At 50.3% G+C, this 243,793-nt stretch overlaps 4 protein-coding genes and 1 long non-coding RNA gene across 13 annotated transcripts; 1 reads left to right on the top strand and 4 right to left on the bottom strand.

Moving 5' to 3' along the window:
- Positions 1-333: 333 nt before the first annotated feature.
- On the bottom strand, positions 334-1,637 carry LOC118910691 (ras-related protein Rap-2c-like). The gene has a single exon (XM_036882070.2). It carries the CDS (start codon positions 1,544-1,546, stop codon positions 944-946), a length of 603 nt encoding a protein of 200 aa, XP_036737965.2. The 5' UTR covers positions 1,547-1,637; the 3' UTR covers positions 334-943.
- Positions 1,638-55,202: 53,565 nt separating this feature from the next.
- On the bottom strand, positions 55,203-68,156 carry TNFAIP2 (TNF alpha induced protein 2). 3 transcript variants are annotated; one of them, XM_057488116.1, is made up of 13 exons: positions 68,007-68,058; positions 65,508-65,682; positions 64,916-65,263; positions 63,989-64,628; positions 61,719-61,833; positions 61,444-61,566; positions 61,146-61,246; positions 60,536-60,634; positions 59,900-60,014; positions 58,892-59,014; positions 58,518-58,673; positions 58,227-58,348; positions 55,203-56,936 (listed from the first exon to the last, which is right to left on the bottom strand). In XM_057488116.1, the coding sequence occupies exons 3-13, from the start codon at positions 65,253-65,255 to the stop codon at positions 56,789-56,791; spliced, it is 2,082 nt and encodes a 693-aa protein (XP_057344099.1). In that variant the 5' UTR covers positions 65,256-65,263; positions 65,508-65,682; positions 68,007-68,058; the 3' UTR covers positions 55,203-56,788. The 3 variants fall into 3 exon arrangements, with proteins under 3 accessions (XP_057344099.1, XP_036738189.2, XP_057344100.1); XM_036882294.2 differs by lacking the exon at positions 65,508-65,682 and having other exon boundaries at positions 64,916-65,270; positions 68,007-68,156; XM_057488117.1 differs by lacking the exons at positions 65,508-65,682; positions 68,007-68,058 and adding an exon at positions 67,528-67,996 and having other exon boundaries at positions 64,916-65,270.
- Positions 68,157-75,670: 7,514 nt separating this feature from the next.
- EXOC3L4 (exocyst complex component 3 like 4) lies at positions 75,671-89,109 on the bottom strand. Its single transcript, XM_036882436.2, has 12 exons — positions 88,991-89,109; positions 84,260-84,690; positions 83,203-83,854; positions 82,101-82,212; positions 81,667-81,789; positions 81,170-81,270; positions 80,861-80,941; positions 79,455-79,569; positions 78,793-78,912; positions 78,549-78,701; positions 78,124-78,245; positions 75,671-77,174 (listed from the first exon to the last, which is right to left on the bottom strand). Exons 1-12 carry the CDS (start codon positions 88,996-88,998, stop codon positions 76,967-76,969), a joined length of 2,226 nt encoding a protein of 741 aa, XP_036738331.1. The 5' UTR covers positions 88,999-89,109; the 3' UTR covers positions 75,671-76,966.
- A 27,463-nt stretch (positions 89,110-116,572) lies between these two features.
- Positions 116,573-229,306, top strand: CDC42BPB (CDC42 binding protein kinase beta). 7 transcript variants are annotated; one of them, XM_057488119.1, is made up of 37 exons: positions 116,576-117,127; positions 160,645-160,736; positions 165,899-165,982; positions 175,527-175,622; positions 179,583-179,731; positions 184,496-184,589; positions 186,527-186,727; positions 188,478-188,726; positions 190,070-190,149; positions 190,779-190,945; positions 191,031-191,150; positions 192,017-192,138; positions 192,392-192,634; positions 194,102-194,212; positions 195,479-195,723; positions 195,825-195,930; positions 196,295-196,419; positions 196,939-197,044; positions 198,805-198,953; positions 200,310-200,404; positions 201,899-201,978; positions 205,313-205,402; positions 205,741-205,818; positions 207,084-207,189; positions 208,127-208,263; positions 208,817-208,956; positions 210,182-210,263; positions 211,383-211,599; positions 211,802-211,864; positions 212,935-213,531; positions 216,351-216,448; positions 216,528-216,612; positions 216,720-216,837; positions 216,932-217,049; positions 217,540-217,645; positions 217,721-217,815; positions 228,054-229,306. In XM_057488119.1, the coding sequence occupies exons 1-37, from the start codon at positions 116,953-116,955 to the stop codon at positions 228,183-228,185; spliced, it is 5,151 nt and encodes a 1,716-aa protein (XP_057344102.1). In that variant the 5' UTR covers positions 116,576-116,952; the 3' UTR covers positions 228,186-229,306. The 7 variants fall into 7 exon arrangements, 6 of the variants coding, with proteins under 6 accessions (XP_057344105.1, XP_057344104.1, XP_057344102.1 ...); XM_036882451.2 differs by having other exon boundaries at positions 217,745-217,815; XM_036882452.2 differs by lacking the exon at positions 217,721-217,815.
- LOC130679446 (uncharacterized) lies at positions 160,673-165,892 on the bottom strand. The gene is made up of 3 exons (XR_008992384.1): positions 162,953-165,892; positions 162,194-162,327; positions 160,673-160,858 (listed from the first exon to the last, which is right to left on the bottom strand). It is a non-coding gene; the product is annotated as an uncharacterized LOC130679446 (long non-coding RNA).
- Positions 229,307-243,793: the final 14,487 nt, after the last annotated feature.

A 243,793-nucleotide genomic window follows, 5' to 3' on the forward strand; every position in this document is an offset into this window, starting at 1 on the left:
CATACAAAGACAAAATTTCTAAGTTATAAAACAATCAAAATTTTTAACCAGTCTCTTGTATCACTATGTGAAAACCATATGGAAAGATTCTTACGTTTTGCTTCTATTTCAGGACCAGCAGTGTTTTAACTACGCCGTTATCAGAGGAATTTTCCCCCTCTGGCGAACAGCAAGACTCCGTGCTGAGAGCACTTTGCAAACCCACACGGAGATGGGGCGCCGTGACCCTCTCCTTGCGAACTTGTGTGCTGCAAACTGACCGAAAGCGAAGAGACCGTGTATGGAAACTTTAGGAATCGTAGCTTTAAGTATTAGAAAGACACATATTAAAAATTGTAAACTTATAAAGCCATTTTATTTTCACCCAATTTCCAGATAGAGAAATCGACCAGATGTCCATTACAAAACAAGGCAGGGCAAGCTATCTTGGTGTGAGTATACAGTCGGTTTTCCCCCTCCCAGAGTATACAATATCCCTTTCAAACCAAGGCTATGTATGTCATAACTATATTTAGAAATACAGAGAGGAAAATACTGCTGCTGCCAATTCAAGGTTGTGAAAAACGCATGAAAACCTCCTGCGGTCGAAAGCTTAAACTCTAATTCACGTTCGTCAATCAATTTCAAATGTGGGATGACACTGGAGGTATTAATTATAAGAAAAAGTCCAGTAACAAATTCCATTTTAAGAGAAGGGTACTCCATGCAGGGGAGAACAAATCGATTTTTGGTTTCTTCTTAGATCACCTGTCAGAGGTAAACAGTTGCAAAGTTCAAGAAATATTTGGGAAGATCTGCGGAGAGTCTGAAGCCCTGGTTTGAGTTATTATACAGAAGTAACTGCTGTGTCCGGCTGGATCATTTTCTTTAAAAAGTAGGGACACTGAGCTCCAGGAAGCACGAAAAGCGATGAACATACGCACTACAAACCAGCCGCTGCGGATCAGCCGATGAACCTTTCCGAAGGCCACGTGTCCTGGGCGTTCGTGGGGGCGGCCGGGGCCTGCACCTCGGGCGGGGCCAGAGCCTCCATCTCGCGCACCACCTGCGTGAACACCTGGTCCACCATCCGTTTGCTCTTGGCCGTGACCTCCAGGAACGGGCAGCGCCACTCGCGGGCCAGCGCGCGGCCGCGCGCCGTGAGCACCTGGCGCTCGGCGTCCAGGTCGGCCTTGGTGCCCACCAGCACGAGCGGCACGGCCCTGGGCCCCCGCAGCCGGCCCATGCGCTCCCGCAGCGGCCGCACCGCCTCGAACGAGGCCTCGCTGCACACGCTGTACAGCACCACGAAGCCGTCGCTGTTCTTGATGTAGAGGTCCTTGAGGGTGACCAGGTGCTCGGCGCCCACCGTGTCCACGATCTCCAGCAGCGCGGGCGCCGCGTTCACCTCGATCACCTTGCTGAAGAGCTCCTCCACCGACGGCTCGCACTGCTCGGGGAAGCTCCCGCAGGCGAACTGCGTGGCCAGCGCCGTCTTGCCCACCGCCACGCTCCCGAGCAGCACCACCCGATAGCCCTTGGCGGGTCGCGGGACCACGCCAGCCATGGCCGAGAGCTGCTGGCGGGGACCAGCGGCCGGAGCACAGCGGGGAATGGCGCGCGGGGGCGGGGCGAGGAGCGAAAGATGGGGTGGGGGAGGGGAAGGAGGGCGGAGGAGGGAGGGGCGAGGCGGGGAGGGGAGGGGGCCGAGGCGGGGGGGGGGGAGGGCCGCGCGCCGGGCTGCCGTGGGCGTCCAGGGTCGCGTGGCTCAGAGGTCACCCGCCCCGCCGCCGAGACTGGGGTCCCGGGAACCCGGCCCGCCCCGCCCCGGCCCCGCTCTGGCGCCGGCCTGACCCACGGACTCCGCGCCCGAGGCCTCCCCTCTCCCGGACCGCGCTCACGGTCCGTCCCGGGGTCCCCGGCCCTGCTCGGCCTCGGTCCCATATCCACTGGAAGGCCAGCTGGGCCCCTCCGCCCAGGGAACAGTCCCCGCCCCCCGCTCCCCCTTTGCAAGAAGAGCCCCTTTTCTGTCTGCGAGACCAGAAGGTAATCTGATCCCGTCCACGTCAACCGGGAAATGCAGGAATTTCTCCACCATTTCGGATCCAGCCTGGTGGCCTGAAGCCAGCCTGGCCTCACTCAAGGTCAGGCCCGGCTGGGCTGCGCAGCTGGGGCCCCGCTCTAGGCAGGGAGGACCCCAGGGAAGGGGAACCCGCGAGGGAGCCCCAGACTGGGGGTCCCAAGTGACTCAAGGCCCCCGTTCTGTGCCTGGGGCCCCTCACACCCCTGCCTTCACTCTGGCTCCATCTTGTCGCTGAGCAGAGCGACATTATAGAATGTAAGTCACATTTTCCTTTCCCACGTAAACCCGCCCTGGCTTTCCTGTCTCCTCCAGACCACATAACTCACCATCCAGACTTGGCCACTTGGACCTTGAGGTGTGCGCCCACCCATTCCCCTGGCAGTGGCGGAGCCGTAAAGTTCCCGTCAGCAGGCTGCGGAGTCACTTCTCAAGAGGGTCCTCCAGGTCTGAGTGCCCTGCGGCCTTTCTCAGGCGTCTACTGCCAGCTGCACAGCCTTCTTGGCTATTCCTTGATTTCCGAGGAGAAAGCCGGGGCGGTGGGACAGTGGGGGCTGGGCACAAAGTCCTGGGATCGTCCACCCGATTGAGCTCTGCCCCCTGTGCTCTAGGACTTCAGGGAACCTGCACGCCTAGCTGGAAGGGGGTATAGCCACACTTTCTCCCTGTGTTCCCGGTGCCAGTGAACTCCCTCATTCTGCTGCAGCCCTGGAGGGGGCAGGGCCCCAAGACTGACGGAGCTTGAATTCCCTGCCTCCCTGGAAGGCCAGGCTCAGGGACGAAGTGAAGCAGCAACAGGACGTGCCTCGCGCCTCTGTGTTTGTGTCGGCCACAGAGCACGCTTTCTATAAACAGCACAGAGAAATCCTTAACGTGCACAACGAACTGCGTGTTGAACACAACAACTCTATTTCTAAGTAGAGAAATCACGTAAGACTTTCTCTGACTGCAAAGTAACAAAACTGACCATGAATTTTAAAAATGGATGACTGCAAATATGCTCTGGAGAAAAGCAAGTTCAATCCAGGTTCCAACAACTTCCCAGTGGTAACTTTTGAGGGAGGACAGGCACCTCGCTGCCAAAAAAGCCCCAGAACACCCGAGGAAAAGCCACCCCGAGCCGCTGGAAACCCCAGGCAACAAAAACACATCCAGAAAATGGTAGATACTGGCATTTGCAAACATAAAGTATATTTTACATATTTAAAGAAAGAAAAAAGAAGCTTAAAAAATGAACAAGGAACAAGAGACTGCAAAGAATGGTCAAGTAGTTTGAAGGAGATTCTCCCCCACCCCAAAAGAAAAAATCTTCCAGAAATAGAAAAGTTAATAATTTACTATCTTAATTAACATGAAACACCCATTTATAGGTTAAACAATAAACATGACTGAGGAGAGTAATACGCACATTACTCAGAAACACGAATAATCCTGGGCCTGACTTTCATCATCAAATGCCCTGTGGCTGCAAAGAAACGGGCTCTTCCTGTTGCCGTGAGGCTATCAGACTGTCATGGAGCATCTTAAATTGACAGCTGGCTAATTTGAGTCTGTCATTACTATTTTTTGAAACCTTGTATAGCTGTTAATGTAAGTAGGCCAACCCCACCTCTGCCATATAAGCCATGCCTCACCTCATACCCATGCCAATCCTAATCCGCCCCTGCTGTGTCATGGCTGTGCCACAGGCCAAGGCTCACCAGCAATAGGTCCTCACAAGGGGCCCTCAAGGGTGTGTGATCTATCTTAGAAACCCACCCTGAGGTGGTGCTTTCTGGGGCTTCTGCTTCTGGTGCTAACTCTCCTAACTCAGGCTCCCTCCAAAAGCCGAATCTGTGACTTGGGACATGGTCTTGTGGGCAAATAGCTTATTTGTACTACTTTGGAAGTGATGTCAGGGATCAGGAATGAGGGCCCTGGAAGACAGAAACAAGGAAGGAGAAGATCCCATGTCACAGTGCATTCTGGAGTGACCACTTCTGTGGGGGTGCTCTGAGGAACCCTGTAGAATGCACCTCAGAATTGTCTGCTGAAGCGGGGCTAGTGTGTGTCCACTGGCACCCCTTCCTTATGGCTTCCCTCCCACTCCCGCCCTCCTCCAGGTGCGCCCATGTGCCCACTAGGGTGAGTGAGCTCCAGAAGCACCCCAAGAGCAGCAGTAGAGAGCAAGGGGGGTGCAGTGCAACTGAAGCAGGAGGTGGCTGGTTGCTGCAGCCAGAACTACAGCAAAAAGATGAGTCCAGTGTAGATGAGGTTAGGGTATAAAGGCGGGTGACTCAGTTTTTATTTTTTGACAAAGGAGACTCAAGATCATGTATACAAAGTTGTTAGCTTGTCACAGATGATTATCTGGGTTGGAGCAGATGGCTGTACTCGGCTGCCCTACTGACCTTCCTAATCCTTTACCGGGCTTGGTAGGTGGCCCGGTAAAGCCTCAGGCACCCCCCGACCCTACCCCGTGGGTGCAGTTCCTTGAAACTCATGGCATGGAGCCGCAGGCAGCACACTTCACACTGTTTTTCAGGCGCCCCTCTCCAGCCTCCTGGCTGGTCTCAGCATCTTGGTCTTGTGGAGCTGAGGAGCCTTTAACTGTCTCTGAGCCCTTGGCCTCAGACCAGAGGGAATCTCTCTGACATCCAGGTCTTCCCAAGTTGGAGGAACTGGGATCTCAGTGCGTCTAGGCACCGAGAAGACCAGCATTCTTGGGAAGGCAGCAGCTGCTGCTGGCGTCTGCAGAGAACAACTGCGTGAGCCTCCCGGGAGAAGCGAACAGAGGCGCACCCTGACATGCGGGAAATGCTGCGAACGTGCTGGGCGGCCTCCGCCCAGGCAAAGGTGGGCGCAGCCGTGGCCCAGCAGAGGTCATTACTCCCTTTCTGGCAACAAAGTAGGTTAGATCACTGGAAAAGATCTTCTGAGACTAGAAATTCTGAACAAACCATTATGAAATTTTTTATTGCATAGATGCAACGGTGGAACAAAGGAAATGCCCCCAAGTGCTGAAAACCAAAATGGTAGCCTCCTGGGGAATTTGCCCAATCCTGGTGACCAAGAGCTTTGGGTTTAATGGACACAGGAGACAAGGCTTTGAGCCTTTATGAATTTCCTTGTTAGAACTAGAACTCCCGTGCAAAGTGTGCACCATTGAAGGGCCATATCCTCAGTGAATGAGTGAATTAGAACATTTATTTCTAATTATCAGCAAAATGAGATGAGAAAGAAACTGTCCCATCCAGCCAGGGCTCTTGCTAGAACAAAAAATAAAAAGACCTGCTCTAAGATTTTAAGGAGAGCAGGTCCTCAGGGGGGCTCTGGTTTAAATTGAGTGTCCCTTTGAGGTCCTGCAAACAGCAAGCTGGGGAATTAACATTAAGTGGGCCCAGTTGGTAGCTCCTTAAAGCTCCCAGCAATGACCCCCAGTGTCTCCAGGAAGAAGCACCTTCAGCCAGCCTCCAGGAATCCTCTCAGATGAAGCTCCTGGGCCAAAGTTACACAACAGAAGAGGGAACAAAGCCTCCAAGCAAGAGCCAGACAAACAGCCTAACTTCCAGGCAGTAGGATTGCCAGATAAAAGACATCCTGTGTAATTTAGAAAACAAAAAACAAATTAGAGAGATGAGAAACAAATGGGATGCTAACCAATAACACTGGCTTCTGCAGAATACTGGAGTTAACAAGATGGGAGGCAACAGGGACTGATGTGAAATTCAGTCTGTCTTTGTGGGGTGCAGCCTGCTCAGGAATTTCCTTCCACAACTTGCCCTGTGGACATTTCGTTCCAGCACCAGACCTGGAGGCTCCCCACAAGTGTCCCCATTTATAGCATCTGGCAGAGTTCTGCTTCTAAGGGGAGACCTGGGTAAAGCAGCCGCCTCTCAGAGGGAGCCCGGGACCCGGCTGGAGTTCCTCCCAGTGCTGGTTCCTTCTGGCCCTGAGAGCGCCTGCCCTGCGAGCTGGGCATTTCCTGACAGAGTGAGTGAAGAGATGGTCATCCGTCTCAGTTCACACTACCTCTGTATTCAGAACATCACCACGGGGGTCAGAATCTCCAGTTTCTAACAAAGTTTGCTCTGTAAACTTTGTGTAAGAGAACAGACAACAGCATGACTTAGAATGGGTCACTTGCTTAAGGGAAGCATTCTTCGTTCTGGGCCAAACTGTGAATCGTCTTTTGTTTGTCTCTCTGGAGGTTTTCCCACCAATTTCTTACCATGGAGCAATGGGCCTTTGCCATGGTGCCAGGTGGACCCTTTGAAAGGAGGAGAGAGTGCATGGCTAGAGGACAGGAGAAGGGGCAGGCCCCGTGTCCCCAGTGGCTTGTTCCTTTGTTGCTTCCTTTATTCTGTCAATCTGTGGGGAAAATGGGAGTTCCTGGGCCAGGATCCTCCCCTGACTCTGAACTACTTGGTGGTGTAACTGGCCTACTGCTAGGCTCCTGCTCCCACACCCGTGGGCAATGAGCTGTTCTTGACTGAGTCGCTATATGAAGAGCTCTGCCCAGGGCTCTGGACGGGGCAGGCAGAGGAGGGTCATGGACCTGCAGACTGCTGGCTGTAGCCATCCTAGTGCTCGACCTACCGCAGGGAGAACAAAGCCTGGTGTAACCCCTTTTACCACAAGAACGTCCCGTTGTTATTTCTCGGTCTCACTGAATCCGTAGTGAACTGTGGGGGGGGGCGGGCTGTGACCCTCAGGTAAGACACCATCACTTCCACATTTCAGCGCCTCTCCTCCTGCAGGCCCTTTGGAAGCCTGAAGCCAGGAGGCCCACAGCAGCCCTTTGCCCTTCCCACCCAGTCTGGGACAGCCCGGCTGGAGGTGGGGGGACAGGGTGGCCACTCGTTCCAGCTCCTCCAGCATCCGGCCCACGGGTGGGAAAGAGCTACCCGGCACCGTGCTCGCTGGGGCGGTCCCTGCTCCGCTGGCCCGGAGGACGCCTCTGGTCCGCACTGACGCCGGGATCGCTCCCCGCACACCCCCACCCCAGGACCTGCCAGGTAGCGTGCGGCCCACGGCAGCTCCGGGCCGGGGTCCCCAGGAAGCCAGGGCACTGCGGGTCCTGGGACCAGGAGGGATGGGGGTGGGGAAGGGCGCAGCTGGGCCAGGGGCGGGGCAGGGTCGTCTCCAAGATCACCTGTCAGCAGGCTCCAGTGTCCTCGGGACCCCATTCTGCACCGGCCCCTTCCTCGGACCCTGCGTTTCCTTCTCCGTCCCCGGAAGGGAGGAGCGGGCCACATTTCTGCTGCCTGCCAAGCCCCAAGCGTCCCCACTGCCTGCCACCTCGGGAGCAGAATCCGCAGGCTCCAGTGGAAGGGGGCCCTGGGATTCTGGAGTCCTGGGGGGCTGCTGTCAGGAGGAGTCCCTGCCAAGTTACCCCCTCCAGGCCTGCCAAGCAGCTCCCAGTCCAGAGGGGCTCCAGCTGTGGGGTACATGCTGGGTCCTTGGCCCATCTTTGGAGAATAAAGGCTGGGGCCCTGCCCACCGGCCCCTGTCTCTGTCCCCCCCAACTGTTCTCCAGCAAGAACTGTGTCTACTTCCCCTCCCCGCCAGCCCGGCAGGCCCATCTGTACAGCCCTTTGTCTTCACCCACCCTAGCACAGGCGTGCAGGGAGCTGTCCCCGCCTCCCCCAGCCTCCCCCACTGGCCTCTACCCACCCCATCCCACCATGGGCCCTAGGCCAGTCCCTGACCCTGTGCCATGTTCCAAGTGGTACCCTTGTCCTGCACCACATTCTAAGAAGAGCACCTTCTGTCTGGGGCCCAGAGGTAGTTTGGTCTCTTCAAAGATAACCCAGGAAATGTAGAGTCTTGGTAATTTCAGATCTGCTGTGGTGTCCAGAAGCCAGGTTGGCCTTGCTCAAGGTCAGGCTTGTCCCACCGGTGTAGGTGGATTCCCCCTCACGCTGGCAGGGAGGACCCTGGGCTTAAGGGCAGATGAAGGGGAGTCTGCCAGGGAACTTCAGATAGTCCTAAATCATCTGTGCCCACCTTCTGTGCTGGGGTTCCCCCAAAGCCGTCCACTCTGACCCCCTGCAGCCGTTTCCTCAAGGGATCTTTTAAACATGTAAATCATGACACATCACTCCTGTCATCCTTTGATAAAGTCCTTTCACCAGGATTCTTTGGAAGTCCCTGCTGTGTCTACCCCTTCCCTTCACTGCTTTAGTCCCATCCCCTGCCAGGAGCCCCCACGCATCCCAGCATCTATCTGTCCATGAGCCCACCTTCTTATGCCTACCCTGGGGCCTATGCACCAGCTGTCCCTGTACTGGTGGGGTCCTGCTGTGATCTGCATGGAGTTCGCTCCCAGGTCTTTCAAGGCTCTGATCAAGTGTCCCCTCGCAGAGAACTCTAGCTCCTGGCCTCCCACCCCAACCTGATCCCCCTCCCCACAGCTGCTCACAAGGCAAATTAGAGATTAGAAGTGAAAAAGAGGACAAACACAGCATTGATGTGGCATGCAGACAAAGCAGTCCCAAGGGAAAAATCGATAGGGTTACAATCTTACACTAAAAAACAGAGCTCAGGTCAACAACCTAACTTCACAACCTGAACCCAAAGCTAGTAGAAGGAAGGAAATACAGAACAGAGATAAGTGAAATAGAGAATAGAAAAAATAAAAACCAGTAACGGAAAACAATAGTTTGTTCTTTAAGCAGATCATCTACCTAAATGTCAATTTTGTTGGACTAAGAAAAAGACTCAAATTACTAAATGAGATATGAAAGTGGGGACACTACTTGATTTTGCAGAAATAAGGATTATTTGGAGAAGTAGGAACAATTATGTGCAAACAAATAGGATAGCCTAGATGAAATGAACAAATGGTGACACTTGGAACATGAAGCCATTTGGAGCTGTTTTATGCCAGCTTCTCAAGTAGGACCTGTTGAGCCAAATATTAGACTTTAAGGAAAAGGCTCATCACAAGCTCACCACAAACAGGACAAACGCAGCTGAAGCCATTCGGTCATTTAGAGTCAGCTAATTAAGTGTCCTTGAGTCGAGCAGTTTATTTCTGGATGAAGATGCAGGGAGCCGCGCTCAGTCCGCTGTGTCTGTGGGGATCGCAGCAGGGGCTCCTGGGAGCCTGTGCCCCAAGTCCATTCCCTAGAGGTTCAGTGGCTCAGGGGCTGCTGCAGTCATGGGCGGCTCGTCAGGCATCTTCTTCCAGAAGTTTCTATATCTGACCTGTAAGTTTGAGGGAGAAGAAACCCCACGTTGATGACATCACCCAGCTTCATTAATTGCTATCACAACCCCTAATGTCACTGTGGATAAAATGAGAGTTCCTGTGGCCAGGATTCTCACCTGGCCGTGGTTGACTAGCTCACTGCACACCTGTGGGCAATACATGGCTGTGGACTCTATATAAAGAGCTCCACCCAGTGCTCTGGGCATGACATGGTGGCAGGGCTGCAAGGCTGCAGGAGAGCAGAGGCTGGAGTGGCGGCAGCGCCAAGGACAGAGGCCCAGAGGAAGGCTGTGCAGGATGACTGTGAGGACAGAGGGGCCCAGAGGACAGCCGTGACGACAGAGAGGCCCAGAGGCAGAGACCGGCTTGCTGTCTGCAGACTTGCTCTGAGTGAACAGGATTTTGGTGACTGACCTGCCACCTGGAAATAAAGTTGGGTATAACCCTTTCACCCCAAGAATGTTTTGCTGTCATTTTCTTTGGTCACACTGAATCCATAGCGAACTTGCCTGGGGCTGAAATCCATTGGCAAGACAGTCACACAACAGAGGATGGAGTCTCTTGACAACATGCTCAACGTGAGCATTTCAGCACTGACTATCCCAGGAATGGACACTGGTTGAACTTGCAGGTCGTTGGAGTTTATGCCATAACACACGTTCATCACCACTGACGGGTGCTTTAGACCTAGAAACTACTTTTAAAGTCAGGTCAGGCTAGTGTTTGAACAGCAACCTGAGATTGCTTCTACAAAAAATACACATGGTGGCATGTGCTCAGACATCCTTATCAATATTTACTGGAATGGACAGAACCAGGGGATGCCAACCATTTGATTTACCAGATTCTCTTGTTGCTGTATTGATACATGGGGCAGTTCCCAACAGGGCTGAGCTGAATAAACATCTGGAGAATGCAAAACAAATCATTACTTATCAGCTGTCTTTGTTTCCTACAAGGAGAGAATAAATCTTTGATGTAGACCAGTGGCCACCCGGGAAATCCAAGGAGAGGTCATTGTAAAGAAACCTTTTGGATGATGTCTGGCCTCTAATTTGGAACAGGCAAAATCAAGTAGTGAGCGGAATAGAAAGAAGCACAATTCGAGAGCCTGAAGCCAAGAAATAGTTCTTTTTATCTTAGAGACTAAACCCCACAAAGAGCTTGTTCAGAAAGCCAACTGAAGCTGTGTGGCCAGGACAATTCAAGGCCGTAAGAGTCACCAAGAGCCTGCTTTGGTCGTGAGAGACCACTTCTTCTTGAGTTTAGTTTGTCCTGTACCAGACATGAGGGTTGTACCAGCTTGAGGTTTTTGATCATGAAATGTTCTGTTTTGCCCTAAGGGATTCCCAAGGCTTTAATCGCCAATAAATATCCTATCACCACAGAGCCAACTTGGTTAGTTTTAACACTTTTTTCAACTGCTTGGCAGGAACAGAGGACTCAGGGATGTGATCCTCTGCCCCTGCGTACTGTCACTTTGGGAATTCCTCAGGTGGGTCCCGTCGTCTTTCCCACTCGGGCCCAGGCTTGAGGACACTTGAGGGTCTCTCTCTTGAGTTTTGTTTTTTAAAGCACACTTGTTAGCTTGGATTGTACACTACTAAGTGTACTGACACCACCAAAGGCGCCTGCGCGTCCTTTAGAGGCACCCTGGAAAGCCCGGGGCTCCTGACACACGGGGAGAGAGCAGGCGCGCCTCACCGGGGGCTGTCTTGGTGGCTCGTGTTTGGACTCAGTTTGTCCAGATCTAAAGAACATTCTTAGACTGAGCTAGCTGGGGATCAGCCCAAAGACTTGAAGATAATGAGGTGTCTGCGCATCACGCTGGGGCTCACCTCCCCTTCGCCTTTCCCCGTGTCACCCAGGGGAAGCTGGCTCTGTCCTGCCCACACCTCAGGCACTGGAGACCCACCTGGGGCTTGGCCTCACCTGCAGGCCTGAGCTCTGTGGGGCCACTTTCGCCCCCGCCCACAGAGCCTCCGTTGCAAGGGAGGCTGTCACCCACCCTGGGCTGCCTGTGCCACCAGGCCGTATCACTCAGCACAGCCGGGGGCCAGGTGAGACTGCACACATGCCCCCACCTGAGCACACCTGAGGGTCGTCCAGGAGCAGGCCTGTGTCAGATGCGATTCAGCCATACCAGAGAGGAATCAGCCCAGCTTGCCTCCCCCAGGAAGGCCTCCCGATGGCCTGGCCCTGGGCCCTCTGGGCTACAGCCTGGATAAGGCCAGGTGTGGCAGGTCTAGGGCTGCCACAGGCTGGTTCCCCTGGCCTACCCCCTGCCCGCCCCTGCCCACTGCTCCCCAGCAAGCCGCTGGGGCCACAAGGTGCTGAGAGAATGCAGGCGATTCTCCTCCTGACACCCTGGCACCAGGGGCCAGCCCCCTGCAGGGGTGCCAGCTGGGGAACCTCTGAGGCAGAGCATGGCCACTGCTGGCAGAGGGAGCTGGAGCCCCTTCCCAGACCCCTGCCCCACTGGGGCAGCCTCTGCGGGGAATGCGGGCAGCCAGACAGCAGCTTTCCCAGCTGCAGGTCAGAGAGCTGGACACAGGAGTAACAGCGCCCAGATAGCGGACTCAGGACAGCCTGGCAAGGGAGGAGAATGGGACGAAGAGCATGACGCTATGGGGAGGGGCGGGGTGCTAATTCTCTGGAGAGAGAGAGACACAGCAGAGGACTTCCTGGAGGAGTGGCACCTGTCACAGCCAGGCCTATGGGGCCACCGGGAGCCAAGGGCACACAGGTGTCAGGGACAACGAACCATAGCCAGGGCCTGGGACCCCCAAGGGCCAGTTTGCTCTAAGGAAGAGGCCACAGCAGAGACCACATGGGTGGCAGTCAGACAGAAGGCAGGTGAGATGGGGGCGGGGGCTGACCCAGGGCCCGATGCTAGTGGGAGAGGTAGGTGGAGGAAGGGGACAGTGACTGGCTCCCAGGCCGAGGGAGGCCCTCCCGGGCCCTCCCTACTCCAGACACAGCACCACAGCTCAGGTCAGGGGGCCCCCCACCCTCAGACTGAGTCCCACTGGGCTCAGCACTTCCCGGCAGGAGAGGAGAGAGGACAGGCGAGGTCAGTGTGCATCCAGGTCCCAGCCCTCACGGGTGCCTGAGGCAGCCTCTCTGCCCCCAGGGTGCAGGCTGGCAGACGAGGGAGGGGAGCTGAGGCCCGGGCCAAGTGCCTGCTCCCCTGACCCCCTCCGTCAGAGCCCCAGAGCCCCAGGGAAAGAGCCCAGGTACCAGGGTCAATGGCAGGGAGGGGACTGAGGGGCAGCAATGCCCCAGGCTGAGACCGTGGGCAGGACACAGGTTTCTGGGCCTCAGTGTCCCCGTCTTGTGTTGGGGGGCCCAGAGGTGCTCTGGTGAAGCCGAGCTCTGACTTGCCCACACCTGTGTCACCACCGCCCCTGCTTTCTTCTCAAGGGGCAGAGGGGCCCCCAGCCTGGGGTGGCCCACAGCGTCCCTGCCGGTGCCTGCGGTCCAGTCACCCCCTCTCTCACGGTCCCTCAGGGCCCACCTGCCTGCATAAGAACAGCTCAGGCCTGGCCTCTCCGTCCATGCCCACAGGCCAGGCTGGGCACAGGGGCTCAGAGGAAGGCCTGTGGTCTCTCCCCAGGGGCTCAGAGTGGTGACCCTGAGCCTCCTGGCCAGTGGGGGTGGGGCATGGGCATCTGTCATCCTTTCTCCCAGCAGCACCAAGCCTGAAATAGCAGTGGCTTCAGAGGGGGAACTGAGGCTCAGACAGGGGAGGAGGGCATTCAGGGTCATGGGCAGGAGCCATTGAGGAGGCAGCAAAGAAGCCCTCACAGCTCAGGGGAGCCCCTGAGAACTCCATAGCCATCACAGCTCTGAGTCTGAACCCAGCCCCCACCCAGTCAGGGCAAAGGGCATATGGATCTTCGCCCATGAATCTGCGTCCCCTCAAGCAGAAGCCCAGAAGCTGGGGCCACACAGCCCCTCAGAGCCCCACCACCTCTGGGCCAACCTGAGCGACATCAGTTCTCCAGGGCAGAGCTGCAGCCTGGCAGGGTGCAGAGTCAGTGGGGAGACCCTGGGCTGGGGCTGCAGTCCTGCCAGGTGCCCAGGTTCATGGGACAGGCCTGGCCCTCCTGAGATCTCCTCCGGAGGACACTATCTCAGGACTGGTCTCTGGAAGATGTGGCCAGGGAAGGGGCAGCTGAGAGCGACCAGCTCATAGGCCTCTGGGCAGACAGCAGAGGTGGGGTGTAGTGAGGGGTGCCTCCAGAACAGGGCCCAGGAGGTCAGGGGGCAGGTGTGAGGAGGGCTGGGAAGAGGGGGGCGGCACTCACAGGCGAGCTGGCAGCCACCAGACAGAGGCTCCGGAGAGAGCCCCTCAGGCTAAAGGGCATCACCGCCTAAATGCCAGAGGAACCCCTCGGCGGCAGGGGAGGACGCCGCTCCAGCCCAGCCGGTGACCAGCCTCGCCCTGGGCCAGGAGCAGACTTGGGCCCCCCCGGCAGGACCAAACCTCCAGAGGATGATGACACAGCTTGTGTCCGGAACACACATTGTCCCGGACACTGTAGTGAATCCCTGAAGCACAGGGGTGTGGGGAAGGCCCCCCCAACTGTTCTATGAGGACAGCTGCCTGCCGCTTCACCCCAGATATGTCTGGCCTTGAGAAACCTGTTGTACCCATGGGAAAGGAGCTAGATAAGGGCCTTGAAGGCTAAATGCCTGGCCATGAAGGCCACACGCATGCACACCTTAAAACGTGTGTAACCGTGAATCAGCACTACAGCACTACAAGAAGCACAGCTGTGTGCAGAATAGAGTGGCCTGTTTGGGCGCCCTCCATGGCGACTCCCGCTGCCTTCTTTGCTCTTTGCATTGCCCCAAAACTTCAAAGGCAAGCCCTGGACCCCGACACTTGGCGCTGTGAGCAGGATGAGGTAGGTGGTCATGAGAGTAGCAGTCCTCCGGCTCCCCTGGACACGGAGGGGCGGCTGGAGGAGATGTGGCCCCCGGCCTCTATTTGGTACCCGGTGGCTGCACACTTGACCACGTGGGTGGTGCCAGAGGATTGGGGTCTGTACAGCTGACCCCAGAGGCTCTGTGGGTGGCGTTGGGAACGCTAGAGTCCCTGGCCCCTCAGGTGCACCGGGAGTCGGCTGGGCGAGTGGCGTGGACGTCCCGACGGTCATCCACCAGGTCGCTCGCACACCTGCGCACCAGCAGCAGCACGTGCAGAGTCTCCGAACGAAGGAGGAGGATCTAGAGCAATGGCTGGCGGCCACCCAGTGCATGTCACGGGGATCGCTGAGTCCTGCCCGTCATCGCAGGCGGGAATCCCCGAGAGCGGCACAGAGCCCGTGGTTGTGCACGCCCGCCCCTCCGTGCGTCAACGCGTGGAGGTACAGGATCCCGCAGGTGCAGGGGGATCTGGGTGGCCCCCAGAACGCTACTGGCAAGCGACATACATGACATATACGGCCACGGAATTGCGGGATTTGGCCAAGCAGTGTAAGCAACATTTGGGGGAATCTGTGCCTGCCTGGCTGTTGGGGCTGTGGGATGAGGGCACCGAGAATACTGAGCTCTCACCCGCTGAGGTGTTGCAACTCGCCAGCATAACAGCTGTGCCCTCTATGCGGCGCCTATTGTGGGGGCTAGGTGCACAGACCCACACACTGGCAATGAGACCCTGATTAACTGGTCAATGGCTGCAGCAAAGGCGGTGTGGGATACCGCAGGGGACATGCCGGACGGAGCGTGTAACAAAGTGGGGCATGTATCTGGAGTTGGTGCGCGTGCTCCGTGAAGTGGGTACGAGGCAGATGATGTTTGCTCCCCATTACCACAGTCCCAATGAAGAACTTTAACGTCTCCTATGAAAGATCTTGTTCTAGCCAACGGTCCCGCAGGGACCTTTGAACTGTTGCTGCGTTGCTAGTGCCATACACCGACCGCCCAATATATGAAGTGGTGTCAGCATTAGCCCGCTTGGGAGACGTAGAAGTAAAGTGACCTCAAGCAACCGAAGTGAGAACTACCGCGGTGAAGCAGCACAAAGGAAAAAAAAACAGCCAGGGCGAAAACAGCGCCGAGGACGGCCGTGGTAGGACCGCTGAAAGTGAGCCACAGCCAGGTGTGGACTGACCGTTCGGCTGCTGGTTTGGCTCATGAGAGCTTGATGGACAGACAGCCTTCAGAGGTCCTGACGGGACTATGGCCGCGGTTGCGTCCAGACCAACGCTATCGCCCACTGCCCCGTGGCAGGTGCGGGGAGCGCTGTGGCGGACCAGGAACCCGCGCCCTATGCGCTGACTGACTTCCTCCCCGACTAGGGGTGGGGCCGAGGTACCCGGTACACTGGACACCAGAGGATGGGGCCATTTGTTGAACTTGCCATTCACTGGTCCCCACAGAATATACAGAGGGTGTTGGCGCTGGTGGATACGGGTGCTGACTCCACCCTCCTCCATGGCCACCCGGATCGGTTCCGGGGCCCCTCTGCGGTCATAGAGGGGTATGGTGGGCAAACAGTGTGGGTGCGGCGAGTGACTCTGACTCTGAGAATTGGGCACCCGCCCCCACATCAGTACGCGGTTTATGTATCTCGATACCGGAATACATTCTAGGGGTGGATGTGCTGCACGGTCTGACAATGCAAACGACTCTGGGAGAGTTTCAGTTGTGTGTGCATGTTGTGAAAACAGTGTGGTGAGGTCATCCCCACCGCACACCTTTAGTGTTGCCACAGCCACCCGCACAGTGAACATTAAACAATACCGGCTGCCGGTGGGCAGGAGGAAACCAGCCAAACCATTTTGCGGTTGGAGGAAGTACACATTATCCGGCCGGCACACAGCCCTTTTAATTACCCCGTGTGGCCTGTGAAGAAGCCAGATGGCACTTGGAGAACGACAGTGGACCGTCGGGGATTAAATAAAATGACTGCCCCGCTTGCACGCTGCAGTACCGAACATTACTGACCTGATAGATAAGCTGACTGTGACTTCGGGGACTTATTGCTTTGTGTTGGATCTGGCTAGTGCCTTCTTTTCCATTGACATTGCCCCGGAAAGCCAGGATCAATTCACCTTCACATGGGAGGGCCGCCAGTGGACATTTGTGGTCCTCCCACAAGGATACTTGCACAGTCCTACTTTGTGTCACGGCTTGGTGACTAGTGGCCTGGCCACCTGGTTCCACCTGCCCTCGGTTCAGGTGTTCCATTGTGTAGATGAATGTTGCCTTCTGATTCTCTCCCAGATCTAGAAGCTGCGGCTCGCAGTTTGCACCAGGCCCTCCAGGGCTGGGGACGGGCCGTCAATGAAGACAAGGTGCCGGGACCTGGTTACTCTGTCAAGATCTTGGGTGTGTCTGGTTGGGTAAGACAAAAGTACTACCTGAAGCAGTGATTGATAAAATACAAGAGTAACCCCCCAGAAAATGTTAGGCAGCTACAAACATACGGAGGTCTGTTGGGGTATTGGGGAACGTTTATCCCTCACTTAGCCATGCTGCTGAAGCCACTGCATCCCTTATAAAGCGAGGGGAAACATGCGACTGGATGCCGGGGATAGAAAAGGCTTTTGCTGAGACAAAAGCAGCAGTGGCCGAGGCCCAGGCGCTGCGAGTCACTGACCCCTCCGCACCGTTCCTGCTGACGGTGTCTGGGTGGGTACGGGTGGGGATTATGGCAGAAACACGGGGCCCACAAAATCCCAATAGGATTTTGGTCTCAGCTGTGGAAGGGAGCTGAGACTCACTATTTGCTGTTGGAAAAACAGCTGGCAGCGTGTATGTGGCCTTACTGGCTCCTGAAGGAGTCACGGGAATGCAAGCAGTACAGGTGGTTACTGCCCTTCCGACTGAGGGGTGGGTGCGAGCCTGGGCCACAGCTCCCTGGACTGGGGCTGCCCAGACACCCACCCTGACCAGTGGGGAGCCTATTTAGAACAACAGGCTAGATTCTCTAAAAGCCCTTTCACAGGAATCGCAGCAAGTCTGCGACCATTAACTTTTGTGGTTGGACCCGCACCCACCTTACTGAGTGTGGAAGCACCAACGCTGTGCCCCTGTGAGGAGGGGACAGGGACACCACCAGTGGACGCCTGGTACACAGAGGGACCTGCAAAGGGCCACCCACCCACATGGGTGGCCGTCACAATTCAGCCCTTACAGGAAGAGTTCTGGTATGAGTCTGGAGTAGGGCGATCTAGCCAATGGGCTGAATTATAGGTGATGCGGCTTGTTTTGACTAGGGGATCAGGTAAAATAACCATTTGCACTGACAGTTGGGCTGCGTTTTGGGGCCTCACTGTCTGGCTGCCTCAGTGGGCAGTGTAGGCCTGGGGAATCGGCCATTGCCCACTGTAGGGACAAACGATGTGGAAGGACATGTGGACCCATGGGTTAAAGGAAGGGGCCCTAATACATTGTGTGTCAGGACACTGCCCAACACTAAGTCCTGTAAATGATGTGGCCAATGCCTTGGCCAGGACTCGTATGCTCCACGAATGCCCCCTATGGACATGGGGCCATGGTTGCATAAGAAACTAGGGCATGTAGGCCCTAGAACCATGGGTAAAGTTGCTCAGAGGTGGAACATTCTGCTGACGTTTGCTGACACAAAACAAGTGGTGCAAGCATGCGCTCAATGCACTTCCTTTTACCCACATCATCGTCAGGTACCCATGCAAGAGGGACAGCTCCCTTGCCCACCAGAGCCCTTACAGGTGTGGCAAGTAGATTACATAGGGTCCTTGCCCAGTCATCAGGGATGTAAATGTGCGTTCACAGCAGTGGACATGGCTACAGGAGTGGGTTTTGCCCATCCCGTGGCCCAGGCTACCCAGCACACTACTAAACGGGCCTTGGAGCACTTATGTGCCAGTAATGGGTGTCCGTTAATGGTCAACAGTGATGGAGGGAGCCACTTTACAGGACAGGAGATACAAGAATGGGCTTGACAACAAGACATTGTATGGTAATTACACGTGCCCTATCGACCCCAATCCCCCGGAATGGTAGAAAGGGCTATTAAAGGACAAGTTGAAACATTTAGCATGGGCACAGTGGGTGAAGCACTTGCCCATAGCAGTATGCTTGCTGAGTGAGCCACCAGGGAAAACAGGGAAAGCCCCACAGGGAGGTTGGTGGTGGCTTGCCCATACATCTTGAAATATTTGAAACAAGGCCCCAGTGAATTGCAGCCACAGTTGCTGGAAGAAACATTGCTCCTTCCTGCCCCACTTACGCTGTCTCCTGGCCGTACCAAGGAGTGGACGTGGCTGTGGACCTCAGTGTTTGAAGGACATCTGTGGGTTGCGTTGTATGAGGTGTGGGGGGAGGGCTGACCCATGGGTCACAAGTTACCCCATGGATAGGAAGGTGGCCTTTTAAATGGACTGCCTCCTTGCTGGAGAGGGCAGCAGCCATACGGGCAAGGACTTTGGTTGTGCAAGTGTGGCCAATACCATAATTTCTGTTGAAGGCTGAACCTGATGCTCTGCCAGTGTCCTTGGGCACTGTGGTCTGGTATCACAGACCAGGAAGGCCACCTAGGCAGCCACTGTTTTGTCACAAGATGACAAGGTCACTTGTACCCTCCCGGAGTACTGGGACTTGCTGTTGATGGTGTCTTTGTCTGGTCTGCCTTTCTGCCAGGCTGACAGCGAGCAATAGTATGGTGGCAGGGGCCCACACTTTTGCCCAGGTACATAATGCCTCCCACTGCTGGGTGTGTATGGAACTGCCCAAGGAAATCACTGCCAGACTGCTGTGGAAAATCACTCCCTTCAACCTGTCTGCGTGGGAACGCCCGCGAGCATGGAATCAGTGATGCCGAAGGTGAAGCAAAACAGTGTGCAACTGAGCAGTTGATCTGGCAGTCAGCACGCACTCTGCCTGGGAGGGGACCGTGTATAATGGGTGGGGACAGATGTCTAGTAACCTTGCAAACCATAGCTCTGCTGTGCACTGAACAGGAGGTTTCCATACCCAGTCTCATGGTTGGCTGGTTACCCAGAGAACTGTGTGCCAATGTCAGTGGTAATCGCACCCCTAAGCGCTGGTGGGATGGTTACACCCATGTGGGCACTGTGCCGACCGACCCCCTGCCAGGAGAAACCATTTGGATATGTGGGGAATATGGCTGGTCCTATCTCCCTGCAAACTGGACGGGCCGTTGTACATGGGGCCGCCCCTGACATATCAGGACATATACTACAAACCTTGCCGTGGCCCACACATAACTGGGATGCTGTACATTCCTGCTGGCATCATCCCAAATGGACAGCATGGTGGTTTTACCCCCTGACTATCTTCTTTCCAGGAGCCGGCACTACAGATGTAGAATTACGAATAGATGCCCTGGTGCAGCATGTTGCTTGTGCCTTGAATGTAACAAGGTCCTCACAAGCCCTCTTGCTAGATGAAGTCACCCAAATGCGGAAGGTGACTTTACAAACCAGAATGGCTCTGGATCGACTCACAGCTGCACAAGGGGGCACCTGTGCTTTACTGCACATTGACTGCTGTGTTTATATCCCAGATCACCGGCAGCAAATACAAGCTGTGCTCCAGGAAGTGGATGAGGAAGTGTCTCAGATACAAGCCTCATTCCAGGACCCCTGCCTACGTGGTGGTCACAGCTTGGCCCCACTTGGCAGTGGCTCTTAACCACAGCGGCCACCAGGGCATGCGGCCTCCTTGTCTGTGGCTGCTCTTGTTTCTGTGGGCTCTGGGCACAGGGCTCCGCTTTGTGTGCAAGAAAGAAGCAGGCAGCTGCTGTCCTATAGAAAGGGGTGGGGTGTTGGGAAGGCCCCCTCCACCTTCCCCCACTGTTCTGTGAGGACAGTTGCCGCCGCTTCACCCCAGATATGTCTGGCCTTGAGAAACCTGTTGTACCCACGGGAAAGGAGCTAGGTAAGGGCCTTGAAGGCTACATGCACGCCCATCTTAAAACACTTCTGTAACCATGAATCAGCAGTACAGCAGTATAAAAAATACAGCTTTGTGCAGAATAAAGTGGCCTCTTTGAGCCCCTCCATGATGGCTCCCGCTGCCTTCTTTGTTCTTCGTGTTGCCCCAAAATCTCAACCCCCCAGGCCCCGACAAGGGGTTGCCCAGGAAATGACCTGGTCGGAGTGCCACATGCTCAGGCTGGGGAACATAAGAGGGGGGCCCATGCAGTCAGGGGGTGAGGGGGCAGAGACCCTCCATGCCACTGACCTCGGGGAAGGTGATGGAGATGAGCATAAACCATCTAGGAAAACAGCCCCCAGCTCCCCTCCCAGCACGCAGGACAAAGCAGAGCGTCTCAGCCCTCACGCCAATTACAACCATCAGGGAGATGCCGGCGCCCTCAGCTGCAGAGAGCATGAGTTACCTGGCTCAGGGGGCGCAGACAGAAGCAGGTGGCTGTGGGGCAGCCGGGTGTTCTAATGTGTGGCCTGAATGGAGGACTGCTGGGTCCCAGGGGAGAGAAGGGCCAAGCGGAGGTGTCTCCCAATGCAGGGCTGGGAGACCCCACAAAGCAAGGGTGCTTGTGCAAAGAGGGAGGGACTGGTTCCAGGAAGTCACTAAACTTACCTGTTCAGCAGGTGGCAGAACATGGAGACACAAAATCCACAGTAGGTTCTAGTGAAGACCTACCAGCCCCTTGCAAGCCCCTGAGCAAGGGGAGGAACGTGAGGAGTCAGAGAGTTTGCCCCAACTTGTTGAGAACTGCCCCTCCAGGCAGGACTTCCTGCCCTCCCTGCCGCCCACCTCCCACCCTACCTGTGCTGCCGTGTGTCCTGATGTCCTGGGAGCAGAGGACTCCCTGAGCTCACTCATCTCTTCTCTGTCCCTGGCTGGGCCCAGTGCGCCCTCTGCTGGCCTTGGGGCCCAGAGATGGGAGGGCAGGGGGGACAGAGGGTACTGCCGCCTTAGGCCACTGTGGATAAAGTGCAGGTTCCTATGGCCAGGATGGCCCAGGTTGGCTAGTTACTACACATGTGTGGGCAATACATTGCTATTGACTGTATATAAAGAGCTCCACCCAGTGCTCTGGGCGACATGGTGGCAGGGCCACACAGCTGCTGTGTGGCTGCAAGGCTGCAGGAGAGCAGGGGCTGGAGTGGTGGCAGTGCCGAGGACAAAGGCCCAGAGGACGGCTGTGCAGACAGAGGGTCCCAGAGGCAGAGCCCGGCTTGCTGCCTGCAGACTCGCTCTGAGTGGACGGGATTCTAGTGACTGACCTGCCACCTGGAAATAAAGTTGGGTATAACCCTTTCACCCCAAGAACGTTTTGCTGTCAATTTCTTTGGTCAGACTGAATCCACAGCAAACTTGCCCAGGGCTGAAACCTATTGGCAAGACAATTGGCAAAAGTCAGCAGTGTCCACTGTTGACCAAGGGAAAAGACAGGCTGTCCTTATGGGAGGGGTGCTTCAGCGGGCTGCCCTTGTGAATGGGGAGACAGTGGATCATCCCCCAGTGGGTATGTGGTCTGAGGTGGCTTGCTTCCCTAGCCCAGGACTGGAAGCAAGTGGAGGTGACACCCGAGTCTGTAGGGGTGGCCCTTGGTGTCGTAAGCAGATCCTTTGAGAAGCAGAGGGCCCGGGAGGCAGCAGGGACTGTGGGTTGGCTGCTTCTCACAGTCTTAAAAAGGTCTACAGACGAGACCCAAGAAATGGCAGCATGAGAACACGAGCTGCAAACCTCTGTGGATTCCCTGAGGAAGGAGATGCCCTTGATGCAAGAGGAGGCAGCAAGAGAGCGCTGGCATCAAGGCGCCACTGGAGACGAGACGGCAGCGCTGCCAGGTGCTCTGAAGGAGGACGAGGCCATCAAGGAAAAGGACAAACTCCTGAGGGAAGCACAGGCAGAGGTGGCACGAGAACATCAGCTGCGCAGCATTGAGCTGAAGGTAAGAGAGCTGCTGAAGACTGAGCTGGCGCTGCTGCAAGGCACTGCAGCAGAGGAGGCACTCGGGGGAGGGGAGAGCAAGGTGCCATCAGTCCCGGAAGTGGAGGAGCTGGGGAAGGATGCAGGGGTGGTGCTGGAGGCACCGGCCCCTCCTGTATTGAAAGCACACCCAGTGATTGTAAAGAAAATAAAGACCCAGCAGCTGAAAGTTGCCCGAGGAGAGGAGCACTCTATGCTCCGCCCCTGTACTCAGGCTGAGCTGGGGGCTGTGGGATTTAGGGGTGGATGGAATTGTTCTGTCGGGATCAGACATGGGAACGCTGTCTTCCCTGACAGTGCAGCCCGCCTTGAGGCAGCGATTACAAAATGCAAGGTGACACATACAGTAGCTGAAGCAATGAGAACCCAGAAAGAAAGAAGACCTGTTACTCACAGGAGGAATTTGAGGTGCCCCGTAAGGGTTACCAGGACTCAGATGGGGGTTGATTTGATATGGGCAGGAGTAGATGGAAAGAAATTAGATGGAAGTCAAATAGGATCTTCCTGGAGCTGTTGCAACAACTGGAACCAGAGCAGCAGTTCCAGCCATTAAGACCAAAGAGGCAGAGGTCAGAGACAGAGCCACGAGTCCAGCCTGTGTGTCTGCAAGACTTTTTGCTGGAGAGGCTGGAGGACAATGTTGGAGCTTCCTTGCACAGGGGCCATTGCAGAGGACTCAGGGCACATAGACCGAGAGCAGAGAGTCCTGGGGGGTGGAGTGTGGATAAAATGAGAGTTCCTGTGGCCAGGATTCTCACCTGGCCCTGGTTGACTAGCTCACTGCACACCTGTGGGCAGTACACGGCTGTTGACTCTATATAAAGAGCTCAACCCAGTGCTCTGGGCACGACATGGTGCCAGGGCTGCAAGGCTGCAGGAGAGCAGAGCAGAGGCTGGATGGTGGCAGCGCCAAGGACAGAGGCCCAAAGGACGGCTGTGCGGGACGGCTGTGTGGACAGAGGGGCCCAGAGGATGGCTGTGTGGACAGAGGGGCCCAGAGGCAGAGACCGGCTTGCTGCATGCAGACTCACTCTGAGTGGACGGGATTCTAGTGACTGACCTGCCACCTGGAAATAAAGTTGGGTATAACCCTTTCACCCCAAGAATGTTTTGCTGTCATTTTCTTTGGTCACACTGAATCCATAGTGAACTTGCCTGGGGCTGAAACCCATTGGCAATACAGCATCCAAATACGTTTACAGAATGGAATGATACTGTAAACTCACACTGTCTCTCATTGACAATGTTCTCCCCTCCGAAATGTTCCTCCAGCGCTGGGAGTGGCCTCAGGTGCATCAGGATTCCTGGAAAGCTTGGTAAATGGGAGATGCAAGCCCTATTTTTTGTTCACTGTCTGGGTTATTTGACTTGCCCCAAAGTTGGAGGATTATCTACAACATAGTTTTAAAACTTCTTTCACTATAACAGATAGTTTAATTTTTCTTAAGTCATTTATGAATTGTACATCTAAGTGGTTTCCAACTAACTTTTCACTTTGTTAGCAGTGTACAAGGAACACTTTTTGTTTTACCCAAAGTCCTTGAGCATTCCCGTTACTAACTACTTCTGTAGCCAAATTCCTGATTGGAATTGCTGTGTTTTCCATCATTTGTCAAATTGGCCCCAGAAAGGTGATTCCATGAATCTTTGCAACCAATGATTGCTGTGGATCTGATGGGCTGTCATTGATGAGTCTTCTTATTGCTGACATGAAGTCAGCATTTCTTTCTGCTTGTCCTTTTCCTCACTGTCAGTCCACAAAAAGGGATGCATTGATTTGCTATCGTAAATAAAAATGCTACGTGAGAACTTGGAGGGGGAGCAGGCTGAAGGAGGGCTTGTTTTCCAATAATTTGATGAAGAAACGGTGCTGAGATGATTGTCAGGGGTCGAGCCAGAAAAGCTGTCCAGGTGAGGGAGGCAGGCTTGCTACCAGCCTCTAGGGAGAGGATCTTGGCTGTTGGGGGCACCTTTGTTTTTGTGTCCCTGTTGGCAGCTCCCAGCCCCCAGTGGCTCCTGCTGTCAGGGTCTCCTTCCTTCTGGCCATGCCCCAGGACACCAGGTCTACTGCAGAGGGTGAGGCCTCTGTCTCAGGAGCCAGACAGCATCCAGGGAGGAGGGATTTCTAAGCAGAGCTGAAGCATAATATCCATGTAGAAGTACACACACATCACAACACACAGCTGGGAACACGGACAAAGCGTGCACTTCATGTCTCATTCCCCAGCGCCTGTGTCCTACTCTCCGTCTCTTCTCCTCCCCGAGGGTAACCACCATCCCTGGTTCCTTCTGACACCAGAATGAGGTTTACCCGTTCTTGACCTTCACAGATGGGGATGCACACACCATGTACCTTTCATGTCTGGCTTCTCTCTGAATTGTGCAGGTGGATTCTCCCAGGTAGCTGTGTCCCTGCACCTCGTTCTTGCTCTGGCCGAGTGCCGCCCGATGTGGGCGTGCACCAGGACTTGATCCTCGTCTGCGGGTGGCCATTTGCGTTGTTCCCGGTGTGGGCCTCTCTGAGAGTGCTCTGGAACGCTCTCTACCCTGTCTTTGGCGAACATGTGTCTGTGTTCTTTTTCCTGTGCCAGGAGGAGATGCTGGTCACAGCTTTCAGAGACACCACCCGAAAAGTGGTCCACAGAGTGTTTGTGCACATGTGCACACTCACCAGCCCAGGGGGGCTTCCATGTGCTGGTGCCCTGGCCGACCCTTCACCTTCTTGGTGTCTTATTCTAGCCCTCGGTGGGTATGTGGTTCTATCAAAGTGTGGTTTTAATAGACATTTCCATGGTGGCGATGAAGTAGAGCATTTTATCACATATTTATTGGCTATTTGCATGTGTACTTCTTTTATTGTGATAAGGTTGATGTACAGGAGTATGTTGTCTTCAGATGTACAAGGTAGCAACTTCATAACTGTATATGTTACTAGATGCTTGCGCAACTGTGACTTTTTGATCGCCTTGCTTAAGTCTTTAAACGGTGTTTTTTCCATTGGCTTCCCGCCTTTTCCTCACTGATTTGTAGTTCTTTCTGTTTCCTGGATTTAATCTTTCTCAGATACAAGTATTAAGATATCTTCTGCAATGTAGAGGCTTGCCTCTGTCTTAATAGTGACCTTTGAAAGAATGAATGAGAAGAACGTGATAACAATTTTTAAAAATAGTGACTTTTGAGGAATGTAAGTTTTTATTATTTATTTATTTATTTATTTATTTTGCTATCATTAATGTACAATTACACGAACAACATTATAGTTACTAGACTCCCCCATTATCAAGTCCCCTCCACATACCTCATTACACTCACTGTCTGTCAGTGTAGTAAGATGCTATAGAATCACTACTTGTCTTCTCTGTGTTCTACCGCCTTCCCCTTGCCCCCCACGCCTGACATTATGTCTGCTAATGGTAATGCCCCTTTTCCCCCTTATCTCTCCCTTCCCAACCATCCTCCCCAGTTCCTTTTCCTTTGGTAACTGTTAGTCCATTCTTGGGTTCTGTGAGTCTGCTGCTGTTTTGTTCCTTCAGTTTTTTCTCTGTTCTTATACTCCACAGATGAGTGAAATCATTTGTTACTTTCTTTCACCACCTGGCTTATTTCACTGAGCATTAATACCCTCTAGCTCCATCCATGTTGCTGCAAATGATACGATTTGTTTTCTTCTTATGGCTGAATAATATTCCATTGTGTCTATGTACCACCTCTTCTTTATCCATTCATCTACTGATGGACACTTAGGTTGCATCCATTTCTTGGCTATTGTAAATAGTGCTGCGATAAACATAGGGGTGCATCTGTCTTTTTCAAACTGGGCTGCTGCATTCTTAGGGTAAATTCCTAGGAGTGGAATTCCTGGGTCAAATGGTATTTCTATTTTGAGCTTTTTGAGGAACCTCCATACTGCTTTCCACAATGGTTGAACTAATACATTGCACCAGCAGTGTAGGAGGGTTCCCCTTTCTCCACATCCTTGCAACATTTGTTGTTGTTTGTCTTTTGGTTGGTGGCCATCCTAACTGGTATGAGGTGATATCTCATTGTGGTTTTAATTTGCATTTCTCTGATGATTAGTGATGTGGAGCATCTTTACATGTGTCTGTTGGCCATCTGATTTTCTTCTTTGGAGAAGTGTCTGTTCAGATCCTCTGCCCATTTTTAAATTGGCTTATTTGCTTTTTGTTTTTTGGGGTGTGTAAGCTCTTTATATATTTTAGAAGTCAACCCTTTATTGGATATGTCATTTATGAATATATTCTCCCATACTGTAGGATGCCTTTTTGTTCTATTGATGGTGTCCTTTGCTGTACAGAAGCTTTTCAGCTTGATACAGTCCCATTTGGTCATTTTTGCTTTTATTTCCCTTGTCCAGGGAGATATGTTCATGAAGAAGTTGCCCATGTTTATGTCCAAGGGATTTTTGCCTGCTTTTTTCTAACAGTTTTATGGTTTCATGACTTACATGAGAAATGTAACCCTACTTACCACTTCTCGCTTCATGGAAGGGAAAATAACACAAGCTCCCTGCCCTCTGGGAGCTGGCCCCACCTCCCCGCTGGGTGGTGTTATCCTCCTGTGGACGGAATCCACCTCATGGACACCAAGCCCAGGCAAGGCCCCTCTGAGACAATGACAGAATGAGACCAAGCCAGGCCACTCACAATGTTGTCTAAGCACAGACACGAACAAGGCCACCCTGCCACCCATGGAACACCCTCTCTTGGCTAAAGAGAGTTACAGCTGCTCCTTACCAGTTGCAGCTTCACCTTTGTTTCGGCTGCAGATGGGGTTCACGGAGATGCCTTCTGATAGCATTCTCTCTAGAGTGAGCCCTTCCCCCAAGCCCCCCCAGCCCCCTGGGACTAAGCCCGGGTCAGATCACACCCTTGCTGCCCGACACCCTCTGACAGAGACGCCCCGAGGCTCCCCGTGGTGTGGCTCTTCCCTTGGTGCCCGTGTGATGAGCCCGACTTGTTCGGTTCCTGGTGGCGTCTTGGCAGCCTTTGGCTGCTGCCTCGACAGTGGTGAACACGTGCGTACTAAGAGAACTAAGTCTACATCAGATGCAGGAGTGCCTCCTGGAGGGTGGCCAGCTGCCCCAGTTCGCCTAGAACCGAGTGGGTTCTCAGAACTCAGGACTTAGGCTTTAAACTTAGGAAGGTCCCAGGCACGCCAGGGTGATTGGTCTCCCTCCCTGTTGGCTCTCTTCCTGAGGTCCTCTGCCACCTCTGGAGAGTTTGAGCTTCTGCTTTGTAGGTCTGGGGCTGTGAGCCAGGACCTGCCAGAGAGAAGCCTAGAGGATGCCCCTGAAAGTTTGAAAACACTTTATTTGCACTCAATTGTCAGCTAGATGTCAACTACAAAACTGATGGGCAGAGCTTGGTTCTGATCCTATACAAAATTAAGTCACTGGAGATACAGCATCTCTTTTTTAAAGGGGTTTACTAAGTAAGTCATAACTATATTTAGAACTACATGGAAATTAAGATGTTAATGCTCATGCAATGCATTAAATGAGATTAAAACATGAAAATCTCATGGAATTGTGGACTAAAAATGACTAAATATTCTTTCAAATGGTAAACGTACTTCTCAGAACACAGTAAATGCAAACCATCACAAAGGCCCCTTAGGAAGGGGCACGCTCTCCTGTCCACCCATGTCACTGTGGTCTGTGGCCACGGACAGCTCTGTCATGGGCACCCTGGGAGCCTAAAGTCATTTCAGGAGAAAGACCCTGCAAACAGAGCGAAGCCCCCATGCAAAGAGATTCATAGTGACATCAAGGCTCAGCTTATTCTCCATTATAACTGTTTTAAAAGGTTCCATCTCTTGTGACTACACTAAAACCATGGAGTTGGACACTTGGTACAGGTGAATTGCATGGTTGTGAATCGTGTCTCAATTAAGCTGTTATGAGAAAGGACATGTGGTTTGATGCTCTGTCCCCTAACAGCTGGCAGGCTGTGGCAGAGTCCAGGATGTACTATTTTTGCAACTTCCTGTGAGTCCAAAATTGTTTCTAAAGTAAATGTTTTTAAAGTTTGTTTTAAGATGTCAGTTAATAACAAATTTAAATATTTAATAATTGAAGTTGAGAAATTGAGGAAATGAACTAAAATATTTAACAGTGACCATGACAGTATTTGCACAGAGTCTAAGGCCCTTCACAGTGACCTCTTGATGGGCACAACCTATGCGGTCCACCACCTGGAGTCCAGGGAGACACATGCAAAAATGGCTGAGAATCGAGGGCTCAGAAAGCCACCTTGGAGGATGGGGGACAGAGATGTGGGCCCCCACTGCCTTTTCTGGCACGTGGCAGGGTGCCCCAGGTAGCAGGAAGAGCCCTCGCCTGGGTACAACTTGTACACCCTTCACACTGGATCTTTTTCATGATGCATTTTAAAAGACATAGATGTGAAAATGCTCCACAAATATAAGCAATTCAAATGCAATTATGTATAAAAAGAATTATAATATACACCATGACCATGTGGGATTTGTCCCATTGAGTGAAGTTGGTCCAACATTTGAAAATCAATTCATGTAATCTGTCACATTGACAGACCAAAGAAGACAAATTACATGATCAGATCCATAGATGCAGAAAAACGTTTGACAGAACCCAACATACATTCCTGATAAAAGCTCTCCATAAAGCTAGCATAGAGGCATTTCTTCTATTTTGTTTTTAATTTACAAAAATAAAAAATAATTTTTAATAAACAACTTACTATAAAATTCCAGTAATCAACACAGTGTGGTATTGGCAAAGAAATAGACAAACAGATCAACAGAACCAAAGAGAGAGTCCATATAAGACCCATATAAACATAGTCAGCGGATCGTGGACAAGGAGCAAAGGAAATACATGAGCAAAGATGTTCTTTTCAACAAATGGTGCTGGAACCACTGGACATCCATGTGCAAAAAAAAGAAAATCTAGATTCAGACCATATGCTTTTCACAAAAATGCACTCAAAATGACTCATAGACCTAATGTAGGACATATCACTCTTAGTAGATAACATGGGAGCGTCTCACCTGAGGGTTTCAGCTCTGGGCAAGTTCACTGGATTAGGTGAGACCAAATAAAGACAATGGAGTGTTGGGGGGAGAAGGGGCTCCTACCAAGCTTTATTCTCACGTGGTAGGCTGAGTGTTAGAATTACATTTGCACCCGGCAGTCTACAAGCAGCAAGCCCATCTCCGTCTCTGCCTCTGGCTCAGCCTCTGCTCCAGGTGCTGCCTCCTCTCCAGGCTCTGTTTCAGCTCCCAGCTTCTGCTCTCCTCTTCTCCCTGGGCAAAGCTCTTTATATGAAAATACCGGCAATAATGCCTTATTGCAAACATGTGCCTGTGCAGTAGGCTAAGTATTACATCACTGCACATACATAGTGGGTAGATTAGGATCAGGTGAGGCTCCTGGCCATGGGGCCTCCATTTTCCCTCCAGGAGAAAACCTACATGACTTGGATATGGTGATGACTTTTGGATATGACTCCAAAATCATGATCCAGGAAAGAAATAATTGATAAGCAGGACTTCATTAAAATTAAAAACTTCTCTGGGAAAGGCAACATTAAGAGAATGAAAAGAGAAGTCACAGACTTGAATAGAATATTTGCAGAAGACACACCTGATAAATGACTATTTTCCAAAATGCACAAAGAACTCTTAAAAATGAACATTTAGAAAATGAACAATTTGATTTGAATGGATAAAAGACCTTAATAGACCCTTCACCAAAGAAGATACACAATTGGCAAGCAAGCACATGAAAAGATGCACCACATCATGTATCATTAGGGAAATACAAATCAAAACAACGAGATGCCACTGCACACCTGTCAGAATGGCCAAAACCCAGAACACTGGCTCCATCAAATGTCGGTGAGGCTGTGGAGCAGCGGGGATGCTCATGCAGTGCCGGTGGGAATGCAGATGGCGCAGCCGCTCTGGAAGGCAGGTGGGCGATTTCTTACTGAACTAAGCACAGTCACCATGTGATCCAGCAATTGTGCTGCTTGGCGTTTACTCGAAGAAAATAACAATTTAATGGCCACACAAAAACCTGTGCAGGGATGTATATAGCAACTTTATTCACAATTGCCAAAACTTGGAAGCACCCAAGATGCCCTTCAGTAGGTGAAGGGATAAATAAACTGTGGTCTATCCAGACAGTGGAATGTCATTCAGCGCTAAAAAGTTCTGGGCTATCAAGTCATCAAAAGACACGGAGGAAACAACTGCATATTGCTAAGGGAAATAAGCCAGTCTGAAATGACTACACACTGTGTTATTCCATCTACGTGACATGTTGGAAAAGGCAAAACCACAGAGACAGCAAAAAGATCAGCAGTTGCCAGGAGCTAGCAGGGAGGAAGAGATGAATAGGCGGAGCGTGGAGGAGTTTTCAATGCTGTGAAACTGCTCTGTATGATACCCTAGTGACAGAGACATGTCCAGCATTTGTCCCAACTCATAGATTGTACGACACCAAGAGTGACCCTCGTGTGGACGCTGGGGGATGGGGATGAGTCAGCGTAGGTTCCTCAGTTACAACAGATGCCCCACTCTGGAGGCGCTGTTGATAATGCTGGAGGCTATGTTTGCATGGGGTCAGGGAGAAAGAGCTCCTGCCATGCCACTGAAACTTGGTAGAGTCTGAGCACCTGACATTACATGACTGCCTGTGTTGGATGGAATACTGTGAGATCCACCAAGTCTTAGAGTTAGGTGAGCCCAGAAATTCATCAACAATTCATCAGACAATGGAAAATGTAAATGAGGATCGTACCCAGAGGGCACAAGCAAGTCATGTGAGCAGGTGGCCCAGGCCTGCGTGTCACCTGGCTCTGACATCTCATGAGATGCCTTCATGAGAGGCTTCCTAAGACTGGCTGACAGAAGAGAACAAAACTTGGCCTGCTTCTCAGATAGAACCACTTGGCATTTTGGTGCGTGCTGAAAAGAGATCGCTTCCACACCCCGGACTGTCCCTAAGGGACAGCGGTGTGGAGAAATCCTTCCCATAGAGAAGTGTGAGTGATACATGTGGTCGTCCTGTTTAGGCAAGGGAGAGAGGCCAGAGGTGGGGATATCCATGATTCCTGGGCAGCGGTGAATGTTTTGCTGTTTGGTTAGGGAGGAGAAAGGAGCAGGACTGGGAGACCGGTGACCCGGAGGTCTGGGGAGGCGGCATGTGGAGGTGAGGGAGCTGGGAAGAAAGTAAGCAGGAAGTACTCGGCAACCTGGCAGGCTAGGTGACTTACCCAGGGGAAGTCCGCCAGCCTCTGTCCTTGCCACCCTTGCCGTTGCACAATGGGACCGTGACCAGAGCAGTGACGGTGGCAGTGGTGGCTGCGCATGGCCTTCCGCTCACCAATACTTGTCTCACCTGCAGCTGCCGATTCCCACCTGTCAGCAGAAGACGTGGCGCCTTTGATGGTCGCCTTCAGAGTGGTGCTGTCTCTCAAGAAGACCACCACTCAGCCAGTTTATTACAATGACCTCTTCCAACCTGGAGGGTGAGCAATTCTTCCTCAACAGAATCAACACCTGCTCTGGATAGAGATTTTTTTCTGTGCTCACGGGTCATCGAGCAGCTCTGCTTTCCAGAGGCTTACAGGATGCCTGATAGATCTTGCCTTGCATCACCTCAGCGTAAAAGTTTTAGAGCAAAAGTGGTATGACAATGGGTCATGACAACAGGTCCTCTAATCCTAATATAGATCATTTCACCCTGAGGCAGCTGGCGGGAGGGAAGACCGGGTTTGCCTTCAGGTAAGACTGAGGACGTCGCCCTGCAGCACTGGGGCTCTGTCCACTAGGACACGGAGCAAGCACTGAACCAACGGCCTGCAGATGGCGCTGCATCCCAGCACCCAGAAGACACTGGGAGGAAGGGGACGGCCACTCTCATCATCACACCCAGAAATCCATGTGAATTTGTGTTTCCAGTCCCTGAAAACAGATTCCAGTACATTATTATCCAGGGGATGGATTCTTCCTCCAGAAACAGTAAGGGTTCCGCTGAACCTGAGGCTATGACTACCCTTTGGTCACTTTGAACTCTTTATTCTGATGGACTGGCAGACAAAGAAAGGAGTTTGTTGGTAACCCCAATTGTCATGAGAAGGTATGGTACTGCTCCACAGTGAAGACAGCGAGGACTATGCCCTGGAACTCTGGGGTTCCCTGGGGCATCTCCTGTGCTTACACACTGAGTGAAAGTGGTGACAGGGCAGTCGTGGAAAGCAATCTGGACAGAAGCAAGGCAGCTAAAGTCTCAGACTCCTCAAGGCTGAAAGTCTTGGTCACCCTACCAAGCAAGCAACTTAAAATTATGTTGAAGGTAAAAAAAAAAAAAATATGTTGAAGGTGAGGAAAACCTAGAATGAGTGGTGGAGGAGGAAGAGGAATATCAATCTCAGGATCAGTTGCACCAGCAACTCTAACTTATTCCTTTAATTTTTGTGTATTAAGCCTTTTGTGGACATTGAAAAGAAACGGAAAATTTGGACTTACAGTATAGCATAAGAGTATCTGGATGATGCGAGAGGTTGTCTGCAGCTGACGCCTCTAGTGCTGCTCGTCACGTGCCATCAGCCCACTCTGTCTTCAGCCACAAGTGGAGTGGACAGTTCCACGCAAGCTCAGGCTCACTTCAGACTCAGAACATCTCAAGTCAAGTGGGCACATGCAACCTTTCTACTCTCTAGAGCATGACTCTCTAGAGTAGTTTTTTTTAATGACCAAACATTCTTTGATGCTCATCCCCTGAAGAGGTGGAGTCTATTTCTCCACTCTTTGAACTCAAGTTTGGGCATGTAACTTGCTTTGGCTAAGATGACATTGGCAAATATATCACCTGCTGGAGCTTGACAAGTGCTTGCTTCTTGAGACTTGCCCTTTCAATTATTCCCTAACCCATGGGGTATAGGCCACTATGGTGGGAAGAACCAAGTAAAAGTGCCACCTTCAAAAACTTAAAAGATACAAAGATGGTGGCCCCTCTAAAATATTCATTCAATTCACCTGTCTGGCATGTACTTGCCCACATGGGCCGTGGCACATGATGGCGGACTATGTAAACTTAGGTGCTGGGACCGATCACAGCTGCTCTGCTGGATGTGGTATTTTTATTGGAGCAGATCAACCACGCTTCTGGAATCTGATATATGATTATCAATTTAGTGAGTTGTTTTATCTCAATACCTATGAAAACAAAGGAGCAAAAAGTGGATTGACTCTATGTGGTAAGGATATCAATACACCTTCACGTCTTGCCTCAGTGCTATGTTAACTCTGACACTCTGTTCCAGTGTAGTCTGTAGAGATTTGGTCATCTTGATACTTTGCATGACATCATGCCGGTCTGCTATATTGAAGACATCATGCTAATTGGGCCTGTTAAACAGGAAGCGGCAAGTACTTTGGATATGCTAGTCTCATATGTGCCAACTAATGAGAAGTTAAACCCTGAAGTATAGTCAATGGACTGCCACCTCAGTGCAGATTTGAGATGTTCAATGGTCTGGGCAAGCTGAAACATCCGAAGTTAAATGAAAGTTGCTACTTATATCTCCCACCACTGAAAAAGAGATACAGCCGTGTAAAGCATCTTTGTATTTGGAGACAACGAATACTGCACCCATTTATTGAGTGATCCAGAGACTTCCAATTTTGAATAGGGCCCAGAACAAGAGAGGGTTTTGCAGTAGGTCCAGGATGCCTCTTGAGCTACAAAATCCAGTATATCTATTGGAAATAAATATGGATTGGATCAGAACATTCTTTGGATTCTCTGATGAGCACTATAAGAGAACTGCAGCAAAGCCCTCCTAACTGTGGAGCAGGTCTATACCTTCCCAGAACTTGTAAATAGCTCCTGCCGAGCTATTAGGTCCTAAGAAGACATACAGCAGAGGATCATAGGACACAGTGACCATGCAACCAGAGCTCCCCATCACAAGATGTTATCTGTCCCACTGAGTCGTAATAGTCACAGGGCAGGCATGCGCAGGAGCCATCTGTCACAGGAAGTGGCACTTTCAGATTCAGGCTCAAGCAGTCCAGAAGACATGAATAAATTATATCAATAGCTACACCACTACTTCTCTCTCCTCCTCATGACAAGTTCCTGATAACCAACGGATGGAAAAAAGATGGACTTGAACTAGTGACTCACTTGTGGAATTCGTTCTTCTTGTCCTTAAAACTAGGCTAAGTTGTAGGTCTTGGATCTCTCCTAGGAGAGATCACTTAAACCAGGGACACCACAGGTTTTGCTAATTATCACTTGGCAACTAGTTATCACTGGTTAGCTTTCTACCATGTTTCATGGAGCTCCTCATGCCAATACGTCAGCAGACAAAAAAGTACTAGACCCTCATTACCATGAGAAGCTCTATTTGCTCCCACACAATGGGGACAGGGATGATTGGGTCTGGAACTTGGGGATTCACTGGGACATCTCATCTGAGGACTTCCAAGAGATACTTACTGGCCACCTTTTTGAAAGGGACTCTGTCGTTGATGGGAGTGACACCATCTTTCTCTCATTAAAAAAAAAGGGAGGCCCCTATTATAACATGGAAGCTAGTTGGGGCCTAATGAGGAGCAAGGGGAGGCCTGGGAGAGACACAAACGTGATGTGCCTCCCCGGGTGCTCCCCACTCCCTGAGCCTCTCCCTGCTTCCCCCTCCCCAGCTGTCTCCATTCCCAAAGGAGTCAACTAGGGCCTGGATTGTTCTGGCACCTGAGGCAGATTGGCTTGTGCCCTGGCGATGCTGGACTCTCCCCCCTGACTGCCACCACATAGGCAGACCTGCCTGACACACATCTGGAGCTTTGGCCTCGTCTCCTTTCCAGGCTGGGGGTCTGCCCCCTCACTGGAAGTGTGAGAAAGTGAACTCTTTGTCGGGCAAACTTTGGCCAGTGGAAAACGAAAGATGGGAAGGTTCCAGGGAGGTAAGTTCCCTCTCTTTCCTCCCCCTCACCAAGTGCTAAGGAAAATTTGTCCTGTGTTCTATCCAGAGAAGTCCCATGGCCAAGCAAACATACCCGCTTGGCAGTCTGCCTGCCCTTTGTGGCTCATGTGACATGCACGGCCAGCACGGCAGGGAGCCCCCTCTCACCTTCCGTGTCCCCTTCCTTCCTGCGGCCTGGGTTTGCATCGCCCACGAAAAGCATCAGTATGTTCATCCTCGCCTCAGGCTGCTTTCTAGAAAACCCAGACTGGGCCATACTTCACTTACTTTCATTTTTAAATTTGTATTGGATAAAAGTATTTAAAGCTGTGGTCTTCTATTTCTGTAACTGTTTCCCATAGATTCTGATATATATAGTGTTTCCATTATCATTAATTTTTAGAATTTCTTCAATTTTAGTTATATTTCCCCTAACTGTTTAATGAAGAGGTCATTTTTCCTTTCAAGATGGAAGGACTTATTAAAAAATTAATCTCTAGTTTTTTTGCATTGTGTCGAGAGCAGTTTATATTATTTCTGCTTTATGGATCTTCTTGAGGCTTTCATACTGACTTTTTAATCTAAGATATGATTAGATACCTGCATAGTCATGAATGTTCAATATACATTGAAAAATATGTATTCTCTTCCTCAGTTGCATAGTTTGCATATATATACAATCTACCTTATTGATTATGTTTAGGTTTTCTGTAGCCCAGGAGACAAAAGAACTAGAAAAACAGTAACAATCAGGTATAATAAAAATGGATGATGGTGGAGAGCAAAACGCTGCATAACTGACACAACCATTTTGGAAAGTCCTCGGCAGTGCCTCCTAAAGTTAACCATTTGAATACCCAGGGCCCAGCCATTTCACTCCTGGGTGCCTGTGGGTGTGTGTCCCACAAAATCAGGACTTTTATCCCGCAAAACATGGGTGAGAACGTTCCTAACACCTTTCTTTATAATTGCCCCAAACTGGAAACGAAATGCTTATCAGTCTTAGCATGAGTAAATACATTGTGGTATAGTCATTAAATGGAACAATCTACAACAAGGGGAAAACTACAGACACACGCAGCAAAAGGGATAAATCTCACAGACATAGTGTTTGGTGAAAGAAGATATCAAGGAAAACATGATATATGGTTCTACTTACATGAAATTCAAAAAAAACAGTCAAAGTTAATCTCTGGTAATAAGTCACAAGAAACGCTGCCTTTGGGAGCGACATTGCGTGGGTGGGGACAGGAACGGATCCTGGGATCCGGGAACCATCCACTTCTTGATCGGGGTCTGCCCGTTACACAGCCGTAAAAAATTACATTCAGCGTTTGTGCATTACGCTGAACATACATCTCAGTAAATTTGTTTAAATCGCTGGAGCATTAGACTCAGGTACACTTAGAGTGATGTGACCATTTTATTTTAAAATGTCAATGCCGGCAACATACCAGAAATTACATCTTTAGAAACAATTTAAATGTATTTTTGTTTAAAGTTGTATGTTCACGTAAAGTGAGAGACAGATTTCAAAATTGTTTCGGCAAAAACTGAAGGAACAAAACAGCAGCAGACTCACAGACTCCAAGAAGGGACTAGCGGTCACCAGAGGGGAGTGGGGGGAAGGGCCGGGGTGGGTGGGGGAGAAGGGGATGGAGGGATGTTATGATTGGTGCACATGGTGTACGGGGGGTGGGGTCACGGGGAAGACAGTGTAGCACAGAGAAGACAAGTAGTGACTTCATCTTACTACGCTGATGGACAGTGACTGCAATGGGGTATGGGGGGGACTTGATAATATGGGTGAATGTACTAACCACATTGTTTTTCATGTGAAACCTTCTTTAGAGTGTATATCAATAATAGCTTAATTTAAAAAATTGTTTCGGCAAGTACTTTAGCAGAAAGTGTTAAAGGCTGCTCCATGCTTTTCTTTGCACCGATTTTCCGTGTCATCGGGTGCTGACGGGGTGCCCGATCCTCCGTGGTGAGAACGGGGTGGGAAATCCCTAGCTGGGGCGCGGGTGAAGGGCCGGGCAGGGGCGCGCAGGAGGTGCATTCCCAGCTGCCACCACCGGGAGGCAGGACCAGCTCGGTGGAAGGGAAGCTGCCTGCCTGCCCTAGCTTGCGCATCAGGGCGGAGGGCGCGGGCCTGCGGTCCTCGACAGCCTCCGGCAGATGGCCTGCGTCCCCCCCCAGGCGCCGCTGCTCGGCAAAGGCTCCCCTGGAGAGGGGTTCCGGGACCCCCAGATTCCCCTACAGCCTCAGTTCCCGCTGCCCCACGGTGTCCAGGGCACCCATCTGTGACCCTGAGTGTCCCACCTCCGGGCTGTCCCTGGGGCCAAGGCTGGCCACTCCCTGCCCTGGGACCGCCTGCCCCACACTGGAGCCTGGGTGCCATCTGCCCCAGGCAGCACCTGGGCGCACAGCCCCTGGGCGGTCTGGCTCGTGTGCCCTGATCCGCAGGGCCAGGGATCTGACGGGGGAGTCACAGGAACAGGGTGGAACTGGGACATACGTCATCAGGACAGCCGACTCGAGGGAGGACAGCCCTGGTCAGGGGGAGTGTGCTGGTCACCCCTTCTCTCCAAAGCCTCCTGGGGACGGGATCTTACGTAGTCACACACCACATGGGGGCAAACACTTCAAGGGAGGCCTGGCAGGAGCGCCCGCGCCGGCAGGTGGTGACCCCGCCCCAGCCCCGCCCCCCCCGGGCGCCTCGGGAAGAGCCCCCCTTCCTCCTGTTCTTCCAGATCCCTTCTGAACACACAGTGTGGCTGCGGGTCTCCTGCGCGGGGGGAAGGCTGGGCTGGTCCTGGGAGACGGCTCCCACCGTGGAAGTCCCGGGCTTTGTCCACCGCTGAGAAACAGCCCCCCCCCAGGGGGGCCAGCAGCCCCGCCGTCCAGCCTGACCCAGCTCTTCCCACTCCGGGGCCCCTACCGAGCCTCCTGGGCAACACCCTGTGGGGACTCGGCGTCCCGCAGGGGCTCCTCCTTCGTGCGGCGCCGCCCGACCAGGCCCAGCTGCTCCGACAGGCCCAGGCCAGGGAGCGAGGGCGCCAAGGACTTCCGGCGTATGGGGGACCGGCTCTGGCCGCTGTGCCCCTCCTGGCTGTGCTCCGGTGGAGGCGCTAGGGGGATGCCCGCCTTCTGGAAGGGTCCATGCCCGCCCTCCACCGCAGCCCAGGCCGAGGCCTCCCAGCCCTGGGTCCTCCACCTGCAGCTAATGGTGCACAGAATAAGGGCAGAAGGACTGACCAATGCCATGGGGAGAAGTCCCAGCCCCGTCCTCATTACGCAATATGCGAGTCTACAAGTCCCATTTTTAGGACTTTTAGTAAAATCCTAGGCGTCCTTTCCTCTGTTACCTAGGCTTTTATTTTAGAAAAACACATTTATTTTCTAATTTCAAAAGCACTTCATTGGAGAGAATGTCCAAACTAAATATCAGAATAAGGATATTAAATTACTCATAATCCACACAGACTCAGGCACTACGGACATGGTGTTGGTAAAACTGCAATATTTCTAGAATCTCTCACCTGGCCTTAATGCATCTCCATATCAATAGGTGTTTCCAAGGGTGAAGAGAAGTAGTCCATCTCCTCATCAATAGATGATTACAAGGGTGGGCGGAACTGAGCGCATGTCTGGACTGTGGTGGGGTCCTTTTGCAGTCAGATGACGAGAGACACAATCAAGCAGAAGTAGACGACTGCTTGTATGCAAAAAATAGTTTCTCCCACTTTATTTCTTCCTTCGACTGCTTTTGACTTCAAAGGTTATTTGGCCCGGCCAGTGTGGGAACATATTTTCCCCCAGAGTTACACTTGCATACATGGTAAACAAACACTTTTCCACCCTTTCTGTACACAATACTGTTTTCTTCTAAAAAATCTGATCAAAGAAGAGTCACTCACCATCCCACAGATTTTAAAGGATTATGTGAAGTACAGACTGAATGCAATCACCCTTCCCTCAGACCGCGCAGGCGTCCAGTCCATCCTCCCAGGCAGAAGCTGTGTTAGCATTAAGGTGCAAACACATCTGCATTTATGCAGCAATTCTGCTATAGACTCTGTTCTGCAAATTTCTGTTTTTCGCTTAATGTCATGTCATGGACATTTTCCCCAGTCAGTGGAAATGAACCTGGCTTGTTCTCTGAATGGCCTCACTGTCATGTGTAGTGCAATTGCTTGCCTACCCCTCACCCCCAGCCCTTGCTGGATATTTGGGGATTTTCCAGTTTTCCCTACAATGAGAATCCTTGTATATATATGACATATATTTGTCCTTTTATTTCTGTTTACATAGATTCCCTAGAATTCGAATTGTTACCTCAAAGATCTTGTTTAAGATGAGCTGAGACTCTCAATCTCTTTCCTAAAATAAGAAATCTAGCAAAGTTGCAAGCTGTCCTCTGTTCGTCTGAGAAATATCCCAGATTTGCAAACTGTTTAGGAAACTAGAAATGGTTTTTTACGCACCACTACAGAGGCTGTGGTAACAAGCAAAGCAAGCGGAGTCCCAGGTGTCCATCCAAAGTTATCTTCAAAAGCCGTGGCCACAAACTTTAAAGTCTTATGTAGGACCTTTCTGTTTAAATAATAGCTTCACTGTAACTGAAAAGCAAACAAGTTGGTAACAGTTATACATGTTCAGACAAGTCCCAGTTTTGCATAGGAAAATGAGATCTATACTTTTATAAACAGTCTGATTCAATATTTTATCAAATCAAATTCTTTGAGTTTTGTAATTCAGAATGATATTATTCCCTCCATGATTTCAGAGCAAAGGAGATGTCTCCAGAGAAAAAGAAACATCTTCAACTCTTTCTTAGGTTCCTTTTGTTAATTTTGTAGACTCTAATTTTTAAGGCTCTGGAAATTCACTAGTTGGCCTTAGAAGCAAAAAACAGAATTGTGGAGCACAATTTTACTGAGACAAAAAGAGAAGTAAATTAAAGTATTTAATGAGATCTTAATTAATAACATCTTGTAATACTTTTTCTTCCCCAACCAATGGAAACAACTTAATGGATACTGACTGCAAAACTGAATTCCAAAACGATGAAATGACAATTAATTCTTGCATTGATAGGGAAGCCAGTTTCCTCACAACTCTCCCAGGTCTGGAAGCAATTATCTTGTTTATTTTTTTGACAATCTGATAGGATAAAAAAATTAGTATGTCTTCATATTTTTAAAGAAACAGCTTTATTGAGATATATAATTGCCAGCAATAAACTGCACACATTTGAAGTATACAGTTTAATAAATCTTCATATGTGTATGTACTCATGAAACTGTCATGATAAAGATAATGAACATATCCATCATCGCTCAAAGTTTCCTCATGGTGCCTTGTTATTCATCACTCCTGTCCCTCCCCTGCTCACCCAGTTAACACTTTCTAATTGCAAGGCTGATGACCACCAGGGATCTCACTTAATGCTTTGACAGTGTAATTTACGCATCCCCTGTGGAGGGCCATTTGGCAATATCAATCAAGCTGACAAATGTACAAACCTGGGAACCAACAATCTCCCTTCAGGGATTTCATCTTATCAATACTCTAACACCATGCAAAATGACACAGGGACCAGGTTAGTAACTTCAATGTAGTAGCAAAATATTGGAAACTCCCTAAATGACCATCAATAGAAACCCGGAAAATACTTGCAGTACACACAAACAATGGATTCCCAAGCAGCTGTAAGGAAAGGATGAGCTTGTTCTCTCGGTTCCAGTGCAGAAATTACTCTAATATACAGTGTAAAGAGGGAAGTGCATGAACAGAGCATAGGCGGTGTGTGTGCCTCTTCCCGATTTGGAGGGCACCCAGGAAAGCCATAACCCTGACTTTGCCTCACCCTCACCCTCCTCCACCCCTAACCCAGGGAGAAGAAGGAGGCACTCCCTAAATGGCAATCGGGTGGAGGTGGTTAAGCCTCTTTGTCTCTGCTATGAGCTGCTAAGTTTGTTACGCTGTTCTCCTTAAGTCTCCAAGGGGAGCATCTGCCTGAGGGAAGCACCACTGCCCACATCCAGGGCGGATGTCTGTGGGGCTCAGGATGGGACAGTGCAGGGCCTGCAGATGAAAGCCACTTTCTCCACATCAGCTTTTTCAGTAATAACAATGATACTTGGACCTTCACCTGCCTGCAACTCGCAGATTGTACGAAGGCAGGTCATCTATTGGACCTCCAATAAAAAATATGATTGCATGACAACAGTTTATACACATTATACACACATTGTATGTATGTATTTATTTTGTATGTATGGTAAAATACATATAACAAAATTTACCATCTTAACCATCTTAAAGATACAGTTTAGTGACATTAACTACATTCACGTTGTGCAACCATCGCCACCATCCATCCCATAATTCCTTTCATCTTTTGAAACTGAAATGTATCTATTAAACAATAACTGCCCATTCTCCCCTCTCCCAGCCCAGACAACCACCATTACACTTCCTGTCTGTATGATTTTTGCAACTCTGAGTAGTTCATCTAAGAGGAATCATACAGGATTTATCTTTTGGTGACTGACTTATTTCATTTAACCTAAGTCCTCAAGTTTTATCCATGTTGTAGCATATTACAGAATTTCCCTCCTTTTTTTAAGGCTAAATAATCATGCATTTTAATTCAATGGAATTCCATTTAATTTAACTTTAATTCCATTGTATGTGTATATCACATTTTGCTTATCCATTCCTCCGTCAATGGACACTTGGGTGGCTTCCACATTTTAGCTGTTGGGAATAATGCTATTCCCATGGGTGTGCAAGTATCTCTTTGAGAACTCCTTTTGCTTCTTTTGGATACACTCAGAAGTGAAATTGCTAGATCATATGGTAATTTTACTTTTAATTTTTGGAGGGACCAGGATGCTGTTTTCCTCAGCAGCTGTACTACTTAACATTCCCACCAACAATGCCCAAGGGTTCCAGTTTCTCCAAAGCCTCACCAACACTTGTTGTTTTCCATTTTTTTGGTAGTAGCCATCTTAAGGGGTGTGAGTTGATATCTTATCGTAGTGCTGATTTGCATTTCCCTAGTGATTAGTGATATTGAGCATCTTTTCAAGTGCTTATTGATCATTCATATATCTTCTCTGGAGAAATGTGTATTCAAATCTTTCATCCATTTTTAAATCAGGTAGGTTTTTATAGTCATTGAGGTCCACAAGTTCTCTACCTATTCTGGATCCTAATCCCTTACCAGGTACAGGTTTGCAAATATTTTCTCTCACTCTGTGGGTTAGTTTTACTCTGTGGATAGTGTCTTTTGAAGCACAAATTTCTTGGTGTTCATGAAGTCCAATTTATTTATTTAATTTTCTCTCCTATACCTTCAGTGTCACATTCAAGAAATCATTGCCAAATCCAATATTGTAAAATTCAAGAAATCATTGCCAAATCCAATATTGTAAAGCTTTTGACCTGTGTTTTTTTCTAAGAGTTTTATATTGTAGGTCTATCATTTAGGACCTTTATGCAATTTGAATTAATTTTTGTGTATGGTGATAGGTAAGGGTGCAATTTTATTCTTTTGCATGTGGATATCCAGTTTTCCTAGCACCATTTGTTGAAAAGATTGTCTTTTCCCATTAATGGGCTTGGCACCTTTGTAAAAAATAACTTAACCCTTTATGTGAATAAAACCTCATATGTCTCATCTTTCCATTCAATTCCATTGGTCTATGTCTCTCTTTATGCCAAACCACACTGTTTTGATTATTGTAGCTTTGAAATCAGTACGTGTGGGTCCTCCAGTTTTGTTATTCTTTCTCAGTTGTTTTGGCTATCTAGGGTCCCTTGAGATTCCACGTGAATTTTAAAATGGGTTTTTCTATTTCTCCAAATAATGTAATTAGGATTTTTGTAGGGATTGCATTAAATTTGTAGATTGCTTTGGGTAGTATTGACATTTTAATAATATTAAGTCTCCCAATCCATGAACGTGGAGTCTTTTTCCACTTATTTATGTCTTCTTTAATTTCTTTCTGCAATGTTTTGTAGTTTACATTGTATATTTGCCTCCTTGTTAATTTTATCATCTCCTTGGTTAAGTTAATTCTTAAGTATTTTATTCTTGATGCTATTGTACATGGTTTTATTCTTGTAATCTCCTTTTCAGATTATTAATTGTGTATAGAAATGCAACTGATTTTTGTGTGTTGACTTTGCATGCTGCTCATTTGTTAATTTGTTTATTAATTCTAACAGCTTTTTTGTGGATTTGTTAGGGTTTTCTACATATAAGATCATATCATCTGGAAACAGATCATTTTACTTCTTTTTTTCCCAATTTGGATACCTTTTATCTCTTTCTTTTGCCTAATTACTCTGGCTAGGACTACCAGTACTCTGTTGGGATAGAAATGGTGAAAGTGGGCATCCTTACCTTGTTCAAATCTTAGAGGAAAAACTTGCAGTCTTTCTCCATTGAGTATGATGTTTACTGTGGGTTTTTTATATATGGCTTTTATTATGTTAATGTAGTTTCCTTCTATTCCTATTTTTTAATGTTTTATCATGAAAGGGTGATGAATTTTGTCAAATGTTTTTTCTGCATTGATTGAGATGACTATGTGGTTTTTAAATGATGTGGTATATTATACTGATTTTTGTATGTTGAGCCATCTGTGCATTTCAGGAATAAATACTACTTGGTCATAGTGTATTTGCTGCTGAATCTGGTTTGGTGTGGGTTTTTTTTTTGAAGATTTTTGCATCAGTGATCATAAGGGATATTGATCTGTAGTTTTCTTTGGTGTCTTCATCTGTCTTTGTTATCAGGATATTATGCTTGCCTTATGGAATGAGTTAGGAACTCTTTCCTTCTCTTCAATTTTTTGGAAACATTTGAGAAAATTAGGTATTAGTTCTTCTTTAAGTGTTTGGTAGAATTCACCAGTGAAGCCATCAGCTCCAGGAGTTTTGTTTGTTGGGAGACTTTTGATTATTGATCCAATTTCCCTACTAGTTATAGATCTATTTAGATTTTCTATTTCTTCTTGATTTAATCTTGGTAGGTTTTGAGTTTCTAGGCATTTGCCCATTTCATTTAAGTTATCATTAATATTTCATATTAAGTTAATTTTTTAACATACAATTTTTCATACTGCTCTCTTATAATCCTTTATATTTCTGTAGAATTCGTAGTAATGTCCCCACTGTAATTTCTGATTTTAGTAACTTGAATCTTCTCTCTTTTTCTCTTAGTCTATATAGGTAAAGGTTTGTCACTCTTGTTGATCTTTTTGAAGAACCAACTCTTGGTTTCATTGAAATTCTCTATTGTCTTTCCATTCCCTGTTTCACTTATGTCTGCTGTAATCTTTATTATTTCCTTTCTTGTAGTAGCTTTGGGTTTAGTTCTTCTTTTTCTAGTTCCTCTAGTTTTGATTTGAGATCTTTCTTGTGTTTTTTTTTTATGTGTTTATAGTTATGAATTTCCCCCTCAGCACTGAGTTCACTGCATCCTCTAGTTTTGGTGTGTTGTACTTCAATTTCATTCATCTCTAACTGTTTTCTAATTTTCTTTTTTATTTCATTTGTTGTTTAAAAGTGTATTGTTTAATTTCCACAACTTTGTGAGTTTTCTAGTTTTACTCTTGTTCTTGATTTCTAACTTCATCCCACTGTGGTCAGAGAAGATACTTTTATGATATTTGTATTTTTAAATCTTTTGAGACTTAATTTGTGGCTTAATTTATGGTCCATCCTGGAAAAATGTTGTCCCTCATGCACTTGAGAAGAATGTGTATACTAGTGTGGGTGGAGTGTTATGAATACTACTGTTAGATATAGTTGGTTGATTATTATTTAAATCCTCTGTTTACTCACTTATCTTCTTTCTGGTTGTTCTATCCATTATTGTGAGTGGGGTATTGGAGTCTCTAGTATTCAAACTGCCTATTTCTCCCTTCATTCTGCCTGTTTTTCCTTCATATATTTTTGGTGGTCTGTCACTAGGTGTGTAAATGTTTATAATTGTTTTATCTTCTTGTTGTATTGGATATTGTATTAATATATAATGTCTTTCTTTGTCTCCTGTAAGCTTTATTGATTTAAAGTCTATTTTATCTGATATTGGTATAGCCACCTTGTTCTCTTTGGATACTATTTGTATATGGAATGTCTTTTCCCATCCTTTCACTTTCAACCTGTTTGTGTTTTTGCATCTCAACTGAGTCTTATAGGCAACATATACTTGGGTCATTTGTTTGATCCATTCTGCTAATCTCTGTCTTTTGATTGGAGAGTTTAATCCACTTACTTTTAAAATAATTACTAGTAAGGAGAGACTTACTTCTCTCAATATGCTATTTGCTTTTTATATGCTGTACAGCTTTTTTTTTATCCCTCATTTCCTGCATAACTGTCTTCTTTAACAATTAGTTGTGGGGGTTTTTTTGTAGTGAAATGTTACAATTCCTTTTGTGTATATTTTATTGCTATTTTCTTTGTGTTTACCATGGGGACTTAATTTAACATCCTAAAGCTATAACACCCTAATTTGAATTTATACCAGTTTAACTTCAATAACATACAAAAACTCTGCTCCTTTACCACTCCATCTCTACCCCTTTTGGTTGTGATATCATAAAATCACAACTTCATACATTGTTGTGGTATCAGTCCTAACTTAGTGATGGTTATGCTCTCAGTTAGGAATGTCTAGGGCACTGGCCTGGGGTCAAATTACTTGTAGTGAACCCCATAGACATTCTCCCACCTGGGCCAGTGTTGTGGCTGGGCTGGCCCTTGTGCTTCTTACTGTAACGTAGGACACACTTCAGTAAAAACCATCAGGGAACCTTGAGAAACAAGCTTTATTACTCACAAATTCTTGACGGTACACAGCATGCCTGAGGGCCACACAGTGAGGTTATGGGGGGAGAATGAGAAAGCGAACCTGGGGTTCTGCCCTTATGGGAGTCTAAGGGTGGGGTGTCTGGGTTTTTGCAGTTACTCATTATTGGCTGATAGAAGCATAAGAGTGGAAATTAGGGTGTAGGAGAGTGAAGGGAGGGTCAGCAAGTGGCCAAGTATCTAGGTTGCCAGGGTTTTATGAAAGGGGAACTTCACGGGTATGGGTGGCCTAGTTCCTTAACTGGTTGTTTTGGTGGTAAGCTGTGTTAGACAGCTGAAAATCTGTTTATTCAAAATGGGTATCTTTTGAAATGGGTCCCTCAGCAATCAAAAGCTTAATGTCAGGCATTTACACTACACTTATATTCCCAAAAAATAAACTAATAATTCTTTTAAATCCATTAGTTTTCTATATTATTTGGCAAATGAAATTTTGAGTTGAAAACCAAAGTTATAGCAATACTAACTTTTACACTAATCATTGTTTGTTTAAGTGACTAGTCTCTTAATCACATAGAAAATAAACAAAAGTAAAGTTATAAACCATTATTACAATAATATTTGCTCATAATAATTGCTCATATATTTACCCTTATTGAGATCTGTATTTTTCATATGGCTTTGGGTTCTTGTCTAGTGTCTTTTCAATTCATATCCTTTTAAATTGAGTATAGTTGATATACAATCTTGTATAGGTTTAAAGTATACAACACAGTGGTTCAACAGATACCCATATTATTAAATCCTCACCCCCACTAAGCAATTACTATCTGTCAACATAAGAAGATGTTCCAGAATCATTGGCTATATTCTCCATGCTTTGATACCATCCCTGTGACCAAATTATATTATGATTGAGACTTTTGTGCCCCTTTGTCCCCCCCACCCTCCCCACCCACCCTCATTTCATCTTGTAGGACTCCCTTGAGCATTTCTTGCAGGATGGGCTTAATGGTCACAAAGTCTCTCAATTTTTATTTATCTGGAAATGTGTTCATTTCTCCATAAATTTTGATGGAAATAGTTTTGCTGGATATAGGATTCTTGCTTGGCAGGATTTTTTTCTTTTAGCACTTTGCATTTACCAGCACACTGTCTTCTGGCCTCCAAAATTTCTGATGATAAATCTGCTGAGGGTCTGTTGTATGTATTGATTCACTTTTTTCTTGCTGCTTTAGGATTCTCCTTTTGTTTTTGTCTTTTGAAAGTTTGATTAAAATGTGTTTTGATGTTGATCTCTTTGAGTTCATCTTACTTTGAGTGATTGAGTTTCTTGGATGTTTATATTCATGTATTTCATCAAATTTGGAAAGTTGTCAGCCATTATTCCTTCATATATTCTCTTTGGATTATTCTCTTTCTCTTTTCCCTTTGTGACTCCTACGATGTGTATGTGGTCCACTTGCTGGTGTCCACAGGTCCCTTAGGCTCTGTTTGACTTTCAATCTTTTTTCTTTCTGTTCCTCAGCCTCAATAATTTCCATTGTCCTTTCTTCAAGTTCACTATTCTTTCTTCTCCCTGCTCACATTTGCCTTGGAATCCCTCTAGTGAACTTTTTCATTTCAGTTATTGTGCTTTCCAGCTCCAGAATTTCTTTTGGTTTCTTTTTAGATTTTCTATCTCTATTTCCATTGTATTAACATATCATTTTCTTAACTTTCTCCACATCTTCCTTTAGTGCCTTGAACATCTTGAAGTTGTTATTTTAAAGTCTTTGTCTAGTAAATCTTCCATTACATCTTTTTCAGGGACAGTTTCTGTTGATTTATCTCTTTTTCCTTTGAATGGGCCATATTTTCCTGTTTCTTTATATGCGTTGGGATTTTTTGTTGTGCACTGGACATCCAAATCTAATAATGTGCTGGGCATTTGCTGGTTTTGTTGTTTCTATTATTATTATTATTATAATTATTTTGATTGTTATAGGCTGTCTCTAGGCCAACTATCAGCCTGAGGTGTAAACATAATGTTTTCTTTAATCTTTTCTGAGCTTTCACCTGGGTATAGAGAGTCTCTTACTAATTTTCCCCATATATGCAGTTGTTTTTGAATGACCTAGTCTTTAATGTCTGGCTCTTGAAAGGGAAAAAGCAAAAAATGAAGAGGGGAAGGGCAATCGCCCTTTAAGTTCCATGGACGTCATTTCAGTGAGAGGGGGAGGGCTTGCTACAATGGGGGGAGGTGTGACAACAATGGCCACTTGCCTTTTGTATGCACCTGCATGACCAGATGTAGCTATCAGCAATCAGAGCCCAGCTCTCAGTATTTGGAAGACAGAGTCCTTTGTGTCCACTCACCCCCACATGCTATGGGCAAGCTGATCCAGGAACTCATGCCTAGCTGCTTGCCCCATAACTGGGACTGGGGGATGGATAGCTGCTACTGTGCTAAGAGCTAAAACTGACAAAATTATTTAAAATGTATTGTCTTTCCCTAGAAGTTCAAGCCTTCAATAGACTCCAGAGTTCCAAAATAGTAACATCAGACAGATTCTGCCAGTGCAGTTACTGTCTATATGAGGAGACAGATTCCTGGTGCTTCCTACTCTGTCGTCTTTCCAGAATCCTCTCCAAAGTATTTGTATTTTATATGGACATTAAGTAATTCATATGTGAATGCATAATCCCCCCAAATGATAGGATTGCTTATGAGAAAATCAAAGAGACTAAACTAAAAGTATTTTAAAACAAATAACACAATCTGGTAAGGTCACACTTTATAAGTTAAATGTGCAAAACTCACTAGATTAACACTTCTTGACCTTAAAAATAAAGCTGGCAGTTATTTTACCAGCAAAATGGGTTTATTTAGGAACAGCAGAGAGTTGCAACTCATGACAAGCAAGCAGTGGCAAAACCACAGCATATCCAGAGAACAAAGGAGAGGATGCTCTTTTATAGAATAAAGGCGGAGAGTTGGGGGACTGTTCTAAGCAAAAAGTCCATTGGAGGAAACTGGGGGCCCCACGTCTTGTGGTTGCTCATTGGCTGAGTTATAACAGTCTCTCTTTGGCTGGGCTGTTGCTGGGGGAGGCAGAAACTCTTCCCTCCTCCTACTGGGTGGTAAAGTAGCCAAAATAGTATGGGTTGTAAGGTGTCTGTCTCTTCCTTCCTGTGGGGTCTGCTATTAACCAGAAGTAGTGGGTGCGTAAGCTCCCCCTTCAGGCCTCCTAACTTCATGTCCATGAGGCTTCCCTGTATCAATCTTCACACACTTTATGCCAAGGACTTGGTAAGATATTTTATGGGAAAAGGTCTGATTCACAATATTGGCTAAAACTATGAAAAGCCTGGTAATAAGTTTAAAAAGAATTGTTCAAGATGTATATAACAACTCACTAGAGAACATCTACAACTAAAAATCAAAAAAGACCAGAATCCCTGTATGGCCCCGGAAGATGACTGGTTAGCCAGAGACGGGTAAGATTCCTCAAGGGAGGAACAACCTAAGACAGGCACAGTCGCAGGGGGGTCATCAGGTGAGAAATTGGGGATCAATAGAGGTGAGGCTTAGAACCTCACACCCCTGTTCTGAGAGAAATCTTCTGCATACGTGGATGTTTTATTGCCCTTGTCTAGCTTGGATTAACACATAGGCTACAGGCACACACCTGATCATCTACATGTGCTCTCTTACAACACTAAACTATGTTTTCTACCTTTATCTTGTATCTACCTACCACTTCAGCATTTTATTAAAAATAATAATAATAAAGAGAGAAATGTGGTATCCACATATAAATCAGGTTTAAAAATCAAATGAATATTCATATTTGAACTGACTGTGTATAGTTCATAATGCATGAACAAAACCGAAAGCTTCTGTGATGACTGCCCTTGCACTGTTCACCATGTAACTTATTCACTATGTAAGAATTTGTACTCCATGTAAGAATTTGTTCGTTATGCATCAGAAGATTGGAGACCGATGAAAATTAGGCTTGGGGTGGATTAATGATTGTGCATTGAGTATTGACCCCCCTATACAGAGATTTGTTGTGGTTAACAACTATTTGATCAATAAATATGAGAGATGTCCTCACAATATATATATATACATATATATATATATAAACACACTTCCAATTGTAAAATAAATAAGTAACCGGGATGTAATGTATAGCATAAGGAATATAGTCAAAATATTGTAACAACTTGGTATGGTGATACCTGGTACCTAGAAATATCATGTATATAAATGTTGAGTCGCTGTGTTGTACACCTGAAACTAATGTAATGCAATGCTGTTGTCAACTACCCTTCAATAAAAAAAAAAAAAAAAAAAAAAAAAAGACCAGAAGTCATAGGTTGAGGTGGAAAGGGATGCCGAGGGTGGTGGGAGCAGGGGGCAGAGGACTGACTTCTTAATTATAATCCAAGGACTGTTATTGGATATTTACAACTATGCTTACATGTTAGTCTGATTAAAATATAAACTGAAAGTTTAAAAATCCACAAGACAGAACAAATTTGTGAGAACTTACAAGATAATTTTGAAACCTTGGAATTACATTTAATTTTTTAAAAATTCAAATGCCCTCCATAAATTTTGTGCTAAGTTACAGTTTCACCAATGGTGGGTGAGTGTATTGATTTCCAATACTTCACTTGCATAACACCAGAAGTGAGTGTTTCCTTAAGAGCGAGGTGCCAAGGCACAAACTTTAAGTGCAGGCTCAATATTTGCACGGTCTTGAGAGCGGGCGTCTCCCCAAATCTTCTGCCCCAGTGCTTCACTTCATGTTGGTCCTGGCCCTGATCGTGTCCCTGAAGAACTGCAGAGGTGAATGCCACCACTGAAGACTTGAAAGAAGCAGGAATGGAAACGCCTATCACATTCTCGTTCATCTAACTCACCAGCTTGGCTCCTGCAGATGTTGGATGGATCTTGAGAATGACTGTGAACTGTAACACATGTGATCGGGTGGTGACTCCACTTGCATCTTTTGTCCCAGATGTAACAAGGCGCAAGTCAACGACCTGGCACTTGGTATGTAGCTAGAGGTCTAGCTATTGTCTTTTTCTCCATACTAATTTTGTTCATATTAATTTTTCTCCATTCTCCACTGGAAACAGTTTGCTTTTAACCTGGCAAGGCCAACAGTACACCTTCACAATGTTGCCTTATAACTACATAAATTCATGTACTCTCTCCCACAAGGAAGTCCACAGAGATCTCTACCATCACTTTTTATTGTTTGTAACTTATGCTTCAAAAAAAAAAAAACCAAGACAAAAATTAATTTGCATATGAATTACCCGGAAATTGCTCAATGATAGATTCCAATCCAGAAGGTCTGAGACAGGCATTCATCATTTCTAAAACTCTTGCAGGGGATCAATGCTGCTAATCTGTTGACCGCTCTGTATCAAGGTCCTGATGCACCAATTTTTTAAATTTTGTCAACTGCATTATTAAAATACAAAACTTTCATTTTAATTGATGCTTAACTTACTTTTCTCTCACTCTTTAAAACCGTGGTAAAATATACATAACATAAAACTTCTTGTTTTAACCATTATTAAGTATACAAACCAGATGCATTAGGTATATTCACAATGCTGTACAACTATCAGCACCAGCCATCTCCAGAACGTTTCTCATCTTGCAAAACCAAAACTCTGTACCTATTAAACAAGAATTCCCCATTCCCTCCTCTCCCCAGTCCCTGGCAACCACCTTTCATCTCTGTGAATTGATCTTTTGTCTTGACGTTCCACAAAACATCACATTGGTCCACTACTTGATGACATTGTACTGATTGGATCTGATAAACAGGAAATAGCAAGTACTTCAGATGTCTTCTTAAGACACGTGTGAATTAGAGGGTGGGAGATTAGCACCCCCCCAAAAAAATTTAGGGTTTTGGGGTTTCTAATTTTCTGGGAGCTATTCGATCTGGAGAATTTTAAAACATCCCCACTAATTTTTGCACCTCTTATCCTCTACCATGAAGAAAAGGAGGTGAATGCTTGGTAGGCATTTTTGGATTTTGGAAGCAACATGTTTTAGTGTGCTACACTGTGACACATCTACAGAGTCACCATAAGGTAGCCAGTTCTACAAGGAGACCAGAGCAAGCAAAGGTTTTGCATATTCAGGCCACTCTACACACATAAGCTGCTCCACCACCAGGGCCCCGTGATCCGGCAGATTCGAGGCCACTCCGGATATCCACACCCGGCATCAGTGGGAAACCACAGCCAGGTCTCTAGAATACTGGAGCGGCTCTATGTTCTCTTCGGCAGATGATCATTCTCCTTCTGAGAAGCTGCTTCTGGAATTTGGTGGAGACCGAATGCCCCACCAGGGACACCCAGTGACCATTTGGCCTGAGCTTCTATCATGAGCTAAGCGTTGTTGGAACCCCACCTCTAGCCATAAGGTTCGGTGTGTGCCACAGCGTTCTACCATCAGATGGAAAGAGTGTGTGCGTCCGAGCTCAGGCAGGTCCGGGGGCTCATGTGATTTGCACAGAAGGCCTCTCAGCCTCCTTCCATTCCTGCTCCTGTTGCATTGCTTCCCTTTCCTCAGTCATGCCAAAGGCCTGTTGGGCTGTTGAGCTAGGAAAACCCAAGCCTGGCTGACAGATGGGTCTGCATGAAATGCCGGTCACACCGGAAGGTGGACAGCTGCAGCCCCGCTCAGAGGTGGCCTTGGCAGACAGTGGTGAAGGGGCATCTCCCCAGGGCAGAACTTCGAGCAATACCTTTGGCTGCCCACCACGTCTAGAGTGAGGGGTGGCCAGAGGTTCGGAGCTGTGCTGATTTAGGCCATTGGGAACAGTCTGGCTGGATGGCCAGGAACTTAAAAAAAACAGAATTTGGAGTTTGGTGACCAGGAAGTCTGGGGAAGTGTGTCGATGGACCTCTCAAAGTGGGTACAGACTGTGAAGATATTTGTGTGCCTTACGAATACCCACCAAAGGGCATCCCCTTCAGGAAGACGCTTCAAAACCAAGTGAAAGGATGAGGCTCTGTGGAGGCGCCTGTCGGCCTCTGAGTTAGTCTGCTAGAGCTGCCATGACAGGGCGCCCCAAACTCGGAGGCCCGGACAACAGAAGTGTATGTCTTGGAGCTCGGGAGGCTGGAGGTCCGGGCCAGGCCGCCGGAGGGCTGCTTCCTGCTGAGGGCTGTGGGGAGCGGTGGGTTCCCTGCTTCCTGCCAGCTTGTGGCCCTGCTCTGAAAGTCCTCGGTGTTCCTTGGCTTATAGGCACACGGCCTCGATCTCTGCCTTCATCATCGCCCCATGTGTGTGCCTGTCTCCAAATTTCCCTTTTCTATAAGGACACAAACTGGATTGAGACCCACCCTAATAGCCTCATTTTAACTTGATGGCCTCTGCAAGATCCTATCTCCTAATAAGGCCACAGTCTCAGACATCTGGCATTTAACGTGCCTTTTTAATTCACAGTGTCTGGATTGGGAGTAGAGCCCCCAAGGAGCTGTGCCTGAGAAGCTCGTTTACATTCAGTCCCACTGAGGATCCCAAGATCACGACGGGCCAGTCTGACAAAACCGTGTTCCCATTACTCTGGACTCCAGCCCGGCCCCCCAGGCGCTGAGCTCAGCTGGAGAAAACCTCAGGCTGCTGACAAAGAACCCACTTCAAGTGGGCGCTGGGCACGGCAGGACAGTCCCACACCGAGGCCAGCAAGCCTCATCTCTCTCCTTGAATCTCTGGCGCTTGCTTCCATCTCTCGATTAAACATCAGATTAGAAACTGCTGATGCAGAACACGTTCACCCGGCGCGATGATGAAAGGTCAGGAAGGACATACAGCGGAATCTTCCCGAACTCCGTGCCTTCCTCTTCGTCGTCCCCTGGCCATCAGCCTGGCCATATGGTGGTGTTGCTCGCTTCGGTTTTGGACAGTCTAACGAGCCAAGCTCCCCTTCTGCAGACCGGTCAAACCTATCTCCCTGAATGTCTTCCCTGGGCCTCCCTCCAAGGCTCTTCCCGCCGAGGAAGCAGCCCAGAGGACACCTTGGCTGGCTGGGGTCTTCTCGATGGCTCAGGGGCGTGCTCTTCCCTCGCAGCCTGCCCCACAGCCCACCTGCGTCGCTGACCGTCGCAGCCTCACCACCTCATCCTCTCCTGAGCGGCGCTGGGACTCCTCAGGGGCCTCCGGGCCTCCCTGCAGCAGCCTGGGGGGCTGACCCAGTCCTACAGCCTCAAGCCGCCTCTTGAAGCCTCTCAGTGCTTTCCTTCTGTAGCTGGGGGGACCCCAACGAAGGCCCTCAGGCCCCGGCCCTTGGACCCCTGTCCACTTCTTCGGTGGCATCTGGCTCCACTCCCTACTGTCACCCCGAGTCCTCCAACTCTTCCTTTCCCTAAAACAGGACCTCTCCCCCTCCCCAGCACCCTGCACGCAGGCCTCTGCCTGCACTGCTCTGTCCCTATCTGTGCCAGTCCAGGTTCCCAACCAGCCGTCCGCTCCTCAGTGAGCCCCCCATGGCCACAGGCAGAGCTTCCCGGCCCGCATCTCTCCCGAGCACCCCCACTGTCACCCCTGTACTGGGCCTGAGCTGCTGACTAGCTGTTCCCTGGGGGCCCCCTGGCTGGGGTCCTGGCCAGGGCTCCCCGCCGTCCCTCCCACCAGCAGTGATGCTGGTCCCCAGGGCTGAGGCCTCCCTGTGGGTTCCCAGGACCTGGGGGTGGGCGGGCCCTGTTCCCCTCTGTGGAATGGATGCTCACGGCCCCCTCCCCACCCTCCTCCCCACCCCCCCGGGACCCTGCCTCCCCCCAGGTCCTGGGCCAGGACGAGGCCTGGGGAGCAAAGGACCGCCCCACCCCCCATGAGAGGAGCGCCAGGCCCGGCTGAAATGACTGGAGGCCATCCCACCCCTCCCATCCTCAGAGTGCCCGGCGGAAGGCCACACCAGCTCATGAGCCCCTATTTCAGGAGGGGAAACCGAGGCACATGGGGTGAAGAGACTGTCCATGTCCCACAGGCAGACCCTCCCCCAGCACATGCCCATAGGTGTGTGTGGTGGGCAGGGGCAGGAGGCACTGGGGGGGGGGGCGGTCCTGAATTTACTGGGCATTTGACACAGAGCCTGAGAGGACAGGCTTTGCCCAGACCCCAAGAGGCTGAGAAAGCCGCTGGTGCCCCATCCCTGCTCCCAAAATAAATCACTCCACAGCCATTTTGAAATCAGCTTTATATCAACCTATAAAAACCCAGATTCCATCCTGAGAAACACATACAAAAGAAGTACTAGCAGAAATAATATTAAAAACATCAAACACACTACCTCCTACAAATGCACAGAGGCTTTTGTGCACCATTCACACTGGCCAGCTCCTGGCCACAGTACCTGGAAAGAGGGGGACAAACCCAAGACCTGGCTTCAAACTCCATCTAGCCCCCAGATGCATGAGGCCAAGTCAGGCCCGGGTCTGCATGCTGGGGGGGGTCTCTGTGGAGGCCAATGCCCAGGGGGTGGCTGGACCCATGTTTTCCTGGTGGGGGGCAAGGTGCCCTGCAGGGAAGAGGATGGACAGGGCTGTGGTGGGCAAAATACTCCCCACCCCCCACCCCAAGATGCCCATGTTCTGACCCCTGGAACCTGTGACTACATCAGGCTCCAGGCAGAGGGGTGTTAGGTTTGTAGGTGGAGTTAAGGTTGTTTATCAGATGACCTTAAAATAGGGAGAGGGATTATGGGATTATATCCTTAAAATAAGGAGAGGGATTATGTAGATGGGCCAAAAGGTCCTTAAAAGTGGAAGAAGGGGTCACACCTCAATCTGAGGTCTGTGACGTGAGAGGATTTGACTAGCCACTGCTGGTTTTGAAGGTGGAAGGGGGCCACAGGCCAAGAAATACGGGCAGCCTCAAAAAAATGGACAATGTGAAGAAATTCGCCTCTAGAGCCTCCAGAAGGGAGCAGACCTGCTGGCCTGGGACTAGAGTCTGACATCTGACCTCCAGAGCTCAGAGATAAGTTCTTGTTTTTAGCTACTCTGTAAAAATTTGTTCCAGCAGCAATAGGAAACTAATACAGAAGCCAAGACGTCAGAGGCCAGGCGTGCCCTGCCCAGACCTCAGTCCAGCTTCCAGGCAGACGGCTGGTGGAGGCATGCCGGCGGCTACCTGTGTGGGGGCAGCTGAACCCGAGAAGACCCAGGGGCTCGTGGCCCTCAGAGGACGCTGCAGGGAGTGCAGAGAGGGGTCAGCGTCTGAAGTGCGGGGCTCACGGGGCCACACAGAAGGGTTCTGATGCTGGCTCCGCCTCCCACTGCGATGTGACCCCACACGCGCCTTTCTAGGCCTTTTCTTCTAGTTCTGCCTTTGATTCCACAGACTCGCCGAGCCCGTCTCCTGGCAGCCCTGGGCCCAAGGCGGCGGGGTGGGGTAGGCCTGGGGAGCTGGGAAGGCGCTCTGGCCCAGCCTGAGGGGGTTCTGAGGCTGCGGGGGCCTCCCGGACAGGCGACCTGGGACCCCCAAGCCCAGGCTGCCGGCCTCCAATCCTTCCAGTTTCTCGGGTGTCGTGTCGGCAGCTCCTGCAGGGGGCGCTCCCTCCACCACGGGACTGTGGGCCATCCGGGGCCTGCCCAGTTCCGGCTGCCCCGGGCCCTGCACCTTGGCCAGGGCGGGGCGAAGCAGCAGAAGGCAGGGAGCCCGTGCCTTCTGGGCCATGAAGCCAGTGCTGAACAGCCCGCACACGCGGTGGTTACTTCCAGGTGTCCAATGCTCGTGGGCGCTCATAAGGGGTCAGGCCCCAGGAAAGACTAGCCGACCTTTATAAGCGAAAATAAGGACTTGAAGGGCTCACGAGTCCCTGTGTTGACACTGACGTCCAGGATGCTTCGGACGCTCTTGACTTCACTGCTTGACAGGTTCCCCTTGATGGCCAAGATGGCGTTCAGGTGGCCTTTGCTGCAAGGAGAGGCCCCGTCAGTCCAGCCACTCCCGCGCAGCCCCTCTCCCTCCCGCTCCCGGCCTCCCAGGCTCCCAGCCCAGATCTCAGGGCCGCCAGCATCTTGCCCAGGAGGGGCACTCTCCGCTCCCCACGCCCCAGCAACACGGGCTGCCTGTCGATCCCTAGAGCACACCAAGCTCCTGCTCACCTCAGGCCTTTGCACTGGCTGCTTCTGGAATGCTCTTCCCCACACTCTCCTTTAAGTCTGAGTCAAAATCTCACCTCCCCCAAGAGGCTTTCCCATCTGTCAAGTCAGCACCTCCTGTGATTCACAACCTTGGTCACACGATCATTACAACCTGCATGTGTATTTCCTCGCCTGAGGTCTCACTGCGAGCCCTCGGTGGGCTGTAAACTACATGAGGGAGTACTGAGGCCTGGGCTGTCTTGGACCCATGACATCCCGGGGCCTAGAACCGAGCCTGGCACCTAGACCGCTCAATATGGGATGGGTAGATGGGTGGTTGGATGGGTGAGTGGGTGGGTAGATGGGTGGATGATGGACGGAAGGATGGGGGTGGGTGGATACACGTAGATAGGTAAGTGAGCAGATGAACAGACAGACGGGTAAGTAGGTGAGTAGATGCATAGAGAAGTGCTCACATGGGTAGGTGGATGAGCGGGTGAGTGTGCGGGTAAGTGGACAGCTTAGCCAGATTCTGAATGAGGCTAAGCTGGGTCAGTCCAACTCAAGCTGGCTTGTTCATGCTATCCCTACCATGCCAGAGGGCTCAGCTCACAGAAACAATTTCCCTGGCTCACCAGATTCCCAGGCAGCCAGGAGACAAGCCTCCTCCACTCCAGAGCAGAGGACCCAGGGCATAGACCCAAGCCCCCCGGGACCCTAGGCTAAGTGGTGGGTCCAAGCTCCACTGCTGATTTGCCGTGGCCCGTAGCAGGTTCCCGGGCTCTCTGGCCTGTGTCCCCTCCTAGGGGCAGCACCACGGAAGGCTAGAGCACGGGCTGTGCAGCCACCCTTCCTGGCTTCGTCACCCTGGCTCTCCCACTGCCTAGCTGTGTCTCCTTGGACACACTCCATAAACTCTCCAGGCCTCATGGGCAACACGGGCAAGAAAAGCATCAGCTCATAGGGTTATAGTGAGGATCAGACGAATGAGCCACTGTAGAGATCTTAGCAAGTGCCCAGCGCACAGTCAGCACTCAACAAAGGTTAGCTGCTGGGACCGGAACTGCACCACCATGGCCAGTATCAGTGCCCTGCATGCCCACTGAGCCCTTGTTCTCACCTGAAGTCAGGGTACCAGGTGGCATAAGTGGCCACCTCGATCTTGATGGCACTGAGGTCTTGCAAGCGAATGATCTCAGCGAGCTTGGGGAGGGCGTGATGCAGCCAGGTTGCCGGGGAGCCCTGCAGGCACAGGCCTGGTTGGAGGCAGATGCCTCCTCACAGAAGGGCACCCAGGGGCCCACAGAGGTTCAGTGCAGAGCTGATAGGTTTGGAAAGGCTAGGAGGGGCTGTCCAGGCCCCTGAAGGGTGCAGCCATCCCAGGAGGGTGGGGAGGGCTTCCGGGGCTTACATTCTGAGTGCAGAAGTGCTGGATGAGGTCGGCATTGGCCTGGACGTGCGCTGCTAGTTGCTGCTGCTGCTCTGCTGTCTTGAGGACCAGGCTCCGCTTGCTGAGACGGATGATGTACTCCTTCACCAGGTGCAGGTGTACAGCCTCCATGAGCTCCTGGACGGGAGAGCAGGCAGGGTCGCGTGAGCCATCTGCAGACGGGGAGCTCACTGCCTTCCTCAAAGCCTCAGAGCCAGGGATCCAGGGAGAGGCAGATGCCAGAGCCAAGGGGTGCATGCGTGTGTGGCTGTTTGCATGCATGTGTTAGCATGTGCGTACAGACTGCTCCCCTGACTCCCCTGACAGGACCAGCCCTCAGCCCAGCCCCTTCTCACCTCCCGGAAGCAGTTGTGCAACTCCAAGGACTCAGGCAGCCTCTCGCCCACGGTGGCGATGACTTCCTCCAGGATCTGCGCAGGGGCCGCCCAGCGGGTCTGTGTGAGCCTCTTGAACAGCGGCTGTAACAGGAGACAGGATGTCTGGTCACGCCCTGGAAAGGAAGGGGCACCAGCCCCTGACACATACATGCAGACACATGCACATGCAGACACACGCACACTAACACATGTGGCCCCCTGCAGGGGCAAGGGGGACTCCCCAGGAACCCAGGCCGAGCTCAGACAGGAAGTGGAGGTGGGGTTTGCGTACCCTTCTCCAAGGTCAGCCAGCTGCAGCCCTGAAGCCAGGACGGCAGTCTGTCTGCCCTGAGGCCTTTTCTACTACCCCCTTCTTAAATAAATAAATCTCTGCATAAACAAGGCCTGGTGTTTGGCTGGGCCTATGAGCCCCAGTGCCAAGTCACCTAGGGTCGCCCCAAGGCCTCACCACCAGGGTCTCCTGCTATGGGCAGTGGGGACAGGGAGGCCAGGAGGCTCCCGCAGATGGTTGGTAGGAAAGCCTCCCTTTCTTCCTAGGGAGATTTGCCTTGCCCCCCGCTAAAGGGTTTCTGCGGCCTTCTCGGCCCACAGCAGAGGGGGCAGTGGCTCTGAGCACCACAGCTGGGAACTGGGCATGGGGACAGGGCACAGGCAGGAAGGCCTGGGGAAGCTGGAGGACAGGTGTGCAAACCTGGGGACGGGGCTGCGTCTAGCTGGGGAAAGCTTTCCCCCCAAACCCTCCCAGTCCAGGGGCAGCCCTCTGAGGCCAGGCTGAAGTGCTGGGGGAAGGTCGAGAGCCCTGGATGGCCCCCATCACTGTGGCGGCACCGGCCTCACGGCAGCCGGCCCTTGCACATGCCAGCTCTTGGCTCCTGCCCTGCCTCCGTCCCGCAGCACCCTCCCAGGCCCTCCCGTGCTGCCGGGGCTGGGCTCGGCCGGTCCCACGTGGGAGGAGGTTCCAGCTACCTTGAGGTCCCTGAAGAGGCTGTGGAGCAGGGTGTCAAAGCCGTGGCTCTTGATCTCACTCAGGGGACCCAGCAAGAGGTCCTGGGGTATCTGCCACTTCTGCTCCATGCATGTCCTAGGACAGGAACAGAGGCCAGGAGGTCACACCAACCCTGCCCAGCCTACAGCCCCAAACCCAGAAAGCCAGCTAGCTGAGGCCACGTCTGGACTCGGGAACCCTCAGTGGCTCCCCATCCCTGTGGGGGACCCACCCGTGCTGCCCAGGCAGGGCCCAGCCTTCCCAGCCCCAGCACACAGCTGCATGGCTGCGTGGCATCCTCTTCCAACTGAGGACAAGCTGCTCAGCCTCTCCACACCTCAGTTTGTTCATCTGCTTAATGGACATAGTCACTGGACCTACTTCTTAGAGGTGCTATAAGGGTAACATGACAAGCGAGCCATTCACAGGAGGGCCTGAGCGTCCTGCACTTGACACGTGTGCTGCACAGAAAGCCCTGGTCACTCCTCACCCGCCTGGCGCATTTGCATCCCAAACTGCACCCCCTGCACCTCCCTCCCACCTGGCAGCTACACTTGCTCCCCAACAGGCAGGTGGCCCAGGGATTCCCACTCTCACGAGCCCTCCCAGGGCCTCACCGGAAGGTCAGGCAGGTGTTGATGTTGGCGATAACATTGGCCCTGTAATTTCTCAGCTGTTTGCTCTTCTCCAGAAATTCATCAAAGGCGTGCTGGTAGCTGGTGAAACCAGGAGGGGCCCATGCGTGGTGAGCACAGACACTGGGACGATGGCAGCCTCCCCTGCATGGAGTGCTCCTCTGGGGGCCAGGCCCACACAGAGCTCCTGGAGAGGGCGCCCCCACTCTGCTGCCCTGGCTCCTTCCCCCAGACTCCTGCTAAAGCTGGAAGACTGGAGGGGGCGGGGGACGGTGGAGGAGTCCTCAGAGGTGGAAGGGGGCAGCCAGGAGAACTGGGGGTGCAACTGGGGGTGTCACCTGAAGGGGAGGTCAGGGCCTCAGTCCCTCAGGGGCATCCTCTGTGAAGCCCCACTGGGAGATCTGCTGAGTGGGGATGGTCAGTTCACCTGTGGCTCTTAGTGGGTGCCCAGGTGGGGAGGGAAAGGGACACAGGAATCCTGCTCATGATGACAGACGCCTAGGGACAGGGAGCAGAGGACACAGGATCCCCACCTGGCTCACAGAGGTGGCTACAGGGGTCCTCTCCCTTGTACACGTGGATTCACACCCACCTCCTCAGGAATGAAGCCAGCTCCACAAGCAGCACGTGCTTTGTCTGCATGCCCAGGTCAAGGGTGATGCTCTCAGCCTTAGCCTGGCCCTGGGAGATGATCTGCAGGGGTGAGGGCTGAGCTGAGCAGGGCCCACCTGGACCAGGGCTGGGGCAGGGGTGGGGGGAGCATGCCGGAGCAAGGGGGTGGTGCTTCAAGGTGGACGAGCATGTGTGCAAGGGGGTGATAGGTGTGGGCTCTGCACAGCGCACAGCTTGCACATGGGCTGCACCTGAGCACAAGGGGCAGGTGGCACTACCTGGAAGATGTCAATAGCCAGTTCACTGTGGCAGTGGCCGTCCAACCTCTGGGGAGCCACATCCTGGGCCCAGCGCTGTGACTCCAGCTCCAGGGCGCGGGCCATCAGCTCCCTCACGCTGGCCTGGGGGCAGGAGAGGCAGGTTGGGGTAGCACGGAGCCCATGCCCTGCCTGCACGGAAGTCCCTGTGAGGCTCCCTGCCCGGTCCTGCCTCTGAGCCTCCCCTCTGCTCCCTTCCTGCCCCCCTCCTGCCCTGAACCTGGTGCCCGACTCACCGCCTCGTTGGACAGGAACGTGGACTCCAGCAGCCGGACCTGCCTGGGGGGCAGGAGGCTCCTGAGCCCGAGTCTCTGCAGGTCACCTGCCAGCTTGGGGCTGTTGATGATGTCACTGCAGAGGGGGACTGGCATGAGGAAAACCGCACCCCCTGGGCACCATCCCTCAGTCAAGGCTCACCTTCCCAGCCTTGGTCTCTGGCAGGCCCAGAACTCAACTGCCCTCCAATCAAATGCCCACCACCCTCTACCCCTGCTTCTCTGTCTCTGGTGACGGGTCCTCCATCTGCCAGCCTGTTTCTGGCCAAAAACCTTAAAATCACCGTGCCTCCTCTTAAGCCTACTGCCCCACCCACTACTGTTCCAAAACATCCCCCACGAAAGTGATGGGCCTCAAGCAACCCGGCCGGATGCCCAGCCCCACCATCTCAACTAGCTCAGTACAGGGGCTTTCTCCCCGGCTCCCGGCTTCCACCTCGACCCCAACAATCCTGCCCCCACCCAGCAGGCAGAACCACCTTTCAGGTCTGACCTCCCGCTCTGAGGCCTCACCTCTCACACAGATTAAACCAACTCCTCATGGCAGCAGCTCTGAGACCAGCTGGCGTCGCAGCCTCCTTCCACCCCACCCCCTCAGGCACTCCATCCCTGCCTGCAGCATCCGGCCAGCACCCCACCCCCACCCGTGCACCCCACCCCCAGGCCCGCACTGGGGCCCCTAGAGGGTGGGCGGGTCCAGGCAGGATGGGCTGCCCCCTTCCCACCGACCAGCTCCTTGGAGGCCGAGGCTTCTCCACTCTCCGTGGTGCCTATACAGGGTTGTGGAGCCCGGGGACCGCACAGCCCTGGCGCGGCCTCCGGGGCCTTTGTCTGCCTGGAGCCTCAAGAATGACCCTGTCTTACCCTCTGAGTGCAGTGCTTTCGTCTGCTCCCTGCACTCTGGCCACACAGCCTTTACAACGCCCACCGCCTCCCCTAGACGCCCCTCCCCAAGGCTCTGTGCCTCAGTTTCCTGCTGCGCTGACCCAAGCGGGCCCCAGGCCAAAAGCCCCCTGTGTCACTGGACAGGAAGGCTGAGAGGCAGAGGTGCAAGCGTGTGGCATTTCCTGGTGAGTCAGGACAAGCAAGAAGGAACTGGCTCAGGGCTGGCCTGTCTGCCCCTCAGCCCCTGCCCTGTGCCAGTTTCCCTGGGCCCTGCTGACCCCTCACCACCCCTGCCACGGGGCCCTTCCTCCGGTCCTCCCCACTGGAGGCTGACCCACCAGCACCAGCTAAGCCCACCGGTCACTCAGATGCCTGCAAGATCCAGACCCTCAGACACCCCTCACTGTCTGCACCTCTGGGCTTCCTGCAGGCTTTGCCCTTGGGGCTGGAGTTGGCCCCTACAGGAACCCCTGGCCACCTACACCCTGGGCATTCCCACACAGCAGAACAGGTCTCTCCCAGCCAGCTTGTGCAAACAACAGTCATGCCCAGGAACCCGTGGGGTCTGGGTGAATCAGGGGGCGCCTGAAGCTCTACCAGCTATTCCCACGTACCCTCCCTTGGCAGAGCCAGCCTGCCATCTAAGGAGCTCCGGGCCTCAGTGGCCAGAACCCAGCTCTGCCCAGGACTCACTGGCTGACCCTGCACAAGGCTGCATGGCCCTGCTCTGCTCCTGTTCTCTGTGCTGCGTGGGAGGCCCCCATAGCCTGCCAGATACATCAGAACACCTACGGACTCTGCACAGCCCCCAGAAGCTAGGGCCCTGGAGGGCAGCTGCCTCTGCTGGGACCCCCACCCCCCACCCCCCGCTGCCTCTCTCCAGGCTTGCCCTTTCCCCCTCCAGGCCGACTCCTGTACTTCCGTTAGGCCGTGGGCTGCCCCGGGGCGGGATGCCTCTGCCTCCTCCTCTGGGATGGCCGCCTCAGCAGGCCCAGGCCCAGTCAGGGCCCCTGCCCCAGGACCCCACAGCCCCCGGCCTCCTCTGACAGCCCTTCCTGCTCTGGAAGGTCGCTGCCTCCTGCCTCCCCAGGCTGGGAACCCATGGATGAGTAAGTCCCTGCCGTATTCTGTGACTCGGTTTCCCTGGCTGTGGACTGCGACTGAGGCCCAGGAAATTGAGGATTCTAAGAGCAAGGCCGACGCAGCGCAGGCCCCACGCCTGAGTTCTCCCAGGGGGCTCCGCTCGCAGTGACCTCGCTAAAACCCCTCCCTGCTCAGCCCGACACCCCCTCCTGCAGGCCAGCGCGCACTGCCCCGAGACCACCCAGCCTGGCGCGGCCGCTCACTTGGGGTAGAGGTTCTGCACCCAGACCAGCAGCACGTAGGTGTCGCGCTCGCACAGCTCGAACTGCGCCACGGCCGCCAGCTGGGCCGCGAAGTACTCGTGGTAGCTCTCGGCGTAGGCGGCCACCACGTCGAACTCGGCGGGGAACAGCGGTTTCAGCCGCTCCACCACGGCCTCCAGGTCCTCCTTCATCGTGCGACCCATGTGCAGGAAGACACGCTCGGCCTCCGAGCGGCCGTCGGCGTCGGCGTCCGCGGCCGGCCGCCGGCCCAGCCGCTCCTCCGCCGCCTGCTCCACGCCGCGCCGCCACAGCTGCAGCCAGCGCCGCGGCCGCGGGGACGCCAGCGCCGAGGCCGCGGGGACGCCGGCCGGCGCCTGGCGGTCCTCGCGCTCCTGCTCGGCCAGCACGGCCAGGGCCTGGTGCAGCCGCTCGGGCGCCGCGTCCAGCGGCCGCCGCAGCAGGCCGAGCACCTGGTCGCGCAGCAGCGCGTACAGCGCCTCCACTTTGCTCTGGCGCCGCACGAGCTCCTCGGCGCTCGCGCCGCCCGCCGCCGCCGCCGCCTGCAGCTCCCGCTCCAGCGCCAGCAGCGGCCGCGCTGCCTCCAGCCGCCCGCGCTCCAGGTCGGCCTTGAGCTCCTCCACTGCGGCCAGAACTCCGCGTTAGGCGGAGAAGTCACCTCCCACGGCGCCCACGGGAGAGGAGGCTGAGCCCCCGGGAGGTGCAGGGACGCGCCGAGAGGCCGGTGGGTGTCCCAGGCAGGACCGGAGCCTGCTGGGCCCACTCCCAGCCCCAGGATTAGGGCGCCCGGGTGGAAGTCGGGAGGGCAGACGCCTCCAAGCCGACCTTGCGTGCCCTGTGCCCTGGGTGAGTCCCAGCCCTGCGCAGCTCTGACCCGGGACCCCAGCCCCGCCCGGGGACCCAGCCTACCTGTGGGCAGCTGACCGTCCGGATCCAGGCGGGCCTGGGGCTCGCCCTCTGGCTCTGCTGCGCTGGGCTGGCTCTTCTTCTTCCCTTTGGTGAAGACGCTGAACATGCTGGCCAGTCCTTTTGGCTTCTTCCTCTCCTTCTTCTTCGAAGTCCCTTCCTCTTCCCTGTCTGGGGCTACCCTGGCTTCCAGGGGCAGTACCAGGTCCTCAGAGGAGGCCCCCGACATGGAGGCCTCTGAGTCTCCCTCTGACGTGGAGGGCAACTTCTGGGGGCTTCTGGGGAAGTCAAGGGCCCCTGGTTGCTGGCCTGGAAGGCCTTGGAAGAAAGTTATCTTCAGCATCACCGTGGCTCAGGCCTGCAGGTTGGCAAAGGGAGGAGAAACGAAAGGGTCAGTGCTCGCAGCAGACAGGCCCCCAGCTCCCGGCTCCCAGGCCCAAGGACAGCACCCTGGAGGCAGCCCTGAGCATGTTGGATCTGTTATCGCCCGTATGCCCACCAGGGCCCTAGACATCTGCAGGACCAAAGAGGCACCAGCAACTCATCCCCTCCCTGGTCACCAGTTTTTCAGCAGCCACAGCTCCTCTTCTAACACCGCTCGCCCCGCCCGGGCCCCTCCCGGAGCTGTCCCAGGCAGAGAGGAAGCTGGGCCTGCCAAGCCTTCTAGACGCAGGAAGACTTCACTCAGTTTTGGAAAATCCTTCCTTGACAGCCCACCTTCTGGGCAGTGAGGACTGCAGGGCATGAGTGCCACCCTGGATCCTGAGGCCCTGGGGGAGGAGGCAGAGTGTGGGCTGCTGTCCCGTGGCACCGAGCACCAGAGCTGGGCAGAGCCAGGGGTCCAGCCCCATCCTCCACCTTGGTCAGTTCCCCTCTTGCCCTGTTAGCTGTGGGGTCAGAGGGACACTTTGAGCACAAACATGGTTGCTGCTGGTGGGACCTCAAGAGGAGCAGAACCTGACCCCCTACCCTGGCCTTGGGGCTCAGGTCTACAGAAATCAGTGCCCCCCTCAAACTTCAGGGGTAGGAAAGGACCTCAGAGAGACTTTCCATGCCAGCAGGGAGAAGGGGCTCTGTGAGCCACAGGCTGGCTGTGGTCACACAGTAACTCTGACCCAGGAGACCAGGCATCCTACTTCCTGCTTCACCCTGCCTGCTCCCAGACAGGGTGACGGCACTGTCACCAGAGCTTCCACTTTTTGTACCCTTCCTGGGTGCCTATCCCATCTCTTCCTCATCGCCTTCCAGGAGGGCTGTTGTTACCCTCATCTCACAAAACTGACCCAGGGAGGCTTAAAATGTCCCCGTGGTCAACAGCTTGGGCTTGGAATGCACCTGGCTCCAGGTCAGCCTGCCTCAATGTCCCCCACCACCTTGCAAGCTGCATTCAGAGAGGCCAGATGCCCTATGTAGCTAACAGCAGCCTCCCCAGAGCCCTGACCATTGTCAGAGCGAGGCAAGAACCAGTGGAGGGGAACATGGCTGACCCTAAGGGAGAGAGCAGGGCAGGACTGGGAATGGGGAGCAGACAGGGCTGGCCTTCCCAGTCACTGGGGTGACCATCCTCCATCCAGCTGGAGTGCCTGCCTCATCACCCAAGTCATGACTCATACAACACGATGGCTTCGATTCAGCCCTATGGCAGCCCCTTCTGAGGCAGATGGGGTGACCTCTCCTCCAGCAGGAGAAAAGGGGATGGGGTGGGAGGTACTTGCTCCAAGCACACAGTGACATAGAGGCTAGGAGTAGGCCTGTCAGGCTCTCCACAACCCCAGCAGCTCCCCACCAGCTCAGCCACCCTGTCCCATTGCCCCAGGGGCTCATCCTAAACTTGAGCTTGGCCAGGGCCACGTGGCAACCCGGAAGCCTGGATCCCTCCTACTCCCACTGGCCTCACCATGTACCCATGGCAGAATCTGGTACTGCTGGACTCAGTTGCCTCCCTTGTGCCACTTGCACTGAGAATACCACTCTAGGACCAAGCAGGGGGTGCTCTGGGGAGCCCCAAAGCTAAGGTGCAGGCCACCAGGCCCTTCTGCCCAAACCACTTGCTGTCCAGCTCTGTGTCCCACCCCATTCCATTCTCTTGCCATGCACCCGCAGGAGCTGGGGTGAGAGACGGGGCTGCCCCGACCAGCTGTGCCGCCCACCAGCCTCACCCCTGCCCCCACTGCACCACACTCTGCAGTCCCCACACGTGCCAGGCTCCATCGACCTCCAGACCTGGCTCCTGCGGGTCCTGGCATGGCATCACTGCCTCCTTGCCTGTTCCTCACCCTCAGAGGCCCTGTAGCAGGCCCCTGGGCCCCATCCCAGGCTGTGACTCTCAGCTGGTGCAGTGGAAAGAGAAACGGCTGTGGGCTCAGCCGCACCACTCACTAGAGTGTGGACCAGACACACCCCCCTTCCTTCACAGGCCTCCGTTTCCCCTTTAGTGAAGTGGGGATGAGAATCCCATCTCACAGGACAGGAGAGGCATTCCTTCAAGCCCCAGCTCCAGGCTGGGCACACTGAGACAGAAAGCGGCCTGCTCAGTCATACCTGGCGCCATTGCCAGTGGCCCGACAGCGGCACCCCCCCCCCCCAAGGCCTCCCAGCTCCCCTCAGGCACACACCCTCTACTTTCCTTCCCGGGTCAGGGCTCTGAGGTCCACAGTCTCCCACGGCTTAGCGCCTGGCTCTTCTGTCCTGGGCCGGGTAGGGGGGCAGAGTTCTCCCCCAGATGAGGCTGCCTAGGCACAGGCAGGCCAGCCGCCAGTGGCCTAGGTCACACAAGCCAGCCCCGGCTCCCCGACACGGCCTCAGCCCTTCTAGGCGAAAGGAGAGACCCCGCGCCGTTCCTCGCGCCCCCCTCCCTGCCGTTCTCGGGGCAGAGCCGTCTGCGCCCTGACGCACAGCAGCCCAGTTTCCAGCAGCCTCGGTTTCCCTAGAAGGGCTGCGGGGCCCTGGGTCTTTCGGAGCCACCCGCGCGGATGGTGCCTCAGCCGCGCCGGCCGTTCCGTCGGGGAACCCGGCCGCAGACTCCGGCTCGGGGCGGACGGGCAGCCGCGCGGCGCGGTGGGGGACGGACGCACGCAGGGCCGAGGTCACTTACTGTGTCGGCCCGAGCCGCCGCGGTCCCGGCGGAGCCCGGCGCCGCCTGAAATAGTCTCAGGCTCCGCCCCCGCCCCGCCCGCTGCAACCGCGGAAAACCCGCGGGCCGAGGCCAAGGCTGAGCGGCGCGGCGGCCTGGGTCCCTGTGCCCGGTGTGGCGCGCGCCCCCGGGAGGGGCGGGGCCGGCCCAGCAGAGGGTGGGGGGCCGCTGGGTCCCACGCTAACTGCGGAGGGTTGGCCCCCTGGGGAGAGCGTTCCCACCCTGGGTGACACTGTGGCCGCAGGGAGGCCTGGGGAGGGGCCCCTCCTGGAGGCAGCCCCCCAAGGAAAAGGGGACTTCAGGGGGGGCCAGCTACCAACAAAGCACCTGTGTGGGGGGAGTGTCTCCCACGCACACTCATTATCAGGCTTTGCTGGAACTGGGGAAATGACTCAGAAAGGTGATTGCCGGAGGCCGCACAGGCAGCAGTAAACGGCAGAGTCTGAAGTCCCGTAGGTCTCCCCCCGAGGCACCCCCCCTTCCCGGGACTGGGGCTGGGCTGCTACGGGCTCCGGATCCCAGCGGCTCAGGCGGGAGAGTCGCTCGGGCCGGCTTCGTCCTCACTCGGTGAGGCCCTGGGCAGACCACACCCCTGTCCGGGCCTCTGTTTCCCCACCTAAGCCCTGTTTCTCGGGGTCTGTCATGGGGCAGGGAGGGGGTGCTGGTGAGGAGCACCCAACAGCGACTCCCCCTCACCCCACTTCACAGCCTAGGAATCCCTGCCCTCTGGAAAGAACCGTATCGGTCAGGAATTTCCCGGCTGGGCACCAGCTTCCCTTTTCTTCCTAGAGCCTCTGCTCCTCCCTGCCTTTTGTCTGCCCTTTGCCCCGTCTCCCCCTCCCGCTGGGGCGCACAGTTCGGGGGCATTGAGCTCTACTGGCTTGAGCACAGATCTCGGAGGCTTGGGAGGGACGGGCCATGTGAGTGGGGAGGCGGGATCTGGGGGTGCCCCTTGGGGCCGAGAACTTCCTCTTCCTCCTTCGGAGTGTTGGCCAAGTGCCAGGTTTGGGTTTGGACTCCGACGCTGTTGCTGGGGGGTTTGCGGGGACAGGGAAAGGGGGAGATGGGGAGAGGGGCTTCAGGAGGTGGCAGCAAGATGGACTACACCCCTTCTCTCCCTGAGGCCCTGGGGGTGACATTTCTCAGATGAGTCAGCAGAGCCACAGTACCTTGGGGCTGGAAGGGCCGTTCCATTTGCTCTCCGGTGCCCAGACGGGGGGACTAAAGGCCGGGTTCCCCAAGTTCAGGCAGCCAGGCAGGGGCAAAGAGGACGAGAACCAACCGGTCCTGGCTCTGTACTGTGGCCCGCTGTGCAACCCCCACACTCTCCTGCCAGGCCCCCTCTCCTAGCCCCAAACAGACTATAAAGTCGCTGGAGAATCTGAAGCTCTCTGGGTCGTGAGGGGCAGAGGTTGTCAGGGCCCCCAAGCCCACCACTCCCTCAGAGCCTGGATCTGCAGGGGCAGGAAAGTCGCTTCACAGGGCAGGTGCTGGGCTGCCCAGGCACCTGGGCTCCCTCTTCATGGCCATGCCCGGAGCAGCAGCCAGGAATTGGGAAGAGCCGCCTTCCCTTGCATGGTTGCACCAGTCACCTCCCTTTCTCTCAGTTAAGGCATGAGGGTCAAAGGTCACATTATGAGGCCCCCAAAGACATATGAAAATGGGCCAGCATAGAGGACCAAGGGATGACAGCCAGTGGGACCAATACAGCAGATGCTATTCTTACCCCCTCTCAACACATGAAAGCATCCCCCCAGAGGCCAGACCCTTCCAGAGGGAGCCCACAGGCCAGCCAAGAATTCCACCCGCAGCAGGAAGTGAGCGTCAGATGCGGTGGAGAGTGTTCCTGGCTGGCTGCCGTGCCATTCATTCCCTTCTCCCCAGGGACGGGGAGGCAGGCTCCACCTGGAAGGGAGGGCAGCAGGCGGCAGCGTTCTGGCAAGAGACCCCGAAGCCAACCCAGAAGTCAAGTGTGCCAGTGCCTGGCCAGGAGCTGTGGTCAGCTCCTCACAGGGAAGCAGGGCCTCAGAGGCCCAGGTCACACGTGGCTCCATCTCCCATGCTTCTGCTTGGAAATGACAGATGACTTCTTAAAACTGTGGTAAAATATACATAACCAAATTTACCATTTTGACCATTTAAAATATACAGTTCAGTGGCATTAAGTACATTTACATTGTTATTAACCACCATCATCTCCAGAACGTTCTCAGCTTCCCAGACTGAAACTCTGTCCCCATTAAACACGAAGTCCCCACCCCTTACCCCAAGTCCTGGCACCCACCATTGTACTTTCTGTCTTTACAACTTTGATTAGTTACTTATATAAGCAGAATCACACAGTATTTGTCCTTTTGTGACTAGCTTATCACACTTATCACACTTAGCTGATCCATATTGTAACATGTGTCAGATTTTTCTTCCTTTTTAAGATTGAATAATAGTTCATTGTTTATCCGGTCATCTGCCCATGGACACTCGGATGCTGCCACCTGTAGGCTGCTATGGGCATGGGACTACATATATTTCTTCCAGACCCTGCTTCCAGTTCTCCTGGGTAGACAGCTGACTTTTCTTGACCTCCACAGTTCTAAGAACTTTGCATGCATTAACTTCATCAGTCTTATTAAATGGGTACTCCTTAATTATCCGCTTTTCAGAGAAGAGGAAACAGAGGCATAGACAGGTGCAGTGATGTGCCAGTCAGTAGAGGACCTTGTGCTATATTGCTTCTCCCACAGGGTTGATCAGCATTCCAAATGCAGCTCGGTGTATTTAAATCAGACACAAGGAAGGGCTGCCAGGCCAGAAAACTTGGATGCAGAAGTGGGAGGTTTTACTGCCCTCCGTTCCTTTTTCATTTTGAAAAAGAAAAAAGATTTCCCAGTCTCTTTCATGAGCTGTTCACTCAGTTGAGTCTTCACCCCACCCTGTGGGGCAGCAGGTGCAGACCCCGTCCTGGCAATCTAGCTGGGTGGGGCCAGAGAATAACACGGGGCAGTGTCTGTTAGCGGTGCTCCTACTCTGTCTCCAGCTGAAAGCCGCACAGGAGGAAAGTTCCCTGGGAGAGGGGACACTGATGGCACAAGGGCACACATTCTGGTTCAGGGGCAGCAGGTGCAACAGCTGCATGGGGGGATTAGGCAAGAATGAGGGGGCAGGGGGCACTGGGCCTGGCTACACTAGAGGGACCTGGCTAGGAGGTTCAGCTGGTGGCATGGTTGAAGGGCGGTGCTGCCCGTGGGTGGGCGCCCCAGGACTGGGAGACCAGGGCATTCCAGGATGTCATCCTGCCCTGCCCCCATGGGCCCAGGGCCCACTTCCCTCTGTGAGATGACTTGCACTTCCCACTGCCTTAGCCCCAGCTCTCCCCTCCTGTTTCTCCATTTACTTCTCAGCCCATCACCTGACCTGGGGTTCTTCCCTGGCCTCTTGCTTCCTGGGGATGCCCCATTTACTAACTGCAATGGGCAGAGCCATTGTATTCTCTGTCTGGGAAAACTGAGTCTCAGAGAGATAAGTGGACACAAAGGTTGAAGCCTTGAAGCTCGGGTCTGGGCTACCACCTGGCCTTCCCTGAAAGGGGAAGTCACTTGCTCAGGGTCATTTGCAGCACTGGACCTCGGCTGGAGTCTGCTGACCTCCCCAGGGACCATGGGTTGGCCAGGACAGCTGGTTAGGAAGCACCTTCCCAGGGCATTCCCTCCCATTAGGGCACTCACCAGACCAGGTGTACAACACGCAGTGCCTCCAGGTCATAAAGTTGCTTACTTGTTAACAGCCCTGCCCCTTCTCCCAAGAGGAAGCCAAGCCACATGCTTCTTTGTGTGTCTGGCAGAAACTGAGGCCTGAGGGAAGATGGCTTCTGCAGGTGCTTGGCGAGTGTGGCCTACTTCTCTTGCCAGAAATGGGGGCCACTTGGGAGAAAGCGGGGCCCACAGGGCAGCAGGACCAGTCCTGGAAGGCTTCCAAGGAGTGCAGTGCAGGAGGGCTTCCTGGAAGAACTGCCCTTCCGGGGCATCAGGGACTCTCCATGCCAGCCCTGGTAGCCTGGCACCTCTCCTAAAAAGCCCTGGCCTTTCACAATGGCTTTCAGTAGTGATGCAAGATGGCCAAGTTCAGGTCCTTTCCCTGCAGGCCTGGGGCTTCCTGGGGCCCTTCTCCTAGCAGGCATGATTTCTAGGAAAACAGCTGAAGAGACATTCTCCCCATACGGCCCCTCCCAATGACAGAGCAAGTCACTTGGCAGGAGCGCTTGTGGGATCCCCACTGGCACCAGGCCAGAGCAGGAAGGGGAGCCTGCCCCAAACCAGCACAGAGCCTGCCACCTCCTCAAGCAGGGTGCTGCTCTGGGGCTCAGGGCTTCTGGACTGTGGAGAAGGAAGGCATAGTGGTAGGGCCATGGTGAGAGGACCACCTCTCCCGTGGGGAGCTCCATCGCTTACATTTATGTTCTTAAACAGGTGGCTTCACCCCTCAGAGCCTCAGTCTTCCTGCCTGAAAATGGGACTGCCATATGCTCTGGAGGTTGCCAGGGAAGGCTTAAAGGAGGTGTGCATAGAAATAACAAGGGATGTTACTCTTACAGGGCTTCACACAGTGAGCCAGGCCCTTATCCAGCACTACATTTGCATTTGCTCATGTAATGCTCCCAATTTTACATGAGAGAGAGAGCTCAGAGAGGTGAAGTAACTTGCCCAAAGTCACACAGCTAGAAAAGTGCAGAGCGGCAGGCCCAGCCCAGAGGTGTCTGAATCCACAAACCGATTTGTAATGCCCGCACCAAATTCATGGGGGAAGAAAGCTCTAAATCGCCAAGCAGAGCCCATCCCACGGTGGGTGCCCCAGAAATGGCAAGGCTTTCATCAACTTCTTTCCCAGAACTGTAAGGTTCCGTTATTTGGGGTTCTGTCCAGCTAAGTATTGGGCTCTGTATTGTTTGCTCTTCCAGGGCTCCAGGCCCCATCACCCCAACCCGACCCCCTCTGGCCGAAGCAGTGTTTGACCAAAGCCTGCAGTTTCACTACTTACATATTTCTTGGGGAAGCACTTTGCAAACTGAAGGGTCCTGTCCAGACCCTGACTGCTTGTGGCGAAGGGCACAGGGAGATGGGATTAAGGCTTTCCGACATTTTCCTTTTTGTGACTTTTTAACTTGGAACTTTATAGATATGTCACTATCTAAAATATTATTAAAGTTAAAGATGAAAACATAACAAGTACCCTTTAAAGGCCACTAAAAGCCATGGAGCAGCTTCCTGTCCCCATGGTGCCCAGACAGGCCCAATGCCCAGCTCCACATGGAATGGCTGGCAAAGGCGTCCTGTAGGCAGCCCAGTCCCCGCCCCTCCCCCCGGGCCTGAGAACGGACAGTGGACAGACAGACAGTGACCCTGGCGAAGGGCCCCTTCAGCCTGCTCGAGTTCTAAGGGGACTTAGTGGTAGCACAGGAGAGAAGTGAGAGTGGGGATGGACAGCGGCCCTGGGGGCCCTGCAGCGTCCCCTCCCTCCCAGGCAGGGTGAGGGGCCCTGCAAGGACCACATGCTGACCACTGAGGGTACTGCCCCCGTGTACAGGGGCCCCAAGAAGTCCAGGGCCAGGAAGGAAGGGGCCAGGGTCACTAGGCAGACGAGGAAGAGAGAGGCTACGCAGGCACGGAGGAGACACACGGCAACTGCTTGCAGCGTGCTCTTCCTGCCAGGGTCACCACGCAGTCCCGTTGGACCCTGAGCTCTTCCACCTACCGAGTGCCCTCTGTGCAGCAGACAGGGAGACCGAACCTCAGAGAGGAAAGGGCCCTGGCCACCAGCTAGAGGACAGAGCCGAAACCTGAACACTCCTTGCATGGCATGGCCTGGAGGCACACATGGCACTGGGGCTGGGTCAGAGCGCCAGGGGACCAATGGGGAGCGGTGCCCACAGGGAGCGCAAGCCACAGGCCAAGCTAGGGTTGGCTCAAGGCATTTGCTGTCACCCAAGACTGTCCTTGGGCCAGCGGGCTGCACTCAGATCTGAGCGCCCTGCCTTGGGTAGGGTGGCCCTCCACACCTTCTCTGCCCTTCCAGGCCAGCCTGGGCTACGGCCCCAGAAACTTCTCAGTGGGCACTGGGGGAAGCCAAGTCGAGCTGGAGAGGGGAGAACAGGGAGGGTGCAGAGGGATGAGGGTGGCCAGGCAGGGCCAGGGGTCAGCTGTGCACCCAGGACCTGAGCTCTGGGAGCAGAGAATGTCCGACTCCACTGGAGGAAGAGCCTCTGGGCATGGCCCTCCATCCCCGGTGCTCACAGGACTGGCACATTACAGAACACACCACACACACAGACTCCCTTATCAGCCAGACAACCTGGTCAACAAGTCCGGAAGCAGCTGAGAGCCAGCCACCCCCGGCCCCGTGCTTGGACTGGAAAACAGGATGGCTAAGGAAATACTCTAGGCTCTCCGTGAGACCTCTTAGGACCCGGTGAGCAGGGAGGGGGCGGGTCCTCAGCACAGCCCCCACCTCTGGGGGCAGAATGGCGGTGGCCAGTGCCCTGGGCCTGACCCAGCTGGGCCCTCTGGTCCTGGCCCACCCTCTGGTACTCAGCCTCCCTTTCTGCATGCTTAGAGGAGCTGCCATCTGGCCTCCTGCTCACCCTGACCTGTGAAGCCAGCCCCAGTCCCCAGACACTACTGGGCTCACAGGAATACATCTGGGGCACATAAACCTGCCTGGGCATAGAGGTTCCTGTCAGGAAAACCTCACTTCCTGTCTCCAGGCTAGAAAAGCTCAGAAAGACAGCCCTGGGCTCAGCCTAAATCCTTCCCACTGCCACGGGAAGCTCCTGTCAGAGGGGGCCTGCTCAGCCTCAAGGCCGCTTCCCAGCCTCCTCCTGGGGGCCGTCCCCACTCACTTCTGGCTTCGCAGCCACCCAGAGCTCCCCCACCCCTGTACCAAGGCTTTCTCGGTTTTTGCTTACAACCGCCTGGGACCAGGGTCACAAGGGGGCCGGCGGTCTGCTTTACAACTGGCGCTCATTTCACCCTCCCCAGCCTGGGGATGGGGGGACACAGACAGTACCTCTACTTCACAGCTAGAAAAACTGGGTCACAGACTGATGAAGGAACTTGCCTTCAATCTCGTGGCTGGAAACTGGCGGAGCTGGGATTGAGCCCCTCGGCACCTCTGTAGCCTGTCTTGGAAACCCAGCCCTAGGACCCTCAACCTCCAGGAAAGGGCTCAGTCAGACCCGGCCTCTCCGGGCCAGGGCCAGGGGCTGCAGGAGGGGGCCTCCATGAGGGGTCTGGGACTCAACCGTGCAGTGGGGCGGCAGAAGCTCCCTGTGGAGAAGCCTCCCTAGGCCCAGACCCGAGCAAGGTTTCCTATACTCCACCCCACCCAGCTGCAACTCGCTCAAGCCGCCCGTGGCTGCTGGTGTTACACATGGCGCCAGGCTGGCCCATCAATCACCTGCCTCTCTAGGGAAAGGGGCACTCCTCTGCCACCTTCCCTCCCCAAGCTATGAGGATCTTAGGCCACCTGGGCAGGGGTCTGGTGTGAAGCGGTGCCGGCCTTCCCTTCTGGTGGCCCCAGTTTCCCCACTGACACAAGGACTGCTCGTCAGTATCAGCACTCACACATGACCTGCTTAGAGAGGTCAGGACAGTCCCTTAGCTCCCTGCCTGCCCCACCTCTGGTCCCATAGAGGGGGCTGCCATGATACCTGCCCCCACTCCCCCGAGCACCCCAATAAGACTCAGACCTGGCTCTGTCTTCCAGCCTTGGTGTAGGGAGTGGGGCACACATGCCTCAGCCCTGCCCCCAGGTGTCCATTGTACAAGGAGGTGGGCCCATAGGGAGCTGGGAGAGACATGTCACCCACCAGCCTGGCCCTATAGCCTTGCCCTGTCCTAGGGAGGCTCAACTTGGCCCACCTAGAGTTACCTGCCCCCACTTCCACCATGGTCAGAGGCAGGCACAGAGAGAGAGTGGGGGCCTGCTGCAGGGGAGGGTACATATTGCTGCCTCTCAGTGTCCCCCTGTAAACCTCCCCATCCCAGAGCTCAGCCGCCCTGGCAAGCCTGAGACTGCCAGTGCAAATGGGTTTCCCAGAAGCCTCACTAGGAGGCTGGAGCCAAATTTTGGTCCCCGCTTTCCATGAGAGAAGGACTGGGGGAGGGGGTACAGGTGCACACGGCAGCATCTCCTTGCAGCCCCGCCTCCAGAGCTGAGCCCTGCAGGATCCGCTCTCAATACACACTCCATGAGTGACACTTGCCCGGCAGTAACCCCACAACTTTCACTGCTGGGAAGTCCCTCTCACATCTAACCCAAATACCGGGAGCTGCAGAACAAGTCTTGGCTTCTTGTTTAGAACAGGACAGAGCAGTGCCCACCCCTGCTGGGGGAGGCTCACCTGGAACATTAGGCCAGTGGACCCAGGGACCAGAGTCAAAGCTTGTTTTGCCCTGTGGCTGCAGGTGTGGGCCTTCCCAGCTTCGAGCCTGTCTCAGTCTCTCCACAGATACAACCGGCAGGGAAGAGCCACCTACCGAGCAGAGTCACTGCAGAATCTTCCAGGCGGGCCCCCTGGCGCACGGCCCCCAGCCAGCTTGGCCTTGCCCCTCCTTAGGGAGGCACGATTTTAATTCATGTTTCTTTTAAAATAAATACTCTGTTCTTCCCTTTCAGACTGGGGGTGGTGCTGGACAATTAGGGAGGCCTTCCCTGGTGGGACAGTGTTGGAGGGAACCTATGCTGCCCCAAACACTCCCCCACAAATGCCCGAAATGCCTCCATCATTGACGTTCCTTCTGGCTGAGCAGCCGTGCATAACTGAGGACGAAAATTCCATGACTGGACTTCCGGGCTGAGAGTGCCTCCTGGGCTCCTAGCTGACCCCACCCCCCTAGCTCCTGCAGTCCCCCACCTGAGGTCGGCCCCCCTCAGGGGCAGGAGCAGCAGATGCGGGTGATGAGCACATCCATGGAGGTGGACACCTGGATCTCCCCGAAGAGCACGTGGCCCCCAGGGGCCTGGGAGCCCCCCGCCTTGGTGGCTGCGCTCAGCAGGTCCTGGGCACGCTGCAGGAGGAGCTGCTTCCTGCGGAGGCCCAGTCGGCGCAGTGCCAGGATGGCCAGCACGTGGTCGCTCCTGCAGAGACCAGGGCTCTCACTGCGGGCCCAGCACCCCAGTCTCCCAGACCCAGAGTGAGGGGAGCCCCTGGGTTCAGGCTGGAAGAATGCTCCAGAAAACACCCAGCACTCCTGAAGCTTGGCCTGAGAGAGGCTGAGAATGACGGGAGGATGGTGCTGCTGAAGGGGCGGCTGGGCCGTGGCGGGCATCCCAACAGGGGAAACAGCCTGTGCAGGGTTTGGAGTGGGAGAGGTCGGGGGGAGGCAGGGGCCGGCGGGGCCAGGCCAGAGGTCACAACGGGCCTTTGAAAGGAGTTGGGGCCTCCTGTGAGCACTGTGCAGGGAGCCACAGCCAGGCAGCAAGGAGAGGGGCAGTGTGGAGGCAGGAGGCTGGTGCCCAGGGGGCATCACGAGTCACTCCCTTCCACCTGAGCACCCGAAGGGCTCGGAGCGCCACCCCCAGGAGCCCTGAGGGGCAGAGGACCCCGAGGACCCCGGAAGGGAAACTGGGAGCTGCGAGGGGCGGTCACTTGCAGCCAAAGGCGGAGAGGCAGTCGCCGCGAGCAGGGAATTCTCCCTGGGGGCGGCCGTGGGCGGGGAAGGGGCTGGGACCGGGCTTTCTGAGGCTGCCCCGTCCTGGAATCTCCACGGCACGGAGGGATTCGGGCTGGGATTTCCACCTACGAGGACTCATCAGCCCTCCCCACCCCCTCCCCCAGGGGTCAAAGCCTCCTTCCTCAGGCTCCCGGAGGTGGGGAGCGGTATGTGTCTCTGCTGCCAGATGCCCGGGGAGGGGCCCCAAAGCCCCTCAGCCTCCAGGGTCTCCCCGTTCCACCAGGGGACTGACCGCGGTTCCGAGAACAGGTTATAAGGGAGGGCGGCCCCCCACCCCGGGCCCAAGCCCCGCCCCGCCCCCGGCCCCTCGGTGCCCCTTCGGAACCCCGTGTGGGAGCAGGTGGGGTACGGACCTAATGTCTGGGTAGCTCCGGATGAGCGTTTCCAGATGCCGCTGGATGTCATCTTTGTCAGTCTCGCCCAGTATGTCAGCCATGCACGGGATAGCTTGGCCCAGCCATGTGGCCTCAGAGCCCTGCGGAGACCCGGAGACTGGCGTGGCGCGGGCCACGTCCCCCAGGAGCCCCGGACACCCACGCCTGCAAACCCTCCACCAGTGCACAGTTAGCCCTCCTGTGACCGCCCCGCATCCCCGTGGCCCGCGTGCTTCCCAATAAACCCTGCAAGCTGTAAGCAAATATGTGCAACACTGGTGCCCGCTCGGCCCCGCCCCCCGCACTGAATTTAGCATGGCAGCGCTGGTGGAAGGCCCGCAGGCAGGCCAGCCAGGCGCCGAGGAGGAGGTGAGTGCTCAGGGGCCCTCAGATGATGCTCCTACCAAGCCCTGGAAGGTGTCACAAATGGCCTGGGCGTCGAGGTTCATCTTCTGGGAACCAGTGATGCGATCAACACCCTGAAACTGCTTGGGCCGCTTCAGCACCTGGGCCAGGTACTCACGGACCACATACCGGTGTGCCTCCTGCAGAGTCTCCTGGTGATCCCAGGGGCAGGGCCGGGGTCAGGCTCAGGGTGGACAGTCCGGCCCTGGGCACACCCCTCCAGGGCCCACCCCCTTGGGATACCTGTGCCCATGGTGGGGCCACGTGCTTGAGGTGCTGGGCAAAGGCTACCACCTCGTCCATGAGGGGCTGCAGCATGTCCTGGGTCAGCCAGGCCTTGGTGCACAGGACCCTGAAATATGGCTGGGGGCAAAGGTGAGGGAGCGTCTTCTAACCAACCATATCCTCCCCATTCACGAGACCCTCTCCTCAGAGCCCAGCCATAGCTCCTAACAGGGGTGTTTCAGGACAAGGGACAATCTGTCACCAGGAAGAAACTTTGGGGGGCTATCTGTCCCCCTTCTAATGTCACCCTGGTGACTCCCTTCTCCTAGCCAGGAATGTCACAGGACTGCACCCCCAGGCCCTGAGCTCCAGTGGGCAGCGTTTGAGTCTGAGCATCTAGCCAGGCTTTGCTTCGGGCAGCCTCAGAGAGGCCTTGTGGGGCTGGGTGAAGGGCCTGACTCCTTGGAGCCACTCCAAGGTCCCTGGGAGGTGAAGACTGAAGAAGGTAGGCATTTAACGACCGTCACTGCTCATCTGGGAACTTGTCCGGGTCCCCTGCCCGTCCCCCCTGAAATTGCCCCTGGGGTAGGTGCATGCTGTCACTTGGGCCCCCAGGCTCCCGGGCACAGAGGCATATGCTGACTGTGGAGAGTGGGGAGAGGAGGGCCCGTCCCACTCACTTGCACATCACGCTGTAAGCCCTGGAGCAGCTGCTTCTGGAAGGTGCTAGCAGCAGCCACCAGAGGCTTCTCCAGTTCCTCTAACATTCCCGGAAACTTGGACAGAAGACTAGTCCTGAGGAAGGGCCAGGACAGGTGACGAAGTGGGCATGGAGGAGCAGGACAAAGACCAGCGTACAGCCATGCCATGAGGTGCCATACCAATTCCATTCACTTAGACTATCACATGAAGGGCAGCCCTTGGGTCTGAACAATGTAGTAGCCCTGGGAGCCCATCAGCAAGGCATGGTGGCCTCACTGCATTGCATTCCTCTTGGTGATGAGACAGTGCAGCACAGACATGCCCAACACCAGGGACCCTCCTGTGAGCCTCATGGTCGCCTCCCTGATGGTGACAGTGTCCCATTTCACTGTTGGAAACTGAGGGCCAAGCTACACCCACTCCCCAGTACAGGGACCCAGAAAGGCAGGCTCAAGTTCCATCAGGGGCTCGGCCAGAGGTTGCCTCCAAGGGGCCAGTGGGACTGGCCTGGCACAGACAGATGTAAGAATGTTAGATAAGCTGTGCCTCATCACAGTGGTGCCTTGGAGACAGACAGGCCGGCTCAGGTCCAGGTCCAGCACACACTGGCTGCATGACAAGGAGCATTTCCTTTTGAAGCCTCCACATTCCCATCCATATACGAGAAAACGCACTTGGGACAAGATGCATCAGGCAGAGAAAGCACTGCACAGCATGGATGCATCACAAGCGCTAAGAGCGTGCCCACCGTCCTCCAAGGCTCTGGTCCCCACACAGCCCTGGGGCGCAGGTGCCCTGACCTCCATTGGCAGACGAGGAAAGGAGGCACAGAAGGGGAGTGACTCATCTCAAGGTACACACCAGTGAGTGGCAGAGCTGGGATTGGGCCCATAGTTGCTGGCTGCCCTGGTGGTCCACAGTGGGGGGACATTGAGACTTGCCCTAGGGCTGACGTTACAGAGTGGGAGCTGCCCTTGCCAGCGGACAGGGAGGCCCCTGCATTCTGGGGGCAGCGGAACCAGGCCCCAGCTCGCGCATAGTCTAAGGTGGAGTGTCAGGGAGGGCTCCTCAGAGGAGGGAGTGTCCCTAAAAAGGGAGAAGGTTGGCGGAGATGAAGAGAGGAGAGCCCCGGAGCCCAGGGAGGCAGGGACAGACCAACAGCAGGCAGCAGGCGGAGACTGGGGCAGCTGGAACTTCTCTACCTCTGCTCAGCGTTGAAACTCCCCGCGTCACTGCCCCTCAGCTCCGCGGGGCCGAGGGGGACAGCGGGGACGGGGCAGGGGGCCCACAGCCTCGGGAGCCCTCTGCGCCCGGGTTCCCGGAGCTCGCGCGCCTCCTGCTGGCCGCGTCGGGCACCACTCCTGCGGAGGAGCGAGACACCCACCTGAGCTCCTCACAGGCGTTGATGTTGGCGCCCAGTTGCGGCTCGTTCACCGCCTTTGACTCCAGAAAAGCCTTTTCAAATCTGGGGACGGGATACGCAGAGGCCTTAGGGAGAGGCAGAGGCCTCTTCCCGGCTGCGCTATGACCCTGGGTCAGCCCTCCTCTCAGGTCACCACCCAGACACCGGGCCTTACGGTGCGGCTCCTCCCTCTCACCTGTCCCCGAATCTCGGACTCTGAGCAAACAGGACGACCACCGTCCGTTCCCCGGCCATTCCACCCACCCCAGCCGGCTGAGGATGCACGCGCACCTGGGCAGGAAGAGGCGGAGCGCCCGCGCACAGATCTGCAGGGTGGTGGCCTTCAGCTCTGCGGAGACCGCCCCGGCCGCCTTCACGTGCTGTGCCACAAGCTGCGAGTGCGGATGCCACGCGGTGAGCCCGCCTCTGAGCTCCCGGCCCCATGGCCCTACTCTGCTAGTCCCCCACCCAGTCGCCCAGCGACGGGTCCAGCCTGCCCTCCTGTGTTTCGCTGTCTCAGCTCAGCTTCCAGGGACCGCAGCCTGGGGGCCAAACCTCCCAGCTTCCCACACCACGAGCCTCCCGCCGAGCTGGGAGCTGGGCCCCGGTGCTCCCAGCTTGGCCACTCGACCTGGGGTCTTCAATGCTGCCCTACGTGGGGCCCCCAGGCTCTCCTCTAATGGGAAGAGAACGCCAGGACTGAACTGTACAGCTCCGGGTGTCCCCACCACGAGGTGACCAGAACACCGTCTGAGGCCCAAACACAGGTCCCTTCTCCCGGGCCGCACCGTGTGGACGTCGATGCACAGCGGCGTGTGGTAGCGGCCCTGCAGAATGTCCGGGGCCTCGGCGGCTGCCCAGCAACTCTGCTCCAGCTGCAGGATGCAGTCGAAGCAGTTCATGATCTTGGTCTGGGCAGGATGGGGAAGGGCCACAGTGAGGTCCTCCAAGAAGGAGAGCCAGGTGTCCCTACCTCCCGAGCCCCGTCGTGTGCCCTTGGAGAACAGGGCCACCCTGTCGGGGCACAAGCCTGCACCCGAGACCACAGGTAAGGGGTGGCTTCAGCCTGAGCTAAGGTTAGCACGCAGGTGGTGGTCCTGGGTGCCGCGCCTCCCAACCATGCGCCCCCGCAGAGCTTAGCCCAACACCCCCACCCCCACCCCCACCCTCAGCCCCTCCCACCTGGGCCCGCCCAGCCCAGCGCCTTCTGCCTCTGCCTTACCTCTAGGAAGCTGGTGTAGTCTCTCTCGAGTTGCGCCCACAAGTCGGGTGCTAGGAGTGGGGGCAACGGCTCTGTGGGCAGACCCAAGTCCAGTGCGCCCAGGAACTCAGGGCTGGAAGGCAGGTTGAGGGCTGAGGGCCTGGGCGGGGCTCTGACAAGTGGCGGCTGCCTGCATGCCCTTCCAGCCAGGCTCAAAGCCTGACACTGTCACCGCAGGGCCGGCAGTCGGGCTGGTTCACATGCTTCAACGTCTCCGGGCTGATGTGTCAACCCCACCCACCCCACCCCGCCAGGCTTCTCACTGCTGGATTTCCTGGCGCCCTAGGAATCAGCTGCGTGTGCACATAAAGGACAGCTGTGCAGGTGGACCTCGGCCAGGCTGCCTCATCAGTGACCTCTACTCTCACAGTGAGGGTACACTACGCTCTAAGGGCACACTACGCTCTAAGCACCCCAAGTACCACACAGCTCAGGGATCCATCACAGGTCTGGGGAGGTCCAGAGAGGGGTGGGCACCTGCCTGAAGCCACACAGCAAAATAATGGGCCCAGGACATTAGACACTCTCCTCCTGTCTGCTCTCCTGCCTGTGGGATGGGGGTGGGGGCACTCAGCAGCAGAGGTGATCTGCCCCAACACACAGCGAAGAGCCGGAGGGGGAAGCTCTCAGGGGGCCTTGCACTGCGCGTCGGTTTGCCTGACCGAAGGGGGGAGTGGGCGTGAAATCCAACTCATTCAGAGGGGCTGGTGAGTCCTTGCTTGTGTCCTGCCCTGAGGGTGCTCTTTTCTAATTCACTTAGACACCTTGCGGGCAAGGGTAGGCTCTCTAACTGGGTTCCCTGCCCTGGTGGCAACCTCCCCTCACACGCTTTCCAGCTTCAGGAACCGTTCAAGGCATGGGGAGTCCCTTAGGAAAACCCCAGCAGGAGAGCACCATGGCCCATGACAGGGAGGAAAGAATGTCGAAGACCCCCAGGATGTCTGACGCCCAATCAGCAACCCTCTCTCCCAGGGAGTAAAGGTTGAAGAAAGGTGCCCTGCACTCCTGAGCGGGGGTGCCAGCCCCTCCTCGCCCTCCATGGCTCTCTGGCTGGGGGCCTCACCTGCTGTAGACGTTGGCGGCCCAGTCCAGCAGGACATAGAGCTGCTCACTGCCACAGGCGTTGTATGCAAGCTCCTGGAGGCGCTGGGCCACTGCACCGTGAAAGGCATGCAGGTAGACCTCCCACGCCGGGAAGCCAGAGGCCGCATAAGCGGGCTGCACCTGCAGCTGCACCTTCTGCAGGTCGTGGCGAACCAAGCAGCCAAGCTTGGTTAGAAGCTGGGCCAGGTCCGATGCCCCCTTGACTGCCCCCAGGGCCTCCCCGGTGCCGGCCTGCTGCACGCGCTCCTGCACACTCTGCCGCACAGCATCCTCCCAGTGCTGGCGCCAATGGCGTGGCGTGGTCAAGAAGTCGCCATCGGTTGGGGGCGCCTGGTGGGCCTCCTCCTCCGCGTGCACCACATCTGCCAGCTCTGCCAGTGTGGCCGCATCCACGCCGTCCGGGCTCAGCGTCTCGCGCACGATGGCACTGATCTCTGCAGCCAAACCATCGTAGTGCAGGCACACATCCATAGCGCGGCGCGCAAAGGCTGTGGGGTTCTGCTTGAAGGTGCCGGAGGCTTTCTCAGCCACTAGTTGTGTCTCCAGGTGCCTCAACTGTTGGAAGGCTGCCAGCAGTCGCCGCTCTGTGATGAGGTCAGCCACAGATTTGCCTTTTACAAGGATGAGAGAGAGAGAGAGGCACTGAGGGGGCTGCCCCAGACCTGTGGCCTGAACTTGGGGTTCCCTTCTGGACCAACTGGAGCTGGGCTGCCTGGGTCCAGAGCTCAGCATGAAGGCCTGCTCCAGGGGCAACGCACCCAACTGGCAAACCTGTCCTTTGGAATCACCTCGGAGAGACAGCAGAACCCCAGGTCTGGCTGAAAGCCACAATCGGGATCAGCCCCTGCCTTCCCCACTTTCAGCCCGTACCTTTCTCTCCAGCCCCGCTCCACCCCATACCCCACTTGGGGGCTTTGTGGGACGTGGGGAGGAGACCCTGTCAGAAGCTCAGGGTCTGCTGCTCCACCCTCTAGCCTATTTCCTCCCAAGCTTAGTGCTGTTCGTGAAGCCCTCACCTGCCCCAGGTTCCAATTCCTCAGGCCCCACCCAAGTGCATGTCTTCTGGTCGGCACCACCTATGACCCCCGAGGGTGCCTCCAGGCCCTGGGCCACCCCTAGCACAGCAGGAGCCTGGGGCTGGTCAGCAGCAGCGCTGCTGTCCAGGGTGCGCCGTAGGGACCGGAGCAGGAAGTGGGATCCGCGCCGGAGCAAGCCGGGGTCGTCCTTGGGAGTCTGGCCTGAGGCCCGTTGGCTTGACCGGTGGAAGGCCCGTCGGAATGTGCCCAGGCCGGACCTCAGGCCCTCCCAGCGGGGGCCTGGCTCATCCCCGCCGCTGGTCCGCCGAGTGCTCTGTGCTGCGGTCGGCGGCTCCATGGGCTCCTTGGCACGGTGCAGCTCTGGTGCAGAGGTCACTGTCCGTGGCAGCGGCATCTTGGCAGCAGGAGAGCTGCAGGTGAAAAGGAGGCTCAGGAGGAACGGGGGTGCCTAGCGCTCGGTCAGGGAGCTTCCCCCAGGTGGTAGCCCCCGGCTGTCACCAAGCAGCTCTCAGGCCAGAGCCATCTCTGCGCCAGCTGCAGCAGGTATGGAGGTGTAGAGCCGCTTGCTTCAGAGAGCCCTTCCTGACACAGCCTTCCAGGAGGCTTCCCCAGGCACTTAGGCCAGAGCCTGCCGTGGCAGGTGGAGAGAGGAGCTGTGTGTGCAGGTTCTGGGGGCACTGTGCAACCCTCAGCCCACAGTTCCGGGGCTGGGCCCAGCAACCACACCAGAACTTCCTGAGCCTCAGGCCCTGCAACCCCAAATGCCTGCCCCCAACTCCCACTGCAGTGTTCACTGCTCCCCAGAGCCGTCAGCTTACCCCCGTTCAGCCCATCATTCCTAACTGCCTCTGCTCACAGGGGAGCTCTGGGACCCTGTGGGAGGGGGCTTCTTCCCTGGTGTCTCAGAACTGGAGGGGAGGCAGGGTCAGGCTTGAGGGCACTGGCTGAGGCCACCCGCAGCTTATCAGGGCCTTGCAGCCCTGCAGGGGAGGTGGTAGGAGGGGCCGTGGGTCTATATTTAACCAGGGGCTAGGGGTTTCCAAAGCTGTTGCTCACCCCTTGCACTTCCTCCCCATCCCCCACCAGGTGAGCTCTGGTCCTCCTCCACAGAAGTGGGGAGGGGTTCCCTAGGGCATGGGGCTGTGGAAAAGGGGCAGCCCCTGCCCCTCCCAGGGCTCAGGGCCCTCATCACCCAGGCCCTTCAGGCTCTGCCCACATCTCCTTTCAGCTCAGCCTGGATGTGTTTGATTTTCTAGCCTTAGGTTAAGCCAGGGGGGTGAGAAAGAGAGAACCTTCTCAGCTGGCTGAGACCCCCCACCCCACCCCATTGTGTAAACAGGGGATGGGAGGTATCAGGCCAGCAAGATCCCATTTTAGTCTTGGAGAAACTAGGACAAAAAAAAGGGTGAGACCTGCTGAAGTCACTAACCAACCAGAGGCTAAACCCCCAGCTCATCCCCAGCACCCTCCCCAGGGCAAAGGCCAGGCTGCAGCCAGCACCTGACCCTGGACAACATAGGCCAGGAACACGCCTCTCCCCAGGCCTTGATTTGCCTGGGGTGGGATGACACCGGAATGGACAGAGCCCGGACCCTCACCCACTCCTCATGACCTCCAGCGAGGAGTCTTTCCAGGGCTCAGACATGCAGGGCTCAGCTGAGGCCTACTTTCCTCTTCCCAGAGGCCCTGCGCAGGTGGAAGGAGGCCCCGCAGAGGGAGGAGCAAGCTCTGGGGATTGAGGCCTTATCAGCCCTGCCGAGGCCACAGGTCATCGACCGCACCTGACACAGGGATTCAGGGGCCCTGGCCAACTTAGACCGACCCACACACACATGGGGAGCATTTTCACAGGAGCTGTCTGTCCCCTTCTCGGTGCCCCCCAGTGACCGGCAGGGAGAGGAGTGGGGTTGAAGAGAAGCTGTCCAGCCGGGGCTGTACCCAGCAGTGCTTCAGGCTCTGTCACCAAGGGGATGTGGGCATGGGAGACAAGCCAGGCCCTGTCTTGGTTGGGAGAGTTCACACACAGTAAGTACCTACTGTGTGCCCAGCCCACTGCCTGGCACACATCAGATCACCAGGACAGCAAAGTTGCAGGCTCAGAGAGGGGTGGGGTCTTGCCTTCAGCCACACAGCTTAGGGGTGGGGAGCCTGAACCAGCCTAGGTCTATCTGGAAACCTAGGAGCAGAAGCAGGACTCCCATGTCTCCAGGCATCAGCGAGTCAGGCTTGCTGCCCCAGGAACCCCTTCTCCCAGCAGAGGGACCCAAGAGGGGGCAGCTCCCAGATGCCAGGAGTCCGGCAGACTTGAAGGTTTCCCAGGAAACCTAGAAACAGTTTCTGGAGGAAGGAGGGGAGCTGGCTAGGTCACAGGTCACACATGCAAAGACTTGGGCCCCCCCAGCACCCAGCTTACTCAACCACTTTTGTCCCAAACGAGCTGCACGTAGGCCCATCAATGCCCCGAGCTCAGCCCACGGACCCCGGCCCTGCTCCTGCCGCTTCCCAAGCCACTCCTGACCTTCCACAAGCCAACCAAAGCACAAGGAAGCCAGGCTATTCCCCTGCTTTAAGCCTGCGTTGGGCTCCCCAGAGCCCTCAGGCCAAGCCGGAGCCCCGCAGCCCAGCGTTCCATGCCTTTCTGTCCAGGACCAGACTTCCTCCAGCCTCGCCTCTGGGGCTGTCTGGCCTGCACCCATCTAGCCTCCTGGGGCACCCCTCAGTACCCTGCACACCCAGCCTCCTGTTCTCTGCTGAAGCTGCTCCCTCTCCCAGTCACCCCGTCTTCGTTCTCCAAATCTGACCTGGACCCGGGGTGAAGGTGTCCCCGCCTCCGAGGAGCCCTGGGCTGTGCTGTACCCCATGTCCCTGATGGGGTCCTCCTTAGCGGCCTGGGAGCTTCTGTCCATGCGCCCCCCTCTGCATCACCTCAGAGCCAGATTGGAGAAAGAGCGAACCATCAAAGTCAGAGCCGCCCCTCGCCCGGCCTGGCCTGGCCGGGCGCCCTGCTGCTGTGCCGGACCGGACTCCCCGCCGACTCCATCTAGCTGCCCCCGCCACACCTGCCTTCCCGTACCTGTGCGGCCTCTCTCTGGCTCTCTCTCTCTAGCCCCCTGTCCTCACGGTCCTGGGTATCCAGAGGCCCAGGCCCTGCCCCTGGAGCTTGGCGCTGCCTGAACCTCATGACCGGGAGACCCAGACCCGGTCTGCACCCTGGGCCCCATGCTCTCCAGGCCAGGACGATGCAGCCGCCGCAGGGCCAGCACAGGGGTAGGAATGTCGCCCAGGAGACACGGTCGCTGGGGACTCCCATCCCAGCCACCCCTCTGTGACCAGGGAGTCAGGTCTGGGCCTCCCCCTTCCTACTCACACCTCAGCTCTACCCCTCTGCCTAGACCTGCTCTCCTGTCCTCATCCTCCCAGGCCTCCCTCAGGGCCCACTCCCCCCACCAGCCTCCCCACCAGTGCTGGACCTGGGCCAACACCCCATCCTTCTAATGGACAAACTAGCCACCTGGGCGGGGGATGCCCCCTTTTACCCCCTCCCCCAATGTGCTGCTCCCATTACCTGATCACAGGTCCTCACTGCATTCCTTCCTGGACCCCTGGCATCCCTCTCCTCAGAGCAAGTGAGGGGGTCTTGCTAAAACATAAGCCTCCCTGGAGACCCTTCCTTGCAAACTAAGTCTCTGAAAATAAGGAAGAAGACGAGCATGTGCGTTCTCACCGTGCTATTCAGCCTTTGCCTGGGAGAACTAGTAGAGACAATGAGGCAATAAAAATATGGAAGAGGCATAAATATTGGAAAGGCCCTGGAAATCTGCCATTATTTATGGATGACAGGACTGCCTGCTCAGAAAATGGCCTTCCTGTACCCTAAAGAAGCCTATTAGAAAAAGCACTTAAAAGGCTCTCTGCAATAATGACAAGACCTAACCATCCGGGTGCCACCACCCTCCTCCGTGGCTGGGCATCAGGCCCTCCTAACTGGCCCCTGGGAACCACTGCGCACTTGAACTACTCAGCAGCCCTCACCTCTTCTCCACACCTTTGCACAGGCTGTTCCCCCCACCAGCAGCGGCCTCACCCCCCTTCTCCAGCCGCTCAGCATGAGTGGCTTCTGCTCCAAGAAGCCTCCCTGGCCATGATCAGCACCTCTTGCTCTGGGCCTGGTCTGAGCCCTGGGCATACCTTATCCCAGGACTGAGGGACAGTTACAGAGGCTGGGGCATTTGCTCCTGGACCAGAAGCTCCCTAGGGCAGCCCCCAGGAGCCCCCCAGAGTGGGCCTGATCCAGCCCCCAGTCAGGGCTAGTTTTTGGCAGGTACCCAAGGAAAACAGATAAGCAATCTAGTGTAGGAACATAAGCCCAGTACACACACTTCTGTGTGTACGGGCTGTGCACATCCGTGTGCTGGCCTGTGTGTGTCTCCCGGGATGTGTCTGTCTCAGAGGGTCTGCGAGGGCTCTCTCCATGAGTCTGTGTGTGTCTGTGTGTGCCTGCAGGTGGGTCTTTATGTCCATGTCTGTCTCTCTGATTTCTGCGTGTGTGCACGTCCACTGTGATTTCAATTGGCAGTCTGGCCTGGGCTCCGAGCTGAGGCCCTTGGCCAGGAAGGCCACTAGCAGAACTAGAATTGTCCTCAGCCCCTAAGTCCCACCCACTGCCCACAGTATCCCTGTGGCCCTCCTGCTCCACTTGCACAGACATACCTGCTCATGAGTACACACTGGGCCCCAGGCAGAGTGGGGCCTCCAGAAGCCGGCCCAGCCAGGCCCTCAGAGCTGGGCCCAGGCGTGGGGGCCTCTGGAGCAGCCAGAGCGAGTGACCAACAGCTGGGACTTCCCAGCTGCGGTCAGTGACTGCCTGCCTGGGCCCACCCCCTGCCCCAGCCCCAGCCCCACCCCCATACTTTCACTTTCAAAAATACTCCCCCCACATTCCCATTCCAGAGGCAGTGTCTCTAAACTTTGATTCCTGGCAGCCTGAGGCTCAGGCTAAGTGTCAGGGACCACAGGAGGTGAGGGCCAGGGTGGGCAGCACTGGAGGCCCAAGGCCATGGGGATGGGCACTGCCGGGGTGTACTCAGACTGCCAGTCCCTCCTGTGGTCAGACTAAGGCCCGGAGAGCAGGCGCCGGCTGGCTGGGGGACACCCAGGTCCCAGCGCCCGGTCTGGAGGAGCCCTCCCTCCAGGGAAGAGTGATGGCCCCAGGCCTGCCTGCCTGGCTCAGCGTGGGGGCCGTGCCCGCTGCTGAGAGCCTGGAGAGCAGACATGTGGGCAGGGGGTCGGCAGGGGGGCAAGCAGGTGAACAGTGACAGCAGAGGGACCTTGTGACCACAAGCCATTCCAGAAGGCTTCGGGAGCTGGAAGAAGGTGCGGGGCCCTGAGGGGCAGACCGGATGCCACTCAGTGAGCAGGGGTGGGTTATGGGCAGGAGGCAGTGGGGAGCAAAGGTGTGGGTGTGCCTGAGCCTGGGGGACTGGGAGCACAGGCCCTGCTCCCCGCGGTGGGCCAGGCTGGAGGCATTCAGTGGGCAAGGCCACTGAGCCTTCCGGGAAGAGGCAGGCCCCAGACCTGCCCCGGGGGATTCTGCTCCTGCGTCCTAGGGAAAGTCCAGGGCGGACAGATCCAGGCCTGTCCTGCCCAGGCTGGAGGCATCAGGGCGCCAGGCGGAGGAGGAGGGGCCCCTGGGCTGGGTGCTGCCCAGAGCAGAGGTGAGTCTGCGGGGTCAGCGTCGGAGGGCTGGGCGGCTTGAACAGTGGACATTGATCTTGTCACGGTCCTGGCGGCTGCAGAGTCCTAGGTCAAGGTGTGAGCAGGGCTGTTCTCCCATGGCCTCTCGCCTCGGCCCGGAGCCTGCCGTCTTCCCCCGGAGCCCACGGTTGTCCTCTGTGTGTGTCTGTGTCTCCTCTTCTCATGAGGACACCAGCCAGACTGGCTTAGGACTCACCTGGATAGCCTTGTTTAAACGTAATCTCTGTTTTAAAGGCCCTATCTAAATCATGGCCACATCTGAGGTCCTAGGAATTAGGACTCCAGTGTAAGAACGTTCCGAGGACAAATCCAGCCCAACCAGGTTGGAGGGCACCTGAGACGCTTCATCAACCTACTGCCATCTACAGACAGGCCGGGCAGACACCTCCTCTGAGAAGCCCTCTGGTCTACCACTTGAGTCATTATTCCCCTGGAGTCCCAAGAGCCCCAGCTCAAGTCCAAGAGGTGCCCAGCTTGTTGGGTGAGGGGTTGCCCCTTAGCTCATGCCGGCCTGCCCAGTGGCCTCCCATTCCATGCGTCTCTGACAGTCAGACTGAGAGATGGGAGGGGCAACACCACTGAAGAGACTGAGAGGACCCCCCAGAGTGACTGCCCAGGGCTCTTCAGAGGGCCGCCTGGGCAGTTCTATCCTGCTGGAAGCCCTGGGGCCCCTGTGGAGGAGATATTCTCCACCCAGCCTGCACTGGGACACCAGCACAGAGAGGTGTAGGAACCTACCCGCAGCCACAGCTGGAGAGAGAGGGGTCAGGACTCCAGCCCAGGTTTCTGCTTCCCAGAGGGCACATCAGGGTCCTGGCATCTCCAATTATGGGTCACCTCCACTCAAGTGATGGATCCCTGAAACACTGCTGGCACCCAGGCCTCCTCCCAGTGCCCGCCGCACGCACACCTGCTTTTCAGCAGGAGCTGTGATGTCTCTTGTTCTTCTGCTGTGTTGGTTTTCTCCAACCTGCTCAGTAAAATCCCTTTGGAAAACTCCAGCCTTGTCCCAGAGGAGCCCTGGCACAGGCCAGTCTGGCTGGGTCAGGAGAAGGCAGAGCAGAAGGGCAGTTGGGTGGGGAGGCAGAGCTGGGGACCCCAAGAGGAGTGCAGCCCAACTTCTTGTGCTGAACCTCCGTTTATTCCTCCATAAAATGGGGCTGCAGGGGTGGTGTGGCTTCACGGACCGGGCTCTCACGTCCGGAAGGGCAGGGAGAAGGATCCTCACCACGAGACGCTTACCGGCCCCAGAGGCTCCTACGGGACCAGGCTAAGAACAGGAAGCCGGGGCTCCACCCTCCGCCCCTCTCCAGCCGTGGGCTTTGCCTCAGTCTCTCCGAGGCAGATATTGGGAAGCTGAGGTGGCCCCGTTTCTGAAGCACCCTGGGGAGTGACACCAGCAGTGACTCCAGCCAGCGCCGGGGGAAGCCGCAGATGGACCCCCACCCGTTTCCCCCAGGTCACCCTGCACCTGCGAGCGGGGGCGGGGCCACGGGGTGGGCGTTCGTTCGTCTTGGCACCGCCCCCTATGCTCACCCCTCTCCGGCGAGGCGGTGGATGGACTGGTCCTCAAGGGGCCCGGTGGCAGCGCGGAGGTCCCTGGGCTTGTTTCCTCGGCCGACCCCTCAACCCCCTACTCACTGGGCACGGCAGGATCGTGGGACCTGCCGCTGTGGGTCTCCTCGCTCCAGTCCTGCCCAGGTACAAGGTGAGCTCCAGTGTGGCCTCATGGGCATGGCTCTCGCGTGGATCCCTGGCTGACCTGGGATTCTGTCCCGGCTCAGCTATTTGTCAGCCACAGGACCTTGGGGACACTGGGTTTAAACGGCTGTAACACTGCCTGGGAGGAGTGAGGATGCAATCTCAGCAAAGCACACCATCACCCACACTGCATCCCACACCAGGAGCAGGGAAACGACCCCTGCCCGCTCAGGTCCCTTGCCCTACATCCCACGTGTCAGCAAATCCTGGCCATGCTTCCTGGGAAATGTCTGATCCCTTTTCCACCCCTTGAGGGACCACTGGAATGACTTGCGAGCAGAAAGTGGCCAACCAGTAAGGGCTGCAGCTGGTGAGGGGCTGACGTCTGAGAGGGTGAGAGGGCAGGCAGGATGCTAAGCCACCCCAGCTGAGGCCAAATTCATCTCCTCACCAAGGACAGACTCCCCAGAGGACTTCAGGGGACAGAACCTCCCAGGGCACAGCTCACCCCTCAGGTGCCTCCACAGAGGCCCCTTACCTAGCCTGCTGTGTGCCTGGGCCTCAGATCCCCCAGCTGACCCCTCTCCTTCCCACATGGCCTCCTTGCAGCCCCTCTGCCTTTAACCAGGGCACCTGAGGCCAGCCAGGAGTCTGCCATGGGCTGGCCATCTCCCCGTCGCGTGGGCACGTGGGCTGGGCCTGCTCAGCACCACACCTCACCTCTGCTGGCCTAGTGGTCAGCACCCACTTGTTCCAAAGGCGGTGAATCACGTAGGCAAGGAGAGAGGAGGCAGGCTGGGTGGTAAGGGTGACAGCGAGCAGGTTCTCATATGGCCCGCGCCTGCTGGCTCCTCCCAGGGGCCCCCTCCCAGGGGCCAGCTGGGGGCCACCAGGTGATGAGGACCTGGTGTGCAGGGGGGAGGGGGGCTGGTGACAAGGACAACGTCAAACCAGGCAGCACCAGGCACTGGAGCTGAGGCCTGAAGGCAAGCAGGGTGGAGCGTGAGCAGCAGGAGGGGAGGGGGCCTGGCCTGCTGCTGACTGTGACATCCCTGAGGGCTCCTCACTCCCCAGCAGCAGCCGGGCTCCAGGGAGAATCCCTCTGGGCACCCTGTGGGGGCCAACGCAGCTCCCCGCGCTCCACAGCACCCACCTCACTGGGCTCCACCAAGACAGAGGGCAGCTGCGGGCCCAGCCGAGGGCCCTTCTCCCGGGCTGCCACTGCAGCCTGCAGGGACAGAGGCAGGGGCCAGGGCAACGCCAGGTTCCCACCCACACCTGTCCTGCATCTGTCCACCAGGAAGTAGGGGACAGGCTGTGCACCTCCCTCAGAGGAGCGTGGCCCTCCTTCATGCTGCCCCTGAGGCTGGCGCACTCAGCTCTGCCCGGGGCACCACGGGACCCACTTGGGCTCGGCCCTGAGGCCCATTTCACAGGGGTCTGAGGCCAGAGAGGCCAAGGCCACATAGTGAGGGAGCCGAGAGTTCTGCACATCCCCAGCTGCCTCCCATACCCTGTGCAGTCCCTCCTGGGGTCTTCCTTGCTGGGCCCTCTCCCTGCTCGGAGCAGCTAGGAAGCAGTTGCCATAGCAACCTGAGTGGCTAGCTCAGGGCTCATTATCCAGTGCCCACAAGCATGTGGGGGTACCTGCCTGAGCTCTCCTGGTTTCCTCAGCATCTCTGCCTCCCATTCAAGGCCAAGGTAGAGGCCTGAGCCACTGTGCTCCCGCTCAGGCCTCTGACCCCAGCGCCACTGCAGCCCTAACTCGCCTGCACCACTGCACTCCACGCCTTCGCTGACGCTGGTCCCCTTCCGGAGCTCCCCACCCTCCACCTCTTTTACCAGCAAGGAGAGTTGCTTGGTGATGTACACCTTCCCCCAGTGGCATGGTGCTCAAATGAGGGCAGGCAGGCAGCTGGCAGGTCTTAGCTGAACAGCCCGCACACTACCGCAGCACTGCCACCTGAGCATGTGCCTGAATGCACATTCTTGGGTCCAGCCCAGACTCTCTGGTTGGCGGCCCAGAAGCCAGCACTTCATCCAAGTACCACAGATCACCCTGAAGTGTGAGAACAGATGTCGCTGGGCTGGGACTCTTGTAGAATCAGACCGCAAAGCAGGGACCCTGTCATGCACAACGACTGGGCCTTCCTGGCCCTCCTGTCGCATTGCCAGTGCAGGGCTCCTTCTCGCTCCGGGAATCCCTCCCCACCCACCATTCTCCTTCATGCCCTCTTCTAGGAAGGCATGCTGGCCCCAGCCAGCTGCACTCCTCTGCACAGAGCGCGCCATGGGGTGAGGGAGGCCAGGCCGGCACAGCTTGGAGTTCCAAGGCCTGGGGCCCACCCTCTCCATCTGCTCTGCCAGAGATGCTGTAGCTGCAGCCCCAGGCTCCAGACTGGCCCCTGTGTAACACTAGACTGGGCACCCCCACTCTGGCCCCACTGGCCCCCAACAATGCCAGCAATGAGAGTGGCCCAACTCTAGAACTCAGAACAAGAAAGCACCCCTTGTGTAGGGACCTCACTTTAAGCTGCATTAATACCTCCTCCCCAGAGAACCAGAGCCAAGGGCAGGGGACCCTGGCATTGCCTCGCCCAGCAAAGAGCACATAGGCTTAGGAAGTGAGCCCTTAGGTCCCTGAGGGCAGAAGGGGTGCCATGTAAACCAAGGCAGCTTGACCTTCAATTGCTTTATGTATCAGACCTCTATAGAAGAGCAACTGTCTCCTGAACCAGATGGGTAAACTGAGGCATGCCCCAAGTCACGGGCAGGCACTTGAGGCTGGCCGCCTCCCATCCCCCAGAGCTGAGGGCTGGCAGACCCCAGGCCCTAATTACGTACCATTCCTGCTGGGCTTCCAGCCTCCGGGTGGGGCTTTGCTCTGGCCTGGCAGGCCCGGGGGCAGCCATGCCGTCCAGGGGTGGCACTGTCAGGCTGCACAGAGATGGGGAGCAGAGATGAAGTGTCTGCTGTGGGCCAGATGCTGGGTCCCAGCCTCCTCCCAGAAGCTGCAGACTGACCCAACCTGCCCACCCCCACCCTACCCCAGGCCCAGTGCCCACTGCCCCGGCCAGACCTCCATCACTGCTGCTCCCTGCCCAAGCCCATTGTCCAGGGGGCACTGGGCAGGCACTCCACGGGGTGCCGGTGGCAGCAGAGGGCCAAGGGCAGGAGGGGGTGAGGCTGACACAGCCTTCAGACTCACGAAGGCTCCCTGGCAGAGGGCCTGCTGATCTGAGGAGGGGCAGGAGGCAGCCAGGCCAGCAGGGAGAAGGGTGTCCTGAGGCAGAGACAGTGAGAGAGGCATATAGAGTGGGGGGCCCAGGTGGGTGTCCAAGGCTAGGGCCAGCATGGGCCAGGTTGAGCTTGCCTAAGGCAAAGATGTTCAGGTCCTTCCCAAGAGCAGATACCCCCCACACACCCAACACCCTCAACACCCACCTCCAAAGGGAAACTGATATCCTGCCTGCCCTTGGCCATGCCCACAGGCACACGCAAGGGAGCCAGGCCAGAAGCAGCGAGGGCTCTGGAAAGATCATGGGCACCAGCCACAGACTCTCCCCCTGCACTAGGCCAGAGGCAGAATGGACATGGAGTCTGGCAGGCAGACACCTGACCTTGGTACTGGCTGGGAGGCAGCAGGGGGCCACGGGCAAGAGGCAGGAGTGCGGGAAGGGGCCTGGGCAGAGGGAAAGCGCTGACCAGCCGGACAGAATGCCTGTGATGCCCTCCTGAGTGTGGGGAGGGTCCTGTGGGCACGCAGCAAAGGGGGTGGGCTGCTATTCCGGGAAGTGAGGTTTCTTTCTCCAAACACCCAGCTCAAGTCAGCTCAGATTCCACTGAGACCCAGGGAAGGCCGGGAAGCGCCACACACTGCGCCGGGTGTCCTGGGGCACGGGCAGCCACCCATAGCCCGCAGTGCCTCCACCCGACGCCAGAGGACGTGAAAGGTCCCCCAAGCTAGATGATCCCAGCTCAGTCCCTCCATGTGAACCCGCCTGGAATCCCATCCCAGGACCCCAGAACCTCAGCTCGAGCCCAGGGCAGCCAGGACAGAGACCAGGTGGGTGGACCCAGAGGTCCAGACAGATGCAAGAGGGAGGCCAGAGGGAGAGGCAGGAAAGCCTGCTGGCCAGGGACGAAGGAGAGAGACGAGAGGGGGCAGAAGCTGACCGTGGAAAGGGTACAGATGGACGGCGAGGCGCGGGTACCGCAGAGAGGACGGCAGCGGTCACCCTGGAGGGCAGGGGGCTGCGGGCAGAGAGCAGGCGTGCGGGGGCGACCTCCCTGCCGCGGCGCCCCAGGGCTCAGAGCCCGCAGAGCGTTCACACGTGGGGGGCTTGCTCCACACCCACCTGGCCGGCTCCCAGGCGCCAGGTACCGCCGCGCAAGGACCCTGCGGGCGCAGGTCTCGCCCACGGCCGGAGTCCAGCAGCCAAGAGCTGACGGTGGTCCCCGAGCGCTTCCTTTCCCTGGGGGCTCCCAGTCAAACCCCTTACTCGTTCTGCCTCCTCTCCCACCCACGCCGCGCCTCCCGCCGGGCCAGGGCGCAGGGGGACCTGTCGGACGACGGCGGGGAAGGGGCGCCCCCGCGCCGCGCTCACATTCACCCACCGGCGCCGGACACTGGCGCAGCGCCGGCCCGCTCCGCTCAGAGCCGCTCGCAGGGGTCGCCCTCCGGGCTCCGCGTCCCGCCCCCACGCTCTCCGCCCACGCCCACGCTCGCCCGGCCCCTCATTCACACTCACGCCCAGCTCCCCGGTGGCACTTGGTCTCATCCTCCGTTTGACCAGCATGCATCCCTCGGAACCTGATCCTGGTTACTGAGACCCCAGACCTCAAGTTCGAGGTTCAGGAATTCAGGGGGTGGACTTCAGTGCGGCCAGATGCATGGAAAGAGGACACCCTCCATTTGGAAGAAGTGAAGAGAAGGGAAACACCTAAGCGGTGGGCCAACGTGGGTGAGAGACTGTCCTCACACCTCTGCCCTCTCATCTTCATCCCCAGTCCCAAAAAGGAGCAGAACAGCCCTGGGACAGTCAGCCTCACTCAGCCTGGTGCGCAGGCCTGACACCCGAGGCCAAGGCACATGACTCCTGAGTCACGTGATTCCCCAGCCTTCCACCATCCGGCACCTAACATCCAACTTCCACCCAATGTCCATCCAAAATCCACCATTCAGCAGCCATTTATTCAACCACCACCATGTACCACGCATCTTTATTCATGTGCCTTCTACCATCCAATCACCCTCCAACCACCCCCAAAAAATTCAACCTTTTACTGTCATCCACCATCAATAATCCAACATTTGTCCCATCCACAATCCACCTTCTAACTCTCACCACCCAATCACGGTCCACTCACTATCCACTATTCACCCACCACCCAGCCTCCAGCCACCAGCTATCGCCACTACCCACCACCCAACCCAGTCCAGCCACCAAGTCTACCATGCATCCGTTCATTCACCACCCACACCCACCATTTACCAAATGTCACTACACCGTTAAAATACCCTTCAGCCCAACATTAATTCACCATCCATCCATCCACCACCTTTCTACCCATCCATCATTCAATATCTAACAGAACAACTGTCTATCCATCTACTATTCCTTTATTCAGGTACCACATATCTGGTTGTCAGTCATCCATCTACCATCTACCTACTGGCCATTTTTCTGGGTTTATCTACTATGCACCCATTGACTTCCACCCATCCAGTCAGCCAAAATTCATCCATCTACAATCCAGTTACTAATCATTCACCATTCATTCATATTTCTATGCACTACAATTCACCACCCACTCACTCACCACTCATTTACCAATCATCCATCTTTTATCCCACATATCTACCCATTCATTGGCTATCTTACACTATCTTCTGTCCATCCATCCATAATTCACTGTTCATTTAGTGCCATTTGCCATCCATCCATATTCATACAGTCGAGAAAAATTTACTAGATGCCTTCTATGTGCCAACAATATGCTGGGGATAGAGCAGAGAGAGTAGTGAGGATTCATCCACCGTAGTCTATCCACCATTCACCCACTGATTTCCTGTGCATCATCTCCATCCATTATTCACCATCTATACAATATCCATCTTCATTCCTCATCCACTCATCATCCAGTTGCCCTTTATCCACCTTCCTCCATCTATACATTAAACCGTTCGTTTACCATACACTATTCATTACCCATCCACCATCCACCATCTTTCCATCCACAATTCACCTTTCAGGCGTCCATTTTCCAAGATGCAGCCATCAACCATTCACCATCTATAGATCCAGAGCCCACCCATTTCATTATCTATCCACTATCCAGCTTCCACAGTACATGACCTTTTACCCATCAGCCCAGCAACTATCCATTTACTTGCTCTATCCCCCCATTATGCACCATCCAGCCACTATTTATTTGTTCACCATTCATGATTCATCCTTCAATCATATAGCTATTCACATTTATCTACCATCTATCCATCCATTCTGTATGAATAGATCCATCACAATCACTTACTATTTATTCACCATTCATCCATTCTTCCATGATGCACCCACCCACCAAGCATCCATATACTATTTATCACCTGCAGTTCATCCACTATGTATAGATTCTCTTAGTGTCCAACAATCCATCCATTTTGTGTCAACATCCATCCACCCTGTCTATCAATCTACAGTCTAGTTATGTGTTCATTCTCACTTAATCAACTACCATTTTACAGAGGCATCCACCATCTTCCATTCATCCACCATCCAACATGCCTACCGCACTTCCAGTAGCTATCCAACCATTTGTCTATACACCCATCACATACACACATACACACAAACTTACATTCTGCAATTGCATCCATCATTCATCCATTAATTCACCTCCCATCCATTCATCCTGCACCAACCATCTATCCATCTAGTAATTTTCAGTCCTCCATCATTCCACCATACATTCATCTATTATCCTTATACGATATCATTATGTTAGCCATAGACAGAACCATCAGTTAACCATTCTCACTTCTGTCTCTCTAGTACTCATCTCCATCTGCATCTATCCACTCACTGTCTCACCATATGTTCACCCATTCATTCATAAACCAAACATTTATTAATAAATATTAATATTAAACATTTATCACTCTGTGCTAGTGTGGCTTCTAGGATCACCAAGATGAGTAAGATCCCATCCAAATTCATGGTCTGATGAATTCACAGTCTGATGGCTCAAAAAGGGGCAACAGGTCAGACAGAGAAATGCCAGTGTAAAAATGCACATTGTGTCTAAATCTCAGTGCCCCCACCTTCCAGCCACGGGAGCTGGAGCTCTTTGCACAGGTTTCCTGGGAGGAGGACTTCTCGGCAGGACCAGCAGAGGCCTGATCCGGGCAAGCCGGCTGCAGCATAGGAGACCTGACGACGTGGGTGTAAAGAGAGTGAGGCTGGAGAAGAGTCGGCAGGGATCACCCAGCCAAGGGGTGTGGCCCTGCTCAGGGGTCCCTAACGGTAACGGGGAGCTCTGGGAGGGTTCAGGCAGGCAGCCCCAGTAAGTTCTGAGAAGGGACCCCATCCCATACACACACACTTCTCCCCTGGAGAACCCCTGAACGAGGACAGGGGCTTGCCTTCAGGCCGCACAGCAATGCTGAGTGGTCACCATGGCTACAGCTGCATTATCTTGACACCCAGACATGCCATGCTGCACAGGAAAACCTGTACTGGCATGCTCCTCCTTCCACCACCCCATCCTCCAGAGGGCCACCCCCCGCCTTTCCACTCGAGCAGGAAGTGCTCTCCCTACTTGTTAACGAGGGTGCCAGCTGTCCCCTGAGCATTGGTTGTCACCCAGGATGCTGTCTGACAAGGGCGTCAGGGCTCCTGGGGGTTGCTCCTAATAGGGCTCTGAGGAAGTGCTCGAGGCCCTTGGGATGGAAAGCTCTGATGGTGGAGGGGCAGGTTGGGGACAGGGAGTGCCTTTGAAGACAGGCCTGGAGGCCCGTATCTGAGCCTACAGTCAGCTTTGGGGCCCGTCTTTGCCTCCAGTCTCCCATACTGTTCCCCCTCCCTCCTGCCTGCCACCGCGGGCCCTTCTCCTCAGGAGACAGGCAGGTCTGGAGGCAGCAGCTGTGTGTCCTGGCCAGCCAGCCTTTACTGTGTGTGGGGAGGAGGTCCTGCCCCTCTCTGGGCCTCTGTGTCCCTGCCAATTCCACAGGAGGTGAAGGAGACTAAATGAAGAGTAAGGACCTACTGTCTCTGATGGTCCCTGGCCAAGTGAGGCTGGAGTTAACCCCTTCCCAGCCCCCTCACCCACCCACAGACCTTCCAAAGCTGGAGGTGAGGGCAGCCCCGGGCTGAGGGTGCTCAGAGCAAGAGGAATCCTGGCTCTGGGCCAGAAGTTTGCTCTTGGCTCCCTCTGGTGGCCTCCCTGGAGTAAAACACCTCAGACTCCCTCTGACCGGCTATACGGCCTCTGCAGTGACACTACCGCAGCACCTGGGTGTCAATGTCAGACTGAGTGCTCTGAAGTGCGACACGAACACAGTCCCCCTGTACTTTGTCCTCACCTGCTGGTCCTCTGTGAGAGGCAGGTCCGGGACTGCGCCCCTCTGCCCTCGGTGGGCTGCTGGGCAGAGGGTCCTAAGTAAATGACCCCAGGGGAGACCAGGAGGGAAGGAGGTCCGGCCGGGGAACCTCCTCCTGTCCTGCTGACCGTCTACCCTGGTAGAATGCAAGGCCCGTGGGCAGGGATTTTTAACTGTCTTCCCAGCACTAAATCCCCAGCCCCTAAAGATTGGTTGATTGCACAAAGTTTCTGGACCTTTCTTGTTTAATATAAATAATCGTATTTCAGAGTTTTAAAAATGCCATAATAAGAGAATCACACCATCAGAGGCAGCCCAGGGGTCAGCTATGAGCAGATGTGTGGGACACAGTGCGGGGTGCCCTTCCCAGGGTCTATGAGACCCCAAGAGCTGCCGGTGCCATCGGCCACCGCCGCAACGTCCCCTGAGGCCGGCGGTCTGCCCCCTGCTCTGAGCCCCAGACGAGCTGGGGGACAGCTCCCCAGGGGAGGGGACGGCGGTCCTCCCAGGAAGGCTGGTGGAGAGAGGAGGAGAGCCCAGGCCTGCCCCCGGAGCTGAACGGCCTCCCTCGACCCGCACTGCCGCTGGACTGCGTCGACTGGAGGCCCGAGGCAGGGCGTCAGCGGGGGCGGGCAGGTGCGCGGCTGCGAGGCTCCCTGGGTTCCGGCTCGGCTTCACAGGGGGCCGCGGAGGGGACGGGTGCCCATCCTCCCTGGGACTGCAGCCACGGCGCGGCCCTGAGCAGGCCAGGGGCCCGCCCGGGCGCCCGCCCGCCCACCCCGCAAGCCCTCCCGGCGCCGGAGAACGCAGACGGGACCTCATCGCGCTTCGACTGCGGGAGGGGGAGGAAGCCCAGCGCGCTGCCCGGCGCGCCGCGCTCCCGCTGAACCAGGAGGCTGGGAGTCTTTCTTGGTCTCCGTTTCTGTGAGTCTCGGTCCCTCGCTGTGTCCCCACGGGGCGGGCGTGGGTCCCGGGTTGACATTCTTCCCCACTCAGCGACATGCATGCAGCCTCCCCCCAGACACAGCTGGAGCGCCTGAGGCCCAGGAGGGCGCGCCGGCCGACCGTCGGAGGCAGAGCAGGCCGGGATCCAGGGCGCAGCGCCTCGCCCTGGGCGGAAGGGCTGCTGCGCCTTTCGCGGGCCCGGCGCTCGCTCGCCCCGCGGGCAGGAAGCTCGACCCGGCCGGGGAGGAGGAAGGACGAGGGCTCGGGTTCAGCCGCGCCGGGCCTGGGGGCCTCCGCGGGCCCGCCGGAGGTCTGTAGCCAGGCGGTCTGGGAGAAGCGGTCGGCGCCTGATTTCCGGCCTAAAGGACTGGTGACCTGGGACCGGTGGGGTGAAGCGAGAGAGGCAGGCACGCTCACGGCTCAAGGGCAAGTGGGCGTGGGGCTGCTTTGGGATCCGAGGCTGGTCCCACCGCAGAGTGACCAAGGCAGCGGGGGGCAGGGAGGGATCTGTCCACGGCCACGCCAGCCGAGGTCATCCCGGCCGCCCACGCTGGCAGAGCGCTCCGCCCACCCAACATGGGGGACAGGGATGTCACCTGCCTTTGCCGCCGCCTCACCCAAGCCCATCGTGCTGGGCACCGGGAGAGACCAAGCCTGGCCAGGGCCCCTGTTGGGAGGTAGGGGGGACTCACCCACTGCCAGGGACGGAGCACAGCACCCAGCCAAGCCCCGGGGATACCCCAGGTCGGGCCATATGTGGTCACCCCAAACCCGCCCCACTAAGCTGCAGCTCCTGTTCACAGAGGTGGTGACAGATTCGTCTCCAGGATATGTTGGTAAGTGAGCAGTGACTGTCATGGTCCACCTTTGTGTAACAAATCAAATATAAGATCTAAAATATGGGCCCCTTTCTGCGTATGTACGTTTGTAAGCATAGAAATGTTCTGGAAGGGTACACCGTAACTCCAGCAGAGCTTGCGTAGCACCACCTGAGTACAGGGCCGGGTCTGGGTGCTCGGCCTCGCTCATTTGATCCTGGAAACCCTGCGAGAACGGCCTGCTACCGTCCCATTCCACAGAGGAGACCAAGGACCGGAGCAGCCGAGCGCCCACCGGCCCAGGGTCACGGGGCTGAATGAGAGGAGACATGCTGCCCACCCCGCGCCGGGCTGTCGTTCTGGGTACGGGGGTGCAGGGGCTGGCGGCACAGCTCTCACGGCGCCTGCATTTAGCACTGTCTGGCCACACGCACAGTGGATCCGGCCAATCCGGTTGGTCCTCCAGTCTTCACAGCAGCCCGAGGACACGGGCAGTTCGCTCCTATTCCACTACAGGCTCCGACACTGAGACTCGGAGGGGAGCGGCTGGCCCCGAGGCTCACAGAGCAGATCGGAGGCGGGATGCAGTTTCTCCGGCTCCTCCGGCCTCCAAGACCAGCTGCCTACAGGTGAGCCCTGGAGTCGCCCGTGTCCCCCCGCCCCAGGGAGAGACAGCAGCGTGGGAGTCCGGCCCGCGGCTGGCGCAGAAACTGCCCACTCCCTGCAGCCTCGGTCTGTAAGATTCTCCCGGGCGCGCGGGAGCTGGGTCCGAAAGGCCGGAGCGGGATCAGCAGCGCGCTGCGCGCCTCGGCCGGGACGGCGAGCGGGAAAGAGGCGGGGCCTGCGGGAGGGGCTGGGCGGGGCCTGCGGGAGGGGCGGGGCGGGGATGGAAGCCGGGCGCGGGGAGCCGGGGAGCTGGGGCTCGGCGCCCAGCAGCAGCCGCGGAGGACGCAGCCCCGCGGCAGGGACACGCCCCTCCCACCCTCACCGGGGCGCAGCAGCCCGAGTGCCCCAGCCCCAGACAGGTCATTCAGCCCGTGGGACGCCGTTTCCTCGCGAGGTGGCGCAGGGGCGCGCAAACCCTGCTCCGGGGGGTGCGTCCGGGACTACGCGCGAGCAGGGAGGGATGGTGGGGAAAGGCCGGAAGAACTGGGGCGGGGGCCGCGGGGAGAGGCCGGCGTCTGCCTCCCAGTCCAGCAGTCAGGAGGGGGCCTGGCGCACTGGGTCTTGAAGGCAAATTTAGGGAGGTTATCCTCTGAGCAATTCGAGGGCCAAGGTGCTGGTCTGACCCATGGTAATAACAGCGGTTCTGATGATGCTGGAGGCCTGGGTTCGCCCGTCCCGCGTGTTACCACATTTCAGCCGCACAGCCTGGCCAGGTGGGGACCGTTATACCCATTTAACAGATGAGGGAAATTTTGCTAATGGTGTAACCTTCCCCCAGGCTCAGTCAGGTGAAGTGGTGGGCTGGCCACAGCAGTGCCCAAACTAGATGTCGCCCTGAAATCCACCAAACCCTGGGCCCCCTCCCCCCTTCCCACCCAACCCTGGGGGCTGGGTGGAATAGGTGGGAGGAGAGGGCCCATTAGGGCCCAGAGCAGAAGCCTTGGAGAGAAACCGGCTGCATATCCATCTAGAGCCACAGCCATGGAGCTCTCAGCCTTGCACATGCAGCGGAGTTGCATGGTGGCTGCTGTCCCGGGGTTCTGGTTCATTGGATCTGGGTTGCATTTCCAACAAGTTCCCAGGGGCTGATGCTGTGGTTGTGTATGGGGACCATACTTTGAGAACCACAAGGTAGAGGGGGTGGCCAGAGGGACAGGAGTATCCTTAGTCTGCCCCTCTAGGGCTCCTCTGTCCACACCCTAGGCAGGACATGTCAGCCTTGAGACATTTGTGCTCAGCGGCAACTTGGTGCTTCTGCTGGCCACACAGACTTAGGTCAAGTCCTGGCTCCTCCATCAACTGGCTGCGTGCCCCTGTGGGTTTCTGGCCCACTCTGAGTCTCAGTTTTCTTATATGCATGGTGGGGAGCATAACAGAGCAGTGTGAGATAGGCAAGAGCCAGTGTGGAAAGTTCTTGGCACATAGGGCCCCAGCCGTTAGGGCGCACCTGCCTTATTAGGAGCAGACATCCTCCTGGTTTGAGAAAAGGCGGCACAGTGTGGGGGCAGGGAGCCTGGCTCGGACGTAGGCTCTGCCATTTACCTGCAGACACGTGACTTCATGAAGCCTCAGTTTGCTCTTCTGAAAAACGGGGCTGTTCCTGTCCCTACCTCATCGGGTTCTTGGCAGGCTGGTGTACAAAGTGCTATTATGCACAGGGCACCTGGACCGTTTGCAGTCTTTGCCGTGAAGCGCTGTGCACTCCCCAAAAGCTCCCTCTCTGGATGGCTCCTCCTTGACCTCCTGGTCCAGCCTCCACGTCTGTCCCTTCCAGGCAGTGATTCCCTCTGCCAGTGCTATAGGCTCTGGGAGAGAAAATTCTAGATCAGAGGCTCAAAAAGGCCCCTTTTATCCCTGAGGTAGCGGGGAGCTATAGAAGGCTTCTGAGCAGGAAAGAAACATGGAATAGCTGAGCCAGAGGCAGCCTTCGGGAAGAAGCCTATGGAGGATGGCTGAGACGGCCAGGAGGAGGGATACAGCGGGCAGGGACGAGGTTGCACAGGCTGTGTTGGTTACCACCTCCAGTCTGTCCCCTTCCATTGTCATCACTGTCATCAGCTACTATCTATTTAGTGCCACTGTAGGACGATCTGCACATGATGCATCCAGTGTGACCGCTGGCTGTGCCCATGACCTCCGGGAAGCCTCAGGGACTCCGCAGTGGAGGTCTCCCTGTGTTTCAGATGCAGAGCTGGGGGTCACAGAGGCAATCTGCCTCCTCTCGTCCAGTCCTCTCCCCCAGCTTGAGAGCATTCCTATGGGCAGCCGCCGAGCACTGCTGGGTTTGGTGCTTTTGGGTGCAGGGGACATTCCTGTAGGCAACAGGGCATTTCCTGCAAGGACATGTTTGTGGGGATTAGGAGGGCAGGGCTTGCCAACTTGCAGGCAGGTCTATGTCAAGGTGCCAAAGAAACAGTGGGCAGCACACTCAAGAGGGGACTGACCTTCCCTCCTCCTCCCCTGCCACTCTCCCCCTGGGCTCCCAGCCTCCTTCCTTCAGGCTCACACACCTCTGTTGGCTCTCTCTTTGTGTCTGATCCTGGCAGGGTACTGGCTCATGCCCCTGACCTTCAAAGTTTTCCACATTGTCAGCTCAGAGGTTGAGAAGGTGGAAGAAAAACACCCTTCAGAAGGAGCTGTGCCCCAGAGAGTCAGGTGGCAGTAAACCTCAGGAGCCACAACAGGGCCACAGGGGCCGCACAACCGGCAGGGAAGGTGGAGCACCTGTGGAGCTCCCACAGCCACACCCTGTCTGCAGCATCCGGGCCTGCCAGCTCTCTGCCACTCTGCACCAGCTGCCTTCTGTTCTCCTTCTGTGCTCTGGACTTCCTCTGCTTGGGCTTTCTCACATGGCTGCTTCCTTCTTGTTCACTTCTCAGCTTCCGTCACTGCTGTAGGGCCACCTCCCTGCATCCCCCACCTAAGGCAGGCACCCTCCCCCTCTCCACCACGTTACTGTGTCCACTTTCCTCGAAGCCCTCACCGGCTTCTGAAATACTCTTTTTACTCCTCTGTGGTCTATCCCTGAACTAGAGTGGATGCTCAGTGCCCACCTCGGCCGCTGCTGTGTTCTTGGCACCTACAACAGTGCCGGCATGTAGCAGGCACTCAGCAGCTTTGCGTTGGCTGAATGAATGGACCTACATCATTTCTTTAATGGCCACATGGAATTCCATATTACGGATGTACTGTTATTTATCTGGTGAACATTTAGGTTTTCATCATTTTAATTGCAAGTAATGAAAATTACCATACACATGACTGCATGGCCAGAGTCCCAGCAGGCGCACATGAAAGCACGGAAATCAAGAAGAGCATAAAAAGTGGCTTGTTTACTGAGGTGTCCTCAATACCCAGGGCACATGATATCCCACCAGCCTCTGGTCATCCTGGGGGGTGACAACCGGAGAGCGCACCAGCCTGAAGCTCCAACACAAGGCGGGGGCAGTGCTCTCCATGTCAGGTGGAGGACGGGGACAGGCGAGAAGGAAAGTCCAGCTTCCAGCACCTCCTTCAGTCACCAACCCTTGTTCCTTCCCCTCTGCCAGGTCCTCACTTAGTTTCTAGTCTTGATGGGATGGCCTGAACTTTTGTTCCTTCAGGACCTGAGTCCTGTGTGGGCCCCTCATTACTGAGCTCCCCTCCCCTTTCCCAGAAGGAACCCTTATGCACCACAGGGAACCCCCGGGCTCCAGGTGCAGCCCAACTGGCCCCAATGTGGAGAAGCACTTCAGATCCCCTCTGACGCTTGGGTTCAGGGTCCCAGGCAGCACAGCAACCCCATCTCTGCCAGCTGGCTCTGTGGCACGAGGAGCCAGCAATGGCTGGGGCGTTGGGTGGCGCAGAGGGTCAGCTGCAGCTTTAGCTCCCTGGAGGCATGACTGTTTTCTGAGGGACTCTCCTTTCTTGGACAGTAGCCCAAGGTCACAGGAAGGAAAGCAAAAATTCCTTTAGTATGTTACTTGGTGTCTTAGTGGAGAGGGCCACCCTGCCTACACTGCACGGCTCCTGGCCCCGTGTACTGCCAGCTGTGTGGAGACACGCTCTGCACCCCAAGGGGCCACGCTTCAACCTCGGAGGACACCGGCTCGCACCCAGCGCCATGACGGCTCTCCTGCAGACTGTCCCACCATTGTCTCAAGCCAGCTGCTTCTGGGTAAGTCCAGGGAATTTCAGGCCTGTCCAGTGAAGGGACAATGACCTTTGTTCAGTATACATGTTACAAAAGTTAGCAGAAAATACTATATAGAGATTCGAGGGGCATCAAGAGACCACAGTGTTGAATTCTCAAAGGAGGTGTCAGATCACCATACGGAGACTGTCAGGGCAATGCTCAGTAACCTGCCCTACCCCCAGAATAAACAACGATGGCGCAGGGGAGAGGACTTGGTGATGGGGTCCTGCCGGGAGAAAGGCAAGGGGCACTCCTTCCTTCACCTTCCAAGGGATTCCTCAGAGAGCTTAAGACAGGGACTCTTCCTGTGGGGGCATGGCGGCCTGGGGATGGACTCCCAGCTGGGCAAGGAGGGCTCGCCAGATGCTTTGGAAGCAGAGCCAGGAACGGGTGGCCGTGCTGGCACCTGCCCACTTCTCAATGTTTGCATGGCAAGGGCTGTGTAATGGGTCATCCCAGGTCCTGTCCAATGGTCCCCAAAGGGCAGAGGGGCCCATGAAGCTGCCAGGTGAACACCCACCCTGAACAGTGACAGTTCTGCTCAGGAGAGGGAGCAGCAGGGAACTGCTGCGGAGCTGTAATGTCCCCAGGAGAAAGGGGGTCCTTTCTGCCAGACAAGAGGTGAGACCACAGCCTTCCGCACCACCTCCGGCAGCAGCCCTGGGGGTGGAAGCAGGGCCGAGCTGGCTGAGAGAGGCCTGGGGAAGGAACAAGGGAGGTGACAAGCACAGTCCCTTCCCTTTCATCTCAGGCCTTAAGGGGCCCAAGCTGGGCACTCAGGGAAGATTTCAAGTTAAATCAAGTTCAGCGGTTTCACTCGGCAGAGCTGGACATCCTAATTTCTGAACCAAGACACTGTCCATGGCTTTAAGTTACCAGGTATTATGCATGTTTTGGGGTGCTGGGGATCAGGCCAGGCTCAGACTGGCTTGCTGTACTACAAAAACCAGAAACCCACTGGAGCAAAGCCAAGCAGGAGGAGTTTACTGTAAAGATACTGTTATGGGCTGAATGTGTCCCCAAAATCCACATGCCGAAATCCTACCCCTCAATGTGATATTTTAGGAGGTGGGGACTTTGGGAGGTGATTGGGCCATAAGGGGAGAGACCTCATGAATGGGGTTGCCTTACAAGAGGCCGGAGGGCTACCTTTACACCAAGTGATGATACAGCAAGACAGCCATCTGTGGACAGGAGCAGGACACTTACCCAGAATCTGCCCTGATCAGCACCCTGCTCTTGGACTTCCAGCCACCAGACTCTGAAAAATAAATTTGTGTGTGTAAGCCACCCAGTCCTTGGTGACTTCTTATAGCAGCCTGTAGTGATGAAGACAGATAAAGAGGAACCTCATGGGTGCCTGAGGACACTGGGATTCCCTGGTCTGGGGTGCCCAAGGCCACTTCATCAGGTGGTCAGAGTCCTGGTTTCTGGAATAATTCTAGTGAATGACACCAGCTCTGAAGTGGGAGTGTTCACCATGGGCCAGGAGCTCTTCAGGGCACTCTATAGGCGTTAGCTTATTTAATCTTTCAGAAACTGATGGATATACTGGGTTAAGTCCTATTGTTATTCTCTTTTTACACTTGAGGAAACTGAGGCACAGAAAGATTTCTAGTTTCCAGACTGGTGGGAAAGACCCACAGGTACCCACTGTGCCAAGTGCTAAGGAAAATTATAGAGTGAAATGGGGTCTGATCAAGCCCAAGGGCTGTCCTGAAGGGGTGATACTGAAACAGATTTGGGTTGAGCAGACAAAAGTGAAGGTGGTTGGGGAGGGGTGTCCAAGGCAGAGGACTTGGCAAGAGCAAAGGTCCTGAGGCAGGGGGGACAGGAATAGCTGAGCAGCATGGAGGCCAGTGAATCTAGAGTCAGAGACTGCAGAGAAGAGGGTGAGCACAGTGCTGGGGGGCTGAGCAGGGCTCAGCTGGAGATGAGAGAACACACGTTCCAAATGGGGAACACCACGGGAATGAAGGAAAGTGTTTAGTTACAGTGGGACAAAGTCAAAAAATGGGAACTATCCCAGACAAAGTAGGATGTTTGATCACCCTACTTAAAAGCCAAAGTAGAAAATTTGGCCTTTGTCCTAAAACCAGTGGGAAATTTTTGGTTTTAAGCCAGATGTTCTGCTCACCCTTTAAAAAAACTTTTTTAAATTGTGTATCATGCATATAAAGTGCACAAATATTTAGAGTACAGTTTGGTTAATTTTATATATATACAGACTGATGTAATAAGATGTTCTGGTCAACAAAGAGAATGTCCCATAATTCCCCCCAAATAACCACTACTCAGACTTCAAACACCAGAGGTTGTTTTTGCCTGCCTTAAAAAAATTAAGGTGATAAAGGAGACCAAGATTCAAGATGGCAGTGTGAGAGGTGAGACAGAGAACAACTCCCAAAACCACATATAATGTGAAAATATAGTTAATACAACTAATCCTAAAAGAGCAACAGGAAAGAAGGCTGTGCCAGACTGCACACACCTGGAGAACAGAGCAGACCTCACCACACAGGGTAACGTGCCCAAGCCTTGATCCGTTGGGACCCAAGCCCTTCCCCCACCCCAGCTCACAGTGGGAGGAAGAGAAACAGTGGAGAGGGGGTGGAGGCCTAGGACTGCTGAACACCCAGTCCTACAGACCTGCTTTGGGAGCACAAACCTACATTGCATGCTGCTCTGGAGACTAGTGGGGTTGGAAAGCTGAGACAGGTGGAATACTTGGAGAGACTGATATTCCAGCTGCATGTGGAGGACAGGGATCCACATCCGGCTGCTCTGGGACAAAGGAAAGGTCGGCGGTCTAAGAGGCTTCCTAGCAGCGAGAGGGCTGCTGAAGGGGCGGGATCTGCATGGAGCTTGCTGCTCGGAAGAAGGGACAGGTGGACAAGGTTGACTGGGTGGGCTCTGCCCAGCAGGTTGGGAACTTTCAGGAGCTTCAGGCGCTCCATCCCCCTGGCTGGCTATTCAGCTCCGAGGCCCTGACTGTGATACGCAGCCTGCTGCACCTTCCTCCTGGCCTGCGAACACTGGCTTGCAAACTGGCAGTCCCTGCCCTGGCATCAGGCCAGCCAGAGGGAGGCCCCATATATGGCAACTACAGACACAAAGCACAGAGGCTTACACCTGTGTGCTCGGCCTATGGGTTCTGACACTGGAGACAGGCGCTGCAGCTGGGAAGGAGGAAACAGCTCTTTCCTCCCCCGAGGCCCCAGTGCCGCTCCCCTGCGACCCCCGACATCACTCCAGGGGCTGAGCAGCTGCAGGGACTAGAGCTTCTGGGCACTAGAGGGCGCCACATACAAATATGAAACTTCAAAGGAACCTGCTTCAACCCAAAATCTCACAAACACCAGAAAAGGACCAAGTGAAACTGAACTCACCAATCTTCCTGAAAGACAGTTCAAAACAGAAAATCATAAACATGCTCATGGAGGTACAGAAAATATTCAAGAACTCAGGGACGAATTTAGGACAGAGATTCAATCATTAAGAAATTCCATATCTGAAATGAAACATAGTGGAGGGATTTAAAAGCAGATTAGATGTAGTAGAAGAGATAGTAAATGGAATAGAAATAAGAGAAGAGGAATACAAAGAAGCTGAGGCACAGAGAGAAAGAGGGATCTCTAGGAATGAAAGAATATTGAGAGAACGGTGTTACCAAATGGAACAATTTTCGCATTATAAGGGTACCAGAAGAAGAAGAGACTGAAAGTGTCTTTGAGGAGGTAATTGCTGAAAACTTCCCCAATCTGGGGAAGAAGACAGTCTCTTAGGCCATGGAGGTGCACAGATCCCCCAACACAAGGGACCCAAGGACGATAACACCAAGACATATAATAATTAAAATAGCAAAGATCAAGAAAAAGGACAGACTTTTAAAAGCAGCTAGAGAGAGAAAAGATCACATACAAAGGAAAACCCAACAGGCTATCATCAGACTTCTCAACAGAAACCTTACAGGCCAGAAGGGAGTGGCATGATATATTTAATGCAATGAAACAGAAAGGCCTGGAAACAAGAATACTGTAATTGGCAAGACTGTCATTTAAATCTGAAGGATGGATTAAACAATTTTCAGATAAGCAAAAGCTGAGAGAATTTACCTCCCACAACCCACACCTACAGTGCATTTTGGAGGGACTGCTATGGATGGAAGTGTTCCTAAGGCTAAATAGCTGTCACCAGGGGAAATAAAACCACAGTAAAGAAAGTAGAACAATTAATTACTAACCAGATGTAAAATCAAATCAAGTACCCCCAAAGTCAATCAAGGGATAGACAAAGAGTATAGAATATGATACCTAATATATAAAAAATGGAGGAGGAAGAAAAAGGAGGGGAAAAAAAGAACCCTTTATATTTTGTTTGTAATAGCACAGTAAGTGAGTTAAATTAGACTTTTAGGTAGTAAGGGAATTACCCTTGAACCTTTGGTAACCACGAATCTAAAGCCTGCAATGGCAATAAGTACATACCTATCGATAATCACCCTAAATGTAAATGGTCTGAATGCACCAACCAAAAGACATAGAGCCACTGAATGGATAAAAAAATAAGACCCATCTGTATGCTGCTTACAGGAGACTCAATTCAAACCCAAAGATATACACAGACTGAAAGTAAAGGGATGGAAAAAGATATTTCATGCAACTAATAGGGAGAAAAAAGCAGAAGTTGTAGTAATTGTATCAGTCAAAACTGACTTCAAAACAAAGAAAGTACAAGAGACAAAAAAGGACATTATATAATGATAAAGGGGTCAGTCCAACAAGAGGATATAACAATTACAAATATCTATGCACCCAACACAGTATCACCTACATATATGAAACAAATACTAAGAGAATTGAAGGGGGAAATAGAATGCAATGCAGTCATTTTAGGAGACTTCAACACACCACTCACCCCAAAGGACAGATCAACTAGACAGAAAATAAGTAAGGAGACAGAGGCACTGAACATTGTATTAGAACAGATGGACCTAATGGACATCTACAGAACACTCCATCCAATCGCAACAGGATACACATTCTTATCAAGTGCACATAGAACATTTTCAAGAATAGACAATATACTCGGCCACAAAAAGAGTCTCAGTAAACTCAAAAAGATTGAAATTGTGCCAACCAGCTTCTCAGACCACAAAGGTATGAAACTAGAAATAAATTACACAAAGAAAACGAAAAGCCCACAAACACATGGAGGTTTAATAACATGCTCCTAAATAATCAATGGATCAAAGACCAAATGAAAACAGAGATCAAGCAATATATGGAGACAAATGACAACAATAATTTAACCACAAAATCTGTGGGATGCAGCAAAGGCCTTGCCAAGAGGGAAGTATATTGCAATACAGGCCTACCTCAGGAAAGAAGAACAATCCTATATGAACAGTCTAAACTCACAATTAACAAAACTAGAGAAAGAAGAACAAATGAGGCCCAAAGTCAGTAGAAGGAGGGACATAACAAAGATTAGAGCATAAATAAATAAAATTGAGAAGAATAAAACAGTAGAAAGAATCAATGAAAGCAGGAGCTGATTCTTCAAGAAAATAAACAAAATAGATAAACCCCTAGCCAGATTTATCAAGATAAAAAGAGAATCTACACACATAAACAGAATCATAAATGAGAAAGAAAAAATCACTATGGACACCACAGAAATACAAAGAATTATGAGAGAATACTATGAAAAATTATATGCTAACAAACTGGATAACCTAGAAGAAATGGAAAACTTTCTAGAAAAATACAACCTTCCAAGGCTGACCTAGGAAGAAACAGAAAATCTGAATAGACCAATTAGCAGCAATGAAATTAAATCGGTAATCAAAAAACTACTGAAGAACAAAACCTCTGGTCCAGATGGCTTCAACGCTGAATTTTACCAAACATTTAGTGAAGACCTAATACCCATCCTCCTTAAAGTTTTCCAAAAAGTAGTAGAGGAGGGAATACTCCCAAACTCATCCTACAAGGCCAGCATGACTCTAATACCAAAACCAGCCAAAGAAACTGCAAAAGAATAAAATTACAGACCAATATCCCTGATGAACATAGATGCAAAAATACTCAATACATAAGAAAGATCATCCATCATGATCAAGTAGGATTTATTCCAGGGATGCAAGGATGGTACAACATTTGAAAATCCATCAGCATCATCCACCACATTAACAGAAAGAAGGAGAAAAACCACATCATCATCTCCACATATGCAAAAAAGGAATTGACTAAATTCAACATCCATTCATGATAAAAACTCTCAACAAAATGGGTATAGAGGGCAAGTACATCAACATAATAAAGGCCATCTATGACAAACCCACAGCCAACATCATACTTAACTGCAAGAAGCTGAAAGCTTTTCCTTTAAGATCAGGAACAAGACAAGGGTGCCCACTCTCCCTACTTTTATTGGACATAGTACTGGAGGTCCTAGCCATGGCAATCAGACAACACAAAGAAATAAAAGGCATCCATATTGGCAAGGAAGAAGTTAAACTGTCCCTGTTTGCAGATGATAAATTGTACATAAGAAACCCTATAGAATCCACTCCAAAACTACTAGATCTAATATCTGAATTCAGCAAAGTTGCAGGGAACAAAATTAATACACAGAAATCTGTTGCATTCCTATATACTAATGATGAACTAGCAGAAAGAGAAATCAGGAAAACAATTCCATTCACAATTGCATCTAAAGTATAAAATACCTAGGAATAAACCTAACCAAGGAAGTGAAAGACCTATACCCTGAAAACTACAAGACACTCATGAGAGAAATTAAAGAAGATACCAATAAATGGAAACACATCCCGTGCTCATGGATAGGAAGAATTAATATTGTCAAAATGGCCATCCTGCCTAAAGTAACCTACAGATCCAATGCAACCGCTATCAAAACACCAACAGCATTCTTCAACGAACTAGAGCAAATAGTTCTAAAACTCATATGGAACCACAAAAGACCCCAAATAGCCAGAGTAATCCTGAGAAGGAAGAATATGCTCCCCGACTTCAAGCTCTACTACAAAGCCACAGTAATGAAGACAATTTGGTACTGACGCAAGAACAGACCCTTAGACCAATAGAACAGACTAGGGAGCCCAGATAACAACCCAAGCATATATGGTTAATTAATATACAATAAAGGAACCATGGATATACAATGGGGAAATGACAGTCTCTTCAACAGCTGGTTGTTGGCAAAACTGGACAGCTACATGCAAGAGAATGAAACTGGATTATTGTCTAACCCCATACACAAAAGTAAACTCAAAATGGATCAAATAACTGAATGTAAGTCATGAAACCATAAAACTCTTAGAACAAAACATAGGCAAAAATCTCTTGAATATAAACATAAGCAACTTTTTCCTGAACGCATCTCCTCCGGCAAGGGAAACCAAAGATAAAATGAACAAATGGGACTACATCAAGCTAAAAACCTTCTGTACAGCAAAGGATACCATCAGCAGAACAAAAAGGCATCTTACAATATGAGAATATATTTGTAAATGACATATCCGACAAGGGGTTAACAGTATGAGAATATATTTGTAAATGACATATCTGACAAGGGGTTAACATCCAAAATATATAAAGAACTCACACGCCTCAACACCCAAAAAGCAAGTAACCCTATTAGAAAATGGGCGGAGGATATGAACATTTCTCCAAAGAAGAAATTCAGATGGCCAACAAGCACATGAAAAGATGCTCCACATCGCTAATTATCAGGGAAATACAAATTAAAACCACAATGAGATATCACCTCACACCAGTTAGGATGGCCAACATGAAAAGACTAGGAACAACAAATGCTGGCGAGGATACGGAGAAAGGGGAACCCTCCTACACTGCTGGTGGGAATGTAAATTACTTCAACCATTGTGGAAAGCAATATGGAGGTTCCTCAAAAAACTAAAATTAGAAATACCATTTGACCCAGGAATTCCACTCCTAGTTTACCCCAAGAAAACAACTTCTCAGATTCGAAAAGACACATGCAGCTCTCTGTTTATCGCAGCACTATTTACAATAGCCAAGATATGGAAGCAACCTAAGTGTCCATCAGTAAATGAATGGATAAAGAAGAGGTGGTACATATAGGCAATGGAATACTATTCAGCCTTAATAAACAAATGCTACCATTTGCAACAACATGGTTGGAGCGAGAGGGTATTATACTCAGTGAAGTAAGTCAGGCAGAGAAAGATAAATATCACATGATCTCCCTCATTTGTGGAGTATAACAACAGAGCAAAACTGAAGGAACAAAATAGCAGCCGACTCAGACTCCAAGAAGGGACTGGTGGTTACCAGAGGGAAGGGCCTGTGGGGAGGGAGGGAGAAGGGGATTGTGGGGATCATGATTGGTGCACATGGTGCGTGTGGGGTCACAGGGAAGATTGTGCAGCTCAGAGAAGATAAATAGGGACTGTGGCATCTTACTACACTGATGGACAGTGACTAATGGGGTATGGGGGGGAACTCGATAATAAGGGTGAATGTAATAACCACATTTTTTTTCTTGTGAAACCTTCATAAGAGTGTAATATCGATACCATAATAAATAAAAAAAAGGGTAGTTTGAAAACTGTTACTTGTATGTCCTCCTGCATGATATCTATCTCCATAGATTATTTTGCTTCAGGCTCCTTTAAGTTTTCTGCCTTCAAACCTCTACCTGTCCCTCATCTGGTGCACCCCGTTGCCCCGACACTGCTGAAGCCCTCTCCCTTTCCCGGGTTGGGGCAACCAGGGTCCCGCACCTACTCCCAGCAGTCACCCACTCCCACGGCCTCGGTGACCGCCCACGAGTTCTAGGAGGCGCCTCCTCTCTCGGAGCCAAGGGTTTGGTGGGGGTGCTCTCCATCACCCCGTTCCCCAGCCACCCAAAGAAACCAAGAATCTCAGCACAAGCGGTGACTCGCTAGGCAAACGCAGTCTGGAGACAGCCGCCGTTTCCCATCAAACCGCCACCCCAAGACATTGCTTGCGGGGAGAGGTGACTGGACAGGGGAATCAGGAGTGGCCACCGCGGGTTCACGCGGCGCGCGCTCCCGTCCAAGTCAGAGGTCGGCCCCGCGCGTCCAGACGCCGCTCTGCGCTCCGACGAGACATGTCATTTCGCCGAGGCCACCGGAGCTGCGCCCGTCGGGCAGTCCCGAAGCCCCCAGGCAGACCCAGGCCCGGGCGGGCGGCTCCAAGCCTCGGTGACTCCTTGGGGACCAGTGCCGTCCGCAGGCACTGCCCGGGGCTCCACGCCGAAGGCCGGCAAACGCCGCCCGGGTGCCTTCTGCGCACGCGTCGGCGCGCAATCTCGGCGGCGCACTGGCTCCTCGCGGGTCCGCAGCAGGCCCCGCCTCCTCCGGGGGCCGCTCCGCCCCCACCCCGCCAGCTCCCGGCCTTCCCAGCAGTCCGGCGTCCCTACGGCAAGCGGCGCGGCCCGATCCCGCCCGGAGCCGGGAGCGCAGGGGCGGGGCGGGGCGCTGAGGTCGGCGCAGCGGCGGCCGGTCCCGCCGTGGTTGGCTGCGCCCGCTCTGGCCGCGCCCTGGTTGGCTGCGGGCCGCGGGGCTGGACCGCCGGGTCGGGGCTGGGGTCGGAGCTCGGGCGCCGGCCGGGCTTGCGCAGCGCTGGGCTCCGCGTCTCTCCGGCTCGGCGGCGGCAGCGGTGGTGGGGAGCGCTCTGCCGCGGGTGTAGCCGAGGGGCGCGGCGCGGGCGAGGCGAGGGCGGGCCGCGCCGTGCGGGAAGGGCGGCGGCGCCGAGGGGAGGAGACCGGCCCATGGACCCGCGGGGCCCGGCGCCCCTGACGCTGCGCCGCCGGGACCGAGCCCAAGATGTCGGCCTAGGCCGGGCCGCGACGACGCGGACGGGGCTGCGACGAGGCGCTGCCGGGGCTCGCGGCCGCCGGGCCCCCGAGGGCACGCCTTGACGGACCGGCCGAGCGGGCGGCGAGAGGCCGGCGCCTTGGGAGCGGGCCGCGCGGCACCATGTCGGCCAAGGTGAGGCTCAAGAAGCTGGAGCAGCTGCTCCTGGACGGGCCCTGGCGCAACGAGAGCGCCCTGAGCGTGGAGACGCTGCTCGACGTGCTCATCTGCCTGCACACCGAGTGCAGCCACTCGGCCCTGCGCCGCGACAAGTATGTGGCCGAGTTCCTCGAGTGGGGTAAGTGCGCGCGGGCCTGCCTCGCAGCCCGTCCGGCCCCGCCTGGGCTCGTCCGCCCCTTCGCTTCCCCATCCCCAGGCTTCGCCCTCCCGCCTCGTCGCCGCTTCCCGGCCGGCCGCCCCTGCCCTCTCCTGCTGCTCTGCGCCCTCGGCCCTGGGCGGCCCTCGCTCCCTCCTGCCCTCCTGCGCGGCCCTCGCGCGTCCGCGTTCGGTGTCCCGCCCCCTCATCCTGCTCCTGGGAGCCACATCCTCCGTTCCCACCCTCCACCCTCCCCCCCGCCGGGCCAGGGCCGGGCCGCTTCCTAGATCCACCCTCCGAGCCTATCATTTCCTGCAGCTCTCCCAGGGATATCCGCCCGCGCCCCGCCCGTGCCCCTGGCTTTGGGGTCCCGAGTCAGTGTCGCGTCCGCCCCGCACGCGCCCTGCTGGCTTGTGGGGTAGCCGCGTGCGCTTTCAGCGTCTGGCTCCCCCACCGCCCCGTGGGCCTCGCACACCCCTGGGCATCTCCAGGGAGCCGGGCCGTAATGGCCCCTCCTAGGTGACAGCCTGTCGACTTTCCCTTGGTGTCCAGGGCCTGAACACCCCTTTACTGTAGCACCTCCGGCGGAGTTTTAAGGTTAAAAGTCTTGTTTGAATACGCTGTACAAGAGCAAATGAATTCTTTTCATTGTAGTTGCACCAGCCCCTTGTAATACTTTGGGCATAGTATGGGGAAGTCACTGAACTTTCTTCAGCTCACTTTTGGCATGCCTTCCCTAGTCCACCCAAGGGTCTCTAATACTATAATCATTGACCAACAAATCTGTTATTCTTTATTAAGACGAAAATTTGATTAAGCCGTTAATGGTCATTAGAATCCCGAAGCTGGCTACAACCTTTTACTTATCTCTCGCCAACGCGGGCATGCCTCAAGGCCCTCAGAATCTCCTAAGAGCCCTTAGGAGGAGGATACAGTGCTTACGTTGGTGCCCTATCTATGAAAATCCTATCCTTGGGTCATCTGCTTTATTAGGCTAGGATGAACCAGTGATTTGTAATCTTTGGGGCTGGTAAAGCTGGTATTTACATGAAACAAATGAATGTATTCTGAAGCGATACCTCCTCTGCCAAAATGGTAACTGGGATGTGGAATTTTGTTTACAGGGTACAGTTTAAGTTGCCATACTCTTTAGAGGGCTTCTGTGTTTTGCTCTTTAGTGAAATGTTGACATATTTCTTGTGAGAGCAGCACCAGGAGGAGGTCCAAGGTCCCTGGACACCTTGTTAGGCTGTATGGAAGGGGCGAGGTGGCCACCATTCTTGGTTACATACAATATCAGTAAAATGAGAGTATTTGCTTTCTGCAGTCCTTTATCAGTGACATACATGATTTCAACTGATTAACTGACTTAGAAGTTGTTTTGAAAATGAGGTCTTTGGTGCTTATTCTGTGTTACATCTTTGCCTTCTGATTATTGTATTTGTCGTTTCCTTTCTGAGGATTTGATCTTGGCATCCAGACAGTTCATGATCAGGTCGATCTTGGTGCACCGTATGTGAGTGAGTGCAAGTGCAACTGAAAGGAGGGAGCCAAGGGCAGGTGACTGCAGCCTGTGTGGTGTGGTCCAGCAGCCTCTGGCCGGGGCAGCTGAGCACGCCATACGGCTTAGTCTGAAGGTGGGGTGCCCTGGGGACCAGTGGTCCCTGAGCAGCTCCTCACCGCCGGACAGTACCAGCCAGTCTGCACCTGTGAGCGTCAGTGGAGGAAGCTCTTCCCAGCATGTGTGGAGATCTACTGTGTGAGATTTGCCCTTTCCAAGCAGAAACTGTGTGCTGTACTTTGGAGATATTTTGAAAATTGTTGTCTGGCTCTTTGGAAATTACAATTACAAATAGATTACATAATCCTAAGAACTCAGTTTACACAAAAGTGTAATCTTTATATTACAGAGAAAAACGGACTTAAATTTAGTGTGGCATTTTAATGATATACTAATATATTTTAGAAGTAGTATTTAATCTTACATATGTTAACATGCACCATTGTAACTCTGCAGTGGTGTGTTACTAGTTATGTTACGTGTGCAGTCATCATTTAGTGTTATTTGGAATAACTTACTGTGATTAGAAGGCAAAGAATGGTCTTTAAAAAGGAATTGTTGTGGAACATTATTAGATCCCCTGACTTCCAAGTGGAATTCTGCTCAGGAAATACATAGGCTTTCAACCTATGTATTACTGGGTTTTGGATTCACATGCTGCATGACATTTGAAACCTCTTATGTGTTGAGTCCTGTCATTTGGAGGGCTAACTTCTCCCCACCTTCCAAATCTTGCTAGATGTCTAATGACAATTATGTAGACTTCTTGAAACTTCATAAAGGAAACCAGCCGATCCGCTCAGATTTGGAGACTTACTGGGCAATTGTTTAGGAAATTTGGAAAGTATAGGTAATAAAGTTTTTAAGTTTTAAAAGAAGACTGTTTCTGGCTCCTAGAGTCTTGTAGCAGCAGTGCCTGCATGGGACAAGAGTCATCCTAGCTTTCATTGAAGAGTTCGCCTTTAATTTTCCCTTAGTTATGTTTATAGTTTAATTTCCTCTATGAACTCCTGGACCTTAATTAAAAATTGGAAATATCCTGCTTTGCATGTGTATTTCTTTAAGCTGTTTTTTAATGCAAATTTGCTACCATTTTGAAGTAGAGCATATGAAACACTTTGAAATTTCTACCAGTGAACAGCAACAAATATGGACAAATAAATGAGGTGAATTTCCTGTCTTTGATCTTTGCTATATAAAAATACTTACACATGTATTAATTTTTTTTCATGGTTTAAATATAACTTGCTAGTGTGACATTTGGTGGTAGCACATGTTCGAAGTCCCAGCCTGTTGGTGTTGGGTGGCCCCTGGTGTCCCCCTGCTCTGGCCTCCTGAGGCCTGCAGACTGGCAGGAGGTCCACCTCTCGCTGCTATGCAGGCTTGCCTCTTGAAGGCAAACTTGAACGTGGGTTTCTCAATTCCTAGTCCAGGGCATCTTCTCTCACTGTGCTGCCATACTTCTTCTGTAAGGAGTAGAATTATCCTTCTGGTCCTCTGTTTAATGTTCTCATTCGTGATTTTTCATGCAAATACAGCAGTACCTGCTCAGAGTTCTCCTTCATCCCTGTGAATTCCCGTAGCTGTTAGCTTGAGGTGCTCAGCCCTGGGTGTCAGTGGGATGACTTACCAAATTAATAAGTTCAGGCTTAACTGATGGTGCTGAACATTTCAAGATAAGATTTTAATTTTAGTGGTTTCTCCAGATAGAATGGTTGGCATACATGGGAACACTTTTTAAAAATAATGGATTTAAGAAACAAGTCTTATGAATAAGATCTAAATTGTGGGGAAGTGTTCAGATTGCATAATAAAACTTAGGTTAACATAATTTAGATGTGTAAATAGCTATTTAAAATGCATAATGGTGCTGACTGCATGGCATGTGATGGGACAGTTGAGACCATTAAATATTAACAAGCCAGCTTCACCTTTTCCATCCTAAAACCTCTTCCGTTGACAATTGAGCTTTGAAGTAAACAGCAGTGTCTGTGTTAAATCTAGACTTTCAATAAGGAAAATTGGATTTAGGGAACGTTGTGCTCTTGTCAAGATACCACTGAATGGCTACCTGAAAAGGTTTGTGATGTGCAGCTATTGCTCTTCAAGCAGAGTATTCTAATTCGCAGAGGGCAGAAAGGTGAAAATACAGAGGGCTGGCAGGTTGCTCCCCTCGCCCTCGCCCTCGCCCTGCCTCTTGTCGTAGACAGAGCCTGATGCCCTTAGAAATCTCCTGTCTCTGCTGACGTGTGATGCTCAATAAACACACACACAAGCAGGACTGTTAATTCCAAACCATATTCAGTCCAGTGAAATTTTCGAATGCTTTTCTTGCTAAAGAGGCAAAAAGTATTTTTTTAACTACTAAAGTAAATGGACCTTGTTGGAAGAGACCAAATAATTTTATCTTTTTAAAATTAAAAATGATAAAATAAAATGGAAAGAATTTTGAAAAAGCACAGAAACCCTATAATTACATCACCCTAACCCCCATAACACAATGCCTTTTAGTCCCTGTGCCAAGTTTAAATCTGGAAACTTAGATTCTTAGTATGTTGCAGAATGACTGTATGTTAAGGTTATCTTAGCTCACACAAATGCTCTCTTACTAATGAAAATGGATGAGAAGGAAATACTACACTTCCCTTAGATTAAAAAAAAAACAATTGTTTTGGCAATGTGCACTATATATAGATTTAAAATCCACCTGAGAAACTTTTTGATTTTTTTAAGCAAAACAGATACTAACTATGAAATAAGGAGACATCTTATAGTACGATCTTAAACAGTCTATTGTGTATGAGGTTTGTGGTTTGTTAGTTTACTGACTTGTAGTTAACTGGCAACAAAATTGTTTTTAGGTTAAAACTTTGCAAAAAGGATCAATTGTGTAACAGGAGACTTTGGATTTTGTTATCTTTAGGGAAGAATTACAAATAAAAGAGATTTGAATTGAATTATGCATTTCAGTCCAGTTCTGTCCTTGTATCAGAGCTTCCTTGGAGGCAAAGGGAACTTACTCTTTTAGAGGGGCCCCCTTATGGTGTTCAGACCGTGAGGGTGACCCCTCTGGCCTCCACAGTCACAGCCATAGGTTGGAAAACTGTTAAGGGTTTGAGAGGTCACATGATCTGCCTTCCATACACTCCCCACCCTCCCTTAGCCCCACCTCTCCTTGGGTAAATGAGACTCTGGACATTTCCCCTAGACACTTCTAAGCAAGTACCCTCCAGCCAGGGTTTCTCTCCACAGGATCATGTCAACCTTGGGCCACCTTGCTTGACACCTCTTAGCAGTGTCTCTTTTGTTTTATCCTTTTCTTTCCATCCCCATTACCAACTGGCTTGGCTGAAGCTCTCAAGTTCTCAGACCTAAATGAATGAGACCTCTTCTAAATGAGTCTTAAACAGTACTTCTCAATTTGATTATTCCCCCTTTCAAAAATTTGTACAGTAACTTCATATTCTATTGCCTTAATAAATTAGGTATGAAATCAATGGTCCAATCTTGGAATTTGAAGTTGACCTAAAAAGACGCATTTAATTTTAGTTTTGGAAGTTGAAATTAACAATACTTCAGACCACTCCTTGTGGGGTGATTTTCTTTAAATACCATTTTACCCTTCATTAAAGTCATGCATTTACTTAGTTTTAAAAGTCAGGTATTACTACAGAGTTATAACGCAAGAGGGTCAGCAGCCCTTTACCAGCCTGCGCACTCTGGGTTCTGACTTTGATTAAGCAACCACTTTTAACCTATTTCTGCATTAGTCACCTCTCTTAGTTAAAGTCACATTCAGCTGCTAATGACAGACAACCAAATGGTAGTGACTTAAAATCAGTGTGGTTTCTCTCTCATGTGAAATTTGGGTGTTGGTGATCCAGGGCTGGTAAACAGTTCATTTCAAGAACTCTTCAGGGACCTGGGCCCCGTCCTGCTCTAGTCCACCACCTGACGTTGGCCGTCCGATCTGCATTCCAGGCGGTAGAGTGAAGGTGTATTGCTGAGGAAGGGAGGAATAATCTTTGGATGTTGCTGGTTATTTATTTAGCAATTCCTGTCTCAAGTTTAATGTTTAAACAGCATGCTTGTACTGCTAATTTCTGGTTTGTCCATTTTAGACATTATCTGTTGACTTCTTACATGAAAGAGAAGGTTATAGAACTTTTACATCCCTTCTTCCCCCCACTGCCCCAGACACACACATCCGGTCTTCTCTGCCCCTTTTTCCAAGTACTGTCATATAATCTTTGTTTTTGTTTATGTTGTTATCATTAGGTAAATTTCAGCCAAACCACATAGGATGCAGGATAATTCTTCTTAACGTTTATTGAAATGAGTTGTTTTTCCTTCCCTTTCCCTTGGCTGCCCACGTGCAGTCAAGTTGTGTCCCAGGTTTTAAACAGAGCACCTCGGCGCCGTCCCACCCTGCCAGCAGTCCTCACTCTTCATGCCTCACGGAGCCTGTCACTTCCCCGTCCCAGCCCAGGCCGTTCGCTGTCTAGCCCTGCTGCTGAGCAGTTGTCCTGGGATGTATTACCCTCTCTGTTCTCATATTTTCTTATTTATTGGAAATATTCCTCTGTAAATAGAAGGAAGAAATGGGAATAAGGGAGGTCAAGGATTTCTTTTTAATAGCTGCACAACGTTGGAAGTGAGAGAAGGGATGGGGACGAGCAGGATGTGAAGAGGGCGAATTACCTGGTGGGTGTATTGAAAGCAAAGAAAGGGGCCTGGAAAGTGTCTGCTTGCCCCCATGTGGGGCGCGGTGGCTCTGGGCGTGCCTGGCGGTGAGCGGGGCGTGCCCACGGAGATGTGTAACGAGGACATCCTTTGTGCTCAGGGTTTGTGACTCGGGCTGTGTGGAATGGAGCTGATTCTGCTTAACTCCAAAGTTTTTGGTAGGTAGGAAGAAATCAGCAATTTAAAATAAAGAGCAGAATAAGGAATATTCTTGCCATTCATAATCTTCTGAAAATGTAAGTAACAGAAATGAAATCCAAAGGTAGATAGCACTCTCCTGCCCTTGACACCCAGATTACATTTTAAGGCTGTTACTCTGTTGTACTTAACGCTCTGTTCCTGTGAAATAAGTGCATTGAAATAATTGGATTTCTTTTGTTTTGTATAAAAATTTTAAATCGGGCTGAATTTATTTATTTTTAACTTATAGCTTATTTTTAACTGGTGAGTACTGATTCTTGGATGTTGAGAAAGGTGTTGATTTCATAATCGGTGGTTATACAGCAATCTTTAAAATGTTTGCTGCTCTGTCGCAGGTTGCTTTTGTTTCTTCTTAATCCCTAGTATTTGAAATCAGATAGTTGAAGTCTTTAAGTATATTAAGAAATCGCCTGTCTGATGTACCTTTAAAATGAATCTCAGAAAATGTCAATGTAGTATTGCTTTCAAATACGTAGGACATGTTGTCTAACTAGCAGCAAATTGAGAAGTTACTGGGGCTGCTGTTTCCAATCTCACCAGTTAATAAGGTGCCAAGGATGGCATTTATACTAGACCATATTTGGACAAGAAATGGTTCTTAAAACATCAGGCATTGTTATAGTTTTATATAACCAAAGTGATAAGCCTGGATATATTTCCTTCTACAAATATTCAGTTATTTTTTTAAAAAACAAGATTTGCATTTTTGAGGCTTTGATAATCCTTGTGAAATAATATGTTAGAAAGGTTACTGAGCAAAAACCAGATGTGTCTCAGCAAAATGAGAGAAACTTAAATTCAGTTACACAGCTATATGATGAAGTTTATTTTATCAGGAAAGGGTTCTCTGCCTCTTACAATTACCAGGTGGTTTCTGTTCTTTCTTTTCTTCTGTTTTTTTTTTTTTGTAACAGTTTTATTGAGGTAGACTCAATATCATTTACCTGTTTAAATTGTATAATCCAGTAGTTTTACTATATTAAGAGGTGTGCAGCCATCTTCATTATTTAAGTCTGAACTTTTTCATTACCTCATGAAGAAACCTTGTACCTTGTAGCCATCCCTCCTTTCCCCCCAGCTCTAAGCAACTACTGATCTATTTTAATGATACATTTGCCTGTGTTAGATATTTCCTGTAAATGGAATCATATAATAAGTGGTCTTTTGTCAAGTAGTGACTCTGTGGCATCTTGCTATACTGATGGACAGTAACTGCAATGCGGTATGGGGGAACGTGATGATATGGGTGAATGTATTAACCACAATGTTTTTCATGTGAAACCTCCGTAAGAGTGTGTATCAATGATACCTTAATAAAAAAAATGTGGTCTTTTGTGATTAGAATCTCTTCACTTAGCATGATTATGTGTAAAGATATGGATAAAATATATCTGTATCTCATTCCCTTCTATTCTGAATAACATTCCAGTATATGGATTGTCCTCATTCTGTTGATCTATTTATCTGTTTGGACATATGAGTTGTTTCCACCTTTTGGCTATTGTGAATAACGCTGCTGTGAACATTCATGTATGAGTTTTGTGTTTTTTTTTGAGAGGGCATCTCTCATATTTATTGATCAAATGGTTGTTAACAACAATAAAATTTTGTATAGGGGACTCAATGCACAATCATTAATCAACCCCAAGCCTAATTCTCAACAGTCTCCAATCTTCTGAAGCATAACAAACAAGTTCTTACATAGTGAATAAGTTCTTACATGGTGAACAGTGCAAGGGCAGTCATCACAGAAACTTTCGGTTTTGATCACGCATCATGAACTATAAACAATCAGGTCAAATATGATTATTTGTTTGATTTTTATACTTGATTTATATGTGAATCCCACATTTCTCCCTTATTATTATTATTATTATTTTTAATAAAATGCTGAAGTGGTAGGTAGATGCAAGATAAAGGTAGGAAACATAGTTTAGTGCTGTAAGAGGGCAAATGTAGATGATCAGGTGTGTGCCTATAGACTAAGTATTAATCCAAGCTAGACAAGGGCAACAAAACATCCACAGATGCAGAAGATTTCTCTCAAAACAGGGGGGGTGAGGTTCTAAGCCTCACCTCTGTTGATCCCCAATTTCTCACCTGATGGCCCCCCTGCGACTGTGCCTGTCTTAGGTTGTTCCTCCCTTGAGGAATCTTACCCGTCTCTGGCTAACCAGTCATCTTCCGGGGCCATACAGGGAAATGTAAAGTTGGTAAGTGAGAGAGAAGCAATATTCTTTGAAAAGGTTAGCTTTTTACTTCTTTGCAGATTTATGCCCTGTGGCTTCTATGCCCAGCATTTGTCTTGAGGTATCTTTACCACTTGGAAGAATTATGACACTCGGTAATTTTCGATATGAGGCACGAATTCTACTAAAGGGTTGTAATTAGGAAGGAAGAAGAAAAGCTATAGAAGTAGCAGGTGGAAGAAAACATGGGAAGATTATTTCTTTGACATACCTTCTTGTAGAGTAACTTCAGCATGTATAGGTTTTAACAAATTACTAATTAAATTGTGTGCACACATTAACAGAATAGGAATACAGCTACATAACAAAAGCAGACCTACAATTACCAGCCATATCAGTGAAACCAAGAAAACCAGTTAGGTACCCTAGGCATTTGTGAAAACTTATCAATGATATGATGGATATTGTCTATCATGTATGAGTTTTTGTGTGAATGTACGTTTCATTTCTCCTGAGTGTGTATCTGGGAGTGGGATTGTTTGGTTATTCAGAAACTCCATGCTTAGCATTTTGAGGAACTGCCATGCCAGGGGGTTTTTCATAGCGGCTGTTTCAGTTCACATCCCCACCAGCAGCGTGTAAGGGTGCCAATTTATCCAGAATCTTGCCAGCCCTTGTTGTTACTTGTCTTTTTTATTCCCGCCATGATAGTGGATGTGAAGGGGTATCTCACTGGTTTGGTTTTGCCTTTTCCCTAAAGGCTAATGATGTTGGGCATCTTTTTTTGTGTTTATTGTCCATTTGTATGTCTTCTTTGGAGAAGTGTCTATTCATGTCCTTTGCTCATATTTTAATTGTGGTGTTTGTGTTTTTTGTTGTTGAGTTGTAAAAGTTCTTTATGTTATTCTGGGTACAAGTCCTTCATCAGATGTATGCTTGCAAATATTTTCTCCTACACTGTGAGTTATCATTTCACTTTCTTGATGGTTTCCTTTGAGGCACAAAAGATTTAAATTTTGATGAAGCCCAGTTTAACTTTTCTTTTGTTGTTTTTGGGTGGCATATGTAAGAATCCATTGTCAAATCCAAGGTATCAAAGATTTATGCTTAAGTTTTCTTTTAGGAGTTTTATAGTTTTAGCTCTCACATTTAGGTCTTTCATCCATTTTGAGTGAGTTCTTTTATGGTGTGAGATAGGGAATCCACACTCCTTTTGCATGTGGATATCCTGTTGTTTCAGCACCATTTGTTGAAGCAATTATTTCCCCACTGAGTAATCTTGGCATCCTTGTCAAAGCCAGGTGACCGTAGATGTATGGGTTTATTTCTGGGTTCTCACTTCTGTTCTCTTGAACTATACCTGTCCTTACACCAGTACCACACTGTCTTGATCACTGTTGTTTCGTAGTAAGGTTTTAATTCAGGTACTGTGGGTCCTCCAACTTTGTTCTCTTTCAGGATTGTTTTGGCTCTTCTTGGTTCCTTGAATTTCCATGTGAATTTTAGGATCAGCTTGTCAATTTCTGTTAAAAAAGGCCTTCTGGGATTCTGATGGGGATTGTACTGAATCCATAGGTCAATTTGAGGAGTGGTGCCATCTTAGTAATATTAAGTCTTCCTGTCCATGAACACGATGTGTCTTTCCATTTATTTAGTCTTGAAATTTTTTTTCAAAAATATGTTGTAGTTTTCAGAGTTGAACATTTTGCTTTTTTATTGTGGTGAAATAATAAATGACATGAAATCTGCCATTTTAACTTTTTAAGTGTTCATTTGGTTGCATTAATTACACCCACACTGCAGTTACAAGATTTGTGCTTACTGAATTATTTCCAAGTTTTTTTTATTGTTATTATAAATGCAGTTGTTTTCTTAATCTCATTTTCAGATTGTTAATTGCAAATGTATACAAATACAATTTAGTTTGTTTTGATCCTATATTCTGTAAAATTGCTGAACTCGTTTATTCTCATAGTTTCTTAGTGGATTCCTTAGTATTTTAATATAAAGTATGTCACCTGTGAATAGAGGTAGTTTTACCCCTTCCTGTCCAATTTGGATGGTATTCATTTTGTTTTGTGGCCTAGTTGTTCTAGCTGGGACCTCCAGGGCAGTGTGGGGTCAAAGAGGCAAGAGTGGACATTTCTTGCCTTACTCCAGATCGAGGGGGAAGGCGTTGAAGTTTTCCACCGTTGTGTGTGCTATTGGCTGTGGGTTTCAGATGCTCTTTATCAAGTCGAGGAAGTTCCCTTCTAATCCTAGTTTATTGTCATAAAACAAATTAAAGTTTCTATTCCTCATGGATTTTCTTATTTTCTTTCTTAAAAGGGCATGGGTGTTTGTCAGCTGCTATTTCTGCATCCATTGAGATAATTGTGCAGCTCGTTTCTTATTCTGTTGATGTGGTGTATTACATTAAATGGTTTTTGTATGTTAAACCAACCTTAAATTCTTGGGATAAATCCCATTTGGTCATAGTGTACAATTCTTTTGCTGTTTTGGTGGATTTGGTTTGCCAGTACTTTATTTAGGATTTTTGCATCTATATTCATAGCGAGAGTGGTCTTGGGTTTTTTTCTTGTATGTTTTTGTCTGGCTTTAATATCAGGAAAATACTGGCCTAATAAAATGAATTTGGAAGTGCTTTCTCTTCTATTTTTTTGAGAATTTGTGAAGAATTAATATTCCTTAAATGTTTGATAGAATTCACCTGCAAAACCATTTGGGATTTTCTTTTTTTTTTTTTTTTTCTTTTATTGCTAATTCAGTCTGTAGTACTTACAGATCTAGTTGCATTTTCTGTTGCATGTAACTGGGGGTAGTTCATCCTGGTTGCTGTATGGTATCCCATGGCCCACGTGTGCCCCAGTTCATCCATTCACTGTGGGTCGACATCTGTGTTGTCTGGCTTGGGGCTGGTAATGAAGCGTGCTGCTACTGGATACTGTTTGCCTTTCAAAATTCTCCAGAGACTTAATGATTTCTTTGAATTCAGTGCATCTACAGTATCATTAATCAATTTTCCTTTAAAAATTCCTCTCCAGAGATTTCTTGAGTTTCTCTCCCTTAACTTTTATTCTGTGATAGTTTGTGGGGGGCAGTCACAGATGGTTCAAATCATGGTTCTTTGTGATTTGGGTTTGCCCCTTGTACCAGAAATAAAAATATCAGAACACAAGTCAGAGAAATTATAGTAGACCAGTACTATTTTTATTTTAAATAGTTTTAAAATTATGAAAATAACGTGCTCATTATTTAATAAACTTAAACAGGGTGGAAGGGTATGCCAAAGAAAGTAAAAACCTTCATCCCTCTAGTTGTACTGTTTTTAATTCTTTTTTATTTTAGAGCATATTCTAGACTATCATTAAAATGGAATATTATTGATTTGAAAGACATTTTAATATCAACCTGTATTTCTATTCATAATTTAAAATTTTGCATGAGAAATTAATGTTGAAATATGGTTATTGCATGTGAAGAGGATTGTGATTTTTGTCTTTGGTAGACTATGCATTTTTATTGTTTACATTAATACACATAATGCTATCGAATCATTCATGCATTTCTGGGATAAAGCACACTTTGCCATGGCATTTTATTCTCTTAACTGCTTAGTTGAGCTTGTTATATTCATGTTTTGTTTATTGATTTCTAATTTATATTCCCACTTGAGGGGTAGTCTGTAGTTTGTGGTTTTAACTTCTGTGTGTGGTCTGTGGAATATTTTGGTATCAGAGTTATGGTAGAATTTAATGAAAAGTCATGAAACTTCTAGTCTTATGTTTAAGAATATTTCACAGAGTGAAGTTTTATAGTATCCATTTATGAAACTACCTGAGTCAAATGACTTTCAGTGGGGGATATTCTTAGATGACTTTGAAAGTAGTTTTCTGTCTTTTGGTGTTGGTTTTGTATTCTCTAAGAAGCATCCTCCTTTTTATTCAGTAATTTCTGGTTTATTAACATAGAATTGTATATAAGAGAATTTAATTACTTTAATTTCCTTTATATCTGTGGCTATATAGTTTTAAAAGTTATTCTCACTGGAGTTAATTAGGGGAATTAATCAGTTTTATGTTGTCAAAGTTTATAGCATTGGTTCTGTGACTATAATGAAGTCTACCTTGTTCTGTATAAGTTGGTTGTAAGAATTTGGAAACTAGTGAATAGCATTTATAATAATTAGGGTTAGATATCTGTTACTCACTGTAGATCCTAGCTGTGTGCCCGGCCCCAAGAGAAGGCGCTTGCCCTGGGCCTTGAGCAGGGGAGTCATCAGGGGTCAGCGTTGAAGAGACCCCTCTCCGTTCCTCCTAATTTCCTTTGCTCCTGGGTCATATTCACCTGCCACTGTTTCTTATGTTGGCTTCACTATTTCTTGGCTTCTTTTTTTTTTGATAATTTGCTAGAGTCTTTTCATGGCAGGGGATTATGTAAATGTTATTTACACATGTGCATGTATGTGTGTATATATAACATCTTCCCCCACCCCCACCAGGGACCAAGGTGGTAATCCTTCCAAGTCACTGAATGTCTGAAAATATCTTACTGTGCCCTCATTTTATTGGTGGCTTGTTGGAGTGACTGGAATTCTAGGGTGGGAATAGCTCCCTCTTGAGAGAGGTAACTGCTTCACCATCCTGATGAAGTGGTTGCTGATGGAGGGGTGGGGATGGCTGTAATTTCCTCTCTTTCTGAGGGTACTAATCAGAATTTAAAGTTTTCTTCTCTCTCATTTATCTTTTTCCCCTGGGGTCAGCTCTTTGTCCCCCTTGGAGCTTTTCCTTCTAATGATGTTCTTCAGCAGGAAGTTCTTGGCTGTCTCCTGGTGGCTTACAGGCACATCTCGCTTACTGTGCTCTGCAGAGACTGCATTTTTTACAAATTGAAGGTCTGTGGCAGCCCTTCATTGAGCAGCTCTGTCGGTACCATTTTCCAGTAGCATCTGCTCACTTCATGTCTCTGTGCCACATTTTGGTAGTTCTCGCAATAGTTTGAACTTTTCAATATTATCATATTCGTTATTCATTACAGTGATCTCTGATCAGTGGTTAAGACTCACTGAAAGCTCAGATGATGGTTAGCCTTTTTTAGCAATAAAGAATTTTTTAACTAAGCTATGTGTGCTGGTTTTTTTAGACCTAATGCTATTGCACACTTAATAGACTACAGTATAGTGAAAACATAACTTTTATATGCACTGAAAAACCCAAAAATTCATTTTACTTGCTTTATTGTGATATTTGCTCTATTGCAGTGGTCTGGAACCAAACCCACAGTGTCTCCGAGGTGTGCCTGTATTTAGGAAACTCCCTCCCAAATAATAGAGAATTAATTACTAATTGTTTTTATTGAATGACCATATTTTTGAGCACTGCTAGAGCCTCAGTTGATCAGATTTTAAATTTTTTCTTCTCCAGCAGTATTTTCATAACAATTGGCTTGTAACATAAATGAAACTTCATTTTAATATTAAGAATAAAATCTTTAATAATCCATGCCATTCTCAGTTAATGTCCATTTCACTTCTCTTAGGGCTTATTTTTCCTGCCACAGGAATTCTTGTTGATTGTATTAACAAGTTTAATGATGCTTAAAATATTACATTTATTATTCGAGAAAAAATTTCTCTAGTAAAATGAATCTTAAATGTTTTTGAAAGTAAAGTTTGGTATGGAGAAATTTAACTGTTGTTTACATTTTTCCTGAAATGTTCTCCAGCCCCACATTTGAACAGTAACCTATAGGTGATGTAGCAATAAGGATGTCACACAACAGATCATTTGACAGTAAAGCGGTGCTGATACGAATCAAGTCTAGGATGTGTGTCTGTTGTGCTGGATACTGAAACCATTGGTCCTATCAGCTTTGCAGAGTCTGTACACAATTTTTACCAGCTCATAAAATTGATTTTATGACCCAGAAGGAATGCCAGCAATAAAACAAACAAACTCATAACAAAAAACTGGGCATGTAGCTGCTTTTCATGTCTGGATGGGCTTCTAGTGAGAAAAAGCGGTGTGTGGTTTGTGACAGGTGCTTATAAAGCATTTTGAATTCCATCTTCCCGGTTTGAGTGTTTTTGTAAAAGGCAACTCATTTCTCAGAAATGGCTAGCCCAGTATCCTGTATCATGCCTCCAACTGTCCTCTGTTCAGGTATCATGAAAGTGTGGGTGGCCCCATGTATGAAAAGGTCATTGTTCCTTTTTTGGAGTGGTTTGAATTTTCTTTGTTTTTGTGATAGGTATTAAGAAAAGTAGTAGCAATTGGTAATATTTCCTACTCCAAATTAAACATTTTTTTACTATCAGAAATTTCAAGCCCATTAAAAAGCAGAGAGAACAGACTAATGAGCTCCTTGTTCCAGACACCCAGCTTCCACAGCTGTCAGCTCCGTGGCCAGTCTTGATTCACTTTTGCCCCTGCTTCCCCCAAAGAGCGCTATTTTAAGGTAAATCTGAGATCTCTGCCTTCTCGTTTGTAAATATTCCCATATATACCTCAGGAAGATAAGGGATTTCTCTAAATACATGGCCATAATAACATGGCATTCAGAAGTAACAGAGACTCCTCAGTGTCACCAAATAGTTTAAAATGTCCTCTTGTTTTCTGTTGATCTGTCCCCAGGGAGCCAGACCAAATGCAGGGTGTGTGCCCCCCAGGCCTCCTTTACCCTGTAGGCTCCCTCCTCCTCCATGTGCTGGGTGCCCCCCTCCCTGTGCTGGGTACACCCCAGCCCCCTTTACCCTGTAGGCTCCCTCCTCCTCCCTGTGCCGGGTACCCCCCAGACCCCCTTTACCCTGTAGGCTCCCTCCCCCTCCTTTTTTCTCCCCACTTCCATGTTGTTTGTTGAAGGAACCAGACTGTCCTGTCCTGCTCATACCATTTTAACCTGTGTCTACTGTTTTCTTAACTGGACAAATTTGGCTTTTGACAAATTATTCCTATACTTTTGACCCAGTGTATTTTGTGGGAAATAGAGCTTTTGGGATTCACTTTGTTGTAAAAAAAGAATATTTCTTATATCATTGGAAATGCGATTTTTCTTTTTTGCGCTGTCGTGGGGCGTGCTCTCCATCAGCAGCCTGTCTGGCTTCCGGTCCTGAGTGTGGGCCGGGGCTGGGTGAGCTCCAAGGCAGGCTGGTGGGTGCTGCCCTGGCACCCTTGTGGGGGCTAGGGGTGGTGCTCAGTTCCTGCCCCCCTCCCTCAGCCCCTGGACACCCCAGGCCCCTGGGCCAGGCGGCGGGGACCCAGCTTTCCCCCCCAAGCCCACGCGTCTGATGTGCCTTCCCCAGGGGGCATTTACTGAACACGGAACACTTAAAGAGTTGGTTAATGTTTGGCTAAAATCATTCCCTTTTCTCCATACTTCACATACTTATTCTGCTTTTTCCTAATTAATCTCTTAGAACTTTTTATATTAGGGAAATTAGCCCCTTTTCTATATTCTAGTTTTTCTTAGTTTGCCTTCTGTCAGTATTTGCTCGTGTTTTGTTCTGACTTCATCGCTGCAAGTTGAAGTGTAGGGCACTGGGTCTGAGTTCTTAAGTGCTGTACCTTTCTAGCTGGGTGCCCCCTCCCTGTACTGGGTGCCCCCCTTCCTGTGCTGGGTGCCCCCTCCCTGTGCTGGATGGTCCCCTTCCCTGTGCTGGGTACCCCCCCTCCCTGTGCTGGGTGGTCCCCTTCCCTGTGCTGGGTGGTTCCCCCTCCCTGTGCTGGGTGCCCCCCTTCCCTGTGCTGGGTGCCCCTTCCCTGTGCTGGGTGCCCCCCCTCACTGTGCTGGGTGCTCCCCTTCCTGTGCTGGGTGCCCCCTCTCCCTGTGCTGGGTGGTCCCCTTCCCTGTGCTGGGTGTACTTGGTGCCCCCCTCCCTGTGCTGGGTGGTCCCCCCTTCCCTGTGCTGGGTGCCCCCTCCCTGTGCTGGGTGCCCTTCTCCCTGTGCTGGGTGTGCTGAGTGCCCCTCTCCCTGTGCTGAGTGGTCCCCCCTCCCTGTGCTGGGTGGTCCCCACTCTCTGTGCTGGGTGCCCCCTCCCTGTGCTGGTTGCCCCTCTCCCTGTGCTGGGTGGCAGGTGGGCTTCTCTCTCACCAGCTCGCTCCAACAACCAGCTAAGGGCTCCCTGCCATGGGGGGGGAGAAAGCACTGCATGCCCAGCGTTCAGAGGTGCTTCCTCTGTTGGGCAAAAGGAAAAAGGCTTTGCTGAGGCCGTCTGGGCACAGGGAAGGCGGCAGTTTGCTGGGCGAATGGGAGGGCAGAGTGGACAGCATGGCCCAAGGCCTTAGGAGGAGAGCTGGGGGTAAGTGGGCAGCGGTGAGAGGCGTCAGGTAGGGGTGGGTACCCAGGCTGGGAAAGTAGGCAAGGCCAGATTAAGGGGTGAGGGCAGAGCTCCAGGTAGAAGCCATCCAGGAGCCAGGAGGAGGTGTAGACAACTAGAGCCTAGAAGTCCCTGGGTGCCTCTTTGTCACATGGCAGCTGAGCGACCCTCACATCTCACTCCAAATACCGTCATGACCAGCAGTCTTTCTAAATGCTTTTTGGGGTCATGGAAATGGAGGTCACATTGTATATCACTGCAGAAAACTTCAGATAAACCCTCCTTAGCCAGTCTGTCTCCACAGAGTGATGTGGCAGCTGCTCCATGAGCCCACATTGGCCTTCTGTCACCTCATGGTGGCTTAAAGACGTGCTCCATCAAGCCCAGTTAGCCAGCAGGGGCCCTCCCACAGGGCATTCACCTGGGGACGCCTGTTCAGGTGTCCTGCTCTGACTGGCGTCCTCTGCAAGCAGCCTCCTTGGGACTGGGGGACCACACACGTGGGGCCGGAGCTGGATGAGCCCCTCGGGTGGCAGGAAAGCCAGGCGCATGCTGGAGAGATGGCAGAGTGGTGGCAGTGTGGCGGCAATGTGGCCCTGCAGCCCCAGGTCACCCGCCACTCTCAGTGTCACAGGCTTGTCCAGCGTGTGGCATCAGGTAGCTGGGAGAGAAACGCTGGGCTGGTAGCATCGGTCTTATGAAAAATGCATACTCTGAGGCAGGGCTCCTGTGTGATAGGGCGATCCTGGAGACACCGGACTGATGTTGGCAGTGCCACTAACACGTGGGTTACAGGACTCTAACATGGCTCTGTGGGCGCACTGAGTGAAGTGGTGTGGGTGCAAAGCTGTCGGCATCTGAGGGCGGCACTGAGCTCTCCAGGACACCCAGCCCTTGTCTGTCTGTGCTCCGGCCTGAAGAGTGGTGAGCCTGTTTGGGCCGTGCACCCGCAGGGAAGGCCGGAGGCTGAGCTGGGGAGGTCAGGAGCCTGCACCTCCGGCTGACAGCACCAAGGAGAGGCCGGCGCGGGTGGGCGGATGTCCAGTGCTCTGTCACCAGGCGTCCTGGCAAAGTGAGTTCTGGGATCAGGGGACAGTTACTGTGTAAGTCTTCTATTTTTTTCTGCAGGGCTTGTTTGAGGAGAGTGCGTAGACTGCTCCTTGAGTGGGCACCTGCAGGCTTCACAGCGCTTGGTGCCCCTCTGGGAGATGTCTAACATTTGTCACCCTTTGTTGATTTATGGAAACTGGTCATTTGGCTTGTTTGTAGTGTGGCTTATCTGTGGCCATCTACTCACCAGTGGCTGGATGAAGCCAGAGTAACACTTTAAATAAAGTGTTCCATAAAAACAGCATCCTTCCTTCCTACTTACTGTTTGATTTATTTTGGGGACAGTGAGCTGAAGATAACGGATACAGGCCGACACTTCCTTCATTCTCTACTTAGTGTCGGGCTATTTTCCTTTGTGTTCGATTTCCTTTATGCTGACATTTTTCTATTACTGAAAAAATACCAAGCACAAAAGATGTGTTTTCTTATTTTAAAAATGCACCTCAGAAATGCATAGGTTCAGTTGGGTCATGTGACATACCATATAACGTGGGTAGTGTGGCATCCGGTCTGGACAGACGTAATTATTGATGTTCAAATAAACAGCATATAAAATGAATGAAGGCATTTTTATTACATCCAAAATATTTCTGCTTCCCAAACAACTTTTATAAGCTTCTTTAAAAAAAAAAAAAAGATTATTCTAGGTATTTGTAAGTTTTTTGGTAAGGCATTCTTTTCACCTTAGCTTCATTGGCTGGTGCGAAGGCTTTGAGAATGTGCCTCTTGGAGGCTGAAGTGGGTGACAGCTGGTCAGAGGTAATAGCTGGCCCTCCTCTTGGGGGGCGAGGTCAGGCAGAGCGCGGCTGCTGCTCGGTTCTGCGTCTTGGAAGGAGAGTGCGTCGCTGTGGGGCAGCTTGCTAGGTTCTTCTCTGTGGTCCAGAAGGAATGGCCTGGCGAGTCGGTAAGCACTGCGATTGCCGAATGGGTGGTGGTGCTGTTTCGAATATTCTTTTCAGGATCACATTCATGCCTGGCCACTGGGGACTGCAGTCCAGTGTTCCTTTGTAGCCTCACTTGTCTGGCATGGGATTAGGTCTAGAAGATTCCTGCCATTTTAGAAGAAAGTTTTTCCCTTCCATTCACTGCTTGTGCAGAAATACAGAGCTAGTCAATAAATGCGGTAAAAGCTTGAATGAATTTTGGAGAGGAGATTACCCATAAAAAGGTTTACTTTTATTCTGTTGCTTTTCTAACCCCATAGTATTCCTGCTGTATTGACCGTTCCGGTTCAGAGAGATTGGCAGATCAGACCTGGATCACGCAATGTTTGGCTCTGGGCAATAATTGTGAACATGATAATACGGTTTATATACAGAAGGTTTAGGAGCTTCAGTAGGATTGTACTGGTCTGAGGATATATGCTAGAAGTGTTTTAGAATCCCTGGCATAAATTTGTTTTTCTAGTGTAGTGTTTAGTTGAATGAGTTTAAAAGTAAATAACAGCCCTGTTAAACAGAATTCCACATACTTGTATTCAGTGAGAAGAGGCCACTCCACATGTACAGATAGGTCCTGAGCCCAGGATATGATGAAGGGGATAGGCAACGCTGAAAGAGCGTCCCTAGAAGCAGTGGGTTCTGTGGGATTCAAACTAGGCCAGTGTGGGAATGCTCTCGGAGGGCAGGCCTGTGAGGTCACTGGCAGGAGTGGCCCTTTGCTAAGTGCTGGTGAAAGAAGGCAGAAAAATGATTGGAGGGCTTAGAGCAGCAGCCAGGCTCAGGGTGATGGGAGGGCAGGCCCTGTGCCCAGAAGAGTGCCCAGAGGTGTGCGATGAGGGGCCAGGTGCCATCCTTATACCCGCCCTGCACCCAGCTGTGTGTCCCTACGATGTTGTGTCTGTGGGAGAAGGAATTGGGGTCGGGGGAAGCCCAAGGGGTGTTCCGTGATGATGGCTTTGGGTGTTGATAGCGCTGTGCTCAAGGTTAAGTCCACTGCCTCCATCCTCCCAGCAACCCTCAATCCTGGGATTATCCATAATTGACCAATGAGAAAACTGGAGCCGAGATCCAGCATCTTAACAACACCAGTGGGCCAGCTAAGTCTAACCTGAGTGCCTGCTCTCAGCCCCTGTGTCTGTTGTTTCATTTCAGTAATTTCTTTAAATGTCCTAATACCTTTTGAATAAATGAATCATGTACCCAAGCAGTCTCCATTGCGAAACCCCAAGGAAAGGCCTTTCCCTAGTAATAAGCATGTTGTGACTATATTACAGATTACTTATACCTTGTTTTTTTTGTTTATTATTATTTTTTATTAAGATATCATTGATAAACACTCTTATGAAGGTTTCACAAGAAAAACAATGTGGTTACTACGTTCACCCTTATTATCAAGCCCCCACCCCCACCCCATTGCAGTCACTGTCCATCAGTGTAGTAAGATGCCACAGAGTCCCTGTTTGTCTTCTCTGAGTTATACTGTCTTCCCCGTGACCCTACATGACCCCACCATGTGCACCAATCATGATACCCCATAATCCCCTTCTCTCTCCCTCCCCACCCACCCTCCCATACCCCTCCTGTCCCCTTTGGTAACCACTAGTCCCTTCTTCGAGTCTGTGAGTCTGCTGGTATTTTATTCCTTCAGTTTTGCTTTGTTGTTATACTCCACAAATGAGGTAAATCATTTGGTATTTGTCTTTCTCTGCCTGACTTATTTCACTGAGTATAATACCCTCTAGCTCCATCCATGTTGTTGCAAATGGTAGGATTTGTTTCTTTCTTATGGCTGAATAATATTCCATTGTGTATGTGTACCACCTCTTCTTTATCCATTCATCTACTGATGGACACTTAGTTTGTTTCTGTATCTCGGCTATTGTAAATACTGCTGCAATAAACATAGGGGTGCATATGTCTTTTTGAATCTGAGAAATTGTTTTCTTGGTGTAAATTCCTAGGAGTGGAGTTCCTGGGTAAAATGGTGTTTCTTTTTGTTATTTTTATTTTGGTATCATTAATATACAATAACATGAGCAACATTGTGGTTACTAGATTCCACCGATTATCAAGTCCCCCCCACATAGCCCATAAGAGTCACTGTCCATCAGTGTATTAAGATGCTATAGAGTCACTACTTGTGTTCTCTGTGCTATACTGCCTTCCCCGTGCCCCTGTGCTACATTATGTGTGCTAATCGTAATGCCCCCTTTTCCCCTTATCCCTCCCTTCCCACCCGTCCTCCCCAGTGCCTTTCCCTTTGGTAACTGTTAGTCCATTCTTGGGTTCTGTGAGTCTGCTGCTGTTTTGTTCTTCAGTTTTCCTTTGTTCTTACACTCCACACATGAGTGAAATCATTTGGTACTTGTCTTTCTCCGCCTGGCTTATTTCACTGAGCATAATACCCTCCAGCTCCATCTATATTTTTGCAAATGGTAGGATTTGTTTTCTTCTAATGGCTGAATAATATTCCATTGTGTATATGTACCACCTCTTCTTTATCCATTCATCTACTGATGGACACTTAGGTTGCTTCCATTTCTTGGCTATTGTAAATAGTGCTGCAATAAACATAGGGGTGCATCTGTCTTTTTCAAACTGGGCTGCTGCATTCTTAGGGTAAATTACTAGAACTGGAATTCCTGGGTCAAATGGTATTTCTATTTTGAGCTTTTTAAGGAACTTCCATACTGCTTTCCACAATGGTTGAACTAATTTACATTCCCACCAGCAGTGTAGGAGGGTTCCCCTTTCTCCACAACCTTGCCAACATTTGTTGTTGTTTGTCTTTTGGATGGTGGCAATCCTTACTGGTGTGAGGTGATATCTCATTGTGGTTTTAATTTGCATTTCTCTGATGATTAGCAATGTGGAGCATCTTTTCATGTGTCTGTTGGCCATCTGAATTTCTTCTTTGGAGAAGTGTCTGTTCAGATCCTCTGCCCATTTTTTAATTGGATTATTTGCTTTTTGTTTGTTGAAGTGCATGAGCTCTTTGTATATTTTGGATGTCAACCCCTTATCAGATATGTGATTTATGAATATATTCTCCCATACTGTAGGATACCTTTTTGTTCTACTGCTAGTGTCCTTTGCTGTACAGAAGCTTTTTAGTTTGATACAGTCCCATGTGTTCATTTTAGCTTTTGTTTCCCTTGCCCGGGATATATGTTTATGAAGAAGTTGTTCATGTTTACATTCAGGAAGAGTTTTGCCTATGTTTTCTTCTAAGAGTTCTATGGTTTCATGACTTACATTCAGATATATGTGATCCATTTCGAGTTTACTTTTGTGTATGGAGATGGACAGTAATCCAGTTTCATTCTCTTGCATGTAGCTGTCCAGTTTTGCCAACACCAGCTGTTGAAGAGGCTGTCATTTCCCCATTGTATATCCATGCTCCTTTATTGTATATTAATTGACCATATATACTTGGGTTAATATCTGGACTCTTTTTTCTGTTCCACTGGTCTGTGGGTCTGTTCTTGTGCCAGTACCAAATTGTCTTGATTACTGTGGCTTTGTAGTAGAGCTTGAAGTTGGGAAGCAACATTCCCCCCCCCACTTTATTCTTCTTTCTCAGGATTGCTTTGGCTTTTCAGGGTCTTTGGTGGTTCCATATGAATTTTAGAGCTATTTGTTCCCAGTTCATTGAAGAATGCTGTTGGTATTTTGATAGGGATTGCATTGAATCTGTAGATTGATTTAGGCAGGATGGCCATTTTGACAATATTAATTCTTCCTACCCAAGAGCATGGGATGAATTTCCATTTATTAGTGTCCTTTTTAATTTCTCTTAAGAGTGTCTTGTAGTTTACAAGGTATAGGTCTTTCACTTCCTTGGTTAGGTTTATCCCTAGGTATTTTATTCTTTTTGATGCAATTGTGAATGGAATTGTTTTCCTGATTACCCTTTCTGCTAGTTCAGCATTAGTGTATAGGAGTGCAACAGATTTCTGTGTAATTTTGTATCCTGCAACTTTGCTGAATTCAGATATTAGATCTAGTAGTTTTGGAGTGGATTCTTTAGGGTTTTCTATGTACAATATCATGTCATCTGCAAATAATGACAGTTTGACCAGTTCTTTACCAATCTGGATGCGTTTTATTTCTTTGTGTTGTCTGATTGCCGTGACTAGGACCTCCAGTACTATGTCTAATAAAAGCGGGGAGAATGGGCATCCTTGTCTTGTTCCCGATCTTAGGGGAAAAGCTTTCAGCTTCTTGCGGTTAAGTATAATGTTGGCTGTGGGTTTGTCATATGTGGCTTCTATTATGTTGAGGTACTTGCCCTCTATACCCATTCTATTGAGAGTTTTTATCATGAATGGATGTTGAATTTTGTCAAATGCTTTTTCCGCATCTATGGAGATGATCATGTGTTTTTTGTCCTTCTTCTTGTTGATGTAGTGGATCATGTTGATGTATTTTCAAATGTTGTACCATCCCTACATCCCTGGGATGGATCCCACTTGATCATGGTGTGTGATCCTCTTGATATATTTTTTAATTCAGTTTGCTGGTATTTTGTTGAGTATTTTTGCATCTATGTTCATCAGGGATATTGGTCTGTAGTTTTCTTTTTTGTGGTGTCTTTGCCTGGTTTGAGTATTAGAGTGATGCTGGCTTCATAGAATGAGTTTGGAAGTATTCCCTCCTCTTCTATTTTTTGGAAAACTTTAAGGTCAATGGGTATTATGTCATCTCTATATGTCTGATAAAATTCAGTGGTGAATCCATCTGGTCTGGAGGTTTTGTTCTTAGGTAGTTTTTCGATTACCGCTTCAATTTCGTTGCTGGTAGTTGGTCTGCTTAGATTTTCTGTTTCTTCCTTGGTCAGTCTTGGAAGGTTGTATTTTTCTAGAAAGTTGTCCATTTCTTCTAGGTTATCCAGCTTAGTAGCATATAGATTTTCATAGTATTCTCTAATAATTCTTTGTATTTCTGTGGGGTCTTTTGTGACTTTTTCTTTCTCATTTCTGATTCTGTTTATGTGTGTAGATTTTTTTTCTTAATAAGTCTGGCTAGGGGGTATCTATTTCGTTTATTTTCTCAAAGAACCAGCTCTTGGTTTCATTGATTTTTTTTATTGTTTTATTCTTCTCAATTTCATTTATTTCTTCTCTGATTTTTATTATGTCCCTCCTTCTGCTGACTTTGGGCCTCATTTCTTCTTTTTTTTCTCCAGTTTCAATAATTGTGAATTTAGACTATTCATTTGGGATTGTTCTTCCTTCTTTAAATAGGCCCGGATTGCTATATACTTTCCTCTTAGAACTGCCTTCGCTGCATCCCATGGAAGTTGGGGCATTGTGCTGTTGTTTTCATTTGTCTCCACATATTGCTTGGTCTCTTCTTTTTTGGTCATTAATACATTGATTATTTAGGAGCATGTAATTAAGCCTCCATGTGTTTGTGGGCTTTTAAGTTTTTTTTGTGTAATTTATTTCTAGTTTCTTCATACCTTTGTAGTCTGAGAAGCTGGTTGGTACAATTTCACTGTTTTTTGAATTTACTGAGGCTCTTTTTGTGGCCTAGTATATGACCTATTCTTGAAAACGTTCTATGTACACTTGAGAAGAATGTGTATCCTGTTGCTATGGGATGGAGTGTTCTGTAGATGTCTGTTAGGTCCTTCTGTTCTAATACATTGTTCAGTGCCTCTGTCTCCTTACTTACTTTCTGTCTGATTGACCTGCTGTTTGGAATGAGTGGTGTGTGGAGTCTCCTAAAATGAATGCATTGCATTCTGTTTCCCCTTTCAATTCTCTAAGTCTTTGTTTCACACATATAGGTGATCCTGTGCTGGGTGCATAGATATTTATAATAGTTATATCCTCTTGTTGAACTGACCCCTATATCATTATATAATGTCCTTCTTTGTCTCTTGTGACTTTGTTTTGAAGTATTTTGTCTGATACAAGTACTGCAACTCCTGCTTTTTTGTCCCTCTTAGTTGCATGAAATATGTTTTTCCATCCCTTCAGTTTTAGTCTGTGTATGTCTTTGGGTTTGAAGTGAGTCTCTTGTAGGCAGCATATAGATGGGTCTTGTTTTTTTATCCATTCAGTGGCTCTGTGTCTTTTGGCTGGTGCATTCAGACCATTTACATTTAGGGTGATTATCGATAGGTATGTACTACTGCCATTGTAGGCTTTAGATTTGTGGTTACCAAAGGTTCAAGCATAATTCCATTACTATCTAACAGTCTAATTTAACTCACTTAGTATGCTATTACAAACATAACCTAAAGGTTCTTTTTTTTTCATCCTTTTTCTTCCACCTCCATTCTTTATATGTTAAGTATTATATTCTGTCCTTTGTCTATCCCTTGATTGACTTTTAGGGTAGTTGATTTGATTTTGCATCTGGTTAGTGAGTAATTGTACTTTCTTTATTGTGGTTTTATTTCCCCTGGTGACAGCTATTTAGCCCTAGGAACACTTCCATCCATAGCAGTCCCTCCAAAATAGACTGTAGGTGTGGGTTGTAGGAGATAAATTCTCTCAGCTTTTGCTTATCTGAAAATTGTTTAATCTCTCCTTCAAATTTAAATGACAGTCTTGCCAGTTACAGTGTTCTTGTTTCCAGGCCCTTCTGTTTCATTGCATTAAATATATCATGCCATTCCCTTCTGGCCTGTAAGGTTTCTGTTGAGAAGTCTGATGATAGCCTGTTGGGTTTTCCTTTGTATGTGACCTTTTCTCTCTCTCTAGCTGCTTTTAAAAGTCTGTCCTAATTCTTGATTTTTGCCATTTTAATTATTATATGTCTTAGTGTTATCTTCCTTGGGTCCCTTGTGTTGGGAGATCTGTGCAGTCCATGGCGTGAGAGACTATCTCCTTCCCCAGATTGGGGAAGTTTTCAGCAATTACCTCCTCAAAGACACTTTCAGTCTCTTCTTCTTCTGGTACCCCTATAATGTGAATATTGTTCCGTTTCATCTCACCGTTCTCTCAAAATTCTTTCATTCCTAGAGGTCCCTTTTTCTCTGTGTGCCTCAGCTTCTTTGTATTCCTCTTCTCTTATTTCTATTGTTTACTGACTCTTCTACATCTAATCTGCTTTTAAATCCTTCCATTGTATGTTTCGTTTCAGATTCAGAATTTCTTAATGATTGAATCTCCATCCTAAATTTGTCCCTGAGTTCTTGTATATTTTTCTGTACCTCCACGAGCATGTTTATGATTTTCTGTTTTGAACTGTCTTTCAGGAAGATTGGTGAGTTCCGTTTCACTTGGCCCTTTTTCTGGTGTTTGTGAGATTTTGGTTTGAAGCAGGTTCCTTTGAAGTTTCATATTTGTATGTGGCGCCCTCTAGTGCCCAGAAGCTCTAGTCCCTGCAGCTGCTCAGTGCCTAGAGTGATGTCGGGGGTGTCAGGGGAGTGGCGCTGGGGCCTCGGGGGAGGAAAGAGCTGTTTCCTCCTTCCCAGCTGCAGCGCCTGTCTCCAGTGTCAGAACCCATAGGCCGAGCACACAGGTGTAAGCCTCTGTGCTTTGTGTCTGTAGTTGCCATATATGGGGCCTCTCTCTGGCTGGCCTGATGCCAGGGCAGGGACTGCCGGTTTGCAAGCCAGTGTTCGCAGGCCAGGAGGAAGGTGCAGCAGGCTGCGTATCACAGACAGGGGCCTCAGAGCTGGGTAGCCAGCCAGGGGGATGGAGCGCCTGAAGCTCCTGAAAGTTCCCAACCTGCTGGGCAGAGCCCACCCAGTCGACCTTGTCCACCTGTCCCTTCTTCCGAGCAGCAAGCTCCGTGCAGATCCCACCCCTTCAGCAGCCCTCTCGCTGCTAGGAAGCCTCTTAGACCGCCGACCTTTCCTTTGTCCCAGAGCAGCCGGATGTGAATCCCTGTCCTCCACAAAGGGCTGGAATCTCAGTCTCTCCAAGTATTCCACCTGTCTCAGCTTTCCAACCCCTCTAGTCTCCAGAGCACCACACAATGTAGGTTTGTGCTCCCAAAGCAGATCTCCAGGGCTGGGTGTTCAGCAGTCCTAGGCCTCCACCCCCTCCCACTCTGTTTCTCTTCCTCCCGCTGTGAGCTGGGGTGGGGGAAGGGCTTGGGTCCCAACGAATCAAGGCTTGGGCACGTTACCCTGTGTCATGAGGTCTGCTCTGTTCTCCAGGTGTATGCAGTCTGGCACAGCCTTCTTTCCTGTTGCTGTTTTAGGATTAGGTGTATTAACTATATTTTCGTATTATATGTGGTTTTGGGAGGAGTTCTCTGTCTCACCTCTCACTGAATTGTACATGTGAATTATAAATTTTAGAAAGATCATTATTTCTTAAGTTTATTATTATTCACATGTACAATTCAGGAGTTCTTAGTATATTCACAGATTTGTACAGCCATGACCACTACCTAATACTAGGACGTGTTCACCACCCCTAATGTCGCTGTAGCCTTTTAGTACTTAATTATCATTCTCCTTCCGTAGCTCCTTGCGACCAGTACTTTCTGACTCAGTGGACTTGCCTGTTCTGGGCCTTTCATGTAAATGTAATCATGTGACACATGGTATTTTGTGACTGGCTTATTTCACTTAGCATAATGATTCTAAGATTCATCCATCTTGTAGCCTGTGTCAGTATTTCCTTTCTGTGGCTTAATAATCATTGTATGGATGTACCACATTTTGTTTGGCCACTCATCAGTTGATAGACATTTGGGTGTTTCTGTTTTTTGCCTACTGTGAATAATGCTGTGGACATTTGTGTGCAAGTTTTTGTGTAGACATGTATTTTCATTTCTTTGGGTGTATACCTGGGAGTGGTATTGTGTGGTCAGTGCATGGTTAGCCTCTTGAGTAACTACTAGACTGGTTTCCAAAGTGCATCATTTTATGTTCCCACGAGCAGTGTGTGAGGGTTCCCTTTTCTCCACATCCTCACCAACACTTGTCTTTTTTATTCTAGACATTCTAGTGGTGTGCAGTGGCCTCTCATTGTGGTTTTGATTTGCATTTCCCTCATGGCTAATCATACTGTGCATCTTTTCATGTGTTTATTAGCCATTTGTATGTCTTTGGAGAAATTTTGATTCATATCCTTTACCCTTTTTTTGATTGGGTTGTCTTTTTATTAGTGAGTTGTGGGAGTTCTTTGGTATATATTGGATATAAGTCCCAAAGCAGATATATTAATTTGTGCATATTTGCAAATTTGCACATATTTTCTCCATGCTGTGGCTTGTCTTTTCACTCAGTGGTGTCATTTGAACCACAAATATTTTAAGTTTTGATGAATGCTAATTTAATTTAAAAAATTTTCTTGTTTATGCTTTTGTTTTCATATTTAGGAGTCCATTGCCTAATTCAGGGTCAAAGAGATTTTTACCAATGTTTTCTTCTGAGAGTTTTATAGTTTCAACTCTTTCTTTTCAGTCTTTGACCCACTTTGAGTTACCTTTTGTATATTGTGTAAGGTAGGTGTTATCCATATTTATTCATTTGCATGTGGTGCCCGGTTGTCCCAGCACTATTTGTTAAAGAGACTGTTCTTTCCTGGTGAATTATCTTGGAGCTGTGCAAGGAATTACAAATATTTTGTGTCTGATGTCTTTAGTGTCACACTGTCCTTGAGATTCATTAGTGCTTGTGTGGCAGTAGTCAGTTCTTTTTACTTGATGTGTAATGTTCCATTACACGACCACTACAGGTTATTCATCCATTCTGTGTTTGAGAACAGTTGGGTTGTTAATGATTTTTAACAGTTACGGATGAAGCTGCTCTGAACATTTAGGTATCTTTTGGGTAAACATAACTGAGTCATAGGGTACGTATACAATAGCTTAGGAGAAACACACACGAACGGAGGAATGGAAAGGCCTGTTTAGAGGAGAGTGGAAGAATTGTTTACTTAGGTTACCAGATTTCAGAGAGTTTGAATGATACAATTCGCCTTTAACTAAAATGACCCTGGCTACCATTAACCTTTAGTTCCTCCAACAGTTACTAATCATGAAACCAGAAACAGCTGTTATTTTACTGTGCCGAAAGAAAACCAGGCTTTTCTGAATTTGCAGTAATGGCAAGCACAAAAGTTGATGAGAAGCTACCACTAGTTGATCACATTCAGGATAAGTAAGAAAGATAAGTGGAGTTAATTTTCCTCCTCTGTTTTTTTTTTTTTTACACAAATACACCTCATAGATTTTACTAGAATTTAGCTTTTCCTTAAACTGTCTTTCCATAGTCAAAAAAAAAACCACCCAGTGTTAAAACCACTTAATAAACTTACAAACTTGAAAAATTAGTCACTTCAGATAAGCAACAAACTTCAAATTATGGAAGCAATATATTCCAAGTTTCAGAGATTTTGACAAGTTCTGTAGAACATCTTTCATCAGTAGATGGAAACTTCCAATCTTCTGCCAGGTAGGATGGGGTGTCATCCACTGGTCTAAGGTTGAATCCATTTCAAGGTGTGTTGTGGCTTTACAGTAACGGGGGGATGGTAGAATGTGCAGCCAGGTCTCATACACTGAGTGTTGAATCTACAGTGTTTTGGATGATAGAAGGGACATTACATTTTCTTACAAGCAGGGAAATAACAGCACAGCTGACTACTAGATGGTGATGCTGGTGTAACTGCTGGTTTTGGAGGCAGTACTGGAATTCTACTCATATGACTGAAGGGACAATCTGGTTTAGTACATTTTGCATCGTTTTTACAATTTGGTTGAACAAACATTTTTCAGCAACTTTACAATTGGGAAAGGCTTTGCGTGGCGAGACAGGGTGGTGGTTCACTCACTCTTCCCCATTCTTGCAGGCAGGCCAGTGCTTGCAGCGCTCCGAAAGTTTTTCCCATATCTGTGTCACGCCCATCTCATGTGGTTTTTATAATTGAAATTTTTAATGTTATAAGAAAAATGAAGAGTCAATAACATGGGAAATAAAGATAAATAACAAGGGAACAAAAAATACCTACAGGAAAGATAAAGGTAAAATAAAACAAGGGTTTTAGAGATTGTACATGACGTCCCTGACACATATGAAGATGTTCAGAAAGTGGGTAGCTGCCATTAGCAAGGATTTAATATTTCATCAAATATATGGGGTGGAAGAGAGAGTAAAAGACAAGTTTAAAGGCTTGAGTCAAGATGCTTGTTTTCATGTCTCTTACAGGACCGTGTCATGAATTTGAATTGATCATAGCAGGAGGTTCGTGGGTATTATTTATACCCCCAAATCACTCATTACTGAGACTAAGTTGCCTTCTTTAGATGTGTTTGTTAATTTGCCGGTGCTTTGCAAGCTTCTGAGGTTCTTGTGTCACTCTCTGCAGTCCCTCCTCAGCTGCAGTTTCCTTTCTAGATGCCTGCCAGTTATCAGTGTCCTTGTAACAAGCCCCGTGACTGTATCTTCTAGAACATGCCGGCCTGGCTCTGGCTCTGGCTCATGAGCCCGGGAACCAGGCGGAGTGAGTCGGGACCTGACTCTGCCAGGGACCCGCGTGGCCGGACCCTTGGGACTCCTTCTTGTCCTCAGTCTTCCAAAAGATAAATAACAAGGGAACAAAAACACACCTGCAGGAAAGATAAAGGTAAAATAAAACCAGGGTTTTAGAGATTGTACATGACGTCCCTGACACACGTCCCCTCCTTTTGTCCACGTCACGTGGAGGCGTGTGAACACCAGGCATTCAGGGAGGAAGAGATGCAGACGGCTCCCTCACGCTGGCTCATGGCCTCCTTCCTGCCCAGGCCAGTTGCAGCTGTGTCACAGCATTGGGGAGGGTGTCCCCAGGTCCGGCGCAGACAGCCCTGGCTGCGTGGGGGAGTGGGTGAGGCATACAGCCTTGGTCTCTCACCTGCTGCAGCAGTACAGCAGCTGAGCTCTGCTCCCCGTGCCCCTCCTGGTGTGCCAGGCACTGCTGGGTCCTGCCCATCATCTGTGACCATTGAGCACCTGCACTGGGCAGTGTGCTTTTTGTCTTTAAAGTAACTAAAAAGAATGCTAAGGGTAAAACTGGTCAGTTCCTAAGATTCCTAGATATCTAGGTAACCAAGTAAGATTTGGAATTCAAAACCATTTCTCAAGTGGCCATGAATCAAAGCCATACTCCGTCATCATAGATGGTCTTAAATACTGTGGTGTGGCATGCTGCAACGTTTGTGTATCATCAAAATACATGTATATGATTCCAGTAGTTGACTTGATAAAGCACTATGTATGTCTGTAAGTATATTTTCTTCGTCAAAATTCAGAAGAGAAAGATCAGGAAAAAACCAATGAGTAAAACCATTAATTTCTACAATAACAACAACAAAAATAGCCACAAAGAACTTGCATGTACAAGTGGTAGTTTCTGATGAGTGGACGCAGCCCGGGAGACACCACTGAGTTACTGGGCGTGGCCACAGGAGGCTGAGTGCCATTGATGCTTGTTTTAAGGAAATGGCTGTATTCTGTGGTTGCTTATTAAGGCTTGGGACATCTATTTGGTAACCCTGGAATTATGGTTTACCGTTAACATCTAAGCCACTGAAAATGAACTCCTTGTTTTTAATCTGTGACATTGGTCACCGTCCCCCCTCAACCCCTGCATCCTGTTGGGTCAGTTGATGGTGTGATGTGAGCACAGGTTTGGAGTGGGTTGCCACACTTCCATTCCACGGTGCATGGTTTTTTTAACAAAACATTTGATAAAAATGATTTCTGGCATCTAAAATCCATGTACTTCTTTTTAAGCAGCAAAACTTCAGAGCTGTGTGTTCTCAGATTCCAGTCCTCCTCTCCTGTTCTCAAGTGCACTTAACTCTGCCCTTCACCCCTTTACCATGCCCTCGGAATGCGGCCTTTGTCCAGGCCACTTGTGGTCTCCACATGGCAAAAACCAGTAGTTGATTTTCAGGCCTAACTGCCTTCGGGACAGCGATCCTGGCTGCCTGCCCTCCATGTTGGTTGCTCTTCTAGGCTCCTGGCTGGCTCCATGTCTTCCCTCCGCCTCCTGACAGCAGTGCGTGCTCCCCAGGCATCTGTTCTGGGTCCCCTGCTCTACCTCTTCTAATACCCTGGGGACCCTTTACAGGCCAGTGTCTCTGATGCCAGCTGCATACCGAGTACCCAGATTCACAGCCCAAGCCCCGGCTCCTCCGGACCTGGACTTGCATATCTAGCTGCCTCCTGATGATCTCAGGGTCCGCCAGACCCTCCTTCCCTGCCTTCCCTCCCACTTGTTGGTGCCCACCCTCCCAGCTGCTTGAATTATAGCACCTCAGGTAATTGTCACACCACGCCTCCAGTCCAGCAGGAACTCCTGTGGGCTCTACAAACTGAGTAGCGAGGTAGAGGGAAAAATGAGGAATACCTCTGCTGTCTGCGATGGAAGGGTGTGTGTGAGGGCCGCCATCAGGATAGCTTGGAACGGAGCAACCTGAGTAAAGGCATGGAGAAGGGAACCACAGAGGGTCTGAGAGAGTGGAAAGCTTGGCCTGGCTGCAGTATGAGCACACGTGGGCTGTGGAGAAGGGTGGGCTGGGAAGTGGGACAGGCCAGTGTGAACATAGGCGGAGTGCCTTGTTCTCACCTGGGCGATGAAGTGTGGAAGCCAGGGGTTTTGTCCAAGGGCTGACAGCTGACTGCAGTCTGTGTCGGCTGAATAAGTGGTCAAAAGAGACACTGTGGAAGCATTTCACAGACTGCAGTACTGTATAAAAACGCTGTCGTCACTGGTAAGTGACTGCCATCCAAAAGGCTTTATATACAGGTTCTAAAACACATCAGAGTCAATTAAACAAGTATGTACTGAGCATCTACTCTCTGCCAGGAATTCTTCTAGGCAGTAAGGATGGATCTGTGAGCAAAATGCCCTTCCTTCATGGAACTTAAAATGGAGAAGAGATGATGTATATAAGGAACAAGTAGACTGCACAGAAAACACTAAATCCTTTGGATGGAAGAAAATCTGGGAAACTGGGAATGTGGTGGGGGCAGGGAGGAGCTATCTGCTCACACAGTCAGGCCTTTTGAATTCACCCCTCTGGTGAATATTTGCAGATGGTACAGTAGAATTTCTTTAGAACCGTGACATTTGAAGAGCACTGTAGGTAAAGAAGGGTGTGAAAGACTCTCAGTGTGAAGAAAAACGACAGTTACTGAAAGGCCCTAGAAAGTGGAACCGTAGTGGAAACAGCAAGCTGTGACTGTTCCCGTCGAGGAGTAGCCGCCGCCCCCTCACTCCGCGGTGGGCACCTGTTTGGTACAAACGTAGGTGACAGAAACAGGTAAGCTGTCATATCAAATTCTGATTTTTCTGAGTAAGATTTTGGAATGGGGTACATTAGGGGTAACAGAAATGTAAAATTTGTTTGTCTTATATCTGTCTTGGCTAGTGTAATCCCCAAAGCAAGAAGCCCACTTGGATGACCGCTTAGGGGAGGAGAACTACAAGTGGCCTTTCTGACAAGGCCTTATGGGCCCTTTAGAGCTGGTAGCTCGTGCCCGTTTCCCCTGCACTCTTATCTCAGGCTGCAGAAAGGTGAGACTGCATGTCCCCCCAGTCACAGAAACCCGACCCCACGCCCTGAAAGGCTCAGGCCTCAGACACTGTGGCAGCCCTGGGCTCAAGAAATGCAGTTGGGGCCAGCGAAAAGGCCCCACGTGCTGGGCGCCTGTCACAGGCTGCCTGAGGCAGAACTTCCACTGCAGGGGACCTTCATGTTTTACATATATAAGGACACTCTTAAACCGGGCCATCCCTGAGGAAAAGTAGCTGCATGGGTCAAAATGTGAGGTCATTAGAAGAACCATCAGCCCTCTTCCGCATGTCACTGCGCTCTCTGAGGTGTGTCTGGAGTCAGTAGAAATGGTGCTTTAAGTAGGGGATCAGTGGTAGAGCATCACTGGAGGTTTGGGGGGGCCTGGACCTCGCAGGTTAGTTTGCCCACCTCCGCAGACCTGGCGGGTCCAGGAAGGAGCCTGTCCCGGGGCAGCCCTGCTGTGAAGTGCGCTCTAGGGCTGCGTGTGGCCCTTCTATGGGCACTTGGTTTGCAGCACTTAGAGGCAGTTACTGGGTGCTACCTAGGCATCATCCCTGTGTGACCTGTCTGGTAGAACTTGTTTGTGGCAAGTCTACCTTGGTGACTAATTTAGCTGGATTCAAGGATAATTTTGTTGGTACAGTTTATTTACTTATTGTTAAATATGGCATATAAATAACATAATAATACTAACATAACAGATTAGAAAACAAAGTCACCCAATAATAATGGCAGTAGCTACTTTTCAATGAGAACTTACTGTATGGTGGGCACATTGCTCAATGCTTTGTGGGGATTATGTAATTTAAGAGGGCCAATGCTTTCCCAGATGACAGTCAGTCTGGGTCAGCAGGTGAGGAGACAGCCTTAGACAGGCCAGGTGTATCTGCCAGGCCCACACGGGGGCCCGGTGGTGTTCGGGCTCACACCCAGCTCCACGGCCTGGCCAAGGGGGAGTCCCCCACTCAGGAGAGGTACTGTGGTTGTGGGGGAGCCCCTCCCTCCCCCGCCATCTGAAGGCCAGTACTCATTCTGTACCTTGGGTTTCCTGCTTCTTAATCTAGAACACCCGCACACCGGATGTTTGAGGAACTGGAGAGCGCAAAGGCACAGGGCGCCCTCTGCACGTGGCTGCTGCCTGCGGCCTGTCCGTGGGGCTCCCTCGGCTCCGGCCACCGTAGTGTGTCATCATACACTTGGGTTTTTCTTTTTTAACTCAAACCTGTATCGGTATTCACGTAGCAAGGGAGGTGACTTTAGAAAGGATGTGTGTGGTGAGGGTCACTCGCTCTGTAGAGGCTCCTTGCTCTGACAGAATCCCGAAGGGCTGTGCCACGGCAGCTGGTGGGGAGCCTCGCGGCCTCCTCGACGGGGCTTCGAGTGGGACTTGCTGCTCTCGGGCAGGAAGACAGGCACTTCTGAGTGATACCCAGCAGCGAGGCAGCAGGATTTTATTTCAGTGATGACAGAGCACAGAGACTACATGAAAACGGATTGAGAAAAGCAATCAGTCAACTACTGAGTGGAGGCCAAGATGACAGAATGGGTGGCGAACCCCATAGGAGTCCTGAAACTAGGTCTGAGCAAGGTTAGCTGAGGTGGGGCAAGCCAGCCTTACATGACAGCAGGCTGTTGGAGTGAGATCTTGCCTGGTCAATTGTTGACTCAGTGCAGCCTTCCCACCCATTTTCCCCACCCAAGCTTCTCAGATTTTCACTGGCTCGTCTGTACCTCACTTGTCTTCTGAGTCAGAATTATGGAAGGGCCTCCTTTTCGGGGCTTGTTCACTTTGCAGCATTATAGTTCCTGATTATCAGCCTATGTGGAAGAGTTCATATTTGGAGAACTTTATCTGGGGGTTAGTGCAGTTTCACAGCAAGTTCAGCTTTCTCAAACTCTTGGTTCGTGATGAGTGAGCTTTGTGACTGACGCCCTGTGAAGGAGAGTGTTCTGTCATTTAGTAAGATATCTTAGTTATTAAAACAACTAAAACCCATGTAATATAATCACATTTTCCAAAAACCTTATGACAGGTGTTAATCCTCCTCTGTGGCACATTAGCAATCTGAACTGAGTAAATTTCAAGCTATTTTGGAACCATAAACTCATTCTAAGGTGGTACTTGTAGAAAAGTGTTTGCTTTTTCTGCCATGTGCTGGAGAAGAGCCTGAAGAGGCTCTTGCCCTCTTCTCTGGTTCTCCTTGGGCTTTGTGCAGGGCAGCTCAGTGGGTTGAGTTCATGCCCTGCCTACTTGACTGCTCAGCCTGTGGCCACAGCCCCTGGTCCTGGGGTACCGTTCTGGCTTTTCCCCTGCAGGAGATGAGGTATGTAGCACCTTGAGGTGGTCCTGGCCTGCAGCTGTGGGGCTCGGTGTGGCATTCCTGCCCTGGGCAGCAGCAGGTCCCCCTTGTCGCCTCTTGGTGGGACCAGAGCAGTAGCTGGCAGTTGCCAGGAGAGGTCTTCCTGGGAACAGGGAACCACACCAGGGAGTGGAGCTCACTGTGCACTCGGGAGGGAGGAGGTTGTCCCTCGTGCCCTCTGCAAGTCACTTGGTCTTTGGGCCACTGTTTCTTCATTAGTACTTGTGTTGTTTGGACTGGATTATCTGTAAGACTGTTTCCAGTTCCAGAGCTGCTGGTGAAGGGGTGAGCGGTGCAGGTCAGGTCCCGGGGGCCACTGCGCGTGCTGGAGAGGGGCTGAGCGGGACTTCCTGTACCTTCCTGTGGGCTTGTGCCCCTCCCCCGGCCTCCCTTCCAGCAGGCCTGATCTTATTTCCTCCCTTGATAAACAAACGGTGGCAGGGGGAGGGCCCCAGCCTCTCATTTCACAATGATGCCTAGTTTCAGCCGAAGATCCTCCCTCCGCTCCCAGTTGCTCCTGGCAAAGGGATCCCTGGACTCGTTTTTCCTACAGTCAAGATCCCTGTTCACTGGTCGCCTCTGATTCTCTGCCTTTTAGGGCACCGGAAGTTCTGTAGGCTGTAAGCTTGGGTTGTGGGAGAATGAAGAGCTCAGCAAAGCACTTCTAATAAAAGTTGAGCTATCTAACGCTAAAGCTGATTCAGTCTTCTTTGGTGGAAAACATCTGAAGCTGCTGAACTTTTCTTACCTTAGAAAAAATGCTATCCCTGGCCAGAGAGAAGGCAGTCTTTCCTGATGACTCAAGCTGGGAACGGCTGCTCATCAGCCATACTCACTGTGTCCCCATGTCGTGCTCCAGCGACCTGGGAGCAGTGGTTAACCGGGGGGAGGTGGTCCTCCCCTCCTGGGCCCTCCAGTTCAGTAGGGAGATAGTAGCAAGTAGGTGCAGCCGCCAGGACTCCTAGCAGGGGACCCAGTCTCCTGACTCATCAGCTGCGGGAACCCCAGGGATGAGAAGCTGGTGGGGGGAACACCCCACTGCGGGCTCTGCTTAGAAAGACCCAGGGTTGGTGAAGGCCTGAATAGCTGGAAGATCCCAAGTGCAGCAGGACTGAGGGGAGTACAGGGGTGAAGTGGGTGGAGTGAGACGGGGAGGGCCTGGCTGTGCTGCACGCTCTGGTGCTCAGAAAGACCCTAGAGCCATGGAGAGCCGCTGGGACCTTGAGCAGGGAAGCAGCATGGTCATGTTTGCTTGGGCAGGAAGGGCCTGCAGAGGCAGGAGTCCAGGCAGTGACCGGAACTGGGCACAAGGTGGTCTGCGCTCATGCTCAGGGGCCATGGTGGCGGCTGCAAGTAGCAATGTGCGTGTGCAGGCTCTGAGTGGGCGTCAGCCCCTGATGTTGCTGGAGCTCAGCCCTGCAGGGGCCAGCTGTGGCCTGGGGCCAGCTCGGAGCCGTCCTTGTGTCCCGCTGGGCACCCAGTGAATATTTGCTGACTTGGCAGCTTTCAGTGTGTGTTGATAGAATGTGAAGGAGAGGAAATTTTACCCTTTCTAAAGCTTAAATAGTTACATTTGTCTTAAAATATACATGCTCATTATCAACATGAAAATAAAACTATTTTAAGTGGTAACCACCAATCTATTTTTCTCAGACCATCCATAATGTCTGTCTTCTGAGAGACTGTTAATGCAAATGATATTTAAGATGTATTCCTAATGGTGTTTTGGGTGTGGTTTTGCTTTGTATCCTGAATGTTTCTAAATGTGTGCCAAGCTGTGTTGCAGCCCAGTGGATGTAATTCTTAAAATTTTGCCTGTAACATTTTGTATTCTGAAGAACATCCCAAACTCCAGGTTAAGCCCGGAAGGTAACATTAATGGACTGAAAAATGGCTCAAAAAACCCTAACACCCTGCTTTTCCCAGTCAGCTCCACCTCCACTTTCCTAGCAGTAGACTGGTTCTCCACCCCCACGTGGGCTGGTGGTTCTGAAGTGATAATTCTTCAGAAATAGGCGACAGCAGTGAATTCTTGTAAGACAAAGCAGTGTGGTCTCTTCACTGTCTCCGGTGCTGCGCAGGGACTGAAGTGCCTTGGCCCTGTCACCCGCCGTCCCTGGGCCCTCCCCTCCAGCAGGCCGCTGGCCCAGTGCCATCCTTGAATCTTGTCTTTGCTCTACCATGGCGCGGGGGGCTGTTCTTCCCCAGCAGACCTGGGATGTGGCTGCCTCTTCCCCATCTCCTGGGTGCCTATTGTCACTCGAAGCCACCACTGTTATCTCTTGTTGGGGGGCAGCATCCCCAGCTCTCAGACTCCACTCTTACCCTCCTGCAGACCATTTTCCATGTAGCAGCAGATGATCCTCAAAAAGGATGTTTGAAAATTTTTTTGAAACAGTTTCAAACTTAGCAAAAATTACAGATGACACTGCAGAGAAATCCCCTATTTGAGAATGAGTTGTTTTTGTGATACCCCGTCACCCTGAGTACTTTATAATGTATTCTCCTACAAATGGGTCTTCTCCATAATCAACAAAATCAGGGAATTAACTGGATACGCTGCTGCCGTGACTCTCCAGACCGCTCAGCAGGCTCTCCCTGTGCTGCTGTTCTCCATGGCCTGTCGTTAGTTCCCGTTTGTGTGAACGGTCCTTAGCCTTTCCTTGACTTAACCACCTTAAAACTTTTTGGCATTGCAGGCTGTCATTTTGTAGAATGTTCCTTCAGTTTAGGGTTGACCTCCTGTTTCCTCATGATTAAATTCGGGTTATGTAACTTTGGCAGGAAAATCGCAGGAGTGACACTAAATTCTCTCGTGGCAACCTGTCGGTTGACACACAGCTTCACTTTGAGCTGATGGTGTTTACTCTGATCACTTGATTGATGCTTGTCTGCCAAACTTCGCTGTAAAGTCACTTGTCTTCCTTTGTAATTGGGAAGTGTTTTGGGTGTACTTTGAAACTGTATAAATACACCGTTTCTCATCAGAATTTTTAGAGGTATTAATTTATTAATACCAGCATGGACTCCTGGTTTCCATGTAATGGGCTATAATCTGTGCCTGTCAGTGTTTACTTGGACTTAACATTCTTTGGGTGCTACTTTACTTTCTGGCTCAAAACGTTCCAGGCTCGCCTTGGACTTCCCTGACCCGAGGTCTGGCACTAGGCGGGAGTGTTGCTGCCTGCGTCCCGAGCCAGGACTGCATGGATGTTCTCACCCGTGGATAAATGTCTGTGTTTCTCTGTGTCCCCATGCTGAGCCCCGTGACCTCACACTGACCTCCAGTTCTCCCCCAGCGCTGTAGGGTATGGTATGTTCTCCCTCAGTCCCAACGCCCTTGTCTGACAGTGGGAACTGAGCCCATCACCCTGAGTCTGTTTACTTATTTGATCAGTCCCCCTGGGTGTAATGAATCTCGTCTCCACGTGCCTGTTCCGTGCACCCCAGCATCACCCCCTTTGGGCTCTGCCTGAAGGAGGTGCTGGAGGGACTTTGGAGGGTACTGGAGAGGGAGCAGGGGCTTGGGTTTTCCTGTCTGCCTCCTCTTCTTCTGGCAGTGAGGTGCCTTCTAGGAGCAGCAGCTGGTCCCAGTTGGGCATTTTCATTTTCCCACACTCTCTGGGACCCCAGCATTAGCTGGCCAGTGTACCCTCTTAGCTCCTTGGGCTCTGCCTTTGAGCTTAGAGACCCCAGTACTTGGAGTCTCAGCCGCACAGATCCCTTTGCCCAGGTTTCAGAAATTCTAGCTTATGCCTTTGTTTCCCCTGGTCCTGAGGGCCGCGGAGGCCCTCCTGTGCCTGCTGTCTGCGTGATATTCCCTTGTTGCTTTTGTGATTGCCTGGTTATCAGCTCTTTATGTAGCATTTTCTTCATGATTAACTGGTGTGGTTTCTGTCTCCTGACTGCTCAGTCCCCATGGGGGGGGGGCACCTGTTTTTGGGTTGACAGTGGCTGAAACCCCATCTGACATGTCACTCTCCTTTTATCTGTTTGAAAGTCCTGTCTCTCTCAGTGGCCTCTCAATCCCTAGCCTGGGTGCTTAGCAGGGTGGTCTGCCATTGTATTTTATTTTCTGTTCTGGTTTTACCTAATGCAGTCTTAATAATTTTTAAACACCAGTACAGTATTTTTACTATGTCCTCAGAACTGTTTTAAAAACATTTAGCACTAAAAAAAACAATGTTTGCCCTTAGACTTTTCCTTCTGGGTCCTGTTTAGTGCCCTCTTGTTAAAAAATCAGCTTTCATTCACATAGTTGATTTTCTTGATTGTCTTCATTTCTTTATCCTTTCAAGTGTTCACCTCAAATTTGTCCCCATAGTTCTCCCTCTTCATCAGACTGGCCCTGGTAAGTCTGTGCCTGCCCATTTCAGGAAATTTGTACAGACTTATATAAAATATATAAGCAACAAAGTAGGTTCTAGCAAAGGAGAGGAAACCTTAATGAGGAAGATCAAAGGAGAAAATTGATGTGGAGCAAAAAGAGATGGAGAGGGCATGTCTTGCTCTCCTCTGCCTTAGTCCTCACCAGGAGCGGGTCCCCGGGTGGTCAGGGAGGCCTGCCTGCCCATTTCATGGATGGGGAACTTCGTCACAGAGGATCAGATGACTTTCTAAGATGGCACAGCCACCAAGTGGTGCACTTAGGGCTTGACTCTCCTGAATGGAAGCTAGGGCCCCACCTCCTCAGCTCCCAGGCCCCACAGCCAGTGTGTCCTTTTAGCAACAGGAGTAGGTGACGTATCATCAGACCACTTAAACTCATGCAGATGTTACAAGTAAAAATAAGGTAAACACATCATGATGCACCAGGGTACTCCAAACAACAATTGAGTATTGGGTTAATACAGGATTGAGTATCAGATCTTTAAAGGGACCGTAACTTTCTAAGCCTTGATAAAATGACAGAGGAAAATTAATTAATTAAGTTTTATTAAAGTAATTTTTACAAAATAAAAATAGCGTAATTAATATGAAAAGAGGAAACAGAACAGAGAGTGGTGTTTACGGCTATTATGTCTGAGAAGGCCAAAATAGAGCACTTTATACAGTTGATTAAAATTATCAAGACGTGACCAATGAGCATATGTCAGGAATGGATAATGACCACAGTAGGGTGTGCACCCAGACAGGTAGGGGTGGAAGTTAGCCTCATGGGACATCAGGGCAGGTGGGATCTCAGTGTGTGGCACTAGAGGGGTGGGTGAAACCAGCGCCTCGCGTGGCGTGACCTAGGAGGTGCGGTTTGGGAAGCAGATCAGGAGCCATAAAAAATGTTAGTGCCTTTTGGAGAGTTCTGGGAATTCATCCTAAAAATTATTTTAAAATAGTGAAAAAGCTTGTGTGCATCAAATGTTCAGTGCAATTTTATTCACCAGAGGAAAATAATAATTAAAAAAATTATATGTTTAACCTGTGTGTTCAGTAGACACACAATTTTAAATTGGTGTGTCAACTTAGTGAAATATTACATATCTGTTAAAATGATACTTGAGTAGTGCAGAAGGATGAATATATATGTATATATTAGAAATAAAGTGAAAGTACAAAAACATGTAAACATTGTGTCTCTGATCAAGAATGGAATGGGAACATGGTGAGGTAAGTGGTTTGTGGCACAATTACAGCTGGAATTTTCTGTGATTTCCGTGAATGTTGCTGTTCAGTTTGCACGTTTGAAACAGTGGCTAGCAAGTTTCGTGAGCCTCGGGGTTCCTGAGGAGTCCACAGGTTGTGTTGTCCCGCTGCCAGAGAGAGCGTCTGTTCCTGCAGCCTGCACTTGAGTGGTGTATGGCCTAGCTTGTTTATACCTGACTGGCATTATTTCCTTTCCCAAACTCACTCTTCTGCTGGTAAAACAAGACAAATGAAATTTGTTGGGATTGTTTTTCTTCACCGTAAACTGAAAGGTACCGTGTGGCTCTCCCATAAGGTACCAGGAGAGGTTTTGGTCTTTGGTGGCTATTTAAAATACATATTGCCATTAGGAATTTTGGGAATGGTTGTTTTTGATGATGTTTGAAAGAAAGAAAGGTGAACCACAGATGCCCTCTTAAGTTCTAGCTCAAGGATTTTCTTTAGTCTGATCTTTTTTTTTTTTTTTCACTTAAATAATTCAGGCTCCGTGTTCTGTTCCTTAATCTGTGCCAGCAGACCTTTGGTGACGGTGGGGGTAGCATACTGGCTGTTGTTACCGTGATCAGTGACCCTGGTGAGCAAATCTTAGTGGTGCTAAGCAACTACTTAAGGAGCTCAGCTAGAAGCCCAGAAGATGTCAGATTGCAGGTTTTGTTTTGTTCTGTTTGTGTTTGGAGGTCATTGTAAACACAGGTGTAGTAGTAAGAAGTGACACAGCAAGAGCCCTTGTGCACTTGGCGGTGCTTCCCCCGAGAATGCCTTGGAGACTGTGATAGGGGGACATGACAGAACTGTACAGAACAAATGAAAGCGTAAAACCTGAATTTAAGCCTGAAGGGGGAAATGACAGGTGTGGAGGTGTAATTAAATGGATGTTAGACCAGGGGCAGAATGCTCAGAGGTGAAGAAGTCCGCTCCTGGAGGGTCGAGCCTGTCTCCGCTCTCTGTTCCTGGGAAGAAGTTGCTGGAAGTGCTGGTTTCCTGGGCTGCTGTGACAAGTCACCACAGACTGTGTGGCTTAAAGCAACAGAGTTCTCTCTCACAGCCCTGGAGGGCAGAAGTCCAAAGTTGGGGTGTCCGCAGGGCTGTGCTCCCTCTGGAGGCTTTGGGGGGTAGTCCCTCCATCTCCTTTCCAGCATCCGGTAGTGGCACAGCCCTTGGCGTCCTTGGCTGGAAGCATTCCAGCCTGTGCCTCCATCTTCACAGTGGCTTTTCCCTCTGTGTCCAGATTCCCCCTTTTTATATGGCCATCATTGTGTTGGATTTAGGGCCCATCCCATTACCATGTGCTGCCTCATCTTAACTTGATTACATTCACAAAGACCCCACTCCACATAAGGTCAGTTACAGATTCTGGGTGGGCACATTCAACCCAGAGCACCCCACTATCCCACAGAAAGCTGGCTCAGTTTTCTCCTCCCTAAAACGTGAGTAAAAATAGAATTAACCTCCAAGAGGGGATGTGCAGAGGGTCATGGTGAGGACCGTGTGGTTGCATAGGTGCACCGCTGCGCTTTAGTGACCGCCGTCCAGGGAGTGCCTTGGGCTCTGTGGCTGCCCGGTGGCGCTGGGCCTGGCTGGCTGGGGAGCACAGGGCTCGGAGCCCAGCGGCCCAGCCTGTGTTCTTCACTCCAGTTACAGCGGCAGTGCCCTCCGGGCACACTCCTCACTAGTCACTCATTCTTGGGTCTAGTTTCAGTGATTTCGCCAAAGGGTCGTCGTTGTATGGGTGTTTGGTGTAACAGATCTGGAAGTAGGTGCTTGTGGTAAGCATTTACATCAAGTTAGCATAAATACTGACATTCCAAAACTTGCCAGATATTAAACATTTTAAAAAGTACAGATTTGAAAATTAAATTTAAAAAATTTTTTAATGTATAACCTAGTGGAAAGACCCCACATTTATATATAGTATCAAGTTAGAGTGAATTGTTAATTTTGTTTTTCTAAATTTACAGCTAAACCATTTACACAGCTGGTGAGGGAAATGCAGCTTCGTCGGGAAGACTTCGAAATAATTAAAGTGATCGGAAGAGGGGCTTTTGGTGAGGTAAGACGAACTTTGTTTGCCAATAACAGCGGCAGCTCCCCATGGTCACTGCCCTCCCCATACAGTGATTTTGGGATGAGGTAGATGTTGCTATCATTTGGAGAGGTCTTGGTGGGCAGAATCTGCAAGATAGAATGAAGAAAATAAGAACAAAACTTAGAACTGGTGAATCACCCTGAATATTGTCCGGACCAAAATAGTTTCTTATAGACAATTAAGTTAAAAAAAAAATCCTTTTGTTAATTGAAGAATGTCTCAGCAGTCATTTCTAAGCAGTGCAGGAAGGAGGGTAAAGCAACGTGGTTCCCATTATCGGGGGTGGAGGGGTCCTGCCAGTGCTCGCACGGTGCTGTCCCACGCTGGCCGAGGGCACGAGCGAATCACACACGTGTCCCTCCCCGAGGGCCTCGCTGTGCAGCCCGGCGGCTCTGCCCTGCCAGGGCAGAGGCTCAGCTTCCTTGGCGGTGGGACCTGGGGGTTTACAGTCAGCCACCCTAAGAGCTGTGCCTCCTGAACATTGCGAGATACTAACTCCTGTCTGCTGTCCTTGCCTCCAGTCTCCCGGGCTGGGGAACTGGGCATTTTGATGACTAAGGATGGATCCACTGTGTGCCACCTCACAGCAGCAGACATGCCTGCTGACGGCTGGCTGGACGTGACTGCAAGGCACTGCCAGGCGGGTGCCGGTGTCTGCTGGGCCAGTTCCTTCCATATTGGGCCAATGTGGAGAAAGCAAAGCAGGTGTTTCCTGAGAGCTTCTTTGCCCTCTGGGATCTCATGTGACTCCTGAATTGAAACAAGACTGTTAACTGTCTTAAGAACATGTCAGGGGTTTTGATGATTCTCGTGCTATGAGTACCTGATGACACCCCAGTTTTATCTGCAGGGCAACACAAAAAGAAAATACTCCTACAGAATTTTTTTGAACCCTTGAGTGAGAAAGCTCTGGCCTGCCCAAGCAAGCCAGGTAGTCGTGTGTCATGTGCTGATCTCTTCCTTAGAAACTGCCCTGGCCTCAGACCAGGCCCAGCCCCAAGTCCTGTGACAGCCCCATCCTCATCTTCACCCCTTGCTCTGCCCCGGCCCACCCCTGAGAGTGAGTCTTAGGGGTGAGTGGAGGGGGTGCAGCAGCGCTGGGGGCTGTGCAGCAAAGCCTGTCCTCTAGGCTGGCAGCTCCTCCCCAGCCCATCCAAGCCGACCCAGGCTCTGGGTTCGCCTCTGAATGAGCCTCTCTGCCAAACTCGGCTTTCTGTAGGCTGGGTGGGGGAGGGAGGTTTGTTTTCTGTTTTTATTTTTCAGTATTGAGAAATAAGTGCATAGAAGATGCACAGATCTAAGTGCACAGTTCGGTGACAGATGTCCACACCTGTGTAAGGGGCACCCTGAGCAATGTAGAGCATTTCTGCCCCTTAGAAAGCTCCCCCTATGGCTCTCCAGGCCCCACCCATGAGCCTCACCTGTCTCCTGGCAGAGGCTCTCCACATGCCACTAACACAGAACATGGTTTACAGGAGCCACAGAAAGAAATGGATTTCTGCATGGAAATAACGCATCTCTGAGCTGTAGGTAGGTTGTGATGTAAGGCTGATTTCTGTTTAGTGAGAAGAATGAGAAAGCTATTTAAAATTAACACCCAATTCAATTCGTTATACACCTTTACTATCTTCCTGTACCAGGAGCTGTACCAGGCTCTGAGGCCTAGAGGCAAGCAAGGCCAGGCCCCATAGAGCTCTCGGTGACAGCCACACTCATTAGAGGGGGTCAGAGGACAGGAGGAAACTCCAGGGCGTAAGAGGGGTGACCTTTAGGAGGAAAAACGAGAGAATACTGTTGTGACAAAATCGTTATGGTTATTTTAGTGTTCTTTGCCCCGGAACCTAATCCTCAGAGAAGGTATACTGACCGCCTTCTAGGTTCCTCCCAAATTAAGAGAAACACATCGTCGCCCGGGCCTTTGCAGAAGGCTGTGGATCGTCTCCTTTGCCTTTGCTCTCTCTCCAGGTTCTAGCAGCCTCCCTTCCCTGGGCCTGTGCTCTGGGCTCCATGTGCCAGCCCTCCTTGCCCTGCCACTCCACCCCATCCAGTCTGTGCCCCCTCTGGGTTCCCTGTGCATGCTTGCCCATCCTCCCCACCAAAACAAAATTTTAAATTCTGTAGCTAGTATTCACCACCACCACCATTGCCTCCCTGGGTAGGATATTCTTACCATCACATACCTGAAATGTGCCCAGTTTCGGTTTCTCTGTCAATGAGAACACCAAGCAGATCACAGAAACGAGGACACTCCTCATGAATACCGGGACCGAAAGTGTTGTTCACATACTGTTCTAACTGAATCGGGAACCCAGGGTGGGGCAAGAGTCTGCATTTGCAGCAGAGCCCAGGGACATGTGCCTGCCCCTCCACAATGCACGATGGGGGTGTGTGCTCAGAGGCCCGACCCCGACAGGATTTATTTGTGGAGCCCAAAATGCACTGAGCAATAAGGCTATACATTCTGTGTCATGAGCATGTGATACTTTTACCCCAAAATTGAAATCTACCCCCCCAGACACACTTGTGCTTACATACACGCATACATATACACACACACACACACACACACAGGCAGAGTTTGGAGAAACATTTCCAGATGCTGATATAAACAAGGTTTAGAATATTGGGGTACCACCCTTTCCCTTGAGCACAGTGGCTTTGAACACACCTTCTTCCTCCCGGTATGTTGGTGATAGCTGGTCCTGGCACCCTCAGGGGAGTGGTTGCCCAGCTAATCTGGTGCATTGCCCGTGCGTGTGTGTGCAGCAGACAGGCAGGTAGCGGCTGACTGACGAGTCTTACGTGCTTTCACAAACTTGAGCCTGCTGTGCCCTTCCAGCTACTGCCTGCACGCTGCTCCCCTGGAGAGAGGTGGAGACCCACAGTGGTGGGCCCTGCTGGAGCTAGTCTTGAATCTCACCTGCCTGGCCCTAAGCCTGAGTGCCCAACCACTCTGCCCTCCTGCCCCCTTTCATGCCTAGAGTGACTTTAAAAAAGAAACAGTGTTGAAAACTCTGTTTAGAAACCCTTCCCCATTAACAGAACAATTGCATGAATAGAATGGTCCAAAGACCACCAGTCTGACACTTACACTAAGTTCCCTTTTGTTAGTTAACATTTTAACTCATGGGCTTTATGAGATTCACTGTGTTCCTCTCCCCCACGGTGTGTGTGTGTGTGTATATGTGTGATTTTTTTCTGAACCAATGAGAATAAGCTGCCTGTGTCAAGCAAGGCCCTTTACCCGTAATACTGCAGAGACAGTTTTCTAATAGGGATAGCTTTTTACATGATCATAGTTCATAAATTTAAATTTTAAATTGATGGAATATGTTTTAGCTAATCTCTTGTCTTTACCAGCTTTGTCAGTTGACAGTGATGTTCTCCGTGGCTTCGGTTTTTCCCTGGCGCCAGGTCTGGGCTGCATCAGCTTTACACTTAGTTGTCATGTCCTAGAATCACTGTTCAATGTTCCATAAAATTATTTTGGTTTGTATTTCTTTACTGAAATGACTGAATGTGTAGATATTTGTAGGCTCACCATCTCCCTTGGAAGTAATTGAGACTTGAGTTTTTGGCCAGGAAGAAGTGATGGTAAACCAGAAAGATTTTTATAGCTTGTTTATTTTGTAAGTTGTGCAATGGAGAAAGTTTGTTCAAATATATACAGGGGTGTTTTACATTAAGTTTTACTTCTTTATTTCACTTCTATGTATTCTTGGTTTGACAAGTATTTTTCTATGGATAGATAGCATTCTTTTTCCTTCTGTGTATTTTATCAGAATCGTTTTGCATGTTTTCTAGAAGTGGTCTTGGCTCTAATAGGCCTTCACTAACGGATTATGGTTCCCAGCAAGAGGTCAGAGTGTTCTTCTCGTTTTCAGCAAGATCTGAAGATTTGTCATCAGCAGAATTTCATTGTTTTCCTCGGAAGTTACTAACTCTTCCATTCCTTCCAAGTTAGACCATTTCTACAGTAAAATACTATGTAGTTTTTTCCTGTTTCACCCATCCCCTCCCACCCTTATTCCCTCTGGCAACTCAGATTGTTCTCTGTGTCTGTGAGTCTGTTTCTGCTCTGTTTTGCTCATTTATTTATTTTTTTTAGATCCCACATAATGAGAGAGATCTTATGGTACTCGTCTTCCTCGCCTGACTCACTTCACTGAGCATAATGCTCTCTAGGTCTATCCATGTGGTCACAAATGATAAGATTTCATTCTTTTTTATGGCCGGGTTATATTCCATTGTGTATATGTACTGCATCTTCTTTATCCATTCATCTGTCAGTGTACACTTAGGTTCCTTCCATATCTTGACAGTTGTAAAGAATGCTGTAGTAAAAAGACTGGTACATGTATCTTCTCAAATTAGTGCCACACAGTGGTGCAAACATTGTGTCTGATGTTGGTAGCAATGGAAGAGCTCATTCAAGATTTGGTGGGGACTGGGAAGTCTGAGAGGCCATCCTGGAAGAGGCAGTGTTTGCGTTGTACCTTGAAGAATATCGCTGACAGCCACCATACTGAGTGCTGTGTCCTCACACCATTCTGAGCACATTAAGTGTATTGACTCATTCGATCCTCACAGCAATCTTAGGCCATTACTGCTGTCACCCCTTTCCTAGTTGTGGAAACTGCAACATAAGGGAGTGAATTTGCCCAAGACACACTCCAGACCCACCCAGTCACTGACTGCCCTGTGAAGAAAAGATCCCAGAGGCAGGACCTGGCACAAAGGCTGGCAGCTGGAGTGAGGCAGACAGGAGTGGTGGCAGGGCCCTTGAATGCAGGGAGGGAAGCATGGGGGCCGTTGACGAATTTGTAAAGGTTTTATTATGAAAACCTCCAAGCATATACCTACTAGAGGGTGGAGAGCCCCCAGGTGCCCGTTCTGCAGCATTGAAGATTTTCAAACTGAGCAAGTGAGATCATTCAAGTTACAGTGTGGCTGAAATCAAGTTTTGATGCTTAAAAGAGCAAAGCTTTACATTAAAAACATTCCTTTCCTTAACAGCTCATTTCCCAGAGTTTCCAGGCAATTAAGATTTCACTGTAGTTATATGAAAGTGTGTCAGCCTTTCGTTCCATTGACTAAAGTTTCATTAAACTCTTTATTTGTTCCAGGTTGCTGTTGTTAAAATGAAGAACACTGAACGGATTTATGCAATGAAAATCCTCAACAAGTGGGAGATGCTTAAGAGAGCAGAGGTAAGTGTGTGGCCTTAAGCTGGCAGCAAGCAGCCGGGTTCTTCAGTGACCGAGAACCGCTGGGCGGGACCTGGGCCTTGCTTCCTCACATGAGTGAGCTGTTCTCACCCTCAGCCTCTCAGCCTTCTCCGGACATCAGCTTCTCTGTACCTGGGTGTTGACGCATTTACCAGGCTGACGAGGTCCCCTGAAGTGTACCGGCCAGGTGTGTGTCTGCTGTGGGGGCATTTAGAAGTGTTTACAGCGAGTTTAGGCGTTTATCTCCCTTCTGCTCCATGTGCTGACGAGAGTTACTGGGCCTCCTTCAGTGCAGAACGTCTTCACACTCCCTCTTCGAGGGAGGGGGAAGATTGTAAATAAAGGCAGGTGAATCCTGCTCGGTATTTTTAATTGGTTTTTCCTTAGTTCTGTGTCCATCCCGGTAGCAGCTGTCTGAGGCCCCCAGCCGCATTCTTGCCAGCCCCACCCAGCCCCTGACTGAGTCAGGTGAGGCTTGTCAGAGCCCCGACTCACCCTCTGGCCCTCTTAGGCTTGCCTCCCTGCCCCACCCCCCACTGTATTCCTGCATTTCTCCTGGGAGAGCTGAGCGTCCACCCTGGGCAGGTGTCCCCCCCTCCCCAGTCCAGGCAGCCCTCTGGAGGGGCTCTTTCCCCTCTGCTTCCCCTCAGGCCTTTGCTTGCTGGAATCCCCTAGGACCGGCCACCTCCTCCCTTTGGAAATACCTTCTGTGGTTCCTAGCACCCTCATCCTGTCACTCTAAGTCGTCCTCGTAATTTTAGGTGATCCTTTCTTATCTGGGTCTGGAATTCTTAACTGCTGGTGATAGCTCTCGACACTATAAACCATTCCCTGGGCCAGTTTGCTCACCTGAGCTGCAGATTTGCGTGAAGTTGCTGGGTGGGCCTTCTCTCTCAGCAGCCCACTGGCATCTCAGGTTCATCAGGTCCCAGGCCTTCATGGTGCCTTCTTCCCATCCATACCCATTTCCTCGATTACCTGGGCTCAAGATGTTGGTGGCCCATGACTGTCTCAGCCACCCACATGCCACAGCCTCCAGGTCGCACCTCAACCTTTGGGCCTCTGGCTCCGGGAGTCCCTTCCTCCTGCCTCCCCATTTCCCCTCAGGGTATGTCAGCTGCCGCAGGCAGCCCTTCTCCACATCACCGCCAGCACTTTGGCAGGGACTCACTGGGAGCGGTTCTTCGTGAGGGAACATAGCTGATATTACTTGAATGTTTGGGGAGGAATAAGGTGCTTGTTAAGGAAATACAGTAGCAAATTCCATGCAAGTTTGTTTTTATAAGAGTGACTGGTTTACGAAGCAAGATTGCTGAGCTGTGTCTACTCTGACTTGTTACACTAACCTCTGGAGTGCAGTCTGTGTGTGTGTGTTTAAATCTTAAAATTGTAAAAGTCTAAGGTTAGGGAGAGGCAATTCTCACCTTGTCATACTAGTATTTACCCAGTGTCACAGTGAGTGAGTGCATTTTTTTTTTCTTTTTTACAAAATTGCTTTATTGAGGTACAGTTGACATATGAAGTACACGTTTAAAGTATATATCTAGTGAGTCTTGACATATGTATCTGTGAAACCATCACCACAATCAAGATAATGAACACAATCGTCATCCTCCCCCCAAATTTTACTTGTACCCTTTGTCATCTCTCCTTCCCCACTTTTCTCTTCATCCCCAGTCAACCACTGATTTACCTACTATAATATAGGTTATTTGGCTTTTTCTAGAGTTTTATGTAAAAATATGTATTCTTTTTTTAGTCCTTTATCACTCACGTGATTTGCAAATATTTTCTATGAGTCTGTAGCTTTTCATTTTATTTTATTTTTTCCAGTGTTTTTTATTTTTTTTATTTCTGTTATTTTTTTTATTTTGTAATCATTAATCTAATCTACAATTACATGAGGAACATTATGTTTACCAGACTCCCCCCTTCACCAAGTGCCCCCAACATACCCCATTAGTCACACTGTCCATCAGCGTAGTGAGATGCTGTAAAATCACTACTTGTCTTCTCTGTGTTGCAGAGCCCTCCCCGTGCCCCACACACACTATACATGCTAATCCTAAGGCCCCCTTTCTTTCTCACCCCCCCTTCTCTCTCCCTTCCCACCCATCCTCCCCAGTCCCTTTCCCTTTGGTAGCTGTTAGTCCTTTCTTGGGTTCTGTGATTGTGCTGCTGTTTTGTTCCTTCAGTTTTTCCTTTGTTCTTATACTCCACATATGAGTGAAATCATTTGGTACTTGTCTTTCTCTGCCTGCCTTATTTCACTGAGCATAATACCCTCTAGCTCCATCCATGTTGTTGTGAATGGTAGGATTTGTTTTCTTCTTATGGCTGAATAATATTCCATTGTGTATATGTACCACCTCTTCTTTATCCATTCATCTACTGATGGACACTTAGGTTGCTTCCATTTCTTGGCTATTGTAAACAGTGCTGCGATAAACATAGGGGTGCATCTGTCTTTTTCAAACTGGGCTGCTGCATTCTTAGAGTAAATTCCTAGAAGTGGGATTCCTGGGTCAAATGGTATTTCTATTTTGAGCTTTTTGAGGAACCTCCATACTGCTTTCCACAATGGTTGAACTAATTTACATTCCCACCAGCAGTGTAGGAGGGTTCCCCTTCTCCACAACCTCGCCAACATTTGTTGTTGTCTGTCTTTTGGATGGTGGCGATCCTTACTGGTGTGAAGTGATATCTCATTGTGGTTTTAATTTGCATTTCTCTGATGACAAGCAGTGTGGAGCATCTTTTCATGTGTCTGTTGGCCATCTGAATTTCTTCTTTGGATAACTGTCTGTTCAGCTCCTCTGCCCATTTTTTAATTGGATTATTTGCTTTTTGTTTGTTGAGGTGTGTGAGCTCTTTATATATTTTTGATGTCAACCCTTTATCAGATCTGTCATTTGTGAATATATTCTCCCATACTGTAGGGTGCCTTTTTGTTCTATTGATGGTTTCCTTTGCTGTACAGAAGCTTTTCAGCTTGATATAGTCCCACTTGTTCATTTTTGCTTTTGTTTCCCTTGCCTGGGGAGATATGTTCATGAAGAAGTCACTCATGTTTATGTCCAAGTGATTTTTGCCTATGTTTTTTTCTAGGAGTTTTATGGTTTCATGATTTACATTCAGGTCTTTCATCCATTTCGAATTTACTTTTGTGTATGGGGTTAGACAATGATCCAGTTTCATTCTCTTACATGTAGCTGTCCAGTTTTGTCAACACCAGCTGTTGAAGAGGCTGTCATTTCCCCATTGTATGTCCATGGCTCCTTTATCATATATTAATTGACCATATGTGTTTGGGTTAATATATGGACTCTCTATTCTGTTCCACTGGTCTCTGGGTCTGTTCTTTTGCCAGTACCAAATTGTCTTGATTACTGTGGCTTTGTAGTAGAGCTTGAAGTTGGGGAGCGAGATCCCTCCCACTTTATTCTTCCTTCTCAGGATTGCTTTGGCTATTCGGGATCTTTGGTGGTTCCATGTAAATTTTAGAACTATTTGTTCCAGTTCATTGAAGAATGCTGTTGGTAATTTGATAGGGATTGCATTGAATCTGTAGATTGCTTTAGGTAGGATGGCCATTTTGACAATATTAATTCTTCCTAGCCAGGAGCATGGGATGAGTTTCCATTTGTTAGTGTCCTCTTTAATTTCTCTTAAGAGTGTCTCGTAGTTTTCGGGGTATAGGTCTTTCACTTCCTTGGTTAGGTTTATTCCTAGGTATTTTATTCTTTTTGATGCAATTGTGAATGGAGTTGTTTTCCTGATTTCTCTTTCTATTGGTTCATTGTTAGTGTATAGGAAAGCCACAGATTTCTGTATTTTAATTTTGTACCCTGCAACTTTGCTGTATTCCGGTATCAGTTCTAGTAGTTTTGGAGTGGAGTCTTTAGGGTTTTTTATGTACAATGTCATGTCATCTGCAAATAGTGACAGTTTGACTTCTTCTTTACCAATCTGGATTCCTTGTATTTCTTTGTTTTGTCTGATTGCCATGGCTAGGACCTCCAGTACTATGTTGAATAACAGTGGGGAGAGTGGGCATCCCTGTCTTTTTCCCGATCTTAGAGGAAATGCTTTCAGCTTCTTGCTGTTCAGTATGATGTTGGCTGTGGGTTTTTCATATATGGCCTTTATTATGTTGAGGTACTTGCCCTCTATGCCCATTTTGCTGAGAATTTTTATCATGAATGGATGTTGAACTTTGTCAAATGCTTTTTCAGCATCTATGGAGATTATCATATGATTTTTGTCCTTCTTTTTGTTTATGTGGTGGATGACGTTGATGGATTTTCAAATGTTGTACCATCCTTGCATCCCTGAGATGAATCCCACTTGGTCATGGTGTATGATCCTCTTGATATATTTTTTAATTCAGTTTGCTAATATTTTGTTGAGTATTTTTGCATCTATGTTAATCAGGGATATTGGTCTGTAATTTTCTTTTTTGGTGGGGGTCTTTGACTGGTTTTGGTATTAGGGTGATGCTGGCTTCATAGAATGAGTCTGAAAGTATTCCCTCTTCTTCTATTTTTTGGAAAACTTTAAGGAAAATGGGTATTATGTCTTCTCTGTATGTCTGATAACACTCCGCAGTAAATCCATCTGGCCCAGGAGTTTTGCTCTTGGATAGTTTTTTGATTGCCGATTCAATTTTGTTGCTGGTAATTGGTCTGTTAGATTTTCTGTTTCTTCCTTGGTCAGTCTTGGAATGTTCTGTTTTTCTAGGAAGTTGTCCATTTCTTCTAGGTTTTCCAACTTGTTAGCATATAGTTTTTTGTAGTTTCTCTAATAATTCTTTGTATTTCTGTGGTGTCCGTCATGATTTTTCCTTTCTCATTTCTGATTCTGTTGTTGTGTGTAGACTCTCTTTTTCTTTTTATAAGTCTGGCTAGGGGCTTACCTATTTTGTTTATTTTCTCAAAGAACCAGTTCTTGGTTTCATTGATTTTTTTCTATTGTTTTATTCTTCTCAATTTTATTTATTTCTTCTCTGATATTTATTATGTCCCTCCTTCTGCTGACTTTAGGCCTCATTTGTTCTTCTTTTTCCAATTTCAATAATTGTGACTTTAGACTATTCATTTGGGATTGTTCTTCCTTCTTTAAATATGCCTGGATTGCTATATACTTTACTCTTAAGACTGCTTTCGCTGCATCCCACAGAAGTTGCGGCTTTGTGTTGCTGTTGTCATTTGTTTCCATATGTTGCTTGATCTCTATTTTAACTTGGTCATTGATTCATTGATTATTTAGGAGCATGTTGTTAAGCCTCCATGTGTTTGTGGTCCTTTTTGCTTTCTTTGTACAATTTATTTCTAGTTTTATACCTTTTTGGACTGACAAGTTGGTTGGTAGAATTTCAATGTTTTTGAATTTACTGATGCTCTTTTTGTGGCCTAGAATGTGGTCTGTTCTGGAGAATGTTCCATGTGCACTTGAGAAGAATGTGTATCCTGTTGCTTTTGGGTGTAGAGTTCTATAGATGTCTATTAGGTCCATCTGTTCTAATGTGTTGTTCAGTGCCTCTGTGTCCTTACTTATTTTCTGTCTGGTGAATCCATCCTTTGGAGTGAATGGTGTGCTGAAGTCTCCTAAAATAAATGCATTGCATTCTATTTCCTCCTTTAATTCTGTTAGTATTTGTTTCACATGTGTTGGTGCTCCTGTATTGGGTACATATATATTTATAATGGTTATATCCTCTTGTTGGATTGACCCCTTTATCATTATATAACATCCTTCTTTATCTCTTGTGATTTTCTTTGTTTTGAAGTCTATTTTGTCTGATACTAGTACTGCAACATCTGGTTTTTTCTCGTTGTTTGTGTGAAATATGTTTTTCCATTCCTTGACTTTTAGTCTGTGCATGTCTTTGGGTTTGAGGTGAATCTCTTGTAAGCAGCATATAGATGGGTCTTGCTTTTTTATCCATTCTGTTACGCTGTGTCTTTTGATTGGTGCATTCAGTCCATTTACATTTAGGGTGATTATTGAAAGGTATGTACTTATTGCCATTGCAGACTTTAGGTTCGTGGTTACCACAGGTTCAAGGTTAGCTTCTTTACTATCTTACTGTCTAACTTTACTTGCTTATTGAGCTATTATAAACACAGTCTGATGATTCTTTATTTCTCTCCCTTCTTATTCCTCCTCCTCCATTCTTTGTATGTTAGGTGTTTTTTTGTGTGTGTGCTCTTTTGTGTTTCCTTTGACTGCTTTTGTGGGTAGTTGATTTTATTTTTTGCCTTTAGTTAGTATTTGGTTGGTCTGCTTTCTTTGCTGTGATTTTATTTTCTCTGGTGACATCTGTTTAGCCTTAGGATTGCTTCCATCTAGAGCAATCCCTCTAAAATACCCTGTAGAGGTGGTTTGTATGAGGCAAATTCCCTCAACTTTTGCTTGTCTTGGAATTGTTTAATCCCTCATTCATATTTAAATGATAATCGTGCTGAATACAGTATCCTTGGTTCAAGGCCCTTCTGTTTCATTGCATTAAATATATCATGCCATTCTCTTCTGGTCTGTAAGGTTTCTGTTGAGAAGTCTGATGATAACCTGATGGGTTTTCCTTTGTAGGTGACCTTTTTTCTCTCTCTGGCTGCCTTTAATACTCTGTCCTTGTCTTTGATCTTTGCCATTTTAATTATTATGTGTCTTGGTGTTGCCCTCCTTGGGTCCCTTGTGTTGGGAGTTCTGTGGGCTTCCATGGTCTGAGCAACTATTTCCTCCCCCAGTTTGGGGAAGGTGTCAGCAATTATTTCTTCAAAGACACTTTCTATCCCTTTTTCTCTCTCTTCTTCTTCTGGTACCCCTATACTGCGGATATTGTTCCATTTCATTTGGTCACACAGTTCTCTTAATATTCTTTCATTCCTGGAGATCCTTTTATCTCTCTTTGCGTCAGCTTCTCTATATTCCTGTTCTCTGGTTTCTATTCCATCAGTGGTCTCTTGCATCTCATCTATTCTCCTTTTAATTCCTTCCAGAGCTTGTTTTATTTCTGAATTCTCCCTCCTTAGCTCTTGCATATTTCTCTGCAAGTCCATCAGCATGGTTATGACTTTTATTTTGAATTCTTTTTCTGGAAGATTGGTTAGCTCTATCTCCCCAGGTTCCCTCTCAGGGGAGGATGTCTGTGGTCTGAATCAAATTCTTCTGCCTTTTCATGGCGATGGGCAGATGGCGCATGTGTCAGCTGGGAAAACAAAATCCCTTCCTGCTTGCTCCTCGCGTTCCTCTCCTGGGAGAACGGCGACCCCTAGCGGCTTGTGCTGGGCACTTGCCTGCAGACGGGGGTCTCTGATTCTTGCCCGGCCGCTGTGGAGGAAGCTCTGCACAGCTACTGTGGTCATGGCTGCCCTCAGGCTGCTACTATGCTATGGCGGGGCCACGCCAGAGGGGGAACTGGCGGGAGGCTGTTTATTGCCGTGAGGGGCCTCTGAGCTGCGCTGCTGCCCAGGGGTTAGGGCCCCTGGAGTTCCCCGGCATTCCCAGCTACTGGGCTGAGTGTGCCAGGATGCTTCAGTCCAGCTGTGAGTTCCCTGTCCCTTTAAGACTTTCAAAAAGCACTTGCTTTTCTTTTGTCCCAGGGGCGCCAGCTGCAGGGACCCACTCGCAGGTTTTGCTGTCCCGTTTCCCTAGTGTCCAGCACCCCACTCACTGTGTGTCTGCGCTCCCAGGTGCGGATGGCTGGGGCTGGGTGTTTAGCACTCCTGGGCTTCCACTCCCTCCTGCTCCTACTCCTCTCCTCCTGCCGGGAGCTGGGGTGAGGGGCGCTCGGGTCCCGCCGGGCCACGGCTTGTATCTTACCCCCTTCGCGAGACGCAGGGTTCTCGCAGGTGTAGATGTAGCCTGGCTTTTGTGGTGTATCTTCTGGTCTCTCTTTTAGGGATAGTTGTATTTGTTGTATTTTCAAAAACATATATGTTTTTGGGAGGAGATTTCCGCTTTCCTACCCATGCCGCCATCTTGGCTCTTCCTCCTCTGAGTGAGCACATTTTAAAAGAGTAAATATTGCTACATTTAATTTAAATTGCTTACGTGAGCCCTAGTTAATTGGCATGCTGAGAGAAGCCCGTGGCTGTCTGCTGATCATGGTGGCTACATCCTCAAACGCTGGATTTCAGAATGCTGACATCTGCAGTCTTCTTGGGAAGCGTGAAGTCAACAGGAGGCGGCAGTTCACACCTTGTAGACCGGGCCAGCCAGGCTTCTTTTTCATCTTTTTGGGTCATAAAAAAGTACTAAAGACTTGTCTGCTTTTAGACAGAACTGCTGGGTGAAACGTGTACTCCTGTTTCTGAGCCACCACGCGGACAAGTCCCCGTTTAGTTAGGGGTTTTATCCTAAAGGTTGACAGGAGATGATGGAGAGCACAGAACATCTCATGAAAACGATGTCCCAGATGTTGTAGGTCCTGGGCTGGCCACGGCCCCCATACTCAGGTCTGCCTCCAGCCACCCCTCACCAGTCCTCTGAGGTCTCAGGGCCGCTGGCTGAGGGGTCGTGGGGGTTTCAGGACTGCCTCTCTGCATCTGGACCTGGGAAGCTGATGGTTGGCCACTTGCGTCCCTCTGTCTGCTTCCAGTTAGTGGGATTGGGACATGTCTATCATCATTTCTTTCTGAAGTGAAAACTTTTAGAAACAAGTGTAAAATAGAAACACTTGTAAATAAAACCAAGCTCTGAAGGTCACTGAGGCTCAGAGGAGAGATGGGGGCACATATGTGGTGCCTGGCATAGCAAGCCCTCTGTCAGTGGTACTTTTATTTTTGCTCAGCTTTGCACATTTCAGATATGAGGAGTTAAAATCTTACATTATATGCTCAATGAAGAGGAGGTTTTATTATAATTATACCAGACCTGGTTGAAATACAGATGCTTCTGTGTATTAGAGCTCTTTTAAAAAAAGCAGAACCATCGCAGCCTGAAGGAGAGTGTTTTACCCTTGTGCTGCAGGGCTTTGCAGTGGGGTCCTGTTATGGTCGTGCGTGCCAGTGGGCTGCGCAGGGGGCACATTCCATGAAAATAACCAGATAGATAAGCAGCTTGGTACCCTTTCCTGCCAGCCCCATGGCTGCTAAACTGTAGGTGTGTGATGGGGAGGGTCAGGCGCAGGGTGGCCACTCCACAGGCTACCCAAAGGAGGCTTCTCTGGTAATGAGAAGGCAGTGATGCTGGGGGGCTGCTCCTGAGAGCCACCTGACCCCCAGGTGTAGGCATAGGAAGGGCGTGTGTGGAAGTGGCAGGTGCACTGCTGTGAAGAAGTGGGTCATCAGCAGCTTGGCGCTCGGGTGGGACACTGCAGCAGGAAGGAACTTTCACGCAGCCTTTCTGCTGGCACAGGCAAGAGTGAGGAGCAGTGGGCGCCACCTGGGGGAGACACGTCGTGTCTGGTTCCAGGTGAGGGAGGCAACAGCTCGCTGCATCCTGGAAGGCAGGTGACACTCAGGACTGCGCTCGGCAGGTGCTCCTCCAGGTGGACACACACCATTTCCCCTGCTTCTTACAGACCGCTTGCTTCCGGGAGGAGCGTGACGTGCTGGTGAACGGCGACTGTCAGTGGATCACCACGCTGCACTACGCCTTTCAGGACGAAAACTACCTGGTATGTTGCCACCAAGAATGGGAAGACCTAGGCAGATGGCGTTCGCTGGCGCTCGATCCTTTGTGCTGTCACCACCAGCAGGAAGTGATGCTGTTTTAAGTGTGCCTCTGACCAGATAAAACCAGGGGCCTGTTTTAGTGTCGTGATCATCAGGTGGGATTTTTTAAGAAGAGACTTGTGAAACTATGTGCTTTGTTTTTCTCTAAGCACTAGATAACCTGACTACCTTGTTCATTGGGTTTATTACATTTAAATAGACTGGGGGTTTAGGGCATTTCCATCTTAAATTGTGTGGAAGGGTAAGAAACTGCTGTGTGGATTTGAAATGCTGCAGCTGAGTCACTGAGTGGGTGTCTCTGCCTCCGCCCCCGCCCCCTTGGCGGCCAGGTCGGAGAGCTGCTTCTTTGTGGCCCTCCCAGTGGTCGGGCTGGGCTCTGTGAGGCCGTTGGCACTGGTTTTTGGGTGACTCTTGGTTTCCATGCCCTTGTCGTCTATTTATTCTTCCGGCTTGAGCTGGGGCTTGTTTTCAGTACCGGCTGCTTAGCTTTGCGGTTCACAGCTGGTGTAGGGCTGGACTTGAGTGAGTAGCAGCAGACACAACAGTTCAGAAGTGACAGGTAAGCAGACCTTTGGTGTCAGACACTGAGTGATTCACAGCCGCTCTTTTAGGACCCCAAGTTCAAGCATGGCTTAGTAAACATACAAGGTCCACACCGTGGAGCTCTGGGTGGGCGGGTGTAGGCACAGACCTTGGAGAAGTCCTTCTCAGCCTGGCTGCTCTGGCCACAACACTTCTGGCACCGTCTCTCCAGCAGTGGCTGCCCGGGGGCTGTGGGTCCCACAGCCTCGGGGCAGGGACCTAGGCTGCGTTCTGTTCTGTAAGTTCTTTCTTGGTCATGTGCTCCGTTTGCTTACAAGCAGAGTAATGGAGGATTTCTTTTATTCATCTTGAAATAATCTCTTTCAGACATCTAAGAAATCCCTTAGATTCAAATGCACAGGATTAGGTAAAACTGTTTGTTATGCTCTTCATTTAGAATTTATATATGTTTGTATTGACAGAGTGGGGCTGCGGGTGTTTTTTGAGCACAAGCCCACGGGTTATCTCAGTCTTCCAGGGACCCAGTGAGGTGGGCATTCATGATTACCACCGTTTTCGAATGGGGTATCTGGGACGAGGAGAGAGGAAGCCTTTGGCTGAGGTTATGGCACAGACGCAGGAGGCCTGAGCCCTCCCTCCAGCAGCAGCAGATCCTGATGCTCTGGGGCCGTCTCTGTGTAAACCCCCTGCTCTGGGTGAACTGTCTCCAGTTCACTCCCTGTTCTGGTGAGAACTGAGTGGAGTTTCCCAAGCAGTGCTGGGCAACATGGGTCTGTACAGGAGGAAAACCACATTTTTTGCTTCTAATGCTTTTCCTGAAATCAGCATAGCATGTTACTGTCTGGAACTTTAGCCATTATGAGGCTGCTTCTGTGCGAAGGCAGTCAGTTTGGAATTCCAGTGAAGAAGCCAGCCTCTCGAGTTGTTGGAGTTGCCTGATGGAAGCACAGTGACAGTTAATGAGAGAAGACAGGAGGCCTGGGTTCCGTTCTGGGCATCAGCAGGCCCGGGCCTGGCCACTGTCCCTGCCACCCACAGGTGGTGCCTCGAGGCAGGTTCTTACCTTCCTGGCACCAAGGCAGTTACCCTGTTGTGGGTGGTGGTGAGGTGGTACAAGGTACAGGCTGTGTCAGGGTCCTCGGGCTGCCCTGCAGAGGCTCTTCATGTTACCCTTTCTGTTGAAGGTCTCTAAACTTGGCATTCTATAAACATTAAACCTGTTTCACCAGTAACTAAATGGGTGTTGCCTTACTGACTTAGTTCAGAATCCTGTGTTACGTGACAGAAGAAGTAATCAGTCTAGTTCTTACCAAAAATTAGTTTCTACTTGTCTGCCTTATGAGCCATTCAGGTTTTCTAGAAGCCCATCAATCACATTTAGTGTTTTTTATTTTTCTGTCTAGATTCTAGGTAGACACAGAGACCATGGAGGGCCCACCAGATGCGGTGCTTGGCTCGTTTCTTCTCTGTGCTTAGGGCTGAGAGACGTTGGCTCTTCCTTCACATGACCTCCCCTTCCACGTGCACACCCGTCAGTGGGCGTTGTGGCCTCTTCCGCAGATGTCTACAGTACCTGTGGCCCATGTCTTCATTCTTTCCACCCCTCACCAGCCTGTCACCCTCACCTCCTGCCTGGGCCACATTGACCTCCCAGTTCCCCTCCCACCCTGCTCTTGTCCTGCATCTTCCAGCTCCTCCTTCCCAGGGCAGTGAGAGAAAGTGCATACCCCTTAACCAGGTTGCAGCTTCCCCTGCTCCTCGAGGGGGCCTGCGGGGTCTGGCCTTATCCCCTCCTCACTCATGCACCGCTGTAGTCCATTTTCCATCCCTCCAGTAGGCCACATTCATTCTCCCCTTAGCCTCTGCACACATCCCTTTGGAACCCAGTCCGTGGCCCTACTGAGGCCAGCTCCTGCCTGTCATCCAGGCCCCACACATCCGCAGCCATGCCGTGCGGCCCAGCACTCGTTCTGACAGACGCCGCTCTGACATCACCACGATCGTCTCCATGCTTGCTGTGGTCTCTCCCTGTGCTGACGTCAGCTTCACAGAGTGGGGCCTGTCACCCAGAGGGGTGCCGACAGCTTCTTATGAGGAAATGAGTGAGAGGCTGAGAGAAGGGGCTCGCACCTGCCGAGAGCCTGCTGCAGAACAGGAGCCGTGTACTTGGGACTCACTCACTCGCTGTGGGCTGGAGGATGGGAGGGACAGCCCCCGAGACCAGGCCAGGGAAGGCTCCTGGAAGGAGGCGTCAGTTGGAATGAGCCTCAGAAGCTGCATTTCTGAGGCAGGATGGGAGAGTTGTCCATAAAAATCCCGCTGGAGAACAGGGTCCTAGAGTGAAGGCCACTCCTGCAGAGGAGCTCGGGGGCACAGTGGCCCATCTCCTTCCTGTGCGGAGCCATAGCACTTGGGTCAAGATCCGGGCCTGGGGTCTGGCTGCTTGGGTTCGAATCGTAGCTCTGCCTCTAGCTGGGTGCCTGGGCATGTCATCAGGCCCTGGGTCCTCGCCTGCAAAGTGGACCCTGGGTAGCACCTGTGGCCAGGGTGTGTGAGCACTACTGAGGTGATGGCATGGTCAGCATCTCAACTTGCTCGCTGAGTGGTAGCTGCTCAGTAAACATTAAATGACTGTTTTTCTCTGGCTGCATAGACAGGGTGCTGGTATTTCCTCTCTGTGTTGTTTAGTTAAAAGTTAACTGCTCAGACCAGACCATGGATCTCTTAAACGGAAACGGTTATCAAAGAAGGTGATTCCTGCATCTAGGGCCGCCGGCTTCTCGAGCATCTCTGAGATGTGGCTGCCCGGCCCTTGGGCAGGCGGCTCACTCCCAAGAGCAGAACACCCAGCCCCTCAGCATTTTCTCTCTTGGAGCTCTGATTCCCACTGAAGCAGTAGATTTTCTGACTGTTCCATGGGGGTGAGCCCGTACTTAGCTTACAGCTAGTTTCACATGACTGTAGACAGTTCACCTCCCTGCTCTGGCCCACTGTCTTCCTGTGACGTGAGGACCTAGAGAATCATTTTTAACACAGTAGCACTTGACAGTCGACTATTAATCATGCTTCCACTGTGGGTCACTGGCTGTTAAAGTGCCTTCTCCAGCATCAAACCCTTTTTCCATTGATTAAATGTTATTTGTTGAAGTTTGTTCTCTGCCAGATGCATAGCTTTAAATAATCTCAGTATCATCTAACACACCACGGTTGTGTTCTGGGAGGGGAAGTCCTAGATGACAGCAGCACCAGGGGAGCCATCCGTTCCAGCTTGGGGCAGACAGCTTCCGTGTTAAGAGTTGGGCCTTCAACTGTCAGGTGGTGACTGAATACTGTGCTCTCTCCCCTGTCCTGATCTGTAGTACTTGGTCATGGATTACTACGTGGGTGGTGATTTACTCACCCTGCTCAGTAAATTTGAAGACAAGCTCCCAGAAGATATGGCAAGATTCTACATTGGTGAGATGGTGCTGGCCATTGACTCCATCCATCAGCTTCATTATGTGCACAGGTAATCACCTTGCAGATTTTATGGAACCCCATGCAATGTGTTAAACTATTCCTCTTGGAGTTCCCTGACCCACTGACCCAGATACCAAGCTGTCTAGAGAAGTTATATAATAGCTGTCCTCACCTGGAACTGCCACAGCATAAAGTGACTTACTCAGGTCACCCTCTGTGGACCCCAGCGCCTGGCCCTGCCCCCAGGAGATTCCAGCTCTGTTGTGACTGTGGTGATGATCTTACTCCCACCACCCGAAGCCACCTTGTCTTTTGGTACTTACTTGATGTTGACTCACCCTCTCCCCTGTTGGTACATCTTCTCCAGATGCCTGCCCGCCCCCCTGAGCTCATGTGGGTTTCCCATCCCACTGTGTCTCTGTGATCTCTGCTCCACCTTCTCTCTGTCCCATACCAACCCCAGGGGCTACAGCCCACAGAATACTCAGAAGAAAGATTGGGGTGAAGAGAGAGGCTCCCATCACAGCAGCGTAAGGGGCCTGAGTTGAGTAAGAGTGTGACTGTCCGCAGGAGGGTCATGTGGGGTGAAAGTGTGAGGCAGGCCCCTCAGCTCCCCGACCCACTCTGCTTCGGGGGTAGCACCTTAACGCTGGTGCAGTGGCCCTGAGGGCTGTTTGCTTGTTTGAGTTGTTTTATTTTTATCAAAGTAATTCCGTGGCAGTAGTTTTAAAAAGTCTAAATAGTTCTACAGGGCTTGTAACAAAATGGCAGTCCCAGCCCTGCCCTGATGCCACTCGCCACGGGTGGCACCTATCACTTCTTAGCTGCTTCTCCGGTACCTGACCTCGTCTGTCCAGGTGTCAGGAGGGGGTCAGAGCTGCCAAAGGGGACGTGTACTCTCCTACCTAAAGCATCTCTCCCACACGTGCTCCAGACCCCCTCTCGCACGCTGTCCCAGTTAGTAGAATAACAACTTTTGGCTAAATCAGTGTTTGCTATTTATAATATAATGACTGTGAATATTATTCACAGATGAGCCTCGTAGTGTACAATAGTTACACTGCTGTAAATTGTCTTCTCTGGAGTTAATAATTGCCCTGCTTTTTTATTAGCTAGCTTCTGTGTAGCCGTCACCGATTATCTCCCAATATGGTGGCCAAATCAAACAGCTCTAGCCGGGTCGGGAAGCACCTCATCTTTCCTGGGCATGGTCCCCTCCAGCCTCGCCATTCCTCTCTGCTTTGGTCTTCTCCAGGCTCACTAGACTGTTCTCTTTCTGGGATTTCTTTTCAAGTGGAAAGATTCCCCTCCCTGCCTCTGGGGCTGGACCATTGTTCCTGAGTCACACATCTTCCCCTTTCTTAGTTTATTCTTTCGATTTGGTAGCACATGTCCTGCATGGGAGGAAGAGGAGGCTTGTGAGAAAACTGACAGCAGCATCTCAGGCCCGCCACATGGTGACTGATAGCTTATCCCGTGTGCAGTTTGAGATTAGGAACTGCCTTCTTCGCAGGACCAGAAGGCACGGTCTCCCACCCTCAGTGTTGCTGTGGAGGTTTGCAGCCATCGCAGTTCCCCCAACATCGCCTTGTGTGGGTCACAGACCCCTCCTGGCTCAGCCTCCGCAGCCTGTCATTTTCCTGCGCAGACGGGGTTCCTGCTCTGAGAGCAGCACGGGCTCCCAGGGCCGGAGCGGCCCCGCTCCTTGGAGGGAGCTGGGAGCCGGGGTGCCCCGCACCACAGCAAGCCCGGGGAGCTGCCCTCACATAGCAGCTGTGTCTTCTGGGGTGATGAGCTCAGGCCAGACTTCTGTTTTCTCGTGTAATTACACCTGCTTCTGTCACAGTTACTGTAGTTGTTCTTAACGTTAGATCTACACTCTACCTTTTTGACAGAACTCTGCCTAATTCATACCAGAGATAAATGTCTTTGGATTTGTCTCAGATCTCCAGGGAAATTAATTTGACCACCTTTTTAGTAGTTTCTTCTTTTCCTATTTCCCCTAATTAGAAAGCTTTCTCCTCATTCTCTTAATTGGCTTTGTAGAAGCTCTGTTCTGTCATTTGACTTCCAGGCATACTAGGAGACATTATGCAATTCTAACCCTCCCCCATCAACTTAGTATTTAGACTAAGTGCTTGAATGACCCAGTCTAACAACAGAAAGTTTTGTGTTTTTGCTAGAAAGTTCACAAAGTCAGGTTTTATAGGAAGTCGGCCCTATCTCTTGGTGGGTACATTGTGAATAAGTGGAAACTACATTCGGTAGGGCCAGAAATTAGTGAATTGCATTAGCACAAGAGTGATATTACCAGTGGGTGTGACAGGCGTGACTCAGACCCTGTGCCATAGCTTCGGGCCCTTGTGGTTGAATGTGGCCCTTGGTGACTTGGGGGCAGTGCCTGCTGCTCACCAGCTGGGCTTCTGTGGGCAGAACCGCTGCTTCCTGGCTCTGGCAGCAAGGAAGCAGTGGGAAGCCAAGGCCAGAAGCACACTGTGCAGGTGGGCGCCTGAGAGGCCTGCCCCTGGTGCCAGCAGAGGCGGAAGCCAAGGGTGAAGGTACACAGAGGATTGCGGACGGGGAACATGACACCCCAGAAGAGCGGGTTGTACATCTCGTAAAAGAAATGGAAATGGGGGACAAGTTTAAGGGAAAGACTGTTCAGAGAACAAAAAAGGTCTTAGAAAAGAAAGACTAGACAAAGTAGAGAGCTGAGAAGAGGTGATGGGAAAGTAGGGAAATCTGAGCACGGTGGAGAAGTAGGACGCGTCAGGTGTCACAGTAGCTCTGCAACCGCCCCCCAAGGAGGGGATCTGATTGATCTCCACCCGAAGGGCCTCCCCAGTTGTCCCGACGCCAGCTTGCTTGCTTACTGAATGCACCTTTGCCCTCTTGATTTGACATGACATCTCTGTTGTTGGTCTGGTCTGGGCACCGCCCTCTGCCCTGTTGTCCCTGTGTCTGTCTGTGCCCTGGGATCCTACCGCTTTGCTCATGGAGGCTTGGAATCACGTGGCCAAACCCCCAACACACCTCTTTATCCTCCGTGTTTTTCTGGCTACACTTTGGTGTTAATTGATCCACAAGAGCTTCACTTTCAACTTTGTCTGGCTCCAAAAAGAACAGGACATTGATTTTTTTTTTAATTTGATGGGCCCCCTCATCTATACAGTTTTTTTTAACTTCTGGAAAGTTCTCTTGGATTACAGTTTCAAATATTAGTTATTTCTATTTTAATTTCTTAAAGAACTCTGTTTATATATATGTTGGGCCTTCTTTGCTGTTGCATTCAGTTTCCAATCATTTCTCTTTGATCCTTTTTACTTGGCAGATTTTTATTCTGGATCTTTTTCTCCCTTTTTTTTAGTGCCTTTTAGTAGTACATCATGTTCACTTGAGTTTAGTCTCCTTTGGGCATCTTATAATTTAATCTTCATTTCTGATAAGATTTTGTCTCTTCTGTTTCTTTCCTGAGTTAAATTAGCTCACTTGATTTCTTCTTGTATTTGTCTAGTTCTGTTCTTAGTTTTTGTTTCTCTGACCAACTGAGAGATTGTTTTGTTTTCTCTTCCATATTCCTGAGTGCTCATTTAAAGATGTTTATTTCATTTTTTAAAGGATATCTATATTATATTATTTTAAATATTTAAATATTACTAATTATTTACATGTATAATATGTTTTATTTCACTTTTTTAGGAGTATTTGTTTTATTAAAGGATATTTATAGATGAGCTCCGAGTGCTGTGCTAGGGTTTCCTTTCACTTCTTGGCTCTTTCTTGGGGTGGACGTGTCATCTTCTGCTCGCCTTCGTTTGTGGGGCTCATCCCTGTTGCCGAGAGTTGTTGACACGCCCCTTTGTTTTCCTTGAGGTGTTGCACCTGTCACATAAGGCCAGCCCGGTTTACTTAGCCACTCTCCTGCACATGCGCATTAGGCGGAATCCACTCTTTGGCCTTTTGAGTTCCACCTGCAATCTCCTTGGTGAACATCTTTCTTTGCTTTGTCTTTATAGTTTGCATTCTCTTTCATTCTGTGGTCACATAAGCTCGCTCTGCTGGAAAGGAGGGCTTGTGCTTTTAAGTGCTGCCCCCCGTCCCCTGCCAGTGTTCACAAGCTCATGGAACAGTAGTAGGACTATGGGTTTAGTGAGACAGACGCAGGTTTACCTTCCCGCTCTCCACTCGCTTCTGTATAATTGGGCAGATTACGCGATTCCTAAGCCTCACTGTCTTTATCTATAAAGTGCAATCTGGGCGTGCGGGTGGTTTGTTGGCCTGTAGTGGTCTTGCCCCAGAGCTTCACCTGATGCCTGTGCTCTTCAGGGCTCGGCCACCCTTTGCACCTCGTTTCATGTTCCTCATCACACTTAGCACATGGACTATATTCTGTGCTCCTCAGCCCACGTGCACATTCGCACACTTGCATGTTCATTCTCTGACACCTCAGCTCGTGTGGAGCTTCGTGAAGGCAGGGGAGGTGTCAGCTTGTCACTCCTGTGGACCTGCGGTCGAGGGCAGTGCCAGCAAAGGAGGTGCTCGTGAAACACTGGATAGCGGGGCTGGCGGGAGGGGAGGGGAAGAACAGTACCAGCCTCTCCCCGGGTAGGTGGGGGCTGACTGGTGCTCAGGAGTGAGTGGGGGGATGACTGCTGCTGTCATGCCCGTCATCACAGGGATGCGTTCTGGGTGGTGAGCGCTCTCGTGAAATCACACTAGCACATCCTCAGCTGGCCCACGACTAGTCTAAGGGCTTTGACCGCCTGTTGTGTTGCGTGGAAATGGTTAACTTATATATTTATTTTACTAACAGAGACATTAAACCTGACAATGTCCTTTTGGACGTGAATGGTCATATCCGCCTGGCTGACTTTGGATCATGTTTGAAGATGAATGATGATGGAACTGTAGGTATTTTTGTTGGAAATTTTCTATTTGGTTTTGGGTTTTGCTTATAATTAGAAGGGGCTTAAATTTTCATTTTGAGATACAATTCAGAAATTAAGTTTATAAATAGGAGTTAAGATAAATCCATTAAGGAGGCAGCTGAAATTTTCTATTCAAGTTTAAAACATTTTTATTGCTTTGGGTGTTTACAAAAGTAATGCATATGCTTTCTAAAGTGGAGGGTTGTCAAGTTTCCTCAAAGCCCTGGGCAGCCAAGAGCATGTCAACATTGTGGCAAAAGAGAAGCAGGTCTGGGGTCCTCTCCTAAAATGTGGGGTCCAGGCTGTCATGGGGACAGAAGTTAACTGAAATGGTACATTCTCATTTCTGCCCAACAACAGGTAACTCCCTAATAGTCAGGGATTATCTTTCTGTGGGTGTTACAGATCTAGAAACAGGGGCCCTTGGGCCTTGGTTTCCAGGGCCAGCCAGCACGCCCACTGCAAAGCAGGAGGACACGTTGGTCCCGCCGTCACCTGGAGACCTGGCTTGGGCCTCAGTGAGACCAGCATCGCAGCTTAGGGACCTCAGGTGGGGCTGCCCTGGCTCAGCTCACTGCCACTCCGTAGCTGCTTGCAGTGAACTGCTCTCACTGTATGAAACAGCTGGCATTTCTCCTACAGTCCCCATTGCAGTCTTGTCTTAGATTGTTGGAAGTCTTGTCCAGGAGAGAGCAGACCCATTCTTTCCTGCTGGCGAGTTTCAGGCATCAGCGAAAGAAGCTGTGAAGCTGACGTCATTGTTCTCAGAGTGAAGCCTTCCCTGGGGCCAGTCTCTTGTTTCTGAAAGTCTAGACTATGTGTTGGTTCATTGATAACTGGAGCTGTCCCCAAGTCCTGTCTCTTGATGACTGAACAGGAGCCAGAGCCTTGGTTGGTCACCTTTCTTAGACTGTGCGTTACTCCCTGACGTGGCCGCTCACCTGTCACCACCTGATAATGCTCCCTTCTTCCTGCGGTGGTGGTGGAGCTGCAGCTGGAAGCACGGGATGCCTAGAAGTGACTCTGGCCGCATGACAGAGGCAGACCTTCCTCCTGCTTCATTCAGACCGACTTAGGGTGCTGCCTTGTACCCCAGGCTTTCTTCTCAGACATGACCCAAGGGAGAGTCTGGCCTTTCCCTGGACAGGCCTCCTATGGTTCTTTGCCCACATCCTTGCTGACCCTTGGCCTTGTAGACTCATATTCTCCACGTGCTCTGAGGCCCATCGATGATTCTCAGTTTACCCAGCCCCCTTTCTCTGCAGATTGCTGCCCTTGCTGATTCAGCTTTCCATAGAGGTGTGACTGTTTTGAGGCTTTTTCCTGCTGACATCAATAGCTGAGGGATTGTTCTTCCCTGTTGAAGGGCCTTAGCCTCCTGGTTCCCTGTCTGGGGAATGCTGTAGCACCCAGCTAGTACCTGGATCTACCCACAGATGCTCCCTTTGGGGGTCTGAAGGGTGGGCCTGTCTATGAGCAGCCTCAGCAATTCCTGGGGTGGGTTAGAAATTTGGGGTCATGGGCCCCACCGTAGAGCTTACATTTTATAAGAACCCAGGAGGTCTCTATGCACCTGAAAGTCTTAGAGAGGCTGGTCTCTGAACCACACATTGAGTAGTGGGAAATGCCACCCCTCGCAGGACTAGGATGCCATTTGGGGGCTGTGAAGGGCACTTGAGCATGGAGAGACCAGGTGTGCAAGGGACTCATGCATTCTAGAAACTGCCCAATGTTTAGTGCTACAAGAGATCATTTATATTAGTTGAATTTAAGTTGTTAGCCTTTAAATTGTGATCATGTGCCCGTTTTAGTCCATGACTATTTCATTACCTATGTCCCATTTTAGAGGAGGCGGCTAGAGGTTTGGCATTAGGTGCGCCCTAGACTTGCCCTTTAACACCACCCTCTTCCCTAAGGTTCAGTCCTCAGTGGCAGTGGGCACACCTGACTACATCTCGCCGGAGATTCTGCAGGCAATGGAGGACGGCATGGGCAAGTACGGCCCCGAGTGCGACTGGTGGTCCCTGGGCGTCTGCATGTATGAAATGCTGTATGGAGAAACGCCATTTTATGCAGAATCCCTCGTGGAGACCTATGGCAAGATCATGAACCACGAAGTAAGATACTGGGTTTGCACAGCCTGCCCTGTTCTGGTGCTGAGGCGCAGGCCTGGAGGCAGAGAGCAGCCTGGAGGAGGGGGGTGTTGGCAAGCTGTGGGAGTTGTATGGGAGGAGGTGGGGGGGCCGCCCGGCAGGGTGGGGGCATTCAGGCGAGTGAGGAGGTAGGCCCAGCACAGGTTGCAGGAGGGTGGGAGGCCTTGGGGGTGACCCATTCCCCTGGGGAGGGGCTTCTCTGGGCAGAGCCCCTGACGGGAAGCCGGCTATGGTAGGGAGAGGCAGGTGTGGGTGTGGCCATGTGAGTGTGGTGAGGCACCTGGGGTTGGGCCACGGGGAGGAGCAGTTGGGCGGTTTGACCTGTGGGTCTAGATTGATCAGATAGTTGCCAGCTGTCGTGCCAAATCTGTTTTCCCAGAAATCAGCTCTCATACTTGGATTGCACATCTCAACATAGTGGGGTCCTTAATCCTTTCTGGGTCCTATTTCTTTGCCTCTTATTTTTACCTTTTCCCTTTCCCAGCTGTTCATTTTCATTTTGATGTTGCCTGCCTTCTATCTTTCCTTCATTTTCTTGTTTTTTATTATTTCCTCTTCCATCTAATATTTTTGTCATATTTTTTTCTTTATTCTGACATGCATTTTTCTAATGCCAGCCCCACCCCTCCTGCCAGTATGCTTGCAGCATTCTTTCCCCACCTGCTCTGCCACCCAGCCCCCCAAAGTTCCCACTCGATGCTGACCTGTTCCCCATCAGTGCTTGTGGTGGGGAGCAGGTGAACTCTGACCTGACGAATGTTCTTCCCTCTAACTCCAAGTCAGAGCAAGTTACACTTTCATAAAGCACTTTTGCAGAGTAAAAATAAATTCTTTCACTTATAAATTAGTCTGTAGTCACTGTGGATACTTCAGACAGTGCAAACATGCACATGGTGGTTGGTGAGGGGCAGCCTAGCTGCTCAGTGTAAGGCGCTGATGAGGTGGGAGCAGGATGCAGGGCCTCTGAGAACCTGCGGGGTGGTGCTGTGCCACCCTGGGCCTCTCGTGTGTCCTAGTCAGTGTCCACAGCAGCCATGAGGCGGAGCTGCTGTCCCCACAGAGATCACCGAGGTGGTATCTGGACCACAGCTCCAGCTCTCAGCCCCTCTGCTGTGTGGTGTGCAGCCTTGCAGATTTAATGCGGGGACTGTGTTCACATAGCACATGGCCAGCTGTTTGTCCTCTTCTGCTCAGCACACAGACGTGGGGCCTTCCTGTGTGTGTTTGTGTCTGTACTGTATCTCTTCTTAACACAAGCCCCTTTTCGACGGGCATTTAGCTCATTTGCAGTTTTCTTGGTCAGCATGTAATGCTGTCCCAAGCATGTTATGTTTTCTCTTTGTGACTTTCTGTAGAATAAGTCTTTAGACACGGAGTTGCCATCTGTGCTCTACAGAGGCTTGGGCTGTGTGCCCCACTGCAGCACGTTGTCCCTGTTTATTGCACTTTGATAGGTGACAGCTTATCGTCATTTTGGTTTTGCATGAGGTGGAAATAAGTCTGCCATGAGTAAAAGCAGCAAGACTGATGATTTTCTTGTTTGCTTTCTGGAATTCAGCTTCCTTTGTTTGCATTCGGTTACCATGAAATAAAACATTACTGATGCTTTGGAGGGAGCTGCTGTTTCTACTTTGTTCCCTGTAATGTCTTTACCCCTCCGAGTTTTCTGAGTAAGTTTTCATCAGTGTCCACTCATCTCCCGCCCCTCCCGCAGGAGCGGTTTCAGTTCCCATCCCACATTGCGGATGTGTCTGAAGAAGCCAAAGACCTCATTCAGAGACTCATTTGCAGCAGAGAGCGCCGACTGGGGCAGAACGGGATAGAGGACTTCAAGAAACACGCGTTTTTCCAAGGCCTAAACTGGGAAAATATACGCAACCTAGAGGCACCTTACATCCCCGATGTGAGCAGTCCCTCGGACACATCTAACTTCGATGTGGATGACGATGTGCTGAGAAATATTGTAAGTGTAGCAGCTGCCTAGGCCTCAGTAACACACCGCTGCAGGGCCGAATGTTAGCAGTGTTAGGGGGAAGGTGTTGCTTACCAAGATGAGAAATCTGAGAACTGTGTGGTTTTTAAAATTTGGCACTTGTTCAAGAAAATGCACCTTTTATTCCAGCCATCAACTTGGTCCTTAATGTCCCTTTTAAAAAATGAGAATTGCTCAGTTTGAGTAAAATGGAGTTAAATAGCTCTTTTGTTTTGGAACTCATCAGAAATGCTTTTGCTTTTATTGTCATGATACTTTCTGCCTTTTCAAAGCAGTGCCTCAGATATCACTTCACGGCAGCCCTGTCACCCCTTCTAGACCTGGAGACGCTGCAGCCAGGCCAGGAGCCTGGCTGTGGCCCCAGGGTGTGTGAGCCTCTTGGGGTCCTGTCCTCTTCACAGTCCCTGCGAGTGAGAGCGCGCCCTGTGTCTTCAGTGTCTGAATGCCCGTTTCTTGCACAGCAGGAGTACGGGCACTTTGGCAGGGACCTGCACACCCGAGTCTTTGTGCCGACACTCAGGGTGGGTTCTCCAGGCTGGGCCTTGCTCGGGCCTCAGGGGTCCGCCTGGGCCACAGGGCTCCTCGTGCACTCAGCAGTGCCTTTGGCCCCAGAGAGTTTTGCTGTAAAATGTTGTAAAGCACTTTGTTCTTATCAAATCCAGCTGTTTTAGGCCAAACTTGTGACTTGGTTTGGGGGTAGAGAAACTCAAGTTTGACCACATAAAATAATCTTCTGGATCACTCCCTAATTCAGAGAATTTGTCTTACTAAAGTAAGAGCTGACCTCCAGACCACATGAACAGAAGTATGTCATTGTTGAAAGGATTTTTCCTAGACTCCAAAGAAACTGTTTCCACACTGAAAGTTTCCAGATAACTTTGAATTTATTTTTAATAAAAAAGGATCCTGAAACTGAAAAATAGAGTTGTAACAAACAGTCTAAAGTGGTCTACCTCTGGGTTCCAAACCTCTTTCTGCCTTTGGCCTCCATTTCAGGCCAAGAGCCATAGTGTTCCAGCCTCTGCCCCACGTCCCCCCAGTGCCCCCACTGCCCCTCTGCTCAGGATTGTGTCGAGCAGCTGTGGCTTTAAGTCTGAATGTCACTGGTGTGTCCTGAGTCCAGCCTGTGCTGCTGCTGTCAGAGGCATCGTGTCTGTCCTCCTAACTGCACCGTTCACGCAGAGCCAGCCTGCCAGAAGGCCGTGTGGCCCTCCCTGGGCAGCCTGCTTCCAGTTACCATGAGGTCTCTCCTCCTCCTCCTCTCCTGCTGTTTAGACACAGGTTTCATTCATGTCGTATGTGTTCCTGTGCAGGAAATACTACCTCCTGGCTCTCATCCAGGCTTCTCAGGACTGCATCTCCCTTTCATCGGCTTTACATTCACAACAGAAAGGTACGCCTCAGTTTACCATCCCGGCCGAGCCTTCCCTTGGGGTGGACGAGCAGGCCGAGTCAGCTTCCATGCGAGGGAATTAAATGCTGAATGAGCGAACTGTCTTTGGCTTAACCTCTGTGTGTGTCGCATGCTTGCACATGAGGTGCATTGATGAGCAGGTTGGTTGTTAGCGAGTAGCTTAGCCAACCTCAGAGTGCTGGAATCAAGGGACCTTACAGGTGAGCCCCAGAGGGTTGACAGAACGGTCCCTGGATTGCTCAGCCAAGTCAGCGGCAGAACCAAGAAGCCTCTGGCTGCTCTCGCCACACTGCAGCCCTCTGGCGTGAGCATCTAGAGAAGCCTCTGCCTGCAGTCCAGCAACGCTCTGCAGCCCAGCTTCTTTAGTTTACATGCGAGCAATGGTCTGGAAATCACCTTCCCTGGTGTTTGCCGGGCCGGGGTCTAGCCTTCTCAGAAGCAGTTACCATCCAGTCATCGGCAGTGAGGGAGGACTCTCTGTTCTGGCTCTGTAAACAGTAAAGTCTTCGTGGGCAATTTGTCACCTTTTACCCCAGAAAGTGTTTAAATGTTAGTGAAATGGCTGTCAAATCTCATTACATCATAAAACTCTGTCACTCTATTTGCAGCTGTTTTTCTGACCGAGGCTCTCTGAAGAGCATAATGCAGTCCAACACATTAACCAAAGACGAGGGCGTGCAGCGGGATTTAGAGAACAGCTTGCAAGTTGAAGCTTATGAAAGGAGGATCCGGAGGCTGGAACAGGAGAAACTGGAGCTGAGCAGGAAACTGCAAGGTGAGGGGCTGCCGGCTTCCTGCCTCCGGGGTCCGCTGGCCCTCTGCATGCACAGCGTGTGCTCACACGGTGTCTCTGCCCTCAGAGTCCACCCAGACCGTACAGTCCCTGCACGGCTCCGCTCGGGCCCTGGGCACCTCCACCCGGGATAAGGAAATCAAGAAGCTCAACGAAGAAATTGAACGTTTGAAGAATAAAATAGCAGGCAAGTGTTTTAGTCTATTCTTGGACATTAATCTCTCCAAGGAAAATTTTCAGTCCTTTTCATAACATGGAAAGTCAGGGAAAAAGCTTAAGCTTTAGCAGAACTATTTATAGAGTTCTGGTATCTCACCAGTTTATTTAAAATTATTTCTTCAGTTTGCTTAGCTCTAATAATAGAATTTTATAGTTAGAGCTAGAATCAATTCTTAGTATTTTACCCATAAATTCAGCATATTTTGCCTTTATCTTCATTCTGCTTTTTGTAGCTAAGACAAGATTGTCATAACTTCTTTCCAGCTCTCATCAGTGACTGCCTGCTTGTCAATATTTTAGGTGCTAGATCTGTGGTCACCATCTATATTCTGTGGTTCCTACATTATCGAAAGCTTCATAAAGACCCAAATCACTTTTCAGTCCACCCTTAACCTGACACGTGGCTCAGCCCCGCAGTGGACTCTCCTCTCCAAGCCTACTCTGGCTCAGTTACCTCTTCTCCGTTTCCTGTCCAGAACGCCCCCATCCCGATCTAGAAAAAGGCTTCAATCAAGTCAGCTATTCACTAACACCTTGTTGCACCCTTGGGTCACACTATGCCCGCACACACAGGTAGCAGGGACTCAGTAGAAGGGTGCATGCTGCCCTGCGGCTCGCAGGCCACGGAGGGAGCTGTTGGCCAGTGGCTGGAGCAGTGTAGTGCTTCTGTTCACATGTGAGGTGGCTGTGTGCAGGACATGTGTGTGAGAGAGAGAGAGAGAGTCAGAAAGCCTCTAAGTGGTAAGTGTTAGGAACTTTAAATAATTCACTGTCAGTAAGTGAGATAGCATAAAGTTTTGCCTGCAAGGGAACACGATTTTCTCTTTTGCTCAGATTCAAATAGGCTTGAGGACACCATAACTCTTCGCCATGAACACGAGGACTCTGCACATCGGCTGAAAGGCCTGGAAAAGCAGTACCGCATGGTGCGGCAGGAGAAGGAGGATTTTCACAAGGTAGTCAAGTTGGGGTTTGTGGGAGAGAAGTTTGGGTTGGTGGTGCCCCACACGTGAGCCCTGGTGGACGTCCTCCCGGCTGCACATTTTGCTGAGCTGGGGCCATTGTCCCAAAGACAAGCTTTTGGGTACATGGTGTAGTGTGGCCAGCACCTGCTCTCGCTTTGAACTCCTCGTACAGGGGAAGGCCGAGCTTCTGGCCTTCCCCATCTTTATTAAGAAAATGGAAAAATCTGTCATTCTTTCTGTTCAGCAATTGGTTGAAGCTTCAGAGCGATTGAAATCCCAGGCCAGAGAGCTTAAAGATGCCCGCCAGCAGCGAAAGCTGGCCCTGCAGGAGTTCTCAGAGCTCAATGAGCGCATGGCAGAACTCCGCTCCCAGAAGCAGAAGGTGTCCCGGCAGCTCCGGGACAAAGAGGAGGAGGTGGAGGTGGCCATGCAGAAAATCGACTCGATGCGGCAGGAGATCCGCAGATCCGAGAAGTGGAGAAAAGAGGTAGCGGTATAAGCATTCTAAGGGTTGTGTTTGATTGGACTTTGTGTGACCTTAATGCAGCATCTTGGCAAACTCAGGCTGCGATGCAAAAGTTACTTCTAAATGGATCTTAAGTTTTATGTGAAACCAAGTGAGTTGATCTGCAAAGCAGTTATTTTCTAGTTCTCAGCCTTTGGTATCTGTGAAATCATTAAGAGACCCTGTAATACTTGCTTTGTATAATTCCCTTTTAAAGCAAGTAGACGGTATTTGTGCCCAACAACTACAAAGCAGGTGTGATGTGATGTGATACAGCGCAGGGCTTCAGAGCACCCGAGCGGGTGTGTGCTAGAGGACAGGAGCGGGAAGACAGCCCCAGCTAGCGGACCTCAAGCCAGAGGCCCTGAGACTTCGTTTCTGGACTCCTTTATGCTTAAAATCTATTGAGGAACCCCAAAGAGCTTTTGTTTGTGTAGGTTATAGCTTTTAATATTTGCCATGTTAGAAATTAAAACTGAGACTTTTTTCAGTGTAACAATAAACCCATTATGTGTGAAATAAGTAACATTTCATGAAAAGTAACTATCCCCCAACCCAAAGTAGTTAAAAGTGGCATCTTTCCCATTTTTGTGTTTCTCCTTGGTAACTGGCTTTAATAGAAAACACTCAGGCCGTCAGGTCTCTTTCTGCTCTCAGTCTGTTGTGATACACTGCTGTGGAAAGTATCTGAGGAAAGCCCAGTGAACGGGACAGGAAGGGCCTGTGGGGGCCTCAGAGGGCCTCAGGGCCCACTGTGAGGAACGCTGCCCTGGCAGTGCCCTGTGTGCCACCCCTTGTGTGGCGGCCCTGGAGCAGCCTTGCACTGGCTGCCTCCTGAAGGTCGCCTGGAAGGCTGGGAAGCACACATCCCAGCTGCCTTCATGTTCACGGCTTTTTGTCATTTGACCTCAAAATCCTATTTGTTTTCTTCTTAAACTGCTTATTTTGCAACCCAAGTACATGTGTAGTTGTGCCCAGCTCTGACTCAAGTTAGTGAAGCCCCTAGTGCAGCATTAGCATTCCGGTGGTGGGTGGAGGGTCGGGGGCTGGTGCTGCGCTCAGGTGGTCTGGGAGCCGGCGCAAAGGCGGGGCCTGGACGTGCTGGGGCTGGAGTGGCCGCGCTGCTGTCACTTTACTACGTGTGAAATTTCCCCTTTAAAAAACAATCTGTGTTCACAGCAGAAGTACTTGTTTTCACAAATCAGTATCTTTTCTTGAAACGCAATGTAAAATTATTGATTTAAATTTTAATTTAAACTGATCGTTATTGATCAGCCATTCCAGTTAAGCCCTGAAGTGTATTTCTCAGCCTCTAACTTGTTGTAATACCTGGTCAAGAGTGAAAGATGTCAGAGACCCTTCAGGTTTTTGTTCAGACTTCCTTGGGGTGAAGGGGTGGCGCCTGGGAGAGCTCTGTGCCCGTGCACACCCCGTGTCCCCTCCCTGCAGCTGGAAGCTCAGCTCGAGGACGCGGTCACCGAGGCCTCCAAGGAGCGCAGGCTTCGTGAGCACAGCGAGAACGTCTCCAAGCAAGTAGGAAGTGAGCTTGAGGCCCTCAAGGTAGCGCCCGGCTGGGGCCTCTGCTCTTGCTTTGGGAGCAGGTTGCCTGTCCTTGCTGGCTCTGTGGCGGGCAGTGCACGTCGTCCTGAGTGGCGTGCTGGTCGGGGTGGGGCGTCACACGAGGCAGCTCCAGACGAGACAGGGTGATGGGGGCAGGCCGTGAACCTGCCTTTGGAAGGCTTTTCCCAATTAGAAACAAGTTCACTCCTTTTTCTCTTTGTATAAAAGCCTCAGCAGTTTATAGGCAGACCCATCATCAGTATGGAAACTGATACTTTCCATACATTCCAGGTTTCTCAATTCAGTGAAGGCCATTTCTGGAAAAGTTCCTCATAGCCACATCCTGCCACTCCTTGTGGTCTGGGGCCAGACAGCAGCAAAGGTGCCTTGGGAGGAAGTAAGCAGAGAGGGCTGTAGGGGCAAGAATGTGGGCCAGGACGGGCAGGCCCCTGTCAGTCCAGGGCGACCTCAGGTGTGGAGCCCACCTTCCTGAGCCTTGGTCTCCCTCCATGAAGTGGAGAGAGTGGGCCTCTCTCCCTTACCCCGTACCTGGCCCCTCAGTGGGGAACTGCCTCCCCAGCAGAGGTTCCCATCACCCCCGCTGCCTGGTCCAGCCTGATTTGTGCTCCCCCTTGTGACCAGTCTGCTTGTCCCTGATGACAGTCAGCAGTCCGCTCCCCGCACAGCCACTGGTACGCGCTCCCAAAGCCACGGCCGGAGCTCACATGTCCTCAGCGCTTGCGCCCTGGTCCTGCTGTTGCCTGGCGCCTCCTGTCCTCACAGGCTCCGGCCGCCCTGCCCGAGGGCCTTTGCACTTGCTGGGCATCCCTGAGGTCTTCCAGGCTTGCATCGCACCTCATGTTGCTGCCCAGTCCTCATCCCGATGCCTGTATCATGTGTGGCTGTCCTGTCACATCTTTCCTGGTGTGTTGCTGGCCCTCCCCCTTTGCCCCACAAGAGCAGAGCGCTGGGTGTCACCTGTTACCACAGGGTGCCCAGCCCGTGCTCAGCCCTCAGGAGAGGAACGTTCATGCCAGGACGTGAAGGCCTTCGGGGCGCCAGGCAGATCCTTGTCTGAGGCAGATCCCGTTATCCCTAACTTCGGCCTTGTAGCTGGAAGGACCCCATGACCAAGGCCAGCTATGTCACTTGGCACAGTGGCCATGTGGCTGCATTCACAAGTGCCTGCATGTGGTGGGGACGACGGGTGGTGAGATCTTTGAGGGGGAACAGAGGTTTGTCATTTATTTCACTCTTTATCTTCAGACAAAGCAAGGAAGCCGGGGACCAGGTGCCACCTTAGAGCATCAGCAGGAGATTTCCAAAATAAAGTCTGAGCTTGAGAAGAAAGTCTTGTTTTATGAAGAAGAATTGGTCAGACGTGAGGCCTCCCATGTGCTAGAAGTAAAAAATGTGAAAAAGGAGGCACACGATTCCGAAAGCCAGCAGTTAGCCCTCCAGAAGGAAATCTTAATGTTAAAAGATAAACTGGAGAAGTCAAAACGAGAGCGGTGAGTGTTTAGAGGCCCCTCGGTGCGGGGGTCAGCGTCTGCCCGGCTGCAGGGGGTGCCGGCGGCAGGGGCTCCTAAGGCTTCTCTCTCCGATCTCCCAGGCACAACGAGGTGGAGGAGGCAGTTGGCACAGTAAAAGATAAATACGAGCGGGAGAGAACACTGCTGTTTGAGGAAAACAAGAAGCTAGCTGCTGAGAATGAAAGGGTAACTCAGTACCCGAGCTGCCCAATGGAGGAAACTGGGGTTTTCATTGTTGAGTGTTGGATTTGGTATTTTAAATATTTCAGTGTTTACATTAAGTAGTGTGTTTGATCTTTACATGGGGTATTTTCATTGGTTAAAAGCTGCTAATTACCGGAAACCAGTAGCTGTTAGCACGTGTGTTGATGTGCATTAAAATGTGACTTTTGTTAGATGCAATAAAATTCTATATCAGAAACTAAGTTTGGATATAATTCTCATAATGATTAAAGAAAAACTTTCAAAATTCAAAGAACTGGTCATTGTAATCATGTGAACATCATCTTTAAAGGGCGTCTATAATGAGGGGCACGTTGTTCAATTTCAGCTCTGCTCCTTCGTGGACAGACTCTCGGCTCAGAACAGGCAGCTGGAGGCTGAGCTGCAGGACCTGGCGGCCAAGAAGGAGTCAGTCGCACACTGGGAGGCTCAGATCGCCGAGATCATTCAGTGGTATGCCTCACAAGCCCACGGGATGCCTGCCGTGTGCCCGACTTCTGGTCTGGGCCAGAGGGCGGCAGGGCGCCTCGGGAGGGAGGGAGCAGAGAGGGCTGTAGGGGCTCCGGGCCAGCCCCACCCCTGCCTATCTGATTCTGTCTTACACCTCCCGCTGTTTCTCTAAGGTCTCCATATGGATTCACCACCGTTTCCCCTGAAGTGCTCATGGTGTGGGGGTGGGAGACAGCAGTTCTGCCTAGTGGTCATCCACTGATTGTGTCACTGAGGGTGTGAATCAGGCTGTGCTTGGCCCCGCATGTTCTCAGTGAATTGGGCAGTGTTTCTGCAAAACACGCCACGCAGAGGGCCTGGAGGCCGGCAGAGCAGCTGGCACAGTGCTCCCGAAGTAGTGACAGGCCCTCACTTGTTGTGGGGACCGGCTTTCTGGCCAACAGGGTGTGGCATCACTGTGAACTGCAGCGAGCAGCGGCACATTGTCTTGTCTTGTCCACTCACAGCATGTCCCTCCTCCAGGGTCAGTGACGAGAAGGACGCCCGGGGCTACCTGCAGGCTCTTGCTTCTAAGATGACCGAGGAGCTCGAGACTTTAAGGAGCTCCAGTCTGGGATCAAGAACGCTGGTAGGTTTTGTTCTGAAACCTGCACTCGTATTACTGTGGAATTTATTACTAGCTTTATCTTTAGTGTGAATGCAGCAGCTAGACTGTGCAGGCAGTGCTGGTGATGGGACAACCTTTCACACAGGCATAAATGGTAACCCAGTTTGAGGCGTAACAGCATTTTGTCGGTTACCAGGAGAGCCCAGACTTTTTTATATCATTCATTCATTTAACAAATAATTTCTGATCACGTGGCTCCATGGAGAATCTTAAACTGCCAGGACTGGCATCTGCCCTCCAGGAGAGGCGTGTTGCTTTCCTCACCTGTCCGTCCACCCTGTCAGTGGGCTGTGTGCTTCACTGGTGGCGGCTGCACACGTCCCTCTTCCTCTCTTCCATTGTTCTGGGTCCACTTTACCCTTAAAAAATATGTACACATATACATACGTAAACACATAAATATGTAAGTTATTTAGTGAATAATATATACAAGTAAAAATAAAGACACATAGTAAGTTAAGTGGAATTTCTAATTTTAAGATAAAACCCTAAAAGAAATTCCTCAAAGAGATGAGCAATGGTGAGGAAAGTAAGCAGCGTAAAGTAAGGGCAAATATTCTAGGGCAGTAAACAGGAAGAATGGATAGAAATATGGAGTCAGTAGTACATATTTTTTTAAAAAAAAGAATAAAGTCATAGTGAAACTATTTTATCAGAATCTTAGCTAGAACTTAAACTTAGCCCAAATTTTCATCCCATGTTTTCCTTCTTTGAAGGTATATTTATCCAAAGGGGCAGCACCTTCAGGTGTTGTTAACTGGCCGCCCTGTCACAGAGCGAGAGCACGTCTGCCTCGCACGAGCGCGTGCTGGCCTCTGGCGGCCTCTAGGCCATTACCTCCGACCTTCCTGCACTTGCATCATTGAAGTACAACACTTTTGAAAACACAGATAGCTCACAATTCTGTTGACAGAATATGACCATGTTCTTTGCTCCATAACTGGGAAACATTTTCATTTTTAGATTTAAACTTATAAACATCAATACATTTTTTCTCATCTCTCCGTTTTCCGGGCACATTTACTGTATGTTGCATTCACGAACTACGAGACATTCTGCGAGTGGGATTGTCTGCCACTTGGGGGGTGCCTCCTTGACTCGGTCTAGTTCTCTCTGCTGGTAGAGATGGAGAATGAAAAGTTCTGGACTGTGTGTTCAGGGAAGACTTCTACAAAAGTCTATCAAGCTGGTGTGTCCTTTCATAGGAACACTTGAAAGTGGTGAAGTGTGCTGGGACACTGAGTAAGGGAACAGGAGTGTGGGTGCTGTCGTCCGGCGCGTCAGGCCACTGCTACTCCAGCCGAGGTCACGCCATCCTCCTCCTCTTCCTTATTACTTTAGTCTTTCATCAGAGATAAGAGTAATGGAGTAATCAGTGATGTAATTCCTAAGATGATGAATAGCCGTCTTTCAGAATAAGAGGAAAAGAAGGTAAATGAGATCCCATAGTATGTTTTCAGTTTATAAGACTTTAGTGGACCCAAATAGAAATCACACTATAAAGGTAAGTTTTGTGCTTTAGAAGTTCTCTACAAAAGAATAAAAGTTATAAAATAAAAAAACTAAAATAGGATTTGATTTACTTTTGTTATATATGAGGATTGATATTTGAATGGTAAAAGTTTAGAAAAAGATGGATTACTTAATTTGCTAGCATTAATTTTGTTTAACAAATGAATAGCTTAAAACTGTACCTACAGTATCTGAACTCCTGTCTGCAGGACCCCCTTTGGAAGGTCCGCCGTAGTCAGAAGCTGGATATGTCTGCACGGCTGGAATTGCAGTCTGCTCTCGAGGCAGAGATCCGGGCCAAACAGCTTGTTCAGGAGGAGCTGAGGAAAGTCAAAGACGCGAACCTCTCCTTTGAAAGGTACCTGGTGCCATGGTCTGGCCCCTGCGGGACCCTGGCACTCCCTTGAGCTGCTTCGTCAGCTGATTAGAAAGAGCTTTGAGCAGTATAACGTTTCTGGCACTTAGTAGGTGCTCCATAGGAACTGGCTGGCTGGCTGGGTAGCTGCATTTCCCCTCCTGGGGGTTATGATTGATGTTTTCAGCAAACAGTGAGAGTGGCGAGACTAGTTTTGATATGTTGGCATCACTTCCCATGTGGGGAGGGGGCTGCTTGCCATCCCGTGTCGTGGGGCAAGATGCACAGCCCCAGGTTCGGTGCGCACCTCCTGTCTTCCTGTTCACTTTGTGTGGTTCAGTTCAACAGCTTAGAATTTGTCCTTTTAACCTAAAACTGTATTTTAAAATAGAGGTTGAAGATGATGTGCCTATTAGTACATTTTTTCCAACTTTAGTTATAACACCTTTTTTACACAATAAATTCAGCAGATGTTTGGTGAGAGCCCACCATTTGCAGGTACCATTTTTATACACTTGAGGCACAGTAATGAGCTGCTATTTCATAAAATCCAGGCTTCCCTGCTGATGTGGAAGGCAGGCAGGGGCACCTGGAAGCAGTGATGTTCCCAGCAGGCTTACTGCGCTCCGTATCCTGTTGGTTTGGGGCTAAAGGAGTAATGTCTGCCATGAATATCACTCCCTCTGCTTAGGGAGCTGCCGCACACATTATCCTGTCAGTCCCACATCCCTCAGAGCCTCCTGAGGGGGCCAGCGCTCTACAGCCCCCTCTGCACACTGGGGGGACAGAGGGGCACACGGCGCTGTAACTCAGCCCATGTCAGCACTGGTACAGGGCAGAGCCCCCACTTGGCTGCTTGTCTGCCCTGCTCGCCTTCTGGCTTGATGTCGACTCTGGCAGCCTGCCGTTGAAAGCACAAGCCACAAGGCCCCCAGTACTCGGGTGGCAGGCTGGCATTTGGGGCAGCTGACCTCTTGCTGGTTATGGGAGAGACGTCTAGAGATCTGACGGCCCAGTAATCTAGGTTGTGTGTCCTCAGAGGACTCGATCTAGAAAGAGGTTAGGAATGTCAAAAACTTCATTAGGGCTTCATGAGATACACCTTCATAAACCATGATTTTTTAAAATCCACATTTGCTTATAATTGTTTAGTATTTGTATTCCATAACATTCGCTAGGTAAAGAGGCTGTGCTGTTCTAAGAATGGAGTTTTGTGTCTCCTGTTGAGAACCCCACGTCCCAGCACTTTCCTCGGCCCTGGAGATAAACCCCTGTCCTCACATTTTGTCAGTCTGAGTCAGCATGTAGATGAGCAACCAGTTCTCAGAGCACTTAAAGCCGTGTATTTTTTTTTTTCAGTAAACTAAAGGATTCCGAAGCCAAAAATAGAGAATTATTAGAAGAAATGGAAATTTTGAAGAAAAAGATGGAAGAAAAATTTAGAGCAGATACCGGTAAATTAAAATCATAAGCTTGTGAATTATTTAAATATAAACCTTTTTTAAAAATGAAATGGTTTTATTTTAGATTTAATTTCTTCTAGACTTAAAAATTTTTAGTTATGTAAAGAATACGCATAATCCCAAAACCAAAATTGTGAAGCAGGGTGCACGCCCCAGACGCTCCCCAGCAGTCACCAAACCTCTCCGTTTATCCTTCGTTTCACGTGAACATCACTGAAGATGTGAAGCACAAGGCACATGTGCGCAGTTGCACAGTCTGTTCCCCGATGGCTCGCTCTGGGCATGGCGAGGCCACAGCCCAAGAGGTGGTCCCACCCTCAGCACACCTGGCGCTGTCGGGGCTGCGGGCTGTAGAAAGCGCGGGCGCAGGCAGCCATCCACGCACAGCCTGTGTTTATGCCAGTGTTACGGGGTAGGTCTTCAGATGTGGGATGCCGGCTGAGGAGTGAGGTGCCCACACTTGGGCAGACACTGCCAGCTCCCACTCCTCAGCTTGTGCGTTGCTGTGCGTTTGGCCCCCAGCCTTGCCCTGGGTGTGTTTTTACTCTGAAAACCTGAGAAATAGCTTTGAAATACAGGTTTCATTTGCACATTTCTTAACTATGAGGAAGATTGAGCATCTTTTTATGTTTAAGGACTATTTGTATTTCTTATTTTGTGATTTGTAGATTCGTATCTTTACCCATTTAAAAATACTCAGATTAAGTTTTTTTCTTAATTTTAAAAGCTTTTTTTGTATTGACAATCAGAGCCTTTTGTTTGTGAGTGGAAGTTGCAAATATTTTTCCTAGTTTGTCTTTTGTTTTTTACTTTGCTTATGTTTGTTTTCTTGGGTTTCTTTCTCACCACAAGGAGATTTTTTCCTTAATTTTTGTGTGTCAAATGTGTCAATCTTTTCCCTTTTTTGAATCCCCAGTTGTGCAGTAATTGACTCATGTTTTCTTCTCAAGCATGTATGGTTTCATATTTTATACTCAGATTGCTGATCCATTTGGGATTTACTCTGAGGCACAGTTTGAGGAATGGACCCAGTTTCCTCCTCTTCCTGTGACTTCTTAGTTGCCCGCTGCCATCGGGAGGTCCCTCTCCTGCTGGTGCGCAAGGGACTCTTCGAGTGTGAGATCTCCATGACACGCGCACCTGCTCCAGGGCTTTCTACCCTGTTCACTGCTCTTGGGCAAGAGTCCCTTGATCATATCACAGCGGCTTTGGTGACTCTGCTGCACTAGCTGGTGGGTCTCCTCCCCCAACCACCCCTTCTTTTTTGAAGATTTCTGGGATAGGCTTCCTCATTTACCCTCCCAAGTGAACTTTTTAATTCACTGTCCGGCAACAGGGAAAAATCTGGAGGTATTTTTACAAGGGTCAGATCACACGTGTCGGTGGCCTTGGGGAGCACTGACTCCTGGAGGATGCGGAGCCGCCCGCCAAGCGTCAGACACAAGCTTGCTCGTGTACCTTGACTCGATTCTCTTTCTTTCACAGGACTCAAACTTCCAGACTTTCAGGATTCTATTTTTGACTATTTCAATGCTGCACCTCTTGCACATGATCTGACATTTAGAGTAAGTAATTATCTTTTTAAAATAACAAATGCATTTGTGATGTTAGAAATCATGTAATATGAGCTGACTACCCATAGGGCCATGTAAGGTAACAGCTGACAGCTCATTTCAGTTGTGCTGACCCTGTAATTGACCCTTTGATTGTCAAGTGCATAAGGTCAGAGATGTCTAAGATATTTGACGTGTTCACAGAGACGCTTCCTCGGGTTAAGTGGAAGTTGATTAAGAAAGTGCTCAGCATTGTGAGGGAGGAAATCTGCGCTGGTCTTCGGCAGTGTAGTGAGTATTTCAGACAGTTTTCTATGTATTCTCACCCTGCGGCAAGTGAAGGATAAGCCAGTCACTCTGCTGTTTCAGTGACCCCGGCGTGGCTCCACAATTCAGCCTCAGTGACGGTGGAGAAAGGTGGTTTCTAAGAACAGCCCAGCCCGGGCACCTGGCTGTGGTCCTGGTGTCGGAGGCCGGCGTGGCCCGCCCCCTGTCCGTGTGTGCCCGGGCTCACTCCCCGCAGCCGGGCAGAGTGCCATCTGCAGGGGAGCTGCTGCTGCGCACCACGCAGGCCACCCCTCCTGCGCCGCCAGTTCTCAGTGGTGCTCCGGGCAGTGCAGTCTCCCCTCTTCTTCCAAACTAGTGCAGGAGGGCCCTTGAGGCAAGCCAGAAAGGACATTTAAAGAAAGCAAGTCTCACACTGGGATCTCTGAGGAGTGTCCATTTTTGGTGGCGTCTAGCCTTTGTTGGGAATACGTGAAGCCTGGGGGAGACATGGGGGCTGGCAGGGTGCACCCATGTGCCCGCCACCTGCTGGCTCTCGGTGCGCCTGCCCTCTCCTCCCCATATACACACAGACCGACTGTCCTTGAGCTGTTTGAAAGCTTCAGGCATCAGTGATCCCCAAATACTCCAGCGTGTTCTGCGTAGCTGCATGGCCCTGTTACATGGAGGCCTTCGTGCTGGTGCCGTGGTAGAGCCCTTACTGTCCCAGTGAGGTCCTTGATGGCTGGTGCTTCCCCCCACCTCGGTCAGAGCTCGAGGATCACATGGAGCTGCCATGTCCCTTTGGCCTCCCTTCGTCTAGAAGAGTGCCCTGTCTCCCCGACCCCCATTTAAAAAAAATAACATTGATGTTTTTGTAGTGCCCAGACCAGTTTTCTTGTAGAATATCCCACACCCTGCATTTGTCTATTTCCCTTCATGAGATGTGGGCTGAGCACCGTCCTGGCACGAGTTCTGTATGGACGTGTGCTTCCCATGCGTGCGGGATTGGTGATGCTGGTTGATGATTAGGTTGAGGCAGTCGCCCTGCCAGGGCCCCTTTCCCTGTGCGAGCCGTGGGCGGTCAGCAGATGACAGCTGAAAGTCTGTCTGCCAGTGCATTAGTGCAACAAGTGATCCTTGGCCAGATCAGTTACTACAGTACCAGGTAGGTTTGTATCACTCACACTGTTCTGGGCAAACACCTGTCTCCATTCATCAATCAGAATAGTTACTTATCAAATTGGTGATGCTCATCGTTTCCCTGAAGTCCTCAGCTTTTAAGAAGCACATGCGTTTATCCATCGGTTGCACATGGTTCTTTAGAAAGCCGCGTGCCTTTTCCTGTAGATGCCGTCACAGGAGGGATGAATGCTGATGCCAGAGGGACAGATTGGTTGTTAACAGCATAGAGGTGGCCGGGAAAGCAGTGCTTTTCTGTGAAATGAGCAGGCAGAGTAGCCGTCTCTGTGGCGGGGGCCCCCGTTTCTGTGGAGGGCAACAAAGCAGCTTCCACACCAAGGTGTGGGGGTCATGACCTGTGTCCCTTGTCCTGTGCAGCCCGCACTCCTGCCACGTTAGGGTTTAGCCTTAGTCCTGCTTTAGTCCCACTGTGCTTTAAGTAGGAAGGATATTTACTGGTGGGAAGAAAAAAAGATCCGTGGTCAGTCTGGCCTGTCAAGAAGTGTTTCCAGACCCCAGAATCATCATCTTTGGAAGCTTTCCCTGTATTAAACCTGTTTGGTGCTAGAAGTGCCTAGCCACCATGATTAAATCAAGTGTACTTCGTGCAAGTTTTTATTGGGTGAGAAATGATTGTTTTTGTTCCTACTTTTGGTTACAACCATGGACTCTGTGTCCTCCTGCATGTCCTCTCTGCTGGCCTCTTGGGAACAAGTAAATCCTACCAGCACAGGCTCCCCACCTCACCCTCCGTGCCACCATGGGTGGGTGTCTCTTCTTCTTTAACTTGCATCCTTTTGGTTAAATAACCAACTAATGAAACTAGGGGGCTGTTACTTGGCTAAAATTAAGTTACTTAATATACCTTCACTCTCCATTTATCTAAAGATAGAACTCTAACTCATTTAACATGCCTTATTTATGGGAGAATTTGCTTACATTTGTAGCTTGGGTGATTAGCTAAGTGATCTCACCCTTCCCTTGTGAGTTTGTTTACAAAGTCAAACACTGCAGTGCACAGATGTGTGTGTGGTTCTGTGTGTGTGTGTGCTCCCCTCCCGTCTGAATACAGCTCCTTAGGCAGCGGCCTAATCAATCGCAGCTTCTGGAAAGCGTTGCCTGGTTTGGCTCATTGGGACTTCACTGTGGAACACAGTAGAGCTGTGAGCAGCTCTCGTAGGTACCTACCCAGCTGCCCTGTGGCCCGGGGTACTGTTCGCTTGTGCTGACACTGCTGAGCAGACATCGGGAGCATGTGTACGCCAGTGTAAATCATGACAGCTGTGATGTCCTTTGGTGAGAAGTACTCATTTCAGGAACGTTTATAAAAATGAGGTCATTTTTAAGTGCTTTTAGAATGAGCTTCAAATTAGCCTCAAAGCTTTAGCTTCAGTTTTAAATGGTGCTGTTAATTTGGGCATCTTGAGTTGTCAGAACAAAACACTGCTTTCCCATGTCATTGACCTTTCAGGGAAATTTTCACTTCTGCTCATAGGCCCGTAGTCCTCTATTGATGTTAGAATTTCTTCCCAGGCCCTGAAATGAGGCTTAAACTGTGCTGACATACCAGGTATAGATGAAGTCTCTGCCTCAGCGGGTCGGCATTCTCCAATGCCCTCCCTCTAAATGGCTGGGAGGGCGGGACAGTGGACGGGCTGGGGGACTGCGGCTGGGACTTGACTTGTCAGACTCCCCCCACCCACACGGTCACCACTCCAGCCTTAGAATGCCAAGGGCAGTGTCCTCAGGGAAGCGGGACAGCTGTGGGTGTGGCGGGGGTCTGACCGAACATTGCACAGTGAGAACCTGTGCCAGACCTCACGTCCCCGGTAGAGTCCACTGTTAATTTAAGAGCAGAACGGTGCTTTCCCCTGCTATTTCTCTGCCTTTGTTTTCACAGACCAGCTCAGCTAGTGAGCAAGAAATGCAGGCTCCAAAGCCAGAGGCATCCCCATCGGTTCCTGTGGCCACAAGCACAGAGCAGCAGGAAGTAAGACAGTGTTGCCCTGCTGATTGTCACCAGCCCCTGGGTCCATCCCCAACCCGCCCGTGTGCCACATAGGCCCTGATACACGGGTGCTGCTCTGGCACCCAGGTGGCTCCCCAGGCCTCCTCACTGCTCATTCCAAGAACCTCTTTCCGAACTCTGAGCCTGACTTGTATTTCAGGATCACTGTTCGTGCCTTAGCTAGACACAGATTGCTTTGACAGATGTCTCAACCATATAGGAAATGGCAAGTGCAGAACTGTTCATTTCTGAGCAGGGTCTGACATGTCAGTACAGTGCCGCGCTGCGCAGACACTCACCTGTTCCCGTTTGTCTCCTAGGATGTGGCTCGTGCCCCGCCGAGGCTGCCGGCCATGCCACCGCCCACCACACAGCCCCTTGTTCTGGCTGGACCAAAGGTAGGGCCTTGCTTTTAACCCTCAGTTTTTGAAGATAATGTTTGTGTAAATAAGACAGACTTACTGTGTTTATATGCACAGTAAGTTCTGCTATTGATCTGTTCTGAAGAGTGTGATCCAGGAAACGTCAGGACCCTGTGTTTTTGTAATTAAACCAGTGATACATGAACACATTTTAATGGGAAAATTTCAGGGGCCGCTGTCCCCGCCTTCACCCCCCAGGCCAGGCCCCTTCTCCAGCAGTAACCATTCTGTGTTTATAACTGTCAAGTCCCTTCTCCAAGTTTGTTTCTGTCCGCGTGCACTCAGTGCTGTGGAGAACCATCGTGGCCTGTGGAGGGTGTTTTCCCCCAGCATAAATGGACCTACACTGAACGTGCAGCTTTGTATGCTGTCCTTTCATGGACGTGTGTTGAGAGCCATGCATGCCAGTCCTGGCAGGTCCAGCACAGGTCACAAGAGTGCCACTCGTGATACGGCCCTAGGCGCCGGCTTAGCAGGCATTCGGCTTTCTGCACTCAGATGCTCTTTTTTTTTCCTTTAATGTAGACATGGCCTTTTTTAAGGTTTCAGCTATAGACAGCCACGTGGCTAGAGAAGAGAAACAGTGTTGTTTGGCTTTTGGGACCAAAACATGTTGTAGAGTCGGGGTAAGGCAGACTGCCCTCTGGGTCTCTGTTGGTCACTCCCTTGCCTCTTACAAATCATTCCATCATACTTCTGTCCACCCGAGTAACAAACCTTTTGTTTGCTGTATTTGAGCTTCAAAGACATACTGTCCTGCATGTCCCCAGCCAACCTTACGTTTCACTCCTGACAGGACAGGGCTTTTCCAGGCTGTCGCTGTTAGGAACAGGACTGCCTGCTAGTCATTCCTCGCATCCTCACATACCCCTTGGCCGCACGTGCAAGAGAGACTGCTCCGGGTGGCAGCCCACCCAAAACGTGGCCCGAGGCCAGCCCCCAAGAGCCTCTGGATGGCGAGAATCTTCCGCCAACTCAAGTGGCGGCTTCACTACCCCAGCGCGCGGCCTGGCTGACCTCGCTGGTGCTGGCAGCAAGACCTGTCTCCGAGGGAGGCGTGGGGCTTCCTCTCGGGCTCGGGCTCTGTGCCGTGGGTGTCTGGCTGGCACCACGAGGACGGCACGCACCTCAGAGAGGAGTTGCACATTCTCAGCTTTTCGAGATCCTTCCCGAGTTGCACCCCACTGTGAGCAGACCGACAGCCTCTAGCCAGGCTCACCTTCTCCTCATTCCTCCTGCAGCCGAAGGCCCACCAGTTCATCGTCAAGTCCTTCTCCAGCCCCACCCAGTGCAGCCACTGCACCTCCCTGATGGTGGGGCTGATCCGGCAGGGCTACGCCTGCGAGGGTGAGTGCCATGTGCCAGGGTGGTCCTGGGCACAGCCGGTGGGGAGTGCACTCCCCGGGGCACACCAGAAAGGCCGGGCCCCGCCAGGAGTGTGCACATGCTCGATGGAAGTGTGTGGGCTAAGATCTGAGCCCTGAAGCTGCAGTGGGAGCATGCACAGGTGGTCTGTCGGTAATTATTCATCATAAAACGAGACGTTGTGGCCATTACAGGAAATTGGAAGCAGAAGCAGAAAGAACTTTTAAGATTTCCGTTACTGTGTCATTTGCAGTAAGCACCGTTACTTTGTTTTCTTCTGATTGTGGCACTTTAAACTCCATGTTGTGCTCTTGTCCTGTACTGGGCCCCGGGCTGGCTTTTGGCGACATGGTCGTGGGGTGCGATTACCCCTCTTGCTGATGGACGACCAGCCAAGGTCGTGTGGGGGAGACAGCAGCCCTGGGCTGGAGCCAGATGAGCCCACACTGCTGACCGCTGGTCGGCGGGGGGAGCTACCCTGTGAAAACAGCTTCCTGTTTTTCATTTTATGCTATACCAGAAGCCTTTCCCTTTGTTATTGAAACTCAGCAGCCCTTTTGATCGGCTGCCGGGGCCCCTGATTGTCACTGAGACCCTTGCCCTGACACATACCTGTTGGGTTTCCCATCCAGGGGGCCGTGTTAGTAACTCTGTAGTAAGGCTCGGGCCTTCTGGGAGCAGTACCTCCAGCTTGGGGCCCTGCTTCCTGTTCACTTGCCCTCCCCTCCCCTCTAGGGGCTCCGAGGACCATGTCGAGAAGCCACTCGGTGGCCAAGTCCCAGAGCCCCCTGCCCTGCTGGGCATCTGAGCCATGTCCAGTGACTCATTGATGGGTCAGCAACGTGCCTCTGGCGTGTGTTGCACAGGAGCCTCTGCGTGGGGAGAAGCAGGCACTCAGGCTGTGCCGTCTCTCTTCCAGTGTGCGCGTTCGCCTGCCACGTGTCCTGCAAAGACAGCGCTCCCCAGGTGTGCCCCATCCCTCCCGAGCAGTCCAAGCGGCCCCTTGGCGTGGACGTGCAGAGAGGCATAGGAACAGCCTACAAGGGCTACGTCAAGGTAGGGTGGACATGGCCCAGGTGTGGTGGCCCACAGCCATGCCCAGAGGTTCTTGAAAGGGGGTTCTTTGCTGTGTGAGGTGACCCTTGTGCCAGTCCTGGGAGGCCTCCGCTCCTGGGAAACGAGGTCTTCAGCCTGCAGTCCTAGGAACCCCACAGAAACACTCACAGTCGTCTGGGGCCCCTTTGTCCGCACCTCCTGGGCCATTTGCTTGACGATGAGGCTTCCAAGCCAGTGCTGTGTGAAAACCACTGCCTGGGAAGCCCTGGGTATCTTTCTGGCTTCAGCATTCCAAGATGCTCCGTGTCTGGTGTGATCACCTGTTTGCTGAGCTGTCCACCTTGTCCCGACTCCCTCTGTCACGTGCACACATCCCCCAGCAGACACAGCTCTGGCTGCCAGTCTGGGAGGGAGCTCTCCTTGGAGAAGCAGCCGGAAGGAGACTGTGGGCACAGCAGCCGCCTCCAGGAAGTCCTCTGGGGCCCTGCTCCCATTGCCTTGACATGTGGCTGTCCTCCTGGGCCCAGTAAAATATGGTCACCTTTATCTGTAGGTCCCAAAGCCAACTGGGGTAAAGAAGGGATGGCAGCGGGCGTACGCAGTGGTCTGTGACTGTAAGCTCTTCCTGTATGATCTGCCTGAGGGGAAGTCCACCCAGCCTGGCGTTGCTGCAAGCCAAGTCTTGGATCTCAGGTCTGTTTTGTGCGTTGTGTTCTTGTTCTAGGAGCTTTATTTGACTGACTTAACCTTTAGTCCCAGTGACAATTTGTTGCTTAATGACCTTTAGTCTCATTTATACCTTCCATCGTTAATTATTGTGCAGTTCTGAAAATAGGTGCTTACAGCGTGTGCTATAAACTTCCCTGCTATAGATATTTTTGCACCAAGCAATTTGCTAAATAGGCACATAGTAAGAAAACTACGTGCCCCAAGAACAAATACGCAGGCACATGGCACAGCCCAAGGCCGTCTGTGTCACAGTGTCTGCAAGTGTTCTCTCTCCGTGGCGGGCATCAGAGCCCGGGCTCTGTGCGGCCAGAACATTTGCTGCGTGGTGGCATCTCCTGCCACTTTCACCTCTCATCAGACACCTTCAAACAGATGAATCGCACATATGGAGATGGCAGAGCTGCTTCCTTCCCGGCTTCTCTTAATGTCTAACTCTGCATCTCCCCATTTGTAAAGTGGGCATAACAACAACATTACCAGGTCAGAGGGCTATGAAGGTGGGCAGGTTAGAGGCTTCCTGGGCTTAGCGCCCGATCTGGGTGTCTGTCATCTGCCGTCTGTGCTCCCAACCCTGGTGCCATCAGGACAGCTCCTGCTGCTGCCACCTGGCCTGGGCCCCAGAGGCACGTGCCTTTGAGGACAGCTGCAGGCGCAGAGGTGTAGCAGGGTCGCCTCCACAGCGGTCCCCACATTCCATATCCCTAGCCATTGGGCAGGGAGGAGCAGTGGCACCTGTGTTTGGGATGTGCCCATCCCTTGCTGTGCCCAGGTGTGCCCTGGTCTGGGGTGAAGAGGCTGCCGGCAGGTGTCCCAGGGGCATCACCTTGGCGGGAGGGCCCCGGGTTGAGAGCATACGGGAGGTGGGGTTTTACTCTGAGCGATCACCAAGTGGCTCGTGCCAGTAGCCAGGGACCCAGGGCTGCAGTGTTTCTGACTGGTGCGGGCTGGAGAGTGCACGGTGGGCGCTCCTGGCCTCCCAGCACGCTGGCTATGGAGACACGTGCAGGGGTCCCGCGCTGTCAGCTGTCTTGTCGGTATGACCCTCACTCAGGTGGAGGCGAGGGGCCTGCCCTGTGTTGTAGAAAATAAAGCCAGGCAGGTGTCCTTGCTGTCGGGCTTGTGCACAGAGGGTGGAGGCGAGATCCCGTGTGCAGCCCCTCCCTGACGTCCCTGTGCGCTTTCCCACCAGAGACGACGAGTTCTCCGTGAGCTCAGTCCTGGCTTCTGATGTCATCCACGCCTCCCGCCGGGACATCCCATGTATATTCAGGGTATGGTGTTTTCTGTTCTTTAGAGACTTTTTACTAAAAATCTTTTTTTCAGAAATCACCTGGTTCAGATAACAAGTTCTGGGCATTTCATTGAACTGTGGCAGGGGGCTAGCACATATCCAGCATGTTTTCCCACCTTCCTGCCTGGCTCCCGACCCCTTCCCTTTGTTGGGTGCCTCCCTGCCCACTTCTTCCCAGGCCTGTCACCCACATTGCCAGCACCCCGTCATCTCCCCGTCAGTCTTGTCATAGCGTGCTCCATGCTGGAGGCACCTCGTGGTCGGGCGCCAGGGAGGCCAGCCACCGCAGCTCCCCAGGACTCACTGGCCAGTAGGGGGAGCAAATCAGGAAGGAGCGAGTAGTCAGTGTCCGTTGGCATCTTTGTGGGCCAGGACGGAGAGTCTGCCCACTGGGCCCGCGTTATGCTGCAGTGCTGGGAAGCTCTAGGGATGGTAGGCCAGGGAGAGCATCATCCCCTGGCCCTGCCACTGGGAGTTTTCATAAATCCAGTGAAATCTTGCTTGACCACAAAACTAAGTCTATGCATCATTTTTTATTAAATCACTTCTATTCAGAAACCGTGTCTTGTATACAGTACAGAAAATTGCCACCACTGTGTACACACTGAGTGATCATTTTGAAGCAAAAGCTCTCCAGGTTTCCTGCCAAGTGCCAAGGGAGTGGAATGCTCACAGGGAAGCGTGTTTGGGCAAAGCATTTTTGTTTGAGATCCTGTTTTCCCTGGATGTGTTCTGAGAATCAGTTTTTGATTATAGTTAAGAGTTATAATTCAAGAAAACAATTTTAAAACGGGCAGTTACACCACAGTTTTAGAAAGAGCAGAATTAACTAACATCTGACAGGAAAGGGATCCGGGGTGCCCACTTAGAGCTATGCTCCCGCCTGTTTACAGCAGCACAGCCCCTCACAACTCCTCACGACCTCAGGGGGCGGCTGGGGGCCAGGACCTGAGGCTTTAACCCTGACGGGCGCCTGGGTCAGAGCGCTGGGAAGTGCATCCCTCCTGGTCCCACCTCCACTCAGGGCACCATCTGGGCAGGGCACAGGCGTGTTTGCTGGGCCTGGTGGTCTTACAGCTCTTCTCTGTCTGTCATGAAGGTGACAGCCTCTCTCTTAGGCACACCGTCCAAGACCGGCTCCCTGCTCATTCTGACAGAGAATGAGAATGAAAAGAGAAAGTGGGTTGGGATTCTAGAAGGCCTCCAGTCCATCCTGCGTAAGAACCGCCTGAGGAACCAGGTCGTGCACGTCCCGCAGGAGGCCTACGACAGCTCGCTGCCTCTCATCAAGGCCGTGCTCACAGCCACCATCTTGGGTACGTGCTGGCCACTGCAGGGCGTCGCGGGGCTCCTCGGGGGTGCTTCGGAAGCTGCCAGAGTGCCTCGGCTGAGCCCTCCACCCGGTGGAGACCACTACTGTGGTGCAGCGGGAATTTGTCATTACTCTGGGGGTTTTAAGACGGAGTCTGTGCTGATGGTGCTGGTTTTATGTTCTTACCTCTCCTGCTGCCTCAACAGACGGGGAGAGGATTGCGGTCGGCTTAGAAGAAGGGCTGTATGTCATAGAGGTGACCCGTGACGGTGAGTGAGCAGGCCCAGTGCCCGCCTGCCGGGCTAGTGCCGGTGGGCACAGAGCCATAGGGGCTCAGCAGAGACGTAGGCGCTGCACGTGTCAGGTCAGTTCAGTTACCGAGTCAAAGAACTTCATGAAGAAAGGGAGGCAGGCAGCCAAGAAAAAGTTAACAGCAAAGGAGACGGGTGTTCTGCAAATGTCTGCGTGTACTGTGGTGCCTCAGGCTGAGGGCAAGGTCCCCACTGGCGAGTCCAGTGGAGCATGAGAACTGCCCCCCGGGTGTGCCGGGGCCCGTAGGCTCCTCGTGGGGCAGCCAGAGCCTCCCACAGCAGCAGTGTTTACTTAATTCCTGGATGCACTGAGGCCTTCCTGGAACTTTCCCTCCTTTGCTTCAGATTTGGACATCTCACTTCTCCCAACAAGAAAAGGCAGAAACATCCCTATGCATCTCCTGTTCATGGCACTGGGTCAGGGACAGAAACGCAGGGGGCCAGGCGTGGCCAGGGCTGGGCTCTGGGAGCCTCCCCCAGGGAACAGGGGGATGGGGGTGGGGGCGGTGGTCCCTCCCGGGTGAGCTCGGGGTCTCAGCACACCTGGCCACATGGAGGAAGGGGGAATGACCGCTGCCAGCCAGCCCAGGGCTGTTGGTCCCTCAGGACCCAGACCAAGGGCTCTGGCTCTGAAATCCCAGAGTGGAGGTCCTGATCCAATTAGGGAATGGAGCATATGAGGGTTAATTTGGGGGGCCGGTGAGAGGTGGGTGCTTTCAGATAGTTAATCTAAGGGTCCGGGGAGGTTGGAAGCAGCCTTTGTTTCCCAAATGCGACCCAAGGGTTCTTGGCTTCAGGGATGAGCTAAAAGGAGGTCCAGATCCTGCCCCCGCCAGGACCACACCACACTGGGTGTCTCCCAGCCAGGGCCCCGGGGCTTCTGACAGAGGGCACTGTGGAGTGAGGTTGGTGGAGGCAGAGGCCGGTTTCCCAGAGCTGCAGTGGGAAGGGATGGGTCCCCCGCAGGACAGGCAGAGCCACCCCTGCCTCCGTGCTGACACGCCGCCCTGCTGTCGCCCTCCCCTCAGTGATTGTGCGCGTTGCCGACTACAAGAAGGTGCACCAGATTGAGCTCGCTCCCAAAGAGAAGATCGTGGCCCTCCTCTGTGGCCGGAACCGCCACGTCCACCTGTGTCCATGGTCTTCCTTTGATGGGGCAGAGAGTAGCCTTGACGTCAAGCTTCCGGAAACAAAAGGCTGCCAGCTCCTGGCAGCTGGGGCTCTGAGGAAGACCTCTCCCACCTGCCTCTTCGCCGCCGTGAAACGGCTGGTCCTTTGCTATGAGATCCAGAGGACTAAGCCTTTCCACAGGAAGTTCAATGAGATTGTGGCCCCTGGCACTGTACAGTGGATGGCCGTGTTCAAGGACAAACTCTGTGTCGGCTACCCTTCTGGGTTCTCTCTGTTGAGCGCCCAGGGAGATGGGCAGGCTCTAAACCTGGTAAATCCCAATGACCCCTCGCTTACGTTCCTCTCACAACAGTCTTTTGATGCCCTTTGTGCTGTGGAGCTCAAAAGTGAGGAGTACCTGCTTTGCTTCAGCCACATGGGACTGTACGTGGACCCACAAGGTCGGAGGTCACGCATGCAGGAGCTCATGTGGCCTGCGGCGCCTGTTGCCTGTAGTATGTATATGTTTTTCTGTTGCCATTTCCCTGTTGCTGCTTCTCGCATAGACGGTCAGCACGCGTCCTCTTTGCTCCGGTGTGTCTCCCACCTCCCTAGAGAAGTCGTTAGGCGCCAGGCAGTGGGCCGCACGGCTGTCCGATGCACCGTGTGGTCCCCAGGCCACATTTCAGACCAGCTCTGGGCAGGCTTGCGGGCTGACCACAGCCTGCCGTGTCCTGAGCCAACCCCACCCACCCCTCCAGCACCCTTCCCCCCCGAGCTTGGGAGGCTCTGCTCCCCAGAAGGGCTCTGCAGGAGGCCCGCAGCTGAAGAGCCCCGACGGAGATGACCCGGCAACTCACAGCCATGAAACAAGCTAAAGGTTTTTGATGGCCAGAAAAAATTCAGCTCTGATGTCCAGGTTAGAGTTCCTCTTGGACAGACATTTTCCTGAGAGTAGGAGCTGATTTGCTTAATTGGGGCTTTCCATGTGACTCATGGCACTGGGTAGAACACAGGACAGTCCAAGAACTTGGTGAGCAAGGTCCCTGGGGTGGGGCTCCATTCAGGGGACACTTTCCGCCTGGCTGGCTGCTTTTACAAAACCCTAACCCTACAATCCCACCAATTTGATACGTCCAGGTAGCCCATACCATCGAACCAGCAGGTCAGACAGTCAGGAGTGATTAGACGAGCCACAGGGCACGTGTTGATGGGGGCCAGGAGGGAATGGGGCGGGTGGAAGACCTCAAAGCACCACCTGTTGTCGGCCTCATTGGTTTTGCCGAGCTGGCAGAGTAACCAAGAGTGTCGGGGCCTGTGAGTGAACTGCTGGCCTCCAGCCCAAGGGCTTACTGGGTATCTCCTGACTTCTACCCTCAGCAGAGGCAGTTAGTACAGCGGGCAGGCGGAGCAGGCGGCCAGGTCCTGGGGCACAGGGCAGGAGCCGGGGCCAGCCGGGAAGGAGGCGCACCTGTTGCCTTGACACCCCTCATCCACCGCCTCATCCCTGTGGGCAGCCAGCACGGGTGCCCTCGGAGCACACGGGGTGCCTGCTCCTCACGGCCTGTTCCTCCAGGCTTTAGCGGGTGTAAAAGCTGAGTGTTGCGAAGGACGTGGGTCCCTGGTGTGTTTATGATCTTGGCTGCGAGTGACCTGGTGTGGACCCCGGTGTTCCCACCTTCTCCTCGGGTTCCGTTCTCTTTCCACCCAGGCTCTCTTTCTCTCGCCCGTGCACAGTACAGACCCCGGATCAGGGTTAGAGCTGGCAGAAAGTAAACACCTTCTGGGCTGGGGAGCTAACTCCCTTGCCTACGTGTTCCTCTCCCTGTGCTGAGCGCTCGTGTGCTCACCTCTCCCGGCACGTGGGGCGGTGTGACCTGTCCCGTCTGACCCAGGAGGAAGCCGAGGGCTAGAGGTGAGCCGTGCGTGAGTCCCACAGCAGAGGCCAGCTCCAATGCAAGCTGGCTCCGACGCAAAGCGGCCTTCCTCAGCCGTCTGGCCCTGACTCACTTCCTAGTCGAAGGCTTGCTGTGGGCTGTGCATCTGTTTACCAGGGGCTGCAGGGCCCACACGGGTCTCCTCCCAGCTCCTCACAAGAAAGAGTAGCTGCCCCAGAAGCTGCTCTGTGGAGACTTGGCCTCTGAAAGTTCATCTAGGCTGCCTGGCTTCTCCAGCCATCTTTTCTGCTCCTGTCACTCAAAAGGAGGGGCCTCTTGGTTTGTGGGAAATGTCACTTATCAGTCTGGTGATGAGTTCCAGCATCTTTTGTCTACTTCCTAAGCCATTTCATTTTCTTTCTTCAAAAGTAAAGAGCTGATCATGCAGCCCATTTGGAATCTATTAATAGCAACATAGCAGAAGCTTTTAAAGAATTCACCTTCAGCTAGTAAAGTGTAAGTGATGAACATTAGCTTTTAACCTGAGAGACAGGCAGGAGCCAGAGCTGAGCTGGAACCATCTGCACAGCTCTGCATTTCTGCAGGGCGATGCTGGGAACAGCAGGGCAAGGGTGAGGACAGCGTGCCTTGGACCAGGGCCTGGCCACCCTGGCAGGGTTACTGAGAAGAGGACAGCCACTGCTCCCTCTCCGGTCATTCTGAGTGTGGGGGTGTTCCCCTTAAACCTCAGATGCCAGCCGGGCCAGCAGTCTTGGTCTCCCGTCTTGGGTGTGCTTGGCTGGATTTCTTGTCACCTGACAGGGTGCCGTCACTTAGAATGAGCAAGGGAGGACAGCGCCACCCCAGAGCCCCCTGCAGGAGGATAGTGACCGTCCCCAGGTGCGTTCCCGCAGGCCACCGGAGGAGCACCTGCCAGCGTCCTTGGCCGCCAGGTGCAGCGACGGGTGTGGCCACTGCCCCAGTGCTAAGCAGTGGTTTCATGTGAGATTTTAAATATTTACTCAGAGACTTGATTCTTGGCACCTCTTAAAGAAGGGATTTGCTTCAAGAAACAACATTCAGCCCCTACCTGAATTTCTGCATTTCCAATGTGCTGCACCTGAAGTAATAAGCTTCGGCAATGATTGTATAAGAAACCTAAACGGAAACGCTGATTTTTTTAAACAGCCCATCTTCAACTTCTATGCCGTGGGATTTAAAATGCAGTCTGGGTAAAGAAGTGACGGTAAAGCATTTAAATGTTGGTTGTACTTGTCTGAACTTTGAAGTGAAATTATCTACAGTTTGAGCCATTGTAAGCCCTGAGCTGGGCAGCGCAGCCTCCCCTGCGCTTGGTGACGCCCTAGGTGCCGGGTCTGGCCGCTGCCCTGCAGGGCGGGAGGCGCCAGGTCCGGGCCGCCTGGGTTGCTCACCCGGCTTTGCTCCATCTGCGCTAGGTTGCAGCCCCTCGCACATCACGGTGTACAGCGAGTACGGCGTGGACGTCTTTGACGTGCGCACCACCGAGTGGGTCCAGACCATCGGCCTGCGGAGGGTAAGGCCCGGGGGTGCAGGAGCCTCCTCCCACCTGGCGCTGGCTCCCCAGCAACCACGCGCTCTGCTCTGTCACACAGATAAGACCACTGAACGTGGAGGGCACCCTCAACCTGCTTGGCTGCGAGCCACCCCGCTTGATCTACTTCAAGAACAAGTCCTCAGGTTGGCCTTTGTCCGCGGTGCAGGCAGAGGGAGTGGGGGGCAGCCCCGTCCCCAGGGGCTGCGGGCTCCTGGTCGCCATGCGACGGTGGGCACTGTGCCTCCCGCAGGAGCAGCCCTCAGCGTGCCGGACACTTCTGACAACAGCAAGAAGCAGATGCTGCGGACCAGGAGCAAGAGGCGGTTTGTCTTCAAGGTGCCGGAGGAGGAGAGGCTGCAGCAGCGGCGGTAGGACGGGGCCCGGCGGCCTTGCAGAGGAGGGTGAGGCTGAGACAGGACTGCCACATGTCTGTGAATCTCAAAACCTTCTTCTTTTCCCCAGAGAGATGCTGAGAGACCCAGAGTTGAGATCTAAAATGATCTCCAACCCGACCAACTTCAACCATGTGGCCCACATGGGCCCCGGTGATGGGATGCAGGTGCTCATGGACCTGCCTCTGGTGAGCTCCAGGCGGACGGGGCGCCTTCGAGACACGGCCAGGCCTGCCCCGGCCTCTGCCGGCTCGTCCCCACGTGCCCTGTGCTCTGGGCGGGCCTGGGCGCCGGGCTCTCGGGTCTGTCCTGGTGGCAGAAACTCCACGGGCATCTCCTCATCGCCCTTCCGCTGGGGGCGTGTGTGCCGGGGTCTGCCCCCGTCTCAGTCTGTTAGTATTGCGTACGAGAACTGGCTGCTGAAAACATTTCTAAGTAACATGGGCAGGTAGTGTACTTTTTTCTTTTTCACTTAAAAAATTGTTTTTTGTAGGACTTGACTTGGCCTAAAATCGCTATTGCCAAATCTTAGCTCCAGACTGACCACTGCCACTGTCCGGAGTGCCTCCCGGGCCGCCGTGCTCAGCGAGGCCTAGCCTGGCTGCGTCTGGGGCTGCAGTTGGCCTGCGGGCGCCCAGCCAGGACCTGAGCGGCTCACGTGCTCTTCTCTCCACCCAGAGTGCAGTGCCCCCCGCCCAGGAGGACCGGCCCGGCCCTGCTCCCGCCGGCCTGGCCCGGCAGCCCCCGCCCAGGAGCAAGCCCGGCGCCCCGTGGCCCTCGTCAGGTACGGAGGGTGCCGGGCATGGGCCTACCCGCGGGGCTTCCGGGCGCTCGGGTAGCTCCCGAGCCTTCTCCTCAGGCCGGGGCTCGCTCTGTTCCGCAGGCGGGCCGGAGCCGGGCGTGGCCGTGCCTCTGAGAGGCATGTCCGATCCTGACCAGGACTTGGACAAGGAGGTAAGACTTGCCTGCGTAGAGCGGGGGCGTCCGCCTCCATGTGCCGGGGATCCGAGCGGCTTCTTTGGCTGAAGGTGCTTCGTTGCCCCAGGGCAGCCGTGGGGGCCCAGGCGGGGGGTGGGGAGGCTCTCACCACTGTGCAAGGCAGAGGCGCCGATGGCGTGGGGGCCCGGAGCACCCCACTTGCCGCTTTCCAGGTCATCTGTGGGCTGGGGGCCAGAGTGGGTTGGCCTCAGCCTGCTGAGAGGGGCATGGGAACAAGTAGTGCAGCCCTGGGTGGGACCACGGCCTCCGTAGCTCGGAGCCAGGCCTCCTGACGGGCTCTGCTCCACAGCGCCTGGCTCCCCCGCTGCGGCTGGGGCTGCCCCGAGCATGGGTGGCTCCTCCTGGGCAGGGGCCACTTGGCATGACTGAGAACTGCAAGATTTCCTGTGAAAAGCCCAGCCAACTTCTCCCTTCTAGACTTTTCTGTGTAGTTTTACACATAGATGTAGCATGCCTGTAGGTGAGCTAGTTTTAAAGCACAGGTGGCCTGTGGGTCTCGGAGAGCCTTCCGAGTCGGCCTGTCCTCTCCCACTGCCGCCTCCAGCAGCCCTTGGGCTGAAGTCAGGAAGAGCCCCTGGCCAGGTTTTCTCTGGTGCCCCAGGCCCACCCCTCCCGGCTGGCCAGACCTCATGCATGCAGAGGCAGGCCACTCTCTGCCTCAGCTTCCTGTGTGTGGGAGGGAGGGAGAGCACCCCTACCTGCAGGGCTGTCCGCAGACAGTGGGGTGAGAGCGTCACCTCCAGGATGGGGTGGGGCTCTCAGCTGTCATTCCTCATGTGGCCTGTCTTTCTGAGGCCGGTGGCTCTTCCAGGACCTATTGGCTCTTCTCCGAGGCCTTCACGCCACCAGCTGCTCAGCCATTGTGCTATTCTCCTGATTTGTAGAAACTCTTTATAAATGGGGTAGTCTGTTGTGAGTGCTTTCTCAGTATCACTAATATTTTAATTTTTTTATGATTTTGTGAAGTGTTTATTTTTTTTTTTTTTAGATAATTATTTTTTATTGAAGGGTAGTTGACACACAGTATTACATTACATTAGTTTCAGGTGTACAACACAGTGATTCAACATTTATATACATGATAATTCTAAGTACCAGCTATCACCATACCAAGTTGTTACAATATTTTGACTATATTCCTTATGCTATACATTACATCCCGGTTGCTTATTTATTTTACAATTGGAAGTGTGTACTTTTTCTTGGTTGTTGTTGTTAGGGCATCTCTCATATTTATTGATCAAATGGTTGTTAACAACAATAAAATTCTGTATAGGGGAGTCAATGCTCAATGCACAATCATTAATCCACCCCAAGCCTAATTTTCGTCAGTCTCCAATCTTCTGAAGCATAACGAACAAGTTCTTACATGGAGAACAAATTCTTACATAGTGAATAAGTTACATGGTGAACAGTACAAGGGCAGTCATCACAGAAACTTTTGGTTTTGCTCATGCATTATGAACTATAAACAGTCAGTTCAAATATGAATACACATTTGATTTTTATACTTGATTTATATGTGGATACCACATTTCTCTCTTTATTATTTTTAATAAGATGCTGAAGTGGTAGGTAGATACAACATAAAGGTAGAAAACATAGTTTAGTGTTGTAAGAGAGCAACTGTAGATGATCAGGTGTGTGCCTGTAGACTATGTGTTAATCCAAGCTAGACATGGGCAATAAAACATCCACGTATGCAGAAGATTTCTCTCAGAACAGGGGGGGTGAGGTTCTAAGCCTCACCTCTGTTGATCCCCAATTTCTCACCTGATGACCCCCCTGCGACTGTGCCTGTCTTAGGTTGTTCCTCCCCTGAGGAATCTTACCCGTCTCTGGCTAACCAGTCATCTTCCGGGGCCATACAGGGAAATGTTAAGTTGGTAAGTGAGAGAGAAGCCTTATTGTTTGAAATGGTTAGCTTTTTATTTCTTTGCATATTTATGCCCTGTGGCTTCTATGCCCGGCATTTGTCTTGAGGTATCTTTACCACTTGGAGGAGTTATGATACTCGGTAAATTTGATATGAGGCATGAATTCTATTTAAGAATTCGTTGTAATTAGGAAGGAAGAAGAAAAGCTATAGAAGTAGCAGGCGGGAGAAAACATGGGAAGATTGATTATTTCTTTGACATATCTTCTTGTAGAGTAACTTCAGCATGTATAGATTTTAAGCTACTACTTAAATTGCGCACACACATTAACATAATAGGAGTATAGTTACATAACCAAAGCATATCTGTAATTACCAGCCATCTCCACTGAAACCAAGAAAACCAGTTAGGCACCCTAGGCATTTGTGAAAACTTATCAATGATATGATGGTTATTATCTAACTGAATTTGAATAGTTTGAGAAAAATCAGACAAATTAAAACAACCCATTCCTGGGCACTGTTCACATCCCATATGTTCTTTTAACAGTAAATAGTCTGTAGTTGTAAGATTTTGGAGCGCTACAATTTGCACTTCTCCTAATTCTTGGTTGATGAAGTGTTTATTTTTGTAGTTGTCAAGTTTTATAAGTCAAATAGGTTTTTGGTTTTTTTGGTATCATTAATCTACAATTACATGAGGAACATTATGTTTACTTGACTCCCCTCTTCACCAAGTTCCCCCCACAAACCCCATTACAGTCACTGTCCATCAGCATAGTAAGATGCTGTAGAATCCCTACGCGTCTTCTCTGTGTTGCACAGCCCTCCCCACGCCCCCCACCCCCTCATTATACATGCTAATCGTAAGACCCCCTTTCTTTTTCCCCGCCCTTATCCCTCCCTTCCCACCCCTCCTCCCCAGTCCCTTTCCCTTTGGTAACTGTTAGTCCATTCTTGGGTTCTGTGATTCTGCTGCTGTTTTGTTCCTTCAGTTTTTCTTTGTTCTTATACTCCACAGATGAGTGAAATCATTTGTATTTGTCTTTCTCCATTTGGCTTATTTCACTGAGCATAATACCCTCTAGCTCCATCCATGTTGTTGCAAATGGTAGGATTGGTTTTCTTCTTATGGCTGAATAATATTCCATTGTGTATATGTACCACATCTTCTTTATCCATTTATCTACTGATGGACACTTAGGTCGCTTCCATTTCTTGGCTATTGTAAATAGTGCTGCGATAAACATAGGGGTACATCTGTCTTTTTCAAACTGGGCTGCTGCATTCTTAGGGTAAATTCCTATAAGTGCAATTCCTGGGTCAAATGGTATTTCTATTTTGAGCTTTTTGAGGAACCTCCATACTGCTTTCCACAATGGTTGAACTAATTTACATTCCCACCAGCAGTGTAGGAGGGTTCCCCTTTCTCCACATCCTCACCAACATTTGTTGTGGTTTGTCTTTTGGATGGTGGCGATCCTTACTGGTGTGAGGTGATACCTCATTGTGGTTTTAATTTACATCTCCCTGATGATTAGCGATGTGGAGCATCTTTTCATATGTCTGTTGGCCATCTGAATTTCTTCTTTGGAGAAGTGTCTATTCAGCTCCTCTGCCCATTTTTAAATTGGATTATTCGCTTTTTGTTTGTTGAGGTGTGTGAGCTCTTTATATATTTTTTATGTCAACCCTTTTCAGATCTGTCATTTATGAATATATTCTCCCATGCTGTAGGATGCCTTTTTGTTCTATTGATGGTGTCCTTTGCTGTACAGAAGCTTTTCAGCTTGATATAGTCCCACTTGTTCATTTTTGCTTTTGTTTCCCTTGCCCGGGGAGATATGTTCATGAAGAAGTCGCTCATGTTTATGGCCAAGAGATTTTTGCCTATGTTTTTTTCTAAGAGGTTTATGGTTTCATGGCTTACATTCAGGTCTTTGATCCATTTCGAATTTACTTTTGTGTGTGGGGTTAGACAGTGATCCAGTTTCATTCTCTTACATGTAGCTGTCCAGTTTTGCCAACACCAGCTGTTGAAGAGGCTGTCATTTCCCCATTGTATGTCCATGGCTCCTTTATCGTATATTAATTGATCATATATGTTTGGGTTAATGTCTGGAGTCTCTATTCTGTTCCACTGGTCTGTGGCTCTGTTCTTGTGCCAGTACCAAATTGTCTTGATTACTGTGGCTTTGTAATAGAGCTTGAAGTTGGGGAGTGAGATCCCCCCAACTTTATTCTTCCTTCTCAGGATTGCTTTGGCTATTCAGGGTCTTTGGTGTTTCCATATGAATTTTTGAACTATTCCAGTTCGTTGAAGAATGCTGTTGGTAATTTGATAGGGATTGCATTGAATCTGTAGATTGTTTTGGGCAGGATGGCCATTTTGACAATATTAATTCTTCCTAGCCAGGAGCATGGGATGAGTTTCCATTTGTTAGTGTCCTCTTTAATTTCTTTTAAGAGTGTCTTGTAGTTTTCAGGGTATAGGTCTTTCACTTCCTTGGTTAGATTTATTCCTAGGTATTTTATTCTTTTTGATGCAGTTGTGAATGGAATTGTTTTCCTGATTTCTCTATTAGTTCATTGTTAGTGTATAGGAAATCCTCAGATTTCTGTGTATTAATTTTGTATCCTGCAACTTTGCTGAATTCAGATATTAGTTCTAGTAGTTTTGGAGTTGACTCTTTAGGGTTTTTTTATGTACAATATCATGTCATCTGCAGATAGTGACAGTTTAACTTCTTCTTTACCAATCTGGATGCCTTGTATTTCTTTGTTTTGTCTGATTGCCATGGCTAGGACCTCAGTACTATGTTGAATAACAGTGGGGAGAGTGGGCATCCCTGTCTAGTTCCCGATCTCAGAGGAAAAGCTTTCAGCTTCTCGCTGTTCGGTATGATGTTGGCTGTGAGTTTTTCATATATAGCCTTTATTATGTTGAGGTACTTGCCCTCTATACCCATTTTGTTGAGAGTTTTTATCATGAATGGATGTTGAATTTTGTCAAATGCTTTTTCAGCATCTATGGAGATGATCATGTGATTTTTGTCCTTTTTGTTGATGTGGTGGATGATGTTGATGGATTTTCGAATGTTTTACCATCCTTGCATCCCTGGGATGAATCCCACTTGGTCATGGTGTATGATCCTCTTGATGTATTTTTGAATTCAGTTTGCTAATATTTTGTTGAGTATTTTTGCATCTATGTTAATCAGGGATATTGGTCTGTAATTTTCTTTTTTGGTGGGATCTTTGCCTGGTTTTGGTATTAGGGTGATGCTGGCTTCATAGAATGAGTCTGGAAGTATTCCCTTCTCTTCTATTTTTTAGAAAACTTTAAGGTGAATGGGTATTATGTCTTCTCTGTATGTTTGATAACACTCTGCAGTAAATCCATCTGGCCCGGGGGTTTTGCTCTTGGGTAGTTTTTTGATTACAGCTTCAATTTCGTTGCTGGTAATTGGTCTGTTCAGATTTTCTGTTTCTTCCTTGGTCAGTCTTGGAAGGTTGCATTTTTCTAGGAAGTTGTCCATTTCTTCTGTGTTTTCCAGCTTGTTAGCATATAGTTTTTTGTTAATTTTGTTTTTTAAGGGTGTTTTGTCACACAGAAATGTTTAATTCTTATACAGTGCAGTCCATCTTTTTCAATTAAATAAATATTCTCATTTCTTTGAGAGGTTGTCGGGCTTTTTTTGCTGCTTCTCATTGCATCGTGAAAATGTGTGAGCACGTATGGCTGGGGATGTGACTGGGTGTGGTCATGGGGGTGTGGCTTGTGAGTGTGGTTGGGGGTAGCTGTGGGGGGTTGGTTGTGTGTGTGTGTGAAGCTCCTCAGTCGCCTGTGTCTGGCTCGGAGCCTCTGCCCCTTGGGCCGCTGGCCCCTGTAACCTGCAGTCAGTCAGAACAAGCCTCTTTGTTTTTCCTCAATAATTTCTTAACCATTTACATTTTCTCCTTCAAATTTTAAAACCATCTTGTTGGCTCCGTAGTAAAAAAGTAAAACTTGTGCTGAGCTTTTCACTGGACTGCTCTGAATTCATGGATTGATTTGGGGGATATTCCCTGCCCTGACCTTCCTGTACAAGAACGCAGAGCATCTCTCCAGTTGATAGTTTCCCTTTTACACACTATGTATATTTGTGGTTAGTAAGTTTATTCTTAAGAATTTCAAGGTTTTGTTGCCATTGTGAGTAGAGTATAACCTCCTACAACAAACCTGGGGGTTCATTGCTGGTGACAGTTGATGTTCTGTGTTCAGCCACCTCACCAAGTTCTGATTGAGTTGGTGGCCATTGAGTTTTGTTCTTTGGCCCTGGGGGAGAGAGAGAGAGAGAGAGAGAGAGAGAGTGTGTGTGTGTGTGTGTGTGTGTGCGTGCGCATGCATGTGCACAGTGAGCAGCTGTCTTTTGGGGGTGATGGAGTGGGGTCTTCGATGTGCATGATGGGGCAGTGCATGTCTGGGGCACTGGCTGGGTTCGGACCCCTGACACCAGAGGCTCCGATGCTGCTGCCTGTTCCCCACTGATCCTGATGCTGCCCCTTACCACTGGCAGTTGCTATTCACCTGGCTAAGGACGTGCTTTTCTCATCCTGGCTTGTGAAGAGTTTTCTCTGTGAGGAAGGGCGGGGGTGATAGCTGCTAACCAGATGCTTTTTGCTGTTTTCCAAAGCGCCCCTCGTGGGTTTTCTCTCCAGCCTGCCATGCGTCAGAGTGGATTTCATCGCAGTCTGCAAACACACCCTCCTTGGTCGTGAGGCATTATTCTTAAGTGGTACACAGATAGATTCATGTGTGAACATCTTTTTGGCAGTTTTTATGTCTGTGTTTGTCAGTGAAGTTGACCGGGCCGGACTTTGTGCTGTCTTCGGCCAACTTTGTTCTCAGGATTCAGCCAGCCTCAATGTCGATGGAGGGTGTTTGCCTCCTGGTTGCCATAATAGAGGGGTTTTCTTTCCTGGAGTTTCATAGTTACAGACCTCCCTTAAATCCACCTGAGATTGATGGCTTTAGAGGGAGTCTTGTTTCTTATTTTTTTCCCCTTAGCTCTCTCTTGTAAAATCGTAAACCTTCAGAAAAGCTGCGCGAGCAGAGAGAACAGCTCCTGTACCTGACCCGCTTCCCCATGTGGTTTTTGGGGCAGAGCCAGAGGAAAGCCCGCCTCGGCCCGCACCGTCTCCCTGCCAGAGCCGCGCCACTGCCCGCTGCCATCCCTGCACTGTTCGCACCCAGACCCCTGGTTGGGCCTCCAGCTCCACCTGACATCCCAAAATCCAGCCAGAATCTCCTTGGTCTTCTCTGGTCTGTGTCCAGCTCTTTTTTATCTTTCATGACGTTGAATCGTTAATGGGAAGTACAGTTCTTTTGCAAATCATCCCTTCGTCAAGGCCTGTCTGAGTTTTCGAGTTAGGTAAACGGTGAAAAGCCCCTGCCCCTCTGCCCCTGTCCCCCAGCCCTCCCCAGGACCAGCAGGCACCTACAGGCATGCATACACCCGCACTCTGCGGGCGGTGCAGGCAGGGCGCACACACTGCGCCCCATCGCGGGAGAGCGAGGGGCAGGAGCGCCCGTGCACCCGCCACACCGCACCGCACGGGAGGCCGTCCCGATGGAGCGGTGCACACATCAGCTCCCAGTTGTCCCCGCGATGTCCCAGGCATGCTCCATGCTGGTAGGGATCCAGTCCTCGGTCGTACCTTGTGTAGCTGTCTCACCTTTCTGTGTCATGACGGTCACATTTTTGCAAAGAGCACTGCCATCTTCTTCTAGAACGTTCCTCTGTTTGCGTTTGCTGACATTTCCTTGTCTTGAGATCAGGTTGGGTGCGCCAGGCCGGAGCAGCTCACGGAGGACACGGTGTTACGTCCGCGGGCACACAGCACCTGTTTGTTCCTCTTTTCAATTTATTTAAGAGAAATTCACATAACCATTCTGAGTAGATGGTTCAGGTGGCAGCACCGTGACAGTGTTGTGCGGGCACCACCTCTCTCTAGGTCAGAACCTTTCCGTCGCTCCAGAGTAATCCCGCGCGCAGCGAGCGTGTTCTCACCTCTTGTGCCCAGCCCTCGGCAGCTGTCAGTCCTGCTCTGTCTGGGGGACCTGCCAGCCCAGGCATTGGGTATCGCTGGCGTCGCGAGGTGTGTGGCCTCTTGTTTCCTGCCTCTTTCCCTGAGCATCGTGTTTCCAAGACTTGTCCACGTTGCAGAATGTGGTGTGCGCGGCTCCTTGTTACCGCTCACTGTTCTGTTGTACAGCTGTACCGCGTTTTATGTATTCATGGTCCACCGATGGACACTGGGGCTGTTTCCACCTGTGGCTGTGGTGAATTGTGCTTCTGTGAGCATGTGTGTGCATGTATTTGATGAGTACCTGTTTTCACTTTGGGGTGTGTACCTAAGGATAGAATTGCTGGGTCATATAATAATTCTCTGTTTAAGCTTTTTAGAGACCAGCAAATCGTTTTCACAGCGACTGCTGCATTTTTACTTCCCCCACTGATGTGCAAGGGCTAAGATTTCTCCACATCTGTGCCAACACTTAACTTTCCTGTTTTATTTTAATAGCCAGCCCAGCCCGGCAGGTATGAAGTTGTATCTCATTGTGGTTTTGATTTACATTTCTCTAGTGATGAGTCACATCAAGTATCTCTCTCATGTGCTTGTTGGCCATTTGTGTACCTTTAGAGAAATGTCTATTCAGGTCTTTGCCCGCTTTGTAAATGAGTTGTTTTTTGTTGATGGATTGTAAGAGTTCTTTATTCTGGATACTAGACCCTTATCAGATATGATTTGCAAGTATTTTTTCCCATTAGGTAGGTTGTCTTTTCACATTCTTGATAAGGTCCTTTGATATACAAAAGTTTCTAGTGTTGATGAAGTCCAGGTAATCTTTTTTTCCTTTGTTGCTCATGCTTTTAATGTCATATGTAAGAATCCATTGCCAGATCCAAGGTCATCAAGATTTATTCCTGTTTTCTTCCATGAGTTTTATGGTTTCACCTTCTGTGTTTAGTTCATTGATAGACATTTTGAGTGTTTTGTATATGGTGTGAGGTAGAGATCCAACTTCATTCTTTTGTATGTGGCTATCCAACACCATTTGTTGAAGAGATTGTTCCTTTCCCTGTTCAGGAATGGTCTTGGCACCCTTGTCAAATCAGGTGACCGTAGGTATGTCAAGTTATTTCTAGACTCAGTTCTATTCTGTTGCTCGTTATGCTGGTACATACCACGCTCCTGCAGTTACTGTGGCTTTGTAGGAGTGAGCTAGGAAGTGCGAGTCCTCCAGCTTTTTCTTACTCAGCATTGTTGTGACTATTCTGGGCACCCTTGCCAGTTCCATATGAATTTGAAGATAGGCTTTTCCTTTTCTGCCCCCCTCCGCACCCCCCAAAAAAAAGCCACTGGAATTTCAGTAGGGATTGCATTGAATCTGTAGATCACTTTAGGAGGTAGTATTGGCATCTTAACAATATTTAGTCTTCTGATCCATGAAATTAGGATATCTTTGCATTTATGTAAGTCTTTAATTCCTTTCAGCAATGCTTTAAAGTTTAGTGTATAAATCTTTCATCTCCTTGGTTAAATTTTATTCCTAGCTATATTTTATTATTTCAGATACTATGTAATTGTAATTGTTTCTTAACGTTTTATGTTTTTTCATTGCTGGTGTAATAGAAACACAATTTTTTGTGTATTGAACTTGTACCCTGCAATTTTGCTGAATTCATTTAGGGTTGTTTTGGTGAGTTTTGGGGGATTTTTCTACGCATAGAATCATGTCACCTGTGAACAGAGATGGCTTTACTTCTTCCTTTCCAACTAGGATGGCTTTCTTTCCCTTTTCCTCCCTAATTGCTCTGGCTAGACCCGCTGGTACCGCGTGAGAACAAGCGTCCTGTTTGCTCTGAATCTCAGGGGGAAGCTGGGACTTTCGCCACCGAGCCGGGGGTTCTTTGTGGACCCTGAGGAATGACGTTCCTCTCCATGCCTCGTGCTTCTGTCCTGAGAGTGTGGTGGCTGTGACTTTAGACCACTTGGTTGTGTGGCGTCTCTTCTCCCTTCACTGCAGAGCTGCTCTCTCCTTCTGTGATCACAGCCACCGAGTCGTTTGTGGGGTGGGACCTTGGTTCACGATCTCTCACCGGCAAGGTTAAGGACCAGGTGAAAAGCTGGTTGAGTGTGTATTCTCGTAACTAGGAATGAGAGGGCAGATGCCACACCTGTCCCCACCCAGAATGCTGGACAGAATGCCCCCCATCCACAGGCCCAGGGTGGTTGATGCTCATGCTGTCCCCCTTCTTTGTGTTAACAGCCTGATTCGGATTCTACCAAACATTCGACTCCATCGAACAGCTCCAACCCCAGCAGCCCACCAAGCCCCAATTCCCCCCACCGGAGCCAGCTCCCCATCGAAGGCCTGGAGCAGCCGGCCTATGATGCCTGAAGCCACCAGGCCACTGCCTCACGGCCGTGGGACCTGGGAACTGGGGATGGCCTCCCACGTCAGTGCCAAGACCGCGCTGATCCTCCAGCATTGCCCAGGGAAATGCAGAGTCGACTTGTAGATAGGGAGATGGAGAAGAATCTTTATTATGGTGACTAGATTTATGCCACATTGTCTGTGGTGTTGACTGGATCCCTTCGTCCACACAGCTGTGAGGTGACACTGTCCCTTTGCACGTGAAGGAACCACACAGCTTCCCAGAACAGGCTAAGAAGGTGTGTAGGGCCCTGCCGACCTCCTATGCAGAAGCCCAGTAGACCCACACGGCTCTGCTCAGGAAGCAGGTGGCTGGGGACGTGGCCTCAGAAATGAGCCTGTTGCCTGTTCCTGGAGCTGCGTCCTCAGACCTCCGAGGAGCAGGCATTTGTGGATCATTCCCAGTGTCACTGGAATCCTGAAGACAGGGAAGCGGAGGTTAGGGCGCGGCCTTCTCACTCATTCAGCCATTCGCAGTCAGCTGCAGAAGTCCTGCCGACCTCGCAGTGGACAGAGGCCCGTTCCGGGTGACGCCCATCGGGCCCCTTGCGTGTGTGACTCCATTCCTGGTCACAGCCGTGAAGTGTCCCCAGTACCTACTGTGAAGTCAGCCGCGCTGTTCCCCACTCGCTTGCACAGCTTCTGCCTCCCGCCGTAGAGCTGGTGAGCGGCCATGCAGCCAGGCCTCCCCCAGCCCCGCATGGAGTCCCATGATCAGTGCCCGTGTGGATCGCGTAGACTCGGCCCTGCCCGAGGCGTCTCCCCATCCTTGTTCAGATGTTGAGTGATCAGGTTTGTGGTCTGATTAAAGGCTTGTGATTGACTGGCCAGCAGACATAGCTTGTCCTCGGTGACGCCATTTAGGATGTGCACTTCGCTGAGTCAGCACTGAGTGATGGGGGCGCCACGGCCCCACCCCAGCACCCACCACCCCTGGGCGTTCTGCTGGGACTGGCACCTGCTGGGGAGAGGGGTCTGGTTTTTACTTTTTTAATGTAAGTCTGAGTCTTTGTAATTATTGAAACGTGAAAACATTTTTGAACAATTTACCTGTCAATAAAGCAGAAGATAGCAGTTTTAAAGTTCTTGGTAGTTCACCTGAATGTGATGCCTGTCAACCCTGGGTGTATCTGGGTCCCTAGTGCCTGTGCTGGGAATCCTTCCCCAGAAGGCACCTGTGTGCACATGGCAGGAGCCGGCCTCCAGAACTGGGACCTCTCGCCTGCCAAGGGGCGGGGTGGGGTGGGGAGTTTCATGAGGGGCACCCTGCACTGTGGTGGGCAGGGCCCAGCCTGTACTGCCAGGTGAAGGAGGGGCCATCTGGCCGGTTGTCCCCACTAGGCCTCCAGGGGGCTGCAGCAGCCAGGCCAGGGGTTAAGATTTCACCCTGAGCTGGGGTGGGGGAGGGTGATGTGCCCATGAGCTTCCACAGGCAGAACAAGGGCCCCATGAGTGGGGGTTGCAGGAGTAACAGGGATTGAGGTGCTGGCCCCTCGTAGCCCTGCGGACAGGACAGGGTAAGTCAGAGCCGCCAGAAGCAGGGGAAGCTTGAGGCGGGGCTGGGTGGCTGACCACACATTGGCTGAGCCCAGACAGGTCAGTTTCCCCATAGGGCACAACCTGTAGTGAGTTGGGTGATATCTGCATCTGGAGCTCCCAGGAAGTACTTGGTAAAATGAGGGCAAATAGCACCTGCCAGAAGGCGGAGCAAGGATATGATGAAGTGTAGCAAGCAGCTGCCCAGTGCCTGGCAGGGGTGCCGCTTGGGAACCATGGTGCCCAACATCTGTGCCAGCCAGCAGGCCTCCACGCAGCCATTTGGGACCCAGGCCCCTCTCACTGGGGCCTCCATGGTCACAGCCAGGGAAGGAATGTGACACATTTTATTGGCATGGGCACCAAAGCTCTGCCAGAAGGAGTTCACATCCCATCTACCCCATTGCCTTAGCCAGTCACACCACCCCCAACCTCCCAGGGGACAGAGAACACCCACCCCCCTGCCCAGGCCACACAATGTACAGGCAGAGCCTTTCACAGACACTTGAGTGAAACCAGAAGCTGAAAAACTAAAAAACGAGTGGGGACGAGTACGCACTTGAAAAAAGCCGGAAGTGACGTCCCAGCACCTGCCATGGGGTTGAACAGTCGCTCGAGTGTCAAGGACCAAGAACAGTGAAGCAGCTGTTGTGCCAGAACGAATGGTGAAATACGCACAGCAGACTGTCTGCTCCACAGCGCAGAGCATGACAGGTTACAGCCACACTACGTGGTAAGCGTCCCAGAGAGGATGCTGGCGACAGAGCCTGACGTCTGGTGACAGGAGCTTCAGAACTGGCAGGTGAACCCACTATATAGAAGCCAGCAGTGGCCGTTCAAGGGCTGGTGGTGTTTCAGACCCAGATTCTGGTCACACAGAAGGGTCTCCCTGAGAGATCAACCTCACACACAGCCGTGGGTCACCCCCGCACTGCCCAGTGCTGGGTGGGTCTCGGGCGCCCACAGGAGGGCAGGGCCCTGTGGTGACGGACCACAGCCACCCCACCACCCAGCTGGACGCCCCCTGCAGAGCAGATGGGCCACCTGTCCCTCCAGGAGAGCATCCCAAGGACAGCTCAGTCTAGTGGACGCCTGTGTCTCTGTCCCAACCCCACACAGCCTGGGCCTGAGCAGTGTGAGACTGAATTAAACTAAACAGCTGGGAGCCCAGAAGGTGGAGCGCCCCCCACACCCCAACATGGCCTTCATTGCAAACCCAACAGGGGCTAGAGCTGCCCCTCCCAGCAGCAACCCAGCCAACGAGAAGCCCCTGCCCTGGGCCCCCGCTCCCCCAAGCCGCTTTCTCCAGTGCGGCCCCACCCAGCCTCTCCCTTCTCCTCCATAAAGGTCCCAAACCTGCGTGTTTGCCCCAGCTCGTGGGTCTAGAATTGCAATTGCCCTGCCATTATCAAATAAACTTATTTTGCTGGTAAAATAACAGGTTATTCTACTTTCAAAAGTCCAATATTACTTGGAGTCAGAATCCCAGGGGGACCCCTAAAAATTCTAAAGCTGGTGAGCAGTTGCTGGTTCCCCCAGAGCCCACTGAGCTCCGCTTTCTCACCACCGTGGGGTCTGGGGGTACGTCTCCTGGGTCTGGGTTCCTCTGTCTTTGAGGTTTGAGCTCTCTGACTTTATTCAGAATCTGCTTTAATGGCTTCATCCTTTCTGGGTGTGTTAAGGCTTCATCCTTTTGGTAAACACTCATTTGTTTTTTGAGCTAAGATTATGGGATCCGAATCCTCAACTTTTCTCAACGGGTCTTCCTTCTTGCATCTTGGCTGATACTACGTTTAAAGACCACACTTCATGTGCATTTTTAACTGTGGACCGACTTAGCTGAAGATGATGCAGACCTTCACTAGCCATTGCGGGGGACTGCGGGTCTCTCCAAATTTACTTTTCTCAAAATCAAATGAAAAGACCATACCTCTAAATTTAAACAAAGTGAATGGAATGCCTATTTTAATTGGTACTGGAAGGTTCCCAAATGTGTTTTGGACTCTAAAATCACTTCTTTGCAAAATACTATTTCTAAATTAAATGGAGGCAAACGAAAGATTGAATGACATCAAAAACGGCTTCTCAGGCCTCTGTCCTTCCCTGGCGTCATCTCCAGAGGTGTGGGAGCCGCCCTTGCCCGGGCTCCGCCTCGCAGTCCTCTTCCTCTTTCCCTTTGGCACCGTGCCCGCTTTCTCAACCTATCAGAACCTGCCCCTTGAAAAGCCTTCGTTCCTTATGTCTCCTGGACTAAGGCTGAATTACAAGTGATAGATATTCCCAAGGTGACCGAGATTCTTCATAGATTTGCTGAAATTTTTAATGTAATTATTCAGACTTATTAACCCAGTTTCTCAGATTCGTACCAGTCAGCTCACGTGCTGCTCCCGCACCGGGTGAAACCGGCCTGATGGGAGAATCCCGAAAGGGAATTAGGAAAACAGACCTAATTTCTGGCAGGAAGGCCACTCACTTAAGAAACCATCACAGAACAAATAAAGCTTTTCCTAAGCCTACTGATTAGAACAAAACTCAGACTTTTAAGCAAAAACCCTGATGAACCTGTTCACAATTACTACAGTCAACTTCAGATCATTTTTAAGGAAAACCCTGGTCCTCTGTTGGATGTTGGGTCCGCTCAGGTAGCCTTTAATTCTATGTTCACCAACAGGCTGAACTGGAATTTTTTGCTTCTCATTAAAAGGACCAAGATGGAATAGGAGCTATACCCACCCACTCCAGTCAGTTAATTGAGCCAGCTCACCCCGGGAGGTCTGCCGAGAAGGAAGACCACTTAACTCCTTAATTCCAACTCCCACAAATGGAGGCCGTAAACAAAAGCAGTCCTTGTGGTCATGCTGTCACCGGAGAAGGCCAGGACGCTGGACAGCAGGCTTGCAGCCTACGTGCTCAGGCGCCTTCCGCCTCCCGGCCAGCCTGCACGCCTGCCCCGTCCCCAGCCTGGGGCCTTCCCGCTCACCCGGCCCAGGGAGACAGCTCTCCAGACCGGAAATGAATTTCAATATGAGAGTGAATTCTGGCTGCCCTCCTTGACACGGGGGCTATACTCAGTGCACAGCCCCTGCCTGGGAGCACTGACCGTGTCAGACAGGCGGGGCCTCTAGTCTCCCTCAACAGGTTCCTGTCTCTAAACCTGTTCCCTTTTGCACACGCACCCTTTTCTCCCTAATTCTAATAGATTCCCTTAGTTTTCTCCTCAGTTCCTCCACCCCAATGCACTTACTGGGCTAAGATGTTTTAGATAAATATGCTGGAATTGCTTTCTCCCAAAAGGAGGAAATGATCCTAGGATTTGACAGCAACAACCAAAAGAGCCAACTAGGTGGATCGAGTAACTCTTCAGCACCTTTTATTTGCTCCATTTCTGCCGGCACTGAAGCAAATTCCAAGGGCATTAACCGACTTATCCCCACTGGCTCAGCTGCCGCCCTTGTTATGAGCAAGGTCGTTAACCGACATTGGCAGAATCCACAGTGCACGCCCTTCAAGGTTCAGACATACCCCTCAAAGCCTTGCCCCAGAATTAATGCCCTACAAATAAAGAGGCCCTTCAAGGCATCAAGCCCATGATAAGTTACAAGGCTTGGGGCTTCAAACTAAAAAGAAAGAGAAATTAGGAGAACAGTCCCATTTACAATTGCATCAGAAAGAATAAAAGACCTGGGAAGAAATTTAACCAAGGAGGTGAAAGACCTGTACTTTGAAAACTGTAAGATTGATGAAAGAACTTGTAGATGACACAAATAAATGGAAAGATCCATGCTCATGGATAGAAGAATTAATATTAAAATGGCCATCCTGCTCAAAGCAATCTACAGATTCAGTACAATCCCTATCAAAAAAGCAATTACATTCTTCACAGAATAATGAGCATAAAATCCTAAAATTTGTGTGGATCCATAAAAGACCCCAAGCGGCCAAAGCACTCCTGAGAAGGAAGAACAAAGGTGGAAGTGTATCACACTCCCTGGTTTCCAGCCACACATCACCCAGGAGCCTCCTGGACTCCATCACCCCGCTTCCAACCACAACCACAGCCAGCGAGCCAGAACTGCCAGGCACGGGCAGTCGGCACAGAGGGCATTCCTACACGAGGCCACGCCTTCAGCACCAGGAGAAGCAGCCCTTCTCACCTGATCTGTGGCTGCAGACACAGAAAGTCAAACAAAATGAGACAGACGGATATGCTTGAAACAAAAGAAACAGAGTTAAGTAATCTACCTGATAAAGAGTTCAAAGTAATGGATATAAAGATGCCCACTAGACTTGAGAGAAGAGTGGATGGGCTCAGGGAGGACTTTAATAAAGAGAAAGTATAAAAAGGAACCAGTCAAAGGTGAAGAATACAATAAATGAAAAATACACTAGAGAGAATTTACAGATTAGAAGATGAACAAGAACTATTTAGAAGACAAAAGTGATGGAAAGCACTCAAGCTGAACAGCAGAAAGAAAAAAAGATAAAAAGAAATGAGAGTTTAAGGGACCTTGGAGACAACATCCAACATCGCTAACATCACGTTCTAGGAGGCCAGAAGAGAGAAAGGGTGGGAAACTTCTTTGGAGAAATAATACCTCAAAACTTCCCTAAACTGTGGAAGGAACACACATCCGATCCAGAAAGCACAGAGAGCCTCAAATAAGATGAGCCCAAGGAGGGCCACACCAAGACACACAATAATTAAAACGTCAAAGATTAAAGATAAAGACCATCTTAAAAGCAGCAATGTAAAAGCAACGAGTTAATGTACAAGGGAAACCCCAAAAGGCTATCAGTTGGTTTTTCAACAGAAACTACAGGCCAGATGGGAGTGTCATGATATATTCAAAGTGCTGAAAGGAAGAAAACCTAGAACCAAGAATGCTCTACCCAGCAAGGTTATCACTCAGAATAGAGGGACAAATAGTGTTTTTCAGATAAATATAAGTTAAAGGAGTTAATCTCCATTAAGCCAGCCTTTCAAGAAACATTAAAGGGTCATCTTCAAAAAGGAAAAGAAAAGGCCATAACTAGAAACTAGGAAAGTATGAAAAAAGAATTCACTGCTAAAAGCAAACATATAGCAAAGGTAACAGACCAGTCACCTAAAACCTAGTAGGAAGATTAAAAGACAGAAGGAGTAAAATAAATCACTTATAAATATTAGCTAAGGTAATCACTAAATAAAAAGAAGACATCATCTCCATAAAACATGGAAGAGGGGGAGTAAAAGATTTAATGCTGTTAGGATGGGTTCAATAAGCAACCATCAACTTTGCATAGACTGCTATGTACACAGGACATCGTATTTGAACCCCATGGTAACCAAAATCTATTAAGAGATACACAAAAAATAAAGGTAAAGGAATCCAACCATAACAGTAAAGAAAGTCACCACACAAGGGAAGAGAGCAAGAGAAGAGAGGATCCGAGAATGAAAAACAACCAAGAAGCATTTGACAAATGGCAATAAGTACATGCCCATCAATGCTTCCTTTTTAAGTATAAACATACTTTAAAATGCTCCAGTCAAAAGACATAGGGTGGCTGGATTTAAAAAACAAAACAAAACACAAGACTCATCTATATGCTGCCTACAAGAGACTCACTTCAATCTAAGTAACAAGAGACAAGAACATTACATAATGATAAAGGACTCAATCCAACAAGAAAACATATACCAATTGTAAATATCTACCCACACAGTAGAGGAGCACCTAAATATATAAAGCAGATATAAATAGACATGAAGTGAGAAACTGACAATAATACAATAACAGTACGGGCCTTTAACACCCCACTGACATCGATGGATAGATCATCCAATAAGAAAAAGGTCTTTGAACAACACATTAGACCAAATAGACTGAACAGATATATACTGAACACTGCACTCTAAAAGAGCAGAATACACATTTTTTCCAAGTGGATACAGAACATTCTCCAGGATAGATAATATGTTAGGCCACAAAACAAGCCTCAATAAATTTAAGAAGAATGGATCATATGAAGCATCTTTTCTGACTGCAACAGTATGAAATTGGAAATGATTACAAAGGAAAAAAAACTGGGAAAAACAAATGTGTGCAAGCTAAACAGCATGCTTACTAACCAACCAATGGGTCAACAAAGACATTTAAAAGGAAATAAAATACTTGAAGAAATAATAATGAAAATAGTGGTTCAAAATATTTGGAATGCAGCAGAAGCACTTATAAGGAGGAACTTCTTAGTAACATAGGCCTATCTCAAGAAACAAGAAAAAAATCTCAAGCAATATAACTCCACACCTAACAGAGATTTAAAAAAAACAAAAAAAATCAATGAAATTAAGAACTAGTTCTTTGAAAAGGTAAATAAAACTGATAAACCTTTACTAGACTCATCAAGAAAAAAGAGGATTCAAATAAATATAACTCAATTTGAAAGACAAGACTTTACAACTGATACCACAGAAATAACAATTATGAGAGATTACTATGAAAAATAATAGGCCAACAAATTGGATGATGAAAAAAATGGATAAATTCCTAGAAACATGCAGTCTTCTAAGACTGAATCATGAAGAAATAGAAAATCTAAGTGAACCAATTACTAGTAATGAAGTTGAATCAGTGATCAAAAAACTCCCAACAAACAAAAGTCCAGGACCAGATGGATTCACAGGTTTCTACCAAACATGAAAAGATAATACCTATCCTTATCAAACTACTCCAAAAAGTTGAAGAGGAAGGAAAGCTTCTGGATTCATTCCATAAAGCCAGTGTCACCCTGATTCCGAAACCAGGTAAAAACACTACGAAGAAACAGTATTACAGCCCAATATCCCTGATGAACATAGGTATGAAAATCCTCAATATTAACATGCCAAATTAATACATTAATAGGATCATAAGTGAGATTTTCAGGAATGCAAGGATGGATCAATATCTGTAAATGAATGTGATACACCACATTAACAAAAGGAAGTATAAAAACCATATCATCTCAATAGGTGCTAAAAAAAAGTGACAAAATTCAACATCATTCATGCTAAAACTCTCAACAAAGTGGGTGCAGAGGGAACATATACCAACATGAGAGAGGCCATATACAACAAATCCACAGCTAACATCATACTCAATGATGAAAAGTTGAATACTTTAATGTCAGGAACAAGACCAAAGATGTTCACTTTCACCAACTGATTCAACATAGCATGGGAAATCCTAGCCACAGCAATTAGACAAGATAAAGGAATAAAAGTCATCTAAATTTGTAAGGAAGAAATTGTCACTATCTGCAGATGACATGATACTATATAGTGAAAACCCTAGTTTCCACCTATATATATGTGTGTGTGTGTGTGTGTGTGTGTGTGTGTGCATGTGTGTATGTATATCTATGTATTATAACAAATGAGTTCAATAAAATTTCAAGACACAAAGTCAAATACATAAGTCTGTTATATTTCTATATTCAAATAACAAACTAGAAGAGAAATTAAGAAAACAACTCCTTATAATTACATCAGAAAGAATAAAGACCTGAAAAGTATCTAACCAAGGAAGTGAAAGACCTGTACTCTGAAAACTATAAGACATTGATGAAAGAACTTGAAGATGACACAAATAAATGGAAAGGTGAAGCAATTCTTCAATGGGCTTAAAGATGGTGGCATAAGAAGTGAGACAGAAACGTCCCTCCTAAAACCACATATAATATGAAAATATAGCAAATATGATTAATGCTGAAAGAACCACAGGAAAGAAGACTACAACAGACTGCCTATGTCTTGGAAAAGAGAAGACATCATGGAAAAGTCTAAAGTAGCAAAGCCTCGATCCAGCGGGACCCAAGCCCTCCCCTCACCCCAGCTCACCAGTGGGAAGAAGAGAAACAGAACGGGGAGGGGGTGGAGGCCTAGGACTGCTGAACACCCAGCCCTGGAGATCTGCTTTGGGAGCAGAAACATACATTGCATGGTGCTCTGGAGATTAGTGGGGTTGGAAAGCAAAGACAGGCAGAATACTCGGAGAGACTGAGATTCCAGCTGCTTGTGGAGGACAAGTACTCACAACTAGCTGTTCTGGGACAGAAGAAAGGCGGGCACTTTGAAACACTTCCCAACAGCGAGAGGGCTGCTAAAGGGGCAAGGATTGCACAGAGCTTGCTGCTCAGGAGAAAGGACAGGTGGACAAAATCGTCCTGGTGCACTCAGCCCGGCAGGCTGGGAACTTCCAGGAGCTTCAGGCGCTCCATCCCCCTGGCTGGCAACGCTGTTATGAGGTCCTCTACCATGACTCACAGCCTGATGCCCCTTCCTCCTGGCCAGCAGTGGCTCGCAAACCAGCTGCATCGCCATTGCACCAAGCCAGCCAGAGGAAGCCCCACTTCCAGGAGCTCTAGGGGAGCAGCATAGAGGCTCCTACTTGCATGCTCAGCCCACTGTCCCTGGCAGTGGAGGCAGGCACTGCAGCTGGAAAGGAGGAAAGAGCCCTTTCCTCCCAGCAGGCACAAGCACCACTCACTTGGGACCCCCACCATCGCTCCGGGTGCTGAGCAGCTCAAGAGAGTAGCGCTTCTTGGCACTAGAGGGCACTACCTACACAAATGGAGAGAATGCACCAATCAAAAGACAGAGAATTACAGAATGGATAAAAAAAACAAGACCAATCTATATGGTGCCTACAAGTGACTCACTTCAAACCCAAAGACATACACACACTAAAAGTGAAGGGATGGAAAAAGATACTTCATGCAAACAATAGGGAGAAAAAAGCAGGAGTTGCAGTACTTGTATCAGACAAAATAGACTTCAAAACAAAGTAATGAGACAAAAAAGGACATTTCATAATCATAAAGGGGTCAGTCCAACAAGAGGATATAACCGTTATAAATATCGATGCACCCAACACAGGGTCACCTACATATGTGAAACAAATACTAAAAGAATTAAAGGGGGAAATAGAATGCAATGCATTCATTTTAGGAGACTTCAACACACCACTCACTCCAAAGGACAGATCCCCCAGACAGAAAATAAGTAAGGACACAGAGGCACTGAACAACACATTAGAACAGATGGACCTAACAGACATCTATAGAACACTCCACCCAGTAGCAGCAGGATGCAGATTCTTCTCAAGTGCACATCGAACATTTTCAAGAATAGATCATATACTAGGCCACAAAAAGAGCCTCAGTAAATTCAGAAGAATTGAAATTATGCCAACCAGCTTCTCAGACCACAAAGGTATGAAACTAGAAATAAATTATGCAAAGAAAACAAAAAAGCCCACAAGCACATGGAGGATTAATAACACGCTCCTAAATAATCAATGGATCCGTGACCAAATGACACAGATCAAGCAATATATGGAGATGAATGAAAACTGTTAAACACCCCAAAATCTGTGGGACGCAGCAAAGGCCATGCTAAGAGGGAAGTATATTGCAATACAGGCCTACCTCAGGAAAGAAGAACAATCACATATGAACAGTCTAAACTCACAATTAATGAAACTAGAAAAAGAAGAACAAGGGAGGCCCAAAGTCAGTAGAAGGAGGGACATAATAAAGATCAGGGCAGAAATAAATAAAATTGAGAATAAAACAATAGAAAGAATCAATGAAAACAGGAGCTGGTTCTTCAAGAAAATTAACAAAATAGATAAACCTCTAGCCAGATTTATCAGGAAAAAGAGAGTCTACACACATAAATAGAATGAGAAATAGGAAAGGAAAAATCTCTACAGATACCAGAAATACAAAGAATTATTAGAGAATACTATGAAAAATTATATGCTAACAAATTGGATAACCTAGAAGAAATGGACAACTTTCTAGAAAAATACAACCTTCCAAGACTGACCCAGGAAGAAACAGAAAATCTGAACAGACCAATTACCAGCAATGAAACTGAATTGGTAATCAAAAAACTACCTTAGTGGGGGCTTGATAATGGGGGGAATCTAGTAACCACAATGTTGCCCATGTAATTGTATATTAATGATACCAAAATAAAACATAGCAAGTTAAAAAAAAATACCTGGACCAGAAGGCCTCACTGCTGAATTCTATCAAACACTTAGAGACCTAATAACCATCCTCCTTAAAGTTTTCCAAAAAGTAGACAAGGAATAAATATTTCCAAACTCATTTTATGAGGCCAGCATCACTCTAATGCCAAAACCAGGCAAAGACACCACAAAAACAGAAAATTACAGACCAACTCCCCTGATGAACATAGATGCAAAAATACTCAACAAAATATTAGCAAAACTGAATTCAAAATACATCAGAAATATCATGCATCATGATCAAGTAGGATTTATTCCAAGGATGCAAGGATGGTACAATATTCAAAAATCCATCAACATCATCCACCCCATCAACAAAGAGAAGGACAAAAACCACATGATCATCTCCATAGATGCTGAAAAAGCATTCTCAAAATTCATCATCTATTCATGATAAAAACTAAACAAAATGGGTATAGAGGGCAAGTACCTCAACATAAAGAAGGCCACATATGACAAACCGACAGCCAACATGATCCTTAACAGCGAGAAGCTGAAAGTTTTTCCTGCCCCTTTAAGATTGGGATAAAGAAAAGGATGCAAACTCTCCCCACTTTTATTCAACATAGCACTGGAGGTCCTAGTCACAGAAATTAGACAACACAAAGAAAGAAAGGCACCCAGATTGGTAAGGAAGAAGCTAAACTGTCACTGTTTGCAATTGACACAATATTGTACATAGAAACCCTAAAGAATCCACCCCAAAACTACTAGAACTAAAATCTAAATTCAGCAAAGTTGCAGGATCCAAAATTAATACACAGAAATCTGTTGCTTCCCTATACACTAGCAATGAACTAGCAGAGAAATCAGGAAAACAATTCCATTCACAATTGCATCAAAAACAATAAAATTCCTAAGAATAAACCTAAGGTGAAAGACCTATACTCTGAAAACTACAAGACACTCTTGATAGAAATTAAAGAGTTCACTAATAAATGGAAATTCATCCCATGCTCATGGATAGGAAGAATTAATATTGTCAAATGGCAATCCTGCCTAAAGCAATCTACAGATTCAATGCAATCCCTATCAAAATATCAATGGCATCCTTGAGCAAAGTAGAACAAATAGTTCTAAAATTCATATGGAACCACAAAAGACCCTGAATAGCTAAAGCAATCCTGAGAAGGAAGAATAAAGCTGGGGGGGATTACACTTCCTGACTTCAAGCTCTACTACAAAGCCACAGTAATGAAGACAATTTGGTACTGGCACAAGAACAGAGCCATAGACCAGTGGAACAGAATAGAGAGCCTGGATATTAACCCAAGCATATACGGTCAATTAACATACGATAAAGGAGCCATGGATACACAATGGGGAAATGACAGTCTCTTCAACAGATGGTGCTGGCAAAACTGGACAGCTACATGTAAGAGAATGAAACTGGATCACTGACTAACCCCAGACACAAAAGTAAACTCAAAATGGATCAAAGACTTGAATGTAAGTCATGAAATCATAAAACTCTTCTGAACACATCTCCTTGGGCAAGGGAAACAAAAGTAGAAATGAACAAATGGGACTACATTAAACTAAAATGCTTCTGTACAGCAAAGGACACTCAGTAGAACAAAAAGGCATCCTACAGTAGTATGGGAGAATATATTCATAAATGACATATCTGACAAGGGGTTAGCATCCAAAATATACAAAGAACTCACATGCCTCAACACCCAAGAAGCAAATAACCCAATTTAAAAAAATGGGAGGAGGATCTGAACAGACACTTTTCCAAAGAAGAAATTCAGATGGCCAACAGACACATGAAAAGATGCTCCACATCGCTAATCATCAGGGAAATGCAAATTAAAACCACAATGAGATATCACCTCACACCAGTTAGGATGGCCAACATCGAAGCGACAAGGAACAAGAAATACTGGCGAGGATGTGGAGAAAGGGGAACCCTCCTACACTGCTGGTGGGAATGTAAATTAGTTCAACCATTATGGAAAGCAGTATGGAGGTTCCTCAAAAAAACTAAAAAGAGAAACACCATTTGACTCAGGAATTCCACTCCTAGGAATTTACCAAAAGAAAACAACTTCTCAGATTCAAAAAGACATATGCACCCCTATGTTAACTGCAGCTCTATTTACAATAGCCAAGATATGGAAGCAACCTAAGTGTCCATCAGTAGATGAATAAAGAAGATGTGGTACCTATTCACAATGGAATATTATTCAGCCATAAGAAAAAAATAAATCCCACCATTTGCAAAAACATGGGTGGAGCTAGAGGGTATTATGCTCAATGAAATAAACTAGGCAGAGAAAGACAAGTACCAAATTATTTCAGTTATTTGTGGAGTATAACAACAAAGGAAAATTGAAGGAACAAAACAGCAGACTTACAGACTCCAAGAAGGGGAGGGGTGTGGGAGGGTGGGTGGGGAGGGAGGGAAGGGGATTGAGGGGCATTATGATTGACACACATGGTGGCGGGGAGACACAGGGAAAACAGTGTAGCACAGTAAAGATAAGTAGTGACTATAGCGTCTTACTACGTTGGACAGTGACTGCAATGGGGCATGGGGGAGACTTGATAATATGGATGAATATAGTAACCACAATGTTGCTTATGTGAAACTTTCTTAAGAGTGTATATCAGTGATCCCTTAATTTCAAAAAATGGAAAGGTATTCCATGCTCATGGATAGGAAGAATTAGTTTTGTTAAAATGGCCATACTACCAAAGGCAATCTACAGATATACCTATCAATATACCAAATTCACAGAATGAGAACAGATAATCCTCATGTCTGTATTGAACCACAAAAGACCATGAATAGCCAAAGTGATCTTGAGAAAGAAGAACAAAGATGGGAGCATCAAATTCCCTGATCTCAAATTCTACTCCAAAACTATAATAATCAAAATAGTATGGTATTGGCACAAAAATATGTACATAGATCTATGGAACAGAATTGAGAGCCCAGAACTAAACCCATATTTATATGGCCAATTAATATGTGATAAAGGAGGCAAGAATATACAATGGGAAAAAGACATTCTCTTCAATAAATGGTGTTGGGAAAACTGGACGGCTACATGGGCAAAAGAATGAAGCTGGATCATTGTCTCACCACACACAGAAATAAACTCGGTGTTTAATAAACTAAATATAATGCTTGAAACCACAAAACCCCTAGAAAAAACATAGGCAGAAAACTCATAAACATCAACATTAGAAATTTTGTCTGGGTCTATCTCCCCAGGCAAGCGAAACAAAAGCAAAGATAAACAAGTGGGACCACACCAAACTAAAAAGCAGATGTTCAGCAAAGGAAATCAACAACAAAGTGAAAACCTATGGTATGGGAGGATATATTTGCAAATGATGGGTGGCTAGATGAAACAGGTGAAGGGGATTAAGAGGTACATTCTTCCAGTTGTAAAATAAAAGAGACACAAGGATGTAATGTAAGCATAGGAAATATAGTCAATATTGTAACAACTTTGGATGGTGACAGATGGTAACTAGATTTAATGTGGTGACCATTTCATAATTTATATAAAGATCAAAACGCTGCACATGTGAAACTAATACAATATTATATCAGCTGTTCTTTTTTTAAAAGACACATAAGAAAGAAAGAAACTGGTTAATCTATTGCATATCCTATTGCAACTCCTTTAGAAATCACCAAGGCAGCACGTTCACCTTGGTTATTGTTGCCCAATGGGCCAAGTTACACACTGTGCTCAGCATTGTACCTTAGCCAGAGGTAAGACTGCAAACACCTATACCAACAGTTGGAATGCATTTGGGGTAACTCGTGATTTTGGGATGTTAATGGAAATAACGAGGTTTCCTTACCTCTAAGGGGAGTAAATAAAAAATGTCTCTCACGTCCACATTTGTTAGATGCCATACATTTGTTAAAAGCAATCTACAGATGCAGTGCAATCCCTGTCAAAATACCAGCGCTGCTCTGGCTATTAGCAAGGTCCCTGGGAGCCAAAGGAA

The sequence above is a fragment of the Manis pentadactyla genome, chromosome 11, assembly GCF_030020395.1.
Source record: "Manis pentadactyla isolate mManPen7 chromosome 11, mManPen7.hap1, whole genome shotgun sequence".
Classification (NCBI taxonomy): Eukaryota; Metazoa; Chordata; class Mammalia; order Pholidota; family Manidae; genus Manis; species Manis pentadactyla.

Excerpts from the sequence above, each read along its gene's own strand:
- LOC118910691 (XM_036882070.2), bottom strand. The coding sequence starts at position 1,546 with ATGGCTGGCGTGGTCCCGCGACCCGCCAAGGGCTATCGGGTGGTGCTG.
- TNFAIP2 (XM_036882294.2), bottom strand. The coding sequence starts at position 65,255 with ATGCTGAAGATAACTTTCTTCCAAGGCCTTCCAGGCCAGCAACCAGGG. Across the intron at positions 60,635-61,145 it reads CTGGCTTCATTCCTGAGGAG|CTACCAGCACGCCTTTGATG; the intron begins GTGGGTGTGAAT and ends TGGTTTCACCAG. Across the intron at positions 58,349-58,517 it reads AGCACTTCTGCACTCAGAAT|GGCTCCCCGGCAACCTGGCT; the intron begins GTAAGCCCCGGA and ends CTGTGCCTGCAG.
- EXOC3L4 (XM_036882436.2), bottom strand. Across the intron at positions 83,855-84,259 it reads GGAATTGGAACCTGGGGCAG|GCAAATCTGTGGCTGACCTC; the intron begins GTGAGGGCTTCA and ends TCCTTGTAAAAG. Across the intron at positions 80,942-81,169 it reads CTCCGCCTCTTCCTGCCCAG|ATTTGAAAAGGCTTTTCTGG; the intron begins GTGCGCGTGCAT and ends TCCCGTCCCCAG.
- CDC42BPB (XM_057488119.1), top strand. The coding sequence starts at position 116,953 with ATGTCGGCCAAGGTGAGGCTCAAGAAGCTGGAGCAGCTGCTCCTGGAC. Across the intron at positions 179,732-184,495 it reads CAGCTTCATTATGTGCACAG|AGACATTAAACCTGACAATG; the intron begins GTAATCACCTTG and ends TTTTACTAACAG. Across the intron at positions 205,819-207,083 it reads TTGTTCTGGCTGGACCAAAG|CCGAAGGCCCACCAGTTCAT; the intron begins GTAGGGCCTTGC and ends TTCCTCCTGCAG.